The sequence below is a fragment of the Neofelis nebulosa genome, chromosome 9, assembly GCF_028018385.1.
Source record: "Neofelis nebulosa isolate mNeoNeb1 chromosome 9, mNeoNeb1.pri, whole genome shotgun sequence".
Classification (NCBI taxonomy): domain Eukaryota; kingdom Metazoa; phylum Chordata; class Mammalia; order Carnivora; family Felidae; genus Neofelis; species Neofelis nebulosa.
Window position 1 is genome coordinate 20747419 of NC_080790.1, and position 220214 is coordinate 20967632.

Sequence of the window (220214 nt, forward strand, 5' to 3'; positions counted from 1 at the left end):
CCGACGTGGGGCTTGAACTCATATCCCCAAGACAGAGAGTCGTATGCTCTACCAATGGAGTCAGCCAGGCACCCCTGAATGAACTTGATTTGAACAGGACAGTACATGGAATTGGTGGGGACTTCAAGGACAGAGGCTAGGAGACTGGGGGGTGGCTGAGAGGTGAGAATGACCACAGGTTGGTAGGAGGCTAGTGATGAGTCCAGCCAGGGATAGAAAGTGGGCTTCCCAATAGGAGGAAGAGTGTGATGGAGAGGAATCTGAGAGCTAGCAAAATCTGGGATTCTAGGCATTCAGTCTAAGAGCGGGCTGTGAGAACTCTGGCTCTTAGAGAAGTTGAAAAGAACAAGTCAGGTCCTGGATCTTAGTTTTTCACAGCCCCTACCTTTATGTTCTGGAAACTTTTCCCCTAGGGGGCATCATCCACTCCAATGTCCAAGGTTCCTCGAAGAAACCTCCTCCCCTCCACCTCCCACCCCTACTCCACATAATATTTACAAGTTGGAGACAAAAAGGTTCTGATGTCATAGCAAATGCACTGGTCTCTGTCATAACCGCCCAACAGTCAGTTCCTGTGTATGCTGACAGATCCTTCCGGCAAACATCTAGGACTTCCTGCCTGAGAGTTTTCCCTAATCACTGGAGCATGCTTGACCAGAAAAGCCAGGGTTTTAATGTCCCCAGAGCAACCATCAAACAATGATTGACGGAGCTGATATAGAAATACATATTTCAGGGGCACCTGGGTGGCTCAGTCAGCTAAGTGTCCGACCTCGGCTCAGGTCATGATCTCACAGTTCATGGGTTCCAGCCCCCTCTCTCTCTGCCCCTCCCCTGCTCACGCTCTGTCTCTGTCTCAAAAATAAATGAACATTAAAAAAATTTTTTTAAAAAGAAATACATATTTCACTTACCTATTGCTGTTTAACAAAGCACTCCAAAACCAGTGGCTTGACACAACAATTTGTTATTTCTCATGATCCTGTGGGTGGGCCAAGCGATTCCTCTTCTGCTTCTGCCTGGGCTCACTCACATAGCTGTGTTCAACTGTAATTGAAAGATCCAAGCTGGCATCAGGTACATGTCTCACAATTGGCACTGGCCGTTTGCTTGGAACACTTTGGTATTCCTCCACATGGCCCTTCTTCTTTACTGGCCCAGCTTCCTTACATGGAGGTCTCAGCATTCAAGAGGGCAGAGGCAAAAGCTGCCAGGCACCTCAAGGTCTAGGCTCTGTCACGGGTACTCTATCACTTTTGCCATTTTTATTGGTCAAAGCAAGTCACAAATCATCCTGGATTTAAGGGACAATGGCTAATAGACTATGGTGCACCTAGAAATAAGAAAGATGGGCAGACAATAGGGGTATTGCTTAACTTGTATAACAGAAAAAAGATCGTGCACGAATGTGAAAGAGACACATTTTGCCTAGGGTGAGTCCCTTATCCCCCTTAGTCACATTCTCATATAATTCCTTCTTCTCAAGAACCTATACCTCACTTCTAGCCAAGAGAGTATGGTAAAGGTGATTGGGATAGTCACTTCCTTAATTAGGTTATGTTATGAAAGGCACCATCTTGGCCAACTGCACTGAGAAATCTTCCTGCTGGCCTTGAAGAAGGAAGTTGTAAAAGGTGAACTTGCCTGGAAGAGAAAAGGCCATGTATTAAGAGTACCCCCTTCGCCTGGGTGGCGCAGTCGGTTAAGCGTCCGACTTCAGCCAGGTCACGATCTCGCGGTCCGTGAGTTCGAGCCCCGCGTCAGGCTCTGGGCTGATGGCTCGGAGCCTGGAGCCTGTTTCCGATTCTGTGTCTCCCTCTCTCTCTGCCCCTCCCCCGTTCATGCTCTGTCTCTCTCTGTCCCAAAAATAAATAAAAAATGTTGAAAAAAAAAAAAAAAAGAGTACCCCCTTTATGTTACAATTGCAAAAACCTGAATTCCAACAACGATTTCATCTTGGAAGAATGCTAGAAACTCCAGAAGGGAGCTCTGTCCAGAAAGGAACATAGTCCATCTGACATTTTGATTACAGCCTTGTGAGACCTCAGGTGGTGGACCTAGCTAAACCACGCCTAGATTGCTGACCCATGGAAACTGCGAATAAAATAGAGTGTGGTCTAAGCTTCTAAGTTTGTGGTAATTTGTTATGCAGCAATATAAAACTAATACAAATGGGTAGAAAGTTGAGGTCAGCCACTATGGTGGAAAATCATAATCCCTCACCCAGTTTCTCGATCTAGAGCCCATGAACTGAAGGGGATGCCAAGTCCCCTTGAAGAAGGACCCTACAATGCTGCAACAACAAGTATAGACGGCAGTGATGCCATTAATCCTTCCACAGGGGGATTTATGGCCACTTACTAGAATAACTGAACAATGGAGAAAGAGAATATCCAGACGATTCAAGAGCTCTGAGTTGACACTGACACCAGGTAACTCAAAACATCAGTGTGGTTCCCAATTGGGGAAAGTACTGGATTAGAGCACTTGGTTCTCAAGCAAGAGCTCCATAACCAAAGATTCAGATTCCTCAAGAATGGAGACCAAGGATGATTGGTAGGGGAGGGAGATAATAAATATCAGGACAGCTGCAGGATCAGTGCAATAACATGGACTGAGGTTATTCTATTAACTCATCTCAATTAATTTTTATTTTATATATTGTTGGCTACCACCTTGAAGAGTCAGTGACAGAATGAACTTAATGTGGGATATGAGCAGATCAGAGTAGAAGAAGGTGCCTTGGCGCCCTACATATATTCCCTTGGCATACACCTCTCCTCACTCTGATGGCTTTTTCCTGCCAGTATTTGCAACCCTCTGCTTGGCAGTTTTCTCTGGCTATAGGTGCCTATTTGGCCCAGACTTGGAACAGACTGCAGTGGCCAGAGTGTTAATGTACTCAGAGGCAGCTCTCAACCGATAACTGAAAGGTGCTGGTGTATAAATACCCCAGCTTCTTTGCTTTTCTGGGGGACAGCTCTGAGACACATCCTGCACAGTTGCCTGGATCTCCCCCAAGACTGAGCTCTGATTTCTCATTAACTCCTCTGCCTGGGTTCCTCTCTTCTGTTTCCTTCCTCACTCCCTTACCGGTGCTTCCTGAGATCAACTCCCAGTAGACGAATTGCACTATGTTCTTGTCTCAGAGTCTGTTTTTGAGGACCCCAACCTAAGATGGCAGGCAACCAAATAAATTTGAGAAACATGGCACATTTCAGAACCTTGGGGTGAGGAAGCCAAGGTGGGCAATTTACATAGCGAGACTGCATCATCTACAACAAAGCATAACACAAACATAACGTTTAGTGAAAGAAGCCAGACACAGAAGAGTACATGCTGTATTATTCCATTTATATAAAGTGCGACAACAGGCAGGATGAACATATGCTATTGGAAGTCAAGATAGCAGTTACTTTTGGAGGGTAATACTAGAAGGCTGGATGAGGGGGTTTGGGGGCAGCTAGAATCATTTGTTTCTTTATTTAGATGCTGATTACATGGGTGTCTCTGAAAATTCATTAGGCAGTAGGCTTAAGGTTGTACAGTTTTGTTTATATATTAAATATATGTATATATATTTTTTAATTTTTAATGCTTACTTTTTGAGAGAGTGTAAGTGGGGAGGGCCGGGGTGGGGGGTGGGGTTGGACAGAGGATCTAAAGCAGGCTCCGGGCTAATAGCAGCAAGCCCAATGTGGGGCTCGAACTCATAAACCATGAAATCATGACCTGAGCCGAAGTCGGACGCTCAACTGACTGAGCCACCCCAGGTGCCCCTTAAATATATACTTTAAAATTTTTTTTTCTAACGTTTATTTAGTTTTGAGAGAGACAGAGAGACCGAGCACCAGCAGGGGAGGGGGCAGAGAGAGAGGGAGACACAGAATCCGAAGCAGACTCCAGGCTCCGATCTGTCAGCACAGATTCCAATACAGGGCTCGGACTCACAGACCACGAGATCATGACCTGAGTCAAAGTCGGTCGCTTAACCTACGGAGCCACCCAGGTGCCCCAAATATATATTTTTTTAAGTTTAAAAATTTTTTTTTTTTACATTTATTTATTTTTGAGACAAAGAGAGACAGAGCATGAACGGGGGAGGGGCAGAGAGAGAGGGAGACACAGAATGGGAAGCAGGCTCCAGGCTCCTAGCCATCAGCCCAGAGCCTGACACGGGGCTCGAACTCACGGACCACGAGATCGTGACCTGAGCTGAAGTCGGACGCTTAACGACTGAGCCACCCAGGCGCCCCATTTTTTTAAGTTTAAAAACATCCTGCAACCCTCTGCTTGGCAGCTTCAGTGTAATGACAGATGATTAAAAATGGCTTCCCATAATTTGAGCAATAAATAACCCAAAGTACAAAGTAAATTTCATGAGTCCAAAGTGATATAAATAAATGGTTGAAAAATAAACAAATGGGGAGGAGACAAATTTCCTATGCAGAATTCCAGGTGCATCTGGCTGGCTCAGTTGGTAGAGAATATGACTCTTGACCTTGGGTTTGTTTTAAATTCCAGCCCCATGTTGGAGGTAGAGATTACTTAATAAATAAAAGGTTTTTTTGTTTAATTTAAAAAATAGAAAAATTGGGGGGCACCTGGGTGGCTCAGTCGGTTGAGCATCCGACTTCAACTCAGGTCATGATCTCATGGCTCATAAATTTGAGTCCCACATTGGGCTCTGAGCTGACAACTCAGAGCCTGGAGCCTGCTTCAGATTCTGTGTCTCCCTCTCTCTCTTCCCCTCCCCCACTCACACTCTGTCTCTCTTTCTCTCTCTCTCTCTCAAAAGTAAATAAACATTAAAAATGTAGGGGCGCCTGGGTGGCTCAGTCGGTTAAGCGGCCGACTTTGGCTCAGGTCACGATCTCGCGGTCCGTGAGTTCGAGCCCCCCGTCGGGCTCTGTGCTGACAGCTCAGAGCCTGGACCTGTTTCAGATTCTGTGTCTCCCTCTCTCTGACCCTCCCCTGTTCGTGCTCTGTCTCTCCCTGTCTCAAAAATAAATTAAAATGTTAAAAAAAATTTTTTAACATTAAAAAATGTATGTATGTAAATTGTATGTATGTATGTAATGTATGTATGTATGTAAAATGTATGTATGTAAAAAATGTATGTATGTAAAAAAATAAAAGAAAAATTAAAAAAAGAATTCCAAATAATTTCCAAAGATGATACTCCATCCTCAGGGAAGGGATAGCATAACCCTCAACCAAGTAAGTATGGGATGCTCATAGTGACCTCCCTCCAAGGAGCACAGTATGGAAAGAGGGTAAAAAAGAATGATTTTACGTGGAGAAACCTGACAAACACTACATCAGCCAAGTAATCAAGGTCAGGTCAACAGTGGTAAGTCATGTTAATGGAATGTACCCTTGATAATGACGTAATGATAAGGATACCTTACCTCTGTGGTTTTCTTCCCCAAAACCTGTCGCCCCAGCCTCCCAAACCCATAATCTAATCATGAGGGAAACATCAGAAAAGCCCCGCAGAAGAACCATTCTAAGAAATACCTGTCCAGTACTCCTCACAACTGTCAAGCTCATCAAAAACAAAGAAAGTTGGGGTGTCTGGCTGGTACAGTTGGTGGAGTGTGCAACTCTTGATCTCGGAGCCGTGAGTTCAAGCCCCACGGTGGAGGCAGAGATTACTTAAATAAATAGATAAATTAAAAAAAAAAAGTCTATAAGGTATCTGTTTGGCTCAGTTGGTAGAGCATATGACTCTTGATCTTGTGGTCATGAGTTCAAGCTCCTTGATACACATAGAACTTACTTAAAAACAAAAACAAACAAAACAAAACAAAAAAGCATAAGGAAAGTCAGAGAAACTGTCACAGCCTAAAGGAGCCTAGGAAGATATGCCAACTAAATGTGATGTGGTATTCTGGATGGGATCCTGAAAGAGAAGGACATTAGGTAAACTCTAAGGAAATTTGAACAAAATATGGACTTTAGCCAATAATAATGTAACAATATCCATTCATTAATTACAACAAATGTATCATACTAATGTAAGGTGCCAATAGTAAGGTAACTGAGTATAGACTATATGGGAACTCTGAGCTGTCGTCACGATTGTTTTACAAATCTAAAGCTGTTCTAAAACTAAAGGTTATTCTAAACAAGAAAGAAAAATGCTTCCTAAGGAACCATGCCTCCCCCGTCAGTACCCCTCTATAATATGCCTTCCTCTCCTCCCATCAAAAGAGAGTTTATTTTTTTGGAACAACGTGGATGGATCTAAATAAGTCAGTCAGAGAAAGACAAATATCATATGCCTTCACTCATATGAGGAATGTAAGATACAAAACAGATGAGCATAAGGGAAAGGAAGCAAAAAGAATATAAAAACAGGGAGGGGAACAAAACATAAGAGACTCTTAAACACAGAGAACAAACTGGGGGTTGCTGGAGGGGCTGTGGGAGTGGGGTGGGCTAAATGGGTAAGGGGCATTAAGGAAGACACTTGTTGGGATGAGCACTGGGTGTTATACATGGGGGATGAGTCACTGGAATCTACTCCTGAAAACATTATTGTATCGTATGCTAACTTGGGTATAAATTAAAAATAAATAAAATAAATAAATAAATAATTTTTTTAAAGAGGGTTTATTTTATTATGTGTCCACTATACTTCAATAAAATAAATAAATAAACATGAATAAAATTAAATGTAAAGAAAGGTTCTTTAAATCTGGTCTTCGAATCTGGTCTTAAGAGACCTTATTGCTTCTGCTTTCATTGTTGGCATCTTGCTGCTATGTAAGAAGTCCAGCTAACGCTAAAGCAACTGTGAGGAAGTCTGCACTGGCCACAGGGAGAGGCCAGGGGGAAGCAAGGTACCCCAGCAGGCAACCCCAGTCTAGCCACTGGCTGGGTGCTGTCGTGAGTGACTCCACGCAAGACTAGATGTCCTCCAGCAACCCACAGAAGTAGGAGAATTGATCAAGTGTTGGGGCGGTTTGTTACGCAGGGAGAGTTAACTGAAACCTGTAGGAAGGAGCTTTATTCTGGGAGTTAAAAAGTTTGAATTCAAGCCCCAGTAGTTACAAGATCTGGAAGAAAGTGAAAAGAATACTACCTGTTAATGTAGAGGCCCCTCATGAAGACTGGATGAGATAAAGTAAATCAAAATATCTTGTGGTACTTGGCTGGATCGGTTGGAAGACCATTTGACTCTTGATACTGGGGTTATAAGTTCTAGCCCCATGTTGGGTATAGCGATTACTTAAAAAAAAAAAAAACAAACTATAAAAATGTCTTGTAAACTTCACAATACTACATGAATTTAAGACACTTCTAGCATAAAATAAATGTTTATTATTATTTATTTAAGTAATCTCTGCACCCAGTGTAGGGCTCGAACTCATGATCCCAAGATTAAGAGTTGCACGCTCTACTGACTGAGGCTGCCAAGTGTCCCTACAATAAAATTATTAATAATATTCTGAAGGGTGTCTGGGTGGCTCAGTCGGTTAAGCGTCTGGTTTCAGCTCAAGTCATGATCTCGTGGTTCATGAGTTTGAGCCCCACATCTGGGCTCTCTGATGTCAGCACACAGCCTGCTTCAGATCCTTTGTCCCCTTCTCTCTCTGCCCCTCCCCCCTCTCGAAAATAAACATTAAAAAAAATAAGAGTCTGAGAAGTGCATCGTGTATGTCCTCTCCTGTGAATTTTAGTATCAAAGAAATACTTTCCAATAGTGATATTTCTCATCTCTGTGGTGTTTTAAGGAAGTTGTTTTTGGACAACTGGCTGATTGGAGAGACAGAGCACATGAGAAGGGGAGAGGTGGAGAGAGGGAGAGAGAGAGAACTCAAGCAAGCTCTGCCACTACCAGCACAGAGCCTGAGAAGGGGCCCAGACCCATGAACAGTGAGGCCATGACCTGAGCTGAAATCAAGAGCTGAATGCCTAACCAACTGAGCCACCCAGTCGCCCCTATTTTATTATTATTTTGTAAAGTAAGCTCTGTGCCCAACGTGGGGCTTGAACTCTTGGGCTTGACCCTGAGATTCAAGAGCAACCTTATTTCATCTTTATTCCTACCTTCTCCCACCCTTTCCAATATTATTTTGAAGCAAATTCCAGATATCACATTTCAGCCAGAGATAAGGTTTTGATACAGCATTTACATACCCTAAAAATTAACGATAATGCCATAATCTCATTAACTGACCAATCACTATTCAAATGTCTGCAAACGTGTGGATATATATTTTAACCAAGTCAGTCATTTCTGTTAACCGTGTTTGGACCCTGCCTGCTCCTTCTCATCTCTGCTTTTACATTTGTTGTCTCCTCTGCTTAGACTGCACTTCTTTCGCACCTCCAGAGTGAGACCCAGCCTTCCAAATCTGTTCAAACATCATCTCCTCTAGCAACCTTTCCCTGGCCAAACTAAGTAGTTGGTCACTCCTACAGCAATGACGCTCTGCTCCGTCTGGTTACATGCCTGTCTCTCTTCCAGACTATGAGCTCCCTGAAGGCATGAACTTTATTCTCTGGGTCTTTGTAACCCTGGTATCTAGCATGGTGCCTGGCCCAAAGTATTTGCTTCAAGCCAGTGTATTATTTCTAAGGAGAGGCTCCCAGGGCCTTTCCATTGTTCTTGGTGTTGATCTAACCTTTTCTAAAGTTCAATGTCTTTTGCAAAGATAGTGTTTTTCCTCCATGATCTGGACTGGAGGATTGACCTGGTGTTTTCAGTCTGAAAGCTTTTAGAAAGCACTGGAGACAGGATTAATTGGTTTAGAGCTCCCCTCTCCCTCTCCCTCTCCCTCTTTTTTTTTTTTTTTTTAAGATTTCAAGATTGATATAAAGCAGAAAGACCGAGCGAAGAGAAAGCCACTTTGTCAATCAGCAGCCTGCTCTGGGAATAATGCACTAAGAGCTCTACGGAATTGAAAAGAAAAAAGATATTATCCTTGCCCTCTAATTGAATACCATCTACAAATCTACAGACCTTCTGATTCTCTGAGAAGGACCTTGGCACACACTTGGAGTTTCCAAACTGTAATTCATAACATTTTGAATCATAGTTTTCAAGTGTTTCTTTAATCTCAGAACAGCTTCTTCAGGTTTTTCTAGCCTGTGAGATCAATATGCCATTCAGTTAAAAGCTCTCGCGGAAAGGTGGCCAGCAGATCCCCGAGGCTCGGTTCTGTTGGACTTTCTGCTAAGCCTCTCCCACAGGGCCCCTGAGACAGAACTCGAGGCACCAGATCAATCATTCATCCAGTCTCTCACCATTCAACAATTTATTTTATTGAGTGCCTGCTATGTGTTTGGTGCTGGACACCCCTTTTCTCCGAGTCTACATTCTGTGGGGGGACGAGGGAGAGCAACAATAATCACTGTAAGCTAGTGGTTCTCAAACTTTGTTTTTCATCAGAGTCCCCTGGAGGGTTTTTTTTTGTTTTTTTTTTTTTTGAGGGTTTGTTAAAATACAGATCTCTGGGCCCGACCCCCAGAAGGTCTGACGCCATAGGTCCGGAGTAGGGCCTTAGAATATGCAGTTCTGACAAGTTTCCAGCTGATGCTAAAACTGCTGGTTGGGGGTGGGGCACATTCTGAGAACCGAGGTCAATAATCAAATGCTAAAATATCTTCAGCTTTTAGAAAATAAAGGATGGGGCGCCTGGGTGGCTCAGTTGGTTAAGCGTCCGACTTCAGCTCAGGTCACGATCTCGGGGTCTGTGAGTTCGAGCCCCCGCCCCCCGCGCGGGCTCTGGGCTGACGGCTCGGAGCCTGGAAGCTGCTTCCGATTCTGTGTCTCCCTCTCTCTCTGCCCCTCCCCCATTCATGCTTTGTCTCTCTCTGTCTCAAAAATAAATAAACGTTTAAAAAATTTTAAAAAGAGGGGCGCCTGGGTGGCGCAGTCGGTTAAGTGTCCGACTTCAGCCAGGTCACGATCTCACGGTCTGTGAGTTCGAGCCCCGCGTCAGGCTCTGGGCTGATGGCTCAGAGCCTGGAGCCTGTTTCCGATTCTGTGTCTCCCTCTCTCTCTGTCCCTCCCCCATTCATGCTCTGTCTCTCTCTGTCCCAAAAAAATAAAATAAACGTTGAAAAAAAAAAAAAAATTAAAAAAAAAAAAATTTTAAAAAGAAAGAAGAAAGAAAATAACAAAGGAGAGGGGCCCCTGGGCCGCTTAGTCGGTTAAGCGTCCCACCTCAGCTCAGGTCATGATCTCATCACGGTCTGTGGGTTTGAGCCCCGCGACGGGCTCTGTACTGACAGCTCGGATTTATTTAATCCTCAAAAATAAAACATTACCAAAAAAAAGAAAGAAAAAAAAAAAGAAAGTAGCAAAGGAGAGTGGAGTAGAACATGATCTGGATGATGGGTGGTCACTTTAGCCGGGGTGGCCGGGAACGCCTCTCTGAGGGGATACTTGATTGAGGCCTGGATGATGGAAAGGAGCTAGACACCTAAAAATCTGGAGGGAGGGCAATTCTAAGAAAAAGACAAAGCAAGCGCAAAGGCCCTGAGCCGGGAACAAACATAGCATATTTAAAGTACAAAATAGGACCTTGAAAATGCCAATGTAGCTGCAGAGTACTTTCAAGGAGGTAGAGGGATACAAGATTGTCATAAAAGCAGACAGGACTTGGATCAGGTAGGACTTTGTAGGCCATTGAAAATAGTCCAGTTTTTGAAGTGCGACATAAAGCCATTGGAGACTTTTAAGCAGAGGACTAGTATGACCTCATTTTGCATTTCAATTTTTTTTTTAATGTTTACCCATTTTTGAGAGCGAGAGGACAGAGTATGAGCAGGGGAGGGGCAGAGAGAGAGAGGGAGACACAGAATCTGAAGCAGGCTCGGGCTCTGAGCGGTCAGCACAGAGCCCGACGCGGGGCTCGAACCTACGAACCGTGCGACCATCACTTGAGCACAAGTCAGACCCTTAACCGACGGAGCCACCCAGGCGCCCCCTCACTTTGCATTTTAAATAGAACTCGTTTGCTATGAAATGCCTCTTTAGCTTTTGTGTGGAGAAGGCCCGTCGGGGGAGGGGCGGGAGGGAAGGTCAAAGCAACGGCAGAGCGGACAGACCGCGGAGGAGGCTCTTGCTGGGTCGGGGTGGGGGGAGCAGGGGAAATGGTGAGCTACAGAGTGGTGAGGAGGAACACCTCATAGTGCTCTGTTCCTGGTAGGCATCGGCCGGTAGTCGTTGAAGGAATGGGTGAAGGAAGGAAGCTCCCTTCCCTTCTGAAATGACACGGCTATAATCCTTCCCTGATGAAAGGAAGACTTCTATAAATCATCAGTCCCCAAACCAGATTCCATTTCCTAGTTGGTAACAGGGGTTTTGTAGAGGTGCATGCGGGTGTGGGTGTGAGTGCTAGTTGAATCTTTTTGGTTATCATATGCCCCTTCGCTCTCTAGCTCTCTTTTCAAATATGTCACTGTTACCCTCCCCCCACCCCCCTTCTTCCCAGTAGGAGGCAATCCAACAGCTCGCTAGGAATCATTTTCCTTTTGTAAAGCAAATTGAGTGGGGGCGGCCTGGGAGCTCTGCAATTCCCCTGGGAGGTGTGAGGCATTGCTCGGTCTCCAGGGACTCCCGTTGCTGGGAGAGGCTGGGAGTGACGAACGACTCTTTCCTGCTGCACCCAGGGCAAAATCAATTTACTCCTCTAAGTCACTTTCACTCGGCTGTTTTTATTACCGTTTCCACGGCATCTCATCCTGCTAGAACAAAATGCAATCAAAATATGGATTTAATTTGACAAGGGGAAAGGGCCACGAACAACTGTAAATTGTCAGTACTGTGGCAAACGACAGCCCTGATCTCTGCAAGAACAAAGATGAGTCAAGCGGCTTTTGCAGATTGAAGCGAGCTGTCATAGGGCTCCAAAGAGGAAGCTTAGGTATGGGGGGGGGGGGTGGGGAGGGAAGTATCTGAAACACAAGTCACTCCTTCAAATGCTGGCCCAACTTTTAGAATTCCCTGCTTAGGGGCGCCTGGGTGGCTCAGTCGGTTAGGCAGCCGACTTCGGCTCAGGTCATGATCTCGCAGTCCATGAGTTCGAGCCCCACGTCGGGCTCTGTGCTGACAGCTCAGACCCTGGAGCCTGTTTCATATTCTGTGTCTCCCTCTCTCTGACCCTCCCCTGTTCATGCTGTCTCTCCCTGTCTCAAAAATAAATAAACGTTAAAAAAAAAATTTTTTTTTAATTTAGAATTCCCTGCTTAAACGATTCCATTGTTTTAGCATCCAGCTATTGTTTTAGTGATACATTTCAAAAGTTAAATAATAACAGCAGAAAGCCTATTTTTCTTTGCAGAGGTGACATTGAAACTGTTGCACCAGTCAAAAGGATTCAAAGGTCAGCTCTAAGCCGGCAGGACGCTAGAGGGCCAGTGTGGAGCTGAGCAGAGTGCTTCCCGGTGAGCGCGCTCTCGTCTCCCAGGGTGGCCTTGCTGAGGGGCACAGTCCTTCCAGGATACTGGGCTTTCTAGATGGCTCTCTCACACCTTTCTTTTTCCCTTTCCTGCAAACCCATTTCTGTCTGGCTAATAATGTCTCTTAACCAGCCACATACAAAAGCAGCCAAATTGCAGAACTTTGGCTTTTTAAAAACATATTTAACTATTCATTCTGTGTTCTTTGTTGCTCATGAAAAATGTAGATAAGTAAAATATATTAGCAGTCTTTCTCAAAGATAATAAAAAAATCTGTTTTAGTTTTATTTTTAAATGTGTTTTGTTTTGGTTTTAGTTTTTTAAATTTTTTAAAAATTTTATTTGAGAGCGAGAGAGAGAATGAGCACAAATGGGGGAGAGGGGCAGAGGGAGAGAGAGAGAATCCTTAAGCAGGCTCCACACTCAGTGCTCAGCACAGAGCCTGACAAGGGCTTGATCCTATGACTCTGGGATCATGACCTGAGCTGAAACCAAGAGCTGGAAGCTCAACTGACTGAGCCACCCAGGTGCCCCACCCTGTTTTGTTTTTAAATCACAATTTTATCCCTTGGGGACCCCTGGCTCCCAAAAGAGAGAGAGAAGGAGAGAGACAGATAGGTGGGGAAGGAGGGAGGAAGGAGGGAAGGAAGGAAGGGCAGGAGGCCGGAAGGAAAGGAGGGAGGGAGGGAGGGAGGGAGGGAGGAAGCTCTATACATTTAGATTCCTTCTGTGGGAGCCGTTTAATTGTGTCATCAGACTTTATGCCTATTTTTAAACAAAGATGTTCTTTAATCAGCTACATTCCAGGGTTGGCGCTAGTTGAGGAAAGGGAGGTCACCCAGACTGGGCATCAAAAGTGAACGTGTGTGTGAATATGTGGCTCTAGAAATTGTTCCTCCTCTCCTTTGGAGAGAGAGAGACCAAACACACGGCTGTGTGCCTGTACCTGTGTGTGTGCACACGAGTGTGTGTGCACATGAGTGCAGGTGCACGCTCACCCTCCCACCCCGGCCACATGCTCAGGAGCAATGCACTGGAGCTTAGCCTCGGTGAAAGCTGCCTATGAACTGGGCACAGTCCCAAAGTGGGAGAGGAAGCTCTTAGCACCCATCCTCAACAGTCCTTCCAATACAGGAGCGACTGGGTGGTTCAGTCAGTTAAGCTTCGGGGTCTTGATTTCAGCTCAGGTCATGATCTCACAGTTTGTGAGTTCCTGTCTCACATAGGGCTCTGTACTGACAGTGCAGAGACTGCTTGGGATTCTCTCTCCCTCTTTCTCTGTCCCTCCTCTTCTCTCTCTCTCTCTCTCTCTCAATAAATAAAACTTAAAAAAAAAAGTCCCCCAAATACATAGATTAAAATGCTAAAATTATTTATCTAGGTATTGTTTAATTTCCTGTGTGCATGTGTATGTGTATGTTTATTTATTTCAAATTTTCTGACTTGGCGTGTATTGATCTTATAATTAAAAAAAAATAGTTTCTGGGGCACTTGGTTGGCTCAATTGGAAGTTCACATGACTCTTGTCCTTGGGGTGGTGAGTTCGAGCCCCACAATGCATAGAACTCAAAAAAAAAACTTAAAAAAAATAGTTCACATTAAGAAAAAATTCCATTTTTTACATTCTTCATATTTACATATTCTTTACATTTACATTTACATTTTCTTTATCAGGAAGAGAGCAGTCTTTGGGATGGAAGTTGGGGAGTGAAGTGCTATGGAGGCAGAAACACCAGGGCTAAGGTACCAAAGGGGAATGCAAGGTTGCTTCCTAACGTGAATCACTTTGCCATTAAAGCTCTGTGCTATGGCTGCAGGGACTGATGAAAATTTACTCTGGGGCTACTGAAGCTTAAACCCTAGGACCCTCCTGCTTGCACGGCCCAGTGAGGAGCCCTAACAATGTAAATTCTAAAAGATATTTTAACTGCAGTCACTTAAGACCACTGTCTCTTCTCTCTCTCTCTTTTTTTTAAGTCTATTTATTTTTGAGAGAGAGCGATGGGGGAGCAGAGAGCGAGGGAAAGAGAGAGAGAATCCGAAGCAGGCTCTGAGCTGTCAGCGTGGAGCCCCATCTCAAGAATCATGAGATCATGACCTGAGCTGAAATCAAGAGTCAGACGCTTAACTTATGGAGCCACCTCCAAGGCACCCTGTCTCTTTTAAAGATAGAGAACAAACTAAGGACTGATGGGGGGGCGGGGCTAGATGTGTGATGGGCATTAAGGAGAGCACTTGATGATGAGCCCTGGGTGTTATATGTTAAGGGATGAATCACTGAATTATACTCCTGAAACCAATATTGCACTCTACGTTCACTAACCGCAATGTAAATACAAATTTGAAAAGGAAAAAGAAAATGAAGAAAATTTTGACACGTTTAAAAAAAAAACAAACACAACACCGTGTCTCATGGCATGGCTACAGGCATTGAGATCCAACTAAGGAGACACTGAGTTGGAGACCTTGAGTTTGCTTTAGTAGGATATAGTTACGTGGTTTACAGTCACTTGCGTGCATGGATAAATCGTTGCTAGCTCACTGAGTGCAAGAATGGCTGCCAGGAACATGCCTATCATCCACTCTCCCAATACGCCTGGTAGCAAAATGTGAGGGTGCCAGGCCAGACATTACAAGTTGGTAATGAAGAGTTCTGCAGTGCCTGGCACCAGACGTGGGTGGGAATGAAGGAGACACAAGGTCTGAAATTTACAGAACCCAAAGCTAGTCGGCCGAAACTTCTTCTATCAGATGTGTAAAACAGTGTAAGTGGACTATTGGGTTCTCGTCAGTGCCTGGTCAAATTGGAATCTCCCCCTGTCAGGAATGTACATGATACAGCCTATATAATCAGGCGCATAAAATTCATTAATTCCCCCATGTTTGTTTAGAGAGAGAGAGACAGTACACGAGCCGGTTGGGGCTGCAGGGGCAGAGAATGAGAGAGCGGGAGAGAGAGAGAGAATCTTAAAGAGGCTCCATGCTCAGCACGGAACCCAGCAGGGGGCTGGATCCCAAGACCTGAGCCAAATTCAAGAGAGACGCTTAAGGAACCGAGCCATCCAGGCACTCCTCTTATCTTTCCCCTTTTTGATGGAAATTGCACACAAGAGAATTATCAGGATTCTTGTGTTTACAATCTTGTAGCCACAAGAAAAGAGCTAGTACATCTGTGTATACTTTGCACGTGTTCTACATCTCTACAGATGCTGACATATAAAGGTATACAAAAAATTCATACTCAGACATCACAATTAGAACACTGTCAACAAACTGGTTAATAAGCATTATTATTTCAAACCGTATTTGAGGTTAGTTACTGTGCACACACATACAACTTGGAATGCCCTGAAATCTTATAGCTCTCGTATGAAAAAACTTGATAGAGGTTTTCCCAAATTTAACCATAATTCTAAGAATTCAGATGACATTACCGATAATGAGTTCAAGCAGAAAGAAACTGTTCTAAACTCTCAATAAGAGAAAGGCAGAATTATTTTTGTGTTTTTTGGCTAGAAAACAATTACAAAATTGCTGTCAAAGGCAGAGGCATTCAAAAAATGCACAGCAGAAAAAAAAAATACAGGGTAAAAAGTTTTAGAGAGGTCTGTCAGGTGTTTAAATAATAAAAATATTGTATAATTTTTCTGAATTTTACGATATGGTATTTGTCAGCTTTTAAATTGTGTCTTATGTTGTGATTTATTTTCTCATTCCAAACAAATATTAACTTTTTTTTTTTTTTTTTTACAAGAGACAGCGCAAGCCAGGGGAGAGGGACAGAGGGAGAGAGAGAGAGCTCTGAGCTCAGCATGAACCTGATCCCATGACCCTGGGATCATGAGCTGAAATCAAGAGTCTGAAGCTCAACCAAGTGAGCCACCAGGTGCCCTTCAAATATTGACTTGGATATCTAATTTTGTTTCATAATATTCATTATTTTTCTTAATAAGGACTCTTCTCCCCCTCCCCCAGATTGTATAAGGTCTAATACCTGCAGACCTTGACTCTGCTGTTACCAGCAAGGACCCACCTAGACTTTGCAGAGGCCATCATGAAAAGCCCAAAGAATATAGGGCAGGAATGCCTGGTTGGCTCAGTTGGTGGAACGTGCGACCCATGATCTTGGGATTGAGTTCAAGTTCCACGTTGGGTGTAGAGATTTCTTAAAAATAAAATCTTTTTTTTTTTTAATTTAAAAAAAAAAATTTTTTTTTTAACATTTATTTATTTTTGAGACAGAGAGAGACAGAGCATGAACGGGGGAGGGGCAGAGAGAGAGGGAGACACAGAATCCAAAACGGGCTCCAGGCTCTGAGCAGTCAGCACAGAGCCCGATGCGGGGCTCGAACTCACGGACTGCGAGATCATGACCTGAGCCGAAGTCAGACGCTTAACCGACCGAGCCACCCAGGCGCCCCTTAAAAATAAAATCTTAAAAAAAAAAAAAAAGAATCCTGACATATCCTGTGAACAGGAACAGGACCAATACATAAAATAGTACCATAATAAAATCCCTGATAATTACCCACTCAGAATAAAGACACGGATTTCCACCTTGAAGGGAGGTGTGATAAAGTTCTGGCCAACAGGGGTATGGAACTTCCAGGTTCCCATAAAGGAACAGGAAGTGTCCTCTACTTCTTTTCTCCCTTTCCGATGACTGGAATACAGATGTGGTCGTGAGTGTCTTGGTTGGAACAACAATGTGCAAGGAGCATAGGTCTCTAATCCCACGGAACAGTCCCGAGCCAGCTCTGGTCCATTCATACCCATATTACTACGTGGAGAGTTTCTATTTGTTTAAGCCCCAATTATTTTGGATTGCCATTAGGCAGCTGATCTTTATTGTAACTAATACAACCATAATAACACTTTACATTTATAGGGTTCTCTATTCTTCATAAACTTCTCTAGTGTCTCTTATGATCAGTAGCTGCTGGTGAGAGAGGAAAGGTAATCACTTTGACCTTTTCTACGAGGAGCCTGAGGCCCAGGATGTGGACTGACTTGCCAGGGAGCACACAGGGAAGGGTCCCTGATATAGCTACCTCACCAACAGGGACAGATAGCAGCTGGAAGCCAGATGTGTGAGTAGCACGGGTGATGAGCATGCTGGCTTTTTGCTCTTAACATTCACAAAGAATTTCTTCTGGACTATTCTATCTATAAACCCCTGGAGTAGGGACAGTTCACATCCCTTCTCTTCTCGTCTCCTACTTTTCTAAATTTGCTGCAGCACACGGAAAGCGATGTAAGATAGAGGATTCCTGCTTCAAATACAATGTGTCTCTGCCCTCTTCAATGTTTTCCCCCTCCTTTCCTTTAGAAACTCAGTCAAAAAGCTGGGGCACCTGGGGGGCTCACTCAGTTAAGAGTCTGACTGCAGCTCAGGTCATGATCTTTCAGTTCGAGAGTTTGAGCCCCGCGTAGGGCTCTGTGCTGACAGCTCAGAGGCTGGAGTCGGCCTCAGTCTCCCTCTCTCTCTGTCCCTCCCCTGCTTGTGCTCTCTCTCTTTCAAAAAATAAAATAAACATGAAAGAAAGTGTTTAAAAAGAAATTCAGTCAAAAAGCCTTCAGGCATGGCTGTGCAGAGCAGGGACTGGCAAAGGCTGGCACCCACATGAGGAGGGGAACTGACAACTAACAAATGGTGGCAGTCCTGTGGGGGGTCAAGAAATTGGCCACATACAAGGAAATTGGGCAACAGATAAATACATTGAGTTTAATGGGAGCCAGGGGTCTCAACTGTCAGGGAAAGGAGTTATAAATATGAAAAATGGGAACCCCAAAACAAACCCTGAGATGTTGGGTCAAAATTGGAAGATTCAGTAGAGCACTCAGAGCACTCGTGGTTAGATAGGTAGATGTAAATACAGTTGTAAAACGTATGTGAATGAATGAGTGTGTGAATACAACATGTATATTTCCAAGCTCTGTCCACTGAGAGAGCCTGGGAGTATAGACTACCATTAGCAATGAGGGCACTATTTGTCACTAAAATGAATTGGGCCTTCTTGGATGAGTCTGGAACATTTTTTTGTGCCGTAAAGTAAGGAAGTGCTTATGGAAGAAAGGAAAGATTTCAAAAGAACACAGAAGCCAGCTTGAAGGCACTACCACTGACCAAATCTGGGATAATTTGAGCATCAAAACAAATAATGACAGGGGCGCCCGACTGGCTCAGTTGGTAGAGCATGCAACTCTTGATCCTGGGGGTGTGAGTTCGAGTCCCATGGGGGGCATAGAGCTTGCTATAAAACAACAACAACAACAAAGGAAACCATCAAAATCCTAGAGAACACAGGCAGCAACCTCTTTGACTTCAACTACAGACTGAAGCAACTTCCTTTTCTTTTTTTAAGTTTATTTCTTTTTGAGGAAGAGAGAAAGTGCAAGTGAGGGAGGGGCATAGATAGGGAAAGAGAGAGAATCCTAAGCAGGCTCCACACTGATAGTGTGGAGCCTGATGCAGGCCTTGAACCCATGAACCTGTGAGATTCAGAGGATCTGAAGGGGGTTCTGCAATGAGAGCCCCAAGCCCAAAGTGTGGCCTCAACCATGAATCACCAATGCCCAAAGTCGGGCATTTAACCAACTGAACCACCCAGGTGCCCCTGCCTGCAGCAACTTCTTACTAGACATGTCTCCAGAGGCAAGGGAAACAAAAGCAAAAATGAACTATTGGGACCTCATCAAGATAAAAACTTCTACATCAGTGAGGGAAACAATCAGCAAAACTAAAAGGCAACCGATGGAATGGGAGAATATATTTGCAAATGACGTATCCAAAGGGTTAGTATCCAAAATCTATAAAGAATTTATCAAACTCAACACCCAAAAGCCAAATAATGCAGCGAAGAATGGGCAGAAGACATGAATAGACACTTCTCCAAAGAAGACATCCACATGGCCAACCGACACATGAAAAGATGTTCAACATCAGTCATCATCAGGGAAATACAAATCAGAACCACAATGAGATACCACCTCACACCTGTCAGAATGGCTAACACTAACAACTCTGGAAACAACAGATGTTGGCAAGAATTCGAGAAAGGGGAATATTTGAACTATGGTGACAACGCAAACTGGTGCAGCCACTCTGGAAAACAGTATTCAGTTCCTCAAAAAATTAAAAGTAGAACTACGCTAAGACCCAGCAACTGCACCACTGGGTATTTATCAGAAGGATACAAAAATGCTGATCCGAAAGGGCGCATGCACCCCGATGTTGATAGCAGCGCTATCGACAAGAGCCAAATTATGGAAAGAGCCCAAGTGTCCATCGACTGATGAATGTATAAAGAAGATGCAGAGGGCGCCTGCGTGGCTCAGTCGGTTGAGCGACCAACTTTGGCTCAGGTCATGATCTCGTGGTTCATGAGTTCGGGCCCCACGTCGGGCTTGCTGCTCTCATCGCAGAGCCCCGCTTTGGATCCTCTGTCTGTCTCTCTCTCTCCATGCCGCCCCTGCTTGCGCGCTCTCTCTCTCAAAACTAAATAAACATTAAAAAAAAGATGTAGGGGCGCCTGGGTGGCGCAGTCGGTTAAGCGTCCGACTTCAGCCAGGTCACGATCTCGCGGTCCGTGAGTTCGAGCCCCGTGTCAGGCTCTGGGCTGATGGCTCGGAGCCTGGAGCCTGTTTCCAATTCTGTGTCTCCCTCTCTCTCTGCCCCTCCCCCGTTCATGCTCTGTCTCTGTCTGTCCCAAAAATAAATAAAAAACATTAAAAAAAATAATAATAATAAAAATAAAAATAAGATGTAGTATAAATATACAGTGGAATGTTACCCTGTGATCAAAAAGAACGGTATCTTGCCATTTGCACCAACATGGATGGAACTAGAACCTATGCTAAGCCAAATAAGTCAGAGAAAGACAAATATCACGATTTCACTCGTGGAATTTAAGAAACAAAATGGATGAACATAGGGGAAGGGAAGGAAAAATAAAATAAGATAAAAACAGAGGGAGGCAAATCATAAGAGACTCTTAAATACAGAGAGCAAACTGAGGGTTGCAGGAGGGGAGGTGGGTGGGGAGGTGGGCTAAATGGGTGAAGGACCCTTGTTGGGATGAGCACTGGGTGTTACATGTAAGGGATGAGTCACTGAATTCTCCTGAAACCTATACTACACTATATGTTAACTAACTTGAATTTAAATTAAAAAAAAAAAATGACAATAATGGATTATATAACCCATGAAATAAAACAGGAATCCAAGAGTCCACATTGATATAAACAAGCAAACAAATAAGAAGAGAAAACGGTTTCTCACGTTAATGTCGACTAACAACTGCAGAAGAAATAATGCCACCATTTGGCAACCAGATAGCAGTAATTAATTCAAGCAGGAAACATCAACGGACGTTAAAACTAGCGGTGAAACGTAGAAAAGTGGGATATTTACATAGTTCACAGTATCTCCTCCCCAAATGCTTATTAATTACAAAGGGACAAGGAGAAGCTACAAGCCTGACAGACACTGCCTTAATGAATGATCAAAGTTAATGTCACCAGTAATCGAACCAAACACTGTCATCAAGTGCCACCTGATGGGATACAGTAAGAAGGCCACCGCCTCACTTCTGTGCATCACCTGAATCTAATCATGACGAAACTAAACCTTAATAGAGGGACAGTCCACAAATTAACGGGCCTGTAATACCGAAGAATGTGAAAGGGGCAAAGGTCAAGAATAGGCTAAGGGTGGCACCCAGCTGATTCATTCAGTGGGGCATGCACCCCTTGATCTCGGGGTCATGAGTTCAAGCCCCATGTTAGGTGTAGAGTTACTTAAAAGAAAAAGAAAAAGAAAAAGAAAAAGAAAAAAAAAAAGCTTAATTAAAAAACCAGACTAAGAAATTCTTCTAGATAGTAGACCAAAGAGACATGATAACTCAAGTGAAACATGTGGTCCTGGGTTAGAATTCTGTTGCTATAAAAGTAATTCTTGGGACAGTTGGCAAAACTTGAACACAGTGCCTAGATGAGGAGTATATGGGTGTTCTTGGGGCATCCGGCTGGCTCAGTCATTGAGACTCATGATCTCAGAGTTGTGAGTTCAAGTCCCACATTGGGTATAGAGATTATTTAAAAATAAAATCTTAAAAAGAAAAAAAAAAAAAGAGTAGATGGGTTTCTTGGTACAATTCTTACAATGGTTCCGTGAGTATAAAATAATTTAAAAAATAAAAATACAATCGTGCCTGGGTGTCTGGATGGCTCAGTCAGTTAAGCGTCTGGGTCATGTTCTCGAGGTCTGTGAGTTTGAGCCCCATGACGGGCTCTGTGCTGACAACTTAGAGCCTGGAGCCTGCTTCAGATCCTGTGTTTCCCTCTCTCTCTGCCCCTGTCCTGCTTGCACTCTGTCTCTGTCTCTCTCTCAAAAATAAATAAATATTTAAAAATAAATAAACATAAAAAAAATAAAATCAACACACAACAGAAACAGAAACAGTGTGTCAGACTACGAAATCCTTATGCCTTCTAGGCCCATGTCACCTGCTAACCATTTGTGTGACTTTGGGAAATCACTCTCCTTTTCTGGGTCTACTTTTCTTTATTGTCAAGTGGGAGCTTTGAATGTGAACAAATAATCACTCTGGTTTTCTAGTCCAAAGAATGTAGCACTTGTGACTGAGTACAGGGTCTCCAGGGGCTCCAAGGGGCCCTGGAGTGGCTTAGTGGCTTTGTGCCCTCCCTCTGCCTCTATCATCCTTGAGTGTGGTCCTGGCGTCTACACAGGCGATGGCCCCAGTGCTGGTACATGTTGAAGGGCAGGCCCCATGGTGACCAGGACTTGGAATTGCAAATAGCTGAAATGGAGATTTTCACACTTTAGTGAATGTTCCCTGTAACCACCTGGAGGTGCTCATTTTAAATGGAGATTTCTGGCAAATCCCCCTAATACTGGTTTAAACCTGTAGGGATTTGTCTGCCACCATTATTATTCTTTTTTTTTTTTTTAAGATTTTATTTTTAGGGGTGCCTGGGTGGCTCAATCAGTTAGGCCTTGGACTTCAGCTCAGGTCACGATCTCACAGTTTGCGAGTTCAAACTCCATGTCAGGCTCTGTGCTGACAGCTCGGAGCCTGGAGCCTGCTTCAGATTCTGTGTCTCCCTCCTCTCTGTCCCTCCCCCGCTCGTGCTCTGTCTCTTTCTCTTTCTCAAAATTAAATACACAATAAAAAAATTATAAATATTTTATTTTTAAGTAATCTCTACATTCAACATGGGGCTCAAACTTACAACCCCAGGATCAAGAATCACATGTTCCACCAACTAAGCCAGCCAGACGCCCCTGTCTCCTACCATTATAAGTCCAGAAGTGGACAGATCCAGGCTGGTGCAGCAGCCCAAACTCCATCAGGACCTTGGTTCTCCACGTCTCCCCACTCCTTTGGCCTTTACATGCTGTGCCTGTTGCCTCAGGGTTACAATATGGCCGCTGCTCCTTGAATAAGCCTGACACATTCCCACCTACGAAGTCTGCATTTGCTTTTCCTCTCCTGGAGTCCACTTCCTTACCACCAGGAATTTGCTCAGAATTAGTAAAGGCTTTTACAACTGCAACTCCTCCTACCCCACCCCAACCAGAACCTGGAACGCCCCATCTCCCTTCTCTGCTTTATTTTTCTCAGCCCCACTTATCACGACATGACATGCAATGTGTTTTTCTTTTTTTTTTTTCTTTTTAAAAAAAAATTTTTTTTTAACGTTTATTTATTTTTGAGACAGAGACAGAGCATGAACGGGGGAGGGACAGAGAGAGAGGGAGACACAGAATCGGAAGCAGGCTCCAGGCTCTGAGCCGTCAGCCCAGAGCCTGACGTGGGGCTTGAACTCACGGACCGCAAGATCGTGACCCGGGCTGAAGTCGGACGCTTAACCGACTGAGCCACCCAGGCGCCCCATCTTTTTTTATATAATTTAAAAAAATGTTTATTTATTTTATTTTTTTTTAATTTTTTTAACATTTATTTATTTTTGAGACAGAGAGAGACAGAGCATGAACGGGGGAGGGTCAGAGAGAGGGAGACACAGAATCTGAAGCAGGCTCCAGGCTCTGAGCTGTCAGCACAGAGCCCGACACGGGGCTCGAACTCACGGACCGTGAGATCATGACCTGAGCCGAAGTCGGCCGCTTAACCGACTGAGCCACCCAGGCGCCCCCAATGTTTATTTATTTTTGAGAGAGAGAGAGAGCATGAGCAGGGGAGGGCAGAGAGAGAGAGAGGGAAACGCAGAATCCAAAGCAGGCTCCAGGCTCTGAGCGGTCGGCACAGAGCCCAACACGGGGCTTGAATCCATGAACCATGAGATCATGACCTGAGCTGAAGTCAGAGGCTTAACTGAACGTAAGCACCACTTCTGTTTATTCTATTCACTGTTGTATTCCCAACACTTAGAACCATTCCTGGAATGAATATATGGGCAACAGGTGCTCAATAAAGAGTTGTTCAATGAAGGAATGCACTTCCAGGAGGTACACCTGAGTTCTAGGAAGGAAGAAGAAAGGGTAAGAGGTAAAACAGGTGATTTCTATAACCGGAAAGCAAAAAACATTTCCAGAAATTCCTAAGCCACTTCAATTTACATCTCCTTAACCAAAACCATGGCCACCTGTTGCTGCAAGAGAGTCTGGGAATATGAGTATTTTTAGTTGGGCACACTGCCCTCCTTGAACACATTTATTTTGTAAGTAAAATAGAAGGGAAGAGGGGCACCTGGGTGGCTCAGTCTGTTGAGCGTCTCACTTAGGCTCAGGTCATGATCTCATGGACTGTGAGTTCGAGCCCAGCATTGGGCTCTGTGTTGACAGCTAGGAGCCTAGAGCCTGCTTCAGATTCTGTGGCTTTCTCTCTCTCTCTCTCTGCCCCTTTCCCACTCGCATTCTCTCTCTCTCTATCAAAAATAAATAAACATTAAATTTCTTTTTTTAAATTAGAAGAGTGGATATTGGAAAGGCAACCTATAGTGTCTACCACATTGATGTGTCCTTGACCTAATAGAATCTCTGAGGGTGTTGATTTCGATGCAGGTGAGCCTTGGACCATGTTGTAAGAAAAATAAAGAGAATAATAGGATGAACCCAAAACAAATTTTTTTTTTTTTTTTTTTTTTGAGAGTGAGCAAGCATGAATTGCGGAGAAGGGCAGAAGGAGAAAGAGAATCCCAAGCAGGCTCCACACTCAGCGTGGAGCCTGACTTGGGGCTTGATCCTACAACCCTGGGATCATGACCTGAGCCGAAATTAAGAGCTGGGATACGAGAGCAAAGTTGTTTTTTTTCTTAATGTTTATTTATTTATTTTTGAGAGAGAGAGCACGAGCTCTAGCAGGTGCAGAGAGAGGGGGACAGAAGAAATGGAGCAGGCTCTGTGCCGACAGCAGAGTCCGGTGAGGGGCTCGAACTCACCAACCGAGACCTCAACCAACTGAGCCACCCAGGCACCCCCAGAGCAAAGTTAAAAAAAATTTTTTTAATGTTTATTCATTTTTGAGAGACAGCGCAAGCAGGGGAGGGGCAGAGAGGGGGAGGTGGGGGCACAGAATCCAAAGCGGGCTCCAGGCTCTGAGCTGTCAGCCCAGAGCCCAACGTGGGGCTCGAACCCAGGAACTGTGAGATGTGACCTGAGCTGAAGTCGGACGCTTAACTGACTGAGCCACCCAGGTGCCCCCAGAGCAAACTTTCTTAAGGCCTCATGGGTGATGGATGCACTGGTCATGGACCTCTGTTATGTTGGCTGTACAGAGCACACTCCACCCCCCCTCTCTTTCTCGAGAAAATCTTTACTTCCACCCCTCCCCCATACACATGGTTACAGTAGCAGAAATTGTGGAGGCCTTGTCCATCTACCACGTTTCCACTCACGTGACCCAAACCACTGAGTTGGCATCACATTCCCACGAATTTGGCACCAGGACTGAGATTCTGAGTCTCTCCGGATGACTGGATTGTGTAACTAGAGAGCGGCTGGCAGACGTATTTTCTACATCACAAACTGGACCAGCTGAGGAAAGAGCATGAACCCCACACAGAAAGGAGTTTGGTGAAATGGGGAGGGTCTTTGTGGTGTTTTGAGCCTCCAGTCCTAAGCTGTACCTGAGGACTCGTTCTGTCCTTGCCCTTGGGGTCTTTATTTCCATGTCTGTGGAAATCACGCTTCTCTGTGTCCTTATTTCACTCAGACCAGCTTAAATGAATCTTTAGTAGCAGCCAAGAGTTCTAACACACACCCCACCCTCTGGAGATCAGGTGCCCAGCTTTGGAGGAGGAAGTGAAACACAGCAGCCTCTTTATCAACAAACGGTTGACAGAAGACCCGGGTCAGGGTCAAGGGAGAATTCCTACCCTCGGCTGTTTTGTAAAGCTCTAGAAAACCACTTACATCAACCACACAAGTGACCCCACTACTAACAGGAAAAATGAGTGATTTAAAAATTTTTGTTTAATCTTTATTTATTTTTGAGAGAGAGACAGCGTGCGAGCAGGGAAGGAGCAGAGAGAGAGGGAGACAGAATCGGAAGCAGGCTCCAGGCTCCGAGCTGTCAGCACAGAGCCCGACACAGGGCTCGAACTCACCAACTGTGAGATCATGACCTGAGCCGAGGTCGGACGCTCAACCAACTGAGCCACCCAGGCGCCCCAGAAACGAGTGATTTTAAAATAGGGCCTCTAAGTTCAGGGTCTGAAGGGTCTGCCCTTCTGTCCCTGGCTTGCACTACTTATAAAACATACAGGGTGCCTATCAGTTTTCCTGAGGTGTGGATGGGCTAGAGAGGAGGCAGAGCAAGGAAAAAAAACAGGGGCTTTAGAGTCTGGAAATCCAGCTTCATCACTGACCACATGTCTTTGGCTAAGTTAGTTATTTTTTTCTTTTTCTTTTTTAATATTTATTTATTTTGGGGAGGGGCAGAGAGAGGGGGACAGAGGATTTGAAGCCAAGCGGGCTCTGTGCTGACAGGCTGACAGCAGGGAGCCTGATGCGGGGCTCAAACTCACGAACCCCAAGATCATGACCCGAGCCCAAGCCAGACGCTCAACCAACTGAGCCACCCAGGTGCCCCAAGTCAGTTAATTTTCTTCAATCTTGTCTGTAACCCAGTGACAATAACTCCCACGTGGGAGGACTAAATGAGTGTGCACGTGTAAAGTACCCAACCCAACACCCGGCAAGTCCCAAAGAGCAGAGCCACTCCAGCCCCGGCGCTCAGGGCTGGAGCACGGTGCACAGGCAGGGAGCCCCTCCGGGAGAAGCACCTGTGCCAAACCAGCTGGCTCACTGCTGCGTTTCGTGCACCAGGCCAACCACGGCGCTCCCCTGGGAGTCAGGGGCCTTGTGTTTGTTAGAGGTACTACTTTTCCTTTCCCGCAAGACCCCCATGCTACGGGGAAGCAATAGTCTGATCTCAGAGGGAGGGAAAGAAGCCCTGAGAAGAGAGCCTAACGGGATGTTCGTCTTTGAAACTCTTTTAATTCAGCGCCCGCCGCAGGCCAGGCATCTCTGTGCGATTTACACACGTTACTGCCCGCTTTTATTTCTCCTGGCTGATCAATGGAGGAGCAGAGCTGTCAAATGATATTGACAGCTAATCTGGAATCTAGGCCGCGCTGACATCTGCTAATAGCTCAGAATTAACTGGGTGGGGACCGTTCGCCTAGGACACAAACAGTTGGTGCCATGGTTCTGGCACGGACTTCAGACTAGAGCCTGGGACCTGCCCCTCAGCCCCACTGGGCAGTCCCTTCTAAGCAGCTGGTTCTTCCCCAAGGTGCTGGGAACTGCAGCTGGGCTCCAAATACCCTTGAACCACTCTTGGAAAAACAAGGAAGAGAGAGAAGGCAGAAAACGAGAGTAAAAGTAGGAACAAAGAAAAGAGAAGGCAGGCAACCAGCTCGGTGACGATACTCATTCCTTTATTATCGACTGTGTTAATTTGAACAGGGCTGGGCTGCAGGTGCATTTCAGCTCAACAGAGAGGCCTCATCTGAAGCCAAGGAGACAGACGGTAATGTTTTATATATATATTTATATATTACATATGTCCTGTATAGCCATATGTATAGTGACAAGAATGAGCCACTGCGTTAACTGTTGTCCTAAATAAAGACCATAGCAACAGACATGGAAATTTGGTCCCAGTCAAGGCCCTTACTTTGTCAATCAAATGTTTGATACATCAAAAGGGAAGGAGAGAGACAGAGAGACTGAGATCCAACCACCCCGGTGGCCCTGTTCCCGGCATGTCTTACACTGAGTGTCGAGTGTCCCCTGTGGAGGTAAACACACACACACACACACACACACACACACAAACACACACACGTACACAAAACTGCGGGCAGGAGCTCCTCGTCCGACACACCTAGGGCCCAGCCCTCAGACTGGGGTTGGTGAGACTGGGTATTTTGTGCTATAAGACTGTGAGGGTCAAGTGACCAGACAATGCGAAGTCGATGTGTCCAAGTGATGAATGGGGGTGACACGTGCTGTTTCATCTACAAACAAGAAAGAGGTCAGTGGGAGAGGCTACTCAATGTAGGCATGGAGGTCCCCCTGTGCCCAGGCCACCCGGGGCATTTCTACACGCAATTCCCATCCCAGACACAGCCAAACCTCTGATCTGAATCCTGAGTCTCAAATAATCTCTTGGGCTCTGATGAAAAATGGCATTTCCTTGAAGGACAGGAGCAAATGGCAATTGAGTTGCCAAACCAGCTAGTCCGGTAATTACAGCAGAAATGACAGCATCATTGAATTAAACCAAACCATAGCTTGGTCCTTACAGCAGAACTCGAACTGTATAAGAAGGGTTCACTTCCTGATGGAAAGAGAAGAACCAGGTAATCAGCCCCCACCCCCCGCCACCTTCCCCTCACCCAATTTCAAGCAGCTCGGTCGGTTTCATGCTGTTCTCCCGATGACTAAAATCCTCAAATTCTGGGAACTAGAGACTCCCCCTATTAGGGCATTTTGAAATCTTAAACCACTTGTTTCTTTCATGATTGCCTCTTCACTCCTCCACCAAAATACACAGTTAAAAAGTAAATCAATGAAAATTAATCTCTCTCTCTCTCTCTTGTTTTTTGGTTTTTTTTGGTAGAAATTTACTTATTATTTGAGATAACCTGGAGACATCTTGGTATGTCACAAAGGGAGGCGAGGAGTATTTCCCCAGGGACCAATTTATACAATGCCAAAGAAAAAGGATCAGTTTTCAACAAAATAGTGCTCAACAAATGTGATGCAGAAACAGGAGTAATAGGCAAGGTTGATAAATTGTGCCTGGGTCCCTGTCTCCTGTGATGAATGAAGGGGGAAGCAACAGATTCCAATACCTTTGTTTAGCCAGGGGGAGAATGACATTGATCGCTCCCACTATGAACTGGGATCCAGGCAGCTGCGGAGGAAAGTGACCAAAGCAGGAAGGAGCAGCGTCTCAAAAACGGGGTGTTGGCTTGATCACTCGTTGACCCCAGTTACTTCTCAGAGGGAACAGAAACAAAGGGACTCAGAGAAGGGACTTCCTCTGATGACTGTCCATGTTGTCCCATTACTGTTTCATTTCCTGCAGGTCCTGAGCAGGCAGCAACTGGTTGGTTCACAATTCCCATCCAAGGGTTGGGAAGGTGGCCAGGAAGCAGAGTTTGGTAAGCCATGAGTTCTTGCCAAAGCCAAAGAGCATGGCTGTGTCGGTGAGGTCACATAAGTCCTTGAAAAGGAGCCCAAGAGGCCAACAGAGGTTGTCTGAGGTCCAGACGCTTGAGTGCAGGGCTCTTTTCCCTGGGAGCATCGGCCCGACACTGTCAGGACGTGTCTTGCCCTTTGTGGACATCTAGCATTTTTCTAGTCCCAGAAAGTGCTTAAGAACTGCTCACCGTCGGCATAGGAGGAGATGGAGATTATGGAGAGAGACAGGTAGAAAATGTACTCTCTTCTCAGGCACTGGCTACCTTCCCTTCTGGGAGCAGCTGACAGGGAGGAGCTTGAGGTCTGACATGGCGGGGGTCTAAAGTCAGAAGGAAAGGAGGCTATGCAGTGGCCACGGCAGGCTCAGGTGAAGGCATCTCCCCCCACAGCTGAGCTCCACGAATAAATAACATTAATTAAATAAAGGAGGCTAAGATGAGCAGGCAGAGACGCGGTCTGCCAGATGCTCACCCCCTCACACACACGCACACGCACATGCACACACACGCACGCACACTGAGCGTCAGGTGAGATGATCCAGGCTTGGCTCCCCAGCCCAGGAGGCTCTCGGATGGGCAGCCTGACTGAAGGTTGTCACTCATGGTCTAGCACTGTTGTGGGGTGCAGAGCAGCAGAGGCCAGTGAGGCGTGTGTGGTAGAGGGTGGAGGCCGCTGAGGACTCTGGCACCTGCAGAAGGTAGGGGTGAGGTAGGTAAATGCGGAGGTTGGGGAAGGGCAGGAAACAGAAAAGTGAGGACTTGCCTTTTCCTCATCCTGTTGCTGTAGGAACTCTCCCCCCACTCCCCCCCCCCCCCCCACGGCTCCAGTTATCACCCTCCCTTAATGCCCTTCAGGTACAACCCAAACCCTCTTCAGCCTCAACCAGCCCACGTGGTTTCTATGCCTCCTAAGTCCACTGCCCACTCTGACCATAGCGGTACTGACCAGGACCTGGACTTCCGAACTTTAGATGTGGAAGGTCTTTCCAGAAAGCTGTCCAACCGCATAAGCCTCTCCATGTGTAGTGCACGGGGGTCTTGTTCTTGGTCATGAGAGAAGTCCATCTCAAAGACAGCTGGAGGAGACACATCCAGCTCCAGAAACATTATGTTTTCAGCCTGTGGTGGGAACATCAGACCAGACGTGAGCAGCGGCCCTGATGATCGGATCCCTCGGGCACTCAGTAAATACTGGGTGTGGCGAAGGTGATGAGGTAGATAGAGCACGCTGAGGTTATGAGCATCCCTCCCTTGGACGCTCTCTCCTCCCACCCCTTCTATTTCCCAGCTTCTTACCCTGTACCTGGGGTGGGACCCCATTGCCATAGCAACCCGAGCATACTGGCTGATAGGCCTCTTGTAGCCCACGGCTGACGTTGGCCGTTTCTTCATTTGGCTGTTATTGCTGTGGGGAAGAGGCTATATTAGAATGGATTTCTTTTGAACATGGGGAAAATGACATCATGAAGAATTAAGTATCATTCAAGTAGGCAGGAAACTCCGCAGACCGTGGTTCACAGGAATTTTCTTCTCATTGTTCTAATACAGCTGGACAACTAAACACTATCAAAACACAGGAAAGCATGGATTTCTTTACTCTTGTGTTTTTCAGTTCTTTTTTCCCCCCACAGTAAAGAAGGTTTGATTAAGGGCTAGAATGAAGAAAGGAAATCCAGTCTTCTTTCAGCTCTCAGCTTCATATGCTGATTTCACACATTATGCAAAACCGTTGATGATTAGTTGTTCTGGTTTTCATTTTTCTTCTTAGGAGTTTGTACAAAAAAATGATTAAAAAAATCAGGCTTGAAATGCAAGGGTCCCAAAATAGCCTAAACAATCCTGGAAAAGAACAAAGTTGGAAGACTTACACGTCCCAGTTTTAGAACTTATTACAGGGTGCCTATTACAGGATGGCTCTGCTAAGCATCTGACTTCGGCTCAGGGCATGATCTCCCAGTTCATGAGTTCAAGGCCCACTTTGGATGAGTTCGAGCCCTGCTTTGGGTAAAACATGAACCCCGCTTTGGGTGAGTCTCACTTCACTCTCCCTCCCTCCTTCCCTCTGCCCCTCCTGGGATTCTCTTTCTCTGTCCCTTGCTCATTTGCACCTTCTCTCTCTCTCTCTCTCTCTCTCTCTCTCTCTCTCTCTCTCTCTGTCAAAAAAAAAAAAAAAAAAGAACTTATTACAAAGCTACAGTAATCAAGGCTGTGTGGTACTAGCATAAGGACAGACATATAGACCAATGGAAAAGAATTGAGAATCTAGAGACAAATCCTTATATTTGCAATCAATTGATTTTCTATAAGGGTACCAACTGAACCACCCACGCACCCCCAAGTTTTTGTTTTTTAATGTTTACTTATCTTTGAGAGAGCGAGAGGGAAAGAGCTAGAGCTCAAGGGGGGCGGGGGGGGTGGGGCAGAGAGAGAGGGAGACACAGAATCCGAAGCAGGTTCCAGGCTCTGAGCTGTCAGCACTGAGCTGCAAGATCATGACCTGAGCTGAAGTCTGATGCTTAACCGGCTGATGCTTAACCACCCAGGCGCCCCTGTTTTGTTTTTAAAGAAACGTGTTTGCATGCTTAGAAAAAAGTCTGGGTATTCAACAAAATGCTACTAGTTACTATCTTGGGATGGTGTCATCATAGATGACTTTTATTATCTTTATGCCTTTCTGAAAAATCTGAACTTTACAATGAAAATGTATAACTTTATATCTAAATATCTCAGTCAGACATTCAGAAAAGTGTAGAAAATAATATATATGTATGCTTACCATCCAGCTTTGTCAAATCATTTAACATTTTGTTATACTTAAACTAAATCTTTTTTTTTAAGAAATAAAATGTAGGGGCACCCGGGTGGTTCAGTCAGTTAAGCATCCAACTCTTGATTTCAGCTCAGGTCATGATCTCCAGATTTGTGAGATCAAGCCCCATGTCAGTGCAGAGTCTGCTTGGGATTCTCTCTCTCTCAAAATAAATAAATAAGCTTAAAAAAGGCAAGAAAATGTAGACAGTTTTTAAGACTCCTATTTCTCTCTCGCTTGAGTTAGTCACTCTCGAATTTGGTGCTCACCAATGCCATTCCTGTTTTTATTGTTATTTTTATATGTGGCTATTCATAAACAATTAAATGGGTATTTGTATGCCTATTTCTAAAATTTGAACTGTGTGGTGAACATACCACATTTTTGTGTGCTCAACTTTTTAAGATTCATCCATACACCTCTAGATTAGATTATTAAAGTTTACTTATTTGACTATTTTAAGGTTGCAATATGCCATCATATATGTGTGTGTGTGTGTGTGTGTGTGTGTGTATAGAATATATATTCTTTTGATGGACATCTAGGTTGATTTTTTTTTTATCTACTACACACAGTACCGTTGTGAACATTTCTGTACAGGTATCTTCGAGTACATATTCAGAAACTTCCCTGGGGTATACCAAGGAATGGAATGGTTCCGTTGTAGGGTATGTGCATTTTCAACTTTACTAGATATTGCCGTACTGCTTTCCAAAGTGGTTATACATGAAAGCTTCCATTGCTCTATATCCTAGCCAAATCACAGCATGTCAGCCTTCTTACTTTCAGCAGTTTGATGAGTGTGGTGTATTACTTTTATTATTCAAAACAAAGATACGAGGATAGGAAAGAAATCAAGAAAAGTATTTCCATTAAAATAAAATAACAGATTTTGGAGTAAGACATATCTGAGTTTGAATGTTGGCTCTGCCCCTTAAAGCTGCGTTACCTTGGGAAGTAGCTTAATACCTCTGAGGCTCAGCTATCTCGTTTTTTCTTTAAAAATTTTTAATGTTTATTTATTTTTGAGAGAAAGAGAGAGAGGGAGTGGGGGAGGGGCAGAGAGAGAGGGAGACACAGAGTCTGAAGCAGGCTCCAGGCTCTGAGCTGGTAGCACAGAGCCCGATGTGGGGCTCAAACTCGCGAACTGTGATATCAGACCTGAGCCAAAGTCGGACGCTTAACCGACTGAGCCACCAGGCGCCCCGGCTCAGCTAGCTCTTGCCTGTCCCCCAGAACTGCTGAGATTAAGCACGATAAGGATTTAGCATAGCTCACAGCAAGGGCTCAACTCATGGCAGCTGTGATGATGATTTATTCTCAATTCTACTTGCTAATTTCAAGCAGGGATACAAACGAGCCATGAAAAAAAGCCAAAAGGCAGACAGAAGACAGAGGAGGAGAAGAAACAGGCCGAGTAATTCACAGATAGGACATCCTGTCCTTGGAACTGACAGCACCAGGCCCGCCCTTCTGCAGCAGAGGGTGAGGGGATATGGCATTCCTGTGGTTCATTTTAGCAAGCCTATAAAGGAGTGCGGGACCCCACTTTAAGGAGGAAAGCAGGGAAGGATGAAACCACGGAAACCCCAGCTCGCTCAGCTGCTGCATAACCCCCAGGAGCAGGGAGGCTGTGCCCGTGCGCGTGGGCAGCTGCGCCCACAACTCAAGGGGAGGGCGGGAAATTAGTAACATAACCATTTAGCATTTATAAGGTGCATCTACACATCCCATTTGAACTCTGTAGTCATCTCCCGAGGTGTAGACAGGGCAGACAAGGAGCCTGAGGCTAAGACAAGCAAAATGCCTTTTGTGCCTAAGGTCAAACAATTAGAAGAGACTCCGAACTGGACCTTGCCAAATTCTCTTTTTAGGATGCTGTACTGTTTCTAGGAGAACACCCGGAGCAGGCTGGGGCGGAGTGCGCCCTGAAGGCTGCAGGCTCTGGGAATGGGACAGGGGGACAGGGCTGGGCGAGCGGAGCAGTGCATCGTGTGAGCTGGCAGCCTGACCCAATAAAGATGCCAGCGCTATTCTGGGTGACATGCGGGAAGAGGGGGCTGGGGGAGGGGAGTCTGTAATTGGGACACAAAACTTCCCATCTACGCCCTCTTCTGCCCCAGGCCTACTTTCCATGATTGATCCCTCTCTAGTAAGCAGGTTGTGGCTGACAGCCCAGAGCGGAGGCCTGGCTCTGTATGTATCCGCCCCTCCTGACAGAGACCCACAATCACTCTATGCCGGACAGATCCTAAGAGTTCTCATATGACCCTCCCTCTCAATGGCTGCCATCACAGTATTTTCCCCTTAATATTAAAATCTCATCGCTCAGCTCTGTCTTAGGGACTGACCCCAATCTCCTTATCAGCTGTCTCAGCAAACACACACACACACACACACACACACACCCGCCTTTTCCTGTTGTGTTCTGAAAACTGGCATCCAACATCATAGGGTGAGTTTTCCTTCTGGGTCTTTCCCAATCACCTGCCACAGCAAACCCGACTTGTCTCCGAAATCTGGTCCCTCTGTCCCCACAGGCCAGCTCTCCACTCTGCCTAGCCTGCCTGGGGAGGCCGGAACTTCTCCCTGTTTCAGATTCAACTCCGATGTCACAGACCTGTGAATAAATCTAGGGACTCAACCCAGAGCCGAGAATGTTCTTACTGAGGTAAACTTTGCCTCTGTAATGAAACCTGTTTAACTATCCGGATTCTATTTAGAGCAAGGAATGCTCTCTCTCTAAACTTGGAGAGCACCCGAATATAAAATCAAATTCTAAAACAAAAACAGCAAGGGGCACGTGGGTAGCTCAGTCAGCTGAGCGTCTGACTTTGGCTCAGGTCATGATCTCGCTGTCCATGAGTTCAAGCCCTGTGCTGACAGCTCACAGCCCGGAGCCTGCTTCAGATTCTGTATCTCCCTCGCTCTCTGCCCCAACCCCACTCACGCTCTGTCTCTCAAAAATAAATAAATGTTAAAAAAAAAAATTTAAAACAAAAACAGCAAACCAAACTGCCCTCCTGCGGCCCTTCTAAGGGATGAAGGCAAACTGGCTTTTCTGGAGTCCCTGTAATTATAATATTGGCTTATTAATATATGATTATTGATTACATATTTATTGATCATCTCCTCTGGAGCTTGGAGCCCCTCCCCCCATATTACCTCATTTCAACCTCAACAATCCTGCAGGGCAATTTACTATCTTGACTTTACAGGTGAAGAAATTTGAGTTCAGAGAGGTTAAAAAAACCTTTTCCAGGCCACAAGTGGCAAAGCAGGGACTAGAATTCAGTATGTTCTAAACCCAAAATCTAGTCTCTTTCTGCTGCACCATGGCGCCTTTGAAAAGACTCTCTGGTGGGGCACCTGGGTGGCTCAGTCGGTTGACCGTCCGACTTCGGCTCAGGTCATGATCTCACAGTTTGTGGGTTCGAGCCCCGCATCAGGCTCTGTGCTGACCACCTGCTCAGAGCCTAGAGCCTGCTTCAGATTCTGTGTCTCCTTCTCTCCCTGCCCCTCCCCGGCTCACACTTTGTCTCACTCTGTTTCTCAAAAATGAATAAATGTTTAAAATTTTTTTTCAACGTTTTTTATTTATTTTTGGGACAGAGAGAGACAGAGCATGAACGGGGGAGGGGCAGAGAGAGAGGGAGACACAGAATCGGAAACAGGCTCCAGGCTCCGAGCCATCAGCCCAGAGCCTGACGCGGGGCTCGAACTCACGGACCGCGAGATCGTGACCTGGCTGAAGTCGGACGCTCAACCGACTGCGCCACCCAGGCGCCCCAGAAATGAATAAATGTTTAAAAAAAATGAAAAGACTCTCTGGTGGCTGGGGTTGCAAAGGCCCAAGAACTAAAGTTACAAATAGAATTGTGTGACTATAAACCAATGGTTATAGACATTGTCAAATATAGACCCTTAGAGGACAATTTTGTATCCATACAATTAAAAATAAAGTCCAGGGGCGCCTGGGTGGCACAGTCGGTTAAGCGTCCGACTTCAGCCAGGTCACGATCTCGTGGTCCGTGAGTTCGAGCCCCGCGTCAGGCTCTGGGCTGATGGCTCGGAGCCTGGAGCCTGTTTCCGATTCTGTGTCTCCCTCTCTCTCTGCCCCTCCCCCGTTCATGCTCTGTCTCTCTCTGTCCCAAAAATAAATAAAAAACGTTGGAAAAAAAAAATTAAAAATAAAGTCCATTATGAGAAACTAAAAATAAAAGGTCCCACATGTAGAATAGTTACTGCTGGAGCTGGTTGCAAAAATGGGTTTTCAAAGTAACTTTCATACAAAAGTGTGATAGTGGAAGGCACCTCACCTGTGTAGCAGCTAGTGGTGGCACAGAGATAGTGAAGAATAAAGAAAAAGGGGGAGTTTTCCCAAAAGAACTTGATATGGGCGCGTTTCAAGAGTTGCCTGGAGGGGCGCCTGGGTGGCGCAGTCGGTTAAGCGTCCGACTTCAGCCAGGTCACGATCTCGCGGTCCGTGAGTTCGAGCCCCGCGTCAGGCTCTGGGCTGATGGCTCGGAGCCTGGAGCCTGTTTCCAATTCTGTGTGTCTCCCTCTCTCTCTGCCCCTTCCCCGTTCATGCTCTGTCTCTCTCTGTCCCAAAAATAAATAAAAAACGTTGAAAAAAAAAAAAAATTAAAAAAAAAAAAAAAAAGAGTTGCCTGGAGCTAACACCTTTTAAAGGCACTGGGAAGGGCATGTAGGGTCAAATGCTTGTAGCTGGAGGAGGAGGAGGAAAACCATTTTTCCAACCAAAGCCTTCTTTTCTCTTTAAAAAAAAAAAATTTTTTTTTAATGTTTATTTATTTTTGAGAGAGAAAGAGAGAGACAGAGTACGAGCAGGGGAGGAGCAGAGAGAGAGGGAGACCCAGAATCCGAAACAGGCTCCAGGCTCTGAGCTGTCAGCACAGAGTCTGACGCGGGGCTCGAACTCACAGACCGTGAGATCATGACCTGAGCCGAAGTTGGACACTTAACCGACTGAGCCACCCAGGCGCCCCCCCCCTTTTTTTTTTTTTTTTAAAGTTTTATTTAAGTAATCTCTATACTCAATGTGGGGCTAGAACTCAAGAGTCGCATGCTCTTCTGACTGAGCGAACCAGGCACCCCTCCCCAACAAAAGTTTTCTAAAGGGACAACATGACTTCAGGTAATTTCTTTCCAACAACGCTTTTTTTTTTTTTTTTTTTTTTGGCTCTTCCTGTGAGTGGCCTTCAGTGCTTTTCATCCCTAGAGTACCAAAATAAAGCAAAATATTCCACATGTGAATTGAGCAAAAGGAACAACGTCCTGATTAAATAGGCTTTGGGAAAAGAGTTTTTCAGCCCTGCTGAAATGAGGCTGCAAATAGTGAGACCCGGTGCCCCCCTTCCTCCCAGGGAGGCAGCTTCTTCCGCCCCCCACCCTCAGTTTTGCACTGCGAAATGAGGGGTTTGGGGCAGACAGTGTGAGGTCCCGATGAGCAACGCTTGCACCATGATGCTACCCTGTGGCTCTCTGTGCTGAGTCAGAATCGCAACTAGGATTCCAGTTATGAGGGAATTGTTTTTGCTTTATTTAAAGCACCAACTGCTGCTAAAAAAAAAAAAAAAAAAAAAAAAAAAGTAACTAAAAAAATTGTTTCATATAAACACATCCTTGATCTATTTTTTACTTTTGTAATTTCTGTGATTTTTAAAAAAGTTTGGAGGTAAAATAACATTTTAAAAAGGAAAAAATTTTTTAGTAATTCAGAATTGCATATAGTTGATCACTTGGCATTTACTTATTTACTTTTAATTTTTATTAATTTTGAGAGAGAGAGAGAGAGAGGTGTCAGCACAGAGTCTGATACAGGGCTCTAACTCACGAAACACGAACTCATGAAATGCAAGATCACGACCTGAGCCCAAGTCAGACACTTAACCGACTGAGCCACCCAGGTTCCCCCCCGGTATTTATTAACAATTTTTTTTTTTTGAAGTAGGCTCCATGCCCAGCGTGGAACTCAATGCAGGGCTTGAACTCAGGACCCTAAGATCAGGAGCCGGATGCTTAACTGACTGAGCCACCCCACTTCCCCTAATAAAATTTTTTGAAGTAATTTATTTATTGGAGTTTTTTCTTAGAGAAATCTGTAATTGTTTATTTATTTTTTTAAGTTTATTTATTTTGCAAGAGAGAGAGAACAAGCAGGCGGAGGGGCAGAGAGAGCGGGAGAGAGAGAGAGACAGAATCCCAAGCAGACTGCACTGACAGTATGGAGCCTGATGCTGGGCTTGAATTCACGAACCATGAGATCATGACCAAAATCAAGAGTCAGATGCTTAACCAACTGAGCCACGCAGGTGCCAAATCTATAATTGTTTATATCCTTTGTATTTTAAGTACAGTAGAGATTATTAAGATGTCATTATTGCCTTAATACCTTTTAACCTTAACCAGATATATTTTAGTATTTTTATATAAAATACATACTTTGTATGTATTCTGAGCAGGTTATACACATTCTGTATAAAATAACATGGTTAAGGTGTGAACATACTTAACCATTATTTTGAAAAAGCTTGTGAATGTATTTCTTTTTTTTTAACGTTTATTTATTTTTGAGACAGAGAGAGACAGAGCACAAGTGGGGGAGGGGCAGAGAGAGAGGGAGACACAGAATCCGAAGCAGGTTCCAGGCTATGAGCTGTCAGCACAAAGCCCGACACGGGGCTCGAACCCACAAACTGTGAGATCATGACCTGAGTTGAAGTCAGATGCTTACCAGCCGAGCCACCTTTCTTTTTAATAGTTATTACTAGCATCTATTTTTAAAAAGTATTTAAAGAAAAAAAAAGTATTTAAAGCACTTAAAAAAAATTTTTTTTAATTTATTTTGAGAGAGAGAGAGAGTGCAAGTGGGGAGGAGCAGAGAGAGAGGGAGAGAGAGAATCCCAAGCAGGCTCTATGCTCTCAGTGCAGAACCCAATGTGGGGCTTGAACTCATGAACTGTGAGATCATGACCTGAGCTGAAGTCAAGAGCTGAAGGCTTAACCAACTAAGCCACCTGGGTGCCCCTTAAGATAGCTGTTTTAATTAAAAAAAAAATCTATGAATGATTTTTCAGTGTATACAAACTATTCTGAGAAATGAATAAACTCCTCTGAAGCATGAAACTACAAAACTCCAATCGAGATCCTTTCTCAGGTCGAGATTAAAGGAGACCAACGAGGCACTGCCTTTAAATGCCATGTCCCAGCTCAGGTAGGGAGGCAGAAAATTGCTCTCAAGGACACTATCGGGATAAGTGGCTAAGACTGAATATTGCCTACATAATAGTATCGTGCCAGTATAAGATTTCCTGGATTTGATCACTGTATTGTGGTTATGTAAGAATGTGCTCATTCTTAGAGAATACAGCTAAGGGGTCAAGATGTCTGCAACTTAATCTCAAATGGTTAGGGGATGGGGAATAAAGCAAGAGGTGGCAAAATATTAACATTTGGTAATTTTGATGAAAGGTATTAAGGGAATTCTTTGCACCGTTCTTGCAATGCTTATTTTTCAAAATAAAAAGGTAATAAACACGTGACTTCTCAGAGCCTCTCATCCCATCTCTATTTAATGTAAAGAAATTCCCCCACCTGCAAACTTTCAATTCAGGAACCTGTCCAAGCACAAAATCAGTCACCCTACAGACCAGAAGCCTCACCAGCATCTGCCTCCAGCAGAGGGCACTGGAGTCGTGGCTTTCAAGTGGGGCTTCCTTGCAGAATCACCTGGAAGCTTCAAAAAAAATTTTAAGTCCTTGGGATCCACCCAAGACAGACTGACTATCTATCTATCTATCTATCTATTACCCAAGACCTTTGAAATCAGACTCTCTGGAACCCAAATCACAGGTGAGAACCTCTGTGCTAGATGATGTACTACTATGGATCCCTACCTAGAGTGGAAAGGTGCATTTTAAGTCCAAAGTGACACCACTGAAAAGTCCTCTACCCATAAGGGGCGCCTGGGTGGCTCAGTCAGTTAAGCAACAGCTTCGGCTTAGGTCATGATCTCATGGTTCAAGAGTTCAGGCTCCGTGTCAGGCTCTAAGCTGACAGTGTGGGGCCTTCTGGGGATTCTCTCTCTCCCTCTCTCTCTGCTCCTCCTCCTTCTCTCTCTCTCTCTCTCAAAATAAGCAAATAAACCTTAAAAAAAAAAAAGTAGTAAAAAAAAAAAAAAGACCTCTACTTATGAACTTGCCTCTTACAAAGTTGCACAGTGTCAGCTTAGGTAGGATCGGCCTTTTAGAAAGTAGACAGATTAAGTGGGCATCAGATGCCCCAGTGAGAAGCCACAGACCTCTATGGCTAGCTTCCCACTGAGCTTTGGGGAGAATGCTGCCCTATCTTGGCATTAATATTCCTAAGATAAAGAGAGCAAAGAACCTCCAGGGAAGTGCTTTGGTATCCAGCCTCCTAAACACCGCTGTCTACAGATTTTCAATCAAGGGACAGTGGTCCAGGTGAGTGAGGCAGTCCCTCTGCCAGGTTTGAAGATCATCTTCATGGCCGCCAGCAGAGGGAGCCACACACACACACACACACACACACACACACACACACACACACACAGCCAGGGGACGCAAACTGTACCTAAGAGCTGGACTACAAGGAAACAGGTGGAAATGCTGAATCACCACGCTGAGCTGAGTGAAACTATAAAGATTGGATCACGCCTCTATCATTTCCTGATCTGATTACTTCTCTGCATTCAGAAAATACAGACTGGACTGTGAGCTCTGTGTCGGATTTACCTTCTGTCTGGAGAGTCTAAAATACAGTAAGGCAAATATTAACTATCGTCGCTGTTTTTGGCACCCGAAAAACGAACATTCACCAAACTGACAGAATGTTATCATTCACTGGGAGTGCCAAAAGGCTGAGACGCTCTTCCTCTCCGTAGGTCCCTCATGGGGCACCCGAGAAAAACACTTTGTTTTTGGCAAAACACCCTTCCTTCGTGAAGACCTCTGTGTTAGGTCTCGAGAAATCCATACTCCATCGGAACTTCCCCCACCCTTCTCCAAACGCACAGAAGCAAGCCTCTGTCTCCCGCAGGCTCCTGGCCACCCCCAACCTGGGGTGGGCCGGCAAGTGCCTAGGCCCAGACCAGGGGGAGAGAGACTCACACTCCAGCTGGCACGAGCGGCTGGAACTTCCACTGCTCCTCCTCGCAGTCCAGGAAAAGCCGATTCATGATCTTGTTCTTCTCCTCAGGGGGGATGAAGTTCTCGATGATTAGGTACCTGGGAGCAGGAATGAGGTAGAGATGGGGAACTGGGGGGGTGGTAAGAGTCCACACAGCACATGTGAAGGTTGAAGGATTAGAAGCAAGAAGCAAAGAGGCAGAGGGAACAGAGGAGAAAGCAGAGAATTGGAGGAAGAGGGTCCCTACAGAAGTCACAGAGCTTGAAATCACTGCTTCCAATGCAAGGACTGTAAGCTCAGGGCCTGAGGGGTGACCCGTGGCCAGCACCCAGCATGCACTTTGGGGGACTGATCGTATACAGGCAGAGCAGAGGAAAGAGAAGGAAACAAGGAGAGGAGGTTGATAAGCAACTCTAGAACTTAGGCCTCGTCCCCATCCCTCGACACATTCTCTTCCTAAGGGACATGGACTCCTGGGTGAGCAGAGGGCTGGAATGAGGCCTTCAGGAAGGAATTAAGCCCATCAGGGAGAGGCCAGGGAGTGAGGCACGGCCGTGAGGACCAGGGCCGGGAAGGGGAGGGGGCCCTACTTGAGCTTGAGCTCCCGGGTCTGCTCATTCTGTGCCTCCTCCAGGTCCTGGCGCACGCGGATGTATTCATCATGCTGGTCCTGGATCTCTGCCTTCACCGCCTGCAGCTTGGCGTAGAGCTGCGTGGAGACAGGCGCAGCTCAGAGGCTGTGCAGTGTGGCAGCGAGGCCCCTGTGACCCAGCCTGGGCCCCACCGACGCAGGCTCAGGGTCTACCAGCTGAGTTCGGGGTGAGGTCCGAGTCTGAATCTCCCTCTTGCCCCGTCACAAATCAGGGCAAGTTATTCAAAGGGCTGTCCTGTCCCTCCCAACACTAAGGCCCATTACCTGCTCCCTCTCAGCTGCTGGCAGCATTGTGGAATGTTCAAACTGAAAGGGACCCGCGAGACCTTTTAATCCAACACCCTCTTTTTTATAGAAGAGGTGACTCAGGCACAGAGACGCTCAAGGCAACACAACTAGTTAAGAGAAGAGTCAGAATCGGGACCCAAGTACACAACAGCTGGTGCAGGGTCCAGGGAGGGGAAGGCGGCCTAAGCCAGTTTGCAAGGTGACCCATCCCACTTCTGCCTCTCCAGGGGCTCTCACGAATGGGGGTGTGGAGGGCAGCACAGAGCCTGCTGTCCCACTCCTAACCCACCAAGAGGCAGGTATGTCCCTGGAAACTGCCACTGTGGCTGGGCAGCCTGGCCGGCACTGGGGCAGCCACGTCGACAACCCTCAGGGTTCTCCAGGCTCTTCCCAGAATCCGGGCCGGAGTTTGCTGTCCCTATACATGCCCTTCCCTGGCCAAGGACTTGGCAGAGTCCCGGAGAGCAGACAGTCTCAGCCCTTCCCGTGTCCACAGGCGCCTCTGGCTCCCTTCCTGAGCTCCCCCAGGCTGTGTCTCCTCAGGTCTCCTCGACACTCCGGGCCCTGTCCTAGGCCTGGCTGCCCAAATTGTGACTCACTGATGACACTGTACAGGGGAAAGTTACCCACCGCCGTGAGGATGGCAACTGGAGACTGGAAGTGAAGGCCTTCCGAGCCTCTCAGGCCCCGCCTGGCCCAGGAGCAAAGGCTCTGTTCCACTCCAGCCCCAGACCCCTGCCTTCCCCACCCCTCACCCCGGCAGCCCCGGCAAAGTAACTCGGGGCTTCAGCAGTTCAAGCCAAGTGGGGAAGGGGCCCTACGACACATACCCCTCGGGAGGGTGACCGTCTTGGGGAGAGGTTGCCGGGCCCTCACACACTTTGACCCCTTCGCCTGTGGCATCTCACCTTCTTGAGTTTCTTGGTTTTGACCTCCACCTCCTGCTGCAGGGACGTGTAGGTGCCCCGGAGCTCCATGGTCTCTTCATCTCGGAGCATCATCTCCTGCTGCATTTCCCGTTCACGGCGTTTCTAGGCCAAGGCAGGGAACAGGGGCTCAGTGGGACAGCGTGTACCGGGGAGGGCCAAGGGAGTTCAGGGGACAGGTGCATCCTGCCTTGCATGGGGTCTGCCTCCATGGTGACCACAGATGCCAGGGGGGAGAAGGCAGTGGCCCATGGCCCGTGGCCCCTGCTTCTACCCCAACCTCAGTGGAGCCTCTTTGAACCTTCTTCTTGGCTCATATAGCTGGCACATTCTAGGGGTGTCCAGCAGCTATAGATTCCCATCATACTGGCTTCCCAGCTTCCTCACCCTCTCCCCTTGCGGTGTCACCGATGACTGGTAGGACCAACAAATTGTGGTTCTTGAAGACTTCAGATGTGGTCATACAGATGGAAAAGAACATTCGCCCTTGTGGCAGGAATTAACACCAGATGCCCCATAGAGGCTGATGTCATGGAGAACCGCCACTTCCTCTCACCCGTCGGCGGGCAGTGCCCTGGACACAGGCAAGCTCCTGGGCTGGTGGACCCATGGGATCCAGGGCATCGGGTCTTAGCTTCTTAGCACTGTATTCCAGGGATCTTGAGTCCATGATGGCTCACTGCCCCATGCGCTCCAGACAAGACCTCAAGGCCATGCACCCCCACAAGACCTGAAGCCCCCAGCCCTACCTGCTCCGCAATCTCCTGCCTCTTCAGCTCCAACATCTTCTGCTGCTCATTGGTGTGATCCATGATGTTCCTGCCCCCGATGAGCAGCTTGCTCTCCATGGCCTGGGGACACAGAGGGATTAGGTGAGGGGCTTTTCAAATGGCCACGGCATCACCAGCTTGAGAGGTTTGGCTTCCCTGCTCCGCGGTCCTTCCAGGGGTGGACAAAAGATGTATCCCAGACAGGGCCTGTGGTCCTCACTGAGAACAAAGTTTCCCCTCCAGCCTCCTAGGCTCCAGCCCAAGGCTCCCATTGTCAAGAAGACTGTCAGGTGAGGCAAAGAGAGGGCATCCCTCGGGGAATATAGACACCTGATCTGTTTGCTTTGGATACAGATGGAAGGTTGGTTCACCATGCCTAGGAGGGGCGTGCAGAAGGCATCCTAATCCTGGCTTTCGGCTGGAGCCGGTGTTCAAGAGTGGGGAGCAGAGGCTCCAGTCAACAGGCAGCCCAGCTCCTTAGCTAACTGGCTCCTGACTCAGGAAGAGGGCTCTCAACACAGGTGTAATCTTCAGCTGACATGGAAAGCAAAAGAAAAGGAAGACTCTGCAGCACTAAGGGGCAATATGAGGTTCCAGAAGCGGCATGAGCCCTGGAGAGCTCCAGAAAGACTCGGGTTCTGCCCACTAAATGCAAGGCCCTGGCCAAGTTACCCCCTTCGGCTCTCACATCCGTAACACGGGAACTGCTCTGTTCCAGGGAGGCCGACAAATATTTGCTGGGTACTATGTGCGAGGGGCTGAACTAAGCCCCTAACAAACACCATCTCTGATCTCCATCCTCACCGTAAGAGAAAGGTGCTATTGCTTTCCCCACTGAACAAATGAAGAAACGGAGAGTAACCAGCCTGAGGTCATGCAGCTAGTTAACAAAGAGGGAAGATTTGAACCCGCCACCCTCAGTCCGGGAGCCCCTGTGCTGGGTGAAAGCCCCCAGCCCGGTGCTAGGCACACGCCTGCCAGGGGTGCTAGTTGACTCTGAAGCTTAACTGATCGTGGATTTGTATAAACTGGGTAACCTGTGACTGCATAAAATGCACTTTCATTCTTGCTAATCAGAGGGTGCTGCCCCAGGGCACTCCAGCTGTCCTCTGATTTCATCCCAGGCTTCCCGGAAGGTTGAAATCACCTTGAGCCACCAGAAGATATTGGCTGCCTCCCCACTGGAAATTTTCCCAGTGGAACCGGCTGACCTGCTTGAGGGCTCTCAAAGCAGACGGTGCTGTCACAATGTGGGAGAAAGGAGACCCTTCGCCACCTGTAGAGCCCCATCACCGTGGACAAAGCGGGACAGGGGTTAAGGGTTGCTTTTGGGGGTCAGAGGTTGAGCTGTGTGAGGACGCCATTGGACGCTGAACAAAACCGGGCCAGAGTGGCCCCACACAGCCTCCGAAGCCAAGGGCAGGGCTGCCACAGAGCAAGGGGCACCGATAGCTGCCTGTCCTCACGGCCACACCACTGCCACCTGCTGGGCTACTGCCCCTCCCCTCCAGGCCTTGCTGTGAGTTACTATCTCACCACCCAGCCCCCCGCCCCCCACCACAAGGACAAACTCAGCCTAGATTCTTCCTTCTCACCCAAGGGAGCTATCCTTTCAGTGAGTGACTCCTTAAATCTTGTGCCCCAGGCACCTTAGATTCCTCACCCCAGGCCCTGCCCTGCGTGCAATCCCCCACCTCCCCTACACCAGGCCAGTCATCAGACCCCTTCAAGTCTGCCTTGTTAGGGCTCGCGCCATTCCCACCTTTTCATCCTCACGACCGACACCTGCTGACTTCACTGCGGTCTCCATGACTAACCTGGGTTGTTGCCATGGACTCCCTGCTGCCTCAGTTTCCCCTTCCATCCATCCCCCACATGACACCAAGGGGCAGTCACCAAAAACACAAGTCTGAGCCTGCCCCTCCTCTGCTGCGAAGTATTTAACAGGCCTCCACTCCTCTCAGGATAAAACCCAAGGTCGGCAGCAGCTCCCTGCCCCGCGGGCTGGCCCAGCCCCCCAGCCTCCCTGGCTGCCTACTCCCCAGGTGTGCCCTGTGCTCCAGTTCCACCCAAAGAATCCCAGCTCCTGCAGGGAACTAAGTCAAAGAAAGACAAATATCATATGATTTCACTCAGATGTGGCATTTAAGATACAAAACCGATGACCATAAGGGAAGGGAAGCAAAAATAATATAAAAACAGAGAGGGAGACAAACCACAAGAGGTTCTTAAGTACAGAGAACAAACTGAGGGCCGCTGGCGGCGTGTTGGGTGGGGGGAAGGGCCGAAGGGGTGAGGGGCATCGAGGAGGACACCGGTTTGGATGAGCACTGGGTGTTATATGTAAGCGATGAATCACTGAATTTATTCCTGGAAAAAAAAGAATAAATTTATTTTTGATTAAAAAAAAAAAAAGGAAGAATTCCAGCTCCTGGAATGTGCTGTGCCTTTCCACGACACTGGGCTCCTCTTCCCACTCCACGTCCACCTGGAAAATCGCTCCTTATCCTGCAAGACCCACCTTGAGCACCTTGGGATGTTTTCTCTGATTCCCTCAAATCTGCACATTTCTTCCTTTGGGCCTAACTAGGACACGTCCCTACCATTTTCCCAGAATGGACCATTACTGCTGATATCCTGTCTCCCCTGTGAGCTCCTTCAGGGTAGGAATAGTGTCTTAGTGCTCGGCACATAGTAAGTGCTCAATAAATGTGTGCTGAACTGAAAGGAATCCCTGAGGTGGTCCCAGAGGGGGGTTCTAGGTCCTTTTCCTGGGCCCGCTCATCCAGAATAGAACCGGCGGCCCTTTCTGGCAGCTTCTCCTCCTTCAAATGACTGGCCCACACTCACTGGTGCAGGGTGAAAGGGCAGAGCAGTGGGGTCTGAGAATCTGGGAAGCCTGGCAGGAGGGATGGGACGGGTGTGAAGAGGCAGGAAGGAGACAAGGCAGCAGTTCTGTCATATGCGGAGGAAACCCCCTCCTGCCGGGGCCATGGATAACTGATCCCTCCAAATACTGGGTAATGAGATGTTGGGGGACTTGGTGTGTGGCCTGGCTTCCCGTTCTGGAACACTCCAGCCCTGAGTCCTTGCACTTCCCGTGGTACTCTAAGTGACTCTAGTGTTCTTCACTCTTTGCCACCTCATAAAGACACGACTTCTCAAACTTGGTTGCTATATTAGAGTCACTGGGGAGCCTTTCAAATTCCCACTGCAGGGCCACATCGCATTATAATCTTGGGCCCTTTGGCTCATGACCGGCCGTGAGAACTCCCAAGCCAGGTGCTCCGTGGAAGAGTCTGGTAAGGAAGGCGTGGGGCAACGGCTGATGCCCCGGTTTTCCTGATGGAGTTAAGGACGGGGACCCGGGTTGAGAGAGAACAGGACAGGGAACCAGGAGGAAGAAAACCATTATTTTCTTTGCTGGTCAGCTGTTCCATATTTACTTCTCCTACTAAACCTTTAAGAATTGGGTCTTAAACTTTGATGTCTATTAGAGTCACCTGGGGAGCTTTTACTAGGCCCAGGCTACACCCCACTGTCAATCAAATTGGAAAGGGGCAGGAGAGCCAGTGATGAGGTCTGGGCATTGGTGTTTTTTAAAGGTTCATATTTAAGAATCACTGCTTTTTTTTTTTTTTAATTAATTAATTTGTATTTTTTTTAATGTTTATTTATCTTTGAGAGAAAGAGACAGAGCACAAGTGGGGGAGGGGCAGAGAGAGAGAGGGGGAGACACAGAATCCGAAGCAGGCTCCAGGCTCTGAGCTGTCAGCACAGAGCCCAATGCGGGACTAGAACCCATGAAATGTGAGATCATTACCTGAGCCGAAGTTGGATGTTTAACCGACTGAGCCACCCAGGGGCCCCTAAATTGATTTTGAGAGAGAGAGAGAGAGAGAGCACAAGCAGGGGAGGGACAGAGAGAGATGGAGAGGGAGAGAATCCCAAGTGGGCTCCACACTGTCAGTGCAGAGCCAGATGCAGGGCTTGAACTCAGGAACCGTGAAATCATGACCCGAGCCAGAATCAAGATTCGGACACTTAGCTGACTGAGTCACCCAGGTGCCCCAGAATCATTGCTTTTTGAGATTCCCCCCAGAATCAATATTACTGGGGGACTTGTTACAAATGCAGGATCTTAGGCCCTACACAGACCTAGTGAATCAGAATCTGCTTTGTAAGGAGATCCCCAGGTGGCCCGTGTGACATGCTTTAAGGGGCATGCTGTTAGCACCATCATTTTCCTTACGAAAGCTCCGACAGGTTAAGTAATCCATCCACCGTCAGTCACATCACGGCCATTAAATTTAAATGGAAAATCCAGGCCCAGGTCAGCCTGGCTCCAAAGCCCATGCTCTTTCTACTCCAGACATTCTGTTCAATGTTTTAGGAAGCAGAACCTGCTAAGAGAAGAGCAATACGTTTCCATCAGGAGAAAATCATGTCTGACTCATCCCCATGGTTATTCCGGTACATGGGGAAGCCAGTGGCCAGAACGTTAGAGGTTAAAATACCCCTGCCTTGGTTAAGTTAGATGGGGGGGGGCTGGGGCCGGGGGCGGGGGGGCGGTAAGGAGACAGAGAAGGGAAGTATATTCTCGTAATAGGGGGGTGGATTAGGAAAAGGAAACAGAAACAGGCATCTCTCTGGATGGAAAACTGTTCAGATGTTAAAAGACAGGACTGATCTCCACTAGAAATCACACAAGAAAGAGAGCACTGGCCAGATACCCAGCTCCACAGATGCCCCCAGAGCTTCGTAAGTGGTAACGTCCAAGAGAATTTCTAGGCCGCGTGAGCTGACAAAAAAAATGTCAGATGAGCTTCAATTACAGTTTTACATTCTGGGAAAAAGTAATCCTAGCTCTACTCATTAAATGATAGCTGTGAGCAATCAGTTATGAGTTAAAAAAAAAAAAAGTAGGGGAGGGGGGAGTAATTCTCTATTGTTCCCAGAAGACATTGGCTTAATATGCTTCCACAGCTAAAAAAGCCACTAGCATCTGGCCAGGCACCATCATGAAGGCTTTTTTGGAAACAAAACAAAAATCATTCTACCCTAATATAAAATGGTGACGCAGCTCAATCTGGAGCACTGTGTGTAGTTCCCTCACTGCGTCTCTGGGGACACGGAGGAGAGTGATCTAGAGAAGGGCGGCTAAAGCCATCCAAGGGCTATTAAAAATTAGGACTCTTTAGTCTGCAAAGACAAAGAAAGGTTACGAGGATAGACCTGGAAACTATACGATCAAAATAGGTGTGGGGGTGCATGGCTGGCTCAGTCGGTAGAGCATGCGACTCCTGATCTCAGGGTCGTGAGTTCGAGCCCCAGGCTGGGGCATAGAGCTTGCTTAATTAAAAAAAAAAAATAAAATAAAATATGGGGCACCTTAGTGGCTCAGTCGGTTAAGTGTCTGACTCATGATTTTGGCTCAGGTTATGATATCTTGGTCATGAGATTGAGCCCTGCATCAGGCTCTGTGCTACGTGCAGAGCCTGCTTGGGATTCTCTATCTTTCTTTCTGCCCCTCTCCCGCTCAGGCACACGTTCTCTTAACATGATAGACATTAAAAAAAAAAATAAAATAGGGGCACCTGGGTGGCTCAGTCAGTTAAGCATCTGACCTTGGCTCAGGTCGTGATCTCGTGGTTCATCAGGTGGAGGGAGCCCTGTGCTGACAGTGTGACAGAGACCGCTTTGGATTCTGTCTCCCTCTCTCTCTGCCCCTCCCCTGCTCATACTCTCTCTCTCTCTCTCAAATGAATAAACATTAAAAAAAAATGTTCCCTTTAAAAGATAAAATTAAATTAAAATAGATGTGAAAAGGAAAGATCCAGGCTTTTCCAATCAGTCCTGGCACATACAGGAAGAGCTTATACTTTGGGTTTTTTTGACAAAGGGAAGTTCTACTGTTCACAAAAGGTAATAAATTTATGGAACTGGTTATCTCAGGAGGACTGTATTAAATATCTAACAGTTTATTAAGGGATTCTAAAGACACATTTTTTTTAAAGTAAGCTCTATGCCCAATGTGGGGCTTGAACGCAGGACCCCAAGATCAAGAGTTGCTCTACTCCCCCAGGTGCCCTCCTGAGGACACATATTTAACCTTTTATTGTCTTTCTCTCCCTTCAGGAAAAAAAAAATGCACTAATATCCGAATAACCACAGAAATAAAACAAAATTAGGAAAATACATATTCCTCACATACTCAGCTTCTTTTATTTTCCCTGTTTTACCAGATTTCTCCATATGCACACATAATTTTTTCACATCAACAGGCAAGGTATAAATATACACTCATGTCCTGCTATTTCCATTTTATCAAATCTCTCCAGAATTTCCTGTTACTTCACTAAGGTTTATGACTATAAATTTGATGATTGCATAATACAGCAGCTAATTTAAATATATTTCATTAACCTGCATTAGAAGATATTTTGGTTGTGTTGGGGCACCTGGGTGGCTCAGTCGGTTAAGTGTCCGATTTCGGCTCGGGTCATGATCTCACGGTCCGTGAGTTCGAGCCCCGCGTCGGGCTCTGCGCTGACAGCTCAGAGCCTGGAGCCTGTTTCAGATTCTGTGTCTCCCTCTCTCTGACCCTCCCCCGTTCATGCTCTGTCTCTCTCGGTCTCAAAAATAAAAATAAACATTTAAAAAAAAAAAAAAGATATTTTGGTTGTGTACAATGTTTATGACAAACATCCTTGTACATATAATTTTTTGGTTTTTTTAGATGACTTTCTTAGAAGGAAATTTCAGGAGTGGACAAAGGATTATAAACATTTTGTCTATCTTAGAACATACTGCCAAGTTCTAACAGTTTATACCACTTTACTGCCAGCAGTAAATAATGGAGCTGCTTTTATTACAATGTCATAGGCACGAAGTATTATCATTATTTTTAAAAATTGCTCTAATAGTAGGGGCGCCTGGGTGGCGCAGTCGGTTAAGCGTCCGACTTCAGCCAGGTCACGATCTCGCGGTCCGTGAGTTCGAGCCCCGCGTCGGGCTCTGGGCTGACGGCTCGGAGCCTGGAGCCTGTTTCCGATTCTGTGTCTCCCTCTCTCTCTGCCCCTCCCCCGTTCATGCTCTGTCTCTCTCTCTGTCCCAAAAATAAATAAAAAACGTTGAAAAAAAAAAAAAATTTAAAAAATTGCTCTAATAGTAGATATAAAATTGAGCCTTCCCATTTATTTTATATTCTCTATACCTTTCAGGTGGACTTGTGGAGGTCTGAGCTCTCCTTTCACAACATATCCTTTTACGCTTTTTTCAAGTTATTTTTTTTTTCTTGGTGATCTTTAAGTAAGGAGACACACCTCTGATTCAAAACAATTCTTTGTTCAGCCTCCACTTTCTCCAGCTACCCACACCTAGTCCTTTGCTCTCTTCATTCAAAATTCGGCCTGACAGGGGTGCCTGGGTGGCTCGGCTGGTTAAGTGTCCGACTTTGGCTCAGGTCATGATCTCGCAGTTTGTGACTTCAAGCCCCACATAGGACTCTCTGTCAGAGCAGAGCCCGCTTCAGATCCTCTGTTCCCCCTCTCTCTCTGCCCCTCCCTCTCTCTCCCTGTCTCTCTCAAAAATGAATAAACATTAAAAAAAAAAAAATTCTAGGGGCGCCTGGGTGGCTCGGTCGGTTAAGCGTCCGACTTCGGCTCAGGTCATGATCTCGCGGTCCGTGAGTTCGAGCCCCCGTCGGGCTCTGTGCTGACAGCTCAGAGCCTGGGGCCTGTTTCGGATTCTGTGTCTCCCTCTCTCTGACCCTCCCCCGTTCATGCTCTGTCTCTCTCTGTCTCAAAAATCAATAAACGTTAAAAAAAAAAAAATTTTTTTTTTAAATAAAAAAAAAAATTCTGCCTGACAATGTCCAAATGGATTCAAGATACCCATTTAGACAGTCAGGCAGACTTTGAGCTGCCGATCAGGCCTGGAATCTGCTGTACCAGCCAAGATTACCAGGGCCCCCAGGTTCTGAGCCTCCCCTACCCGTACAATAGGACTCTCAGGACTGATTTCTCTGTCAGTTCTTGCTAATTGGCCTTCATGTTAGATCTCCTCCTTGGATCTAGAACTCTGCTTCAGGATCTCTCCTTCTGGCTGGGCCCTGGGCTCTATGAAGAGAATTCTGGATGGTGTCTGACTGTCTGTTATCACCCCACTCCCATCTGTCCACAGCCCCTGTGCTTCTCCGCCAGCCCCGCCGAAACCCAGCACAGACGTGGTCTGAATGACAACTGAATTTGCCTTTCTGGTGACTCACCAAGTCTTGCCCACTTGTCCAGCCCACGCTGTCAGCCAAGCCTGGCTGACAGAGCCTGTCTTATGCTAGAAGGGGGGGGGTGGGGGTGGGGGGCTGGTCCTGGCACAACATCTGTGGGCAGGTGCAAGGTCTCAGCCCCCACCTTCTCCCCATTCTCAACCCATGCTGTCTGCTTCGCCCCCACGCTCTGAAATATGTCATGCATGACTTCAATTCTTTGCTTGGAAACATGGGTGGGATTTTTTTTTTTTTTTTTGCTTTTGCTTTTATGTTCCCCCCATTTTTCTGAGGATACCGGTTGCCATCTCCTCCTTTTCTTCAGATCTCTGTCCTTACTATCACCTATGGAGGACAGGGAGGGACAGGGATGCCTCAAATCCATAGGCCCACTTCATGCTGGGATTTACTAAACAGAGGGGCTGGGAATACAGGGTTCCTAGTCCCCAGGAACAGTTCCCTGGAGCTCTTAGCTGCCCTAGTTAATGCTGCCTTTGTGATCTCTCAAGGCAAAAGACAGGTGGGTGGGGCCGTGGACAGGACTGGGTTTGGTCCTACTGGTTCTAAATAAGTCCAGTGTAACTAAAAGGCCAGCAGAGGCTGCGGGGGTGGAAGAGGCAGGGCTGGGCGCTCCAGGGCCATGGTCTGACTCTTGAGAGACTGATACAAATCACAGCATAAGTAAGGCAGCCTCAGCAAATCATGGACCCCACCCCCTTTGCTTTACAGATGGGACACTAAAATGTGTCAACAGAGATGGAGTAGTCTAAGCCTGGAGTCTCATAATTCAGGAAATTTTAAGTGTAATCTGGGGGTGCCTGGGTGGCTCAGTTGGTTGAGCGACCGGCTTCGGCTCAGGTCATGATCTCACGGTTTGTGAGTTTAAGCCCCGTTGTCGGGCTCTGTGGTGACAGCTCAGAGCCTGGACGCTGCTTTGGATTCTGTGTCTCCCTCTCTCTCTGCCCCTCCCCCACTCATGCTCTGTCTCTCTCTGTCTCAGAAATGAACATTAAAAAATAAATAAAATAAAGAAGTGTAATCTGCTCCTACATTGACTATGTTCTTTCCAGATAATTTCCCAATTTGACCAGGGTCTTGATTCCAGGCATTAGAGGCGGCTGCTGTGACAACTGATAGCCCATTTCATCACAGGGACCATGTCAGCCTTCAGGCCCAGCTTGGGATATGCAGAGGTTCACCCCTTCCTGTGCAGGGTCCAGTGCAAGACCAGAAGGAAGAGGAAGGAGGCCTCAGTACTCATTAAGCGCCGATCTGGAAAGACAGGAGACAGCCAGGCCCAGAGAGCCACTCTTCTGAGAAGATACCATCAGGTATGATTTCACAGAAGCCAGACAGGCTCTGCCCTGCCAGCGCCAGCTAATCTATGACATTCTGAGGGCAACAGGAATCACAGATGCAACTTGCCATGTGTCTGTGGCCAGGCTAAGTCCTTTTAAGATTAATCATCCCATTTGAGATAACAAGAATGATTGCCATTTGACATAAAAGGAAACTGAGATTCAGACTGGTAAACAGACTCCCTCAAGGTCATGGAGCCAGTAAATGGCAGAGGTGATATTTGAACAGCAGCTTCCTAACTCCACTGGCGTCCTTTTCCCCGTTCCACAGCTTTCTCCTGGGTTCAGGAAGGAAGGAGCCTAGGAGAGAAGCAGCATTTGGTATTTGCACCTTTGCCAATTCGGGAACCATCAGGAAAGCTCAGGGCGCCATTTCTTTCTCTCTGAGCCGAAACAGGCAGATCTCTGCTGAAGATGCTTTTGCCTGAGGCATCTTCTGGGGGCCTCTGAGATGAGTGGGTTAGAGTCTTAACCACATGCCTGGGGGGAGGCTGTCAGTATCACTAGCATCCCGGAGAGAGGCAAACCCCTGGAATGTTCATGGGAAAGGCCACCTCCCGAGTCCCACAGAGGAATGATATAAACAGCACTGGGCATGTCAGAGAGCCTGAATGCTGGTACATTTGCTATGTAATCTATTACAATCTATTTGCTATGAAATCTAGGGCATCAGACCCTGGACTTCAGTTTCCTTATCCGTAAAACAGAAGAGAATACCACCAACCTTGCAGGCTTTGGGTAAGAATGGTGAGTTGGATAACATGTGAAAGTACTTGGTAAGTGATAAAGTACAATCAAATGTCAGCAGTTCCTTGTCAATCAGTGTCTACTCATCACAAAGAGCAACACAAAACTATCAGTGGAACAGTCCTTGCTCAAATCTCTTGTTACCACCACTCCTACTGTCACAGGCCTATTTCTCCTTCTGTGGCTCCCTCGTTACAGATCTTGAGAAGACAGCAGTAAGAGAAAAAAAAAAAAAAAAAAAAAGAAAGAAAGAAGAAAAAGAAACCAAAGAGACAACAGTAAAGGGAAGAACCGTGCTATTTGCAGTGATTTTCTGCCCCGGGGGACAGAAATCAGGAGACTCAGTCTGTTTCCTGCCTTGAGTCTCCTTGGATGGCTCAAAACACAACAGAAAGGATTGGTCTCTCAAATGCTAGGAATTCTCCCATCAAGAAGAAAAAAATTAGCGATCGGGAAGCATATTGGCTGGGGAGTGAACTGAGCTGGACTCCGCTCCCAGCTTTGTATTGGACAGGGGATGGATGCCCCTCGGAGAAAAGCGGGAAGAAAAAAAACAGCCCGTTCACTTCAGTCAGAAAACCACAAACACCTCACGTCTGATCCCTACCTTCCTCCTTCTCCCCTACTTCCCTTGTTTAGATGTAGTGTTCTAGAGGGTGTCTCTCCAGCACCAGGGATGCAAGTGAACAACAGAACGCTATAATGTCAGAACTGGATGAGACCTAAGGAGGCATAAAGGGCAGACTCAGCATTTGACAGCCTGGGCACAGGGCCAAGGGCTTAGGTGGGTCACTGGGGTCATACAGCCTCCAGCCCCCAGGCAATGCTTGGTCATTCCTCTCCAGTCCCCACTGCCCATCATTCAGGCTGGCCTCTAACCCTGGGCTCCTGACCTGCTGCTTCTGAGGTGAATCAGCAAATAGTACAGAAAGCAAGGAATCATCTATTGATCATGTCTTGCAGTCCCTGGGAGGGGAAGTGACTTGTCCACGGTCACAGGATTTCCAATAACTGAATATCACTGAGAATGATTATCAACCCTGGATCTCCCTCAATTATTCATTTTTTTTTAAATAATTTTTTTAACGCTTATTTTTGAGACAGAGAGAGACAGAGCATGAACGGGGGAGGGCCAGAGAGAGAGAGAGAGGGAGACACAGAATCTGAAACAGGCTCCAGGCTCCGAGCTGTCAGCACAGAGCCCGAAGCGGGGCTTGAACTCACGAACAGTGAGCTCGTGACCTGAGCCGAAGTCGGAAGCTTAACCGACTGAGCCACCCAGGCGCCCCAATTATTCATTGTTTTTAAGCCAATCTTCCAACCAGGTGTTAACACATTTCTTTTATATATTTTTCCTCCCTTAAAATTTTTAGATTAGTTTTTATTTAACAAAGTACTATATGCTTGCAGTAAGAATAAAAAGATAAAGGTAAAAAAAGTATAAATTGAAAAATGAAAGCCTCCCTCCCCATTAAAATTCTTAGAAATAACCACTATTAGTGAATTCGCATCATTCCTTCCAGAAATTTAAATAATTTAAAGACTTACTCAATTATACCTACTGATACATGCTCCTGGTCATGGGTACTCAAAAAGATTTGTTGATGATATGAATGAAAGGAGCCAGGTGAGTTAGGGGCTGGGGGTTTGCATCATACGGAAGGCCAGAGATGGGTTGAGTTAAGCATCTCGCCAGATAAGAGCTCCCACTGGGGCCTATTAGCCCGGGATCTGGCATGAATCTTTCGTATCTGAGTTGGTGTTACAGTGTGGAGGTAAAGATCGTGGGCTCTGGAGACAGGCAGACAGAGGCTCCTGTTCTGGCCCTAACGCTTCCTAGGCACGTGACCCTGGGTTGTTCCTTAAGGAGTCTCGGTAGCCTCACTGGTCACGTGGAGATTAAAATAGTACTACTTCATGGGGCTAATGTGCGGATTAAAGAAAAACAATGCACATAAAGAACACAGGCAGCGTGTTTGGCTGTACGAAACCTGCACTAAAGAAACGGTAGCTATCATCATCATTACTATTGTTGTCATTATTATTTTGCTGGCTCACCTCAAGAAAGGAGAAAGCCTGCAGGTCCATCATCTAGTGCTATAGAAACAGATCAGCCCAGGACCTGGTACTCCTCTGTTAAGTACATCTGGCAGGAAAGGGAGACAACTGAGAAATAACTCTAATATGACCAGGAGTTAATGCCCAGGAATTTCTCAGCATATTACAAATTCTAGATATACCAAACCACAAGAACAGGTGCCCTCTGAACTCTGGGAACAGGGATCTGCCTTGCACAGCTGCATGGCAGAATGGCTAGCTTTGTGGGAAGAGGGACCATTTTCTTATCTCCTCAGGCTACCTAGTTCAACAGCTCTCAGGCCAAGAAGGCTCCAGAAGCGCCCTAGACTGGCCAGGTGCAACAGGCTGGCAGGGCATGGCAGGAGAAGGGTGCCCTTCTCTAGCTGCATTCCAGGCCTTGCCTCTAGTCCTCAGAGCACAATGAGAACATTATCATAGCCACTTGATCCAATCTTGTGCTATCTGGGGGCTGGAAATGACTAAGGGCAATAATACAGTCCTCTAGTCAACACACATAGGGAGAAACCCAACACTGGACCAAAAGGACTGCTGAGCTTCGACATAACTTGAAGCCCAAAACATCTGATGGAAATGTATGAGTCTTAAATGCTTCTTGCCAGGCAAATCTTTATATTATAAAACGCCCCAGCTCATGGTAGTTCTGTTAAATGATCACACTGCTGCCAGGGATGGGAAGGAAGAGAAGACACGGATCCCATCAATGCCAAGAGGCCATGGACTCTGACCTAGATGTCAGACGCAGCTCGGGGCACCCATCACTTTTTATCAGGAGGCTTCTCTCAAGGATGGTGGAGGACTTAGCTGAGATGGGGGTGTGTTGTGTAGTCCCTGATGACCCAGCCCTGTAAATCCGAGTGTCTGGCATGGGACTGGTGTCCTGGGGGACGTGGAAGGAACCAGACCAGCTTTGGGGAAGTAGACACTTCCTAGATTACTGGGGAGTCTCTCCAGAGACTGGTAACCGCCTTATTCAGAGACCAACATGAAGACCAGAGAGCGGAATGATACTGGGTATTTAACTCCCCCCTCCACAGCACTTTTTCTCCTCCTGGGGCTCCTTCTCCCCAGAAGTCCTGCTATTCACCCCTTTACCCACTTTCTCCTTCTTTCTCCCTGCCTTTATGACCCCACTTCTCTTTCCCCTCTTCACCGTCCCCTTCTATTTCTTTCCTGTCTTTCTCCCCGTTCTCTTCTCTCTTTTCTTCATTTCATTGTCTTTTTCTAACTGGCCATGATAGAGAACTGAAAATTATTTTTTATTATTGACTGAATGCATACATTAAAACTTAAACCCTCTGGTCTTAATTTTTTCTTTTTTAGGTTTTATTTATTGGGGCACCTGGATGGCTCAGTCAGTTAAGCATCTGACTCTTGATCTCAGCTCAGGTCTTGATCTCAGGGTTGTGAGTTCAAGCTCCACGTTGGGCTCCATATTGGGCTCCACGTTGGGCATGGAGCCTACTTAGAAAAAATAGTAATAATAATATAAAGTTTTATTTATTTAAGTCACCTCTACCCCCAACATGGGGTTCAAACTCATGGTCAAGAATTGTATGCTCTTCTGACTGAGCCAGCCAGACACCCCTAATCTGAATTTTCAAAAAGATGAACTGAGTATTTTATATTTTGCTCTAAAAAATAGTATTTCCAACAATTAAGGACTTTTAGGAGGAGGAGGGGCTTTAAAGACCATCGAGTTCAATGGCTTTGCTGATACATAAATCCCTTTTGAGCGCCTCTGACATTCAGTTTCTCCTTGAGCCCTCCCAGGGATTGAAGCCCACTACCTCTAGAAGCAGCCCATTTCTAAATGTTAGGAAGTTTTTTATATTGACTTTAATCTGCTCCTGTAATTCCCATCCTCTGGCTACCAGGACAATCTAGGATATAAAAACAGGACAATCAGGGCGCCTGGTGGCTCAGTCAGTTAAGCGTCCGACTTCGGCTCAGGTCACGATCACACGGTTTGTGAGTTCGAGCCCCACATCGGGCTCTGTGCTGACAGCTCAGAGCCTGGAGCCTGCTGTGGATTCTGGGTCTCCTCTCTCTCTGCCCCTCCCCTGTGCATACTGGCTCTCTCTGACTTAAAAATAAATAAACATTAAAAAAACCCAAAAAACGGTGCAATCATCAGAAAGTGAGGTGCCTACTGGGTTCAAAAGATGGGGGTAGCCCAGCTGGCTGTGAGGTTCTCCCACTGGAGTAGCTGGCTTGGGTGGGCAAGATTGAGGAGATATATGGCAGCCAGCCACTGGCAGGCCCTGAATGCCAGACTAAAACGTGGTGTGTCTGACTTATCAGGAAGGTGAAGCCAAGAGACACTGTCCATGAGGCAGTAATAAAGTTGTTATTTACCGAACACTTACATGCCAGGAACTGTGCAAAGTGCTTTAACACTGATTATCTCATTTAATCCTGTTAATTATTGGTACTGTTATTGTTTCACTTTATGGATGAGGTAACTGAGGTCTCAGAGCTAGTAAGTCACTAAACTCAGGTCTGTGTCTGATGCACCTGTTCTGAATACAGCACGCTACAGAACAAGGTCAGCAGAGAGACCAGGACGGGAGACCCCAGTCTGGGAGTCATTTACATAGAGGGAGAGAGTGTCAAGAACAGAGGGTGAGGGTCCCATTTAAGATCTCTTCTAAAGACGGGCCCCCAATCTCCATTTCTGGTCTTGTGCCTCCTCTTAAACTCCACCGATCCATCTCTAGCTGCCCATTGGATTTTGTCACCTCAAGTTCAATGCAGCCACACAACCTCCTGCCATTTTCCACCACCTTCCTAGCAACCAGGTTGCTGATCTTCCTAATTCTTAAAGCATAAAAGAGGATCAAATTTTGTGTTAAACCAACCCGGGCTCGACTGGATTTGCCACATGCAAAATATGAGGCCTTGGGCAAGTTACTTAACCTCCATGGGCCTCGGTTTAACAGCTATAAAATGGGAAGAGTGACACCACCTTTCTTGGAAGGTGCTTGTGTGGATTAAGTTGCATAATTTATAATACAATATGTAGTATAGTGCTTGGCACATAGCAAGTGTTAAGTAAACGGCATTATTACTGTGATCACTGCTATTTCTGGAGCTTGAAACTCCCTTTTTTCATAGCTTCTCGTGGTTAATCCCAGTGCTCATGAGTGGGGGGGGGGGGAGGGGGGGGAAGAAGAGGGACCTACAAAGTGGACAATAAAAATTCAATGCAGTTTGTATTCTCTGCAATGACCTCATCCCTTTGGCTTTGGGAGCGGCTGCTGCAGGGTCTCTTTTCTACACCCACCACAGACAGAGCTGGGCTCCGGCCAAGACCTGCCTGCTCTTCTCCCTCCAGACCTAGTTACGTGGGGACCAACAGGCATGCCTCTTCCCCTCCTCTCTTTAACTGGAACCCTCATTTTGTGTCATCTGCAGCCCTGACCTCCCCGAGACACACTTCTGTTTTCTCTCTTAAGTATCCAGGATCAAAGTTTTAGAGATTACCTGGTCCAATCCCTCAAACAACTCAGTGCGAAATTAAAGTAGTCATTTAAAAAACGTCTTGGGGCGCCTGGGTGGCGCAGTCGGTTAAGCGTCCGACTTCAGCCAGGTCACGATCTCGCGGTCCGTGAGTTCGAGCCCCGCGTCAGGTTCTGGGCTGATGGCTCGGAGCCTGGAGCCTGTTTCCGACTCTGTGTCTCCCTCTCTCTCTGCCCCTCCCCTGTTCATGCTCTGTCTCTCTCTGTCCCAGAAATAAATAAAAAACATTGAAAAAATAAAAAAATTTAAAAAAATAAAAAAAAATAAAAAACGTCTTGCGGGGCGCACCTGGGTGGCTCAGTTGGTTGAGTGACCAACTTTGGTGCAGGTCATGATCTCACGGTTTGTGAGTTCGAGCCCCGCGCCGGGCTCTGTGCTGACAGCTCAGAGCCTGGAGCCTGCTTCTGACCCTGTGTCTGCCTCTCTCTCTCTTCCCTCCCTCACTCATGCTCTGTCTCTGTCTCAGAAATAAACATTAAAAAAAAATTTAAAAAAAAAAACCAAAACGCCTTGCACAATTAAACGTGAATAAAGTGGGCCTTCTCCCAACCAATCCATATGCTTTCACCAGTGCTCGCCACAGTCCGTGCACTGTGCCCAGACACATGTCGGCAAAGCCACAGCCTCAGTTGTGGGTCTGTGACTTGCCCTGTGCTCCCTTCCCCATAGGCCCTGGAAGCCATCAAGCCCCCTGGAGGTACTATATAAGGGTTGCTAATGATTCGTGAGAAAGCAGGCGCTGGTCACAATCGCAATCACAAGCAAGCACACATTTGCACACCTAACACCCCCCTGAGGCCCATGGTGAACACAGAAGGAGAGATGAAAGGAGACTCCAAGGAGACAGGCACTGTGTTTGTACACAGTGAGGACAGAACAAAGGAAGCAGGGAGCCTGGAGGTGGAAGAGAAAGCGGCGAGACAGACTGTAAGATGAGTCAGAGAGTGAACGAGGGCACTAGGTCGCATCAGCTACCGCTTAGTTGCCCCCAGAGGGTGGTGTGAGCGGGGAAGAAGGGAATGGGGGGAGGCGAGAAGGGGAGTTGATGCCATAACCCAGAAGTGGGAACCAGAGGAGAGTGTGGCTGATGGGGAGCAGAAACTCAGTTAATTTCCAGGAGGGACCCGAGCTCCCAGCCTTCTGAGTTCTCCCACGTCTTTCTTGCCCGGCTCTGCTTCCGGAGCTGCAGGGTTATGGCAAGGCCGCGGGGGACGGCCCGGCAAGGAAAGAGTCAAGCTAACAACAAAGATGTCAATCCCGGAGATCACTGGACCCCTGCTTGGTAGACAGAAGCCACCCTGTGGCTGCTAATGCCCCTCCATTTATTTGGCTCTTTCAACGTATTTCAAATGCCCACCCACTAATGATCTCATTTAATCTTTGGCACAAGCCCGTGGAATAGGCAGGCCCGGGATTATCTCTACCTCGCTCCTCCCCTCTTTGCCCTGGTGATCCCTCAAGAGTCCTCAAATGGTTTCCTCCATCCCAGAAACATCCAACATTGAACCAGCCAGCGCCTTAGAGGTACGAGGAGCTTGGGGTCCTCTGTCCAGGCTCCACTTTGAGTTGCTTGTTGCTGTTTGTCCTGGGCTGGGTGTGATAAGAAGTCACAGGACATGGACTCATTCCCCTCCTGGAATTTCCCAGCCACCCCTCCCCCTCCACTAATGTCTGAAAGCCTGGCACATAATGACCGTTTCTCCCAGTCCCCAGGGAGATGTGTCAGATATGCGGGACTTCTCATTAGGCGGACGGAAACCTAAGGCCTAGAGAGGCGAAGGCCTTTGCCCTGAATCACACAGTGAGCAAACATGGAGGGACCGTGATGACTTGGGAAGAGCACAGGTCTGGGGGCATTAGGAGACCTGGGTCCCAGTCCTGGCTCCACTGCTTATCAGCTGAGGGCACAGAGAGAGTCACTCAACTTCCCCAGCCTTGGTTTTCCTAACTGTCAAGTGGGAACAAGTAGTTCCCATCTCTTGGGGTTGCCTGAGGTGAAGATGTCAAAGAGTTACAGAAAAATGAATTTTTCTGATTATCAAGTAGCACAGGTAACATCAGGATGCTGCTGTCATGGAGAGGCCAGATCAAGCATAAAGAGTCTAGGATTTCCTTAACTTACCTGTGTGGCCCTGGGCAAGTCCAGGCCTCAGTTTCCCAAAGCCCCTGCCAGCATTAAGAAGGAGGGTTCTGTGGACCATGCCTTTAGAGCAAGAATCCTGGCGCTGGCTGCCCTGATCTCCTGACCATCCTATTATCTGTGCCCACACTGCCTGAGATCCAAGAATCTTGCTGAGGGAGCCAGTCAGTTGCCAACAATGGGAGATCCCATTGTTCCCAGAGGGAAGAATCCACTGGATCCTTCATTCCAACCCCTCTACCCATTTCGTCAGGGCTGAAGTGTGCTTCTGCACCGTCTCAGCCTCCACAGCCTCCCAGCCTGAGGGGACATGAGGATGGAGAAGGGAAAGTAAGGGGTAAGGGGGCACTCTTGGTAATGAAACCAATGACAGACTCCTGCCCATGTAAGCTTTCCCAGTGGAAAGTACCAGACTGCCTGGATTCCCTTCCTCCTAGGGAGAGCTGAGTGTAACTATTCTGCCATTAACATCTTGCTTCTCCCAGGATGGCCCCAAAGGTGCTGGGCCCCTGATCCCTTCTTTGAGGAAGCACCTCAGCATAACCTTTGCTGAGCTCACGGAGGTGAATTAAATATTAAATATGCAAGGCCAGAGCCGCGGGTGCAGCAACACATTCCCATAAACACAGACAATGGCATACAGCTCATCTGCCCGTCTTGCAGCAGCTGCCGCTCTCCTTCCGCGGGCTGGGTTCCCTGATCCCCAGCCCACACTCTTGAGAGGGCATAAAAAATAGCAATGTTTTTTTTCTCTCGAGCAAGTGAACTAGCAAGTGCATGGTTCCCTGTGTCCTTCCTCCAACCCCTAGTGCTGAGGAATCCAGGGACCCGGAAATACCTGGAACATTGAGTTGTGGCATCAGCAGCAGTGAAATTTAACAGGTCTGTGGCTGGCCTGGCAGGGACCTCTGTAGCTTAGCCCCACCTAGGGCCTGGAGGCCCCCATCGGGAAGGGGACGGCTCAGGAAGGCCCAGATAGCTCTCAGGGCAATGGGGAACTAGCTCTTACTGGGACCAGGACAAGGCCTGGGTGTGGGGGCCAGTTTGCTTCTCAGGTTGGAAGAGCTTCAGAGATCACTGAGACCACCTCGGTTTTACAAAAAGGGAAACTGAAGTTTGAGAAAAGGAGGAAGCAACTTATACAAGGTCACTTAATGAGCTATAGAATAGCTAGGCCTAGACTCCAGGGCTCCAGGGTAGAGCCCAGTGCTCTCTCCTCCCCTCTCTGTGATCCCCGAATCTCCCTCCTGACGCTACCAAGGACCAGGCTCTGCACTGCATGGCTCCCGTGGACTGCTTTCATGGGAAGCTGGATCCATCCCTAGTCCTACCTTGCCATCCAAGTACCGAAAGAGCACGAGGTCCAGGCATTCCAGCTCAGCTCTGCCATTTTGTAGGATGGAACCTTGGTCACGTCACCTCTCTGACACTTACTTAGTTCCTTGCCTGTATGGTGGGGACTTAAGAACCAGGACCCTGGATGGCTCCTGTAAGGCTCAAATGAGACTGCGTTTGTGGGGCATTTGGTCAACCGGGAAGTGCTGTCCGAATGTCAGATATGGTTAAAATGGTGTGAGCTGTGAAGGTGCTGCAGAGGGAGGAGGTCCCAGGGGAGGAGGCTGTGCAAGACAACCCACACCCAAACGAGGCTGACCTGGTCGTCCCGTGGACCCGACTGACACAGACGGCACCAGCAGAGATGGACAGGCAGTAGGTGAGACCAGCTCAGGTTCACTGGCTTGAAAGATCACCTGCCTGCTTTGCTTCGTGTGTGTATGCGTGTGAGTTTGTCTGTCCTCCTAGGCGCTCCTGGAAGGTTCTGCCTGGCAGCCCGGAATCGCAGGAATTTGCCTGGCTGCTCCAGGGGAGCATCTGGCAAGAGGGCAGTGTGTGGCGCTGAGGGAGGACACCTTGCTTCACTCAGGTCAGGGCACAGACCCTCAAAGAAAAGCCTGTCACCCAGATCCCTCTGGGGACCTCTGGAGTACCCCTGCTCTCTGGGGCCCTTACCTTGTACTTGGCTGCGAGCAGCTCTGTGGCCTGCTGCTCCCGCCTTAGGTCTTCCAGCATCTTCTCCTTTTCCTCCAGCAGCTTCTGCTTCTCCTCGCTCACGAGGCTGCGGTCATCCTGGATGGCCGCCTTCTCTTCCTCCAGACGCTCCTTCTGTTCCTGCAGGTAATTCTCCATGTTCTTATCCAAGGCTGACTCCAGGGTAGGCTGGGGCGGGCGGTGGTTGTTGTTGTTGCCATCCTCCTCTTCGGCCACCCAGGCCTCTATCACTGGCCCCTCAGGGTACCCGGCTGGGGCTGACACAGCCTTCTTCCTGCGGCTGCTCTTCCTCCGGAGCCGCTTTCCCAGCATCCCCTTCTTCTCCAGCTGGGCCTTCAGGCGGGCGATCTCCTCCTGAAATTCCCGCAGCAGGGTGTCCTTGGGGTCCTCGTTCACCCGGGGCTTGTTCTTGATGTTCTTGGCCCTGTTGGCAAAGCGCAGGGTGGAGAGGCTCTCGTCGTAGCTGTGCGAAGCTGGCCCCAGGGTGGCCACCATGATGGTCTTGGCGTTCCCCCCCAGAGAGTCCTGGAGCAGCCGGGTCAGCTTGGAGTCCCGGTAAGGGATGTGAGTGCTCCTGTTCCCCGCCAGAGCAGCGATCACGTTGCCCAGGGCAGACAGTGAGAGGTTGATTTTGGAGGCTTCCTTAGGCCTCTCTCCACCACCACCACCACCACCACCACCGCTGCCGCCGCCGCCACTCCCCGTGGACTGCGTGACCGTCCCTCCGGCTGTGTTGGGGCCTGCCTTGTTCTGCCTCTCACTGCCAGCCAGGTCCACCAGGTTGAGCTTGCCCACACGGATGTGGTCCTGACCATCTGAGCCACGCTCACTGCACTCCACCGTGATGACGAAGATGGCATGGGAGCGGGAGCTGACCTCATTCATGTGAGTGCTGCCCACTGCCCGGGTCTGGTTCCCCAGGTTCATCACGTGCTCAATCTCCTTGACATTCTTGGTGACGAAGGAGGAGAGGTCCTTGATGTAGACGCCAGTCTCCGGGTTCTCCTTCAGTTCTAGCCTCTTGCCAGGCTCCTTGGAGAGCAGGTCTCGAATCTCCTCCTGGTAGATCTCCAGGTAGGAGGCCCGGACCAGGTACTGCTGGTTCTGGGAGCGAGAGATGTGGGTGAAGATATGCTCAAAGGCATTGGGGATGACCCCGCGCAGCTCGGGCTCCACCCAGGTCCCCTGCATGGTGTAGGTCTTGCCAGTGCCCGTCTGGCCGTAGGCAAACACCGTGCCATTGAAACCCTGAAGCACCGAGTCTACCAGGGGCCTCACGGTTTCATCATACAAGTCCGCCTGCTTGGAGCTGGCATCGTACACGGCATCAAAGGTGAAGGACTTGGGCAGCTCCCCTGGGGCAGCGCGGGGGTTCCGCAGGGTCACCTGGCCCAGTTTCACGTCCATGGTCAGGATCTGCTCGTGACCAGCAGCCTCCTCCTTCCGGCTGAGGGGGCGGCACCGGGCCACCACCTTTAGGGCCTCGCTGGCCTTGGTTTTACTGGCCATCTTGCCGCTCTGTCCTTCCTGCCCCCAGGGCCCCTCCGCAGCCTGGGCGGTCCTGCTGTCTGTCCTCTCTAGGTCCGGATCAGCGGGGCCGGCCCAGCCCCCAGGCGCCGCTCTTCAATCCGCATGCAGCCTCCTAGGGTGGGGATGCTGGGAGGTGGCCCCGCCGCTGCTGCAGTCCGGGCCTCCACCGCTCTCCGGTCCTCGCTGCACCGGCCGGGCAGGGAGAATTAGGCAGAATCCCCGGGCAGCCGCGGGAGCCGCACCGGCCGAATGGCAGTGCCCGGAACCCGCCCCATGCTGGGGCAGAGGGAGCGCTGCCGTAAACAGCTACGGCAACAATGAGATAAAGGAAGAGGAAAATGGGATGGGGGTGGGCGGCGAAGCTGTCTTCTCCTCCTCCTCCTCCTCTTCTAGGGATCCATGGCGGGGGCTGCTGGTCCTGGGCGGCCCGGGGTCCCGGCCCTCCCGAGGGCAGAGGCTCACCTGGGGTCCTCCCCCCGCGCTGGGGGATCATTCATTGCAGCCAGCGCGGCTGCCGCTGCCCCTGCCTCCACCTTCCCCGCCGCTGCCACCGGAGAATGAGAGAGAAAAACAGAAGGGGATGGGGCGGAGCAGCCGCGGCGAGAGTGATGTTGCCGCCGCGCTGCGGCCCCAGCTAAGCCGCCCGGCTGGGGTGGGGCAAGGGGCGGGGCCGCGGGGCGGGAGGCGCGAGCCCGGCGCGGCCGGAGCGCGGGGGACAGGGGTGCATCGCCCGCCCGCACCCCCGCGGACCCCTCCGGAATGACAGGCTCGGGTGCCGACCCAGGTCCCGCGCCCACCAGGCGGGTGCGGCGCAGGCACCGCCCGCCGTCACCCCACTGGGCCCGAGCATGCTGGGAATTGTAGTCCTGCCTTTGTTAACCGGGTTCTGGCAGGTTGCTGATGCCTTCTCGCGTCCGGGAGGCCCCTCCCTCTCTGGCTTGCAACCTACGGAGTGACTGCTGAGGTTGCAGCCTACCTGGCGGGGACGGGGTGGGGGGGTATCCACCACCCACACTTGTTCCCTCCACAGGTACCATCCTCCATCATTCCACTGCTCCTGCCTTTCTGCCTGCAGACGCGTATAGATCACCCCTCCCCTTCAGAGTGGTGCCAGGCACCTTGACTCCTAAACGTTTCCTGACTGTCGTTCCTTTACCCTAGCCTGATTTACTTCTGGCCTTCCTCTTGTCTCCTGGAACCACCTTGCAGTTGATTCTCTCCTCACGTGTTCTCTGCACATGCGCCCAGGTCCCCTTCTCGCCTCTTCCACTAGCCTTCCCTATTGTCTACAAGCCCCACCATCTTCTGATACAGGTCCACCTTCCGAGCCTCACCTCCAGGTACACTGTGTTCCAGACATTCATTCCTTCAAACAGTGCCTGCTGAGCCCCAGGCCCCGTTCTAGGAGCTGCACCTTCTTGTCCTCAAGGAGCTCACATTCTAAGAACCATGTTTTGTGTTCTTAACTGGATGTGCTGTGTTGCATCTTTGTGCCTTTGCCCAGAGGATGCTGTCACCCTTTCACATCTGGGACTGCCATTTGGGCAGTTCAGGCACCTCCTCCTCTGGGAAGGCTTCCTTGATCAGTTTCTTTTCCGAAGCAGAAAGAGACAGAATTTGCATAAACAAAGCTTGAACTCAAATTGCACCTTTTTTTTTTTTTAAGTTTATTTCTTTGCTTTGAAAGAGAGAGAGAGCAAGCAGGGGAGGGGCAGAGAGAGAGGGAGAGAGAGAATCCCAAGCAGGCTCCATGCTGTCAGCACAGAGCCTGATGCAGGGCTCAGTCCCACAAACCAGGAGATCATGACCTGAGCCGAAATCAAGAACTGGACCTCAACTGACTGAGCCCCCCAGGAACCCCTCAACTTGCACTTCTGGTCTCCATCCAACTGTGTGACTTTGGGCAGTCACTTACCTTGCTCTAGCTTCAGCTTCCTCATCTGTTTAAACAATTGGAGTGGCGAGCCAGGGGCAGGGGTGAATAATACTCTATGGAGTAGTTGCAAGGCTCAAATGAAACAGTGAAAAACTATTGTGCCAGTGAGAAGACTTTTTTTTTTTTTTAAGAGTTTATTTTTAAGGAATCCCTACACCCAGCATGGGGCTTGAACTCACAATCCTGAGATCAAGAGTCATGCTCCGCCCACTGAGCCAGCCACATGTCCCTGAGAAGACTTATTTTTAGGCAAGCCCTTAATACATGCTTGTGGCCTAGCTTGGTTGCCCTACAGCTCTGGATAGACTGGTCTGTGTACCCTGGATAGACTAGGTCTGTGTTTAGTGTTCCTCTTTAGGGGTCTTCGTATTTTTCCTCTAGGATACAAATCAGTATAATTTCTCAAGTCCAAGGACCAAGCTAGTGTCCTACCCATATTCCACTCTGCAGAGGGCAGTTGAATCTGTGGACTGAGCCCAAGTTGTCCTTTCTCTCTGAGATCCAGATTGAGGAGGTAGTGTTACCTGGACCTTCATGGCCCTTCTTCACAGAGGCACCAGCAGAATCTTTGCACAAAACATTTCCAATGATGCTATTCTAGGGAGGACCTAATTGTTTAGTTCTTCACCTCCTCCCCATCTTCAAATCCCCGGAACCTTGATGTCAGCTCAACGGGAAGCTTGAGGCTTAGCTGTTAGCTCACCTACTTGTGAAGTCTCCTGGCTTTCCTCGACCCTCTCTTTGATCAAGCTCTACTGCTTATGATTAACTTGGCTTTTGGACCAATTACTGGGTGGGGTTTTGGCTTTGTAGACTAACCTCTCTTGGCTCTGGCAACCTGACTTCTGGATGGAGCAACCATTTGCTCTTGGCTTTGGTTTTTGGACTACTCTTTCTCTGCTTTGGCTAACTCACCTGACACTACATCTCTGCTGGATAAGAGGGATTCTGGCCCTGTTCTTCCCATGTGACACTTGCCACCTGGCCAGGCACTTGCTCAGATCCTCAGGTATGGGAGGGGGCCTGGAATCCCAACGCCTACAAGATGTGTGATCCTGAGTAAATCATTCAGCTTCTCCTAACAGCTATTTTCCCAGCGGGAAGAGTGAAGATAAGAATGTTTCCATTACTCACAGGGTTTACATGAGTTTTGAGAGAGATGATGTGAAAACTCCCTGGATGTAGAAGGCATTAAAAAAAAAAAAATAGTAGTTTTCCTTCCTTTTGTCCTTTGTAGGCAACATTGTTCACATCCTGTGTTTCCCTTTTCAGCATCTTCTCCAGCCGTTCTTCCTTCCCTCTCCCTGTTCCACACTCAAGTCTCTAGTCATTTGGGTTTTCTTGAAGTTTTCCAAACACACTGTAAATTTTCAGGCCCCCAGGCCTTTGCTCACGCTGCATCTCTGCCTGAAATGTTCTCCTAACTGTCCCTGTCTACACCACCTCACTTTCTATTCGTTCCGCAACTCAATATGGCTTCTACTACCACTGTTCCATAGAGATTTCTCTTGCCAAAGATATCAGGAGCCCCGAGGTGCCAATTCTAGTGGACCCCTTTCAATAGGAGCATTTGGCATAACCCACCTCATCCTCCTTTAGCAAACTCTCACTCACTTCCTGTGGTTTTCATGACCCTACACTTTTCTGGTTTTCCTCCTACAGCTCTCATGAGTTTTTGGTGGCTCAGTTCAGTCTCCCTGACCGGTTGACCTCATTCAACTCCAACATTAAATGGTGTTCACTAAGGTTTGATCCTAAGCCCCCTTTTACTTTCAATGTCACCCTATAATGATCACCATAGTTCCTTGCTTCAGTTCATGTCTAAGTGATTCCTAAATTGGTATTCCAGTTCTGCCTTCTCTGAGCTCCAAATCCATGTATCCAATTCTCTAATGGACATAGCCACTTGGATGGCTCCCATGTGCCTGAAATTCTACTTGTTCACACTGAACTCATCATTCTCCCTTCCAAACTTTGTCCTCCAAGAATGGTCTCTAGCTCTGTAAATGGCTCTTCCCCCACCCACAATGTATCCTTCCAAACACTAAATCCTGTCAACTCAACTTCCTTAACATTTGTCAGATCTACGGACTTCTTCTCCCCTTCTACAGTCAATCTCATGACCCAAGCCACCATCTTCTCTGGCCTGGTGCCCCACAGTTGCCTCCAGTCTGGTCTCCTTAGGTCTTCTCTTGCCTCTACCCGTCCATTCTGTACAAGTAATCCTACAAGTAATTAAAAAGACATGTCCGATCATGTCTCCCCATGCTTAAAATGTTTCGATGTTCTTCATTGCTCTTGAATTGAAGTCCAAATCATGAATGTAGCCTCCAAAGACCTATGCAGTCTGCTACCTGCCATATCTCCTGTCACATCTCATGCCACTCTTCACCTTGCTTCCTGTAAAGACCACAGGGCCTTTGCATAGGGCCTGTTTCTGCAACCTAAAACATTTATCCTAATCATTTTTACCTAGATACCTGCTCTTCATTTTTCAGCTCTCAGCTTGAATGTCGATTCCAATGGGTGTATTTCTTGACTTTCCCACCTAGTTTATACCCCTTTGTAATATGTTCTCACTGTTCCCTGTATTTTTTTTTCATAAAACTTAGCATAATTGTAATTAAATAAATATTTGCCCTCCTTTGTTGTTCTGTGAAGATATAACATCTCTGTTTGGCCCATTTTTTAAAAAGTCAACTCTACACCCAATGTGGGGTTTGAACTCACGCCCCCAAGATTGAGAGTTGCTTGTTCTACTGACTGAGTCAGCCAGGTGCCTGTTTTGTTCACTCTTGTATCCACAATGACTAGTCCAATTCCTGGCACATAGCATGTGCTCAATAAATATTTAAAAAAAAAATTTTAAGGTTAATTTATTAATTTTGAGATAGAGAGAGAAAGAACGAGTGGGGAAGAGCAGAGAGGGAGAGAGAGAATCCCAAGCAGGCTCTGCACTGTCAGCACAGAGCCCCGTGTGTGGGTGGAACCCATGAACCATGAGATCATGACCTGAGCTGAAATCAAGAGTCAGATGCTTAACTGCCTGAGCCACCCAGGTGCTTCAATAAATATTTTTATAAATAAACAGAAAAAGTGGAAGTCCCGTATGAACATCACCTTTTCTGGGAAGACTTCTTTGACTCTCCTAATTCTATCTATTCTAATTAATCGCTCCTTTCCTCATAATTCCATAGCTCATTGTTTAACTAGCCTTAGAGAACTCATCACTGGTTCCCTTGTATGGGTTATGGTTAACTGAGTCTGTCTCCCTCCCCATAATGTGTGCCCCCTGAGGACAGGAGCTATGCTCTTTGCTTCTGTGTCTCCTTTCCCCATACCTAGCATGATACTGTATACACGTTAGGTAATCAAAATCGGTTGTTAAGCAAATGAATGAAGAATGTTCCGAGACCTTCAGGGCAAGGAAATGGGGAGGCAAGACCAAGAAGCGGTGGTAAAAAAAAATGTTATATTTGTACAATGATTTACGGTTAATAAGGCATTATCACATGTATTTCTCACTTAATCGTCACATCAACCCCAGAAAAGGGGCAGATATTAATATCCCCATAAAAAGGAGGACTCCAGAGCGCCTGGTGGTTTAGTCTGCTAGGTGTCCAACTCTTGATTTCGGCTCAGGTCATGATCTCACAGTTTGTGAGATTAAGCCCTGCATCAGGCTCTGCACTGTCTCTTCCTCTCTCTCTCTGTGTGTCTCTCAAAATAAATAAATAGACTCAAAAAAAGAAAAAAAAAAAAAAAGGACTCCCATGTTTCAGGCTAATTGACCAGGGAAGGACATCCTACCATCAAGTGGCACAGTCAGTTTTCAGACTCCAAACCTTCAACTCTGGTGGTCTTTCTCCTATGCCACAAGAAGAGCTTGTTGTGGATATGGCAGAATGGTTGTTTCTCAGTCCTGGTTTGAATGACAGTTCCATAGACGTCCAGATTCATCGTTGGCTTGGTGGGAGGGAGAAATTCCCCTCACTGCATTTTCTGTGACAGTGACAGTTCTTCTTTCCCAGGGGATGCCCACACAGGCATCTTCTTCTAATGTGGTCCCAGTAACAGTCAGGGTGAGGTTATATCAAGAAGATAGAGTTAGGTCTTTAGCAATCCTGAGGCCTACAAATTTTCCCTTGTTCTTCAAGACTTGGGATTACCCTGCAAAACCAAATTCTGCCAGCAGAGGGAGACATGACCATGTGACAGAATCACTGGCTGAGCTCCAAATCTCTGGGCTCTCCATCACTGTGAGATTATCTAACTCAAGAGTCCCACCCCTCCAACCACCCCCCCCCCCCGGGGCCGATGCTGTGTCCATGTCCAGCTTACTCGCAGCTCTTCTTTTCCCAATAGTTTATTTTCTCCTTTCTCTGCTGTATTTTCTGGTAGATGGGAGTTGAGTCCACTCTCCACCCCTTCCCCCCAAAATACAGAAAAATCTGAAATATTAAAAATCTGAACATCGAGGGGCGCCTGGGTGGCTTAGTCGGTTAAACGTCGGACTTTGGCTCGGGTCATGATCTCATGGTTCCCGAGGTGCAGCCCCGCAAGGGGATCCCTGCTGACAGCTCAGAGCCTGGATCCTGTGTCAGATTCTGTGTCTCCCTCTCTCTCTGCCCCTCCCCCACTCAAACTCTGTCTGTCTCTCAAAAATAAACAAACATTAAAAAAAAATCTGAATATTGAAAAAGCACTGTCCTTAGTAGCTACTGTTTATTGAGCACCTGATAGGTGGATTACAGACGTTTTATCTAACTTTCACATTAATCCAGGTGGTACCTGGCAGTCCTGGGACTTATGTCAAATGTCCCCAACTCTATCAACCCGTCCTGGGCCTGGAGTCTCAGCTCTTAACATGCCCCCTCTTTCAACTCCCATGTCAACTCCTGCCTCCCCAGGAAACACTTTCCTGCCTTCTCCAGGCCTCGGTGTCTCTTTCTTTTCTTATCTCCTGTGGCCATTTGCACTATGTGCAATTAGCATCAACTTTTTAAATGGTGTCCCCCATCCATCAACGGAAATATTCTGTCTCCCCAACTGGATTTCTTCTACTTCTCTACACTTGAATTTCTCATTACAGAAATACTTTTTTTTTTTTAATTTTTTTTTAATGTTTTTTAATTTCTTTTTGAGACAGAGAGCGACAGAGCATGAACGGGGGAGGGGCAGAGAGAGAGGGAGACACAGAATCGGAAGCAGGCTCCGGGCTCTGAGCCATCAGCCCAGAGCCTGACGCGGGGCTCGAACTCACGGACCGCGAGATCGTGACCTGTGCTGAAGTCGGACGCTTAACCGACTGAGCCACCCAGGCACCCCTACAGAAATACTTCTAAGAACGCGTATGGTTTTTTTTTTTTTAAGATCTTATTTTATTTTAATTTTGTTAATGTTTATTTATTTATTTTGAGAATGAGAGTGCGCATGAACAGGGGAGAGGCAGAGATGGAGGGACAGAATCCCAAGAACGCTCCATGCCATCAGCACAGAGCCCAAGGCAGGGCTCAAACCCACAAACCGTGAGATCATCACCTGAGCTAAAACCTAGAGTCGGACACTTGGCCGGCTGAACCACTCAGGCGCCCCTAAAGATTTTATTTTTAAGGACTCTCTACACCCAACATGGGGCCAGAATTCACAACCCAGAGATCAAGTGTCACATGCCCCACCAACGGAGCCAGCCAGGTGCCCCAAGAACACATTTTGAAGAGTTTTGACCATACTGTCTATAGAATTGTGTATCCTAATTAAAAAAATATATCATACACATTATTGACCTTTTCTGCTTACTCTCCATGCAGTCCATCCACAAATCCATCCACAAATCCGGTCTGGGTTCTCCCTATAAAAATCTACCAGCTCTGACTCCGACACCCTGCGTGCCCCCATCACCCCCGCCCTGGTCCATGCCACCTTTATCTTGTGCCCAGACACCACAGTAACAGGAATCCCTGCTTCGGCTTCCCTACTTCCCTTCTCCATAGAACAGTCGGTCTCTTTCTTCCAAACTATAAATCGAATCATAGCACTTCCTGCTCTCAGGCTTCCAGCGGCCTCTTGTCACTCTCGGAATAAAATCCAAAGTTCCTCGCCTGGGCGTGTGGGACTTCCGTGGTCGGTCCTTGGTTACCTCTCGTCTCGTGTGCTCGTCCTCTCCCCTTGTTGCACTCTGACTGGATAATGCTGGCCTCCTTGTTCTGCAGTCCCGCCAAGCACATTCCAGACTTAGGGCCTGTGCACTTGTTCTTTTCACGGCCTGCGGACTGGTGCTCCCATGGCTGCGCACAGCCTCTCTCTTCCACTTCATGGGAATGTGAGCACTGTGACAGAATTTGTCTGTTTGTTTTAAATTTTTTTTTAATGTTTATTTAGTTGAGAGAGAGACGGAGAGGCAGAGACAGAGTATGAGCAGGGGAGGGGCAGAGAGAGGGAGACACAGAATCCGAAGCAGGCTCCAGGCTCTGAGCCATCAGCACAGAGCCCGACGCAAGGCTTGAACTCAGGGGCCATGAGCTCATGACCTGAGCTGAAGTTGGAAGCTCGACCGACTGAGCCACCCATGAATACACCACTTGAGGAATTATTATAAACCAACATCGCTGTACCAAACATCCAGGCTAAATCCAGGACATTGCCGGCATCCCAGAAGTGCCCTGCGGGACCATTTGCAACCACATTTCTCTCCCTCCTCTCTAAGGTAACCACTCCTGATTTTTATGATAGTCACTTACTTGTTTCTCTTTGTCCTTTTACCATCTAAAGAGTATGGTTTTGGGGCGCCTGGGTGGCTCGGTTGGTTGGGCGTCCAACTCTTGATTTCCGCTCAGGTCATGATCTCACAGTTCCTGTGTTTGAGCCGCAAGTCGGACTCTGTACTGACAGAGCCGCATGAACCTTCTCTCTCTCTCTGCTCCTCCCCATCATGCATGCTCTCTCTGTCAAAATAAATAAGTGAATTAAAAAAAAAACAACAACAAAGAAAACAGGTTTGTTTTGCCCATTTTTTAAAGTAAACTCTATGCCCAATATGGGGCTTGAACACATGACCCCGAGACCAAGAGTCACGTCCTCTACTGACTGAGCCAGCCAGACGCCCCAGTTTTGCCCATTTTGGGGTTTTATGGAATTCATGCAGTATGTATTCTTTTGTATCTGGCTTTTTTCTTTTTTCATTTATTTGATAGACTCATCCATGCTGTTGGTCTGTTGTGTGGAGGGTTATTACCATATACCGTTTCACTGTATGGCTGTACCACCTCGCATCTGCTCTTGATGGACATCTGGGTTGTTTCCAGTTTGAGGTTATTACACATTATGCTGCTATGAGCATTCTTGTTTATGTTTCTCGTGCACCTTGAACCCATTTCTTTTTTTTAAACTTTATTTATTTATTTTGAGGGAGAATGAGAGAGGGCGAGAGTGCATGCATGAGCAGGGGAGGGGCAGAGAGGGACAGAGAGAGAGAGAGAGAGAGAGAGAGAGAGAAGGAGAGAGAGAATCCCAACCAGGTTCCATGCTGCCAGTGGGGAGCCCGACACAGGGTTCAATCTCATGAATCATGAGATTGTGACAGCCGAAATCAAGAGCCAGATACCTAAGCGACTGAGCCACCCATGTACCCCGGACCCATTTCTGTTGCGTATATTCCTAGGAGCGTTGCATATATTTTCTATGATCCTTTGCTGAATGATAGAGAATGCAGTCTTCAACTTCAGTGGATGATGTCAAACTGTTTGCCAAACTGGGTGTAACAGGTTGCACTTACAAGCAGCCTGTGAGAGTTCCGGCTGCCTCACGTCAGAAGCAACACTTAATATTGGCGTTCTTAGTTTTAGATACTTGGCAACTCGTTATGGTTTTAATTTGGATTTCCCCGATGACAAATAAAGCTAAACATCTTTTCATAGGCTGGCTGACATTTCATATCTTCTTTTGTGAATTGCTCTTTCTATCTCTTGTTCATTTTTCTTTTCTTTTTTTTTTTTTAATTTTTTTTAATGTTTTTTATTTATTTTTGGGACAGAGAGAGACAGAGCATGAACGGGCGGGAGAGGGGCAGAGAGAGAGGGAGACACAGAATCGGAAACAGGCTCCAGGCTCCGAGCCATCAGCCCAGAGCCCGACGCGGGGCTCGAACTCACGGACCGCGAGATCGTGACCTGGCTGAAGTCGGACGCTCAACCGACTGCGCCACCCAGGCGCCCCTCTTGTTCATTTTTCTACTGAGTTGCCTGTCCCGTTCTTGTTGCTTTATAAGATTTCTTTTATATTTTGGCTTTGAACCTTCTGTGGCTTATATGTGTTGCAAGCATTTTCTCCGTAGCTTGACATTTCATTCTTTACACGGCACCTTTTTATAGCCAGTATTCCTGAAATTTAATGCACACACACGTCTCCAGTTTTCTTTCTCAGATAAGCATTTTTTGTGTTCTGATTTAAAACTCTTCCCCTACCCAAGGTCACAAAGATATTCTCCTATATTATTTTCTAAAAGTGTTACTTAAAGAAATTTTTTTACACTAAAATGTTTGACAGTTTTATGCAAGAACCACTAAAGTTTAATATTTAACAGCACAATAGACTGAATCCAAGATATAAACTTATCGTATTCAAGAAACTGGGGAGAATCACTCTATCAACTCACTATACAGTATGTGATAAGAAGAATACTCACTTTATCATAGAAAACCTGTCTACACGTAGTAGTTGCTTCAAAAACAATTTGGGGGACACCTGGGTGGCTCAGTCGGTTAGGCATCCAGCTCCGGCTCAGGTCATGATCTCACGGTTTGTGAGTTCGAGCCCCGCGTCGGGCTCTGTGCTGACAGCTCAGAGCCTGGAGCCTGCTTCGGATTCTGTGTCTCCCTCTCTCTCTACCCCTTCCCAGCTCATGCTGTGTGTCTCTCTCTCAAAAATAAATAAACATCAAAACATTTTTTTTTCAAAAAGCCATTTGGTCTTCTCTTGGCTTGTAAAAATGGTGTTCCATATTTCAGTGTAAATTAGCAACCTTCGACTCTTCGGTGTGGCAGAGATGTGCTTTTCACCTTCCGGTTCTTCCACCCCAGCCTATGCCTCGAGGTCTGCAATGTTTTCTCCAGATCGTCACTGGGACTACCTATGTCGTCACTTTGCTGCAGGAGGGTCGGTACCACCTGGGTGAGATCCTGCACCGTCTTGGGGTCAGACTGGGGCATCCCTCTGGTTCCCAGCTTGACAGTGAAATCTCAACCGTCACCTACACTCTCAAAGCGTTACTGTTTTATTTATTTATTTATTTATTTAAAAAAAATTTTTTTTAGGGGTCCCTGAGTGGTTCATTCGGTTAGGCATCCGACTTGGGCTCAGGTCATGATCTCACAGTTCATGGGTTTGAGCCCTGCATTGGGCTCTGTGCTGACAGCTCAGAGCCTGGAGCCTGCTTCAGAATTTGTGCCTCCCTCTTTCTCTGCCCCTCCCCCGCTCATGCTCTGTCTGTCTCTGTCTCTCAAAAATAAATAAAGGTAAAGTAAAATAAAATAAAAAACTTTTTAATGTTTATTTATTTTTGAGAGAGAGAGAGAGCGTGAGCAGAAGTGGGAGACACAGAATTTGATGTAGTTTCCAGGCTCTGAGCTGTCAGCACAAAGCTTGACACAGGACTCAAACTCACGGACTGCGAGATCATGACCTGAGCTGAAGTTGGACGCTCAACCGACTGAGCCACCCAGGCGCCCCTATTTCTTTCTTTCTAAAGTAGTGTCCATGCCCAACGTGGGACTTGAGCTCACAATCCTGAGATCAAGCGTGCTCTACTGACTGAGCCAGCCAGGAGCCCCTAAAAGCCTTGTTTTAAATGATGACTTAACTTTATAACTGTTTTCAGATCATAATTCATTTCAGATCATTCTCTCTATTGTTGCACATTTAGGGTGACCTTTTTGTTTTTCTTTTTGCAAATACCTCTTTTAAATTTTTATTTTATTTATTTATTTACTTTTATTTTAGAGAGAGAGAGAGAGTGCGAATGGGGAAGAGGAGCAAAGGCAAAGAGAGAGAGAATCCCAAGCAGGCTCCACACTCAGTGCAGAGGCCGATGTGGGGCTCAGTACCAGAACCCTGGGATCATGTCCTGAGCCAAAATCAAAAGTCAGACATTTAACCAACTGAACTACCCAGGCGCCCCAAACACTATTTTAAACGTTGTGGGAACAGCCTCCTCCAAGCCCTCTGGCACTTGGGGAAAGGAAGTGGTGGGAGGTATTGCCCACTAACATTCTAGCCTTGCTCTCTCTCCTGAATTCTAGATATTTCTCCCAACGCCCGTCAGCCAAGCTCACCATCGTCACCAAACGCGGGAGGTACCTGTGGTGGAAAGTCAGGAGACCTGACTCTGGCCGCTTTGGCATTGACCTTGACTGGAAAAGCACCCGACTCTGCCTCATCCGACCTGTGTGTGTAGGTCAGGGCACAGAATCCTGCATCACCAGACTGCCTGCCTGGTGCCCTTTCCCCTGGTCCACCACCACCAATCAGCAGTGAGGCCAAGGTCCTGGCTTTCACATCCCGGAATGTGGCAGGGACGGTTTTCCGGGTGTGATTCACAAACTGCAACAATGTTTCAGCCGGACACAGAGACAAACTAAGGGTAGGGGGATGCGGATGTCCTCAGCCAGGAAGCTTCCTAAGAGCCTCCCCGTCCCCAGGGATCTCTGCCTCTCTGAGCTGGTTGTGTCTCTCATAGTGGAGGGTCATGGGCCCCGCCCTCCCCCGCCTTGAGAGGGCACTCACACCATCCTTCTAGCTGTTTCTCACGCGATGCTGTCTCTCCAGCTGTGAGCACCCGCAGGTCAGGGAGCAAGCATGCGTACACTTCTCGGCCCCTCCCCAACCCCGTGGCTGGACAAGGAACGATACTCACCAGCTGTGAGGGTGAGCCACCAGATGGTGTTTGGAGGAAGGATTCCAAAGTGGTCCAAAATGCGCACCTCTGGCCTCCCTGCTGGCTGAGCGCGGTCACAGAGGAGTGACAAAAAAGGAGCTGGGACAAACTCTCACAGGCCACGGCAAGTAGACTTTCAAAACCCAAGTCCGAAGCTTCCGGCAAAGGCTCAAGCGTTCTCGGCAATAGCTCCACCCACAGGCCGTGCTAACTGCCGTGGGGACGTCAATCCCCTCGGAAGATCCTGCCTGTACCCTCTGCGGGTTTAGAAGCTAAAGGGAACGACAGCTGTTCTGAGCTGGGAGCAGAGTGGCCCCAGGGCTGGGAGCACGCTCTGAGCCCGAGTCAGGAAACCTGAGCTCGGGCCTGGCTCGGCCACAGTGTGCCCCGGCCTCCTGGTGACTTCACCCCTCTGAGCCTGTGCCCTGATATGCCCAGCAAGGGGCAGTCCTGCACAGCCACTGCACAGGGATGGAGTCAGAACAAGTGACACAATGTGTATAAAATTACTTTGCAATAGAGCGTTGTACTGACATGAGGGTCATTAGACAGAAAAGCGCGGACAGATGAAAGGGGTAGGCCGCTGATTTCTCAAGGTACTTTACTCAGTAGTAGGAACAATCCTTTATTTGTTCAGTGCTTGATAATTCACAAAGGGTTTCTGGGTTCTTTATCTCACCTGAGCCTCACAACAACCTAGCAAGGCAAGGCTGGGATTATTTTCCCTGACCACTGAGCAGGTAGAGAAAAGGAGGGCCATTTTCCCATGGTCCTACAGTCACAGAGCCAGGACCAAAACCCCCTTGTGATAGCTCTCTATGCTCCTTATGGTGGGCCCATTATGGTGTTCTCTGTTTCAGTTACTGCAATCCCATGGGGCAATTTCCCACAAGACATGTGAGCACATCCTAGCAGGCCCCAGAGCCCCCCCTGTGACTGGAAGGGGTGGGGAGGGTGGGGAGAGAGTAAAGAAGGCTGCGGTTATCTCATTAGCAATGGGAAGTTACTAAAAGCAGGAAAATACTGTGATCAGATCTGCGTTTTGTTAAAAAATGCTTTCCTTCTCCACCTCTTCCTTATCTGCTCCTTTTTTTTTTCTTCCTTCTTCCCTCTTCTTCCTCCTCCTCTTTGTTCTTCATTTACTTTGTATAATTCCCCACAAAGAGAAAGAAAGGAAAATTCTGGGACTTTCCATCACCAAAACCTTTGCGTGTTCATCAAGCTGAAGTCCTAACTGGCTGGCTCCTTGCATTTATAGGACACCAGGGTCCCGCCCAGAGACTCCGCTCTCTGGGGCGGGGGAAGGGGGGGGCGTTCTAGAAGCTTCATGCTCCAGGAGCAACGCCAAGATTCAGCGAAGGAGTAGGATGTAGCAGGCATGTACGGCTGGAACCAGGCCCCTGGTCCTCCCTGGCCTTCTGGAAAGAGCCTTGCCTCAAGGACTGCTTGAAATAGCCCAGAACCTGAGATCCTGGCCGTGTGCTCTTCTCCACTGGGTGTCTGCCACTCAAGAGTTCACACTCCCCAGGCCACTAGCAAATGGCCAAGTGGCCGATGTGTAACCTGGGGTGCCCCCGGCCCCAGGACGTCTTCCTCCCCAGTTCCCTTAGATTACAGGCCTAACTTCCTCTCCAGTTGGTGTCTCCCACATAGATCACATGCCCAGCAGCTGGGTCCCCAGTCAGAGAGTTTGGGGAGGATCTAAACAGAAAAGGCAAGCACATCTGCCCATGCACGTGTGCATGCATGCGTGTGCATGCGTGACGAGTGCGTGACATCTCGGGAGGAAGGGGTTCACGCTGTCTCTACAGAGAACCTCTGCCTCATTCATCTTGCTCAGTATCATATCGCCAGCACCACGCAAATGGTTGGCACCTAACAAATATTCTCTGAATAAATGAATGAATGAACAATGAATGAACTGGTGAGGATCGTGGCCTGGATATAGCAACCAGAGAGGCCTTGGAGACCTCGCTAGCACGTTTCTAAGGAGTCCCAGCAGGGCAGGCTGGTGGTGATGGTAAAGGAGTCAGCAAGGCAGTGTGGGAAGCCTGTAAGGGGTCTGGAGGAGGCCGCAGGGCACAGGAGGGGTGGGGGTGGCGTGGGGATGGGAAAGACTGTTTGAACAGAAAGCAAGAGTCCTGTTGAGAATGTCACCGGCCACAGGCCCTCTTGCACCCGCATCCATAGCAGCGGTCTCTCTTTTCTCGTGTGTGTATGTGTGTGTTTAATTTGAGAGAGAGAGAGAATCTCAAGCAGACTCCGTGCTCAGTGCAGAGGCCGAGGCAGGGACCTGAGCCGAAATCAAGAGTCAGACGCTCGACCGGCCGAGCCGCCCAGGCACTCCTCTATGAAAACTTTAAAATTCAAGAGAAATGGGAGTGATTTTTGTTGTTGTTTTTAATGTTTATTTATTTTTGAGACAGAGAGAGACAGAGCATGAACGGGGGAGGGTCAGAGAGAGGGAGACACAGAATCAGAAGCAGGCTCCAGGCTCTAAGCTGTCAGCACAGAGCCTGACGCGGGGCTTGAACTCTCGGACCGTGAGATCATTGACCTGAGCCGAAGTCAGATGCCTAACCAACTGAGCCACCCAGGTGCCCCTGGGAGTGATTTTTGAAGGTGATGATTTCTTTGGCTCTTCCCCCACACTGGTCCCCTGTTTGTCCAAGGCCTGTCCTCCCTTCAGCCCCCAGTCCAGTGACAGTGGAACTTTTTCAGCACCTAGAGCCTCTTGGGTGCCCGTGGACCCCCTCAACCTGCATAGTTTAGTATTGAATCAGCTATGGTCTTTTACTGTCTTGTTTATTTGTTTTTGAGGAATATTACCGTTAAGTTCACACGTAGCTCATCAACACTTACAGATGAACTGGGAACAATTTTGGGTCCCAGGATACCTCCCCCTCTCCTGGGATGTTTAACACTCCTACTGTTGCCCAGCTGGTGTCTGCTCCGTGAGTTCATGATAATTTTAATTTTGGCCGAAAATGGAAACAAAGAATCCTATCAGTTGAGCTGTTCCTTAGGGGCTTCACGGGCCTTGTTCTCTCTCTAGTTCCTTAGTAGCCTCCTCCAGGCCAGGAACGGTGTCTCCTGTTCTCTACCTCTCATAAGACCAAGCGCTGGTGAACATATTTTATATGTGCTGGTTGATATCCCTGTTGGGTGATTTCAAAGTCAATCTTGTTAAAGAAGCAGAAAAACAAGCCAAAAAAGCTCGGTTGGAAGGGTTTCTACTCATAGCCTGGTTCACGTAGTCCCTGGGGCCTGCAAATCTCCCACTGACATATGGCCCCGTGATATTTACTCTAGTCTCAGAATCCTGGTGTTACTGTGGGCCCCTTTCCTGGGTTCCATGTTCTGGAACCTCCCTCCTCCTTAGGGAGTTACCTTCTTACCACTTACTTCTCCAGAACTACTCCCTTTGTAGCCAGAGCCAACAGAGATGCTCCTTCCCACACTTCTTGGAACGCCTCCATCAGTCCCAGTTTCTACTTTAAGGAACATACTTTGTCCAAGTAACTGGAAGGAAGGCAGAGCCTGAGCGTAAACTTCACTTTCCAGAAGGGACCCTGCCTTCTCTGGTACACAGTGGATAATCCCTTCCTTCCAGCCCAACAGGAGGGCCTACTTCAATCATTTAATGCCCTGAACAAGCATACAAGACAGACATATAAAGCGCCATGAGGGCTTAGGGACAAAGAATGTCAACTCAAAGAAATCTTTTTCTTTTGCAGGGGTATTCTTCATGCTGGCAGGCCGTCGGGAAGATACGTGGGGACCCTGGGATTTTCCTTTCGCTTTCTTGTGCTCTCAGAAACCACCCCCTGGTGACTCAGAAACATGAAGGTAAGGGCCAGGTAGGTGGGGCACAGCTTCCCATCCAGGTTTACCCAGTTTTACCAGACAGAGGAGTGCACTGAGGCTGTAAGCAAGAGAGGAAGCCCCAAAGAGAGGAAGGACAGGGTGTTGGTTCCTCAACTTGTTGAGACCAGAGTTGTGTAGCAAGACAAACTTGAGTGTGCTCAGCATTTCTCCTTCCTGACTTGGGTTTCACCTTAGCCCCAGTTCAGTGGCAGCCCTGTTGGCTCAGAGGGCTGAAGGATCCAAGAGGAAGAAGCTTGTACAATCCTTCATGTAGTGGGGTGGGGGTAGGGGTGGCGTGAACTTTTTTTTTTTTAATTTTTTTTTTTTAAGTTTTATTTATTTTTGGGACAGAGAGAGACAGAGCATGAATGGGGGAGGGTCAGAGAGAGAAGGAGACACAGAATCTGAAACAGGCTCTAGGCTCCGAGCTGTCAGCACAGAGCCCAACGTGGGGCTCGAACTCACAGACCGCGAGATCATGACCTTAGCCGAAGTCAGCCACTCAACTGACTGAGCCACCCAGGCGCCCCAGGGGTGAACTTTTAAAGTAAACCTCTGGCAAGATCCCAGTGGGTTATGGGGCCCCAACTCTGGATCTGACTTCTCTTGCTTCTCTAACCTACCCACTCTGCCCTCCGTTCATAACAAATTTCTTATCATTCCTGACCATGACAAGCATGGCTGCTGTGTACAGCCTCGTGGGTACACAAATTGTGCCCTGAACAATTCTTAGAGGTGCCATTTCCATAGACAAAGGAAAAAATCATGCAAAATTTTACCGGGCAGCCCTGAGACAGTCCTTTTATGACTTCTTTCCCATATATTTCTTCCTCCACCAAGAATGCCCTTGTTTGCTTTTCCTCTCACCATATATTCACCTGGTAAATCTTCTAACACTTAGCTTTCAAACTCGGCTCAAATGATGTTGATGAACACAAATGTAACAACTGAATGCATTGGGAAATGCTCACACAGACATTGGGAAGAAACACTGTATATATAGGAGTCTCTGGGCACCTGGGTGGCTCAGTCGGTTAAGTGTCCAACTTGGGCTCAGGTCATGATCTCACAGTTCTTGGGTTCGGGCCCTGCGTTGGGTTCTGTGCTGATAGCTCAGAGCCTGGAGCCTGTTTCAGATTCTGTGTCTCCCTCTCTCTCTGCCCCTCCCCTGCTCATGCTCTGTCTCTCTCTGTCTCAAAAATAAAGAAAAACATAAAAAAAATTTAGGAGTCTCAAGCTGGCACACTGTTAGCTCATTCTGCCTGGTAGTTTGATTATGCCCATGGGGTGTTCTGAAAGGCAATGTAACTAAAATCCATCAGAATGAGTCAAATTAAAAAGATATAATAACGAGTGTTGGTGAGGATATGGGGCAACTAGAATGCTCATACAATGCTAGTAAGAGTGTAAATTGGGATAACTGCTTTGGAAAACTACTTGGTGGTATCTTCTAAGTGGAAGAGATTCCTAGCCTACGATTTAGCGGTTCTGGCAGAAATGCATATGTACACACACAAAACACGTGCAAACATGATCATAAAGGCACGATTCATAATAGGCCCAAACTAGAAATAACTTCAATGTCCACCAACAAGACACTCGAGGAAAGATGTGGTATATTCATCAAATAGAATATTACACGGCAATGAAAGTGAATTAATCATTGCTTTTGCATAACAACGTGAATGAACCTGACAAATATAACGTCGCGTGAAAGAAACCCAGACCTAAAAGAATACATACACTGCGTGACTCCATTTATGTAAAATGAGCACTGTGGTGCCAGAAATGAGAATGATGGTTACCGTGGGAGGGCAGGTAGCGACTGGAAAAGAACACGAAGCTTCTGCGGTGCTGGCAATGTTCTATGCATTAACGTGGGAGATAGTCACACAGATGTGTGTTTATTTTGTGAAAGTTTATCGAGCTGCACACTTAGATTCGTACACGTTTATGTGTGTATGCTACGCCTCAATAAAAAAAAAAAGATTGCTTAAGGGGCGCCTGGGTGGCTCAGTCGGTTGGGCGTCCGACTTCGGCTCAGGTCACGATCTCGCGGTATGTGAGTTCGAGCCCCGCGTCGGGCTCTGTGCTGACTGCTCAGAGCCTGGAGCCTGTTTCAGATTCTGTGTCTCCCTCTCTCTCTGACCCTCCCCGTTCATGCTCTGTCTCTCTCTGTCTCAAAAATAAATAAACGTTTAAAAAAAAAAAAAAAGATTGCTTAAAAGAATAAAAGCAATGCCGACTTTGGGCAATGATGTAGTAGCAGAATCTAGATTTATCCTCTGCCTTCATCAGTTATAAAACGGAACAAAATATGGGAAGCAATGGTTTGAAGACATTGGATGGCAGGCGTCTCCGGACAGGGATCCCCGAGAGACGGGAAGCAGATGAGATGAGTCTTCTGGGGGTCCCGGCTCACTGCCTGGAGAGAGAGCTTCCAGTCTACTGCACAGAGAGAGAGGCAGAACTCTTGGAGATGTGCAGAGGAATGTCCTCGAAAGTTTTGCCTGGGCACCGGTCGGTACGTGTGATTGTGGACATGCCCAGCACTGGGAAAAGAAGCCCCGTAGAGGCGAGGAGATGGACGAGCCCCCAGAGCGTGTGCGAGGCTGGGAAGAGTGGGTGTGCCCACCACCCAGAGCAGAAAGCGCTCCCCACACACGGGGCTTGGAGCCCTCAGAGGAGGATGGCCTCAGGGGTCATGCCAAATGAGTCCTAGTCTGGGAGTTGTTCTGGACTCACCTAACAAAGCTGGAAGCAAGCCTTGTGAAGGTCAGATGATTTCCAAGTAATTTAACCGCAGCCTATACTGAAGTCACCAGATATTTAAAAGAATTAAAAAAAAAAAAATTCTGGTACCAGGACGCCTGGGAGGCTCAGTTAAGTGTCTGGATCTTTTGTTAAAAATTATTTTAACGTTTATTTATTTTTGAGAGACAGAGCACGAGCAAGGGAGGGGCAGAGAGAGAGAGGGAGGCACAAATTCTGAAGCAGGCTCCAGGCTCTGAGCTGTCAGCACAGAGCCCGACGTGGGGCTCAAACCCACAAACTGTGAGATCATGACCTGAGCCGAGAGAGAGGGACAGAGTGTGAGTGGGGGAGGGGGAGGGAGAGAGAAAGACACAGAATGTGACGCAGGCTTCAGGCTCCGAGCTTTCTGCACAGAGCCTGACTTGGGGCTCAAACTCACGAACTGTGAGATCATGACCTGAGCCAAAGTCAGACGCTTGACCGACTGAGCCACCCAGGCGCCCCTGGTTTTTTTTTTTTTTTTTCATGTTTTTTTTTTATTTTTGAGAGAGAAAGAGACAGAGCATGAGCAGGGGAGGGACAGAGAAAGAGGGACACACAGAATCTGAAACAGGCTCCAGACTGAGCGGTCAGCTCAGAGCCCAACCCGAGGCTCAAACTCACAAACTGAGAGATCATGACCTGAGCCGAAGTCGCACACTTAACCAACGAAGCCACCCAGATGCCCCTCCAAGTGTCTGACTCTTGATCTTGGCTCAGGTCATGATTTCACAGTTCATGGGATCAAGCCCCATGTGGAGCTAACATGCACTAACAGTGTGGAGCCTGCTTAGGATTCTCTCTCTCCCTCTCTGCCCCTGTCCCCTGCTCCCGTGCTCTTTCTCTCTCTCTCTCTCTCTCTCTCTCAAATAAAAGAATTCTGGTACCCAACAATATAAACTTCAAAATATCTGGTATCTCATATGGTTTCACTTATATGGAATATAAAATAACAAAACAAACGAACAAACAAAGCCAAACCCAGAAACAGCCCCATAAATACAGAGAATACACTGGTGGTTGCCATAGGGGAATGCGGTGGGGGAGTGGGCAAACTGGAAAAGGGGGCATGGGAGATACAGGCTTTCAGGTATGGAAGGAATAGGTCACAGGGATAAAAGGTACAGCATGGGGAATATAGTCGATGGGATTGTAATAGGGCTGTGTGGTGACAGATGGCAGCTGCTTGCGGGGACCACAGCATAACCTACACTTGTCCAATCACTAGCCTGTTAAAAAAGCAGTGTTTCTTGGATGTTACCTAAACTTCTTGTGGTGATCATTTCACAATATACATGTGTATTAAACCATTATGTCTCACACCTTAAACATACACAATATTGCATGTCAATTACAGCAATAAAACTGGAAAAACCCCCACAAAATATTTGGTGTCTAATAAAAAAATTACCTGTCACTCAAATAAGCAGGAAAAAAAATCAATCAGTAGAAACAGAAACAGAAATGATACAGCTAATAGGAGACAAGGGCATTGAAACAGCTACTATAAATATATCCCATATATTCCAGAAGGTACAGGACAGCATGAGCATCAGGAAGAGTGAAATAGAAAATCTACAAGACGCCCAAATCAAAATTCTAGAGATGAAAAATATACTGAATGGAATTAATAGCAAAGTAGATCAGACATTAAATAAGAAATCATTCTTGGCTATGAAAACATAGCAACAGAAAAATCCAAAATACAACACAGATAGGAAAAAAAGATTCATCTCTAAAATAAGAATATTGGGGCACCTGGGTGGCTCAGTCAGTCGAGCGTCTGACTTCAGTTCAGCTCATGATCTCACAGTGTGTGGGTTCGAGCCCCATGTCAGGCTCTGTGCTGACACTTCGGAGCCTGGAGCCTGCTTTGCATCTGTGTCTCCCTCTCTCTCTGCCCCTTCCTCACTCGTGCTCTGCTTCTCTCTCTCTCTCTCTCTCTCTCTCTCTCTCAAAAATAAATAAACATTAAAAAATGTTTTTAAAAATAAAATAAGAATATTGGGGCGCCTTGGTGGCTCAGTCAGTTGAGTGTCTGACTCTTGATTTTGGCTCAGGTCATGATCCCAGGGTTGTGGCATTGAGCCCCGTGTCAGGCTCTGTGCTGAGGGTGGAACCTGCTTAAGATTCTTTCTCCCTCTCTCTCTCTCTCTGCCCTTCTCCCCTGCTCTCACTCCCTCTTTCTCTCTAAAATAAAAAATAAAAAAATAAGCAGAACATCAGTGAGTGGCAGCAGCATTCAGGGCCTCACGTGCGTGTACCTGGAGTCCCGGAAAGAGGGGATGAGGTGAGAAGAGGACAGAAAACGTGTTTGAAGACATAATGTCTGAAAATTACTTAAATTTGGCGAGAACTATAAACCCACCAAAAATCAGAGAAACTCAACAACCCCACTCAGAGAAAAAAATGAAGAAAAACCACATCAAGGCGCATTGTAGTCAAATCGCTAAAACACAATGATAAAGAGAAAATGCTAGAAGCAGCCAGAGGGGAAAATACACTCTGTGCTGAGGAACAAAGATAAGGACTGTAGCAGACATCTTCTTGGCCACATGCAAACCAGAGGATAATAGAGAGACACCTCCAAGCCACTGAAAGAAAAACTGCCAACCAAGAACAAAAATATCTTTCTTTTTTTCCCCCTTTTAAAATTATTTTTTTTTCAACTTTTTTTTTTTTTTTTTGGGTTTTTTTTTTGGGACACAGAGAGACAGAGCATGAACGGGGGAGGGGCAGAGAGAGAGGGAGACACAGAATCGGAAACAGGCTCCAGGCTCCGAGCCATCAGCCCAGAGCCTGTCGTGGGGCTCGAACTCACGGACCGCGAGATCGTGACCTGGCTAAAGTCAGACGCTTAACCGACTGCGCCACCCAGGCGCCCTAAAATTATTTTTTAAACCATGTTAGGGTGCCTGAGGAGCTCGGTCGGTTGAGCGCCCGACTTCAGCTCAGGTCATGATCTCGTGCTTCGCGAGTTCAAGCCTTGCATTGGACTTGCTGTTGTCAGTGCAGAGTCCACTTTGGCCCCTCTGTCCCCTGTCTCTCTGTGCCCCTCCTCCACATGCCCGCACACATGCTAGCTCTCTCTCTCTCTCTCTCAAAAATAAATAAACATTAAATATTAAAAAGAATTTTTTTGAGAGACAGCACGTGCTCATGGGGTAGGGGGAGAGAGAGAGAGAGAGAGAGAGAGAGAGAGAGAGAGACAGAGAATCCCAAGCAGGCTCTGTGCTGTCAGCCCATCGCCTAAAGCAGGGCTACATCTCACGAACCACAGGTGAGATCCTGACCTGAGCCGAAATCGAGTCAGACCCTTAACCGGCCGAGCCACCCAGGCGCCCCCAAAAATATCTTTCAGTAATGAAGGTGAGATAAACTTTTTCAGAAATACCAAGGCGGAGACTCTACTTCCGAGTGTGATAAAGATTTTACCATGTGACTCTTCACTGCAGAAAACAGTGATCAACCCCGAGCTTAATACAGAAAGGAACTCCGTGAAAATAGCGGAGCGAGAACAGAATCAGATGGACCCCCCCACCCCCCGCCTCTCTGACCCACCTCACTGACGCACGCAGCCCACCCAAAGGCACACTGGATGGAGGCTGAAGCTGGCATCTTGCAGGTGGTGGCGGGAGAGCAGAAGGAGACAGGTGGAGGTGTACAAAGAAGCTCTCACCTTCGAGACGTTTAGCCCAGGGTGAAACGCATCCCATGTTGTACACGGAAGGCAGCCAGGTTCACAAGAAAAAACAGGTTTTATGATGTGAGAAACCAGAAAAGAAGAAGCCAGGAAAATAGCGACAACTGACCGGAGTGGAACCCCGGGGGAAAAAAAGACCCAAGGGCTCCTGGCTGGCTCATTCAGAAAAGCATATGACTCTTGATCTCGGGTGGTGAGTTTGAGCCCCACATTGGGTATAGAGATTACTAAACAAACAAACAAACAAACAAACAAACAAACAAACAAGTGAATAAACTGAAAAAGAAAGAAAGAAAAAAGAACAGAAAGAACAGAACCAGAGAGCTCTCCAAACGGTTGTATCTCTGAGTGATGCTTGAACCACACTTTGCATGAAACAAGAATGAAGATACTGCACAAGATGTGGGATTTGCCATTCCAGCCTAGCCAAGAAAATCACCTGCTAAAACAAAGGAAATAATACTCATTGGTGAAAAACATCTGTATTAATTAGTCAGGGTTCTCCAGGGAAACAGAACAAACTATGTATGTGTATGTGTGTCTGTGTGTGGACAGGGGGTGAAAGAGAGGGAGAGAGGAAGAGGGAGTGAGAGAGAGAAATTGATTGATTATAGAGAAGTAGCTCTGCTGGCAAAATTCCTTTTACATAAGGGGAAGTCAGTCTTTGTTCTATTAAGACCTTCAACTGATTGCATAAGGCCCACCCACATTATGGAGGATAATCTGCTTAAAGTCCATCCATTTAAATGTTAATCTCATCCAAAAAACACCTTCACAGAAACATCCAGAATTATGTTTAGGCAAATATCTAAGCCCAGTGACCCAGTCAAGCATGCACACAAAAGTGACCATCACAATAACAGTCTGAGTGTCTCCACAAATTCACATTCATAACATTCATATAAATACCAATCCAAAATTGCTTGCAAATAAAAGACCAAGAAAATAAAACATATTCTCAAGAGAAAAATCAAAATTGAAGCAAAATTGACAGAATTAAAGGGAGAAACATACAATTCCATAACCAGAGTTGGAAGTTTAAACTCTCCCTTTCTGGCAACTAATAAAATAACTAAATTAAAGAAATTGAAAGCTTGAGTAATTCTGTATTTGGTGAAACTGTCTTTATTTGTAGATGGCACTGTTTGTGAATGAAAAAAAAAAAAAACCCTTAAGAATCTACCAAAAAGAACTTACTACAGTAAATAAAACTTGCCAGTTGGACATAGTACATAGTCAATATATAAAAATCGATGGTATTTCTATATACCAGCAACAAGTAACTAGAAAATAAAAATTTTAAAGTCAACTCCATTCATAATAACATTAAAAAAGCTCACATAGGAATACATTTGGAGAAAGACTTATAGACTGGAAACAATAAAATATTGCAAAGGGAAGTTGAAGAACTAAATAGAGAAGATAGTGTTATAGTTTGGAAGGCTCAATATTGTTAAGACGGCAATCCTCCTGGTTTGTTCTTTAGATTTATGTGGTCCCAGTCAAAATCTGAACAGTCTCTTTTGAGGAATTGACAAACCATTTTTATTTATGTTTATTTTTCAAGTTTATTTATTTATTTTGAGAGAGAGAGAGAGAGAGAGAGAGACCGAGAATCCCAAGCAGGCTCTGCACTGTCAGCACAGAGCCCGATGTGGGGCTCAATCCCATGAATCATGAGATCGTAACCTGGCCTGAAATCAAGAGTCGGACGCTTAGCTGACTGAGCCACACAGGTGCCCTGACAGGATATTGTAAAATTTATATGGAAAGTTGAAGGACTTAGAATAGCTAAAATATTTTGAAAAAGAAAACCAAAGCCGGAGGACTTACACTGTCTGATCAAGACTTACTAGAAGAGGGGCGCCTGGGTGGCTTGGTCGGTTGGGCGTCCGACTTCGGCTCAGGTCATGATCTCACGGTCCGTGAGTTCGAGCCCCGTGTCGGGCTCTGTGCTCACCGCTCAGAACCTGCAGCCTGTTTCAGATTCTGTGTCTCCCTCTCTCTCTCTGCCCCTCCCCTGTTCATGCTCTGTCTCTCTCTGTCTCAAAAATAAATAAACGTTAAAAAAAAAAATTAAAAAAAAAAAAGACTTACTAGAAGAGGGTGCTTGGCTGGTTCAGTTGGTAGAGCATGCAACTCTTGATCTTGGGGTCATGAGTTCAAGCCCCATATTAGGTGTAGAGCTCACACACACACACACAAAAATTACTGTAAAGCTTCAGTGGTCAAGAGAGTGTGGTTTCCCCATAAGGGTAAATATAGACCAGGGGTCAGCAAACTTTTTCTTTAAAGGGCCAGATAGTAAATATTTTAGGTTTGCAGTTCACATGGTCTCCGTAACAACTACTCAACTATACTGTAGCTTGAAAGCAGCCAGGCAGAATACAGAAATGGATGAGTGTGGCTGTATTATAATAACACTTTATGTAAAAAGCCAGAGTAGGCAGGATTTGTTGACCCCTGATATAGATCAGAGGAACATAACAGAGTCCAGAAATAAACTCTCACTCATCAGATCAGCTGATTTCTTTACAAAAGTTCCAGGGTAATCCAATTGCATTGAAAGGATAGTATTTTTTTTTTTTTAACATTTATTTGTTTTTGAGAGACAGAGAGAGACAGAGCACAAGTGTGGGAGGGGCAGAGAGAGAGGGAGACACAGAATCTGAAGCAGGCTCCAGGCTCTGAGCTGCCAGCACAGAGCCCGATGCGGAACTGGAACTCACGGACCATGAGATCATGACCTGAGTTGAAGTTGGACACTTAACTGAGCCACCCAGGTGCCCCTGAAAGGATAGTATTTTAAACATACAGTACTCTAGCGAAAGGATATCTGTATGGAAAGAAATGAACCTTGACACATACCTCATGCTAAACTCAAAATGGATCACAGACCTAAAACTGTTAATCTTCTAGAACATATAACGGGAACATTTTGTGACATTTGCTTAGGCAAAGAGTGTGATAACAAAATCACAAATTATAAAATAAAAATTTGCTAACAAATGACAAGAGACCTCAGCCCGGCATGGCCCTTTTCCAGGATCCTCTCTTTTCAATTTTGCAGATGTTGGGCCTCAGAGAAGGAATCACATTCTTATGCTTTAATTTTCAAAGGTTCATCTTTCCATTTACATCTTATTCCTTTTTTTGTTGTTTTTTTTTTAACTCACCAGTATATGTTGAGTAACTACTATCTTTCATGTTGTGGCCAGGTGCCAACAGGATTTCGGTGAACAAAACCTAGATATATATTTGTGTTTTTACCTATTAAGTCTTGTTTTTATTTTTATTTATTTATTTTATTTTATTTTTAAAATGACATCTGGATTTTATTTTTTATTTTATTATTATTTTTTAATGCTTATTTATTTATTTATTTATTTAACGTTTATTTATTTTTGAGACTGAGAGGGACAGAGCATGAATGGGGGAGGGTCAGAGAGAGAAGGAGACACAGAATCTGAAACAGGCTCCAGGCTCTGAGCGGTCAGTACAGAGCCCGACGCGGGGCTCGAACTCACGGACCGCGAGATCATGACCTGAGCCGCAGCCGGAGGCTCAACCTACTGAGCCACCCAGGCGTCCCAATGCTTATTTATTTTTGAGACAGAGAGAGACAGAGCGTGAGTGGAGGAGGGGCAGAGAGAGAGGGAGACGCAGAATCCAAAGCAGGCTGTAGGCTCCCAGCTGTCAGCACAAAGCCCAACGTGGGGCCCGAACTCACAACCGTGAGATCATGACCTGAGCCCAAGTTGGACACTTAACCGACTGAGCCACCCAGGTGCCCTACATCTGGATTTTAAAGGCAACCTAAGGACAATTGCCTCTACCAAATACTTTCTCCTCCCTGCCTTCAAAGTTTTTCACTTCAAAACCAAGCTCAAATAGTGAAGAGATTGGAAGGTACATACCACCAAATTGTTATCAATGGTGGCTTTCGATGGCCTTCGTTTTCTGTATTTTCTAAAGTTGCAACATTTGTTATTTTTGGAAAGAAAATACAATCGAAGTTACGTAGGAAAAAAACTCTCTAAAACCTCAATTTAAAGATCCTCTCCTGAGGGAAATTTTCCCTGATCATACCTCTCTCCAGTATGACTTAGGGATCCTCTTCTATCCACACAGTCACCCTGCATTTTTGTCACTCCTAGCCCATAGAAGCAGCAGGGGAACGATACATGTGGATCTTCTTCCTTGGACTGCGAACTGGAGGGTGGGGACCATGTCTTAGTCATTTCTGAATCCCCGGCTCCAAACAAAATGCTTCGTGTTCAGTAAGAACTCAGAAAGTGTCTGTTGGGTGAACAAATGGATGAGGTTATCAAGTTGTGGGTAGGAAACAAAATGGAGGTCCATGGTCTAGAGCGCTGTGGTGGTAAAGGAGGCTGTGGGTCTTTAGTTATTGAAACTCAATTCTCAGGGCCCAGGACAGATCAGAGAGGAAATTTCATGCTGAGGCCTCTGGCCTTGGGCTAAAGCTTCTTAAGTTGACCTGGGAAAGATGAGAGGGGGAGGGTTGCAGAACCCGGAGTACAGCTGAGCCTGTTGGAAGGAGTTCAGTAACCCTAGGTGGGGAGTATCACAATTTGAAATTATCTATTGATTTGTTTGTTTTGTTACATGTCACCTCTTGTTAATGAGAACACTCTATGAGGATAGGACCTTATCTGACTTGTATCACCAGGGCTCGGACCAATGCCTGGCACGTAGATGACACTCAATAAATATTTGTTGAATTAATGTTGAATGAACAAACTCGCTCTCCACCAAGCCCACGAGAAAGAGCTCAGATGCAGCTTTATTCATTCATCCTGTAAAATATAATTGACAATAGATCTGAAGAAACCCCAGTCAGCACATTCTTTACTCTGTGGGAAGGCGTGCCGCGGAAGCCAAAAAGAGATCTGAGAGTTGCTTGGTAAATACAGAGTTGGACTAAGGGGACTTGGAAGATTTTAAGAGACTGTGTCATTGAGCTGGGGCACCCTGATGAGTCATGCTTTCCTACATGAGGACAGACGTTCCTTGCCAAACAGGATCCTGCCTTGCCCAATGCTGCCATCTTTTCCTGTCACTGTGGGAGAAACACAGTCTGCCCCATTCCCCTTTCTCAGCAAGCCTTATCAGTCCTAATGTTTCTTTCTTTCTTTCTTTCTTTCTTTCTTTCTTTCTTTCTTTCTTTCTTTCTTTCTTTCTTTCTTTCTTTCTTTCTTTTTTTTTTTTTTTTAGGCTTTCCCTCACATTACTGTGCCCAGGATTACAGAGTGTCCCTCGCTGGTTACATTTTCCACTGTGGCTTCCCAATGAGATTTTTGGCTATAATTCACATATCCTGCTAAAGATGAACAATTCTGGATCCCAGACTGAAACCTTCTACTATTCTAGTTGCAAAAGTTACTCGTTGTCACTCTATCTCAATTTATCTTTAGAAAATGAAATAATAACACCTTTTCCATGTGTTTCCAGGCTATTAAGCAAAAGAAATTGAAGACGATAAATATGGGTGGCTCAGAAGTTGTGCTTCGATCCTTTTAATTAAAGTTCCATACCTGATTTGCCACTGATGAGCTACCGGACATTAAATAAGTCATTTTATCTGATACTTAGCCCATTGTCTTGTTCTTAATAAGTGGGAAATCCTCATATGATTCTATCGCCATAGAGTGACCTGAGACACCTCCCTACTTTCCCAAGCAGCCTGAGGAAAGACAGTCGGTTGCTTTTTTACGTAACTAGTGGGCTTTTGCTCTGTTGACTGTGTTATATAAACTTGAGACCAGGGGCACCTGGCTGGCTCAGTTGTTAGAGCATGCAACTCGTGATCTCAGGGTTGTGAGTTTGAGCCCCACATTGGGTGTAGAGATTACTAAAAAAAATAAATAAAATTAAAAAAAGAAAAAACTTGATAACACAGCTGAATGGTTTGAAAAAAGAAGGGAATTTCAGAAGTTGGGTAGTAGGAGGGATGGAGAGAAGAGACTCCGCAATGGAGAAAACTTTGAAAAAGAACAGGTCTAGCAAGACAAAAGAAGGGATCTAGTTAAGCTTTGCTATGCGATGCAATCCTCTTCTCCATCTTCCCATGAAACCTTCAGTATAATGTCATTAGTCATAAATAGTTTTTTTAAAGTTTATTTTTGAGAGAGAGAGAGAGAGAGAGAGGGAGAGAGAATCCCCAGCAGGCTCCATGCTGTCAGTGCACGGCCTGACTCAGAATTCAAACTCACAAACCGTGAGATCATGACCTGAGCCAAAATCAAGAGTTGGCCACTTAACCGACTGAGACACCCAGGCGCCCCCAGTCATAAATACTCTTGAATTTGAATGTATTAGGAGGAGACAAACAAGTGCCCAGTCTGGCCTTGATGCATATGGTGTGTACAGGCAGTACAGGTAAAAGCCAATCATCTTCTGGTTATATAATTAGAAAATGAAGAGGTAAATTGTGTAGTCTTATGGGGTCTTACAGCTCTAATATTGTGTGATTCTATATATGGTATAAACAGGATGTTACCAGGAAATTCCTTTTTTTGTTTGTTTCTGAACTGTAGAATCTTTTTAGGCTTTATTACCTATCTTTTTTGTTAACTTCTTTTTATAGATTGAAAAATGTAATTATAGTATAGTTGACATATAAATGTATAGTTTCAGGTGTAAATATAGTGATTTGACAATTATATACATTAGGACGTGCTTACCATGCTAAGTGTAGTTACCACCTGTCACCGCACAAAGTTATTACAATATTATTGACTATATTCCCTATCCTGTACTCTCTATCCCCATGACTTATTTATTTTATAACTGGAAGTGCATTCCCTCCCCCCTTTTTTTTAATGTAAGCTCTATGCCCAATGTGGGGCTTGAATAGAGGACCCTGAGTTCAAGAGTTGCATGCTCTCTGATTGAGCCAGCCAGGTACCTCAGGAAGTGTGTACCTCTTAATCCCCTTCATCTATTTCACCTATCTCCCCACCCTGCCTCCAGGAAGTTATGATGCAGTGGGTTAGGGTGAGGCTTGGAGATTCCCATTAAAAAAATTTCCCTAAATGATTATGATGCACACCAAACTTTGGGCATCATTGTACAAATACTTATCACATTCTTTGGTCAATGTTTAATTGCCCACACATGATCACTCTTCTCCCAGTCCTTAGCATGCAATATTGCTGACAGAAGCAAATGGGGTGTGTTCAGAGAACGTAAATTCACATTAATATTATTCTGAGTGAAACATGCTTATAAAAATAATATATCAATGGGAAAAAGAATACAACAAATGGTGCTGGGACAACAGGATATCCATATGCAAAAAAATGAAATTGGGCCCCTACCTCACACCATATATATATGGGACATCCAGGCTCCCCTACCTCACATCATATTAAAAGAAAAGAGAGAAAAACAAAAAACAAAACTCAAAATGGATCATAGACCTAAATGTAGGAGGTAAAACTATAAAATTCTTAAAAAGCAATACACAAGTAAATCTTCTTGACCTTGTCTGAGGCAATGGTTTTTAAGACATGATACCAAAAGCAGGAGTGAGAGAAAAAAATGAAAGATAAATTAGACTGTCAAAATTTAAAACTTTTGGGCTTTAGTGCACACACCATCAAGAAAATGAACAGAAACTCCACAGAATGGGAGAAAATATTTACAGATCATATATTTGATAAGAGATTTGTATCCAGAACATGTAAGTAACTTCTACAAATTAAAAAGACAACTCAGGGGCATCTGATAGGCTGAGGCAGTAGAGCATGTGACTCTTGATTGATCTCAAGGTTGTGAGTTCAAGCCCTATGTTAGGTGTAGAGCTTACATAAAATAAAATAAAATAAAATAAAATAAAATAAAATAAAATAAAATAAAATAAGACAACCCAGTTGAAAACTGGGCAAAGAATTTGAATATACATTTTGCCAGAGAAGCTATACAAATGGGCAATAAGAACATGGAAAAATGCTCAACATCATTAATCATTAGGGAAATGCATATCAAAACTACAATGAGATACCATTTCACCTCCTACTGGGATAGCTAAAATTAAAAAGACAGACAATAACATGTGGTGCTGAGGATGTAGAGAAACTAGAAGCCTTAGACATTGCTAGTAGGAATTTAATATTGTTCATTCAGCTACTTTGAAAAAATAGTTTGGCGATTCCTCAAAAAGTTAAACATGAAGCTATCACATGGCTCAGCAATTCCATTCCTAAGTATGTACCCAAGAGAACTGAAACATATATTCACACAAAAACATAAGTACATAAATGTTCATAGCAGCATAATCCATAATAACTGAAAAGTAGAAACAATGCAAATATACATCAATGACAAATGTACACACAAAATGTGATGTATACATAAAATGAAATATTATTTACCCATAAAAGAATAAAGTACTGGGGCAGCTGGGTGGCCCAGTCGGTTAAGTGTCTGACTCTTGATTTTAGCTCAGGTCATGATATCATGGTTCGTGAGTTCGAGCCCCACATTGGGCTGTGCACTGACAGTGTGGAGCCTGCCTGGGATTCTCTCTCCCTCCCCCTCTGTATCTTCCTTGCTTGTGCTCTCTCTCTCAAAATAAATACATAAACTTAAAAAAAAAGAGAGAATGAAGTACCGATTCATGCTACAACATGCGTGAGCCTTGAAAACATTATGCTAAGTGAAAGAAGTAAGTCATAAAAAGCCATATATTGTATGATTTCATTTAAAAAAAATTTTAATGTTTATTTATTATTGAGAGACAGAGCATGAACGTGGGAGGGGCAGAGAGAGGAGGAGACACAGAATCTGAAGCAGACTCCAGGCTCTCAGCTGTCAGCACAAAGCCCGACGTGGTGCTGGAACTTGTCAACTGTGAGATCATGACCTGAGCCGAAGTCAGACACTCAACTGACTGAGCCACCCAGGCGCCCCTGTATGATTTCATTTATACCAAATGTCCAGAATAGGCAAATTAATAAAGACAGAAAGTAGATTAGTGGTTGGTAGGAGTTAAAGGAAGGTTGGGAGGTGGGTGTTGGGGAGTCACTGCTAATAGATACAGTTCCTTTTGGGGGTGATGAAATGTTCTAAAATATGATTGTAGTAACAGTTGCACAACTCTGTGACTATACCCAAAATCATTGGATTGTATACTTTAATATACATTATGGTATGTAGATTAGATCTCAATAAAGTTTTATAGGGTGCCTCGGTGACTCAGTCAGTTGTGTCTGACTCTTGATTTCAGCTCAGATCATGATTTCATGGTAGTGGGACCGAGTCCCGAGCTGGGCTCCATGCTGAGTGTGAAGCCTGCTTGAGATTCTCTCTCTCTCTCTCTCTCTCTCTCTCTCTCTCTCTCTCTCTCTCTCTCTCTGCCCCTGCGCCACTCAAAGTAAATAAACATTAGAAAATAATAATGTTGTTATAAAAATAGTGCAGCATACACAGTATGATTATACAAAAATTCTACGTGAAACACAACATTTTAGATTATGCATTCCATTGCTCAACCCAAAACACACTGTATTAGTCAGTGCTTTTGCAAGTGACAGAAATCCAGCTTTAACTGGTTTATAAAAAGAATACAATGTATTGGCTCATATAGCCAAAAATTACAGGGGTTGTTGGCTTTAGGCAAAGCTAGGTTTAGTGGCTCCAATGATGTCATCCAAGAATCCTTTCTTTCCATCTCTCAGCTCTGCTCTCTATCTTCTATGTTGGTTTCTTTCTCAGGCAGACTCCTCACAAGTGGTGGCAAGATGGCCGCCGATGTCTACAGGATTACAACCTTCCAAGTTAGCAAGCTTTGCCTTTCAACAACAACTCGGGGTTAGATTTTGACTGTCATGGCCTGGGTCATATGGGTGCCCTTGGAGTGTGACTGGCCCAGCTTTATGGTAGGGGACAAACTATAGTGAGTTATAGTTTGATGCTATACATTTCAAAATTAGGTCACTTAAAATAAATGACCTTTGGGTGTTTTGGAAAAGAAACATGGGTACTTGGAACCAACATTAATCCACATGGACAGATGGATCAAAACTCCTAATTAAAAAAAAATAATGCTTGGAGTTTTGATTTCAATGATCAGTAGCAACTAGGTGCGAATGTCCGGAATCAAGACACAAGAGCAGGGCTTGGTCGCAGGCCTGAAACCTTTGCTATCAGCCCAATGTGAGCAGGAAAGGCAAGGTGAAGGCAATGTCAAGGCTAGGGGAAGGAAACCGATGTGTGCTGTGCACTTACTAAGTGCTTTACATGCACTACTTTGTTGGGCCCTCACAACAAACCTGCAAGGTAGGGATTTCCATTTCTATTTTACTGATGACAAAACTCAGGCTCAGAGACATTAGTGACTAGCCCAAGGTCACATATCCCTAAGTCTCCATATTTCCATTGGAGACCAAATTGGTCTCCATATTTCCCCAGACGCGGGCTCTTCTGGGCTTGAGCCTAGGGATGGAATCCTCCTCTCCAGGAGAGGAGCAGCGTCTTTATATTTTTTCTGCTTTTCACTGGAAGTAAATCCTAGAATCTCCTAGAGAAGGAAGACTTCCTTTGCAGATAGTAGGAGATGCTGGTGTCCAGCTCATTTTTTTTCTGTCGCGGGAAGAGTCCAGGGTCCTGTCCAGTCTCCAACAGCTGGGAGGTGGTCTTTTGACTCCCTTCAGGGTTCAAGTTTCAGGCAGGAGGTTGCTGCTTTGGATGACAAGGGAGGTGCCAAGGTGGGAACCCCAGGTAAGAGTGAGGGGACAAGAAGCCATCCACTGAGGAGGAAGCTGGGATGGGGCAGGGCTGGGCTGGGCTGGCCCAACCGGTTCAGACCAGCCAGGAAAGGGCAAGTCATATCTGGCTCAGCAGTGGGGGCTGGGCCGGGGGAGTGGCGCTGACTCAGGGCCTGGCAAGTCAGGTGACAGCCCAAGGACAGCTGTTGCCTGGGTGTTTTTAGAAAACTTTGGCTGCCAAAGACTCTCTCTTGGGCTGCTTCTGTACCTCCTCAGAAAGAGGCAGAGAAAATGAGGGCATCTTCTTCATAATAAGCTCTAGGCATGGAGAATTAATATCTGGCTATACTCTGTTGATCCTTGCCAAAATTATACCTGGAAAACAGGAGCCGAAATTAGCCAAGAGGTCTCTTAATGCCCCCCCCTTTTTTTGTTTGTTTGTTTTGTTGTTTTGTTTTGTTTTGTTTGTTCGAGAGATAGAGAGAACCAGTGGAGGAAAGGGGCAAAGGGGGGGGGGGCGGGGAGAGAGAGAGAGAGAGAGAGAGAGAGAGAGAGAGAGAGAGAGAGAGAGAGAGAGAGAGAACCTTAAGCAGGTGCCACGCTTAGCACAGAGCCCGACTTGGGGTTCAATCCCATGACCCCGGGCTCATGACCTGAGCCAAAAATCAAGAGTCAGATGCTCAACCAACTGAGCCACCCAGGCTCTTGTGGATTCCTTTTGAATCCTCTGAAGATCATTAAGATTTTCCTCTTAGATCTTTTCAGGTTCCTTGTCAAGAATCCAGGATAGAGGTTAAGAGAGCAGGTGTTGAGGTCTGTCGGATCTGGAATCAAAACCCAACCTTATCACTTATTATCTGTATAGCTTTATTCAAGTTTCTTAGCTTAAAAGAAAGTAAAACATAATTTTAATTGTGGGAAATTTCAAATGTATCCGTATTAGACATAACAGTACGATGAATTTCCGCATATCTATTACGCAGCTTGAGCAATTACCAGCCTGTGGTCAATCTTGATTCATCTCCCACCCCTCTAGTTAGTTTGCAGGAGATCCCAGGCATCATCCATTCCATCCCTCTCAACTTCTTCAAACTTAAAACAAAAACTTTTAACGCTTTATTCATGTAACTAACCTCTACACCCAACCTGGGGCTTAAATTCCCAATCCCAAGATCAAGAGTCGCATGGTCTTCTGACTCGGCCGGCCAGGCTCCCCCAAACTCTTTTATTTTTTTATTTTAGGAAAAGGGAGAGAGAGCTTGAGGAGGGAGAGGAGCAGAAGAAGAGAGAGTCTCAAGCAGGCTCCACGCTCAGCACGGAGTCCGATGCGGGGCTGAATCCCACGCTCTGGGCTCATGTCCTGAGCTGAAATCAGGAGTCTGAAGCTCCACCGACGGAGCCACAAAGTCATCCCACCCCGTTTTTTGTTTTTTTGGGTTTTTGTTTGTTTGTTTGTTTAAGTGAACTCTACCCCCAATGAGGGGCTTGAAATCACAACCTCAAGGTCAAGAGTCACAGGGCGCCTGGGTGGCTAAGTCGGTTGAGTGTTGGGACTTCAGCTCAGGTCATGATCTCATGGTTTGTGAGTTCGAGCCCCACATCAGGCTCTGTGGTGACAGCTCGGAGCCTGGAGCCTGCCTCAGATTCTGTGTCTGCCTCTCTCTCTGTCCCTTCCCCACTTGTGCTCTGTGTCTGTCTCTCAAAGATAAATAAACGTTAAAAAAAAAAAAAAAAGATCAAGAGTCACATGCTCTGCAGACTGAGCTAGTCAGGCAACCGAACTTCTTCAGACTCTTGTTTCTTCCTCTGAAAATGGGGATTGTAATAGTCCCTACTTTCAAGTATTAATGTGAGGTCATGCTCTAAAGGGCCAGCACAGTGCAGGAACTCAGTAAATGACAATCTGTATTATTAAATTAAATAATAAGAATAAGAACAGTCTTGCTACCCTCCCATCTCTCTGCCTGTGCCCCTCTTACCTCCTAGTGACACTTCTTGTAGCATCTAAGGAATCTCTCCCCTCTCAGCACGAGGCCAGTGCTGACATCACAACAGGGTTAAGATGACCACCCGGACGCGTCAGGATGCCTGAGTCCTAGGGAGGGGGCGAGAGGGAGGCCATGGAGTCATGGGAAAGAGAGATCAAAGGTACAGCAGCCTTATAAGACAGACTGGTGGACACGGGCCAAGTTTGAGCAGAGGTATGGCAGGTCCACGGGGCAAGGTCAGCAGAAGACGAGAAAGAGAAAGTGGAACATGATGGGCACGTCAGGCAAAATTGGAGTCACTGTAGGAGTTCTGCCAGAAGAGAGTGTGACAGTCAGGGATCTGGGTTGCAACACAAACTGGCTTTCGCAGATAGAACCTGACAGTAAGTGCATTGAAGGGTTATTGGGAAGCTCTCAGAGTTACCGGGAAGGCTGGAGAACCAGGCTAAGGGATGAGGGGACAGAGACGAGGCTGCACCTGCAGATGGCACGGGGGTAGGGGCCATCACTGCCCCCTGCACACCAAGGAGGCGCTTCAGCTTGCAGCACCAGCGTGGGCAGCCCTGGACCTGGGATACTGTCCTGCTGGGGCTCACAGCCTCCCTGGAAACCAGGTGCTGCTGCTGGGCCCCACTGCCTTCTCAGGACATTCCCCCCTGTGCCTCCTTTTTTGTGTCATCAGCCTCTGTATCGAGATTTCAGGCCGGTGCTTCAGGCTGGTAGAGCTCAGCTCATGTCCCCACAGCCTAGACGCGTGCTCAGGGGCACGGGTGCCGGGAAAGGGGAAATACAGTGGGAGGAGGGCTCTGCATACTGGAAGCTCACCGTGGGGAGTTTCCTTGTCAAAGGAAGGGAGTGCGGTACCGAGCAGCCAAAGACCTGACAAATGTCTGTTACGCAAGGACGTGAGTGCGAATATGGGTGAGGGGTGGGGGACTGGCACTGGTAGGGACAAGGCGAAAAAGCAGGACTTCCACGTGGCTGTCACGGACACCATTGCCCCCAGGGCAAGGCAAAAGGTAGTGAGGGGAATACTGGATGTACAAGCTACGTGGCAAAGGCCTGGTTTCCTCCTGGAGTATTTTGGACATTTGAGATGGCTGCACTCAGATATTATCTCGGCAGTGTCTGACTCAACTGGTATGTAGCATGGAGGCTTTTTTCTTTTCTCTTTTGTTTGTTTTTTTTTTCTCTTTTCTTTTTTCTTTTCTTTCCTTTCCTTTTTTTTTTTATTTTTTTATTTTTTTCCTGTATGGAGTCCAACGCAGGGCTTCAACTCAAGATCCTAAGATCAAGACCTGAGGGGCGCCTGGGTGGCTCAGTCGGTCGAGCGTCGGACTTCGGCTCAGGTCATGATCTTGCGGTCCGTGAGTTCGAGCCCCGCGTCGGGCTCTGTGCTGACAGCTCAGAGCCTGGAGCCTGTTTCGGATTCTGTGTCTCCCTCTCTCTCTGGCCCTCCCCCGTTCATGCTCTGTCTCTCTCTGTCTCAAAAATAAATAAACGTTAAAAAAAAAAATTTAAAGATCAAGACCTGAGCTGAGGTCAGATGCTTAACCGACTGAGCCGCCCAGGCGCCCCTATGGCATGGAGGTTTTTGACACCCCGTGCTTCTATCCTCTCTCTTGCTCCAGGAAAGAGATGGGACAGCCTGCAGATAACTGAGTACTTAGTCCGAAGAGCTGGAAGCGGGGCTGGGTGAGGGCTGACAGGTGACCGCTGAGAGCTGAGCTCCAAGCTTTGTGAACAGACAATTCCATGATGTCTGAGCTTCCATTATGAATCAAGGTGATCAAATAAATCTGTCACAAATTTTAAATGTGTGTTACTGTTGTTATATTATGTGGTAATTAGACATAGAAACAAACAGCCAGAATCTATTCTTTTTTCAAGCCAAACCAAATACTTACGGTTTTTTTTTCTCACTTTGCTATTATTCTAATATCCATGAGAAGTATCAGTATTAATTTCATCTATCTCTGTATCTCTCTGTACAATTGAATCCCTTCTTCACTTTTGTTTAAAAATTTAGATCTGGGAGGGGCGCGTGGGTGGCTCGGTCGGTTAAGCATCCGACTTCGGCTCAGGTCATGATCTCACGTCCGTGAGTTCGAGCCCCGCGTCGGGCTCTGTGCTGACAGCTCAGAGCCTGGAGCCTGTTTCAGATTCTGTGTCTCCCTCTCTCTCTGCCCCTCCCCTGTTCATGCTCTGTCTCTCTCTGTCTCAAAAATAAATAAACGTTAAAAAAAAATTAAAAAAAAATTTAGATCTGGGAGGCAAAGCACTGAGTCACTTTCCTCATTTATTTACACACTGAAAACTTTTAATGTATTTTTAAATGTTTATTTTTGTGAGATTGAGAGAGAGAGAGAGAGAGAGAGGATCCACTGTCAGTAGAGAACCTGATGTGGCGCTTGAACTCACGAACTGTGAGATCATGACCTGAGCCGAAGCTGGATGCTTAACTGACTGAGCCAGGCACCCCTGACATTTCTAATCTGTGCAAGGTTCCTCCCATTTTATTTCATTTCATATTTTTCCCCTCTTCCTCTGTCATTGCCTTACCTTTCCAGGTTCCCTCTGTAATGTATTTGATGTACATTATTAAATATGTGTGAAACCTCATGTAATATAGTTTTGTATGTTTTTAATTTACACAAATGGCATTGTACTATAAATCATTTTCTGTTTCCTTTGTTCTAATTGCTGAATGTGCAGCTAGTTACTAGCTTAATATTGCTATACAGTATTTTATAGCATGTGGGGTAGGCCATGGACAGGCCTGCGGCTGGCCCAATAGTACAACAAAGAATTTTCTTACATGGTAGATTATAGGTCCTTGAATGCTGACCCAGTCCCTCACCAAACCTAATCCTATAAAAACTTAGTCCCGACTCTGAACTCATTAGATCCGTCTTTCTCCCTCTAAATGGCCTGCACTGATCACCAGAATTTGGGCATGTTTCTGGGAGGAACTAGGAAGGCATTGTTCTTTGTTTTACTTGTTTTCTAGTTTATCAGCGAACTGAAGTGATAACAACGTAGCCTTGGGTCTGAGTTGTCATATTAGCCAGCTTTCAAACCAAGCTAACCCTTTGTGATCCGGACTACCTCAATGTGCATCCTTCACAGTTTATTTACTCCACCCCGGTAACAGATGCTTAGATTGATTCCAACAATAGCTGTCACAAACAAAGCCGTGATGAACCTATGTGAGGATTTCTCACGGACACACCCAGGAGTGGTATTGTGGGGTCATAGGCATGTACAACGTTTATTAAATACTGCCTCATTGCTTTCCAGAATGGCTGGGCCAGATTGCATTCCCACTAGCTAACGACAAGAGTTCTTGTCCCGCCCTATCCTCACCAACACTTGGTATTATCCGTCTTTTTAATTTTTTGTCATTCTGATGGGCAGAAAATACTATCTTGTTTGTTTTTTTTTTAATTTTTTTTCTTTCTTTCTTTTTTTTTCTTTTTTTATTATTATTTTTTTTAACGTTTATTTATTTTTGAGACAGAGAGAGAGACAGAGCATGAATGGGGGAGGGGCAGAGAGAGAGGGAGACACAGAATCGGAAGCAGGATCCAGGCTCTGGGCTATCAGCCCAGAGCCCGATGCAGGGCTCAAACTCACGGACGCGAGATGGTGACCTGAGCTGAAGTCGGACGCTTAACCTACTGAGACACCCAGGCGCCCCAATACTATCTTGTTTTAATTTGAATTTCTCTGATTACGAGTGAATTTAAACAACTCTTCATACATTCTTACACTCCTGTGAATCGTCATTTCCCTCCTTTGTTTATTTTCAATTTGTGTATGTAAGAGGTGATTTTTTTATCTAAATTTTTTGAAAAGTTTAGTAACTTAACGGTTATGAGGCGCCTGGGTGGCTCAGTTGGTTAAGTGTCCAACTTTGGCTTGGGTCATGATCTCGCAGTTCGTGAGTTCAAGCCCCGCATCGGGCTCTGTGCTGACAGTTCAGAGCCTGGAGCCTGCTTTGGATACTGTGTCTCCCTCTCTCTCTCTCTCTCTCTGACCCTCCCTGCTCACACTCTGTCTCTCTGTTTCTCTCTCAATAAAAAATAAATAAATAAATAAATAAATAAATAAATAATTAAAAACAAAAGAATGGTTACAAGGCAAGGTTGATCTGGAAGGTAGTTTCTTCTCAATCAGGTACCAAATCACCTCAGTCTTAGGGAGTATCCCAATTGGCCCTTATTTCTATAACCTGTTAGTGGTAGCCTGATCTGGGCGTTTCCACAGGGCCATGTCCTTAACTCTAATAATGCTCAATTATGGGTGCCACATTCCACTGGAGGGACATATGCAAACCAAAATGGTAGTGCTGATAGTTATCTGAGAGTCATCTTATATGAAGAGAGTTAGCTTGGAGCAGCTTAGAGGAAAATACCAATGTTATCTTCAAATAGTTGAAGAGCTGTCATCTGAATGTGAGGGAAAGTTCCCTCTGTGTTGCTCCGGAGCACAGAGTTAGGACAAATAGGTGATGTTACAGGGAAGCACACTTAGACTCAGTGTGTGGAACACTTTTCTGTCGGAAATACCAAGCACTGGGGGCACCTGGGTGGCTCAGTCTGTTGAGCATCCAACTTCAGCTCAGGTCATGATCTCACGGTTTGTGAGTTGGAGCCCCACATCAGGCTCGCTGCTATCAGTGCAGTGCCCGCTTCAGAGCCTCTGTCCCCTTCTCTATCCGCCCTTCCCCTGCTCATACTCTCTCAAAATAAATTATGAAATACCAAGCGCTGTAATCAGTCCTATTGGCATCAGCAAGCTAACTGGTGGTGCTCAACGACTGGACAGACCACTGGTTGGCTAGGGCATTTCTGCATGGAGCAGGGAATTAGTTGAGATGCCTTCCAAGATTTCCTCTAATGCAGATGTGATTCAATTGAATTTACATGTATTGAGCCCCTGGTACATGTAAGACTCTGGGTTAGGTATTACAGGAGACACAGCAGCAGTTCCTTAGATGGTTTACATCTTACCAGGGGAGGAGAATCGACGTTTAAGGGACTGCTAGCCCCACTGCCAGGGTCTTTACATGGATTATTTTAATCTTCACAATCACTTGATTTGGTAGCTCCTGGTAACCTTACTTTCCAGATGAAGAAACTGAAGTTCAGTTTGATTAGTAATTGCTTAAAATGACCCAGCTAGGCGCCTGGGTGGCTCAGTCGGTTGAGCGTCCGACTTCGGCTCAGGTCATGATCTCACAGTTCGTGGGTTCGAGCCCCCCATCAGGCTCTGTGTGGACAGCTCAGAGCCCGGAGCCTGCTTCCGATTCTGTGTCTCCCTCTCTCTCTGCCCCTCCCCCACTCACACTCTGTCTCTCTCTCCTTCAAAAATAAATAAACATTAAAAAAAAAAAAAAAAAATGACCCAGCTAAGTGAGATGGACCAGGGCTTCAGGATCAGATCACTGTGACTCCATCACGTCATGCCATGAGTCTATAAATTTGTAAGTCACAAGTGTAGCTTCAAATTTCTTGGCTTGGAAAAGGGTTAAAGCATTCGCCTCCCCTGGTTCTGCCTCTGGAAAGTGACTTTTTCTCTCTCTGTTCTCTTCTTACTTTTGGTGCTTCTGTGATTTTTTCCAACCGTCTCATGCAGGTCAAGTTGCCATACCTTATGCTCTACCCTCTTCTCTCTCTCTCAATTTACCTAAAGCCTTCTTTGCTCTTCAGCGCTCTGACTTTTGCTGCTGTAAAAATTCCAGTTCCTGTGATGGCTCATGTGTGCCTTGTAGCCCATTTTGCATTGATGCACCCAGGAGTTTACTCTGTATATCTTTATGTTAAAAGATAACTACTATGTTTGTGTTTTGCTGCTCTCATTTTTTAAGTAGTGCGAATTGAGCAGTTATTACTTTAATGCCTAGTTGAATGGCCAATTATTAGAAAATAATTATCCTTTGCCTTGGATGATTCTTTTTTCTTTAAGACATGAACAAATGGTTAATTTACATATTTACATTTTTATATGTAAATATACAACCTGTAGATTGGTGAGGGTTCCTACTGGATCCATAATCACTTTTATTTATTTTTATATTTCTATTTTTAAAAAAATGTTTATTTATTTGGGCGCCTGGGTGGCTCAGTTGTGAAGCATCTTGACTTCAGCTCAGGTCATGATCTCATGGTTTGTGAGTTTGAGTCGCACATCGGGTGAGCTAGAGCCCCGCTTTGGGTGAGCACCAGCCCCGCTTCAGGTGAACAGGAGCCCTGCTTCTAGCCCTGCTTCTCTCCCTTTCTCCCTCTCTCTTCCCCTCTTGGGATTCTCTCTCTCTTTCTCTGCTCCTCGCTCACTTGTGCACGCTCTATCAAAAAGAAATATTTATTGGGGCGCCTGAGTAGCACAGTTGGTTAAGCGTCTGACTTTGGCTCAGGTCATGAACTCGAAGTTTGTGGGTTTGAGCCCCACGTCGGGCTCTGTGCTGACAGCTCAAAGCCTGGACCTGCTTTGGATTCTGTGTCTCCCTCTCTCTCTGCCCCTCCCCGGCTTGCACTCTGTCTCTCTCAAAAATAAATAAACGTTAAAAAAGGTAAAGTAAAATGTTTAAGAGAGAGAGCACATGCACGTGAGTTGGAGAGAGTCAGAGAGAGAGGGAGACCGAGAATTCCAAGCAGGCTCCTTGCTGTCAGCACAGAGCCCAACGTGGGGCTCAAACTCAGGAACTCTGAGGTCATGACCTGAGCCGAAATCGAGAGTCAGATCTTTAACTGACTGAGCCACCCAGGCGCCCTCTCTTTTGAGTTTTCAGTTGTTTTTTTTTTTTGACACTGAGAATTTCTCCAAATTAGTATTGTTTTCTAGGGAAAAAAGCGAACTGGTGACTTTCATTTTATTTTCTCTTCAATAAACATGTTTTGACTTTCTGATATGTTGAAGACTCTTTGCAAAGTCATGAATATAATAGTCACAAGCTCTTAAGGAGACTCCAATTGGATAAAATATGTACACAAATATCTTTATAAATGTGGAAAATGTGTAAGAAGTGTCTAAATAAAGAGCTACGGGAAGAATATTTACATGGTTATTCATCAAAATACTAATAGGGGTTATCTCTGGGGGTAGATTTTTTTTTAAGTGTGCTCTGTGTCCAACATGGAGCTCAAATTCGCAGCCCCAAGATCAAGAGTCACGTGCTCTCTGAGTCAGCCAGGTAATCCTGGGAGTAGAATTTTTAATAATTAAAAATTTTTGTTTTGTTTATCTGCAGGTTCTAAGTTTCTAAAGATAAATATGTATTACAAAAGAGAAACAAATTCCTTCCAGCAAGAGTGTTGCAGAAGACAGGCCATGGCGAGGATATTTAAGCTGAAGGCTGAAGGGATAGAGGTGGGGGGAGCGGGGGATGCATTTCACATGGAGAGAACCACGTGAAACTCAGCATGAAGTCAAGAAGATGCATAGTAATTGCAGAAAAAAGCGACTAGTTCAGTTTGTCTGGAGACTAATGTGAGGAAGCTGGGATAGGAGATAAAGCTCGTTGGCTAGGGCTTGCCATTAAGTGCCAGCTGAGTAGTCCGGCATTTCAGAAATGAGGTATCCCCGGAGAAGCTTAGGACAAACACATCCAATGGGATGGGGAAGGCTCATGGGGCAATCATTCTCTAACAAGAGGTAGGACTAAGTCAAGATATGTAGGCAGAGCAGAATATTGGCAGGTGATGGAGAGAAGAATGGTTGCAGCCTCTCAGCAATCAGGGATGCCTACCAAAGCCCTTCCTCATGGAAATCTCTGCTGAAGGCTGGGAGAGTGAACGCAGGAGGTAGGCACTAGGCAAAATCCCTGAGATTGGAGTGGTAGCTTTTATGGCCAGGTGACAACATAGCAGTGGGACTGCCATTCACGGGAATAACTCCATTTTTAAGGATAGAGAGAGCAAGGGGCGGAGAAATCAGAGGAAGAAATCAGGTACAGAGGATGGAAGATACATGCAGGAAGAGGAATAATGATGATCCTGAGGCATAATAATGATCTTCTGAGGCAGGAATTTTTTTAAAGTTTGTTTGTTTGTGTCTGTCTGTCTGTGATCTCTACCCCCAACATGGGGCTCGAACTCAAGACTCAAAGATCAAGAATCACATGCTCTTGGGGCGCCTGGGTGGCGCAGTCGGTTAAGCGTCCGACTTCAGCCAGGTCACGATCTCGCGGTCTGTGAGTTCGAGCCCCGCGTCAGGCTCTGGGCTGATGGCTCGGAGCCTGGAGCCTGTTTCCGGTTCTGTGTCTCCCTCTCTCTCTGCCCCTCCCCCGTTCATGCTATGTCTCTCTCTGTCCCAAAAATAAATAAAAAACGTTGAAAAAAAAAAAATTTAAAAAAAAAGAATCACATGCTCTTTGGACCCAGCCAGCTAGGCGCCCCAAGGTAGAATGTTCCTTTTTTTTTTTTTTTTTTTAATTTAAATGTTTATTTATTTTTGAGAGAGAGGGAGAGGGAGCACAAATGGGGGGGGGGGCGGGCACCAAGGTAGGAATTTCCTATAAGCTTTAAAGGCAGGTCCTAAAAGTTGAAGCAGAGGACTGGAAACATGACTTTGGTCAGCTGCGTGTTCTCTAGAAAGATATAGAAATAATACCTTAACTAATAATATGAGCATATAAATATATCTATTTTCTTTCTTGGCTTTGCAAATATTTGGGCCAGATTTACAGAGAAAAATTTTTAAGGGCATAAATCCTAAGCTAGTACTAACTAAATTGGCATTTTCTTTCACTAAGTTTTAGGATTTATCAAATATTACTTCGTAACACTATGTTTTCCTTTTAGGCCTACATAGACCCCATTTTATTCTTTTTTTCCCCCTAAAGTCAGAGGCCTTTCATGCCTTGATCATTCCAGCCATCTTCCGTGGCAATGTAGCTTGATGCTTAGGTCTTACTTCAGCAAAACTATTAATTAACTTTGGGGAAGCCGAACATCGAGAACTGGCTGAGCCTCCCAATTCCCACCTCCATACAATGTGATGTCCTGTAGAGGTCTTCTTCCCTGTCCCCTTGCATATAGTGCTGGCTCTGCCACTAATGTGTGACCTCTGGCAAGTCTCTAACCTCTCTAAGCCTTAGACTTATCTGTAAATTACACACAGGAGTTGAATTATGATGTAAAAGATATGAAAGCTCTAAAATTCTATGATCCAGACCCAATAATAAATACAATTTGTTAATAAGTGCAGTTCATTCCTAAGGTTTCAGAATATGGAGCCCATGGAGAAAAGGATCCACGTGCTGTAACTGCTCCAAACACCCGGGATAGGGGTGCCTGGGTGACTCAGCCAGTTAAGCATCTAGCTTTTGATTTTGGCTCAGGTTGTGATTTCATGGTTTGTGGGTTCAAGCCCCATGTCAGACTCTCCGCTATCTTTGAGGAGCCTGCTTGGGATTCTCTCTTTCCCTCTCTCTGCCCCTCTCCCACTTGCGTGCTCCAGCTCTCACTCAAACCAAATAAACAGTAAAAAAAGAAAGAGCTAGGATAAAACATGAAGTTTCTAAATTTATTTTTCAATTAAAAAAAATTTTTTTTCAAGTTTATTTGGAGGGGGGCAGAGATACAGAGAGAAGAAGAGCGAGAATTCCAAGCAGGCTCTGTGCTGTCAGCACAAGGCTGATGCGGGGGTGGATCCCATGACCCAGAGATCAAGACCTGAGCAGAGATCAAGAGTTGGATGCTCAACCGACTGAGCCACACAGGCGCCCCAATTTATTTTTTATATGTAACTGCCCTTATTCCCAAATTTTATGTCATGGAATTAATTGGGCTTTCTACATTTAGAAATAATAACATTTAAGAAATGCTTTACAACACTGGGGCTTGAGTTAAACTTATTTGAAAGGGAGAATCACGCTAACACTCCGGGGTGCTCAATGTAATGCCTCTTAATGGACGACAAACCTGTGAAGCACTGATCATAGCTCATTTTGTGATTTGCATGGCCAGCCTATATTAGAATTGTTGGCATTATCATAAGACATTCCCAACTATAGAAAGAATGATCCATAGAGGATAAGGTTTAAGTGACAAGAGCAATCACAGAAACAAACTGAAGAGCGAGATGTATCAGAGAAGAGAAGCATTTTCAGTAGTGAAGCTTCAGGGGTGGTTGGGAAGGAAAAATGCAAGCCAAGTCTTTAAAAAATGGAAGGTTGAAATACGATTACCCTAACGGCCTCGAAGAACAATTTTAATTACGTATTAAATGCACAAACGTTTTGGGGGTGGTGGCGGATGTAAAAATGTAGTTTTTACTTCTCTCTCAAACCCTGTTTCCAGATGTCTCAGGGTTTCCTCTTGTAGAAGTTTGAACTAGCCCACCAGGTTCAACTACCCTACCACCACATCCTGGGTGTGCTTGGCAGCGATGAAGCACATTGAGAATGGCAGGGCAGGGGCGTGACTCTTTAAACGACAGAAAGGAAAAAGAGGAACAGGAAAGGATAAAGACTAATAGGGAAGAAAGGGTGTAAGGCACAGGAAAAGGAAGGGCAAGGAAGAGGCAGCGTCGGGTTGGGGTTGGCTTCACTGTCCTTCAATTTTGGACACCGGTGGTTAGCTTTTGGCTGCAGGGACCAACCCTGCTGCCTCTGTATGGCGCTGCTGGGCTCTCGGGCATTCCAAAAGGACGGCAAGGCCTGGAGCGGGTCCTGGGCGTAGTGCACAGCACCGAAGCTTCGACTTCTCCCTGCACCCAGGTGTTCTTCAGTCCTTCTCCCCTCGCCCTGGAAGGCGGATTACATCATTCCAACCTGAGCAGCCCGGCCAGTTTTTCCATTTCAGACTCCTGTTCTCTGGAACGTCAACTTTTGCTCCTGAAGTAAACCAGTATGTAGCTCTAATGCTTCTCCTGTTACCATTAGCCACCAGGGAGGGCACTCCAGGATGCGTCTCATCTTAGCAAAGAGCCTATTAATGACCCAGGGCGCCACTTTTTCTGGCGTTTACGAACTACAGCTACACAGGAACTCACGGCCATCAAGGACTGTTGCTGCGCCAAGCCCCTCAGCTCGACACACGCGACACACACAACCGGGGGCATCCTCAGCGCGGCCGGGGAGGCTGCCCCGAGAGGAAACAGGGTGTCAAGGGGCTACTCCAGCGTGCAGCGCCTGCGCAGTCACCAGGCAGCGCCTCCCCGCGGGGCGTACTCTTAACGCGGCGCACCCTATCAGGCAGCCGCAGGGAGCGCGCCCGCGGCCTCGCCCTCTCTCGCCCCTCCCTTCTCTCTTCTCCGTCCGGCCTCAGACAGAGGCTCTGAGAGCCGGCGCACCACTCCCCGCCCCCGCGTGCCCCTACACGCTCCGGCGCGCGTGCGCAGAGGCGATCCGCAGGGCTAGGGCGCGAGGGAAGGGCGGGCGTACGTCCTTGCGTGCGTCTCAGGCAGCGCGCACGCCGGCGTGAGAGGGCACGGGGAAAAGGTGGCTCTGGCCGGGGCGGCTCGGCTTCCTGTGGCTATGTAGCTGAGCTCGTCGGCTCGGGGTCCTCCACTGCCACCGCCGCGTCCTGGCGCGGAGTTTCTGCTTGGGAGGGAGACTGTCCTCACGTCCGCCGCACTCCCTCGACGGCAGAGCTTGCTTGCTCGCCCGTGGGAGCGTCCCGGCCGAGCAGCCCTGAGGGGGGAGGGGAGGCCATTTTGTCCCGACCGACTCCCCGGAACCGGGCGGAGCGGCTGGGAGAGGCTGCGGAGCCGCGGTCGCCGCCCTCGGAGGCACCGGACGCCGCCACCGTCGGGGGGCTTCCTCGACGAGGCCGTTCGCAGGTCGCCCGCGCCCTCTCGAGCCCTCGTTTTTCCCACGCTTCCCCGGTCCTCCGGCCTGAGAACGCCCGAGCGAGGAGTTGGCTGTAGTGAGAGGGACCGATCCCTTGGGGCCGCCGGCGGCGAGAGCCTGAGCCGCTCCTCCCAATGGCGAAGAAGACGTACGACCTGCTTTTCAAGCTGCTCCTGATCGGAGACTCGGGAGTGGGGAAGACCTGCGTCCTTTTTCGTTTTTCGGATGATGCCTTCAATACCACCTTTATTTCCACCATAGGTAAGACCTGTGGGAAGATGGTGTACGGTCTGGGTAGCTGCAGACCGTTTCTGTTACTCCAGACATCTTGCTTCCCGTAATAAACGCCTTTGTTTCAGTGATTCCGATTCCAAGCGACAGACCTAAGTTACTGTTTGAATCGACATCGAGCTTACTGGGGCGGGGTCTTCTGCTTTCCATCCGGTCTTTTGCTTTCAAGTCTCCTACTCTGTTCAGTGCCTCTGATGCAAAATATGCAGCATTAACCACGTTCCAGAATGCTGTTTCTTTAAGCGACTGCACTGGCTTTTTCCATATTTGTGTGGCGTTACTAGATGCACGATACTTGTAAGGGATTTATTTTAGTGGTTGGGATTGAAGCCGTAGGTCATTTGGTAAAGGTCTGAATTTATACTTCAGGGCAAAGAGAAGATTCTATATGGTCATAACTTAGAGTAAACTTGAGGGTTTGTGTGAGGAATAATTAAAGCAAATTAGAGGGGAAAAGTGAGTTCCCCCGCGTTGACTAATCCATTGATGTGTCAAACAATCGGAGGCTCTTAGTGCTTGGGGTGGGACTCAGTGGCATGTTTGCCTCACAGTGCTTTTCCAGACATCAACAGAAACAGTAATCTAAGGGAGATGATCAGTTTCTGTCCTCAAACCCGAAAGAATGAAGTTCTCCCTTCTGTTAGACTTTACGCTAGAATTTCCGGGAAAACGTTTGGCCAGTCCTAGCCGTAGAACTTCTAATGTACTTTCACCTTATGTTTCAGAATTACTTAGTGTGGAAGTAAGAACTAAAGGTTGACCTTTTTAGTTGGTTTCTGGTTTTGGAAAAAAAAAAAAAAAAAGGGAAGACTCTGGGAAAATTCCTTTGGATTCTGGTTAGAAAATTTAGTGGCATTAAGACGACTTGTGTTAAATGAATTGTATGCGAAAAATGCCCCCCCCCCCCCCAACCACACGCAGTAAGTATCTTAAAGGATACATGGTTGCCCCTGTCATTTGGAACCCAGCGCTCAGCATTGGGGCAGTGCAGTGAAACCCAGTTATACATGTAACTAGTTTTATATTTGAGAGATTTTAAAAAGCAACTGCAGCCTTCTCTGAACTCTGGGAATTGCAAAATTAAGCTGATTTCAGTTTACAGCATTATTGGAATGGTTGATTTGGATTTATGACAAAATTTTTGTTAGCTACTTAATTCATATGAAATTATACTGAAATTAAGTTGGGCAAATGATAATTTTAAATAGATTTTTAATTTTACTCTTCCTTTTTTCGGGATGGGTGGGAGACATTGCAATCATTATTGGATGTGTATCATACTATTCTCTTGACCTGTCATAAATTCCCTGAAATTTAGAACTTGTTTTCTGCTTGTGGATTAGCACTTCCTACCACTAAGTGTGCTTTTAATATGCCACCACTTTTAGCTGTAACTGGGTGGGTCACATGGTTAGATAGTTCAGCAAATATTTATTGAGCACCTGATGCCAGGCACGGTTTTAGGTACTATAAGTGGTGAACAGGGTAGACCCCTTGAGCAGTCACAACAGAGCGTGGGAAGTGCTACAAAGGGATGAACATAGGGAGGAGAGGTGACCAGCCTAAATCATGGGGGAATCTGAGTAGGCTTGCATGGAGATGGTATCTGAAATGAAGCCTGAAGGACATAGGAATTGGACCAGTGGAATAGGATAGGGCCTAGAAATTCTGGAAAAGGGAGCATAGTGTAAACCTTTAGCAAGATCAAGATCAACTTTAACCTGCCATTGAGAAGGGTGGAATGAGAGTAGGAAGCAATGCATTAAGCCCCATCTATTCTAGTCTTTTCGTAATGGGTACGTACACACAACTAGACCCCAATCCTATAAGATAATGACTCAGTCTTGTGTATTGTGTAGTCTTTCTTTTTTTTTTTTCTTTAAGTTTTATGTATTTATTTAGTAATCTCTGTACCCAACGTGGGGCCCAAACTCACAACTTCGAGATCAAGAGTTGCAGGCTCTTCCAACTTTCAGCTAGGCACCCCTTGTGTAGTCCTTTTTTTAGGGGAAATGTGTGGTGGTTTTGGTTAGAGCCTGCTTGGTTGGAATCCTACTTCCACAGGCTGTGGGACTTTGGCAAGTTATTTAACCTCTTTGTGCTTCAATTTATTCATTATTTTATTATTATTTTTTAAGCTTATTTATTTATTTTTGAGAGAGAGCACTCGAGCAGTGGAGGGGCAGAGAGAGAAAATCCCAAGTGGGCTCCACACTGGCAGTGCAGGGCCTGATGTGGGGCTTGATTTCCTGAATTGTGAGATCATGACTTGAGCTGAAATCAAGAGTTGGATGCTTAAGCAACTGAGCCACCAAGGTGCCTCTCAATTTCTTCTTTAAATAGAATCTACTACATAGGGTAGTTGTGAGGATTTTATGGGTCAGTGAGAGTAAAGCATCTAGCATGGTGCCAGGCATACTGTAGGAGCAGAGTGCTTATTAGCTAGATACAGACTATATGTACCTTTGGCTGTTGAAGGATAGCAGAACAAGTTACTTTATGGATTGAATGCCCTGCGCATATGGTCACTCAAATATTTGTTAGTCTCTGCTAAACAATTTCACATCAGACTCTGAAAGTTTCATATTTTGATATAAAAATATTTGATATGTTTGGTATTTTGATATAGGAGATAGGCTGAAGAGTGTGAACTGAGAAGTGAATAAGTATGAAATTCTAAGTATAGCTCCAACAGATATTGCATGTATCACTGTGTGCAGGTTTAGAAGTCTATTAAACCAGTGCTGTTTAAAACAAATAGAATCTGAGCCACATATTTTTTGATATTGAAAAAAGTAAAAAAAGGTTTTTTTTTTACATTAAAAAAGTAAAAGAAGAATTTAATAATGTTTTAACTCATTTTCCCCCAAATGGTATCATCTTATTATGTAGTCAATATTTAAAAATTGTTGAAATATTTTCTATTGTTTTTCTTCAGTGTGTATGTTATTTACTGAAACTAATTTCACTTTGGGTTTGGCACGTTTCAAGTGCTCGATAGTCACCTGTGGCTAGTGGCTACCATATTGGACAGTGTATGTCTGAACAGCCTGAACTAGCTAGTTGGCTAGAAATGACTTTGTATGCTATTTTTTTACTTTTTAAAAAATGTTATCAGTTGACTAGGGTTATCTCTTTAGTTTTGTTTTTTAAAAAATCTAGAGCATTCGCTAATTATGAATGATAGTGAATTTTGAGTTGTTACTTGATTGTTAAAACCTCTTGAGGTTTGAGTAAGTAGTTACCTTGCTAAGTGAGTATTCAGAAATAAATAGAAGTAGGTATTCACAAGGACCAAACTGCCGATAGAAGGCAGACCCTCATTATTTCAGATGGAATCATTTTAGTTGTTTGTTGGTCATTGATTCTTAGAAGAAAGAATTTTTATGGGTTTATTATGCCCATAGTGCTCACAAAGACTACAGTATTTAAATTTTTCTGTGTACTTTCAATTCCCACACATTTATAGCAGAAATTATGATATTTATGGTCAGATTTATTGCAGAGTTGCAAAAACAAATTACTGTTATGTCCCACACTCACCATTCTCAAAGTGAAGCCAAGGGCACTAGAATATAAGCTGCATGAGGGCAGAGGTTTTTTGTTGTTGTTGTTTTTTGTTTGTTTTTTGCGGATAGAGGCTAAGCACTTAGAAGAGTCTCTCTTGAGGTGCCTGGGTGGCTCAGTCAGTTAAGTGTCCGACTTCAGCTCAGGTCATGATCTCACACTCCATGAGTTCAAGCCCCGAGTCGGGCTCTGTGCTGACAGCTCAGAGCCTGGAGCCTGCTTCACATTCTGTGTCTCCCTCTGCCGCTCCCCTGCTCATGTTCTGTCTGTGTCTCAAAAATATATGTGCTGCCGAAGTGAGCGCTTTGTGTCTCAAAAATAAATAAAAACATTTAAAAAAATTTAAAAAAAAGTTTCTCTTAATGGGTGTGAGATAAATAATGAATGAAGACAGGCAGACAAGTAATACAGTCAGGACCCTTTAATATAGAATAGGGGCCAGTTTTATTTTAATATTTCTTCCTGTCTACTTTCTGAACATTGTATATGTGAAGTATATTGCAATCAGATTTTGCTTAAGAATAGTAGCTGTTTGGCTAGTAGAATAATTTTAGGGTAAAACTGGTTTGAGAAATATTTGCTAAAGAGAGCTATTCAGGGGTCCATTTGGTTATAGCCCTCTTGGCAGTATGACGTCAGGAAAACATTACTCTTTAATGGTAGTTACATGGACTTGTCCTAAGGCAGAATTTTTTAGTGGGCTGTATTACTGAATGTGCTATTTTTTGGTATTAATTCCTCATTCCATGCCTTGGTGTATTATTACCTTTTCCATAGGGAATATCTTTTGTTGGGAAATGGATTGTCTGGGCTCCATGCAAGAAGTTAAATTGGTAAAGGCTCTTGCCTCTGGGAGAGGTATAATGAATGCATCCTTTTTGCTAAGCTTTATTAGAGTAGGATGGTTCCACTAACCTGCATTTAAGAATTGGTTGATTTAATTGAACTGAGCCCATTTATATGGGGAGGCTGCTTTTTAGAGAAATGAGCAAAACCCCTGTCATATTAAACATGCCTGGACTTTGCTGTGATTCTCAGTCAGCAGCTCATGCTATAGGAATGCCAGGGTGCCTAAGGAATCTTTCATTTTAATACCTAGTTTTAGGATTGATTAAAAACTATCCAGACATTTTTCCAAAGAAGATCTACAGATGGCCAGTAAGCACATGAAAAGTTGTTCAGCATCACTAATAATTAGGGAAATGCAGTTCAAAACCACTATGAGATGTTACTGCAACCCATTAGGATGACTGGCTTATCAAAAATGAACTTTGTCAGGGGCTCCTGGGTGGCTCAGTTGGTTAAGCATATGACTCTTGATATCCGCTCAGGTAGTGATCTTTCGGTTGTGAGATTGATATCTGCATTGGGCTCCGTGCTGAGTGTGGAGCCTGCTTGGGAGTCTCCTTCTCCCTCTCTGCTCCTCCCCTGCTCACATACATACTGTGTCTCTCAAAATAAATAAACATTTTTTAAAAAAATGAACTTTGTCATACAGTTACCTGTTCAAGTTCTTTCAGTACTTTTGGGTTTAGACCCAGAAGTAGAATTTCTGGATCATGTGGTAATTCTATTTTTAAGTTTTTGGGAAACCACCCTATTGTTTTTCACAGCGGCTGTACTCTTTTGTATTCTTAATGTCACTGCACCAGGGTTCCAATTTCTCCACATCCTCACCATACTTACTATCTATTTAGCAGCATTATTCACAATAGCCAAATAGTAGAAACAACCCAAATGTCCACATGAATGGATACACAAAATGTAGTAGTATATGCATAGAGTGGAATATTACTCAGCCTTAAAAAGGAATGAAATTCTCGCATATACAACAACATGGATACCTTAAAAACACTGTGCTAAGGGAAACAAGACAGACCGAAAAAAGGACAGATACTATGTGAAATCATTTATATGAGGTACCTAGGATAGGCAAATTCATAGAGAAAGTAGAATAGTGGTTATCAGGGCCTGGAGACTGGGTAATGGGGAGTTATTGCTTAATGTGTACAGAATTTCATTTATTGCTTAATGGGTACAGAGTTTGACTTTGGGAAGATGAAAAAGTTGTGGAGAGGGTAGTGGTGATGATTATATAATAATTAGAATATCATGTAATGCCACTGAACTGTATGCTTAAAAATGGTTAAATGCACAAAAAGACAAATATTCACTATATGCTTGCACTTACATGAGGTATCTAAAGTCAAATTCATAGAAACAGAAAGTAGAATGGTGAAAGGTAGAATGATAGTCCCTCAGGGACTGGGAGAAGGGGGAAATAGGGAGTTGTTTAATGGGTATAGAGTTTCAGTTTTGTAAGGTGAAAAAGTTCTGGAGATCTGTTGCACAACAAAGTGAATATACTTAACATTACTGTACCATATACTTAAAACTTAAGATAGGTAAATATTTTTTTTAACTTTTATTTATTTATTTTGATGGAGTGGGGGCAGAGGTGGGGGTAGACAATCCCAACAGGCTCCACTCTGTCAGTGCAGAGCCCAGCATGGGGCTGGAACTCCCCAACCATGGGGCTCGACCTGAGCTGAAACTAAAAGTCGGACGCTTAAACGACTGAGCCACCCAGGCGACTCATGATGGTAAATCTTATATGAATTTTTACCACAGTTTTTAAAAACTGGTAAATTTTATGTTATGTGTATTTTACTAAGAATCCAAAAAACAAAAGCTACCCAACACTTGACCTAGTTCTCTGTAAGAGCATTTAATCACAGGCAGCTCCTCGGTGTTCCATGTGATAGTTACTGTTAACCAGTGGTCTTTGAGTCAAGAGGATCCTATATGGTACTTTCCCACACTTTAGTATCATTGGTCTGTCTTTTTGTTGTGTGTACCTACATGGAGCTCCTTGGGATGTTAGAAAAAAAAAATATCAATGCAGGAAAAGAATCCTGCAATTAATTTTAAGTCAAGAAACAGACTGGTGAAGTGAAGTAAGTTCCAAAAGATTTTATGGGTAATTAGTGAAAGCTTTTTTTACTAGAATCCAGATCTAGTTCTATGGCCATATTTCTGATTATGAGAACTTCATGGTTTTGTTTGAAAAAAAATTAATGATGGCTAATTCTCCCATTCATCAATTTCTATTTGAAAAATGAAGTTGCAGTGTTGTTTTTTGTTTTTGTTGTTGTTTTGGCAGGAGTGAAGAAGTAACAAGTATCAGCACCAAATATCAAGGAGTTTTGTTCGGGTTACTTGTCCTTTGCAAACCTAGAGCTTAACAGAGTAGAGCTAAGCTGATGTTAAGGATAATTATTTTCACTTCCAGAATTACAGTGTATAAGAGTGTACAAATAAGTTAAAGGAATACCTGTATGCCTGTTCGGTTTGAAAAAGAGAAAGAGTGATAGAAATATTGTCAATCTCTTTCAACTTTTAACAGTACCAGTTTGCCCAGTCAGTGCTGTGGTAGGAACTGTAATTAATAGAGAACTGTTAGAGCTCGTTGAGTGTTGATTTACAAATTAGAAACTTTTATTTAGCGTAAAATATAAATTGCTAAAGATGTATTCTGTATAAATATGAAATATAGGGGCGCCTGGGTGGCGCAGTCGGTTAAGCGTCCGACTTCGGCCAGGTCACGATCTCGCGGTCCGTGAGTTCGAGCCCCGCGTCGGGCTCTGGGCTGATGGCTCAGAGCCTGGAGCCTGTTTCCGATTCTGTGTCTCCCTCTCTCTCTGCCCCTTCCCCGTTCATGCTCTGTCTCTCTCTGTCCCAAAAATAAATAAAAAACGTTGAAAAAAAAATTAAAAAAAAAAAAAGAAATATAAATTAGCTAAAGAGATATGCATGGGAGAAATGCTTATGGAGTTGGTTAGGTCAGAAAGGAAGAGTTTAAGGAAGCTACAGAGAATGTTAATAGAACATTTTCTGAATCTGTAAGACCAATAAAAGTCTTTTTTTTTAATTTTTTTTTTCAACGTTTATTTATTTTTGGGACAGAGAGAGACAGAGCATGAACGGGGGAGGGACAGAGAGAGAGGGAGACACAGAATCGGAAACAGGCTCCAGGCTCTGAGCCATCAGCCCAGAGCCCGACGCGGGGCTCGAACTCACGGACCGTGAGATCGTGACCTGGCCGAAGTCGGACGCTTAACCGACTGCGCCACCCAGGCGCCCCATAAAAGTCTCGTAAAGATCATAGATTTGCTTCCTTTAAATCGATGAGTATTGGGGGTTAATGGAATCCTGTTTTGTTTTGTTTTTTTCTCTTGAAGGTTTTATTTTTAGGTAATTAGGTGAACTCTACATCCAACATAGAGCTTGAATTTAACAACCCCAAGACCAAGAGTCGCACGTCCTACCTACTGAAGCAGCCAAGTGTCCTTGGAATAAGTTTTTAAAATTTGAATTATAAGATAAAGACTTTGAAAATAAATGGTTAGAATAAAATATTAGTGCAGAAAACTCACCTGAAGAGAAATCTGAAATGAGAAAAAATTTTCTTTGAAAACAGTACTGCATATTTTGGATTACAAGCAAAAGTGATTGCTTGATGTTTATCCTTCTTTCCAGAGATGAAATTTTTTTTTTCTTTCTTTTTTTTTTTTTTTTGAGGAAAACAGCCATTGGTGGTGGAACACAGAGTTTCCAGTATGGCCCAGAAACAGAGCATTCAAGGTCGTAAATCATTAGAAAAAGGAAAAACAGTTTTGTGGAGACCCAAATAGTACAATGTATCAAAATCAGTATAGAAGGACAGTGTTGATTTGTTTCTTTCATATTAATAGTGATGTATATGCAGACGTGTTTTTCAACGTTTTTTTATTTATTTATTTTTGGGACAGAGAGAGACAGAGCATGAACGGGGGAGGGGCAGAGAGAGGGAGACACAGAATCGGAAACAGGCTCCAGGCTCCGAGCCATCGGCCCAGAGCCTGACGCGGGGCTCGAACTCACGGACCGCGAGATCGTGACCTGGCTGAAGTCGGACGCTTAACCGACTGCGCCACCCAGGCGCCCCTATGCAGACGTGTTTTAATAGAAATTTTTATTAAGGCAATTGTGGATTCATATGCAGTTATAAAAAATAATACAGTGGGAATTCTTGTGCATTCTACCCAGTTCTCTCAGTGGAAACATTTTTTGAAACTAGTGTAATATCACAACCAGGATATTAACCTCTGGCACAGTACATCAGTCTTATTTTACATTTGCATACATACATACATTACATATTTATGTTTCTCAGGTTTTTTTTTTTTTTTTTTAGTGTTTATTTAGTTTTGAGAGAAAGAGAGCGTGAGTGGGAGAGGGGCAGAGAGAGAGAGAGAGAGAAGGAGAGAGGGAGAGAGGGAGAGGGAGGAAGACACAGAATTGGAAGCAGGCTCCGGGCTCTGAGCTGTCAGCACAGAGCCTGACGCAGGGCTCGAACTCACAAGCAGCGAGATCATGACCTGAGCTGAAGTTGGATGCCCAAGCTACTGAGCCACCCAGGCGTCCCTGTTTCTCAGTTTTACTTGTTTTGATTTGTATATGTTTTAAATTCTCCATAGTTTTATCACTTGTGTATGTTAATGTAGCCACTACCACAGTGAAGATACTGAACAGTTCCAAGAAGCAAAGATCCCTGGTGTTCTTTTAACTATACTCCTACCCCTGCCCCCATTTATCTACTCCAGAACTTTGTTTTTCATTTATAAAATTTTGTCGTTTCGTAAATGTTATATAAATAGAATTGTACAGGGTATACTTTTTGGGGTTGGCTTTTATTCACATAGCATAATTCTCTGGAGATTCACCCAAGTTGTTGTGTATATTGGTAGTTCTTTTTTATTGTGTAGTATTCCATGGTATGCATTCACCAGTTTGACCATTCACCTGTTGAGGACCATCACTGCTGATTCCACTTTTTGGCTGTTGTGAATAAAGCCGTTAGGAATATTTGTATATAGGTTTTTATATGATCATAAGTTTTCATTTCTCTGGGATAAATGCCCAATAGTATAATTACTGGGTCATATGGTAATTGCATGTTTGGTTTTATAAGAAACTACCAAACTGTTTCCAGAATGGCTTTACTATTTTACATTCCCACCAGCAGTGTGTGAGTGATCTAGTTTCTCTGCATCCTCACCAGCATTTGGTGGTGTTACTATTTTGTATTTTGCTATTCTGGTATCTGTATAGTGATATTCTCAGTGTGGCTTTAATTTGCGTTTCCCTGCTGGCCAGAGGTGTTGAAAAATCTTTTTATGTCCTTATTTACCATCTATATATCTTCTGATGAAATGTCTGTTCATGTCAGTTGCCCATTTTCTTTGATTGTTTTTACTGTTGAGTTTTGAGAGTTCTTTGCACATTTTATTTATTTATTTATTCATTTATTTACTTACTTACAGTTTATTTTGAGAGAAAGTGGGAGTGGGGGAGGGGCAGAGAGCGAGGGGGAGAGAGAGAATCCCAAGCAGGCTCTATACTGTCAGTGCAGAGTCCAATAGATGTGGAACTTGAACTCATGAACCGTGAGATCATGACCTGAACTGAAGTCCGGCGGTTACCTGAGTCACCCAGGCACTCCTCTTTATACATTTTAGATACTAGTCCTTTGTTGGATTTGTGGTTTGCAGGTATTTTCTCCTAGTCTGTATCTTGTCTCTTCTTCATTATGTGGACATTCATAGAGCAGTTTTAATTTTGATGAAGTCTAACTAATTTTTTTTTTAATTTTTTTTCAACATTTATTTATTTTTGAGACAGAGAGAGACAGAGCATGAATGGGGGAGGGTCAGAGAGAGGGAGACACAGAATCGGAAACAGGCTCCAGGCTCTGAGCTGTCAGCACAGAGCCCGATGCGGGGCTCGAACTCACGGACCGCGAGATCGTGACCTGAGCCGAAGTCGGCCGCTTAACCGACTGAGCCACCCAGGCGCCCCTAATTTTTTTTTTTTTTTTTTTTTTTTTTTTTTTACAGATCATGCTTTTGGTGTCTAAGAACTCTGTTTAGTACTAGATCCTGAAGATTTTCTTCCATGGTGTTTTCTAAATTTTATCGTTTTACATTTTACATGTGAGCCTGCAATCTATTTTGAGTTAATTTTTGTATATGGTGTGAGTTTTAGGTTGAAGTTAATCTTTTTTGGCTATGGAATGGATATCCAGTTGCTCCAGTACCATTTATTGAATGTACAGGCCTTTTGTTTTTTGTTTTTTTAAATCTCATGATCAGGTGGTGCAGATGTTCTGAAGGCTTCAGAGATTATGTATAAGGGTGAAAGTTGACTCAAGTGACTCTTTTATATAATAGCAACTTACACTCTGCTTTCTGAAAGATTTTCAAAATTTTTATCAGTGATAATATTTGAAATAAAATACTGGTATAAGATTTTTAGTAATAAAGAAATCTCTCGTCCTATTCCTGTCCATCCCCAGTCTTGCTCTTGAGAGGCATTGTCTAGCTCTTCTGTTACCTACCTCTATATTTTTATTCGTTTTGTTTTGTTTTGTTTTTGAGAGAGAGAGAGCAAGCGCATGTGCATGGACCGGATAGAGGGGCAGAGGGAGAGAGAATCTTAAGCAGGCTCCATGCTCGGTGCAGAGCTGGACACAGGGCTTGATTCCACGACCCTGGGATTGTGACCTGAGCTGAAATCAAGAGTCAGGCGCTCAACCAACTGGACCACCCAGGCGCCCCACTATTTTTTTTATTTTCAATGTTTATTTTAGAGAGAGACAGAGAGAGAGAGAGCGAGCACGAGTGGGGAAGGGGCAGGGAGAGAGGGAGACACAGAATCCAACGGAGGCTCTGAGCTGTTAGCACAGAGCCCAACATGGGGCTCAAACTTACAAGCCATGAGGTCATGACCTGAGCCAAAGAAGTCAGAGGCTTAACTGACTGAGCCACCCAGGCGCTCCTTATTTTTATTTTTTTAAGTAAGCTCTGTGCCCATGGTGGGGCGCAAACTCACAACCCCCAGTCACATACTCTATTGACTGAGCCAGCCAGGTGCCCCTACATACCTCTGTTTTCAAATGATATGCCCATATATCTTTCGAGTCATTAATTAATTTTCTGTTTAAAATTTTTTAATGTTTATTTATTTTTGAAAGATACCAAGCACGTGAGAATAGGGGTGGGGCAGAGAGAGGGGGACAGAGTATCCAAAGCAGGCTCTGTGCTGACAGCAGCGAGCCGGATGTGGGACTTGATCTCACATACTGAGATTATGACTGGAGCCAGAGTCGGATACTTACCGACTTAGCCGCCAAGGCGTCCCATTTTTATATTTTTAAAGTTTATTTTTTCGAAGTGAGAGGAAGTGCGCGCACATACGCGCGCACACGCGCGCACACGCAAGTGGGGAGGGGCAGAAAGGGGGGTGCAGAGAGAGAATCCCAAGCAGGCTCTGCATTGCGGTGAGTACAGAGCCTGATGCTGGGCTTTAAACTCATGAACCACAAGTTCAACGACTGAGCCGAAGTCAGATGCTTAACTGACTGAGCCACCCACGTGTCCCATTAATTTAATATTAGATGGGAATTTTAACGTTTTATAATCTCATCCTACTCTTTCTCCTTTTTGTCAAATTGGTTTCTGGTGGTTCCATGCTCATGTAAATATTCCCTGTTAAGCCAAATAATTTATTATGATTCTCTCTTTCCTCTGAAGTTAAAATTCTCTTTATTTGATTAATTTCATTTTACCCATTGTCAAGTTTTCCTACATCCTCCAACAACCTCTCAGAATGATTATCTATACAGTCATACTGTCAGAGAGAGAATTTTTTTTTTCCTGGACACACTTCTTCTAGATCTTTTCTCCTTCCTGCTTCAGTAATAGATTGGTTAGTAACTAAGCCTGTTGTACTGCTGTTGCCTTGGGGCTTCCCTTAACTGCCTCTTCTTTGTGACACTGTTTTTTGGTTTACTGCCTTGGATCCTTTCCTCTTCTAAGTAGCTTCTTGAAAAAAGGTTGTATGGCAAAGGAAATTTTTTGAGACTTTCCATTTTGACAACATCTTAATTCTTTTTAATTCAATTGAAGGTCTGATAGGGATAGAATTCTAAGTTGAAAATAATTGTTCCTTAGGGTTTTGAAAATATTAGTCTATTTTCTAGCTTCTGATGTTGCTAACAAATCCGGTACAATTCTGATTCTTTTTTTTTTTACCCCTAAGAGAAAGAGCGCACAAGTAGGGGAGAGGGGCAGAGGGAGAGAGAATTTTAAGCAGGCTCCCCACTCAGCCTCATGTGGGGCTCAATCCCACCACCTTGGGATCATGACCTGAGCTGAAGTCAAGAGCTGGATGCTCACCTGACTGAGCCACCCAGGCATGCCCTCATTCTGATTCTTTATCCATTATTTGTGATCTAGTTTGTCTCTAGAAGTTTTTAGATTTAAAAGTTTTTTTAAGGGTGCCTGGATGGCTCAGTTGGTTAAGCATCCAACTTCGGCTCAGTTCATGATCTCACGGCTCGTGGGTTTGAGCCCTGCTTCCGGCTCTGTGCTGACAGTTCAGAGCCTGGAGCCTGCTTCAGATTCTGTGTCTCCCTCTCTCTCTGCCTCTCCCCCACTGTGTTCTCTCTCTCTCTCTCAAAAATAAATAAAAATGTAAAAAATTTTAAGTTTTTTTGATGACTGGTAACAGATTCCAGAATGATGTATCTTAGTGGGTGGGGTCTTTGTTTTTTTTTTTTTATGAACCCATTTTTCTACATACTTGGTCTTTATGTTTTTTTCTTGCATTTTTACCCCCTATAATTTTCTTCCCTTTATTTTGTTTTTTTTGTTTTTTGTTTTTTTTAGTTTATTTATTTTGAGAGCGAGCAAGCAGGGGAGGGTCAGAGAGTGATGGGGAAAGAGTGTCCCACACAGGCTCCATACTGTCAGCACAGAGCCAGGCATGGGACTTTAACTCATGACCTGAGCTGAAATTTAGAGTCAGCTGCTCAACTGACTTGAGTCACCCAAGTGCCCCCTTTATTTTGTTTTTAATTGGTTTTTGGACTTTTTATTGTGTAATTTCCTATTTTCCAGCTTTGTTAATTGGTTTTCTTTTCTTTTTTTTTTTAATTTTTTTTTTTTTTTTAACGTTTATTCATTTTTGACACAGAGAGAGACAGAGCATGAATGGGGGAAGGTCAGAGAGAGAGAGGGAGACAGAGAATCTGAAACAGGCTCCAGGCTCTGAGCTGTCAGCACAGAGCCTGACGCGGGGCTCGAACTCATGGACCACGAGATCACGACCTGAGCCGAAGTCGGACACCCAACCGACTGAGCCACCCAGGCGCCCCTAATTGGTTTTATTTTCTGGAAGATTTCCTCAACTTTATCTTTTAACTTTTCTATTGAAGGTTTTAGTTCAGCTGTCATATTTTAAAATTTGTAGTAGTTTTTTCCTGTTTTTTTTTTAAAGTGTACTCTTTTCATGAATTATTTTTTTCTTGGGAGATAGCTTGTTTGACATTTCTATTTCTTGCCTGTTTTTTCCTTCAAGTTTTCTGTGCTCTCCCCACATTTGTTTTATTCTGTATTTTAGAGGCCTTTCTCAAATGATTGGTGATTTCAGGGTGTATGTTCATAATTAAGAATGGGTCTTTTTTTTTTTTTTTTTAATGTTTATTTTTGAGACAAAGACAGAGCATGAACGGGGGAGGGTCAGAGAGAGAGGGAGACACAGATCCGAAGCAGGCTCCAGGCTCTGAGCTGTCAGCACAGAGCCCGACGCGGGGCTCAAACTCACGGACTGGACCGTGAGATCATGACCTGAGCTGAAGTCGGACGCTTAACCGACGGAGCCACCCAGGCGCCCCAAGAATGGGTCATTAAAAAGATGTTTGCAAGCTCTGTAAGCATGGGTGGGGCTTTTTAACCTCCCTGTTTTTGTCTCTCCATACTCCATTGAGCCTCTTGTTCTTGAATTCAAAGTATATCAGTTTTATATTTTCTGGAGAATAAACCTTTAGACTCCTGCTTAGTCTTGTGGAGTGGTAAAATCTGGCTATTTGAGATGGAGGCTAGATCTTGGGGTGTCCTTATGTAAACCTTTAATCAGTTTCTGCCTGGTACCTGATACCTCCTATTAAACCTTTCTCAGGGTTCCGAGACATGAAGTGGCTTGCTCCTCATTGGTGTCTTTAGTGGACCCTGAGGTCATAAGATTTTTTGTCTTCATCTATTATGGTTAGTTACAATGTCTATTCATTTATTTTTATTTAAAATTTTTTTTGTTAACATTTGTTCATTTTTGAGAGATGGAGAGATACAGAGCGTGAGTGGGGAAGGGGCAGAGAGAGAGAGGGAGACACAGAAGCTGAAGCAGGCTGCAGGCTCTGAGCTGTCATCATAGAGACCAGTGCAGGGCTTGAACCCACAGGCCACAAGATCATGACCTGAGCAGAAGTTGGGCGCCCAACCGACTGAGCCACCCAGGTGCCCCAAGGTGTTTTTATATGTAGGTACCACAACTTAACAGGACTTTTTTTTTTTTTTTTTTTTTAAGTACAGAACATTTTAAACTTTCTTCTTTAGCTCCCAACACATATTTTCTTGAGCTGATTTCAACTTTTTTCTAGATGATGCTACGTAGCAGGCATTGTTATTTAGGTTATTGATGAAGAGGCCATATATATATATATATATATATATATATACGTGTATATATATACACGTGTATGTGTATATATATACGTGTATATATATATACGTGTATATATATATATACATACACACACACACACACACACATATATATATAAATGCTTTTACCCTTTGCCCTAGGTTGTGATCTTCTCATTTAATGATGATTTCCAACTGCAATAGTGATCTAGTTAACCACAGTTTGCTTTTTCAACATTTTCTTCAGTCTTGGGGAACATCTCCATCCTTGACATTTTATCTACCCTTGGAATACTTTAGCACCATAAAAACGTTTCTGCTGAAGGGACTCTTTCTTCAAACAGTTTTTTTCCTGATCTCTTAATGAGTTTTAGTAAATTCTTGAGTTTAAAACTGCTCAGTGGAGTAATAATTTTTTTAGGGAACTGTTTTCTCAAATATAGCTTTTCTTTTAGAATTTATTGATTGATGGGAATGAGTGGCTGCAAGGAAAGAGTTGGAAGTCTTAAATGATAATCTTATAGAAAGCCTTATAGCTAACAATTTCAAGAGTAAATACATTTTTTGTAAATTTGTCCTTGATTCTTTTACTTGTAAAACACATCTTTCTGAAAGCAACGGTGTTGTGTGCTTACTTGGTGTTGCATATCATACGTTGTTTTGTGGATTTTGACATGCACCGTGGAATAGTATTACAGCTTGTTGCATCTTTCTTGCTGTTTGTCAGTTAAGTTTTCTCACATAACTGCCATGAATCTGCTTCAGTGGATGATTTGCTTTTAGGTAGTATTTGGCCTTCCTTTACCATTATAAAATTTCGACAGTGTGTGGTGGGTTGATTTTCTTTAAAGATGATAATAATGATCCATTTTTAAAAATGTGCAGTGACTGTGAAGAAAGTGGTTCCAAAGTGTCTTTCTTAACAGCAGCAGCACCAGCATCACCAGAAAACCTGGTGGAAATGCAAGTTCTCACGTTCTACCTCTTTTTTTTCTTTTTTTCTCTTTCTCTTTCTTTTTTCTTCCTTTATTTTACCTTATTTTACTTTATTTTATTTTATTTTATTTTAATTTATTTTTAGTTTATTTTGAGAGAGAGAGAAAGAGTAGGGGATGGGCAGAGAGAAAGAGAAGGAGAGAGAGAATCCCAAGCAATCTCCACACTATCAGTGCAGAGCCCAATGTGGGGCTTGATCTCACAGTGAGATCATGACCTGACATGAGCTGAAACCAGGAATTGGATGCTTAACTGACTGAGCCACCCAGGCACCCCCCCTCCCACCTCTGATTTTTTTTTTTTTTTTTTTTAAGAGATGGCACAAGTGAGTGAGAGGCAGAGAGAGAGAGAAAGAAAGAAAGAATCAGGGCTCATGTTCACCTGAGGTGGGACTCAAACTCATGAACTGTGAGATCATGACCTGAGCCAAAGTCAGATGCTTAACTGACTGAGCCACCCAGACACCCCTCTTTTGACTTCTTTGGAGGATGGTTGGCAGTGGAGGTGTCCAGAGTCCAGTTCAGGATTGTATATTGAATTTAGTTGTCCTGTCTCTATAAATTTTCCTTAATTGAGAACAAAACAGATCATGACATTGACATTTTCAAATGAGTATAAGTATTTTGTTAATAGAATGTCCCACATTTTGGATTTGCTTCCTCATGATTAGATTCAAGTTAAACATTTTGGCAAACATACTAACTAGGTGATTTGTCTTAGTGCGTCACATCAGGAAGTGTGCATATGTCATTTTGTCCATTATTGGAGACAATAAATTTGAACCCTTGTGTAAGATACAGTCTGTGAAATTGTTAAGGTATTTTCCCAAATGTAATTAATAATTAAGAGGTGTGGTGATGCTTTGAGACTGTGACTATTGTATTATCTAAAAACATTTTACCCAGTGGTTTGATCCATGAATGAATCCGTGATTACATTTGGGGTTGCAAAAAAATATTTCTCTTTCTCTCATTCCTTTTTGTCTTCTTCGAAGACCATAAAAACTCTCACCAGAGTCCTTTGGCCGCCTACTGTCACTTTTCAGTAGTCAAAATTGTGTTAACATGGACATAATTGAGCATTTTTTTGACTTTTTTAAAACTACATGCACAACCATAATAGGCTTCCTTTTAAAAAAAATTTTTTAAATGTTTATTTATGAGAGAGAGGGAGAGAGAAAATGGGGGAGGGGCAGAGAGAGAGGGAGACACAGAATCCAAAGCGGGCTCCAGGCTCTGAGCTGTCAGCACAGAGCCTGATGGGGGCCTTGAACTCACGGAGTGCAAGATCATGACCTGAGCCGAAGTCTGATGCTTAACCAGCTGGAGCCACCCAGGCGCCCCCAGTCTTTTCTTTCTTTAAACAAATTTCAAAAAGTTTTAATCAAAGTAATAACTATTTGTAGTTTAAAAAAGTTACATTGTACTGCATGATTTGCAATGAAAAATAGGTGTTCGCTGTACCATTGTTTCCACTATGAGTTCTTCTTCCCTATGACAGCCCTTTCAACTCCTAGCTAATTCTCCTGGTATTTACTATTATATTTTTCTTTTTTCTTTGTTTTAATTTTAAATGTTTATTTTTGAGAGAGATACTATGAGTGGGTGAGGGGCAGAGAGAGAGAGAGAGAGGGAGACACAGAATCTGAAGCAGGCTCCAGGCTCTGAGCGGTCAGCACAGAACCCGAAGTGGGGCTTGAACTCACGAGCCGTGAGATCATGACCTGAGCCGAAGTCGGATGCTTAACTGACTGAGCCACCCAGGCGTCCCATATTTCTAAATAATATGATTATGTTGCTGTTTATCTATCAATTTTAGACATTATCTGTTGATTTCCTTTTGTGAAACATGAGAGTTTCAGCCTAGACATACTGGCTTCATAATCCATGCTGCTGATTAGTCTTATAAAAGGTGAATGTTCTATTTTAGGGATGTACCTGGGTCTTTTATTTGCCCTATATGTCTTCTTAATTCTGTATTCCTTCATATGTCTTTAATTAGCTTTTGTTTTTTAGTGTTCTAATTTTGATTTCTTGATTGGATTTTTTAAAAAATTTTTTTTTAATGTTTATTTATTTTTGAGACACAGAGAGACAGAGCATGAACGGGGGAGGGTCAGAGAGAGAGGGAGACACAGAATCTGAAGCAGGCTCCAGGCTCCAGGCTCTGAGCTGGCAGCACAGAGCCCGACGCGGGGCTCGAACTCATGGACCGCGAGATCATGACCTGAGCCGAAGTCGGATGCTCAACCCACTGAGCCACCCAGGTGCCCCAATTTCTTGATTGGATTTTTAAAGCAATTTTTTTTTCAACATTTCTTTATTTATTTTTGGGACAGAGAGAGACAGAGCATGAACGGGGGAGGGGCAGAGAGAGGGAGACACAGAATCGGAAACAGGCTCCAGGCTCCGAGCCATCAGCCCAGAGCCTGACGCGGGGCTCGAACTCACGGACCGCGAGATCATGACCTGGCTGAAGTCGGACGCTTAACCGACTGCGCCACCCAGGCGCCCCTTGATTGGATTTTTAAAGGGCAGTTAAAAACAACGGAAGTCACTCATGTGCGCACATATACACATGTACATATAAACACACAGATGACTCCCTGCCTGAATAATGGAATAGTTACTTAGTTTTCTTTCTGGCATGTTTTGAACTTAATTATATGCGTAAGTAATTTCATATTCTCAGTATCTATACTTACTTGCTATTTTTAGTGTTTCTTTTATGTACACCTTTCTGTATCTGTATTCTTATTATTTTTCATGTCAAAAATAGCACTTTTGATGTACCTGTTAAGTGCTAGGAGCTTATTTTCCATTTTTGGCCATTTGTTGCTATTCAGTTTTTGAATGGATACTAAGAATCTGAAGTAAATTGGTCCAGTGTCATACCTGAAAAAGAGTATTTCTAATTTTCCAGAAAGAATTACCTTGAAAGTCTAAGTTTCTAAGGGTCTTGATCTGGGTACTAATAAGTCTTGCTGGACATGTAATAGTTTTGCTATTGGTGAACAAACCAAAGAAAAGCTTTTAAATTTTATCTCAAATTAACCTTATTTACTTAGAATATATTTGAGCAGTGCTAAATTTTAGCTCACAGCATATGTCAGCTAATTTTCAGGTTTAAAAAAATGGTTGTGGGGCGCTTGGGTGGCTCAGTCGGTTAAGCGTCCGACTTCAGCTCGATCATAATCTCGTGGTCCGTGGATTTCTTTTTTTTTTTTTTTTTTTTTTAACGTTTATTTATTTTTGAGACAGAGAGAGAGCATGAACGGGGGAGGGTCAGAGAGAGGGAGACACAGAATCTGAAACAGGCTCCAGGCTCTGAGCTGTCAGCACAGAGCCTGACGCGGGGCTCGAACTCACGGACCGCGAGATCATGACCTGAGCCGAAGTTGGCCGCTTAACCGACTGAGCCACCCAGGCGCCCCTCGTGGTCCGTGGTCCGCCCCATTTGAGCCCCATGTTGGGCTGTGTGCTGACAGCTCAGAGCCTGGAGCCTGCTTCAGATTCTGTCTCCTTCTCTCTCTGCTCCTCCCCTGCTCATGCTCGCTCGCTCTTTTTCTCTCTCTCAAAAATGAATAAACGTTAACAAAAAAAAAAATGAAAAAATGGTTTTAATCAAAAACACAACAGATCTTTAGGTTAAAAACACTACTTCAGGGGCACCTGGGTGGCACAGTTGGTTAAGCGTCAGACTCTTGATCTCGGTTCAGGTCATGATCCCACAGTACCTCAGTTTGAGTCCTGCATCAGACTCTGCGCTGATGGCACGGAACCTGGTTAGGATTCTATCTTTCCTTTTCTCTGTCCCTTCCCTGGCTTGTGTGTGCTCGATCTCTTTCTCTCAAAATAAATTTCTCTCAAAATAAAAAAAAACCCACTATTTTAGAAATATGTGTGTTAGATATGTGAGATATGGAAATAGGTGAGATATGGGAACACCTCTAATAGTGTGTTTCACCTCTTTTGGTAGTTGAGTTACAGAAAAGAAATCGTTGACAGTAGAAAGGAAGATTGTTTGAGGTGTGTTTCTTTGTAATTAAAACTTTTTAGAACCACCAGTTGAAATCTGAATTATGGCAAAACAAGCAAAAACCTTTTCAACCAGTAGCAGTAAGGTATTTGGTTTATTCAGTAAGCATTTATTGGGCATATATTGTGTATAAGGGCCATGATGATTATATAGAGATGAAAGGTAAAAAAAAAATATGAGAGTTTCTCTTTTGAAGAGTTCACAATTCAGTGATCGAGTCACTCACCTAATTGTTCAGTAAAATGTGTAAAAGATAATAAAGCTATTATGTGGGAAACGGGAGGGACTTGTAAACTTTGAGATTATAGACCTCACAGAGGAAATCATTTAAGTTGAGCCTTAAAGCATGATTAATAAGGTGCCAGGGGGTTAGAGGTATTTTCAGGTTGAGGGAATTGTATAGGAATGGAGTCATTGGTACATGGTGTGTTTGGAGACTACAGGTAGAACAAAGTGACCTAGAATGGGAGGTATGGCAGGATATAAATTGGGGCTGGATTGTAGAAGGATTTTCTAAGGTGTCATCAAGAGTTTTGTAGCAGAGGAATGGTGACTTTAGATTTAAGATAGGAGTTTTTTTTTTGTTTTGTTTTGTTTTTTTTTTTGGTTTAAAAGGTGTGTACTATATATACTTTGATATGTGTAGAAAAGAATATGAAGAGGTATGTATCAAAGTGTTAACATGGAAGTTAATGGAGGGAAAGAGACAAATTTGCAAAATGCTGGGTAGAATCTAAGAGAGATGATGAGGGTCTGAGCTACAAAGGTGAGGATTAAGATAGTAAACAGATACACTTGATTTAGTGTGATTAGATATTGGGGACAGGATTGGTGAGAGCAAGGGGCCAGTTAGGTTTCTAACTGGGGCATCTAAGTAACTGATACTATCTTTAACTGAAATAGTTAATGGTAGTTGACAGAGGCAGGAGGAGGTTTGGGATCATCCTCCCTTATTTGTGACTTCATTTATGTGAGGTCTCTATCAATCTGTATAAACCCTATTGGAAATGTTTTTCTTTTAGTGATGATGGGCATATAAATTTGGGTGGAGTGTAAAGTGTTAATGGCAGAAATGTTCCTGTTAAGCTAAAAAGAACTATAGACCTAAAAATATACTTGGAATGACTGTGGAATGCACATTGTTCTAACTGCTTATGAAGAGGCTACGATTGGGAGTGGGGAGGTGGACAAAATGGGTGAAGGGGAGTGGAAGATAACAGGCTTCCAGTTATGGAATGAGTAAGTCATGGGAGTAAAAAAGATGTAGAGCAGAGGGAATGTAGTAAATGGTATTGCAATAGCGTTGTTTGGTGACAGATGGTCACTCTGCTAGTGGTGAGCACAGCATAAGGTATAGAGTTGTTGAATCTATGTTGTATACCTGGAATTGATGTCCCATCACCTGTTAGCTATATTCAAGTAAAAATAAAATGGGGGTGGGGGGAGAGTGGGAAGGCGCTGCAATATTGTATCTACCATTCAAAAGATAGCTTTAGGTGTTAAAATTTTGAAACACACACAATGACTGAGGTACACAATTTGTGATCAAGCTGCTGCTGCTGATTTATATATACATACATATGACTAGCAACATGTGATTCCACTTTTTACATGTTATCAATCATTTTGGAAAGTTTGAGCTCTTAAAGAACTTCATAAATCTACCTAAGTGTCCTACAGTGGCATTGAGCTTTTTTATAAATGTCTTATAAATTTTGGTTGCATTTATTTGTGTGTATATATTGCATACACATTATATAGTAGACTTTGCACCCAGTGTGAGGCTTGAACTCCTGACCTTGAGATCAAGAGTCACATGCTCCACCCACTGAGCCAGCCCGGTGTCCCTTGGTTGCATTTTTTTAATCAGTTGGAAGTATTTGAAGTATTCAGCGAGTTGAAATGCCAAAAAGTTCAGGTTTTGTAGTTTTTGGCAAATTAAAGTTATTGAAAATAAAACCTTGCAAGCAGGTAAGTGCCAGATGAAAGTGTCAACAATTTTCAATATATCAATCTTAAAAAAAAGTTTGTTTTTTTTTAACGTTTATTCATTTTTGAGAGACACTGCATGAGCGGGGGAGGGGCAGAGATAGAGGGAGGCACAGAATCCTAGACAGGCTCCAGGCTCAGAGGTGTCCACACAGAGCCCAATGAAGGGGTTGAACCCACAAATTGCTAGATCATGACTTGAGCTGAAGTCAGATGCTCAATCAGCTGAGCCACCCAGGTGCCCCAATATATCAATCTTTAAATACAACTTAGGGGACTACAGAAGACTGTTAAAAAAAACACAACCATACTGGAAAAAACACATTTTTCAGAGAAATAAATACAAGAGACATGACATTAGATGAAGCTAATAAAGATACATAAATATGACACAAAGAATATTTTTTTGGAATGATCTAATTTTTAGAAATTACATTTTTAGTGCCAAATATATTACGATATTAAGCCAGGAGACAAGGTTCTAATCATCGTTAATTTGTGAGCTTGAGTAAGTCATCTAACCTCTGAGCCTCTTTTTTTATTTGTAAATTGGGCATGTTAGAGAAATACGTGTTTAACTTAATCATGTTAACTGCTTAACTGTAGTTAACATATGGGGTTAGTCTTGCTGAGTCATTTTCTCAGACTGTGGGTAAGGCTTACTTAAAGCCGGCTTGGCAAACTTCATGACATCTCATATCTGTCCTGTAGAAGTCAGAGGAAAGAAGTTGTTTCATGGATGTTTTATATATTGTTTTCTAATAAAAGTTTTTTTGCAGAACAGTGTATCAGTTCATGCAGATTCTTCATTGAGAGAGAATATGGTACATTGTAACTAGGGGACAGGATTGATGATACACTTTGCATTTTAGTGGCAGTTTGAATTTAAGAATTTTAAAATTTACCTTATGCCTCTCTGTAATTTCATATATATATATATATATATATATATATATATATGAAATTTCAGCTGTTCCAAGAATGATGCTGGATTGTAGTGTTCCTTAGGATTTATAGATTTATGTTTTTCCACAATTTAAACTTTTTGAGGCATATTTTGAAGATCTTAATGCCTTAAATAGCAAAGCATTTAAAAAACTTCAACTGCTCAGATAGTTTGATGGTAACAGTTTTGGTTTTGGAGCAGTGTAGTTCTGTGTGTGTCAGTCTTAGATTTATCTTTGGACTGTCTGTTATATTGAGCTATAATGGATGTACAGCTGTAAGTATTCTACTTGAGCTCCTTGTTTTTAGGGCTCAGTCTTCTTGGATTTGAAGTTAAGCATCCTTGGCTTTCTCTTGGGAGCTGGTCTTCTTTGCCTCACATTTCCCTTTTTCTGGGTTTGGCTTCCTGGCTTTTCCACAAAGAGTAGAGGACTTTAGGTTCTTCTGAGAAGTTCAGAAGTTAGGTTTTGTTCAGAGGGATAAGCTGGAGAGCTCAATAGGAAATGGGGGGAAAGAGTAGATTATATTAAGAAGTTGTGATTGGAGCAAAACAGACTCAAACTCAACCTATACTACTTGCCATAATCAGCACAGCGCAGTTCTACCTGTGAGGTGCTTGTGATCATGTTCTTTTTTTTTTTTAATGTTTATTTTTGAGAGAGAGAGAGAGAGAGGGAGACACAGAATCCGAAGCAGGCTCCGTGCTGTCAGCACAGAACCCGATGCCAGGCTCAAACTCATGAACTGTGAGATCATGACCTGAGCCGAAATCAAGAGTCGGACACTCAACCGACTGAGCCACCCAGGTGCCCCAGTGCTCATGTTCTTGAAAAACCTCGGGTGACCTGGGGCATTGATGATTGTGATGTAGTATTTCTTGGTCTCAAACTTCCACAAGATTTCAATGGTGATTTTTTTAAACCTGTTTTAAAACAGGTAAGTTTTCATAATCACTTAATAAGGTAACTACATCTTTTTGAATTTCAAGGATTTTCCCCCCTTCTTGGAATTGATTTTTATTTGTTGCATAATACTGCTAAATATAGTTAAGAAAAAATTTTAGAGTACTACTTTCCTTCTTGCGAGCCTTGCACAATGCTGTGAAGAGGGCAAAGTAGGTAACAATTACTATTTCACAGATGAGGAAGCAGAATTGAATGATGCACCCTTGATAATATGTCAGTTAGAGCCTGATCTTAAACATGGTGATTGGAAGCTCTGGGGTTAGAAACAGTTGGATTTGCTTTTTTGGCCCTACCTGAATTTCCTTCTCTGTTTAAAAAAAAAAAAAAAAAAACCTGTTTCAGGATTGTTGCAAGGAACAGATGAAATACATAATGATCACGTCTAACACGTGGTATGACATGTAAATTCTCAACAAGTGTTAGTGATAGCTCTGGGATTTTCAAAATTTGAATCTCCACAGACTGGGGGTCTTTTAATGACTAGAAAGTCAAAACTATTTCATATTAATTTTTTTAAATATTTATTGTGAGAGAGAAAGAAAGCGTGCTCTCACAGCTCACAAGCAGGGGAGGGGCTGAGAAAGAGGGAGAGAGAATTCCAACTAGGTTCTGTGCTGTCAGCACAGACCCCAATATGGGGCTCCATTCTTCCAACTGTGAGATCGTGAGCTGAGCCAAAATCCAGAGTCGGCCACTTAACCAGCTGAGCCACTCAGGCGCCCCTCATATTAATTCTAAGATGTTGGCTGTTTTTCACCATGTTGATGCTTTTAACTGATTGTACAGAAGCAATGGCGTGTAAAATTGCTGGCCTTGCCATTAACAAAGACAGTTGCATCAAGCTGGACTAGTCATTGTTTTCTTTACCACCATGGACTCACAGGAAAAAAAAAAAAGCTTAATTTCACTTAGCAGTGTCCTTGATGAAGCAGAAATAATTTTTATTTTTACTAAATCTTGACCCTTCACGTATCTTTTTTCTGTGTGACAAAATGGGAAGTAAATGTAAAATATTTCTGCCTCATTCTGAAACAAGCGATGGTTGTCTCAAGGAAAAGCACTAGTGAAAGTCTTTGAATTGGCCACCTTTTCCATGGAACACCATGTATTCTTGAAAGAACAACTGGCACACTAGTTCTACCTTGAGTATTTGGCAGACACTTTCTCAAATGAATGATAGTATTTATTGCTAATGACAAAATTCATGCTTTTAAATGAAAATTAGAATTTTGGAAAACTTGTGTCTGCCTTCATGAGCTTGACAGTTTTCCAGTACTTAGAGATTCTCCTGATGAGGTCCATGGTGATATTAATGAACATTTTTTTTCCATGTTGTGTAATGAGATGTGTCAGCAAGTGGAAGAACTATGTTGCTAGTGAACCAGTATTTTCCAAATGACCAATACATGATGTTGTAAAATCAGACATGGATAAAAAGATCTACTCAAAATATAAAGTAACCGATAGATTTAATGCAATCGAATATGAAAAATTTGTTGATATGGTTTCAGATTCCGCACTGCAGCTAATCTTTGAGAAAGTACCACTTGTTGAGTTTTGTAGCATCATAGAATTATCTGAAAATGCTCTTAAAATATAACTCCCCTTTTCAGCTATATATCTGTATGCAGTTAGACTTCATATGTCGTAGTCTTCATGTTTCAACCATAACAGCATATTGCAGCAGATTGAATGCAGAAGCAGATTGAAAATCCATTTGTTGTCAATTAAGCTGGACATTAAAATTACAAAACTATTAAATCATGCTATTCTTCTCACCAAATTTATGTTTGTTTTTAGAAAATATACTTTTCATAAAAATGTTATTTATGGGTTTATTATTTTAAAATACATTAATAGTTAAAAGTTTTTTTAGTTTTAATTTTTAGTATGGTAAATATAAATTGACATAACCTACATAAACTAAAGCCTTTTGGAATTCTCAGTAATTTTAGGAACCTAAAGGAGTCCTCAGAACAAAAAGTTTGAGAACTGGTGGTGTACCTCTTTCATTGCTTCTATATTCCCTCCTAATTCCGTCTATAATGTAGTATAGGAAGCTGAGACAAAATGAAAAGTGAAATGATAGGATAACATATGAAACAGTTGTACTGAGAAGAGTCACCTAAAGGGAATCCATTCAAAACCATGAACAAATTTTCATAGCAAATAATGGGGGGGGGGGGAGCTGGGGGGGGATGTTGGGAACTTGTTGAGAAATGAAATTAAAACTTATGAAAGCAAGTTTGCTTTATCTTGTATTTGACAAAATTGGATTATAAATTTAATTCTTGGTTTACTGTTTAGCACTGGGAGAAAGAATCTAGTGTTGGAAGGGTTGGCATACCTTTTCTGACAAAATTGTGTAGATAAGATCCTTTAATCTTACTTTTGACTTTTATATTATGAACATAAAAGTCATTAAAAATATATTTAAAAGTCCATTTCCTCAGGGGACTCTTTTAGTCCTTTTCATATCATTTTAATTTTAAGCCCACTTGTGCTGTCGTCCTTATCTATTTCTGTTCATCTGTTAACTCTCCATTCCTCATTTGCCAGTGGCTTAACAGTTGGTTCTACACTAACATTTTTCACTGCATCTTTTATTGGAGTCACAGTCTCTCTGTAGTTAAGTTTACACTGTTATTGGACCATCTGGTAAGAGATATACTAACGATGTCCATGTGATGAGTGAAGTATTTTCATATTGTTATAACTTGTTTTTGCAACCTTGTGATTTGAGAGTTTAGATAAGGAAGACTTGGTGTAGGGGAGTGATGGAATCACTTAAGTAGAAGCATTTAGTGCAGTAGGGTGTGTAGGTTGCAGGTGGGGTGTTTCAGGAAATGTAAAGGGCAAGTGAAGGTACCCCCTTTAGGCTATCTGGAATTAATGCTTTCTGTGTAAAACAATTGTTCATTTTCTCTTTGATTTAGAAATAAAATTAATTTTAACAGTTTGTGAGTGGAATGCTTTGTTTTTAGCAGTTTAGGACCCCTCAAATGGAAAAATAATTCCTTATTCTAGGTTTGCAGTGAAAGATAATGGGGATAACTGGTTAATGGGAGGGTTTTTTTTTCCCCAAGGTTTTATTTTAAAAAGTTTTTTAAAACGTTTTTATTATTTGTTTTTGAGAGAGAGAGAGAGACAGTGCCAGTGGGGAAGGGGCAGAAGGAGGAGACACAGAATCTGAAGCAGGCTCCAGGCTCTGAGCTGTCAGCGCAGAGCCCGATGTGGGGCTCGAACTCACAAACCGTGAGATCATGACCTGAGCCGAAGTCGGTTGCTTAACCAACTGAGCCCACCCAGGTGCTCCAGGCGTTTTATTTGTTTATTTATTTAATTAAAAAAAATTTTTTTTAATGTTTATTTTTGAGAGAGACACACAGACAAAGTGCAAGCAGGGGAGGAGCAGAGAGAGAGGGAGACACAATATCCTAAGCAGACTCCAGGCTCTGAGCTGTCAGCACAGAGCCCCATGCAGGGCTCAAACCCACGAACTCTGGGATCATGACCTGAGCTGAAGTCGGTTGCTCAACCTACTGAGCCACCCAGGCGCCCCAAGTTTTTATTTTTCAGTAATCTCTACAGCCAACGTGGGGCTCGAATTTACAAACCCTGAGATCAAGAGTTGAATGCTCTACCAACTGAGCCAGCCAGGGACCCCTAATGGGAGGTTGATGTAAACCAGTGTGAGTTAGAAATGGTTTTGAACTTCTTAGATTTATGCCTTCCATCATCATTTTGTAGCACAAAGAGTAGAAGAAAACTCAGATGGTGAAAGTTATGGGATGAAGAAGTTGAGCATTGAATGCTAATTGAATCATTGGATTTTTAAATTCCAGAAGCTATAAACTGGAATACTTTGTTTCTTTATTCTGTTCTGTAGTAATGTTTTGGTAATGTAGGTAGTGGATGAAACCTTGTATTGGAAACAAAACTAGCTTTGTCAACAATTATTGTTTGTTTGTTTGTTTGTTTTGAGAGGGAGCTTAAGTGAGCAAGGGGTGGGGGGTGGAGATGGGAGGGGGGGAGAGAGAGAGAGAGAGAAGTAGGGCTCATCCGATGTGGGACTTGAACTCAGGAACCATGAGATCATGACCTGAGCTGAAGTTAGATGCTTTATTACTAAGCCACCCAGATGCCCCAACAATAGTTTTTTTAAATAGGCAAATGACTTCATCTCTTGGGCTTAGTTTTCTGTTTATAATAAAAGTAATATGATCTAACACTTAGGCTAACTATGTGCCAGCAACTGTACTAAGTGGTTTATGTGGATTATAGTTGTAGTTATTAACACAGTTCAAGAGATGGTTTGTAGGGTCCTGTGTATGGGGAAATAGGAATGTACCAGCTAAAGCCTTTGGGAAAAAAAGCAACATTACATTGAGACATTTGGAAGAAAAGTGACTTAAAATGATATGTAAAATAATTTACATGTTACTTTAGGGCTTTGGAAGGAAACAGTAAAAGGAAAGGCTGTGGAAGCATTGGTAGTGTTACACTGGATCCTGAGGACTCCTTGCCCCTTCCTTTAAATCTTTCGATCATTTTTTTTCTCATCTGGCATCTTGGATAAAACCTAAGGTTGGATTATAAAGGAGGGAGAACTCTTGTTTGCTCTGATTTCTTGCATGGGCATTCTGTAAGTTACAGGGTTTTGTTTAAGCTTAGAAAAGATAGCATTCTGGGGCACCTGGGTGGTTCAGTCAGTTAAGCTTCTGACTTTGGCTCAGGTCATGATCTCACAGCTTGTGGGTTCGAGCCCCATGTTGTGCTCTGTGCTGGCAGCCTGGAGCCTGCTTTGGATTCTGTGTCTCCCTCTCTCTCTGCCCCTCCCCTGCTAACACTCTGTCTCTCTCAAAAAAATTAAAAAAAAAAGAAGAAAACATTCTCAGTTAAGAGCCTGGACTATGGAGTCAAACTGATGAAGTTGGAATGTCAGTCCTGGCACTTAGTAGCCGTGTACCCTTGGGTAAATTACTTATCCTCATGTGCCTTTGATTTCCTCATCCACAAAACCTTGAGAAGTACTATGAGGATTAAATGAGTTAATGTTTGTAAAATGCTTGGAACATGTCTGGCACGTAGTAAGCACTATATAAATGTTTGTGAAATAAAACAAAAAGAATAACAAAAGCCAAGGACCTCAGAAGGGGATAAGAAGTTGGGGGAAAAGGCAGCGGTGTTCTTTTTCTCTTTTGTTGAGAGTAGAAACTGCGCTTAATTTGGAGTTCTTAAGAGACTGGCCTGGTTCTAAATTTTGGAGCAGCTAGATAGAACAGTACGAGAGTACAGGCTTCCTGGAGAATTGAAGAAAGATGACAAGAAGAGGTAATTGAAGGTTGGAATATTGGTAAGGAATTAGAGAATATTATGCTAAAGTTTTATTAGTATATCCTCTTTTCCCACGTCAGACATTCTTAACAAGCCAACGTCTCCTAAATTCTTTAGTGCCAAAAGAACTTTCTTTCATTTTCCAGTAGGGAAAACAGTCCTCATTTCCTCCATTAAGTCATTTATTGCCTGATCCCATTTGAAGATCCTTCCCAGCCACCTCCTCCCACTTCTCTGTTGGAATGAAATGGTTTTATGCCTTGGTTGGCTGGTGTCCTGAATGGATCAGCGCAGATTTAACTTGTTTAAGCAGATGTTTTGTCTCTCTCATAAATAAGCTTGGGAAGAGGCTGTTTGAAAGGTTGTGTGGTTTTATTCTTTACCAAAAAACAAAACAAAACAAAATCAAAAAACATTAAAACCTGAACTGGAAGTGAGAGGAGAGGAGGGTAGTCAAGTCAATTAGTAGGAATTTAAAGTTTTATCTTTATGTTTTATCTAATACAGAATAAACCAATGCCATTGCAAAGTATTATTCTAATGTGAAAGTATAATGGCCAAATGACAAGTTGTCATGATATTATATGGAGATCAGCATTATACGTTAATAAGTTTGAAGCATTTAATCAAGTCTTAGATTCTGAAGATTTGGTGACCTTTGGAGATCATACATGAACTCATTTTATAATGATTCAGAAAAACTTTTAATATGTGAAAAGTTATAAATTTCCACAAAAAAGGAATAAAGGTGGAAAGTGAGCAAAGGGTTAGGAGATAAGTGAGCAAGTTCTGGGCAAGTTGAGTAGAGAGCTGCTAACCTGTCATGCTGCTGCCTGGGATACAGTTTGGGCTGGATCAAGGAGATGTGGCAGAGGAGTAAGATAAGGACAGGCCAAAAAGAGAATAGATAGTTTGACTTACTAGTGGCAAATCAGTAGACTGGGAGAAGCCTGAAATCGAGCAGAGTAGAGTTCAGAACCACCTTAAGAATAGCTTAATTGAAAGCTTGTTAGGTACCCTCCTAGACTTTTTACACATGATCTCATTTAACCTTTACAACATCTTGGAGTTGGAAATTATAATTCCTACTGTAGTGGGAAGGCAACAAGAGGTCTAGAGAGGTTAAAGTTTCACCCAATGCCACATAGCAAGTATGTGACAGAGCCAGAAGACCATGTTTATCAGGGTACTCTTAATCACTATGCTACACATGGCCTTTCTTAATTCTTAAAATGAATTCACTGTCAACAGCATACTTGTGTTTGCTTATGGAGGTGTAGTGTATAACCTAACATATCATAAAAATATGATTGGAGTAGCTCTGTAGAGAGATTAAGATAGGTATTTGAGGTAGGGTTACTCTTGATGCTGTGATACCAAATAAGAATATAAGGAGATACTGACATGTTCTGCAGAACACCTTCTGGAAGGTGCCTCCAAAGTTTTGGGCAGTGGAAGTGACAGCAGAAGCAGCAGAATAGTGTTTCATCACACACGTACTGCATCACACAAGCAAGAATTTACTTGCTCAGTTCTTTGACATGAAAAAGTTCCTCCTTCCTTTTTTTTGGGTAAGTGTCAAAGAAGCATATAAAGAGCTCAGGAATAAAGGAAATGAAGGAAATTCATGAGGGACTTGAGGAATTAACTACACATGCCAAATTTAAAACTACTTTTGGAAATCTATGACTCCAATGAAATACATCTTATGGCTTATGTGAAACAAAGCACAAAGCTCATTAATTTCTACTGTACTAATTTTGAGTTCAAAATAATTAAGACACAGTAAGTGTGGTTGTGTTTTACTTATTCAGAGCTTTTGATTTTTTAGAAATCAGATTTTGTGAAATAATACTTAAAGTGCTACATGGGTATTATAAATCTATATTTACTAGGGGCGCCTGGCTGGCTCAGTCAGTCGAGCATGCCACTTTTTTTTTTTTTTTTTTTTTTTTAAAGATTTTATTTTTCAGTTATCTCTATACCCCACATGAGCTCGAACTTAAGAACCCTGAGATCAGGAGTTGTATGCTCTACCAGCTGAGCCATCCAGGTGCCCTGAGCATGTGACTTGATCTCTGGGCTGTGAATTTGAGCTTCCCATTATATATATATATATATGTGTGTGTGTGTGTGTGTGTGTGTGTGTATCCACGTATATATACACTTATACATGTATATACTTATATATATGTACATATATATACTTATATACACACATATATATGTATTATGTACTTATATATAATACTTACATAAAGTATTAGAGGAGATTTTAAATTTTCAAATAAGAAAATTTAAATTTATCAGGGTGAATAAAGATATTACATCTTTTGTGCATAGACAAACATGTTAATTTTCTGTTTTTGTGACATTGCTTCTCTTGCTTTTTTTTTATCCTCTGTTATCTGGTATTGTGGAATTAGATTTTCCAGTTGTCTTCTGTTAACTATATTTACTTCTGAGAATCTTTTTTTCAACGTTTTTTATTTATTTTTGGGACAGAGAGAGACAGAGCATGAACGGGGGAGGGGCAGAGAGAGAGGGAGACACAGAATTGGAAACAGGCTCCAGGCTCCGAGCCATCAGCCCAGAGCCTGACGCGGGGCTCGAACTCACGGACCGCGAGATCGTGACCTGGCTGAAGTTGGACGCTTAACCGACTGCGCCACCCAGGCGCCCCTACTTCTGAGAATCTTAATGAATTAGAGGAGTGTCTCTAAAATTAGTGCATAGCAGATAAGACTGTCTTCCTTCTGACTTACACCTATAGATTCAGCAGTTTTTGAGTTTTATTATATACTACTTTGTAATGTCAGCTTCTTTTGTTAGATGAAGTTATTTTTTGTTAGAATGACTTTTGTTATTTGTAATGTAATTTTAATGTAATACAATGTATAGGTACTTCAGAATAGAATAGCTACTTCGCTTTTTAAAAGTCCATAAATAGAATACAGGAACAGTGTACAGAAATCAAAAGTATTTCTGTACATTAGTAATGAAACATTTACAAATGGAATTAAGACATTAATTCCACTTATACTGGCTTCAAAAAGAATCAATATTTAGGGATAAATTTAACAAAAGAAGTACAAGAGTCGTACACTGAAAACACTATTGAAAGAGACTAAAGAAGATCTCAGTAAATGGAAAGATGCACATTGTTCATGGATCAGAAGACAATATTAAGGTGGCAATTAAGGTGGGCCAATCTGGTCTACAGATTCAGTGCGGTTCCTGTTAAAATACTAGGAAGCTTGTGTGCAGAAGTTGATAAGTGACTCAAGATTCGTATAGGAATGCAGAGGGCCCAGAATAGCCAAAATAATTTTGAAAAAGAAGCACAATGTTGGAAGACACACATTACCTGATTTCAAAATACAACAGGGCTACAGTAATCAAGACCATGTGGTTCTAGCATAAAAGTAGGCATTACAGATCGGTGGAATAGAATTGAAAAGTCCAGAAATAAACCTTTATATTCTGGCCAATTGAGTTTTGATAATTAAATATCAAGCACTCTTGTGGCACCTGGGTGGCTCACTTGGTTGAGTGTCCCACTCCAGCTCAGGTAGTACACAATCTCATGGTTCCTGTTTGAGCTCTGCCCACATTGGGGTCTGTGCTGACAGCTCAGACCCTGGAGCCTGCTTCAGATTCTGTGCCTCCCCCTCTCTCTGCCTCTCCCCCACTCGTGCATGGTCTCTCTCTCTCTCTCTCTCTCAAAAATAAATAAAACATGAAAAAATTTTAAAAAATAAATATCAAGCACTCTTAAATGTTCTCCTTTACTATTTACCTTTCTGTCTTTATCTTTTCAACTTCTTTCCATTACTTTTTTTTTTTTTTTTTTTTGAGAAAGAGGACAGGGTAGGGGCAGAGAAAGAGAGAGAGAGAGAGAGAGAGAATATCCCAAGAAGGCTCCACACTATCAGCACATGGAACCTAATGTGGGGTTCCAACTTAAGCACTGTGAGATCATGAGCTGAGCCAAAATCAGGAGTCGGATGCTTATCCAACTGAGCCACGCAGGCACCCAACTCCCTCCCATTATTTAAATCAACAGGTATTTATTGTGGAGTATGTGGGACTAGGGTGAATTCTGAAGTGATATTTACTGACCTCCATCTGGCCTGACCGAGCTGGCTTATGCTGCTGTAAGGACTAGTAACCTAGGAGAATGCCAGTTTTTAACAGTAGTTAACAAAGAATGAATGTATATATGAAGTGTATATATTTATAATTCAGTATCAATATTGCTGTTGCTGGTGGCTAGATCAGGATAATAAAAAATTGCTTTTTAATAATTATATAACAAAAGAATGCTAATTAGGATATCAGATAAAAAATCTAGATTATTTTGGCTTGGTTTCTTTAGTCTGTAATATCAGACTGCCAGTATATCATCATGTAGATATGTGAGAAATATTATCTGCCACATGTGGGGAAAGAATAATAGCTGTATTGTTTCTGAACTTTGTATTAATACTTTTTTTAAAAGTGTCTTCTTTGATTAAAAAAAATGTTTTTCCTTGGTTCAAATACTTGAATTTCAGCCTTAGCAAGTTTTCAGTGAATACAAATTGCCTCTAAAGCTTTGAAAGAATGATAGTGTAGTGCACCAGTACTATAAACCACAACCCTCTGGTGGAACAGTAGAAGGTGAGGGACTGGGACAGAGGCTTTAAACTCCCTGAAATATATACAGTTTGGTGTAAGGGAATGGGCAAAGGATCCGTGATTGTCTTTAGGTTCTCAAATGATTTGAAACCTATTCTAAAAAAGTCAAGGATTACTTAACCTTTAAAAGACAATAAAGCTGTTGAGAGATCTTCCATTTCTGGACATCATAGAGTAACTGGCACCAGAATAGCCTTCTGGCTATAAACTGCTAGACTACCAGACAAAACAGGAGAAACAGCTGTTTTTAAATATTTGGTAACAGGTGCGGCAGAATTGCAATCCTTGAGAGAAGGAAAACAAATAAATAGAACCCTGCAATCCCCCTGGCTTTCTTTCTGAAACTAGATTCCAATTCAGGATCTAAGCAGAGCAAGGCAGTCTTGTTGGGCTAAAGAGTTAGAACTCAGAGAAAGACTGAGGGGGAGGCTGGAATTTGCAGGGTTGTTTATCATAGAAGATGGCATTATGTGGACAGTGAGATCCAGAAAGGAGTCCCTTTGAATCTTTGGATGCTAAGCTGTGTGGGGCTCCATGGCTGAGCAGAGAACAACTATTAGGGGAAAGAACAACTACCAGATAGTTGGAAGAAGTGTTGAGACTTAAAATGGGTTGGGAGACATTCTAGTTCTGACCACCCAAGAGAACGAGATCTCATTGAATATAAAGGCCATTTGGGGAAGACCCTAGAAATGGCATTCATTAGGAGTGGGGCTAAAGTAATAACTCTGGAGAAAAGGCTACTCTAGCCCTTCCTTAAAACTGTGCTGAAAAACGGACCTCAATAGGGTTAAGCTGATTCTCAACTAATTTAGCTGCCCATCTTAACAAAACTCAACATTTAAAAAGTCTATACATTAACAAAGTCTGTAAGATGTTTAGCATCTAATCTGAAGTTATTAGGCACATGAAGAAGTAGGAAAATGTAATCCTTAACCAGGAGAAAAATCAGTTTTTGGAAAAAGACCCAGAAATGACAGAGATGATGGATTTAGAAGACAGATGTTGAAGCATTTAAAGGAAAGCATGAACATGGAAGAAATGTAAGATGTAAAAAAGACCCATTGGAGCTTCTAGAACTGAAAAATGTGGTATCTGAAAGGAAAAATTCAGTTGATGGGCCTTAACAGCAGATTAGATATGCAGAAGAAAAGATCAGTGATAGGATAATAGAAACTGCCCAAAATGAAGCACAGGGTAAAAAAAGACTGGAAGAAAAAGAGAGCCCCAGTGATGTGTGAGACATTATCAGATAGCCTGCCTAATACAATTTGCATTTGGAGGCTGCAGTTGAAGAAGTATTTGAAGAAATATGGCTGAAAAAATTTTAAATGTAATGAAAGCTATAATCCCTTAGACTTAATGATCCCAGATAAGATAAACACAAAGAGAGTCACACTGAGGCACATCCTAATCCAATTGCTGAAAACTAGTTTTAAAGAGAAATCTTAAGAGAAACTAGAGGAAAGAAAAACCGCATTATATATACAGAGGGCAAAGATAACAGCTGTTGACTTTTCAAGAAAAATAATGTAAACCAACAAATGAACCTAACTTTATTACAACTGGACAACAACCACACTGAGGAGGAGGAAGAGAATAAATCATCAAAGTAACTTCAGAAAATAGTATTTTGACTAGATATTGTAAGACTAAAGATAAAAAGAACTGTATACAAGTATTATATTCTAGTTAGTAAATCTGTCCTTTCTCATAAGGATATGGGTTAGTAAGCCTGAAACTGCTCTGTGTATATACTACTTTATGTATATACTAAGATTGAATATATAAGTAAATCTAGTTTAGATCATGACAGCCAGATACCTAACTGTTAAATGAAGAGGTTACAAGTAAGGAAAGGAAAACGGCTAGAATGAACTTTTTGGTCTTGAATTGGAGGTATCAGTATTAACTCATGGTTTTATGTAATATATACAGATAAATAGGTCTAGAAATGTAGATGTATGTATATGCATGGGTTACTGTGCATAAATGTATTTCCTCGCTCTGTCCCCTGGGAATGCGTAGAAGCAGTGGCACTCCAGGAGCAATGAGCATATCTTGTGCCCAGATCTTGGACTCAGCAATTCTTCATTAAGACGTACCACGGCACTTTGAAGAAAGAGCTGGGATAGAGGCAAAAGAGGACGATTCTGAAGCATCTTTGGTGCCAGAAAACAAAGAAGTGCTAGAAAAGGGTGGGACATGTCAAAAGGATGTAAGAGCCAACTTGAAAGAGCTTCTGATGGCCAAAGCTGGAATCAGATAATTCTAGTATTACATAATCAGTAGAATAAAATATGAGTCCATATTGGTAATAATAAATAAATAAGTAAATGAATGGGGAGAAGGACTAAAATGTAAAAGAATTAGTTATTAAGTGTAAAGTAGTGACTAAACACAGCATCACCATTAGCAAATATTACAGTAATAGTTGTCACAGGCACAAATCGGTATGGAAGGTAAAATCAGTGGGTGAAGGTATGGTGAGAAACATATTTTCATAGCCTTAAAGTATTTTCTCCAAAAAATTTATTAGTTACAAAGAGAAAAAATGAATTTATAGTGGAGAGAAACTCTGTAGATACCACCATAACCAAGTTATCAAGGTTAATAGCACAGCAGTAAGACATTCACAATGTATATACTCCCTGATAATGAGCTAAGAAAGGCAAAATATTTCATCTGTGGTGTTCTTACCAAAAAATGCAAAGCCTTGCTCTAATTATGAGAAGACATCAGACAAACCCAAATTGAGGGAGGTTCTACAAGATACCTGGCTAGTATTTTTCAAAATTATTAAGGTCATGCAAGATGAGAAAATATTGAATAACTGTTACATATCAAGGAAACGTGTCCACTACATGCAGTGTTGGGAACCTGAATTGGATCCTGGAACAGAAAAAGACATGAGTGGGGTGCCTGGGTAGCTCAGTCGGTTAAGCATCCTACTTTGGCTCAGGCCATGATCTCATGGTTTGTGAGTTCGAGCCTCGTGTCATGCTCTGTGCTGCCAGCTTAGAGCCTGGAGCTTGCTTTAGATTCTGTGTCTGTGTCTCCCTGTCCCTGCCCCTCCCCTTCTTATGCTGTCTGTCTCTGTCTGTCTGTCTGTCTGTCTCTCTCTCTCTCTCTCTCTCTCTGTCTCTAAAATAAACATTAAGAAAAGGAAAAAAGACATTAGTGAACAAATTAGTAGATTTAAGTTTGTAGCTAAGTTAATTGCTTTATACCAGTGTTACTTTCTTTTTTCTGATAATGATTATCTAAGTGTTAACATTAGAAGCTGGATGAAAGGTATATGTGGACTCTGTTTTTGCAACTTTTCTGTAAAGCCGTTTCAAAATAAAAAGTTTCTTAAGTCTAGATTCCTCCCAAAAGGGGTGTGTATGTGGGTGGGGGGTGTCATGCAAGCCAGAAGACAGTGGAGTAACACTTTTTAAGTTCTGAAAGGAGGGGCACCTAGCTGGCTCAGTTGGTAGAGCATTCGACTCTTGATCTCAGGATTGTAAGTTTGAGCCCCATATTGGGTGTAGAGATTACTTAAAAATTAAATCTTTTTTTTTTTTTTTTTTAAGAAATAGATCAATCCTTTTTTTAAAGTTTATTTTTTGAGAGAGGGAGGGAGAGATGGAGGGAGGGGCAGAGACAAAGGGAGAAGGAATCTCAAGTAGGCTCCACGCTGCCAGCCCAGAGCTGACACGGGGCTCAGTCCCACAAACTGTGAGATGATGATTTGAGCCGAAACCAAGAGTTGGTGGCTCAACTGACTGAGCCACCCAGGCGGTCCAAAAATACAATCCTAAAAAAAAAAAAAAAAAAAGTTCTGATGTGAAAAAACTATCATTAGAATTTAATCCTGACAAGCATATCTTGCAGAAATCAAGACAAACTGAAGACATTTCCAGGACGCAGGTGTGGCTCAGTTGGTTGAGTGTCCAACTTCAGCTCAGTCATGATCTTGTGGTTCTTGAATTCGAGCCCCACATTGGGCTGCTGCTGTCAGTGCAGAGCCTGCTTCAGATCCGCTGCCCTCTCTCTTTTTCTGCCCCTCCCCTGCTCATGCATGCTTACACGTGTGCTCTGTTTCTTAAAAATAAACATTTAAAAAGGCATTTTGCAGACAAAAGCTGAGAGAATTTCTTGCTGACAGTCCTGCTCTATTAAAAATGTTAAAGGGGGACACCTGGGAGGCTCAGTCAGTGAAGTGTCCCACTTCAGCACAGATCATCATCTCATGGTTTTGGAGTTCGAGCCCTGCGTTGGGTTCTCTGCTATTAGCACAGAGCCTGCTTCGGATCCTCTGTCCCCCTCTCTGTCTGCTCATTCTCTCTCTCTCTCTCAAATTAATAAATAAACTTAAAAAAAAATCTTTAAAAAATTTTAAAGGAAATTTTTCAGGCTGAAGAAAATCATTTTGGGTGGAAACTCAGATACACACAAAAGAATGGAGAGGATAAATGGTACACATGGGGAAATGCAAAATACTTTTTTCTCAAATTTAAATTTATTTCAGACAATTGACTAGTAAAATTCAGAAAATGTAGATGTAAAAAGTAAAAGGTAGATGTAAAAAGTAAAAGCCCAGTAATAAGGAGAAAATGGAAGTACACTGCTGTAAGGTTCTTACATTAATATGAGAAGTGGTATAATACTGTTTGAAGGTGCACTGTGCTAAGTTAAAAATGTGTGTTATGAAGTCTAGTGCAACCACTAAAAAATATCTTAGGACTACCTAAGAAGCCAATAATCATAAAAAAGCCCAGGTGGCTGTATTAATAGTAGACAAAGTAGATTTCAGAGCAAGGAGTATACTTCCAGGAATAAAGAAAATTTTTTTGTAATGATAAAGGTGTCAGTTTATCATATTTATATACCTAATAACAGAGTTTCAAAATACTTGAAGCAGAAACTGACAGAATTGGAAGGAGAAATAGAAATCTATAATTATATAGTTGGATACTCAATGAATATTCTTCTGTAGTGATAGAATAGACATATATTAAAGAAATAGAATCTTAATTTAAGTTTTTTCTGAAAGAAATTTTAAGGCTCAGATGGCTTCACTGGTGAGTTTTATCAAATGTTTAAGGAAGAAAATACTACTCTTTCAGTAAATGGTGGAGGAGGGCACACTTTAAATCATTTATGGGACCAGCCTTCTCTTGGATATTAAGACCAGACAGAGAGATCCCTAATGAACATTGACATCTCCTTCATGAACATGTATGTAAGAATCCTTATCTAGGGGCACGTGGATGTTTTAGTTGGTTAAGGGTCTGACTTTGGCTCAGGTAATGATCTCGCAGTTCGTGAGTTTGAGCCCCACATCAGGCTTGCTGCTGTCAGCTCAGAGCCCACTTTGGATCTTCTGTCCCTCTCTCTTTCTGCCCCCTCCCTGCCCCCAAAATAAACAAACGTTAAAAAAATAATAATTGCACAGCGTTTCTGGGAACTTATAAAAAATAATATGTCATGACCAAGTAGACTTTATTTTAGGAATACAATGTTGATTTCACGTTCAAAATAAATTTTTAAAAATCATTTTATCTATCTATCTCTCTATTTATTTATTTAGTGCTTGTTTACGGGCGTCTGCATGGCTTAGTCAGTTGTGCAGCCAGCTCTTGATTTCGGCTCAGTTCATGATCCCAGGGTCATGGGATTGATCCCTGTGCCAGGCTCTGCCCTGAGCAGGCACCCTGCTTAAGATTCTTCCATTCTCTCTCTTTCTCTCTCTCCCTCCACTGCCCCTCTCCCTTGCATGCTTGTTCTCTCTATAAATAAAATTTAAAAATAAATAAATAAATAAAACATAAAATAAAATAAAATAAAATAAAATAAAATAAAATAAAATAAAATAAGGGTGCCTGGGTGGCTCAGTCACTTAAGTGTCTGACTTTGGCTCAGGTCATGATCTCACAGTTGGTGGGTTCGAGCCCTGCATTGGACTCTTCACCGAAAGCTTGGAGCCTGGAACCTGCTTCACATTGTGTTTACCTCTCTCTCTGCCCCTCCCCCATTTGTGCATGTGTGCACGTTCTCTCTCTCTCTCTCTCTCTCTCTCTCTCTCTCTCTTTCTCAAAAATAAATATTTTTTAAAAACTTATTTTTATTTTTTTAATATTTTTTTCAAGTTGATTTGTTTATTTTGAGAGATAGAGGGAGAGAGAGAATCCCAGGCAGGCTCCATGCTGTCTGTGCAGAGCCCAATGCAGGGCTCAAACTCATGAACCACGAGATCATGACCTGAGCTGAAGCCAAGAGTTGGACACTTAACTGACTGAACCACCCAGGCTCCCTTAAAGTGTTTATTTTTGAGGGAGGGAGAGAGGGAAAGAGAGAGAGAGAGAGAATGAGAGAGCACGCAAGTGAGCAGGGGAGGGGCAGAGAGAGAGGGGGACAGAGCTGACAGCAAAGCTGTATGCGGGGCTTGAACTCATGAGCCGTGAGATCATGACCTGAGCTGAGTCAGCCGCTTAATCAACTGAGCCACCCAGGAGCCACTATTTTATTTTATTTTAGAGACAGAGTGAATGTGTCCAAGAGCAAGGGAGAGGGCCATGGGTGGGGGGAGAGAAAGAGAAAGAAAGAGTCTTAAGCAGGGTCACTGCTCAGCACAGAGCCTGGCACAGGACTTGATTCCATGACCCTGGGATCATGACCTGAGCCGAAGTCAAGAGTCGGCCGCTCAACTGACTGAGCCACCCATGAGCCCCCTAAATCAATTTTAATTAGCTCCCTTAATGGGGTAAAGAAGAAGGGTGCCTGGCTGGCTCAGTTGGTAGAGCATGTGACTCTTTGGGGTTGTGAGTTCAAGCCCCAGGTTGAGTGTAGAGCCTACTAAAAAAAAAGAAGAAGAAGAAGAAAAGTCATGATCATCTTAATAGGTACAGAAAAAGCATACGATGGGGTGCCTAGGTGGCTCAGTTAGTTAAGCATCCAATTCTTGATTTGGGCTCCTGTCATGATCTCATGGTTCGTGAGTTTGAGCCCCACATTGGGCTCCATGCTGACAGTGCAGAGCCTACTTGGGATTCTCTCTCTTTCCCTCTCTCTTTGCCCCTCCCCTGCTTGCTTGTGCACTGTTTCTGTCTCCCTCAAGATAAATAAATTAGCTTAAAAAATAATAAAAGTATTTTACAAAATACTCATTTGCATCACAATACCTTAGCAAACTAGGAGTAAAAGGACATTTCCTCAGCCTACTAAATGATGTACAGTTAACATGATACTTTAACAGTGAAGCTTTCACTCTAAGCTTTCTTTGTTAAGGATCAAGTACAAAACAACATTGTATTAGAGGTCCTAGCTGGTAACAATAAGGCGAGAGAAAGAAAGATATCAGAGGTTCGAAAGGAAAATGATTAAGAAAGTGCCTTTTTGTAGACTACCTGATTATATATATGACTTACATACATAGAAAACTCTAAGCACCCTACCTCCCAAATAAAGAGCAGCTAGAATTAAGAAGTGACTATAGCAAGGTTACAGGATAGGGGTCAGTATACAAAAATAAGATGTATTCTGTATTGAGCAACAATTAGAAAATGAAACTCTTAAATAAGTATTATTTATAATAGCACCCTAAACATGAAAAATTAAATGGGGATAAATTTAACAAAATGTAAGACCTAGGCCCTGAAGACTACAAAATACTGTCGAGAGAACTTAAGACCCAAATAAACTGAGAACATCTTATGTTATGTGGATTTTCCCTCAGTAGAAAATACATAAATAAAAAATGGAATTATGGAACTTAATTTAGGTTAAGAGCTTGTATGGTGTGAAAAAACAAGTGGAATTGAGTACTGGTTCTGCCACGTTAATTCTCTGACCTTATTTAAATTACTTTAAACTTGGGGCGCCTGGGTGGCTCAGTCAGTTAAGCATCCGACTTCGGCTCAGGTCATGATTTCACGGTCCGTGAGTTCGAGCCCCACGTCGGGCTCTGTGCTGACAGCTCAGAGCCTGGAGCCTGCTTCAGATTCTGTGTCTCCCTCTCTCTCTGGCCCTCCCCCGTTCATGCTCTGTCTCTCTCTGTCTCAAAAATAAATAAACGTTAAAAAAAAAAAAATTAAAAAAAAATTACTTTAAACTTTCCTTTTCTTTAAAATAGGCATATATGTAGTTTTGCAGAGGATTTTCAAAAATTAATTAATGTTTAATTTACATCCAAGTTAGTTAGCATATAGTGCAACAATGATTTCAGGAGTATATTCCTTAAGGCCCCTTGCCCATCTAGCCCATCCCCCCTCCCACAACCCTCTGTTCTCTATATTTAAAAGTCTATTCTATATTGTTCCCCTCCCTGTTTTTGTATTATTTTTGCTTCCCTTTCCTTAGGTTCATCTGTTTAGGATCTTAAATTCCTTATGTGAATGAAGTCATGTGATATTTGTCTTTCTCTAATTTTGCTTAGCATAATACTCTCTAGTTCCATTCATGTAGTTGCAAATGGCAGGATTTCATTCTTTTTGATTGCTGAGTAATACTCCATTGTGTGTGTGTGTGTGTGTGTGTGTGTGTGTGTGTGTGTGTACACACCACATTTTCTTTATACATTTAGCTGTCAATGGGCATTTGGGCTCTTTCTTTACATCGGCTATTGTCGATAGCACTGCTGTAAACATTTGGGTGCATGTTCCCCTTTGAAACAGCACACCTGTATCCCTTGAGTAAATACCTAGTAGTGCAGTTGCTGGGTTGCGGAGTAGTTCTATTTTCAATTTTTTGAGGAACCTCTATACTGTTTTCCGGAGTGGTTGCACCAGTTTGCGTTCCCACCAACAATGCAAAAGAGATCCTCTTTCTCCTCACCCTCGCCAACATCTGTTGTTGCCTGAGTTATTAATGTTATTAGCCATTCTGACAGGTGCGAAGTGGTATCGGTATCTCGTGGTTTTGATTTGTATTTCCCTGATGATGAGTGATGTTGAGTGGTTTTTCATGTTTCTGTTAGCCATCTGGATGTCTTCTTTGGAGAAGTGTCTATTCATGTCTTTTGCCCATTTCTTCACTGGATTATTTGTCTTTTGGGTGTTGAGTTTGATAAGTTCTTTATAGGTTTTGGATACTAACCCTTTATCTGATATGTCGTTTGCAAGTATCTTCTCCCATTCCATCGGTTGCCTTTTGGTTTTGCTGATTGTTTCCTTCACTGTGCAGAAGGTTTTTATTTTGATGAGGTCCTAGTAGTTCATTTTTGCTTTTGTTTCCCTTGCCTCTGGAGACGTGTTGAGTAAGAAGTTGCTGTGGTTGAGGTCAGAGAGGTTTTTGCCTGCTTTCTCCTCTAGGATTTTGTTGGCTTCCTGTCTTACATTTAGATCTTTCATTCATTTTGAGTTTATTTTTGTGTATGGTATAAGAAAGTGGTCCAGGTTCATTTTTCTGCATGTCACTGTCCAGTTTTCCCAGCACCATTTGTTGAAGAGACTGTCTTTATTCCATTGGATATTCTTTTCTGCTTTGTCAAAGATTAGTTGGCCATACGTTTGTGGGTCCATTATGGGTTCTCTATTCTGTTCCATTGATCTGGGTGTCTGTTTTTGTGCCAGTACCATACTGTCTTGATGATTACACCTTTGTCATAAATCTTGAAGTCTGAGATTGTGATGCCTCCAGCTTTGGTTTTCTTTTTTAAGATTGTTTTGGCTATTCAGGGTCTTTTCTGGTTCCATACAAATTTTAGGATTGTTTGTTCTAGCTCTGTGAAGAATGCTGGTGTTCTTTTGATAGGGATTGCTGCAGAGGATTTTTTTTAAGTTTATTTATTTTGAGAGTGGATGTGGGGGAGGCACAGAGATCAAGGGAGAGAGAGAAAATCCCAAGCTAACAAGCACAGAGCCTGATGCGGAGCTCGATTCTGTGAACTGTGAGATCATGATCTGCGCCAAAATCAAGAGTGTCAACTGACTTGACAGTTGCCTCACCGAGGATAATTTTGAATAGTAAATGAGATAATACGGGAAATGCTTAGAACACTTAGTAGTTATCCAGTAAATATTGTTAGTACTACTAGATTTTAATTTTATTTTTCATTTGTAGTTTGTAAATAAAAGTATAGGTTAGGACTGTTCTGAGGATTTAATGCTTTATTTTATTTTTTTTTTTCAAAAAAAATTTTTTTTAACGTTTATTTATTTTTGAGACAGAGAGAGACAGAGCGTGAACAGGGGAGGGGCAGAGAGAGAGGGAGACACAGAATCTGAAACAGGCTCCAGGCTCTGAGCTGTCAGCACAGAGCCTGATGCGGGGCTCGAACTCACAGACCATGAGATCATGACCTGAGCCGAAGTCGGACGCTTAACCGACTGAGCCACCCAGGCGCCCCGAGGATTTAATGCTTTAATCCACTCCGAAGGGCTAAACACATTATAAATTCTCAAGGTGTTTACTAAGCTATTACTACTATACGGAAGGATATTTTATTTTATTTTATTTATTTATTTTTAATTTTTTTTAATGTTTATTTTTGAGACAGAGAGAGACAGAGCATGAACGGGGGAGGGTCAGAGAGAGGGAGACACAGAATCTGAAACAGGCTCCAGGCTTTGAGCTGTCAGCACAGAGCCCGACGCGGGGCTCGAACTCACGGACCGTGAGATCATGACCTGAGCCGAAGTCGGCTGCTTAACTGACTGAGCCACCCAGGCGCCCCCGGAACGATCTTTTAAAAAAAAAGTTAATGTTTAGAGAGAGAGTGCATGCATGGGGGGAGAGGCAGAGAGAGAGAGGGAGACACAGAATCTGAAGCAGGCTCCAGGCTCTGAGCTGTCAGCACAGAGCCCAACATGGGACTCGAATCCACAAACCACGAGATCATGTCGTGAGCTGAAGTTGGATGCTCAACTGACTGAGCCACCAAGGCGCCCCAATAAGAAGAGCTTTAGAGGAAATTTCTGCATTCTGCATTTTCACATCTGCATCCAGATAAACTAATGGCCATATTGGGAAGTGGCCTTTTCAAAATTTGTGCTATAATGGCAGAGGTAGAGCTAGGACTAAGAATCATGTTTCTTAAATCATGTTAAAGAATCATGTTTCTTAAATTCCAGAAAAAAGCTATATTCAAAGGATTGTAGGTATAGGATTCTTATTTCCTTTCCTGATGTGGTGAAAATACTTTATTTTCATTTGTTAAAAACCACAGATATTGATCGTTTACCTATGAGCTGTTAAACTTTAGTTGTCTGGAGTTTATTATATTTCTTCCTACATTAAATACTATGTATTGGTGTGTCATCAGAAGCTAAGCTTTGGAAAACGGATATTTACAGTGGCTAGAAGTTGCAGTTAACTTTTCTTGCCACTGGATGGTGCTTCTGCAACATCATTAAGGCAGATATTTTGGCTGATATGTGTTTCTCACTTTCTGAGCAGCTGAAAATTGATAAAAGTTAGAGTGCAGTAAATTGAAATACTCGTTTGAGCTGGGTCCCAGGAATCTGTAAAAATAAGAGATTTCCTTTAGTGTGTTTTCGTATAAATACAACCTAAAAGAGAAACACTGGTTGGATCAAATCCTATGTTTGCTTTAGTCTGTGAAAATTTAGGAAATGATAGTGTTGCAGGAGAATCTGATTATTTCTCTTGGCAGAATCTTAAATTTTGTTTAATGTTTATTTATTTTTGAGAAAAGGAGAGAGAGCACGAGCAAGGAAGGGGCAGAGAGAGGGAGGGAGACATAGAGTCTGAAGCAGGATCCAGGCTCTGAGCTCGTCAGCACAGTGAAGATGGATGCTTAACTAGACTGAGCCACCAGGTGCTCTTCCTCCTGGCAGAATCTTAAAGGGTGATATAGGTTTTCCTACCTTCTCTTGGCAGTTGAGCTACTTATTTTGCTCTAATTCTTAAATGTTATCAAAAGCTTTTCTACTCTATCTTAAGTATAAGTTTTTCCACACTTAGGTGTGTATGTTTTGGGGAATGTAGAAACTACTTGATGGAGTGACAAAGGTATTTACTTGGAAAAAGTACACAGCTGCTTCAAAAAGTTGTGTTTGAAGGTGACTACCGGAGGCCGACTGGAAGGGAATGAGACTGCAGGGGTGGCTGAGGGCCATGGGAGGAATACAATGATCAAATTGAAGTGGTTAAGTAGTGGAGAGACCTTATTGTAAGCGTCCCTCTGTTAACCCAGTTTTTATTTCTATTAAAGTAATAGAGCAGAATTTTAGAAGTCACTGTATTTCAAGGTCTGTGAGGACAGTAGCAACAATAGAGTTTTGCCCTGTGCCTACCTGTGTATTTCCTTTTCCAAGCACTTTATGACCTTTTTATCTGTTATTCAACACCATATTCCTTAGTCTTGGCTTTTAACTTAAAAAAAAAAAAAAACACGCAAAAAGAAAAAACTAACATTAGAAATTCTCTCGTTACGGGAAATGAGAATCAATTATTCCAGACATTCCTGGTGCCTCTCTCTTCATCTTCTCAAATAGTTATAACACATGTTTTTTATTAACTGTTAAACCAAGTAGTGTACTATAATCACATTTCCTTTCTTGGATGATTTTTCTGTTTTTACTGTAATTTACAGTTCCTTTATTATTACATTTGCTTAAATTTCAAGACACTGTACATACTTTATCCAAAATCAGCAACAGAATTGCCAAGCTCTCTGAATTTCTGCTTTTCATACAAATTCCATTAGTACCATTTATTCCCTTCCCTCTCTTAGTAGATATACTTCTTGGAATTTTCTTCTCATTTGATTCTGTCCTTTTATGTTCTCATTCGCTTCTGAACTGGTTGCTCTCTAGGCCAGTTTGAGCTGCCATTTACCTCACTCTTTGCTGGATTTCTTCCTGGTTTTGGCAAAGCAACCTCTCCTAGTAGTTGTCTTAGAAGAGATGCATGGGAGCTAACTCTTGAGATCTTTCATGCCTGGAAATGCATTATTTTACTCTCACTTGATTTTTGACTGGAAAAAGGTTGAAAAAAATTTTTCTTTTCTTAAGTGGGGCTTAAACTTATGTCCCTGAGATCAAGAGTCACATGCTGTACCTACTGGGTCAGTTAGGTGCCCAGGTTGAAATATTTTTTAAAGACATTATCTTTCTGTATTCTAGTGTTGCTGTTGGCTGTTGAGAAGTAGAAGTTCAGAGTTGTCACTTCTGATTATTTAATATGGCTTAGTTTATGTGTGTGCAAGCTTTTATAATATCTTTATTCCTGGTGTCTTGAAATTTCATGGTTATATTACTTGGTATAGATCCTATTTTTTTCATTATGCAAGCATTTGGTGAGTCAGTCTAGAATAGATTCTTTTGCTTCTGTTAAGTTTTCATGCACCATTTTTTAAAAGTTTTTACTTAAATTCCGGTTAAAATACAGTGTAGTTTTAGTACAATATAGCGATTCAGCATTTCTGTATATCACCTGGTATTCATCACAAGTGCATGCCGTAATTCTCATCACACATTTAACACATCTCCCCCTCCCCCCGTAACCATCAGTTCTCTATAGTTAAGAGTCTTCCTTGGTTTGCCGCCCCCACCCCCACCCCCGCCTTTGCTCATTTGTTTTGTGTCTTAAATTCCACATATGAATGAAATCACATGGTTTTCACTTAGCATAATTAATACTCTCTAGCTCCATCCTTGTGGTTGCAAATGGCAAGATTTCATTCATTCATATGGCTCAGCAAAATTCCGTTACACACGCACACACACCACATTCTTTATACATTCATCATTCAGTGGACATTTGGGGTTTTTACATAATTTGGCTATTGTAGATAGTGCTGCTATAAACATTGGGGTGCATATATCCCTTCGAACTAGTAGTGCAGTTGCTGGATTGTAGGGTAGTTCTATTTTAACTTTCTGAGGAACCTCCATACTGTTTTCCAGAATGACCACACCGATTTGCATTTCCACCAGCAGTGCAAGAGAATTCCCCTTTCTCCATACCCTAGCCAACACCTGTTGTTTCTTGTGTTGTTGATTTTAGCCATTCTGACAGGTATAAGGTGATACCTCATTGTAGTTTGATATGCGTTTCCCTCATGATAAGTGATGTTGAGCATTTTTTCATGTGTTTGTTGGCTATCTCTATGTCTTTGGAAAAACGTCTGTTCACGTCTTATTTTTTAATTGGATTGTTTTTTGGGTGTTGAATTTTATAAGTTCTTTATATATTTTGGATACTAACCCTTTATCGGATATGTCATATGCAGATGTCTTCTCCCATTCAATAGATTACCTTTTAGTTTTGTTGATCGTTTCCTTTGCTGTGCAAATTTCTTGCACAGTTTTTTTTTTTTTTTTAATTTTTTAAATGTTTTCATTTTTGAGAGAGACAGAGACAGAGTGTGAGCAGGGGAGGGACAGAGAGAGAGGGAGACACAGAATCTGAAGCAGAGGCTGGGGTCCAAATGTCAGCAGAGCCCAATGTGGGGCTTGAATTCATGAGCTGCGAGGTCATGACCTGAGCTGAAGTTGGATGCTTAACCGATTGAGCCACCCAAGCGCCCTTTCGCACAGTTTTTAAATTATTATATTCTATGTGTCATTTTCTTTGTTCTTTCTTGAACTTATGTTAGTTCAATATCAGACCTCCTGGTTTGATCTTCTAACTTGTCATATATCACATAAATTCCATTCTTGGTCATTTTGTTAATATTTTCTAGGAGATCTCAGTTTTCTCTTGGTCTTCCTGTTGAATATATTATTTCTTCCACTTCCTTTTTCTTTTCCCTTAATTTTCAAGAGTTTTTCTGGTTCAAGTTCGTTTTCCTGCCCCCACCACTCTTGTTCTGAGAAGATAAAAGGAACTATCTTTTCTCTTTCTCTGCATTGTCCCTGTTTCCTTCAGGTTCCCTATTTTGGTTTGCTTAGTTTTTAGTATCTCATTGAAACTTTCATCCTTTGTGTTTTGGCCTGAGGCTCAAAAAATCTGGATGCTAAGTGGACAGGTGTGGAGCTTGTCAAGTGGTAAGTTTCACCCTAATGCTGAAATAAAATAAATAAATATGTATATATATATGTGTGTGTATGTATATATATATATATTTTTTAATTTTAATTTTTATTTATTTTTTTCTTTGGTGCTCTAGTAGGGAAGAAGGGTAGAGGAGGAGAGAGAGAGAATCAGAGAATCTTAAGCAGGTTCCATGCTCAGCATAGAGCCCACCATGGGGCTTGATCCCAGAATCCTGGGATCACGACCTGAGCTAAAATCAAGAGTTGGACTCTCAATCAGCTGAGCCACTGAGGCACCCATCTATATGTATCTTTTCTTGGGTATCATTTCACTTTCTCTAGAAAACATCATTTATCTCTTCATTCAAATACTTTTTGAATGTCTGCTTTTATGTCAGGCTCTAGGTGCTGGGAATTTAACTGAATTAAATAGATAAAAATTCCTACCCTTGTGGATTTTATAGTTTTGCATAGGGAGACAGAAAATAAATAACAGGAATAAGTAAATACAGCATATTTAAGGGATGTTAAAAAAAGTAAGGAAGAAGGGTAGGGATTATTAATAGACAATGGACATGGGGTGGGGGACTTGGGAAAATGTTGCCACTTAGGAAAGGACAACAAGGGGAAGGAGCCATAATGGAGAAGAGTGGTCTAAGTTGGAAGAACAGTTATATGCAAAGTTCTTGAGGTGGGAATCTTTCTGACTTGTGTGTGGAACAATAAGGAAGCTGATCTAGTTAGCTAGATCAAAGAAAGATACAGAAAATTATGAGGACAGCATGGAATATGGGGGGGTAGGCAGAATGTGTAGGGCCTAATGAAACATTTTAAGGACTTTTGCTTGAGTCTTTTTGAAAGATGGGATTTGCAGATAGGCAATAAACAGTTATCTCAAGTTTGGAATTCAGGAGAGAGGTCTGGGCTATGATACAAATTTGAGAGTTACCAGTGCGTATTTGGAATTTAAAGCCATGAAATTAGGGAAAATCACCATGGGAATGAGTAAAGATAGAAAAATTCACTTCGGTTTTTAGAAGAGTTCAGAGAGGCAAGAAGAAACTACTAATGAAGATTGAAGAATGAATGGCCCAGAGGTAGGCTAGGAGAGTTTTTGTGCAGAAAAGAATGAAGAACTGCTTTAACCACTGCTAATTAGTTTGAGGATAGACAACATTGAGAGAGAGAGAGAGAGAGAGAAAGAGAAACTCATGGAGTCTAGGATGAGGTAGGTGACTTAAAACAGCCTAAAAATCTTAATTTTCCAATTGTACCTGGTTTCTGTCTCTCAAAAGATTTGGAGCTTTCAGACTGTGTCCTAATTTCACTTGTCTTTGGAGAAGTTTTCTGAAATAGTATTGGTTGTTAGGTTTGTTATATAGGTTAATTAGCAAATTGCATGCCTAATTGGAATTGTTAGTTTTGTTCAGAGTCTCAGTAATTCCTAGAGAAACAAAAACATGGGCTGTAGACAAAGTCTGAGGTTTATAAATGCCAGGCACATCGCCCTTTTTTTTCTTTTGATTTGATTGTGGGAAACTCAACCCAAGCTGAAGATTTTGGTTGATTAAGGAGTAGACAGATCTGGGAGATTTGTATTACTTTTGCCTCATGTATTTTGAAGCTCTGTGTTATAAGATGCATAAACATTTAGTATTTTTGCCTTCTTAATGAATTAACCCTTTTATCATTATGAAATGACCCTCTTTATCCCTGGTAGTAGGTTTTTGCTTTGCAAGTTAGTTAAGGCTATTTTTTTTCCCTAGTGGGAAACTTTTTTTTTTTTTTTTGCATTAAAATATTAGATATTTTAGGGGTACCTGACTGGCTAAGTTGGTAGAGCATGCAACTCTTGATCTCAGGGTTGTGAGTTCAGGCCCCACTTGGGTGTGGAGCTTAGTTTAAAAAAATTAGATATTTTAAAATTTACCTTTTCATTTCTTTAGTGTAAAAACTCTTTATATAGCTGTTTTTCTTGTGCCATGTTGGATCTTGTATTACTCAAGTTTAAAATTGAATAATTTGTTCAGAATATGCATACTTAGAGGCTATCAAGAGCCAAACAGACACAAATTTTAAAAGTGTATTTTTATTTTTACTCCCAGTTAATTTTGGGAGAGCCAAGTTCAGAGCCCTAGATATAATTTACCTTTTTTTCTTCTGTGTTGTAGGAATAGACTTTAAGATCAAAACAGTTGAATTACAAGGAAAGAAGATCAAGCTACAGATATGGTAAGTGATGCTAATTTACCTACTTTACAAATAGAATACCAAGTTCCTGAAGGATTGGCAGTGAAATCCTTCCTTGTCACCTGTTTAGATTCTGTGAGACTTTCCTTTGTTAAGCCAGCAATCAGGACACCTTCTTTCAGTGAAGTAAAAAAAAATTATTGACATGGAGCACCTGATGGCTCAGTCAGGAGAGCATGTGACTCTTGGTCTCAAAGTCATGAGTACAAGCCCCATGTTGGGTATAGAGATTACTTTAAACATAAATGGGTGCCTGGGTGACTCAGTTGGCTCAGTGTCTGACTTTTGATTTTGGCTCAGGTCATGATCTCTCACGGTCATGAACTCGAGCCCCATGTCCTCTGGCTCTGTGCTGGGCGTGGAGCCGCTTAAGAGTCTCTCTTTCTCCCTCTCCTTCTGTCCCTCCTCTACTTGTGCTCTCTTTCAGAAAAATAAAAGAGAAAAAAAAAATATTGACATGGACTCTGGAGTCCATGAGATCTGGCTGGATGTTTTACCTTTTCCACTTGCTCTTTGAACCTTGAGCAGGTTACATAACACTGTGAGGCTGTTATGTCTTCATATATAAAATAGAAATAATACCACTTATCTCAAAACATTGTTCTAAGGATTATATGAAATAATCTGTGTAGAGCCTTTATTTAGCACCATACTTTGCTCACACTCAATAACAAAAAGTTAATATCCTTTCATTGCTTTGAGACTCTTAAGCTAGAAGATTTCCTTTAATGTGTTTATCACTTTTTTTTTTTTTTTAAAAGATTATTTCTTTATTGTTGAGAGAGAACACAAGCAGGGGAGGGGCAGAGATGGAGAGAGAGAATCCCAAGCAGGCTCTGCACTGTCTGCACAGAGCCCAATGACGGGCTCTATCCCACGAACTGGGAGATCATGACCTGAGCCAAAACGAACAGTCTGATGCTTAACTGACTGCACAACCCAGGCGCCCCTATAACTTTTTAATTAGTTTATGTAGGGTTTGCCCCATAGAAATAAAATGAAATTCTTTAAATTTGTATTCAAGTCTGAATCGTAGACTTTACAATTAGAATAGCAGTATTGTGTGGTGAATATTAAGTGTTTTACATGTATGTATTAACCTATTAAATACGCGGGGCGCCTGGGTGGCGCAGTCGGTTAAGCGTCCGACTTCAGCCAGGTCACGATCTCGCGGTCCGTGAGTTCGAGCCCCGCGTCAGGCTCTGGGCTGATGTCTCGGAGCCTGGAGCATGTTTCCGATTCTGTGTCTCCCTCTCTCTCTGCCCCTCCCCCGTTCATGCTCTGTCTCTCTCTGTCCCAAAAATAAAAAAAAATAAAAATAAAAAAAATAAATAAATAAATAAAAAAAAAAACCTATTAAATACTCAAAATGGCCTTGCAAGATGTGTTATTCCATTTTTTAAACAGCCTTGTTGAGGTATAACAGTTTATATAACAATAAACTGCACATATTTAAAGTATACAGTTTGGTTAGTTTTGACATATATATATAAATCTGTGAAACCATCACCACAGTCAAGGTAATGAACAAATCCATCACCTTAAGCTTCTTTGTAATCTCTTCTTCCTCCTAGTTCCTGGTCCCCAAGCAACCATTCTTTTGGTTTCTGTCACTGTAGACTAGTTTCCATTTTCTAGTAGTGTATATAAATACAATCATATAATGTCTTTTTTTTTTTTTCTCATCTCTTTTGGGAGGGAGGTCTGGCTTCTTTTACTCAGTATAATTAATTATTTTGAGAATTGTGAATGATTTTATGTGTATCAATAAGTTCATTACTTTTTATTGCTGAGTATTATTCCATTGTTACATCATAAGTGGGTTATTCACCACAAAGCTGCTACAAATCTTTGTGTAGGTAAATATTTTCTTTTCTCTTGGGTTATCCCTGTTTTACAGGTAATGAAATGGACAAATTTTGAAATAACTTAACCAAGATCTTTAGCATGTAAATGGTAGAGCAGGGATGCATTACATGCTCAGACTATAAGGTTGAGAGTAACACTCTTTAATTTTTCTTAATGTTTATTTTTGAGAGAGAGAGAGAGAGAGCAAGCGAGCGCGAGCGGGGTAGGGACAGAAAGAGAAGGAGACACACAATCCGAAGCAGGCTCCAGGCTCTGAACTGTCAGCACAGAGCCCAACGCGAGGCGAGGCTCAAACTCACAAACCATGAGATCATGACCTGAGCCAAAGTCAGATGCTTAACCAACTGAGCCACCCAGGTGCCCCTAAAATGTAGACATTTTATTAAAGATTTTCTTTGACACATGGTCCACCTGATGATCACTGATTTTTTTTCTTTACTTTGGGAAATAACTCAGGAAAGGAACTGTGCCTCATACTCTGTTTCCTTATAATTAAAGCTGACCTCAAGGGAAAGATTGTCAGTTATTCTCAATTTCAACCAACTCTCCCCCAACCCCCTTTTTTATCACCAGTGCCTTATCCCAGCAGCATTGACCCTACAGGGTAATCTAATGTGTGTTCCAAGCTCCTCCTAGGCTCTGCCACACTGATTGGCTTTCCTCTCAACTGCATCTCCTCTGTATACACCTTAAACTAATACTGTTCAAACTTTTTGGCGGTAACAGATATATTTTACATTGTGACTCTGTGACTCAATATATATGTACATGTGTATGTGAGTGTATGTACAATGGACACAAAAGTGCACACACCACTTTTTTAGGATACAGTTTTCTCTATATAATACAGAAAACCTTTGCCCTACTAAATTTGCCCTGTTCCTCCTATACTCTGTCTTCCACAGACTTTCCCTTCTGTTTCTTGTCCTGTGACTTTAAAATATTTTTTCTCCCTGTCATTTTAGTTTTTGTAGCATCTAGAAGTAAACAGTAACAACTAACACTTGCTTTTTTAAAAAGAGAGCCTTCCCAGAACACTTTGTTTTGCAACAGTAATTAATCTAGAAAAGATTTCTACTGTACCTATAAATCTCAAGTATGGCACAGAAATGGTAACATTTCTAATTTAGAATCGTTTGATTTTAGACATTATTAATATAACCGTTTTTGGGTAAAAGCACCTTAAAAGGAAAATTGCATTTAGTCTAGGTTTTCACATATAAAACTGACCGCTTTTAATTTGAAATATCCATTTTCCAATAAAGATTAGGAATGAGTGGTTAAAATTTGAGGTTGATGGTTTTTAAGAGGTTAGCATTGTACTAGCTGATTCTGTTTCTTTGGTTTTGAAAGTTTGCATGGTGACAATCCAAGGAGAAGGCTCCAAGTTAAGAGATCTGGGATATGCCACAATAATTCAAGAAGGCTTTTAGCATGAAAAACCCGTTGTTCATAATTCAAAATGCTGTCTTCAACGTTAAATGCTTTGCTTCCAGTTCCTAAAAAAAGCACAGTGATCTTTATCTGTCTCTAGTTTGAATGAATATTTTCAGATTCTTGTTTCAGCATGAAAAATTTGTGTGCTTTGATGGAATATTGATTTGGGAAACTTTTCTTCAGTCTGCGCTAAAGATTTATTTTTCTTTACTTGAATGATCTTCGCTTCTCGTCTTATTTCTAGGGGTCTTTTAGTGTATCTGTTGCCTAAGGGTGGAGATGTGTGTCACCCTGGCCACGGCATATGTGAGTAGGCCTAAAATTAGTTTGTTTGCCTGATAGAGAAGCAACTGTGGCTATTTATTTATTTAATAAGATTTTTTAATGTTTATTTTTGAGAGAGAGAGAGACAGAGCACGCATGGGGGAGTGGGAGAGAGGGGGAGAGAGGGAGAGAGAGAGAGAGAGAGAGGGAGAGAGAGAGAGAGAGAGAGAGAGAGACAGACAGACAGACAAAGTATCCAAAGCAGGCTCCAGGCTCTGGGCTGTCAGCACAGAACCTGATGGGGGGCTTGAACCCACAAACCATGAGATCATGACTTGAGCCGAAGTTGGCAGCTGTGGCTTTTTAAATCCCAGATCTCTAGAAATTCCACCACAGTATCTATCTACATTTTCCATAGAGTTGTAGGTCTTGCCAGGAAAATGGCCATAGTGAAGTATTTCAAATTTGCCTTTCCTTGTTTTGTTTCATTTTGTTCTGTTTTGAAGGGAGGGTGGTCAGAAATGTTGGTTACTATTGGCATCTGTATCTTGTACTTTCAATTTAACATCAGCATAGTAACCAGAAATTAATAGTGTCACTTTGTAGAATTAACCATTTATCTATGTAAGGGAGTCATCTTTGATTCTTCTCATTCCCTTAATCCCAACATCCTTTTTGGTAAGCCCTATGATTCGATCTTATAATGTCTAGAATCCAAATACAATTTGCCATCTCCATTGTTAACCCCTGACCCTCACCCCCGGTCCAAGCCACCATTACTGCTTCTTTGAGCCACTGCAGTAAGTAGGCTCTTAATATCCTAACAGGTTCTTATTTCCCCCTTTTGCCTTCTTCTCTTTTGCCTTTTCCCACATAACACCAGAGTAATCTTTTTTCCAAATACAATCAAATATAGATCATGGTTTTTATTCCTTCCCCATTTATAACCATTTTGAGTTTCATTGCATTGCATTTCAGTTTTTTTGTTTTTGTTTTTGTTTTTTTAATGTTTATTTCTTTTTGAGACAGAGAGAGACAGAGTGAGCTAGGAAGGGGCAGAGGGAGAGGGAGACACAGAATCTGAAGCAGGCTCCAGGCTCTCAGCTGTGAGCACAGAGCCCAATGCGGGGCTCGAACTCAACTAACTGTGAGATTGTGACCTGAGCCGAAGTCGGACGCTTAACGGACTGAGCCACCCAGGTGCCCCGTTTCATTGCATTTCAAATGAAAGTCTAAATTCCAAATCCAAATTCAAATTCTTTACCACAGTTAACAAAGTGGGCCTCTTTATCAGTTTGTGTTCTCTTGTGTAAATATAGTCTCTACCCCCAGCTGATCTCCTTTCAATTGCATGGACATGGCAAGTTCTTTTTCAATTTGGGACCTTGGTACATGCCTTGTAGATCTCCCTTAAACAACCCCACCTCCACACCCCCACCTGTGGCTAGACTGAACATTCTGAAGTACCACGTTATTCCAGAAGCTTCCCATGTCATCAGAAATAAAAACTGAAAATGTCAGATTGTTAGTACTGGTTCTGACCTCATCTCTCACCAGCTTTGCTCCAACAGTGTGGCCATCTTCTCTCCCTTGAGCATGCCAAGCGTGTTCCCTGTCTTAGGGCCTTTGTACTGCTTTAACTGTTCTTCAGCTTGGAATGCTTTTTATCAGATCTTTGTCCTGCTGCCTTCTCTTATTCAGATCTCACAGCTCCACGTTCTCTGAGGTAGGCCTTGCATGATGCCGAGCTAAAGTAGCCCAGTCCTTCAGGCAGTGTCACATGTATCTTAATTTATTTTTATCATAGTATGTTTTTAGTATCTAAAGTTACCATATTTTTAAAAAGTGCCCATTATTTCCCCCCTTTTGAGGGTGGGGATTCTTTCTGTCTGATTTGTGGTTATTGTGATGACCATCTAGAACAGAGCCTGGCAAATACTGATGCTCAGTAAATATTTGGTGACTAAATGACTTTGTTTGGTTGACCTCTGTTCATACTTCCCACTCCCCTTAAGCATCAGGGACCTCCCTGATCATTCTATCTAGGTTACTTCTTCCTTCCCCCATACCTCATTCTTCATCTCTCCACCCTATTTACCTTGTTAGCATCTGTCATAATATGGGAGTATATATTTATTTGTTTCTTTCCCCATTGGAATGTAAGCTCTGCAAGGCCAGGTTTCAGACTTTTTTCTTAAATGAAGATAAACATAATTAAAACTCATATTTTTGAGTAGAGAAATTGCATGTCTATGAGGAAGTCCAGGTCTTGCTAAAGTAAAACTTAGTGTGAGATGCCTGGCTGGCTCCGTTGGTGGAGACTCTTGATCTTGGGGTTGTAAGTTTAAGCCCTGTGTTGGGTGTAGAGATTACTTAAAAATAAAATCTTTAAAAAAAAAATAAAAAATGAAATAAAATCTTTAAAAACAAAAAACACTTCAGTGAGAAATTTGACATCTAATTTACAGAGCAAGAAATAACCTCATTATGTTACCAAAAACACAAAGTTATGAAATTTGGGGTCTCTTCTTTGCAGAGCAGATTGATGTTGTCTCTGGCCTGTTCCAGTGCTGTCAGTGCCCAAACTAAAAATAACTGTCAGAATAGCAGCCAGGGTACACAGCTTCCTTGACCCTGCATGTGGGACTAACAAGGAAATAAGCTATTTTAGTTCCTAGGAACATATATCACTCCTTTTATAATATGTCAGTGGGGGGGAAATAGGATTGTCTTAGCTGTGTGTCTATTATTTTCTGTAAGGGAAGTTCTGTTGCCACTGGGTTGTAATTTTAGAAACCTCAAATGTAGGCTGAGAAGAAAAACAATTATTTTTTAATTTTTTTTAATTTTATTTTTTATTTTTAAAAATTCACATCCAAATTAGTTGGCATATAGTGCAACACTGATTTCAGGAGTAGATTCCTTAGTGCCTCTTACCCATTTAGCCCATCCCCCCTCCCACAACCCTTCCAGTAATCCTCAGTTTGTTGTCCATGTTTATGAGTCTCTTCTGTTTTGTCCCCCTCCCTGTTTTTATATTATTTTTGTTTCCCTTCCCTTATGTTCATCTGTTTTGTCTCTTAAAGTCCTCATATGAGTCAAGTCATATGATTTTTGTCTTTCTGTGACTAATTTCACTTAGCATAATACCCTCCAGTTCATTCCACGTAGTTGCAAATGGCAAGATTTCATTCTTTTTGATTGCCGAGTAATACTCCATTGTATTACACCATACCACATCTTCTTTATCCATTCATCTGTCGATGGACATTTGGGCTCTTTCCATACTTTGGCTATTGTTGACAGTGCTGCCATAAACATGGGGGTGCATGTGTCCCTTCGAAACACCACACCTGTATCCCATGGATAAATGCCTAGTAGTGCAATTGCTGGGTCGTAGGGTAGTTCTATTGTTCGTTTTTTTAGGAACCTCCATACTCTTTTCCAGAGTGGCTGCACCAGCTTGCATTCCCAAGAAGAAAAACAATTACAATAGGAGAAGAAAACCAAGTTGAGTGTTTTTTTTTTTTTTAAGTGTTTTATTTATTTTTGAGAGAGAGAGACAGAGACAGAGAGACAGAGTACAAGTGGGGGAGGGGCAGAGAGAGGAAGACACATTCCATGAAGCAGGCTCCAGGCTCTGACCTGTCAGCACAGAGCCTGACATAGGGCTCAAACACATGAACCATGAGATCATGACCTGAGCCGAAGTTGGACGCTTAACCGACTGAGCCACCCAGGCGACCCCAAGTTGAGTGGTTTTGAAATAGGCTTAAAACCTGCATTATGGTACATAGAAATATATTGTGAGTATATACAATGTTTAATTGCTCTTCAGATAGTTAATACCTGGCTTTGCTTATTGGAGTCAACCTGCTGTCTTTAATCTTGGGTGTATGTATGTGTGCATGCAAGCCTAAAAATACTTTGGGCAATGAATAAGCAGCTGTGGCTTTTTTTAGCCCTGGCAGAGGCTCATCAGTTAGCTTAGGGGTAGTGAGCAAGGACTGTTTCTTGTTTGAAATAAATGATTGCTTGCCTTAACAATTGGTAGGGGCTGGTAAGAGTATCCAGGCACGGCTCAGAAAAAAGGTAATTGGAAATCAAGGAGCTGAGGAGCCAGATCATCATGTGGGGTGAATACAGTCATGTTGGGAAGTATAAATATATGGCATGTGTAAATGCAAATGAAAATGGGATACAGAAAGCCTTAAAAAAAAAAAAAAAAAGACTTTGCAGGGAAAACATATAAAGAGGGAAGGAAGGTTCTTGGGTGTAAGAAATTTGGAAAGGTGGAGGAGACCAAAGAGCAGATGGGAGTAGAATGCCATGGATCAGAACAGAAACTTAGCTCTGAATCTAAATAGTGAGTACTCTCTTTTCAGAGGGGCCGTTAATATTTCAGTATCTATTATATTGACATTTCATATCTAACCAGTATTATACCTCCTAAGTGCCGTTAATTTAGATTTAGCTAAGTAGTTTATTTTGCAGTGTATTCTCTCTTGGCAGAGAACGTAGTTATAGATTTGACACCGAAATGGGTGTATAATTTGCTAATTTTGTAACGTGAATGGTTTTCATTGTTGAAGAAGAACGATAGAGTTGGGGGTGACTGTTCATAGTGAGGTGCTGTAGAAATCTCTTAAATTGTTATTATGACAAAAAATGAAGTAAAATTTTTCCATGCCTCCTGTACCAAAGCTAGTAGGCACTACTGAGTGAGTACATTTCCATACTGGATTTTAGCTAGGAGACTTTAACTCCTCTTCCAGGGTATACAATTATTAGTTGATTTATACTTTTTAGCAGTTCAGAAAAGAGCTGAACTATTTCTAATGTGTTGAAACAAAATTTTTGTGGTTTTTTTCCCCATGAAATCATAAATTATGCCTGATTGCAGGTACCTTGTGACTAAATAGGATTAATAAAAGATAAAACAAGAATTTGGAATTGGGGAAAATGGAAGATATAAATACATGATCTCTAAAGGACAACCCTTTTGCTGTGCTTAATTTGTAAAACTTAACCTAGAAACTTCTTAGGGGCCAAGGCAAAAAAAAGGGGCGGGGGGACTGGGAAGGGGGGCTTTCCACAATAGATTGCATTACTCTTTTCAGAAATAATATGAAGAATGGGGAAAAATAGATCAGAACAAAAAAGAATACATTTTCATAAAGCTCCTTCCTGTGGTGATTTTTAATAAATTAACACATTAAGAGGTAGTGGTGATAAAACCTATGGTCTAAGAATGCGAATAAACATGTAAATACAAATACATATGTGTGCCTGTATGTGTGTGTAGTCTTTACCAGTCTAACCTGATGTAAGAATACAACCTGGAAGAACTGATAGTGTGTCTTAGATGTTTTTTCTTAAATGACAGTTCTGTTGACAGTTTTTTGGTGTTGCATTACCTCCTACCTCTGCTTCTGCATACACACCCCTTTTCAACACAGTAAATAAGAATGATTCTTTGTAAACCCCGGTTAAATTACTTCTTTTTGTAAAACCCTCCAGTAGACTTCCCATCTCAGAGGAAAAGCTGAAGTCCTGTTGACCTCTTTACTCTTCCCCAACCGTGTGTCAGGACTTTTGTACTTGTTCTTCCCGTCTTCTTGGAACACTGTGATGCCCTGATACTTCCTTTTTCCCTTCACCTTCTCACCGAAGCCTTCCCTCACCACCCTGTTTAAAATTTTACTTGATTGCACCATCTCCAGCATTAGCCCCTATTCTCTTTACTTTTTGTGTTCTTGGTACTTGAAGATACATATTCTAGGAATTACGATTTATTTGTTATCTGCCCCCAGGAGCATATAAACTTCATTGAAGGAGTTTTTGTTCTGTTTACAGCTTTCTCTCCAGTGCCTAGAAGCGTGTCTGGCATGTACTGTTTGTTCAGTAAATACCTACAGAATGAATAAATGGGATTTTATATTATTTTAAAGGGCAGATCCATGTACTTTGAGATGAGATGGGCAAGTGACAGACCTGAAATTCTTTCTCTTCTGAAAATTGAAAAGTCCAGCCAGGTTGTCTTTAACTTGGCTAAATAAAAAATCATCTCATTTTATCTTTATACAGAAATAGGCTTCAGGGAAAGCCAGGGATTTCCTTGTGAAGCAGTTTTGAGTACAGCTTAAACACTGACACACTAACTTGAGAGAGCATCTGCAGAGATGGTGTTGACTTGGGAGAATCACAAAATGACATTATTGCATCTTTGTATATTTTTATACTACGGATTGCTTTGAGGTTATCTATAACACATACACAAATAAATTACGGAATTTTACTTGAGTTGTTTCTTTTAGTTGTGAATGAAAAAACAAAGATCCAGAAGGGTTGCCGTACCTTCAAGTTCACCCACCTGGAAGGATAGAACCTGAGGATAAACTTGGATCTGACTCCAAACCCATGTTCTCTGTTTGTTCTTGTATAATGCTTAGCACACAGTAGACAGTCAGTACATATTTGAATTGATGGATAGATGGATAGAGGGCAGATGTACGAACACTGTAATTGTACACCAGGATTGAGCATAAGGAATATTGATGTATTGGTAGTTGTGTTCTATTTCTGGCTACACATATTTTTAAGCATATAAGCATTATTTTTAAATATTAAAAAAATTTTTTTTAAAATATTTATTTCTTTTTGAGAGAGAGACAGAATGCGAGTAGATTAGGGGGCAGAGAGAGGGAGACACAGAAGCTGAAGCAGGCTCCAGGCTCTGACTGTCAGCACAGAGCCCGATGCGGGGCTCGAACTCATGAGCTGCGAGATCATGACCTGAGCTGAAGTCAAACACTGAACCGACTGAGCCACCCAGGCACCCCTAAAAATATTTTTAATGTTTATTTATTTTCGAGAGAGAGAGAGAAGGGGAGGGGCAGAGAGAGGACAGAGGTTCCGAAGCGGGCTCTGTGTTGACCGCAGAGAGCCTGATGCCCAGCTTGAACTCATGAACCACGAGATCGTGACCTGAGCTGAAGTCGGACACTTAACCGACTGAGCCACCCAGGTACTTCTGAGCATTATTTTAAAAATACGTTTTTTAAGGATTATATAACTGAATTAGAGTGGCTTGATTGTAAAACAATGAAGAATGCAAGATAGGATTCTGAAGTACTGACTCATTAACATTTGAATGCTTGTTCTCCCTTGTAAAGACCATGGATTCTGCGATGAACAAGACAAATCTGATGGAACTTAAATTTTAGAGGACATGGAAGACAGTAAAGAAATAAATCTGTAATAAGTTTTATACAGAGGAGTGAAGTAGGGAGTCGGAATGGAGAGAGACTGGAGGACTATTTAAATTGGGTGGCTGGAGAAAGCTTCATTGTTAAGGTGATGGTTCAGATGTGAACATGAGGAGCCAGTGAGGCTGTGGGAACAGCTAGTAGTTTTCAAGTGAAAGCAAGCTTGTGAATTTGGTGACATTAAAAAAAAACGTGAGACCTACGAGCTCAAATTATTAAATAAAACAAAAACAAAAAAACGCGGCTCTAGCTTTGAAGGAAAGGAATATATCAAAATATGGGGGGCTGGAGAAAAGAACAAGTCCTGTAGCCCTTTGAAAGCCTCGAGATAAGGTTTTGAAACTGGTTCTGGTTATAATGAATTGGAAATTTTGTTTTGTTTTTTAGCCTAGTAATCTTTTGTGTTTGTTTTGTGATAGCTTTATTGAGATAAGACTTAATTCATGTACCATGTAACTCATCCATTTTAAAAGTGTACACTTAGTTTTTTAGTGTATTTACAATGTATATATTCACCATCATCACAATTTTAGAACATGTGTATATTCCAAAAAAGAAACTGCCCATCCTGCCCAAACCCTTCAGCCAGGGCAACCACTAAATGTCTGTGGATTTTCCTGTTGTGAACATTTCATATTAATGGAATCATACACTATCTGGTCTTTTGTTTCTGATTTCTTTCACTTAACATAATGGTATCAGTTATCAAGTTTCACCCATGTTGTAAGCAGATAATCAGTAATTTATTCTGTTTTGTGGCTGAATAATATTCCATTCTCTGACTAGATCACATTTTATTTATCCATCAATTATCGGACATTTAGATTGTTTCTACTTTTTGGCTATTAAGAATAATGTTATGAACATCCGTGTATGAGTTTTTGTGTGGGCATATGTTTTCATTTCTCTTGGGTATGTACCAAGAAGTAGAATTGCAGAATCATATGGTAGCTGTATGTTTCACATTTTGAGGAACCGCCAGACTGTTTTGCACAGTGGCAGCATTAGTTTAAAGAAGATCACTCTGGCTACTCTGTGGGGACTGTCAGCCTGTGTATCTCTGAATGTTAGAATGCTAGCCAGAGAAACTGAGAATGAGCAGCCAGTGCCATAGAGCTAAGAGCAGAAATAGGTGGTGTCAGAAGAGTCATGAGAATAAAATGTTTTAAAATGAGAAGGTGGTCAATTTTATGGCATCCTGATGAATGGTTAAAATATACAAAAAGGAACTAAATCCTGGATTTAGCTATCAGTGGTTTCTGGAGACCCTTTGAAGAAGAGCAGAACCTTGCTGGGGAGGTTTTTTTTTGTTTTTGTTTTTTTTTTTTTTTTTTTTTTTTTTTTTTTTAGATCTAGACAAGCTGGTTTTAAACTTTTTAAGATTTTTTTTTAACATTTATTTATTTTTGAGAGACAGGAACAGAGTATGAGCAAGGGAGGGGCAGAGAGAGAGGGAGACACAGAATCTGAAGCAGGCTCCAGGCTCTGAGCTGTCAGCCCAGAGCCTGACGTGGCTCAAACTCGCGAACTGTGAGATCATGACCTGAGCTGAAGTCGGACGCTCAACTGACTGAGCCACCCAGGCACCCCAGGTTTCAAAATTTGAAACTTTTGCTCTACAAAAGACCCTGTCAAGAGAATTAAAAAACTGGGTACAGAACCCTAAACATGCGACAGTTTAAAAAAATAAAATAAGCAATCTAATTAGAAAATGGGCAGAAAACAAGAACAGCATTTCACCAGAGGGGATACATGGATGGCAAATAATTACATGAAAAAATGTTCACCATCATTAGCCATAGAGAAATGCCAATTAAAATGATGAGGTATCACTCGCAACCTATTTATTAGATTAAAAAATAGAGCGACAACACCAAATGCTGATGGATGCAGAGAAACCGGATGTGTTATGTTACATTGCTAGTCAAAATATAAAGTGGTGTAGCCACTCTAGAAAAGTTTGGCAGTTTCTTATAAAGTTAAACATATACTTATCATATGGCTCAGCAGTCACATTCCTGGATATTCATCCCACAGAAAAGAAAACTTAATTTCCACACAAGAACTTATACGTAAGTATTCATAGCACCTTTATTTGTAATGGCCCAAAACTGGAAGCAACCCAGATGTCCTTCCATGGATGAGTGATTAGACGTATTGTGATATGTCCATACCATGGAATACTATTCAGTAATAGCACAGAACAGATTATGATACAACAGATTGTATTATATGCAACAACGTGGGTGGATCTCAAAGAGATTTATGGTTAAAAAAAGTGAAAAACGACCATTTCAAAAGGTTGTATACAGCATGATTACATTTATATAACATTCTGGAAATGACAAAATTATAGATACGGAAAACATAATTGGCCAGGGTGTAGGACTATAGGAGATGGAAAGGCGATGCAACAATTTTCTATCTTGTTTCTGGTGGCGATTACACATATCTATACATGTGATACAATTGCAGAGAACTAATACATGCATGTGCACATGCATGTTAAAAAAAAAAACTCTAAATAAGGTCATTTGATTGTACCAATGTAACTTTCTTCGTTTTGCTTTTGTGAGATGGTGTATGATGTTACCATTGGGGAGAGCTGGGTGAAGGATACACAAGAATACATTTTTGTAACTTCCAGTGAGCCTGTAATTATTTTAAAAAGAAAGTTCACTGGGGAGGGGAACAGAAATGTGATGTTAGTTGAAGAGATGTAGGGTTGAGAGTGGGTTTTTTTGTTTTAATTTTACTTTTTTACGAAAGATAAGGGGCCCACCTGGTGGCTCAGTTAGTTGGTTGAGTGTCTGACTCTTGATTTCAGCTCAGGTCATGATCTCAACAGTTTGTGGGTTTGACCCTCGTGTCAGGCTCTGTGCTCATAGTGTGGAGCTTGCTTGGGATTCCCTCTCTCTGCCTTCTCCTGCCCGTGCTTTCTCTCAAAATAAATAAAGTTTAAATAAAACTTTAAACAAAAAAAGAGGGGGCACCTGGGTAGCTCAGTTGGTTGTGTCTGAAACTTGATTTTGGCTCAGGTCATCTCACAGTTCGTGAGTTCAAGCTCCACATTGGGGAGCTGTGCTGACAGCACGGAGCCTGCTTGGGATATTCATATTCATTCATTCATTCATTCATTCATTCATTCATTCCCTCTCTCTCTCTCTCTCTCTCTCTCTCTCTCTCTCTGTCCCTCCCCTGCTCAGCCTCTGCCCCTCCCTCCCTCCCTCCCTTCCTCCCTCCCTCCCTCCCTCCCTCTCTCTCTCTCTCTCTCTTAAATAAAATTAACTTCAAAAGAAAGATAGGGGATACTAAAGCAAGTATGTATGCTGATGAGAATGATCTATAAAAGGAAGAAATAGGTGATGCAAATAAGGGGGAAATTACAGGAGCAAAATACAGATCTTAGATCTCTGACATGAAAGAACTGAAAAATACTATTTACGTATTTCCATCTTGTTAACTTAAAAATGAAGTTATCTTTATAACATTTTGTAAATGATTCTAAATGGGTAAATGTGGCTGCACTATGGTGTAGTCCTTTAATGTTCTAGACATTCCACATGCTTTTGTATTACATGATGGAACTAGATCACTGAATAAAACAGAATTTTAAGAGTTTTTATTACACTTGCTGGTGTTCATATTACAGTAATTTCCCAAGAGTTTTACATGTCATTCTTCTACTGTTTTCCCTTCCAGATTTTCATCCAGTATAGGTAGGTCATTAAATTCTTTAACTAAAAAAAAAGTTATATATATTTATTCTTAAGAATAAACCAGAATTATTAACATCTAAGAATTAAATGAGTGGTTCAGTTTTGCTTTGTGGCATATAATGGATTTTTGTGTTTTTCTTACCAAACCATTCTGTTTTGCCCTTTATCTAGAATGTAGTAATATCAAAATGCTCAATACAAATTATTGCTGTTTATTTCAGGGATACGGCAGGCCAGGAACGATTTCACACCATCACAACCTCCTACTACAGAGGAGCAATGGGTATCATGCTAGTATATGACATCACCAATGGTAAAAGTTTTGAAAACATCAGCAAATGGCTTAGAAACATAGATGAGGTAAGACCTAAAAATTGTATAAACCCCTTATAAAGACACATTTTTGTGTTAAGAATAAATATTCTAATTGGTGTTTAGTATATAATGTACTGTCTTTATTAGTTATTTCTCCTTTTTAAAGGTTAATGTTACATTTTGCCTACCTTTGTCTTAAAGTTTTGGGTCTGTCTAGAACCCTGTCCAAGGCAATTACTGACTTACCCAAAACCTTTATGCAGCCATCTTCTAAGATGGCCCCACATAGAAGCTACCAGTGGTTTTACACAGCTCTCTCTAAATGAATTATTTCTCAATGAATTTTTATTGAATGAATGAATGAACTACTACCTTTTTCAGTAGTAATTTAAAAACAACAGAAAGGTCATATCACTTCTAGACATTTTGAAAGATACAGAGTAGTAATGTGTTAAAAACCTAACCAAGAAAATAGAACCATACCATTGCATGTGAAGATGTCAGTTTTTATAAGGTAAAATATGTGTCAAAGCATGTCTGCTTCTGTGCTGCAGCATAGGTAGCTTCTTGTTGAAATTATTTTTCATGTCTTACTGCTGCCTTCTAGACTTTTAATTTCATTAAGACTAATAACTCTTTAAAGCATTTTTGGCTAGGTACATGAAGATCAAGGCTTAAGCCAGCATTAGACACAAGATCATGGTATCTTCAATGGTACCAGTCCTAACAGCTCATTACTACCTTTTCCATCGCTACAATAAATCTTCAAGGAGAAGCCTGTTAGTATTTAATAATCAGTTAACAGTTCACAGATTTTTGACACAAAAGGCTCCATTTTCGATTTCTTTTAGCCTTTATTTTATGATTCAGCCAAGTAGCATGTGTAGTAGGAGCAGTTTATAAAGAGACTGTGCAGTGTTGTTTTAACAGCAACCAGTTTTCTGAATTCTGTGACATGAACTGGATGTCCTACAGTTCAATGCCATTCTGGCTCCACAAGTTTAAGGACTCAGTCACACAAGACTGCCCTTCCTTCAAATGTTAAATCCTGGTTCCCCAGGCTACCCTCACTTCTCTCTGACTTGGCTACAAATTTGGGAGTTCCTAGGACCCACTTTTGGCTCAGTAGTTGGCTAGAATGTCTCACAGAACTCAAAGTGCTGTATTTACATTTAATACTTTATTATAAAGGATACAGTACAGGAACAGCTAATGGAAGTGATGCATAGGCATATAGGTATTGGGGTTGGGGAACACTGCTTCCAAGCCGTCTCTGGACATGGCACCCTCTGGGCATTTTGATTTGTTCAACCTGGAAGGTGCCGTAACTTCATTGTTTCAGAGTTTAATCTAGGTTTTACTGTATAGGCATGGTTACTTAAATCATTGACCTCTGGCGATTGAACTTAATCTCTAGTCCCTTCTCCTCATGGGAGGTAGGGGAGTGGCTGAAGTTCCAATTCCTTAATTACATGTTTGGTTCCTCTGGTGACCATCTTCCATTGTGAAGCTCTGTGGGCACCCACTGCCCTAGTCTTCATTAGCATAAACTTAGATAAGCAGAAAGGGCATTGTTATGAATAACAAAAGACAATCTGTCACTCTGGAAATTAGGAGTACTGTGCCAGGGGAGAAGGACCAAATATGTTTTTTATTATATTACAGCCTTACATACTTAAGGCTGGATGGCTTAAGTTTCCCAACATGAGAGTTAAGATACGTAACTGACATATATAAGCCATCTAAGATATTGGTGGGAGCACCTCGATGGCTCAGTCTGTTAAGCATCTGACTCTTGAGACTTGATTTCCGCTCAGGTCATGATCTCTCAGTTCTTGAGATTGAGCCCTGTGTTGGGCTCTGCACTGACAGCACAGAGCCTGCTTGGGATTCTCTGTCTCCTTCTTTCTCTGCGCCTCCACTGCTCATTCTCTCTCTCAAAATAAATACACATTTTTTTTTTTTTAATTTTTTTTTTTTTCAACGTTTTTTATTTATTTTTGGGACAGAGAGAGACAGAGCATGAACGGGGGAGGGGCAGAGAGAGAGGGAGACACAGAATCGGAAACAGGCTCCAGGCTCCGAGCCATCAGCCCAGAGCCTGACGCGGGGCTCGAACTCACAGACCGCGAGATCGTGACCTGGCTGAAGTCGGACGCTTAACCGACTGCGCCACCCAGGCGCCCCTACGTTTTTTTTTTTTTAAAGGAGTTCTTATCTCAAAGAAGAATGGTGCTGCCTAATTTTCACTTTTTTGTAGAAATTAAAGCTTTAACTAAATGAAAAGAAGCTGAACTGATCCAACAACATTTTTATTTTTTTAAGGAAACTTAAAAAAAATTTTTTTTAATGTTTATTTTTGTGTGAGAAAGAGATACATAGCATGAGCAGGGGAGGGGCAGAGAGAGAGAGGTAAACACAGAATCTGAAGTAGGTTCCAAGCTCTGAGCTGTCAGCCTGGAGCCGGATGCGGGGCTCAAACTCATGAACGGTGAGATCATGACCTGCGCCCAAGTCAGACGCTCAATCAACTGAGCCACGCAGGCATCCCGATCCAACAACATTTTCTAAAGGATTATATATCATGATCAAGAGGAATTTACTTAGGAATGCAAAGGTGGTTTAATATAAGAAATCAATCAGTATAGGGGCACCTGGGTTGCTCAGTTGGTTTAAGCATCTGATTTTGTCTCAGGTCATGATCTCACGGTTTGGTTTCTGAGTTCAAGCCTCTTGTTGATCTCTGCACTTACAGCGCGGAATCTGCTTGAGATTTTCTCTCTTTCTCCCCCCTCCCCCCACTCTCTCTCTCTCTCAAAATAAAATAAACTTAAAAAAGAAATCAATCAGTGTAATATACCATATTGATAGGAGGCAAAGAACCAACACCCTTTCATGATAAAAGCACTCCACAAACTAGAAATAGGAGAGAACCTCCTTAGCTTAATAAAAGATGTGTGTGGGGTGCCTGGGTGGCTCAGTTGGTTAGGCGACCGACTTTGGCTCAGGTCATGATCTCACAGTTTGTGGGTTTGAGCCCTGCGTGGGGCTCTGTGCTGACAGCTGAGACCTTGGAGCCTGCTTTGGATTCTGTGTCTCCCCCCCTCTCTGCCCCTCCCCAGCTCACACTGTGTGTCTCTCTGTCTCTCAATAATAAATAAATTAACAAAAATGATTAATAAAAAAAAGATGTTTGTGAAAATCCCACAGCCAACATCATACCTGCCCCCTGCAACTAAGAAAATGAGAAGTATGCCACCTGTAATTCTTAATTGTAGTGGAGGTTCTAGCCAGGGCAATTAGGCAGAAGAAAAAAATGGGGCTCCCAGATTGGGAAGTAAAACTATATTTGTAAATAATGAGATTTTGTATATAGAAAGTCCTAAGGAGTCCATACACATACACCAAAAAATAAAACTGTTAGAACCAATAAACACGCTCAGTAAGCTTGGAGGAAATAAGATCAGTATACAAAAGTCAGTTGTATTTCTATACACGAGCAGTGAAAAATCCAGAAGTGAAATTAAGGATATAATTGCATTTACAGTAGCATCAAAAAGAAGAAAAACAATAAATTAAAAAAACAAAGAGGAAAACTAGTTATGAAAAATGTAACCAGACAGGTACAAGACTTAAATACTGAAAAAATGTTATAAGAAATTAAAGAAGATCTGAGTAATTGGAAACATACTTCGTGTTTATGAATTGGAAGATAAAATTCATATGGAAATGGAAGGGACCCTGAATAGCCAAATCCTCTTTTTTTTTTTTTTTTTTTTAATTTTTTTTTTCAACGTTTTTTATTTATTTTTGGGACAGAGAGAGACAGAGCATGAACGGGGGAGGGGCAGAGAGAGAGGGAGACACAGAATCGGAAACAGGCTCCAGGCTCCGAGCCATCAGCCCAGAGCCTGACACGGGGCTCGAACTCACGGACCGCGAGATCGTGACCTGGCTGAAGTTGGACGCTCAACCGACTGCGCCACCCAGGCGCCCCCAAATCCTCTTGATATAAGGAATGACATTTATGCTGAGACCTGAAGAAATGAGTACAAGTGACCCAGAAAAGAATGGGGCTAGTCAAAAAGAATGTGATGGGTTCGAATTTAAGACCAATCAAATCTCAAATTACTTCGTTATCTAGAAAACCTGTACCTTGGCTGCAGAGACATTCAGGGAAAGAAAGGTGTGTTGGGCCAAAGATAGATGATTTGCAAATACTTTTGGTATTCCGGGGGTTGGTTGCCTTTTCACTCTGGTAGCGACCTTTGACACACACAAGTTTTTAATTTTGATGAAATATTAATTTGCCTTTTTTTCCTTTTGTTGTCTATACTTTTGGTGTCGTATCCAAGAAACCATTAACAAATCCAGTGTCATAAAACTTGTTCCCCTGTATTTTCTTTTATGGGTTTTACAGTTTTAGGTCTTATATTTAGGCCTTTGATCCACTTTGAATTTAGTTTTGTATATGGTGTAAGTTGGGGGTCCCAACTTCATTCTTTTGCTTATTGATATTTGGTATGCCCAACACTATTTGTTGAAAAGACTTCTTTCCCCCATTGAATGGGCTTGGTACTCTTGTCAGAGCACTTGTCAGATGCATGCAAGGGGTTATTTCTTGGCTCTGGATTCTGTTTTATTTGCGTATGTTTTTTTATGCCAGTGGCACACACTGTTTTGATTATTGTAGCTTTGTAATAAGTTTTGAAGTCAGGAAGTAAGTATGAATCTTCCAACTTTGTACTTTTTCAAGATCATTTTTGGCTGTTTAGGGTCCCTTGAGATTACATATGAATTTTAGGGATGAGTTTTTCTATTTGTGCAAAAGATGTTATTAGGATTTCAGTGCTCTAGCAGTATAGCTTTTTTTTTTTTTTTTTAATGTTTATTTTGAGAGAAAGAGCATGTGCAAGTAGGGGAGGGGCAAAGAGGGAGAGAGAATATCCCAAGCAGGCACTGTGCTGTCAGCACAGAGCCTAGAGCGGGGCTCAATCTCTCAGACCATGGTGAGATCATAACTTGAGCTGAAGTCAAGAGTGACTGAGCCTCCCAGGCACCCTAGCAGTATAGCTTTTTGAGATTTTAAGGGCTTTATAGAATTTATAATTAAGGCATCTACACGGTAATACATATTCTCCAAAATCATCATCCTTCTTGGATTTAGATTATGCATAAGAGATTCCAGTTTCAGATCTTTTGCCTAAATCTTCTCTTTTGGTGAGAATATATTAGAAACTATACAGCCTCTTATTGGGGGAAAATAATATTTGACAGCAATATTAGGGATTGTGTTTCTTTTTCTAAGTAATTTATGAATTTGTGTAGGCCTTAGCATGGGGATGATTTCAGGATGATTGCTTTAAAACTTTCAGATTATAAAAATGACACTGAAAATTGAGAAAAATAAAGTCATTTTTAGAGAATATTAAGCTATAATTGGTGGTGGTGTGTAAATTTAAAATTTTTTCCATTGTAGCATGCCAATGAAGATGTGGAAAGAATGTTACTAGGAAACAAATGTGATATGGATGATAAAAGAGTTGTACCTAAAGGAAAAGGAGAACAGGTAAAAAGCTCTGAATGAAACTAATATGCTTTCTTTGTAAAGATGGTGTTGCTTTCGATTGGCTGCTACTGGTAATGGAGGATGCTGAGCTATTCACAATGTTTTATAAATGCTGTGGGAAACAATAGTTTATCCTTTGAGGGAATTTTTTCAGTGCATGTCCAACATGTATGGGAGAATCAAACCTGTGGTGGTAGTATTGTTAACCTTATTTAAATTACAAAGAGGTTCTCAATTTTTTAACTTCAGACTTTAAGTACCTCACTTAGGCTATCTGAAGTAGACTCCTGAAGTGAGAAGAGGATTCTTTTAGTATTTTTGTTTACTTACTTATTTTTGAAAGAACTTGACCATTTGAATCTTGACCCATTGAAATAACTTCGTTTTATATAACCTAGTAGAGACTGCTGCCTTTAGAATAATATTTTTTCCTCCAGGATACTAACGTCAGCAGTCAGCACCCTATGCTTGATAATTTTATGATGACATTTTGCTTCTGTTTTAGATTGCAAGGGAGCATGGTATTAGATTTTTTGAGACTAGTGCAAAAGCAAATATAAACATCGAAAAGGCTTTTCTCACATTAGCTGAAGATATCCTTCGAAAGGTAAGATCGTATTTTTACTTTTTAATTCTAAGGTGCCAGTGTCACAATTGAGCATTTAGTCTTTTTTGAAGTACTAGATTAACATACAGAAATTAGATTTGGGTGGTATTGTTCGTAACTGTTTACCTATCACCAACATCTAACCCTCCAAAGTGAAGTAGGACCTGGGGAGAACAGAGAGCCACTAGAAATCTGTGGCTTCTGGTCAGTGGTAACACTGTTCTGAACTCCCACACTGACTCTCAGGTCCCTAATTTCATGCTCCTTTTTTCAACTTTTTGTCTGGTCCATGGTGTTATGGCTCTTTTGTTTACTTTTGGACTCATTTCTCTTATACATTCTTTGCATTTCCATAGGTAATTTCTTAAAATTTAAGCTAATGGTGATTTGTACAGAATCATTTTTTTTCTATATAGTCATTTCTCAGATGTGCCAGTAAAGGGCACATATCTGTTATATACTGAATAAATACAGTAAATCCATCTCTATATTTCTTTTAGCCAATCATTTCAATCTGTGATGTGTTAAAAATTGATAAAATGTAATCTCAGGGAATTAACTTTGCCTCAAGATTAGTTTCTGGGTTTAATTTGTGAAACTCACCACTACAAGTAACTTGTAGCAAAATTGGGAAATCTGATTTTCATATTTTTCCTCAGATGGTTAGATACAATACACAGATTTGGTTATGAATCCTGAGTTCTCTATTCACTCTATAGTACATTTAAAATTTTTTTTTTTAACGTTTATTTATTTTTGAGACAGAGAGAGAGCATGAACGGGGGAGGGTCAGAGAGAGGGAGACACAGAATCTGAAACAGGCTCCAGGCTCTGAGCTGTCAGCACAGTGCCCGACGTGGGGCTTGAACTCACAGACCGTGAGATCATGACCTGAGCCGAAGTCGGCCGCTTAACCGACTGAGCCACCCAGGCGCCCCTCTATAATACATTTAAATGCACATAAAAACAGAACAAATCTGTTTTTACACAAATCCTATAGGAGAAGCAAGCATTGTATAGGAGAAAATTTAATTGCTCTGGTAACTTTTCTATTTTTATAATTGAAATATTTTTTTTCAAAAAACCAATCCCGGAATTTATCATTTATGTATATATAATTTATGTGTGTGTGTATATATACATATGTATATATAAAACATAAGGCGTAATAGAAATGGTATCTCAAAAACAGATCTAGTGAAATTTCAGAGAAATCAAACAACTTACTTTTGTATATAGCAAAATGTAGTTGTCAACTATAATTGTGTGTTCAAACTGGAAAAAAGTCATCAGTTATTGCTATTCAGAGTGACTGTAAAACAAACTAACAAAAATGAAGATATAATTCCATTTACAGTAGCATCAAAAAGAAGAAAAACAGTAAATTTAAAAAATAAGAAAAACCAGTTATGAAATTAAAATACTAGGTGGATAAGGAAAAATGTTTGTACTTTTTAATTTAAAGTTTATTTATTTTGAGAAGGACAAAGCACAAGCACTGAAGGGGCGGAGAGGGTGGGGGAGGGAGAATCCCAGGCAGGCTCCACAGTGTCAGCACAGAGACCAGTGCAGGGCTCAAACTCATAAACTGGGAGATCCTTATCTGAGCCGAAACCCGGAGTCAGACAGTTAACTAACCAATGGAACCACCCAGGCACCCCAAAATGTTTGCATTTTTACTTAAATGAAGGGAATAACAGGGATAGAAAAATATTTTTAAAAATTTTTTTAAATACTTATTTTTGAGAGAGAGAGAGAGAGAGAGCGCACGCGCATGCGACCATACGTGAGCATGCGCGAGCAGAGGAGGGGCAGAGACAGAGGGAGACACAAAATCCAAAGCAGGCTCCAGGCTCTGAGGTGTCAGCACAGAGCCCAACGCAGAGCTTGAACTTGTGAACCGCGAGATCATGAAGATGGACTGAGCTGCCTAGGTGCCCCACAAAATACTTTTTAAGTTAGTGATAATATACTTTGTATTTCAGAGCTTTGTGGGTCACAGTGAAAAATTATTCCAGTACCCATAAGATTTACCATAACACTTGTTAATATTCTTTTGTGTTCTCTTTCTGGATTTTTTAGTTTTCTCCATGGTTTCTGATTTCTTTCTGTCCATACTGTAGCCCTCAACTTCTCACTAATGTTGTCATTTTTAAAAAATGCTTATATAATCATATAATCTGTTTTCCTATGAAATAGGTTTTCCTTGTTCTCATATTAAAGGCTCAAAAGTATGGATACACCAATAAAGATCTCAGTCTGGAGTCTTCCCCATGTAGGCAGGCCCAAATGTGAGGTTGCATTTTTTTTTCTATGCACATACATAATGCTTTTCATTGTGGTCAGGTTATGAGTTAAAACATCAAACATGAACTTGTTTTACATTGGAATATGGGAAACAGGAGTGATGCTTGAGAGAGAGACAGAGAGAGCAAGCGGGATAGGGGCAGAAAGAGAGAGAGAATCCCAAGCAGGCTCCGCACTGTCACCATGGAGCCTGATGTGGGGCTTGAACCCATGAATCACGAAATCATGACCTGAGCTGAAGTCGGACACGCAACTGGCTGAGCCACCCAGGTGCTCCAAGAAAAATTAACTTCAGAGTGAAAGCAATTTAAACCATTTTTTAACTTAATTATTAGACTAGGTAATTCATTCTCATGGTTCAAACATTTAAAATAAAGAGAGTGAAAGTGCAGAGAAGTTTCCCACTGCATTCCCCCAACTCCTCATTTCTCCCCCACAGGTAACCAGTTTAACCTCTTAGTTATTAATATAGGTGTTAATATGAATATATTTTTATTCCCACTCTTTGGGTAAGGCAATGTGTACACTGTTTGGCACTTTAAATGTATACGTAAAGTCCACTTTTTAAATAATTGAATGCTACTCCCTTGAGTTGATTTGTCATAATTAAACAGGTTTGTTTTCTCAAGGACATTTGAGTGATTTTCAACCTTATGATCTCATAAATTGTATTGCAGTGAATAATCCTGTATTTAAATCATTTTGTAAGTACATGATTATGTGCAAATATATGAAGGACAGATACCTGGAAGTGGCCAAAGAGAAAATATATGTGTTTTTTAATAATTGTGATACATGGCACCACATGCTGTCCTGAGGGTTGTACCCATTAACACTCCTGCTAGCAGTGTATGGGGACGTCTGTTTACTCACACTCTGACCACATAGTGGGTTGTAAGACCTTCAGATCTTCCCCAACCTGACAGGTTTAAAAACAAGAAACAAAGGTGGATTTAATTTGCAGCTCTCTTATGAGTAAGGTGAGCATTTTTAAAGATCTGTTTAACAATCACTTTTGTATATCCTTTTCTGTAAACTTGTTTTATTCTTCCCCTCACTTTTTAAATGTAGTTATTGGCCTTTCTCTTATTCTTGGCTGGGAACAGCTTGGAGTTGTACTTAATAAACTTGATTAATACTTTTGGCTCTAAAATGTTTTGCTCTGCATAGAATAATTCCCTTTTTTAGGGAGTCTCTTTCAAGGCTCTAAGTTAAATTGTGAAGGGATGGACTGTGAATGAAGTGCTAAGTAAATAGATATAGTGACCTCCCTGCTTACAAGCACCCATGTTTGTTTGTTTTTAAGCACCCATGTACTTTTAACTGACCCACACCTGGAAGTTACCAGAGAAAGAGTATTTCCTGTGCAGTCATATTCTTCTGCTATGGGCGAGGTGCTGACTGGCCTCTTTCTCTTCTGTTCATTTTTCTCAAGATCTGCAATAGGAATAAAGTTAGTTCAGGAAAACTCACAAAGGTTTTTTAAATGCAAAGCTTGTAGCTGTAACGTACAATGAGAAGAATCCCATAAAGCAGTGAGAATAGGTAGGTGACCTCAAAGTGCAAGTTGAAATTTCACCTCAGTATTAGTTAAGCAGGTTTCTCTTGGGCTACATGCCTTTAAAATATTTTGTTTCCCCCCCTGGGTTACCTTAACTTTATATTGTTTCTAGGAGAGAATATATTCCCAGTTACATCCTAGCTTTTAAATTTTTACTCATGATGAACTACTGTTAACACACAAAACAATCTGGATACATTTCCCAGACTGATACTGAGTAAAGGGAGTCATGCATAAAAGAATACATAAAACATGGTTCCGTGTATATGAAGGTCAAGAACAGAAAAATACCTAATCTCCGGTGACAGAAATGAGAGTACTGGTTACCTTTAGTAGGGTAGTACTGGCTAGAAAGGGATATAAGGGAGCCTTCTGGGAGTATTACATTCTAGATTTTGATCTGATAGTTTCATATTATATACTAAGCACAGTTAAGATTTGGTGGCTCAGTCGGTTAAGCATCTGACTTCGACTAGGTAATGATTTTGTGGTTCGTGAGTTCGAGCCCTGTGTCAGGCTCTGTGCTGACAGCTCAGAGCCTGGAGCCTGCTTCAGATTCTGTGTCTCCCTTTCTCTCTGCCCCTCCCCTGCTCGTGTTCTGTCTCTATCAAAAGTAAACATTAAAAAAACAAAAAAAATTGTATACTTTACTAAATACAAGCTGTTGCTAAAAAATGTTCCTTTCATACATACAGTGTAGGCTGTCCATTGAGAAGATGATATTCTTACGATTTTAAAAGTACTATTTAGGATATTGGGGAAATACAGGAGTATTCATAGAAAAAATAAAATCACTCAACCCCACTACCTAAAGGTTACTGCTGTTGACATTTGATGTCTCTCCTTTTGACTTTTTTCTGTGTCCATCTTTAATATGAATTCTACAACTTTGTGTTCTGCCCCACCCATTTCCTTCCACTTAATGTTAGCATATCATTGTTGAGACTGCCTTTTTAAAGGTATGGTAAGGTATCACAAGCTTCAGTCTCAAAAGTCAAGTTAACTAGACAGAAAAGGGGTGGTTCACTTCTCTGAGGTTAGACTCGACCCAACATTGGTTTTATACATTTGCCTGATAATGCTTTTTAAGCCCTAAACACTCAGGGGTCAGGGCTAAGAAAAACCTCTGTGCAGACAGCAGAAGGGATATTGGAAGCTTTATTAAAAGGATGCCAGGAGGCCTCTAGACATTCACAGCTTGGAGTGAGCAGGCAAAATGTAGATCAGAAACAAAGCTGCCAAATCTTTACTTTTTGCGTGGGAGAGAACACCTATCTTATGTGACCGTAATTACGTTTTGTTACATTTATGAGAATATTTGTGTTGAATCTTGATTTTTTCATAGCAGTGTTTATTCATGGGTTACTTTCCTTGTGTGTGTGTTCCAGACCCCTGTAAAAGAGCCCAACAGTGAGAATGTAGATATCAGCAGTGGAGGAGGCGTGACAGGCTGGAAGAGCAAATGTTGCTGAACATCCTCCTGTTCCGTCAGTTGCCATCCACCACCCTGTTGGCTCCTCTTGCTGCAAAATAAACCACTCTGTCCATTTTTAACTCGAAACAGATACTTTTGTTCCTCATCTTAATTATCCAGTCCACCTATTTTATTTGTTCTTTCATCTGTGACTGCTTGCTGACTTTATAATTTTCTTCCAAAAAAAAAATGTATAGAAAAATCATGTCTGTGACTTCATTTTTAAATGTACTTGCTCAGCTCACCACTGCATTTCAGTTGTATTATAGTCCAGTTCTTCTTATCAACATTAAAACCTATAGCAATCATTTCAACTCTATTCTGCAAATTGTATAAGAATAAAAGTTAGAATTAACAATTTTATTTTGTACAACAGTGGAATTTTCTGTCATGGATAATGTGCTTGAGTCCCTATAATCTATAGACATGTGATAGCAAAAGAAACAAAAGCCAGGAAAACACTCATTTTCGCCTTGAATATATAAATGGGATTAATTTTGTCCTGTGCCTTATGTGGAAAGGAACCGCTTTGGTTTTTCTTTTGTTTTGTTTTGTTTTTTGTTTTGTTCTGTTCTGTTTCGTTTTGTTTTGGTGGAAGCATGTGCAGGAGACATACATATCATCCAAACATAAACCATTCAGATGTTTGTGGTTTGCTTGGCTATAATTTTCAAAGTAGTTAACTTGAGGACAAAGGGTAATGCAGAAATGATAGCTTTGGTTTGCTGAGTCTTAATTTCAAGTGGCCTTGATACTTCAAACTGTTCCTGCCACCAGTTCTTCTGTTTGGCCACTTTCTCCTCGCTGTCTTCCTGCATGCTGCTTTATTTGCTCCCCCGCCCCCACCACCACCCGATGGTATGAGTTATTTCAAAATGAAAGGGGCAAACTAGTAGGTTTTTCAAGTTTAACATAAAGTACTGATTTAACTTGCTAAGTAAACTGAAAGAGAAATTCTAACTGCCTACTACTATCTAATGTCTTTCCCTCATTTTCTCTTTCCCCTAAAACTTCTGCCCCAGGTTCCTTCATCAGCTCTTTTACTTCATGCTCCTCTTCCCTCTCTGTTCCCTTTCTATCCATTGAGTTTATGAAATGGAAGAGTTAATTGCATGCACTAGTGTTTGGAGGGTGTTGTGGTTTGTCTTTCTAATTAGGTGTATAGCCTATTCACTTTCCTAGAATAAATCTCTTAACCTAAATTTGAAGAGTCTCCATTTTGGCAACTCCTCTAGCAGTTTGGTAGCCCAGTAAAAGTTATGTTTTTTGTTTTGTTTTGTTTTTTTGTTTGTTTGTTTGGTTGGTTTTTTTTTAAGGTGGGAAGGAGGAGTGAAATTTATTAACATGTTTGCCAAATATACTGAGATTTGGCCTTTGAAGAACACTTTTTCAGTGTTAAGTTGTCTTTACCTTAAGATTAGAAGTACTTTAGAGTATTGTTAATTTGAAGTCCTATCTTCACATCCCTTTGGAAAACTTGTATTACCATGGATTTGGGAAAAGGACAACAAAAGGCTTTTCATGTACAGATCAGATCTCCGGCTGTCTCTAACCCTGTCCTTTTTCACTTCGTTTTTCTAGTTTCGCTTCATTGCTTATCATCAGGATAGGGTAAGTTAAGTTTGCCACGCTGCTAGCATCCTAAGATGATACCTTTGTTGAAATAATTGTGAATAGCATGATTCATTTCTAGCAGAGGCTGAGTTTAGGACAGCAGCTTCCATTGAAAAGTCTTTCTGTGTCGTGGGTAGCATTTTAATGCCCTCTTGGCTCACATCACCAACATAGGGACGTATCTGCTCTGAACATCCATGAATTTTTCAGATAGTGCCCTAAAAACAATTTTATATGCCTCACTGGTGGTTGTTCTTAGGTTTTTTCCTTCACTTGACTTTATCATTGTTTACTAGTAAAAGCAGCATTGCCAAATAGTCCCTAATTTTCCACTAAAAATAATAATGAAATGAGGTTAAGCTTCTCGAAAAGTTATAAGTTAAACCTACTGTCGTTAGATTAATTTTAATGTATGTGTTGCTTTCCTTTATCTGGAATGTGGCAATAGCTTTTTTATTTTTTAACCCTCTTTAATCCTTATTCAATTCAGTGACTTAAGGTTTGAGAGCTAAACACTGGGATTTTTGGGTAACAGACTGACAGTTTTGTTGTTTGCATAATTATAATCGGCATTGTACATAGAAAGGATATGGCTACCTTTTGTTAAATCTGCACTTTCTAAATATCAAAAAAAAAGGGAAATGGAGTATAAATCAATTTTTGTATAACCTGTTTGAAACATGAGTTTTATTTGCTTAATATTAGGGCTTTGCCCCTTTTTCTGTAAGTCTCTTGGGATCCTGTGTAGAAGCTGTTCTCATTAAACACCAAACAGTTAAGTCCATTCTCTGGTACTAGCTACAAATTCGGTTTCATATTCTACTTAACAATTTAAATAAACTGAAATATTTCTAGATGGTCTACTTCTGTTCATATAAAAACAAAACTTGATTTCCAACTGTGTGGCTTGGTTTTCATTTATTCATGGAGTTGGAGGATTACTTCTGAAAACAATGCAAAATAGCAAACTGAGTATCAGAGGGGCAGAAAGTTCAAGAACTACCTTTGGTAAGAAACTGCTTAAAAAACGGAACTCTCTGGAGCACTAAAGCAGCATCGTCCTGGTGTCCAAAGAGACGCCACGGTCATAGGGTCATGGTCCCTCTGCGGCTGACAGCGCTGGACTCTGCCGAAGGCCAGCTGCCACCGAACGCAGCAGACTCCCCGGGGGCACCGCGGTGGGCTCCCGCGCTGGAGGGCCGAGCATTGCTGCGGCAGTGACCATCCTCTTGTCCGAAAAAAAGTATTTCCTTTTTTGTGAACCATCAGCAACAGCTTTGTTTTATAGAGAGAAAACGCTTGATCCCGTATTAGGGTGTTATTAGTAGAGATAAATGTTGACGAGATGATCTCTGCTGGCAGGGTAATGAGTAGTTTTCTCCTACTGCGATGTTGATAGGAGCCCCCGGGAGTGTTTTTAATGCTTCCCCATTCACTCCAACTGTCTCTGTTTTGTACGTCTAGGATGAGGCCCACGATTCTCTTTTTGATATTGGTATGGGAAGATAGAACACGGTCTCTGCCCTTAAGTGTATGATTTTGTTTAGAAAGCAAAAACAGTAATGAGGTAAGCAGACGTAAGAGCCAACTAGGGGCGCCTGGCTGGCTCAGTCGGTGGAGCACGCAGCTCTTGATCTCGGGGGCGTCATGAGTTGAAGCCCCACATTGGGTGTAGAGCTTACCCAATTAGATGTGATTCAGGTTTTAAGTGCTGTATTGTATTTAAAACTTAAAAAAATTTTTTTTATTTATTATTTTTGAGAGAGAGAGACAGCAAAGCAGGGAAGGGTCAGAGAGAGAGGGAGAAACAGAATCGGCAGCAGGCTCCAGGCTCTGAGCTCTCAGGACAAAGCCCAACGCGGGGCTCCAACCCACAGACCGTAAGATCATGACCTGAGCTGTAGTCGGCCGCCTAGCCGACTGAGCCACGCAGGCGCCCCAAGTGCTGTATTAATATTTAAGAGCAAGTTCAGTTGGTGGGTAATAGTTGGGGTGGCTTTTGAGGGAATAGGGACATGAATTGGTTCTTAAATAAGTGAATTGTTTAAGGGGGAGGGGAAGGAGGCTCCACAAGTAAATTTGTAACAGGCTTTGCTTACATGAGAAACCAGAAGCCCAACCGGTCGATGATTGGCAGTGGGGAATCCTGGTAAGCTCTCGGAAGTGGCAAGAGAGAAGTGTGTCTGAGGAAAACAAGTCTGGAGGTGTTGGAAACGGAGAAAAAGCAGGAGGGTCCTAGAGATTGATCACCTAGGAAGTTAGGTGAATTGAGATTTGAATAGGACCAGGCTAAAATGATGGCAGAGGGCAATGCAGTGTTTTCAGTTCCAGTAGGTGAAAGGGAAAGAATATTTCTTGCCTACTAAGGAGCCTGATAGATACTGTGACACAGTTCTACATTCTTTGGGTTATGTCCACAACTACCTGGTGAAATGGTATCCATTTTACAAAATGAAACATCTCAGATTAAGTCATACGGTTGCACATCCAGTTGGTGCTGGAGTTGGGTTTGGAAAACAAGCGTGATGCCAGTGCTCCTTCTTTTCATCTTCACTTTACCAGTTTCTCAGGATAAGAGTCTTAGGGTTTGGTTATAGTGATTATAATGGGGGTGATCAACATGTGCCAGAGCCCACAGAGTGCTGGAGTGTAGTCTTAACCTAGTTCTTAAAAAATTTTATTTACTTAATCTCTACACCCAACACGGGGCTCGAACTCACAACCCTGGGATTAAGAGACGCGTGCTCTTCTGACAGCCAGCCGGGTGCCCCAGGTCTTACCGAGCTAATGTTAACCATTAAGCCTAACTTTGACACTTTTCTAACAGAGTAAAGCCCTTGTTAGTTTAAACCTATATTCCCCCTTGCCACCCTACCAATTTTATGTTTCCTCCTCCTTCCAGATGTCTTTTGCCTGAAGGTCAACAATAAGGCAGTTGCTTTTCACATTTCTCTTAATTGGCTAAGGGTAGACTTTGAGAGGGACCTGGGTTGCTTATGAATTGCTACCACAAGTAATGGTGAAATAAAATACAGGAGAGGGGAAGGAAGGTAGCTGGATATAGTTTTTGCCAAATTCTTAGGTGGATTTGAGATCGTTTGTAACCAATGACTAGTACGGTATAACTTCATATAAGATTAAGTCATACAAGCTTTTCTGGGACACTGAATTTAGTAGGTCTGAGATTTCCAGCACGGAGGTAAAAAGGTGTGTAGTCTTGTTACATTTTAAAGAGAATGGTTGCTAAGGAAAAAATCTCTGGCACAAAATTCAGAAATTCCCGCCATTAAGGTTCAGTGGCCTACAAGTGAAAATGTCTCCAATGCAAGTTCCTAAAATGCATAAATTTGCTTGTGTACTTCTGCCCTTTTTGTGAATTTCCATAAAACAGTAAATTAAAACCAGTGGTGGCATTTGTAGCTTTCTGGTGATTTGACTTACTGTTTATTTAAAGGTTCTTCAAGAGAGGGTAATTCACGTTCTCATTTGATTCAGAAATGGGCTCAGTTCGTCCTTTGACTGAAGCTAGAGAGTAGTCAATCCAAGATTGCACTCTCCCATGACTGCTTGAAGTGCAGGGTCTTCGTGTTCGGTGAGAACGGTCCATTTACTTTCGACCGGATGTGCAGGTAGCAGAGTGGATATTGCTTTGAACACATGATCGGACTCCAAGGAGAGGCCGTCCACCCGTGCCTCGTCCGAAGTGCTTCAGGTATTCCGTTAAAGCCTCTTGAGTTTCACGTTGGCAATTATAGAAACCACTTAGGTCTGGCAGATTTTGGAGGCGGATGCTGCAGCGAGCAGTGCCTGTGAGGTGAAGGCACCGACTTTCTCCGGGCGAGCTGTGGGATGAGATCGAGCTTCTGAGTGACTGTAGGTCGCCGGGCTGCGGCTGGGCGCCTTTCTCTGTGGCGCCTCCCACGGGCCGCCGCGTGAACAGCCGAGCGAGGGCTGCGCCCTCCTCCCATTCCGCGTCATCAGCACAGCCCTCCCTCCCCGCTCCCTCCCTCCTCCCATCCGCTCTCTCCTTCCTCCCATCCGGCGTCAACACAGGCCATGCGCTCTGCTTTCTAACAGGCCGATGAAGTATTTCCTAGGAAAGAAATGTTTGAAGAGAACTGTGTAAAGAATAAATTCCTAGGACAGGGATGACTTTTCTGCTTTCAGCCCGAGGTCCCTCGTGTAGGAGGTTACATTCCTGTTTTCTTATTAATCACCCAGCTTAGAGACCTCAGCCGCTGCCTGCCCTTCCTCTCCCCGTCACCGTGTACTGTTCAGTCTCTCCCATTGCCCCCCCCCCCCCCCAATTACTGCCCGCCTTCCCCTTCATACTCCCACCGCTCTAGTTTTGGTGCTCAGTCCTGTCTTCTGGACACTCTACCACTTTCCGGGCCCAACACCCCGTGTTGGCCTACCTCTCACACACCCCTTGTCCATCTTGCACACATCAGAAGTTCCCCTTCTGAATCCCCCTGCTCAAGAATCTCCAGTGGCCCAGTTGCCTACACCAAGGATGTGTCCTGTGCTTTGATCACAGTTTGTCACCATCCAAGCTTCCGGGGAAATAAAACGGTGAGTCGACCTAATCCGGCAGTTGAAGACCTTCTCCAGGCCCCAACCCATGTTACAGCCTTAACTGTCAACCAAAGTGCTACACAAATGTACTTAGCTCTTTGGAGGCTTTAAAACAGGTCAGGTGACAAATCCTCGCCTCTCCCATCCCTTTGCTTAATTAAGACCCCTCCGTATCCGTTTTGGTTCTTTGCCGAGAACGGTAAAAACCAGTGTGGCTTTACTTACACGATGGAGGACATTTGTTACGAGGTTGTTAAAGGTGCATTTTTATAAGGAGGTGGTAGCAGTGGCATAATTTTCCATTTTCCACAAAGGCCGCCATAAAAACACAGCACGTAGGAAAGCAAAACCCACGAATGATGTATACAGCCAAAGTAGTTGATGACGTTCCCCCATAAGCCTCCAAATGTGACAGAAACGGGAGCTGCATAATAACATCTGCGCAGAAGAAAACGGGGAAGAAATGGGGCATCTGATGGATCGAAGAACTCCAAGATAACCAGCAAGTGCTTGGAAACTCTGCCAACCAGTGTTGGAGCCGTAGCTGACACTCACATGGGCTTGCACCCTCCAACAGCAAATGCAGGGAATCTTCTATAAACCGAGGGCTACCACAGACTGGGCCCTCAGAAGTTCGTTTTTCCCACTAAAAGAAACCAGAGCTTTGTGAAGAAATGGCAGAGTCCATGTTTGTGACAGGAAATGTGTAAGATGAACCAGAAAATGTCATACCAGAGAAGTTCTGAAAATCTAAGCGATGAAGTTTTAGGGTGATGGGGGGTGGGGGGTTAGTTCCGGAGCCGATGGCCAAGAAAGAATTCTTGAAGATGTCTTTGGTGCAAAAAAGGTGATTTTATTAAAGCACGGGGACCGGACCCACGGGCAGGAATTGCTACACTGCAGTTGTGACAGGTCACTCATTACATACCCTCGGGTTGGGCGGGGGTCAGGGATGGAGTAAGTCTCTAAGGTATTTTGGAAGCAAGGTTTCCAGGACCTAGAGGGGTGAGCTGTGCTAGGGAAACGCCATTTATTACCATTTAGCAAAACCTCAGTCATGAGACCCTTCAGGTGTATATCAGGGGGCCATAAGCGTGGAGTATGACTGCCAACATATATCTTGGGGCAGTTGAGATAACGGAAGTTTCCAAAGGAATTTTTATATGTTAAGGTAGACTTGCAGGTTCCTGGGGGGGGGCGGGGTGGTGGTCAGGATAATGTTCAGCCAAGATTCTCTGGCCACTAGCAGTGTCATCATGCAGGCAGCTGAGCTCGTAGAAGGTGGTCACTCTGCCAGATTCAAGGGCTTGTCAGTGGACTGTAGACAGCAAGGGAATTTAATGTTTCATTTGCCTTAGTTTCCCACATCATCGTGGCAAGCACTTACACCCCTTTCCTTTGTTCTTGGGTAGCCAGGAGTGTCCGGGGAATATCACACAGATCCCACCTGGGGTGGGGGACAGGACGGGGCGGGGTTTGCTGTGAACTGCACTTGGCTCTCGGCCTGCCCCACGCTCCCTCATCATAAGGATGTATGGCTTGGATGCCAGCTTGAAGAAGCCCACTCTGGCCAGAGAGAGGACATTTCAAACACATCAAATACTGTTAAATCTGTGTTTCCATAATGATGTAATACACATGTACGTGCACACACGCCCCTAATTGGTCACTACTGGAGGTTGCTTGGGAAACAGCGCTCTCCTCCTGACCACACCTCTCCCTGGTAAAGAAAACAATCAAGAATTTACCTTGATTTCCCCATGCAGACTATATCACTGGGTGACTAAGAGTGAAGGGGCCAAAATAAGCCACTGTGGCCTAAAAATTATTTTGAACTTAAAAGTATCTGAGTTTCTGAAATCCCTTATCTGCCTAAAAACATAGCTTCCCAAAAGAACTCACTTGTCACTAAGGAGCAACTCAGCTTTTGGACAGACTTGTATCACATCCAAACACATCGTCGCAGGACTATTTTACCCCCTGTCCTCCTAAGGGATCATTTATCTTTCCAAAAAGTCACTTAAGTGCCCCTTCTCCTCCTCCCCCCATAAGAAGTCATTTGTCCCCTTAGAAGTGCCTCTCTGCCCTTCCCTATCCTCCATTAAAGTGGTATATAAACCCCAAATTCTAAGAGACACATTCTTCCGTGAACGCGCAGATACATAGTGAATAAAAATCTGCTTTTCTCTTGCTAATGTGTCTTTTGGTTGAGTTTGCAAGTTTCCAAACAACTGCCCCTAGGAGGACAGAGAACATTTTTCTTCTCAATAAATAGTAAACAAGGTGAAGTTAGTCTACAGAGAAGTATTCCACCAAAGAAGAGAGAAGCAACAGAATTTTACTGTTTTGAAACTGCTAATCAATTAATGGATCTAGGAATGACTAATGGCTAACATCACAAAGGGAGATTCAACAAAATAGAGACAGCCAGACATGTACTTCTGACCATTAACAGAGTGCTTCCTGTGATGAGGCCATACCAAAAAATCTCAAGCCTCAGATCAAACCTTTGGTTTGGATGCAACTGCCAGTTTCTAGGAAATCTGAGGACGGAGGAACACACTGAACTGCATCAATCAACAAAATCCAGACCGGTAAATTTTACAAGACAACTGATCCAGTCTCTTCAAACCATTAAATTTCAGTGGGGGCAGAGAGAGAGATTCTAAGTGAATCAAAGACTGAAAGGGGAAAAGAAAAGACAAAACTAAACTATAAGGTGTTTAGGGAACCACAGAAGTTATATACTATAAAGAAAATTAATGAAATGATTACTCTAAAAGTCGGGACAGGGATATTCTTAGCAGGGAGCGAGGAGTTATAAGTGAGTTTCGGGGACAGCAAAATCTTCTGGCATGGGTGTTTATAAGGGTGTTTGCCTTGTAGCAACTCATTAACCCATGCATTTGTTTTCTGGTGTTTTAAAGTGTATATTATATTTAATCATAAAGCCTCTGTGTGGGTTTAAAATTATAGTGGGTAGCCCCCAATCTCTGGGACCACAGAAGCAACTTCAGAGGCTGTGCAGCCCAGTCCCCTGCTCAAAATCAGGCTGAGCAGAATTGGTCTGCTAAGGTCTGACAGTTCCTGCTGCTGCACATCGTGCCCCAGGAATTGTCACCGCTGCCTCTGGGAACAGTGTAGCTGCCACCACTGCCAGAATCCCGGCTGAGGTCAATACCGTGCAGCCTCCGCTCCTTTCAGTGGCTCTTGCTGCAAAGTCTGAGATGGTTAAGTTGGTTGGTGAAGCCCAAAGTGCACACTTGTGCCCCCCGATGTTTGGGAAGTGGGGGAAAGGGTATCTGGTGATTTTAGCTTCAGTAGTGTGGGGGTGGGCTCTGACTCTAGGTGTGTGGGTGGGGGGGTTTCAGGTGCTGGGTAGAAAGAGTGACAAATGTCCCCCACATCAGTGATGTTCACACCTTACTCTGCATTAGAATCACCTGGGAAGTGCTTTTATTTATTTATTTATTTAATTTTTTAATGCTTATTTTTTAGAGAGAGAGGCAGAGTGCCAGTGGGGGAAGAGCAGACAGAGAGGGAGACAGAGTCTGAAGCAGGCTCCAGGCTCCGAGCTGTCAGCACAGAGCCCAAGGTGGAGCTCGAACTCACAAACTGCGAGAGCGTGACTTGAGCCAAAGTCGGACGCTTAACTGACTGGGCCACCCAGGTGCCCCTGGGAAGTGCTTTTAAAAATACCAATGCCAAAGTCACACCCTAGCCCGATTAACACAGTATCTCTCAGGTGAGACTGGAGTGTTAGTGGTTTTTTGTTCAAGAACCAGTGCCTCCAGCCTTGCTGTTCCTTCAGGTAGGCCACACCGGAATCACCTGGGACCCTGGGAGAAATGGCGAATCTCAGCACACACAATCTTACTGAGTTACAATCTGCGTCTAAACAAAAGCCCTAGGCGCAGCAGATTCCAATTTGAGAAGGGTTGACTTCCACTGTTCTTCCAGAGCCAGCCCAAATCCCACCAGCAAGGGCACCCGCTCCTGAGCAGGGAAGGGGCTTCTGCTTCTCCGAACTGAGAGGAGCCCTTGTGACCTACCTTCCCCCGGGGCAGACTTCCTTGGTTGCAGTTCACTGTCTCCTGTTGGCTCATCTCATTACCAGACTGTAAACTCTGCAGGGCGGGGACCCTGTCTTGTCCCCTTCATGTCTTCACAACACTTCACACACTGCGGCAAGAGCTCAGGACGTGGGGTAAGTGAACCGGCGACTTTTACTTCTGTTTCTTTCAGGCCACCTCATTCCGCAGGGACTGCACTGGCCTCCTCGTTCCTACGGCCACCTTCATGCACTCACATTTGTATTACAATTTGAAGGCAACTCTTAATATGACTTTAAGAGAATTTTAAAATTCAAGCCTAGGGTCTTTTCCGACTGACCACCTCCGGATATAGGACAGATTGGTTGATTCCTGTGGATCTCCATTACCTTGTCTCTAAAAGCGGGTGGACCAGAAAGTAATCTGAGACTCCTTTCCGCAGAAATATCCTAGATTGCTGGTTCCCCTCTGCTGGATTTAACCAAGATTCACAGTACTTTTAACTCTTGCCGGTTGGCTGGGGTAGTGCGGAGAAACTAGAAATTAAATGTAGAGTCCCCGCGCCACCTTGTGACCATTTCTGGGAACTGCATGTCTCCATTGTGTCCGTGAGAAATTTTCCCAGAGCCCGTCAGTGTGAGATCCTGTCTTGTCGAATTTATGGTAAACATAGCCACACAAAATTAAGTGGGAGATGCAGACTTCCAGTTATGGAATAAATAAGTCATGGGAATGAAAGGTACAGCTTAGGGAATATAGTCAATGATATTATAACAGTGTCACATGGTGACAGATGGGAGCTACACACCCGTGGTGAGCACAGCATAAGTATAGACTTCTCGAATCACCATGTTGTGCACCTGAAACTAATGTAACACTTTGTGTCATTTGTACCCAAATTTAGAAAATATATTCAAAGGCAAGTGACATCTGTGAGGATTAAAAGTTTTATTTATGCAAATATTGAACTAAGTCTTCTAAAAATGAGAGATGGGGAACAGAGCTAAAATGTCCTAGAGCAGAAGTTACAACCTCAATGTTTTCAGAGAAGAATGCCAAAAAAGAGTGAGATTTGCCCTGAATCCCCAGTTCCAGGATTTAGGAGCACTGGGTACCATTGAGATGTCAGGCATGTGGCCATAGATGGAACGGGACAGGTAGAGAGTCTGTATAAGAAATAATGGGGGGCATCTGGCTGGCTTGGTCGGTAGCATGTGCGACACTTGACCTTGGGATTCTGAGTTCGAGTCCCATGTAGGGCGCAGAGATTACTTAAAAGAATAAAGTATATGTATTTTTTCATGTTTGTTTATTTTTGATAGAGTGAGAGCCAGCAGGGGAGGGGCGGAGAGAGAGGGGGACAGAGCAGGCTCTGTGCTGACAGCAGAGAGCCCGACGCGGGGCTTGAACTCCCAAATGACCTGAGCCAAAGTCAGAAGCTCGACTGACTGAGCCACCTAGGTGCCCCCCCATAAAATCTTTTTTTTTAAAAAGGAATAATGGGGTCCCCAGGTGTCCCTGATCATCCCTTGCAGTCGGGAAGCTGAAGGTTTATTATCTGCAGAAATGGAGTGACAGAGGTTCTGAACTCAAGGGCACCAGGCATAGGGAAAGGTGGGGATGAGGTGCAGGGTCAAAAGCAGGGCAGTGAACGGCTGCATCTTGAATGATGGGCTCCTCAGACTCTTGCCTTCTCGCCTCCATTCCCCCAGAATTTGGGGATATCCAGGCAGAAGATGAGAAGATCTGCTTTGGGAAACCTGGCGCAAGAGAATACTGTTGCTTGGAGTCATACCACGTAAAAGGCCAGCTCGCTGTGGCTTATGCTGTGCTGAAGGTTTCCAGTCACCTAGTCGGACATACATGAAGTTTTCAATCTACCTGAAACATATATGAAATCGCTCAAACATACAGAAAAGTATAGAAAAATGAATAAAAATCCACGTACCCAATACCCAGACTTAACCGATACTTGCATTGAATCAGATATTCAGTTCTTCGTGGTGACATAAAAGAGAATAAAACAACCAACAGAGAGACAGAAAAAGGAAACAACAAAAAAAACCTGGAGAAAACCAAAGAAAAACCTCAAATGCACTTTAATGAATATCCTTGGATACAACATGATGTTGAATTCGTAAAGCAACTGTAGGATGCTGGGGTGCCTGGCTGACTCAGTCTGTAAGTGCGTGACTCTTGATCTCAGGGTTGTAAGATCCCTGTGTTGGGGGTAGAGGTTACTTAAATAAATAAATAAGAATAGGATGCTATATTTTAAATGCTTATTTATTTTGAGAGACAGAACAAGCGGGGAAGGGGCAGAGAAAGAGGGAGAGAGAATCCCAAGTAGGCTCCGCCCTGCCAGCACAGAGCCCTACTCCTCCTCGGGGCTCGAACAACCAACCTACCTGTGCCGAAACCAAGAGTCAGATGCTTAACGGACTGAGCCACCCAGGTGCTTCAGGATGATATTTTAAAAAACAAAACAAAACGAAACAAAAACAATGAGAGAGAATTCACAAAAATTAAAATGGTCAACTGAAATAAAAGATTCAAGAGAAGAATTAGAAGGTGAAAATGAGGGAAATCTCCCAGAAAGTAAAACACACAAACTAGCAAAAGATGGGGGGGGGGGGGGGGGCGTGGAGAGGGAAATGGAGACATGGAGACAGAAAAGTGGAAGAAATGGTAAGGAATTCAGAGGGCGAATCCAAAGGCCACAATCGGATTAATTGGAGGTCCAGAAAAAGAAAATAGGAAAACAGAAGGATGGTGATCATTGGAGAGAGAATGCAAGAAAACTGCCCCAAACTGAGAGATACTAGTCTCCAGATTGAAAGGGCCTGGCACAGAACGAAAAACTACCTGCACCAAGGAACGTCATTGTGGCATTTCAGAACCGCAAGGATAAAAGAAAAGATTAAGAAAAAATAAAAAGTATTGGGGGGGGGGGGAATACAAAGGATCAAGAACCTGAATGATATACATTGTCCTAAAGTAATACAGGCACTTAGGAAACAATGGGGCAGTATCTTCAAAATTCTGAACGAAAGGGATGTTCTATGTAGAATTCTGTACTTACTCAATTTACTGTCAAATACAAAATGACATACTCAGATATACAAAGAGGTAAATTTTTCCTTCCCTTGCTCACATCCTCAGGAATCTATTACAGGGTATTCTTGCAAAATGAAAAAGTGCCGCAAGAAAGAGGGAGCCCCGAGTCCCAGGAAGCCAGCCCTGGACAGCTGTGCAGCTGGCCCAGGAAGCAAGCTGCCTCCAGTGGACCTGGAGGACGTGGTCTCCAGAACAAGCAGGAGGAATCATATTGGTGCATTGTAAGAACTGTAAGTGCGTAGCCAAATTCTCAAGAAAGCAAGCACAATCTGAGGGACAGATAGGTCACCTAGAGATCTGGTTGTGGTGCTTTAATTTACAGACGCCAAGAGATGCCACCAGACATACTCATGGTCACACAGCTGATGGGACCTGAGCTGCAGGGGGGCCCAGGTCGCTCTCTCTTCCCCATCAAGGCCATTTCCACTTTGTCCTGGCGCCTCTACTCTTACTGGGGAACGAGCAGGATGAAGCCCAGGCTTGTGGTGACCTGAAACCTTCCCGTCAGGGCTGTGATTAATCCTCACACGCAGTAAGAGGCAGAAAGCAGGGGTGCAAAACTCCAGCCCCTGGAACCTCCCTTTTAAACTGGCTGCCACAATTAGAGAGGAAGCCGTTACTCTGGGCAAATTCTCAGCGTTGGCAAAAATGGACTGGATAACTCAGAGGGAAAATGTTTTCTAGAGAAATGGCTCCAAACCACCTAGAACAGGGGAAATCTCTTCTAAGGGCACAATATTGCACACAAGGACAGGAAGACCACAACCTGAAAACATGCTGAAATCTCTCTAATACTTAGCAAAAAATACAAGCCCTCTCCTTGGGATGCCCGGCTCCAACAGCCATTTCTCTGCTCTGCTTTATGCCAAATTCTCCGAAAGCGCCGTGTGTACTTGTCTCCAACCCTTCTAGAGCATTCCCTCAGGGCTCCATCCCCTCCACCCCAGCCAGAGAGCTCCTGCCAAGGTCAGAGTGGCCACTCACTCTTGAGATGTTGCCTGAATCTCTCTCCTTCCTGAAACACTTGCTTCACCTGGCTTCCAGAACCCTGCTCTCCACTCCCTCCCCTTCCCCCTCAGTCTTGCTGGTGTCTTCCTCTTGACCTCCAAGTGTCAGAGTGTCTCAGAACTCAGTTCTCAGAGCACTTGTCTCCCCTTTATCTGCACTCATGCCCCAGGGAATGCCATCAAACTCCTGGCTTCAGACACCATGTTTGTCCTTTTATTTTTAAAGTTTATTTATGTATTTTGAGAGAGAGAGAGAGAGAGAGAGATAGCCAGCAGGGGAGGAGCAGAGAGAAAGGGAGAGAGAGAATCCCAAGCAGGCTCCACACTGTCGGCACAGAACCCCACGAGGGGCTCGAACTCATAAACTGTGAGATCATGACCTGAGCTGAAGTCAGATGTTCAACCGACTGAGCCTCCCAGGCGCCCCTGCCAGCCACCTTTTATAATCTGATTTCAACTAATCCTGACTTAGGATATATACTCCTTGCATCATTGTCCCCATTTGGCACATAAATAAATGCAAGCTCAGCAAAGTTACATAATTTTCCAAGGTCACACAGCAGGGAGAAAAACTTTGGTTCAGGCCCAGGCGTGTCTGACTCACAGAAGTCTATGCCCTCATGAAGGGCTATTTTCACTCCTTGATATTTATAGTAAAAATAAAGCAGTACTGGGGACCTGGATGGCTCAGTCTGTGGAGCGTGTGGCTCTTGATCTCAGGTTGTGGGTTTGAGACCCATGATGGGTATAGAGATTACTTAAAAATAAAGTCTTTAAAAAAATGAAGCAGTACTTTAGGAAATGATATAAAAAGTATATACGCTTCGATATCAAAATGGGACTTTGCATCACACAGAGGTGTAGGTATACAATTGATTAGCGTTTACAATTCCCTTTTTCAGAACCGATTGTCTTTATTAATATTTAATTTCCCAGAATACTGTAATAATAAGAATTCACATTAAAAAAATAATAGATTCGTGTCATTTCCAAAATAGCACTACATTAAACAAGCCCCTTCTGTCTTGAAAATTACAATGAGATACCACTTCACACCCGTTAGGATGGCCGTAACAAAAACAAACAAACAAAACCAACCAAAAACCCCACCGAGAAGACAAGTGTTGCTTAAGATGTGGAGGACCTGGAACCCAGGTACCTGGCTAGTGGGAACGTAAAATGGTGCAGCCACCGTGGAAAACAGTTTGGTGGCTCCTTGAGAAATGAAACATAGACCTACCAGATGACTCAGCAATTCCACTCCTAAGTATGTAACCAAAAGAAATGAAACAAACAAGAACCTGTTCCCCCCGACTAAAGCAGCACTGCTCACAATAGCCAACAGGAAGAAAGTACCCAAATGTCCATCAGTTGGTGAGTGGATAAACAGAATGTGGTCTGTGTATACATTGGGCTATTTTTCTGCCTCAAAAAGGAACGAAGTACCGATATATGCTACAAAAGGGATGAAATCTAGAAGACATTGTGGTTAAGTGAATGAAGCCAGACACAGAAGATCACGTGGTGTAGGAGTCATTTGTATGATACGTTCAGAATAGAACAATCCTAGGGGCGCCTGGTGGCTCAGTGGGTTAAGCATCTGCCTCTTGATTTGGGCTCAGGTCATGAGCTCGTGGTTGATGATATCGAGCCCGCGTCTGGCTCCGTGCTGACAACAGAGCCTGCTGGGATTCTCTCTCTCCCTCTCTCTCTGCCCCCTGCCCCCCTCTCAAAATAAATATTAAAAAAAAAAAGAAAGAAAAATCCCAGAGACAGAAAGTAGATTAGTGGTTGCCAGGGCTGGGGAAGAGAGGGCCTGGGGAGGGACTGCTTAGTGGGTGTGGAGTTTCCTCTTAGGGCGATGAAAATGTTCTGGAACTAGATAGCAGTGATGGGCACACAATGTTGTGAATGTACTAAATGCCACCGAATTGTACACTTTAAAATGGTAAATTTTAGGGGCGCCCTGGGTGGCTCAGTTGGTCTTGATTTTGGCTCAGGTCATGATCTCATGGTTCGTGGGTTCAAGCCCTGTGTCGGGCTCCGTGCTGACATTGCGGAGTGTGCTTGGGATTCTCTCTCTCTCCCTCTCTCTCTGTCCCTCCCTGCCCCCCACTCCTTCTCAAAAATACATAAGTAAACATAAAAAAAAATTAAAATGGTAAACTTTATGTTGTGTTACCACAAGTTTTTTGTTACCATAGTTTTCAACAATAGCATTATATCGTTTTTAATTTTATCAGTGGTTCAGTAGTAAATTAAATGCTTTTCTTCAATAGAATTCCACTTAGAACACAAATAAGTTGAAATATGTAATTTGCTAAAAACTTTGAAATTCTCATGTAACTGCCAGTGATTTCACAGTGAGTTTGGAGTTTCTGCATTGACTGGGTATCTACTTGTGAGGCCAGGATGTCTACTTGTGACATGAGGATAGATCCAACTTACCAGGAGGGCTGTCCAGTCACCGTGTAGGTGACTGGGTAGGAGCTCAAGTTCTGGAAATTCCTTGGCTTGACTAGATCAGTAAGCCCGGGCCTCTCAGTTGCCGCCTTCCACCCCTGCTGCCAGGTGGCTGGAATCCTTGTTGTAAACAGCTGCAAAGCAGTGTAAGGGTAAATTTGTGGTTGATTTTCCTGGTTATGAAAGTATCAGCCATGTTGTACTTTTTTGTGATGGGAATAATTCCATTTCCCGAGGAAAAGGGGAAGCTGCCCTTTTCCTGTTCTGATTCAGATGTAGGCCCATATGTTAGTTCCTAGGGTTTGTTGCCTTCTTCAAAATGTCAGATTTAAATCTGGAGAAGGAAGCTAACACTCTTTGGTAACTGTGAATATTGTCCACGCTCTATCCACTGCTCAGATTGGTAGAACAGAAGTTTGTAATTTTACTGAAGTCCAATATCTCTTCCATGAATTTTTTCTTTCATGAATCGTGCTTTTGATGTTGTATCTAAAAAGTCATCGCCCACCCCAAATCACTTACGTTTTCTCCTGTGTTAACTTCTATGAAATCTATAGTTTTGTATTGTGCATTTGGATCTAGAATCCATTTTGAATTAATTTTTGTGAAGGGTGTAAGGTTTGTGTCTAGATTCTTTCTTTCTGTATTTTTTTTACAATTTATTTTTAAAGTAATTTCTACATCCAACTGGGGCTCAAACCTACAACCCTGAGATCAAGAATCACATGCTGCATGGTCTGAGCCAGCCAAGAGCCTCTAGATTTTTTTTTGTGTGTGTGTGTGGATGTCCTGTTGGTCCAGCAGCATTTGTTGAAAAGACTATTCTTTCGTTTGCCATTGAATGCCTTTGCTCTTTTGTCAAAGATCAGCTGAGTATATTTGTATGGGTCTATTTCTGGCTCTCTATTCTCTTCCATCGATCTAATTGTCTCATTGCTCAGATGGGAATTTTATTGGAATTATTGGACGGTCCGTCTCAGCAGACAAAGGCAAAGCTGTTAGATGCTCAGCTAATTCATCGACTTGATTCACGCAAAAGATGTTGGACAGTTTCTACAGTTTTGCTTCATCATTTGCTGTTGCTTGGGCCCAGATGACACGAAGTCCATCCGAAATGTTTATTCAGGCAAATGTGGTTCTGAACAGTATGAACGACACCCAGCGCAGAATCTCTCTTTTAGAAAACAATTTGAATGAAGTCATTCTTAAAGGATTCTGAAACTTGTCATATTGTACAAATAAAAATATTTAAAAGCAAGACACAAAAAGGATAATGAAACATCAGATTTAAAAACGTCTTAGGGGCGCCTGGGTGGCGCAGTCGGTTAAGCGTCCGACTTCAGCCAGGTCACGATCTCGCGGTCCGTGAGTTCGAGCCCCGCGTCAGGCTCTGAGCTGATGGCTCAGAGCCTGGAGCCTGTTTCCGATTCTGTGTCTCCCTCTCTCTCTGCCCCTCCCCCGTTCATGCTCTGTCTCTCTCTGTCCCAAAAATAAAAATAAAAAACGTTGAAAAAAAAATTTTTTAAAAACGTCTTAGCGGGGGGGGCACCTGGCTGGTTCACTGGGCAGAGGTTGCAATGGGATGGGGGGCGGCGGCGGGGGGGTGGGTGGGTTCTGAATTCAAGCTGCACCTTGGGCATAGAGCTTACTTAAAAAAAAAAAAAAAAGTCAGGCACCTGGGTGGCTCAGTCAGAATGCCAGATCTAGATTTCAGCTCAGGTCATGACTGTAGGGTCATGGGATCGAGCCCCCACGTGGAGTCTGCTTAAGATTCTCTTTCTTCTGCCTGCACTTGCTGGTCTGACGGCCAAGGGTGGGCACAGGTCCTTGAAGGCCCACAGCTGCAGACCAGACAAAAAGAAACCTTGGGGCCCCTGGAGTGCGGGCTGTCGGGGCGTTGGGTTGGCTTTTCGTGCGTGGTCTTGAGTCTCCTCTGCTGTTCAAGGGAGCGCGATGATGTCGAAGCGGCCACCCACACTGGTCAAACCAGGGCCAGTTAAAGTGTTCAGATCTCTGTATACGTTTGAACCCAGAGCTGCAGATGAACTGTACTTTGAGGAGGGGCGTATTGTCTACACGACTGACCTGAGCTGTACCAGCTGGTGGAAAGGCACCTCCAAAGGCAGGACCGGATTAATCCCAGGCAACTGTGTGGCCAAGCGGGCAGAATCCATCGCACGAGGCTGCAAACAGAGGGGATTTGCTCTGGTTGAGAGAGCGTTTGGACAACCGGGTCGGTGTTAATCGCTCAAAGCCAGAAGCGCTACTTTATACCGGGCCTGCCACGGGGGCCACACAGATACAGTGGGAATGCTGTTCACTCAGCCAAACATTGAACTGAACCAACAGAACAAGTTGGGAGACACAGCTTTGCAGGCCGCAGCCTGGAGGGGTCATGCAGATATAGTCCAAGAACAGGCTTCAGAAACGATGAGAAGGAGCTGGCCCTGGACTTGGCCACTAACGCTGCCTTTGCCTCTGTGCCGAAAAAGACACGGAGAGCAGCTGCTGAAGAGACTCATAAATATGGAGAACAAACTGAGGGTTACTGAGGGGTTGTGGGAGGGGGGATGGGCTAAATGGGTCTGGGGCACTAAGGAATCTACTTCTGAAACCATTGTTGCAATATATGCTAACTAATTTGTATGTAAATTAAAAAAAATAAAAATAGGGGCGCCTGGGTGGCTCAGTCGGTTAAGCGTCCAGCTTTAGCTCAGGTCACAATCTTGAGGTCCGTGAGTTCGAGCCCCGCGTCGGGCTCTGGGCTGATGGCTCAGAGCCTGGAGCCTGCTTCCGATTCTGTGTCTCCCTCTCTCTCTGCCCCTCCCCCGTTCATGCTCTGTCTCTCTCTGTCTCAAAAATAAATAAACGTTAAAAAATAAATAAATAAATAAATAAATAAATATAAATAAATAAAACAAGTTAAAATAAAAAAAAAAAAGAACCAAAAGACAACAGAAAATCATCAGCTATTCTGAGAAAAATAGACATTTTAAGAAACTGCTAAAAAAAAAAAAAAAAAAGATTCTCTCCCTCTCTCTCTGCCCTCTCCCCCCAACTCTCTCTCTATCTCTCTGTCTAAACAAACAAACAAACAAACAAATAAATAGTTTTGTAAAAAAAAAAATTTTAGTGAGGGCGCCTGGGTGGCTCAGTCAGCTAAGCGTCTAACTTCGGCTGAAGTCATGATCTCATGTTTCATGAGTTCGAGCCCTGAGTCAGGCTCTGTGCTGACAGCTCAGAGCCTGGAGCCTGCTTCGGATTATGTGTGTGTCTCTCTCTGTCCCACCCCTCCTCATGCTCTGTCTCTCTCTGTCTCAAAGATAAACATTAAAAAAAAAAAACAAGTCTTAGTAAGAGTGAAGTTTAATTAGAAGAAATTTTACAAAATAAAAAATAGGGATTAAGGAAAGTAATGAAACATATTGATCACTTAGGACTTTCTTAAGCTTAAAATACTATTTAGAGTCAAAATGTTTTGTTTAGGATAAACATGTATTATTTATTTTTGTAAAAAAAAAAATTTATGTTTATTTACTTTTGAGAGAGACAGAGTGCAAGCTGGGGAGAGGCAGAGAGAGGGAAACACAGAATCCGAAGCAGGCTCCAGGCTCCGAGCTGTCAGCACAGAGCCCAACGCCTGGCTTGAACTCACAAACTGCGAGATCACGATCTGAGCCGAAGTTGGACGCTTAACCCCACTGAGCCATCCAGGTGCCCCTAAACATGTATTATTTAGTTAAAAATAATAACTAAACTAAAATGAATAAAGAAACATATTCATTTAAAAAATACACAACTTATAAGAGGCATAGTATGATTTACTGTGTTCGGCACTATTGACCCCAAACTTAAAATTCTAGCTTCCTGAGGTAAATATTTCATGAATTATTTATTTTTAGGAAGAAGCATTTCAGAGACAGCCTATAGATAAGGATTAGGTTTCAATTCCTCTTTCTCCTTACAATAGTCTCTTTTTTATGATAAACCATAAACACACAAAAGAAAAAAAGCCCCTTGATGGGTTCCTTTCCATGTTTTCTTTTGCAATAACAAGCTACATTCAGTAAATTGCCAGTCAATCAAATTGTGGTTCTTTTATATCTTGCTGTGTTCTAAGTAATTTCCTAATTCACACCACAGAAATAAGAAGGAAAATCTTCAGTGAGCTATTCTTAACTGTAGAGGATGAATAAAAATGAAACTACCACAGTGTTATGTCCTGACTTGAATGAGGACTGAAAGTCAACAAATTAAACTCAGTTTTTAAATGTCCTTACGAATGGCTCAGCTAAACTTTTTAAGATTATTTATCTATTTTAAGTTGTATTTATTTAAGAAATCTCTACACCCAATGTGGGGCTCAAACTCACAACCCCCAGATCAAGAGTCCCCCAGAACTCCGATGTGGCTCAGCTTTTTTTTTGTTTTTTTAAGTGTATATATTTATTTTGAGAGAGGCAGAGACAGCGCGAGTGAGGGAAGGGTAGAGAGAACCCCAAGCAGGCTTCACACCCCCAACGCGGAGCCTGACGTGGGGCTTGAACCCATGAAACCGTGAGATCATGACCTGAGCCAAAATCAAGAGGCGAACACCTAACCAATTGAGCCACCCAGGTGCCCCTGGCTCAGCTTTTTGTAAGAACACGTGGTGACAGTACCCACATGGCACTTCAATCATGAGCAGTAAGAAAGACTTTCAGACTGTTCTTTGGTCTATGCAGCCTGCCAGCAGAGAGGGCAGTGATTATTATGGTGTTGCATCCACAGAGATAAGCAGCAGGTGGGCAGGATTGTGGACACTTTTCCCTCAGATGACAACACAAGCTTCTTACTTGTTGTCATCTCTGATGAGCATCTATCCTCTGGACTCAAGATAGTACTGCCCTAGAGTACCATCCACGGATCACTAACAGGAAGCAGCAGTTCTTGAAAAAATGGCTGAGTCCATTCTTAGGTGAGGCAGGGAATGCTTGGAATGACCCTGGAACGTCCTGTTGTTCCAGAAAGTAAGAAAAGTTCCAAAGAATTATGGGACCATGACGGTGGAACCCAGGAACTAGCTGAAAGACGCTCCCACTGGTCAAATAGACTTCAGTGTGAGCATCACAATAAATGAAGAATTTAGAAGAATTCGTGAATTGTTAATAAGTAAAGGGAGGGTGAAGGGCAAGGTCCTCTTACCGTAGAATGCCAACTGATTCATGAGGAAATGATATAGTTAGGAAATCAGCATGTGGCAACCATCACAGTGGTAGCTGGCCGAAGCAGGAACCAGCAATGGATGCTATCATGGGATGTGAGAGTGTACTGGAAACAGCATGCTGACTCAGTCAACATTTTCCCACCAATTCTTCATTAATCACAAAGGGGAAAAAGGTGCCTTTGCAGTGGGGACACCCAGCAGACACCGCCTTAACCAAGTGATCCGAGTTAATATCATGAAAAATGGGACAAACTGACATCACCTGTCTCCTGATGCAACGTGCTGAGTATTCCTGACAGTGACGCATCAGCCCAGACTGATCATTCTGCAGAGCAAAGGGTCTGTATTCTTGGAGATGGTCAGTTTCATAGAAGTTCAACAAAGGCTGAGAAACTGTTCTAGATTAGAGACACAACAACGAATTACATACAATGCATGAGCCTAGATCTTAATCTTGAAAAAAAAAAAAAGAACTCTATGAAGTATAAAGGTCAATATTGGATAATAAAAATTAGATATGAATTGAATACTATGCATTAGGATTAAATTTCCTGAATTTAGTAATTGAATTCTAGCTGTGTAAGAGAATGTTCTAGTTCTTAGGAAACACACGCTGGGCAAAGCAGCATGATGTCTAGAACTTGCTTTCAAATGGTTCAGAGAAAAGAAAGAATAATAGGTATTATGTGGTGAATATGGGACTTTGTGGCAATATTCTTGCAACTTTCCTATTGGTTTAACTTTAAAAAAAAAAAGGCTTAATTGAAAATTAAGTTGGGATATGTCGTCTACTTCTAGTGATGGTTGAGTAAGATCCTGCCAGAGCAACTTTACACAGGAAAGAAAAAAAAAGAGAAACTCTGGATTCAACACACACACACACACACACACACACACACACACACACACAGCTAAATTAAGCCCCTATGGAGTGGACTGTAAATACCAAACAAAAGTAAAAGGATATTTTTAAAGGCTGAAAAAAAAAGGGTGTCAACTCAAAATTCTACATCCAGCAAAAACGTCTTTCAAGAATAAAGGTAAAATAGACATTCTTAGATAAAAGATAAGAGAATTCACAGATTTGCACACTATAATTGCTAAAGAAAGTCCTACAGGCTGAAGGGAAATAATATCAGGTGGAAACTTAGATCCTCAGAGAGGAATAAAAGACCATCAGTGGGTAAGTGTAAAGGTCTGTTATTTTCTTCTTAATTTCATTATTATATGTGTCACTCTTTTAAAAAATTTTTTTAAATTTTTTTTAACATTTATTTTTGAGACAGACAGAGAGAGACAGAGCATGAATGGGGGAGGGTCAGAGAGAGGGAGACACAGAATCTGAAACAGACTCCAGGCTCTGAGCTGTCAGCACAGAGCCCGACGGGGGGGCTTGAACTCACGGACCGCAAGATCATGACCTGAGCCGAAGTCGACCGCTTTACTGACTGAGCCACCCAGGCGCCCCAAAATTTTTTTAATTTAAAAAAAATTTTAATGTTTTTATTTATTTTTGAAGGAGAGAGAGAGACAGAGCATGAGTGGGGGAGGAGCAGAGAGAGAGGGAGACATAGAATTTGAAGCAGGCTCCAGGCTCTAAGCTGTCAGCACAGAGCCCAATGCAGGGCTCACACTCACGAACTGTGAGATCATAACCTGAGCCAAAGTTGGACGCTTAACCGACTGAGCCACCCAGGCGCCCCTAAAAAAATTTTTTTTAATGTTTATTTTTTTTTGAGAGAGACAGTGCGAGTGGGGGAAGGGCAGAGAGAGCCTGACATGGGGCTTGAACTCACGAACTATGAGATCATGACCTGAGCTGAAGTGGGATGCTAAACTGACTGAGCCACCCAGGCTCCCCTATATGTGTGACTCTTTAAAGTAAAAGCAACGACATTGTCTTGTGAGGTCAATAAGATGTATCTAGGAATCCATCTAGCACTATAGTATATTGGAGAGGGGATAGATGGGTCTATATGTTACAAGTTTTCTACATTTAGTATGGAACAGTACTGGGTAAATGTAAGCATGAATAATGTAATCCCTAGAACACACACACACACACACACACACACACACACACACAATGGAAAGAAGTATGGTTAAAAAGCCAGTAGAAAACTTAAAAAAAAAAAATCTTTAAATAGAAAAAGAGGCAGGAAAGGAAGAACAGAGAACAAAAAACAGAGGGGACAAACAGAAACAAAATATTAGGACTAGAAGGGAACTGCCTCACCTGATAAGTCACCTACAAAAACTCTACAACTAACATCGTACTCAATGGTGAAAGACGAAAGACTTTCCTTCTAGAAAATCAGGAACAAGGCAAAGATGTCCACTTTCAGCTCTCTGATTCAACCCAGGACTAGAGGTCCTAGCTGGTGTAGTGAGACACAAAATAAAGGGCATACAGATTGGAGACAATCAAATAAAATTGTCTTTGTTTACATAGGCAAGCAATTATGTGCATAGAAAAATCCCGAGGAAACTGCAAAAACAGAAATGAAAACTGGTAAGTAAATTTAAGAAGGTTGAAGTTCGCTGTATACAAATCAACAGTGTCTATACAGTAGCAACGAACAATTGGAAAAATTGTCAGCCGACAGACATGTAAGGACACGGTCACAATTCTGAGTCTGTACAACGCGTAGCTAGAGTCACTCACTGGAATAGTTATATTATTTATTTAAAAAGATTTTTTTTTAATTTTGGGGCACCTGGGTGGCTCAGTCGGTTGAGCATCTGACTCTTGATTTTGGCTCAGGTCATGATCTCACGTTTGTTTCAAATAAACACTAAAAAAAAAAAAATTTTTTTTTTTATTTTTAACTAATTTCTACACCCAAGGTGGGGCTCAAACTCATGACCCCAAGATCAAGAGTTGCATGTTCTACCAACTGAGCCAGCCAGATGCTCCATATTATTATTTAAACATTTTTAATGTTTTGTTTATTTTTGAGAGAGAGAGAGAGACAGAGCACGAGTCTCGGGGAGGGACAGAGAGAGAGGGAGACACAGAATCCGAAGCACACTCCAGGCTCTGAGCTGTCAGCACAGAATCTGATGTGGGGCTTGAACCTACAAACTGTGAGATCTGACCTGAGCTGAAGTGGGACGCTTAACCGACTGAGCCACCCAGGTTGCCCCCCCCTTTAAAAAATGTTATTCAATAATTAACTCATATACCCCTTTAAATGACGAATCACTAAATTTTATTCCTGAAATCGTTACTACAATATATGTTTTGTAACTTGTATTTAAATGAGAAAAATAAGTCATATACCCCATAAGGAGCGAGTTGGGGAGGGGCAGAGAGAGAGGGAGAGAGAATTTTAAGCAGGTTTCACACTCATCGAGGAACCCAATGCGGGGTTCAGTCCTACAACCCTGGGATCATGACCTGACTGGAAATCAAGAGTCAGCGGCCCAGGCACCCCAGTTGTCTGATTCTTAATGTTGCAAAAGACAATCTGCAACAACCTGTAAACACAGGTTGAACAAAATGTTGGGCTATATCCATGGAAATTACTTAGGGATTGTAAGTGAAATGAAAGGCAACTCTAAAAGCAAGCGGTTATGTATGTTTAGTGCAATGTAGTTAAGTGCCTGAATTTGAAATAAAGAGGTAGTGAAAGAATTTTTCTTTTTTCTCTGAAAGAATTTCTTTTATCAAAGAAACCGGTTGAGTGAGGACACTCCCTGGGTGTCCTATGAGGAGGGAAGTTGGCTGCTATCCCCAGAACCCTCATGTGGTCCCCGTCCCCCCATCGGAGGCCTTCCCCCACCCCAGAGGGCGCTCGCCCTGCTGCTGTGAGGTCCCGCTGCGCCCTCTGGTGGGCAACAAGATGCCTGCTTGGAGAATATTCACATATCAGAATCTTCGAGGTGAGCAGGGCCTGGGATACCGTCAGGTCCTACTCCCTCATTTGTATGCAAAGTTTAAACTGGCGTCTAACAAAAAATGCCTCTTCACTGTATAAAACTTCGAATATTTTGAATTTAGAGAAACAATATCACTTACTCCATGACCCAGACACAAACATTTTAACATTAGAGCATGTTCCCTTTGATTGTTTCTTTTCCTTATTTTCATCCATTCATGAAATGCTATCCTGACTTTTTTTACATTAACACTATACAATGAGAATTTCCCCAAATCATTGCAATTCTTTTGTAAGCATCCTTTCTAATGGGTGCGTGGCCTTAGACAATGCCTAATGACAGTACAGCTGCCCAGTCTGGACACAAATGAGGAGACACAAATCATATTTATGGCAAAATCATGGTGATGGTGGCACAAGATGATGAATATGCTGAAAACATTGAATTGTATAATTTATTAAAATTTTTTTTTTAATGTTTTATTTATTTTTGAGAGAAAGACAGCATGAGCAGGTGAAGGGCAGAGAGAGGGGGAGACACAGACTCCAAAGACAGGCTCCGGGCTCCAAGCTGGCAGCACAGAGCCTGACATGGGGCTCGAGCTCACGAACCGTGAGATCATGACCTGAGCCAAAGTCGGACGCTTAACCGACTGAGCCACCCAGGGGCCCCTGAATTGTCTACTTTAAATGGATGAGTTGTTACAGTACATGAATTAGATATCTCAGTAACACTTTTAAAAAACATATTAGGAGGGGGAGTAAGCAGCTACATAAAAATACGGGGGTTCATAAGCATATTACCTCTACCTTTGTGTACGCTTCGAATTTTCTAAAAGAAAAAGTTGGATGCAATATTTCCTAGATTTCTCAGAGGTGCTTACCCAAATGCTCTCTGGCCTCCCCCAGTTCACGGACTCAGAGACGGCTCTCTGTCCGGTAGACGGGATGGGGCAGGGCTGTTGCACACACCTCCCCAGCCACTTCAGGCCCCTTTCGCCATCTTTCTACTCCGTTGACCTCTCCGCCCCACTCGCGGCCTGCTCCGCTAACCCCTGCCTGGCCTCTGGGCCAACAGCGGGCCTCTGCCAGGCTGTGTCCCCCCCCTGCCCCCTACCTCCCTCACCGTACTTCCTGGCTGTGTCCTGCCAGCCATCTTCCAGAAACCTCAGCCTAAGAGCTAAGAAGTTCTGACTCTAAGCGAGGCTGCGTTCCTTCCTACATGGCTCCTGAGGCCCAAGCAAATCAAGGGCTATATGTATCTGGGCACTTGTGTGGGGTCCCTGGGAGGTTGGCCAACCGTTCAAAAGCCCTGGAGAGACTCCGGAACAATTTACAAAAGTTAGGAAATGGGTCCAACAGGTTAGGCGGTTCTGCCCGATGTCTCACACCAGTGTGGTCCCTGACTCAGCCCAAATCCAGAGCTTCTAGGGCTTTGGGCATGGAAGATGAAGGGTGGCCCGGGGGAGAGAAGATTGGAGGAGGCACCACCGAAAGGAACGAAGGGACAAGCAGGGCTGGCGAGGAGGAAGGGCGACTCATGACGCACGGTGGGAGCGCAAGCGCCGCCGCAGGGACTTGGCGACCAGGTGGATGTAAGTAAGGGTTAAGGAGATTTCCAGGTTGGGGGGCCAGGTGAAAGGTGTTTCCTTAGTGGGGATAGAAGATAAAGGAGGAGGAAGTGCTCTCGGGCTTGTTGAAACGGAAGGTCTCTGCCGCTGGAGGGGTGAGGGCGCTTGGCTGGAAGCTGAGGTCCAGACCTGAGGTGGGACAGTACATGGGGCGTCTACATCCGGGGCTCACAGGTGTCCCCCAGGGATGGGGTGACCACATGGCCCAGTCCTGGTTTGCACTCTGTCCTAGAGTCTGGTTTATGCCTCTCGTTCCAGTTAGCACCTCTTTCACTCTCAAAAGTGTCCTCATTCGTTCGGGTGACAAATTATATGGTCGTCCTACTCAAGAGAGGGCCTGCGGGGAGGGAAAGAAAAGTGACTAAGCCAGGCTCCTTTCCCTCACTTCCTTCTTTTGGCCTCCTCATCCTCCCGCCTTCATCCCCTCCTTAGACACTCGTATTTCCCCCTTTCTCTACCTCCTCCTTCCCTTCTGCCCTGTCTCTCTTTCCCACTTCCCCAGGAAAGAACTCACCCCACAGACCACCCCAAGTCACAACTCTGGTGGCTGAAGGAAGAGCGAGCCGGGGGACCCCCTGCCCAGTGGACAGCGGGCCTGGGGCGAGGCGGCCTGGGCGGGACAGGGAGCGGGGCCAGCGGGGTTGTGGGGTTAGCCTCGGCTGGAGGCCTGCTTCCTAGTCCTAGTCCGGCTTTCCTGTTTTGTTGTCTCGGAGCGAAGCATCCTGCCCTTGGAGTCTCCCGTTCTGACCTCCGCAAAATATGGAGATTGAACAAGTGACCTGACGTGAATCTTCGCAAGGAGAAGTTGTGTTCATCTTATTTGATGCCAATTTTTATGGTGGTCGGGTCACACGATGTGGGAGGTTAGTCACCTTGAAGAGATGGTTTGTGTTGAATGTGTGTGTGTGTGTGTGTGGGCTCCCTGGGTGCAGAGGCTGAGAACTAGCGTCCATGGGGCCCTTTAAGGACCAACCTAGGGCCCACGGCCCCTCGGTAGCCCTGCACCAGCCCCTGGTCACCTGCAGAAGGTGGGCAGACACATTGAGGGCCAAAGGGGTCCTCTGGCAGGGTGGCCCTGCTGAAGTCACCGCAGCTTCTGAGAAGGGGCTTCCCAAGAGGAACTCCGGAGCTGGAGCCACGAGGGGTTGGAAGGAGGAGGTGAGGACAGCAGAAAAGGAAGCAGGACTTCAGGGCCTGAGAGCGGGGACGAGGAGTTCGGTAACTGCCTGAGAGAGGGGACTCCACCAACCGTCACCCGCCCGGAGCTGTCCGCTCCTGGGCAGAGGGGGAGCAGTTTACACCGCGTGTATGTGTTCTGGAGCTCTCTGGCCCCCAGAACTTGGGAAAAGCGGTAAGAAGGCAGGGGGAACCTGGCAAGTGCTCTTTAGTTGGGGTTCAGGGGGGTGAGTACCGGGAAGGCAGTAGGTTTTGAAGCCAAACCAGAATTCAAGGCCTAGCTGCCACTTGACCTCTCTGAGCCTCAGTTTGCTCATCAGCAAAATGGGGTTCATGAGGCGGCCTCGCAGG

The 220214-nt window shown here is 43.5% G+C and overlaps 2 protein-coding genes, 4 long non-coding RNA genes and 1 pseudogene across 8 annotated transcripts; 5 read left to right on the forward strand and 2 right to left on the reverse strand.

Moving 5' to 3' along the window:
• Nucleotides 1–16184: 16184 nt before the first annotated feature.
• On the forward strand, nucleotides 16185–16602 carry LOC131486172 (uncharacterized). The gene is made up of 2 exons (XR_009249218.1): nucleotides 16185–16306; nucleotides 16396–16602. It is a non-coding gene; the product is annotated as an uncharacterized LOC131486172 (long non-coding RNA).
• Nucleotides 16603–27324: 10722 nt separating this feature from the next.
• KIF3C (kinesin family member 3C) lies at nucleotides 27325–65432 on the reverse strand. 3 transcript variants are annotated; one of them, XR_009248274.1, is made up of 9 exons: nucleotides 63875–65432; nucleotides 43714–43815; nucleotides 42947–43069; nucleotides 41689–41807; nucleotides 41080–41196; nucleotides 30415–30523; nucleotides 30065–30237; nucleotides 29635–29807; nucleotides 27325–29438 (listed from the first exon to the last, which is right to left on the reverse strand). XR_009248274.1 is itself a non-coding variant. In XM_058682752.1 (8 exons), exons 1-8 carry the CDS (start codon nucleotides 65420–65422, stop codon nucleotides 29714–29716), a joined length of 2385 nt encoding a protein of 794 aa, XP_058538735.1. In that variant the 5' UTR covers nucleotides 65423–65432; the 3' UTR covers nucleotides 27325–29713. The 3 variants fall into 3 exon arrangements, 1 of the variants encoding a protein (XP_058538735.1); XR_009248275.1 differs by having other exon boundaries at nucleotides 27325–27927; nucleotides 28768–29807; XM_058682752.1 differs by having other exon boundaries at nucleotides 27325–29807.
• A 7315-nt stretch (nucleotides 65433–72747) lies between these two features.
• LOC131484481 (uncharacterized) lies at nucleotides 72748–78720 on the reverse strand. The gene is made up of 3 exons (XR_009248276.1): nucleotides 78289–78720; nucleotides 74120–74323; nucleotides 72748–73708 (listed from the first exon to the last, which is right to left on the reverse strand). It is a non-coding gene; the product is annotated as an uncharacterized LOC131484481 (long non-coding RNA).
• A 2960-nt stretch (nucleotides 78721–81680) lies between these two features.
• Nucleotides 81681–94278, forward strand: LOC131484482 (uncharacterized). The gene is made up of 3 exons (XR_009248277.1): nucleotides 81681–81893; nucleotides 82047–82158; nucleotides 94145–94278. It is a non-coding gene; the product is annotated as an uncharacterized LOC131484482 (long non-coding RNA).
• Nucleotides 94279–100901: 6623 nt separating this feature from the next.
• LOC131484483 (uncharacterized) lies at nucleotides 100902–103206 on the forward strand. Its single transcript, XR_009248278.1, has 2 exons — nucleotides 100902–101773; nucleotides 103022–103206. It is a non-coding gene; the product is annotated as an uncharacterized LOC131484483 (long non-coding RNA).
• A 9589-nt stretch (nucleotides 103207–112795) lies between these two features.
• On the forward strand, nucleotides 112796–193653 carry RAB10 (RAB10, member RAS oncogene family). Its single transcript, XM_058682773.1, has 6 exons — nucleotides 112796–113448; nucleotides 164673–164733; nucleotides 179530–179668; nucleotides 185103–185192; nucleotides 185698–185799; nucleotides 191056–193653. Exons 1-6 carry the CDS (start codon nucleotides 113322–113324, stop codon nucleotides 191137–191139), a joined length of 603 nt encoding a protein of 200 aa, XP_058538756.1. The 5' UTR covers nucleotides 112796–113321; the 3' UTR covers nucleotides 191140–193653.
• Nucleotides 193654–209580: 15927 nt separating this feature from the next.
• On the forward strand, nucleotides 209581–210823 carry LOC131484489 (osteoclast-stimulating factor 1-like; annotated as a pseudogene).
• The last annotated feature ends 9391 nt before the right edge of the window (nucleotides 210824–220214 follow it).

Excerpts from the sequence above, each read along its gene's own strand:
- RAB10 (XM_058682773.1), top strand. The coding sequence starts at position 113,322 with ATGGCGAAGAAGACGTACGACCTGCTTTTCAAGCTGCTCCTGATCGGA. Across the intron at positions 179,669-185,102 it reads GGCTTAGAAACATAGATGAG|CATGCCAATGAAGATGTGGA; the intron begins GTAAGACCTAAA and ends TTTCCATTGTAG. Across the intron at positions 185,193-185,697 it reads CTAAAGGAAAAGGAGAACAG|ATTGCAAGGGAGCATGGTAT; the intron begins GTAAAAAGCTCT and ends CTTCTGTTTTAG.
- KIF3C (XM_058682752.1), bottom strand. The coding sequence starts at position 65,422 with ATGGCCAGTAAAACCAAGGCCAGCGAGGCCCTAAAGGTGGTGGCCCGG. Across the intron at positions 43,070-43,713 it reads GGCAGGAGATTGCGGAGCAG|AAACGCCGTGAACGGGAAAT; the intron begins GTAGGGCTGGGG and ends GCCTTGGCCTAG. Across the intron at positions 41,197-41,688 it reads ACCCGGGAGCTCAAGCTCAA|GTACCTAATCATCGAGAACT; the intron begins GTAGGGCCCCCT and ends TCCTGCTCCCAG.